The 249295-nt window shown below is 41.0% G+C and overlaps 4 protein-coding genes and 1 long non-coding RNA gene across 20 annotated transcripts; 3 read left to right on the top strand and 2 right to left on the bottom strand.

Moving 5' to 3' along the window:
• The first annotated feature begins 34515 nt into the window (after positions 1 to 34515).
• Positions 34516 to 108907, top strand: PICALM (phosphatidylinositol binding clathrin assembly protein). Of its 8 annotated transcripts, none has more exons than XM_054058512.1 (24): positions 34516 to 34837; positions 65801 to 65943; positions 68126 to 68201; positions 69395 to 69497; positions 71667 to 71760; positions 72272 to 72383; positions 74733 to 74839; positions 76010 to 76051; positions 76761 to 76846; positions 78099 to 78222; positions 78573 to 78709; positions 81155 to 81255; positions 86110 to 86259; positions 87729 to 87812; positions 88166 to 88225; positions 91112 to 91219; positions 92108 to 92239; positions 92329 to 92359; positions 93372 to 93471; positions 95370 to 95393; positions 97555 to 97614; positions 98961 to 99065; positions 106368 to 106470; positions 107441 to 108907. In XM_054058512.1, exons 1-23 carry the CDS (start codon positions 34708 to 34710, stop codon positions 106458 to 106460), a joined length of 2202 nt encoding a protein of 733 aa, XP_053914487.1. In that variant the 5' UTR covers positions 34516 to 34707; the 3' UTR covers positions 106461 to 106470; positions 107441 to 108907. The 8 variants fall into 8 exon arrangements, with proteins under 8 accessions (XP_053914487.1, XP_053914478.1, XP_053914504.1 ...); XM_054058503.1 differs by having other exon boundaries at positions 88145 to 88225; XM_054058529.1 differs by lacking the exon at positions 87729 to 87812 and having other exon boundaries at positions 88145 to 88225.
• CCDC83 (coiled-coil domain containing 83) lies at positions 97625 to 137314 on the bottom strand. The gene is made up of 13 exons (XM_054058557.1): positions 137296 to 137314; positions 135150 to 135266; positions 131566 to 131650; positions 129486 to 129651; positions 128230 to 128397; positions 125386 to 125477; positions 123698 to 123766; positions 121146 to 121267; positions 120031 to 120116; positions 117732 to 117925; positions 115117 to 115293; positions 101044 to 101120; positions 97625 to 98395 (listed from the first exon to the last, which is right to left on the bottom strand). The coding sequence occupies exons 2-13, from the start codon at positions 135233 to 135235 to the stop codon at positions 98278 to 98280; spliced, it is 1440 nt and encodes a 479-aa protein (XP_053914532.1). The 5' UTR covers positions 135236 to 135266; positions 137296 to 137314; the 3' UTR covers positions 97625 to 98277.
• Positions 112767 to 128148, top strand: LOC128851234 (uncharacterized). The gene is made up of 3 exons (XR_008448504.1): positions 112767 to 114648; positions 115133 to 116401; positions 126484 to 128148. It is a non-coding gene; the product is annotated as an uncharacterized LOC128851234 (long non-coding RNA).
• A 4745-nt stretch (positions 137315 to 142059) lies between the features above and the next one.
• Positions 142060 to 206165, top strand: LOC104068395 (synaptotagmin-like protein 2). Of its 7 annotated transcripts, none has more exons than XM_054067863.1 (20): positions 142060 to 142190; positions 159964 to 160384; positions 172382 to 172530; positions 175066 to 175204; positions 182097 to 182169; positions 182767 to 182866; positions 183889 to 184776; positions 185549 to 185620; positions 191675 to 191776; positions 192748 to 192801; positions 194032 to 194079; positions 195138 to 195232; positions 196669 to 196788; positions 197785 to 197954; positions 198491 to 198593; positions 198965 to 199135; positions 200240 to 200318; positions 201172 to 201271; positions 201904 to 202109; positions 203140 to 204365. In XM_054067863.1, the coding sequence occupies exons 2-20, from the start codon at positions 160284 to 160286 to the stop codon at positions 203283 to 203285; spliced, it is 2916 nt and encodes a 971-aa protein (XP_053923838.1). In that variant the 5' UTR covers positions 142060 to 142190; positions 159964 to 160283; the 3' UTR covers positions 203286 to 204365. The 7 variants fall into 7 exon arrangements, with proteins under 7 accessions (XP_053923838.1, XP_009569558.2, XP_053923846.1 ...); XM_009571263.2 differs by lacking the exon at positions 142060 to 142190 and adding an exon at positions 159064 to 159082; XM_054067871.1 differs by lacking the exons at positions 142060 to 142190; positions 159964 to 160384; positions 172382 to 172530; positions 175066 to 175204 and adding an exon at positions 176348 to 176438.
• Positions 206166 to 208539: 2374 nt separating this feature from the next.
• On the bottom strand, positions 208540 to 217058 carry LOC104068394 (transmembrane protein 126A). Of its 3 annotated transcripts, XM_054067884.1 has the most exons (6): positions 217020 to 217057; positions 215474 to 215713; positions 213607 to 213731; positions 210078 to 210271; positions 209435 to 209549; positions 208540 to 208815 (listed from the first exon to the last, which is right to left on the bottom strand). In XM_054067884.1, the coding sequence occupies exons 2-6, from the start codon at positions 215507 to 215509 to the stop codon at positions 208611 to 208613; spliced, it is 675 nt and encodes a 224-aa protein (XP_053923859.1). In that variant the 5' UTR covers positions 215510 to 215713; positions 217020 to 217057; the 3' UTR covers positions 208540 to 208610. The 3 variants fall into 3 exon arrangements, with proteins under 3 accessions (XP_053923859.1, XP_053923877.1, XP_053923868.1); XM_054067902.1 differs by lacking the exon at positions 215474 to 215713 and having other exon boundaries at positions 208541 to 208815; positions 217020 to 217058; XM_054067893.1 differs by lacking the exon at positions 217020 to 217057 and having other exon boundaries at positions 208541 to 208815; positions 213607 to 213733; positions 215538 to 216901.
• Between the last annotated feature and the right edge of the window lie 32237 nt (positions 217059 to 249295).

Here is a 249295-nt window from a genome sequence, read left to right as displayed (position 1 = left end):
TGCAGATGTGGCTTTGCTTCTAATACATGGATTGCACATAATAACAGCATAGCTGGAGTTACCCTTATTCTGAGTAAACTTATCCATGAGGGTCATGCTCTTAAGTAGTTTAACTGCAGAAAATTTCTACAGCTTGCTCGTGAAAAGGACCTAAATCTTGCACAAAATTTTTGTCTGTGAGATGCGCAGGAAAAGCTTTAGCCTGGAGGAACCTAAACAATTTAGACAGTCTGTATTTAAATGAATTTAAAAGAGGTCGAAGAAGTCAAAACTGGTACCCACCATATGGGCCTGATAGACAAGCAAGATAATGATACTGTACACGGTGACTCAGAAAAAGATAAGCAGGGTTTGGTAGTGAAATCTGAAATATCTCCCTAAGTTAAATGGAGTGTAAACCCACTATATATCCACAGATGATGTCAAATCAGGATGAGATTTTACTTTGGACAGAAGGGATAGGACTCAGATGTCACTGTAACGTATATGTTTACGTCTGAGCCAATCACCCAAGCTCCCTTTATAGGCACTGGAGATCTATTAAGTGGACTTTAGGGCAAAATCCATTTCATCCAGGCTAAATATCTAACACAGACCAGTTCTGGATAAAAAGATTCCCTAACTCTGGTCCTTGAAAATGCCTGTTTCTCTCCACTGATCACACAGGACAACTCAGATACCTAATTTAGTTGTAGGCATCTATGCTACAGATGCCTAACATTAAGTGACATGACTCTCAGCCCTTGAGGTAGATCTGAAGCAGAGCTGAAAGTCTCCAGAATAGACCTGGTAGATGAGTATACATGAGTATGAGGTGATGAAGAGAGATGAAGTGCAAAGACAACAAAAATTTGTATGTTTTTGTGTGTACGTGCTGCTTGCCAATCCATCATGTATGAAATTGTTGCTTTCAGAAAGCATGGAAAAGTTCCTGCTGTGGATGGAGGCTGGCGCTGCATTACGCATTGGCTATATTAGCATAAGGGAAGCAACAAAGTGTTCTCCCTGATGATTACAGTTAAACCCAGTTCCAAGAATACTGTCTGTGTATCCAGCAAACTCTCTTGGACATGTACATTTCCTTTGGCTCCCGAGTACTAGGGCTACAAAATACCATATAAGTTCATGAAATGTCCAGAGGTTTTTTTTCTTTGAAAAGAAAGCTTCTGTCATTGCAAAGCTGAGTGCAGACATGAATATACGTCTCTTTTACTGTTGGCAAGGACAGGTGGCTGTTCTGTGAACATGGCACAGCTGAATAAAGCAGATCTGGCATCCAGTTTGTGTTGTCTCTCATTTCCCACCCAGATATCTCACAGCTTTGGATGAAGGGTATTTGGAGATAAGCATGGTTTTAACATAGTAACTTTGATAAAGAAAGGCAAAGCTCAACATTTTAATTAGAATCTCATCACTGCACTTCCTTCCTTCCTTTCTTTTCTTTCTTTTCTTTCTTTCTTTCTTTCTTTCTTTCTTTCTTTCTTTCTTTCTTTCTTTCTTTCTTTCTTTCTTTCTTTCTTTCTTTCTTTCTTATGCCAGGATGAATCCTTTGAATGGATAAATAAGAACCATGTGAATAAATAAAACAATAAATGCCATGAGGTAAGAAACCTAAAGTCTTTGGTTGCAAGGTAAATCACTGTATGGTGCCTACATACAGTAGGGAAGGGATGAAAACAGTTTGTGACTTTTGATCTCTACAAATAAAGATGCATAAGCTACCAGCAAAGAGGAGAAGGAAAAAAGAGAGAGAGAATTTGTAGCTGCACAAATTCCTGTGGTTAGGAAGTATTTGGGTAATGATGGGATATCAATAATAACCAGGAAGCAGAACAACAAACAGCATAAAATAGAAAACTCAAAGGCAGTCAGCCCAGAGTTTTCCATCAAAGTCAGTTTACTCAAAAAAAAAAAAAAGTCAGATGTAAAATAACATAACAATAATATTGTGGATGAACTCACCACTCTGTTTCTACAGGCTGATGACATGATGACTGCTTTGATTTCAATGTGATGTGGAGCCAGACCAGCACACTGTTGACATTGACCCATTGTTTCAGACCAGCGGAAATGCTGTTGAGTTAATGGGATGGGTCCTGACTGATTCAGACCAGAATCTGAGATTGGAATAAGTCAGCTGAAGCAGATTATTTGACCCTAGTGGAGACCTTTTAGTCCTCTAACTTCCCCAGGCTGTAGATAAGGCAAGTGTTACATAAATGATACAGTGAAGGACCAGAGCAACTCAGGACACACAGAGGCTGTAATGAAAGTAGTATTACAAAAGCACAGAATCATTTAGGTTGGAAAAGACTTTTAAGATCATTAAGTCCAATTGTAAATCTAACACTGCCAAGTCCACCACCAAACCAGGTCCCTAACTAAGTCCATCAAATTTTTCCTTGTGCAGAGACAATACAGGACTGATATATACCTAAACCCGGTGGGATCTGTTCCATAAGGTCGTAAGCCTAAACTTGTGCAGCTGGTAGTACAGGGCCAGGGTGAAGTTGTATGCTATAGCAATCAAATCTGTGGATCATGTGGCTGCAGCAGGGATAGCAACACATGGCAATGCAGAAGGAGACAATGGATGGTATCTGGGCAAGAGATCCTCTCTGAGAAGACTCATGTCGAAGATGTCACATCCTTCGCAGGGCTATGTAAGTACTCTCAAAGTACTCTCAACCGCTAGCCTTTGTCCTTGTGGGGTACTTCAACTTACCAGTTGTCTGCTGGAAGTACAATACAGCAGAGAGGAAACAGTCTAGGAGGTTCCTGGAGTGTGTGGAAGACAACCCCCTGACACAACTGGTGAGCAAGCCAACTAGAGAAGGTGCCTCACTCGACCTGCTGTTTGTTAAAAGAGAGGGACTTGTGGGAGATATGATGGTTGAAGGATGCCTGGGGCATAGCTATGACAAGATGATAAAGTTCTCAGTTCTAAGGTAAGCAAGGCAGGGGGTCAGTAGAACAGCCACCTTGGACTTCCAGAGGGTGGACTTTGGACTGTTCAGAAGGCTGGTTGATGAAGTCCCATGGGAGACAGTCCTTAAGGACAAAGGAGCCCAAGAAGGCTGAACGCTCTTTAAGAAGGAAATCCTGACAGTGCAAGAGCAAGCCATACACATGTGCTGGAAAATGAGCTGATGGGGAAGAAAACAAACTTGCCTGAGCAGAGAGATCTGGGTGGACATTAGAAAAAAGAGGAAAGTATATAAGCTTTGAGAAAAGGAGCAGACATCTCAGGAGGACTACATAGATGAAGTGAGATCATGCAGAGAGAAAATCAGAAAGGTTAAAGCCCAACTAGAACTTAAATTGACCAACTCTGTGAAAGATAATAAAAAATCCTTCTACAAATATACCAATAACAAAAGAAGGACAAAGGAAAATCTCCATCCTTTACTGGGTGCAGGAGGAACAGTAGTGACAAAGAAAGAGGAGAAGACTGAGGTGTTTAATGCCTTCTTTGCCTCAGTCTTTAATAGTGAGATGATGTTTTCTCAGTACACAGCCTCCTGAACAGAACAAAGCTCCCATGATCCATCATGAAATGGTTTGAGACCTGCTCATCCAACTAGAAATTCACAAGTCTAAGGGGTCAGATGGGATCCACCTGAGGGCATTAAGAGAGCTGGCGGAAGTGCTTGCCAACCCCTTTTCCATCATCTACCATCAGTACTGGCTGTCTGGGGAAGTTGTACTTGGCTGGAGGCTGGCAGATGCTACATTCATTTAGGAGAAGGGCTGGAGGTAGGATCTGACTACAGGCCTGTCAGTCTGACCTCAGTGCCAGGGAAGATCATGGAGCAGGTCATCTTGGGTGCCATCTCACAGCACGTACAGCACTACCAGGTGATCAGGCCCAGTCAGCATGGGTTTATGAAAGGCAGGTCCTGCCGAACTAACCTGATAGCCTTCTATGACAAAGTGACACGCTTGATGGATGATGAAAAGGCTGTGGATGTAGTGTACCTGGACTTCAGTAAAGACTCTGACACAGTTTCTTACAGTATTCTGCTTGAGAAACTGGCTACCACTGGTTTGGACAGGCACACTCTCTGCTGGGTTGAAAACTGGATGGATGGTCGGGCCCAAAGAGTGGTGGTAAATGGAGTTAAATCCAGCTGGAGGCTGGTCATGAGTGGTGTCCCCAGGGTTTGGTGCTGTGTTCAGTCCTGTTCAATATCATTATCAACGACCTGGATGAGGGGATTAAATAGACCTTTTAGCAAGTTTGGGGATGACACTAAGCTGTGAGGAAGTGTTGATCTGCTGGAGGGTAGGGAGACTCTACAGAGGGATCTGAACAGGCTGGATTGGTGGGCTGAGGCCAACGGAATGAGATTGAAAAGGCCGAGTGCAGAGTCCTGCACTTGAGACACAAAATCGTCACGCAGCACTATAGGTTTGGGGAAGAGTGGCTGCAAGGCTGCCTGGCAGAGAAGGACTTGGGGGTGTTGGTTGACAGTCAACTGAACATGAGGCAGCAGTGTGCCCAGGGGGCCAAGAAGGCCAATGGCATCTTGGCTTGTATCAGAAATGATGTGGCCATCAGGACCAGGAAAGTGATTGTGCCTCTGTACTCAGTATTGGGGAGATTGCACCACAAATCCTGTGTTCAGTTTTGGGCCCCTCGCTACAAGAAAGACACTGAGGTCCTGGAGTGTGTCCAGAGAAGAGTGATGAAATGGGTGAAGGGGTTGGAAAACAAGTCTTAGGAGGAGCGGCTGAGGGAACTGGAGTTTTTAGTCTGGAGAAGAGGAGGCTGAGGGGAGACCTTATTGCTCTCTATGACTACCTGAAAGGAGGTTGTAATGAGGTGGATGTTGGTCTGTTCTCCCAAATGATGGGTGATAGGACAAGAGAGAATGGCCTCAAGTTGTACGAGGAGAAGTTCAGAGTAGACATCAGGAAAAAATTCTTCATTGAAAGGATTTTCAGGCACTACAAGAGGCTGCCCAGGGAGGTGGTTGGGTCCCCATCCCTGGAGGAATTTAAAAGACATGTAGATGAAGTGATTAGGGATATGATTTAGTAGTGGCCAGGTACAGTTGGACTTGACAATCTCAAAGATATTTTCCAGTGTAGGGATTCTATAATAAATGTCTGTTTGGAGCTGCAGACAACAGTTTTGGCCCGAGTTGCCTCCTCTTCCACAGGGTCATGAAAATGCCTTCACAGGAAAGAGGTGTGCCCTGGGAAGATCTCCTGTTGTAGCACATCAGCCGCCCATCTCCATACAAGAGGGTGCTGTATAGAAGTAGCCCTGCCTACGTGACAACCCTTCATCAGCTTCCATCTAGGAAAAAAAAGCACCCCACATAGTTACAAATTATTTCATTTATTCTGTTAGAATAACAGATTCCCTTCTTACTGATGCTTTAGTACCCATCTATGAATTTTGGAAAAGTTGTAGCAATTTGCCCATACATGGAAACCTACCAAGCATACTTTTCTTCCTATATTTTTATGCCCGTAGTCTGAAGCTTGAAGACATTGTGTTGAATACAACATTAGTATTTAATGATGTTTCTCCTGCATCAAAGTCATTAGCAGACTATAAAAGTACCTAAATTAAGCTCATTAATAACTTTAAGGTCCTACTGAATTAACATTTGGTTAAGTTTATGCTAAATTGTGTTAAACTGCAGAACTCCATCTTCAGAAATAAGAACTCCCAGCTCCCCCCTGTGCATATTAGGAAAGCACTAGGTTTCTTCCAGAAAAGAATCCAAATTCATCCCGAGCATCATTTGGACATCTGAGTCAAAGGTTTAGTAACATGTCTAGCCAAGCCGCAGAACGTTTTTGCATCTGGAAGTGTCCCATTTGCTAAACTGCTTCAGTCTGTGAACAATTCCAAGATACACTCGGCTTTATTATTGTAAAGGAATGTAATGTTATATAACCAAATGTGAAAGCCTGTATTGTGGAACATTTCAGAAAGAACAACATGTGAAAACTGCGCTTTTTAAAACAGGATTTGAATTTAATGGAGAAAATGGCCTCAACTGGTCTGCATGTGTCAATAGTTTACTTTACATAATCGGCTGAGGGCAGAGCAGGCTGCCAGGAGAACTGCTTTTAAAATGAAAATCCCACCGGTGGAATGAGAAAAGCTTTTTAACCTTCCGAGCAGAGATGGGCCTGAGCCACAAATGTCAGATCTAGGTTGTTCGAAAGTTCAGAGCATTTAGATCCTGGGGTATTGTCTCGGTACCATCTTTGAAGCAGATTTAGAAGCTATCCTCAAAGAGTTAAGGCTGTGTCTGTCTTCACAGGATACAAAGAAATCCTGAAAGGTTATAAAAATAAGTTCTTGGGATGGGGTGGATTTTCTACGACATATTAACAATCTCAAGACTGACTTTGCCCTGGTTTTACTGCATGGCTTCTTGGGCTCTGTAAAGCATCTTGAGTGCTTCTTCATCCTTTACTTCTAAGTGGAAGGCTGCTGAAATATCAATCAAGTTCATTTCAAGCCCAGATATGGTAGCTGTATTAGGAGTGAGACTGTGGTATTGTGGAAAAATTCCAGCCCAGACCTTTCAGAAATCTTTTAACTTGCCCATGCCTCAGATTCCTGCCTATAAAGAAGAGAAGTAATCTTCCACTTGAGAATAGTACTGACGGAATATGTGAGAAATATTTCTCTGCTTGCAAAAGGCGTCACTTACTGACAAGTCATCATGGCAGAGCAAGGCGTTAAAAGATTTTCATACTTAAGTGTAAGGTTTAATGTAAAAGAGAGGAGTGGTCACCAGAGTGGCCTCGTTTTAAATTCTTTGAGGTTTTTTTTTTATCATAGAATCATAAAATGGTTTGGGTTGGAAGGGACCATGAAGACCATCCAGTTCCAACCCCCTGCCATGGTCAGGGACACCTTCCACTAGATCAGGCTGCCCAAGGCCCCGTCCATACTGGCCTTGAACACCTCCAGGGATGGGGCATCCACAGCTTCCCTGGGCAACCTGTGCCAATGCCCCACCACCGTCATCATGAAGAATTTCTTCCTAATGTCTAATTTAAATCTTCTCTCTGCCAATTTAAAGCCATTCCTCCTCGTCCTACCACTGCATGCCTTTGGAAAAAGTCCTTCCCCAGCTTTATTTACCACCTTTTCAGCCTCTTAGATGTGCAGCTTCTCTTAAATGCATTGAAGAGTACAAATGCAGTTCTTTTTGTGCAGACATCCCTCTTTAGTTGCATTTCAGTAGCAGGCAATCTCTGTGGTGGGAAACACAGCAACCCTTCCCATTCTATGCCACCAGCATTACACAAAGGAAGGGAAGTGAGGAGTGCGTCATCCAACTGAAACTACAGAGAAAATTCAGGAAAAAAGAAAAACATCTGAGTTGGAACATAGCCATGTCTCAGAGGTTAACGCCCTACTTCTGTGAAAAGTGCCATAGTTGTAATGATAAAAAAATGGTCAAGGCCTCATGTTTCAATTAAAGAAAGGTTTTTCAATTCCATTTCCATTAAAAAAAATCAAAATTCAGAGCAATGCAGTTCTTTCTAGGCACACTGAAGTTCTGGGTAAAATGTGCTACCAATAGGATATGTTTTTTTAGTTAGGAAATCTTAAAAAATGTGGTGTGTGTCAGGATCCAGTGAGTAAATCAATAATTCTCAGCCTATGGTTCATTTGCAAATAATTTGCATACTGCAGTATTATGCATTCACAGCACGTGGCCGATTACTTAAGGCTTTGCCTTCACTGCAAAAGGGATGTGTTCTTCACTTGGAGGTACCTGATCCAGATCAGGTTTCCTTCCCACAATGGCTTTTTTCCTTAAATTTACTGAGATAGAGACTGCTGTGCCTTGCTTCCATTAGGATTTATACTGGAATAACCAGCTGGAGGAGGGCAGCTATTTTAATGGAAAAAAACACTGGGCCTGTGTTTGTTTTTTGTTTGCTTTGCAGCAAACATGTCATTTTTGTCCAAGACATTGTTCCAGCTCTCTAATAGAATGACGGAAATTTTTAAAGCAGAACAATGAAATGGCATTCTTCTGGAAAAAAAAATAATCTTGGTTGTCATCCAACTATTTGCAACTAGAATTTTGCAGAAGCCAGAGTAGAACAAACTCATTAAAGTTTTTGTGAATATACTTGGGATTTTGTATTTTTCAGTAGATTCTGGTTACTACCACGCTTGGGCATTGCTCTGTGCAGAGAAGGGAATCCGATTTCCTGTTCAGCATCACTGGTTTCTCACTCATTTCATCATACTCAGTAAATAAAGTCATGCACCACAGCAGCTCAGCTTTCCTCCATCTTATGCTCCATGAAGCTTTAATTCATTCTGATAAGAAACAATATATCTAGAGGTAAACAGGAGGCCCAGCTAAAAAGATAACTGGATTAAAAGCTCACCTTTTGAATGCCTTTCTTGTTATTTAAGGTCTGCTTGTCAAGTGAGGTGACATTCAGCATTGAGTAGGATCTCAGAATCTCAGCCTTTAGTCATTTCTGCTTAATGCAATAACCTCTTGAATGAAATAGTTTATTTCCTGGCAAAGGGCTTAACAGAGAAATTAGACTGTGCTCTGGCATGGCACTTAATTTGGCTTCCAGAAAGCTTGTGATTATCTTCTGAAGCGGGCTGAGCCAAGAGTCTGTTCTTTATCAGTGCTTCTTGGTCTGTTGTATCCTTTTCATACGAGTTCTGCACAGCACTTCAAGCTAACTATTGGGACTACTTGGGAAACTGCTTTAATTTGGTTCAGGACATCACTTCTAATTTTTTTTTTTTTGTAGCTTCATTTTGTTGCTGCAGCCTGTGTCTTGTGCAGCTGTAAGAACCCTGATCGTCATCTGAAAAAAATTACTCAAGCTCTTAACTGACTGCTAATAATCTCGGTTATTATAGATGATTCTTCCACCCTTTTTTCCCATCCTACTGATTATTCTTCCAAAGCCAAAGTTGCTGAACTTCATAATTTTGTTCTAGTCTAACACTTACTGAAAGTCAATGGAAAGATTCGTATTGACTTCAGTGTCTCTGGGTTATGGTCCAGGTCCAGAAGGACGTTTTAAAGTTATGGTAGTTCTGGGTTATAGCTTAGTTCTGGGAATGTACAATTGCCCTACAGTAAATAGCAGAAGTTTAAAGTAGGCACCCTCTTAAAAAAGTCATTCTCTTTTTCAGCTTCTACAAAGAAGATTGTTTCTGATTCCTAGCAGATAGGTACCATTATCATTGTTCCAGGATACACTAGCATCTCAACAGACAAGGCAATATTCCATCAGTGTATTGATGAAATTATCTTCTCTCCCTGAAAAGCTGTCCCTCCAGATAAAGACTGGAACGTGTAGGATGGAATTGATGTTAAAGATTCCGTTGCTGCTGTTCATGCATTTCTTGGTTTTAAATGAAGTTCAAGAAGACACATTATTCTGTCAACACGCATTTGTCAGAGGGGCAACCTGATGGTGTAAGAGACAACAACTTTTATTACCAATATAATAAATCCATCACAAAGGCCTATAGAATGACTTTCTTCTGTCCTTGAGACATATCCTCTACGGGTAAAGAGGTAGGTCATCTCCCTGCCATTCATTTTTTAGTCTGTTAGCTTGGAAATGCCTACGAACTCACAGAAAACAGCAGGTGGACTGAGGGTTGTGAGAGACAGTCCCATGTAGACAAATGAGACCATAAGTGTGAAACATTTTTCAGTGTGCTGTGGGCCTGTCTTGAAATCATCACAGCTTGCAATCAAGAAGAGAGTCACCAGGAGGTGAAAAACTTCAAATCCTTTTTTACTAATCTCTTGAGCTGATCAGGCCTTTCCTTTCTTGGGCATGAATGAAAAAAAAATAATTTTCCAGAATGTTTAAACCAACATCTCCCTCTAAGTATTTCTGCATGTGCAGGCCAAACATGCAAAATCATTAAAGCAATGACAGAAAAGTCCAGAGGAATGTGAGCTATTTTAAAGTGACCAAATGTCACCGAGACTCCTTCTTGAAACTTATGCAGTTTGCTAGAGAAAAAGACTCTTTCCATGGTTTGTTCCTTCTTGCTGGAGAACTCTGCAACAAGAGACCCTTTCCACAGTTTGTTCTATCATTGCGGAGAACTTTACAGCAGGAATTCAAATATATTTAATCTTAGAGAGTGATCAAAAGTAGGAAGATCACAAAAACTTTGCTCTGTTGCCTCATAACAGGGCATGGAGTTAAGGGAAGAAAACAGACGGAGCCACTGCTTGCGTGCTGCCATAAGAACAGTGCTTCAGCCTCGATCTGAATTGCTGGCAATTCCCAAGAAGTTTAGGTATAGCTGGTTGGCATCAAGTTCCGAGCCTGAAGTCTACAGAGAAGTTATTGGCAGTGTTCAGGGAACTTACTCTCGCCTCTTTTGCTTTCCAGCCACTAAACTGCTTTAAAGGAGAACCTAAAAATACATCAAATGCTTCCTGATAAATATTTTTCCATGTACATGGTTTCTGTACTTGTCATAGTGCTGTTGTGAGAGTGAAATGTTCTACCAGCAACTCTCTGCTGAAATGCCTGGCACATAGTGACTGTGTTTGAAGGCCTGGGATTTGAATGTCAATAGATCCAAAGCAGAGGAAACCCAAAGAACTTCATAGTTCTAACAGGAATGTGGAAAAGCTTCCTGGTTTAAAAAAGTAGTAATAATAAAAAAGCCTGTCAAGACTGGTAACTCCACATTTACGCCTGGTGTTATGTGATCCTTCCTCCTTTTGACTTACAGTGGATACCTTGTTCCACCTTCAGAAAACATCCGGCTTAGTGGAAGGAGGATGTTTGTTCTGTTCTTCTGAAGAAGTCTAAAGCAGAGCCCAGTCTGGGTCCCCTGATGAAAGGCTTCGTGATGCCACACTCCTTTGAGGAGATTTTGAAGGAATCTAATTTGCTGTGAGATACAAAAAAACCCCGTTTACTCAAACAGGTTTTTCCCCTTCATCTGTAATGCAGTGGTCCTTTTAAGCTGGTGGATTGCTGTTGTCCAGTTTTGCTGAGGCATATGCTGACTTGTTGTGCATATCCAGTTATAGTGTTAAACAATATTGAGGCTTTAAGCAGCATTGCTGGTTATGTGCAACTATGAATGACCAGAATTTTCAAATTTGCTGGCCAAAGCTTTGGTCCAAACAACATGTTTCTCAGCTGATAATCTAGGTCAGCTGGATATTTCTAAGGCTGATGTAATTCTTTGTTCCTTTATGATGACCACAGAAGGCATAAAAAGATTTGTGTTTGTCTGGTTTACATTTATGTTGGAAAAGAGATTGGAGAATTTGCAAATGTCTTATATAAAATAACAAAAACTAGTCTCAGCAGACAAAGTATTTTGTCCGCTGTTTGAAGCATAGAAATTTCCTTTGTTTCTGTTGTTGTTACCGACTAAATCCAATTTCTGGCAATACTCTGAAGAAGACATTATCTGTTTAAGATCCCATGCCTTATATTTATTTAACTGAAACTGCTGAAAAATTCTCCGCTGAAACAAAGGAGAAAGCTGATTTCCAGATTTTTAAAAGATAAATAACAAGCAAAAAAGTTCCCAAACTAATTGCCAGACAAATAGTTTGTGATGCATCTGAAAAAGAAACCACCTCTTTATCTCAGGTTCCTGGTTCTTATACTGTTAAAACTGGGGCAGTTCATCTTTCTACACCATGAGGAGATCAGTGGTGCTATGTGCGTCAAATTTCCCTGAAACTGCAATCTTGCCTTCTTTATCTAATAACTGCCCAGCTGGGGCCGTGCTTGGCTGATGTTGGCATCAACGATTCTACTGAAGGGACTAAATAAACAGTTAAATGCTTAAAAGTGCTTACCCACAGAAAAGCATTCGTACAGGCAGAATTACTTCAGCTTTACAGTAGCAGAAACAGGGTCAGAGACTTGCCCTGTCTCACTCTCATCTGTGTTAATGACAAGTTCACTGAAGAAGTCAGCTTCTGCCTCTAAATTCAGGATGGAAAAAAACCCCAGATATCTAGCCTTCCAAGGTCTTTTCAGGCTATGTGTTTGGCTTGTAATACTGGTCCTCATGTCTGTGCTCTGGTGAAAGTCTTGGAGTCCTGCATCCAGCTCTGGAGCCATCAGCATAGGAAGGAGATGGACCTGCTGGAGTGCGTCCAGAGGAGGAAAACAAAAATGACCAGAGGGTTGGAATACCTCTCCTGTGAAGAAAGGCTGAGAGAGTTGGGATTGTTCAGCCTGGAGAAGAGAAGGCTCTCGGCAGGCTTAATAGCGACCTTCCAGTGTTTAAAGGGCCTAATAAGAAAAATGGAAACAGACTTTTTAAAAGGGCCTGATGCAACAGGACAAAGGGTAATGATTTTAAGCTGAAAGGGGGAAGATTCAGACTAGATTTATGGAAAATTTTTTTTATTTTATGATAAGTATGGTGAAAGACTTGCACACATTTCCTGGAGAGGTGGTAGAAGCCCCATCCCTGGGAACGTTCAAGGTCAGGTTGGACAGGGTTCTGGGCAACCCGATCTTGTTGATGATGTACCTGGTGATGGGGGGAGCTTAGACTACCTTCTAAGTAGATAACCTTTCCTTCTAAGTAGATAACCTTTAAACCTTCCAGCCCAGATTATTCTGTGACTCTATGATTCTGTGATCCGTTCAGCAGATTCTAAACCCACTGCTTAGAAAACATCAAATGGTTGCCACGGTCTGCCAGTACAGCTTGCTGCTGTAAAGCCACTTTGGAGCAATCCTGTATCTAGTATAGTACTAGAAAGGCTTAAGAGCATTTTTATCAAAGCTTCTGGTTTGTTAAGTAGCAAACGAAGTGGATCAGATTGTTTCAGTTCCAGCTCCAGCGGGTGCAGCTGCTGTTTGATCTTGGCATGTTCCTTTCAAGCCTCGCTGTGTGAAAGTGGTGACATTTTTATTTGTTTATTTGCAAAAAGTCCTTGTGAACATATCCACTGTTCCAGTTGGGGGTGATTTCATGGTGTTCAAATAACTTAATTTTTAATCCTTGTCTTGCTGCTGCATGGGAAGGTATGGAAAAGTGGTTTCACTTCTGACATCTCAAGCAGGATCAGTCCACATCTGGGTTTGACTTCTTTTGATGACGTTCAAGAAATTCCATTGCTCGAGGAGTTGCACAAAGAAATAAATGGAGACAAAAGTTACCATTACATAATGCCTTGATCTGTATGTTTTGGACTGGGGAAATTTGTCAGAAATACTGTTTTCATTATACATGACAGAATCAGCCCCATAAGCTCCACTGATTTTTGGAGCAAAAAGGTTGACACAGATGTGTCTCCTCTGAAAATCTTAACCCCAAGAGCAAGTACAGCCTGTCTGGCCTCTAGCATAGATTAAAGCGAACTGACAGAGACATCAGCTTGACTGCTCATTACTCAAGCAATACAACCTTACAAACAAATTTCAAATTTGCCTTTAAATGACTATTCATAAACAGCATAATCTTGTCCAAGTGGTGTAAGAACATCTCAATAATAGCCTCTATGCATCATATAGGATGGAAACAACTGATTAGATACCCTACATAAACATGCTCCTGGCTTTGTGGTTCATCCATTACAATACTAAAAAATGCTATGTGCTAATTCCCTTCAAACATTTCATTAACCTTCTTAACTCTGACCCAGCGCAATGATACATGCTGAGAAACTAACAATATATTTTACACAGAAAATATATGTCTCTATCCTAGTAGTTTCTGAGCACATAATAAGTACATGTGGATTTTCCAGCTATACCAGCTGAGGCAATTAAAGACCCTCCTCAGGAAAGCACTTAGCATCTTGTTAATTTGAATAGCTCACAGGGAAAGCTTTAAGTGAAATAAATAACCCTTTCCCGTAACAAGAAGTTATGGGCAGCAAATAAGCAAATTTGCATATGAGAAATGCTTATCATTCACCAGCACTAAACGTTTCCTGTTCATATGGGCAGCAGAGAAGAATCTAAATGTCTATAGCATTTTACTGAGGAACTAGGAAGTAAGTAGAAGAGGGAAGATACTGCTCATGTCTACCTCAGGAAAGAGGTTAAAGCCAGCACTGAAAATTCTGCTTAAGTATCCCCATGTCCTTTGATAAATGGCCTCCTGTTTGCTTGCTTAAATTCATATCTAAATAGGATAGATCTGAGGAAAGTGCAGGATTAATGCAGATGGAGTCTAATAATGCAAACAAGCTTGCAGGGTCTTTTAAAAATATAAATATTGTAACTATAAGGGAAAAGATTAACTTTGCCAAGGTTTTCAGAAGTGTCTGATTTTTGGTCTACCATTTAGATTTTGTTTACTGAAAAGGGCTCATTTTCACAGCGGAGGAGCAAAGGTTTTTTCCCAAAGAACAGGCTTTCTGAGATATTTCAAAGAGGCCACTTGGATATTAAAGATGTTACTGCGTTCAAATCATCCGTATCTTTGGAAAATCTTGGCCACAAGGGAACCAGCTTCTTAATAACATTGCAAGCTCTGTGAGATAACCAGCTTGGCTTTACTTTTCTGGCTATTTCATGATGTAGTCCCTTCTGAGAAAAGCTATGAAAACACAGTTTGCTTGAAGTATTGAAAGAGCCTCTACTGCTAGAGAAGCAGAAAAATCTTATATTCCTATCACTGTGTGACAAAATCCAATCAATAATGCTCAGATGTCCTCTTCAAGCAACTTAAGAGAAGCTACCTCACTATTTTGGCAGCCACTCAGGGTGTGCATTTTGTGTCCAAAGTTGGGTAAAAAAGGCCACAGATGCAAATGATTTTGTAGGAAGATTGACACAAAAAAAGCAGTCAGAGTATTTTTAACAGAAGCAAATATTTCACACAGTTTTACTTTCAAAGGTCTGGCTGTGGCTTTTGTTTAGTTTCTTTCGTACTTGGCTAGATCCCAGTGTGCAATTTGCAAAACATGATTTGCCTTTCCTGTACCTATGAGGTTTTTTTGGTAGCTCGGGATTAGCATGTGTTAAAGGCTGTATCTTGGAGATCCCAAGGCAACATACTCGACTCTGCTCGCCAATATGTTATGTTACAAGATCGGCAGCAGGGTGGGGGTTATATTACCCCTGGAAGAGCTCATCTTGGGCACCTCATCAGTCATTTGCAGTTGCTGTAAAAGTGATACATTTCCAATAGTGCTTGAAGGTGGATATCAAATGTAATAGCAGCCAGAATCAAGTGGGTTTAGGTTGGGGGCTTTTGTTTAATCAACTGTTTAAATAGCATAAGGCTGGCCAGTGGCAATCATGTATTAATATTCATATGGAGCACTGCATATACAAATAATACCACAAAGCAAACCTAGGAAAGTAAGTTACTTTTCTCTCAGCTGCATGTTGGCTGCCCTATTCCAGTGGTGCACAGCAGCCAGAAATCTACTGGGATGCCCAGTGTGATATAAATAGCACAAGGTAGTAAGAACCTGCTGCTAAACCTGACTAAAAAAAGAAAGTACACGTTCATGTCTGTGGCTTTGTTTAAGAGCTGTGCGTTTAAATGTGCAGAGGAAGCATCTGACACAGAGCTGTGTAAGGGGTTTGAAAATCTGCTATTATTCCATTGCAGCCATTCCAATTATGTCAGCAGGAGTGTCCCATTGCACTGGACAGACAGTCTGGCCTTGGTGGGGAGAGAGGCAAAGGCAAGAAGAAGTAGTTGAGAATGGAGCACAGAGACAAAGGAAATGTGTTCCTGTCACCCTACCTCTGTTTTATATTTGAGTTCTGTATTTATACCCCTTCCTGCATCACATAAAACCTTTGCATTGTGTGCCCTCCACAAAAGAATTGTTCTACAGTGAATATTCAGTCTAAATCACACAACGGCTAAGAGCTCTAAGCCTTCCTGCAGTTCCTATGGAACACTGAACAGCCAAGCTCTTTAGGCCACTCTCCACTGTCTTTTCCAGTGCAAGAGCATGGGGCCATCAGGTGAAGTTAGGAGTGGCCATGTGTGGAATGGACAAAAGGAGCTAGCTCTTCATTCAACCTTTTGGCCACTGTCCCTTTTGTTTCTGTGTTTTAGGGACAGGGATTATCCCAGCTCTGAAACGACCTCAAAGCCCTCCCTCAGAAACCAGGGAGGGCTGAAGAAAGAGAGAAGACAGAAAAGGAGAAGCCAAATGACTACAGGGTACAATGAAAAGAAGGAAAGAAATGACAGCAAAAGTTTAAAAATTTAAAAGTAAGGAACTGAAGGAGGGCAAAGAGTGAAGGACTCCCAACAGCGCCACCATTCCAGTAAGCTGCTGGAACAGCAGTGCTATTCTGTTCAGGAGTGGAAGGATGGATGAAAACAAGCCTCACAGTCTTCGGGATCAGTCAGGCTTAACCCTCCTGTTAGCACAACTGTCTGGCTTGACCAAAGCTAGAAGGAGGTAGGTGAAGAGGTCCCACAAGATGGTGGGGTCTTAGCTAAGAGAAGTGTAAACAAAAAGGTGAGGAAGAAAATGTGTTCTCAGAAGAAATTCTGGGGAGCAGAAAGAGGGAACACAGCCTGGCAAATTTGATCTAAATGTATCATAGACCTCACCTTGCAAAAGCAGGCATAAGTCACGAAACATCTTGAGCTCTATGAACATAATTGTTAAACAGAACTGTAGAATTATGGAATGGTTTAAGTTGGAAGGGGCCTTTAAAGAATCTCTAGTCCAACCCCCATGCCATGGGCAGAGACACCTTCTACTAGACCTCAAAGCCACATTCAACATAGTCTTGAAAGCTTCCAGGAATGTGGCATCCATGACTTCTCTGGGCAACCTGTTCCTGTGTCTCACCACACTTATCACAAAAAAATTCACTGCTCGAGTGGGAATTTTCTATTTTATGACCATAATGATTAAGGGATTACATCAGAATATTAACTGGAAGACTGGATACCATGCTTACTAAGGTCATTGAACAAGAAGACAATAAGAGAGGAAGAAGTCTCATACTCGGGACAGAACATCTTGGCTAATGATTCCCCTGATCATAGGAAGTGAAGGCACAGAGATGCATAAATGATGACCTGACTCTCTTTGTATGTGTTTTCAGCAGAACTTGGTACTGTTACCAGTACAGTTTTAGCAGTGCTGAGAAGTCAGGGATCCAGGCCACATGGCTGTCAGTGCTGTATACGCCAGCAGGCCTTAGCTGTCAAGTCCACAAAAACCAAGAAGAGACAATAAACAGATGAGGAAACTTCAGAAGAAAACGGTAGGTTAAGGAGAGAAACCTATCTGTCTCACCTGTGACATTTAGAAGACATCTGTCACCTTGTTTTCTAAATACCAAACAAAATTACAGAATTACAGAGTTCAGAGGAACCACATATTTCTCTCTTCTCCTCTGGAATGACAGTGATAGGTGAACTGAGTCTTCAACAGATGATGGATAGAGGCATCTCCTTCTTTTTCCGGAATCTGGAGTCATTACTAAGACGGACAGCTGGATGGAAGAATACCAGTTTGTGGGCATAAATTTAAGTGCAAGAACACAGGTTTTTTTTTCCTAGGTACCAGCTGTTTTGAAGATTCATTCTGATAATTTTTAAGTGTAGGGGTTGCTTCATCTGACATACAGTTCATCATTCTCTTGGGAAATTGTATCCACCTCCCACAAGGAATGCCTTGTCCTGAGGGTGAGGGGAAGATGCCTTTCTATCACTACGATGTTCACGCACTAGGATAAAGTTTTCCTATCAAGACAGAGGCCCTGTTTGCCCCTCCAGTCCTTAGATTACATACCTCATTCACTGGGAGTTACAGTCTTCGCAAATGCATTCCAAATTCTGCTTGATTTAATCAGTGTAATTTTCTCTTTCCTAATGGATTGGCCTTTCCCACTGTGAGTCAGGAAGATTTCAGCTGCAGTGAGAGCAAGGAGCGCTCACTGGTGTCACAGCAAACCTTCCATCGTCCTGCTGTTCATGGTGCTTCTTCCCTGCTCCTTTACCAGCAACTCTTCCTTTCAAAGTCCACTTTGATTCAGAGAACTGTGCAAGAAGCCTCCTCACTTCTTACAGCTACCCTGCTGACCCTGTAAATACAGGCTCCTTATAAACTCCGTGTCACTTACTGCCTGCCTCCTGTCTCTGCAGTGACAAACTGCAACCTCCGTCTCAGACTGATGGAAAATTTATTCCATCACAAAACTCCCTCTTACCTCCTTTCATCATCCCCAGAATCTCATACACACCTGACCTTCAAAGGCTGTAGAAGAGCTGCTTTTAACAGGAATGGTAGGAGTTTGCCCCAGACCTGCCACCATTTTAACTTTCCTCCCCCTATTTCAGCCAGAACTTAATAAATTTGGATCTTTTCCATGAATGGGACAAAGGAGAAAGTATCCCCTTTAATGTCCAGGTCTTGCTTTCCCCATTAGTAAAAGAAGGATAATAAAACATATTTGCACAGCTCTGAGGAGTGTAACATGAAGGATAAATTAGTTAATGCCTGCAGAGCATTCTGTAATTGCTTAAAATGTTGTAATGAAAGGTGTGAGCAGCATATGAAAAAAGGATCACCTTCAAAGCTCAAGTGATGCTAAGCTGAAGCCTTACAGAAAGAGACATTTTAACAACAGCAGTGCTGTACACTGAGCTCACTTTTAATGCTGATGGAAATGTCATATTGAGCAAAGAGGGGAGGAAACGCCACCACAATCCATGTTAGCCTAAAGCTCTTCCTTTGCTCAAAAGGAAAATAAGTAGTTGTGGAGGTGCAAGCACTGCCTACCTGACAAGACTTTTGAGACTTAAGCAGATATCAGGAAAGCTGTTGTGCTTTTATTACGCAGCACAAATGGTGCACTTAGTCTGTGACCAGATGTGAGCGAGTCTGTGGCACTATGCAAAGGGCATGTAAAGAGGCACTATCAGCAGCCCAGCTGTTAAACCATCATGAGTCAGATTTCATTACTGTGAAATTTGCTTAAATGTCTTCATATTTCCTATAGGTAGCAATTGTGGAGTGGGGTTCCCTTTCCTTCTGACTTCTGAGCCCTGAATTCATTTTTTTTCTTTGCAAACCTGAACAATAGAAGGCTTCCAAAGAAACAAAGAAAAAGTTGTATTTCTTATTTAAAACCTCAATTCAAGAAGCTGGGCTTTAATGTAAAATGCAAAGAATTACAACAGCACGGCAAAATATCCTCTGTTCTTGGCAGAGGCTTTCTACAGGTGCCGAAGTTGATCTCTGGCCTGTTCCCTTCTTTGTAGCACACAGAAAGGGGCAGGTTTGAAGGAAGGGCACTCGTCACAACATGATCTCTCACATGTATAATCACCTCTATACAGTGAGGACTGTTGCTAAGGTGTAAAGGCTGCATAGATTTGTACTGATCTGCTGAGAAAGTGACTTCAGAAATATATATGGCTTCTATCTGTCCTTACACATTTGAGGCATTAGCCAGCAAGGCTGTGGCTCTGTTGCCTTCTTGCTACATGAGCAGCAGTATTTACAGCACCCAGAAACCGACTGAGGAGGCGAGACACCGGGTCAGCCTGAAAGCCAAGGAGCCTAAGGTGGTTCTATAATTACATTTTAAAATACCTGCAGTCACATCTGGAGAGCAAAGCAGGATATGTATTCTCCTCCCCCTTCCTGCTCCTTTCCATGTGAAAGGTATGGTGCTGTGATGCACTGTCTGAGGGCTAAGGTCATGTTTACTTTGATCTGATAACAAATTGTATAATAATAGCTGGTTGGCATTCAAGAGAAAATCTGCCTGTTTTAACTTGTGGTTTATCATCAGAAGTGAAAACACGGATTACTTTTTTTCAGGGGCATGCCAAATGAAGGACAATTTGCAGAAACCAAATTCCAGACAACTGGTCCACTCTGCAGCAACAACACAACAAACCCCAGCTTCTAATATAACTTCCAGCCACCTCTTGTACAGGAAATGTTGATGGTTTTAAGGCATAGGCTTGAAACCCAGCAAGTCCCAGAATCTATTCTTATTTCTGCTCCAGGCTTGCTTTGCAATGGCTTATTAGTTTCTAGAGAGGAACTGAAGAGGACATATCACCTTTGGCAAGATTCTGTACGGAGATAATAATGTTTACTCCTTAGCATTTCAAGGATATTGTAGCTGTTATTACAACTGTAGTACTTTGACCATGTAAATGCTATGTTGTCATAACTTTCTCTCCTTTGCACTGTTATGTCTGAAACAGGACTTCGAGATTTGTAGGTCTCTCAGTCATCCTTCTGTCCTGGGTGACAAGACATCAGGAAATCATGCGCAACTGTGACAAGAGCTTGTGAGTCAATATTAAATACAGCTGAGAACTGACTCCCTTTTGGAGCTTGTTATTACATCATTAGAAGAAAAGGTAACATGTCTAGAAGACATAGATCAAGGATGCATAATTTCTTGCCTGCTCTGTGGGTATCGATGGCACTCATGGGAAAAGCTGTGGAAAACCTGACACTACTGAGTTTCTTTATTTCAGGACCAATATTATCAACAAACTGCTATTTCCTCCACAGATTTTTACTGCAAATACATACGCTCCAGACTCCATCATCTTCAGAACTGTGGCTCCCTTTCTGTCATTTGGGATACAAATGTTTTTTCAGCATCAATATCTTAACCAAAATGAAGTTTACATTAACTTTGCGACTACAAACTCCTTCTGATGCCAGTATAGAATTCTTATATAGCCCTTGGATGTGGGCAGACATTCTGTTATATAAAATACTCCTTCAACTAAAAGGTCACTTAAGAATTCTGGCTTTTAAATGCTTCAACTCTGTCTCCCTATTTGAAACCCTCAAAGGCTCAAATGAATATCTCTGTCTTTCTTCCTGGGCAGAAGTCGTGTTGCCTTGCTTAGCCATTTTCAAAGTCTGAATCCTCACCAACTTTTTAAGAACGAGGAGAAAAGCAGTGGAATATTCTGTTTCACATTTGTAAAATACATAAATGAGATGGTCAGCCACAGGGGACTGGGAATGGAGGAGGGCTGGAAGATAAATCACAGTGGAAATTCAGTAACTGTATTTCTCTTTTAAAATAGCCTTGCAATAGTTTCAAAAGACATTATTTATAGAGCACCACATGCAATAAGAGTTTAACAGGAACATCAGACAGAAGGCTTCAGTCCCAAAGCATCGTTCAGTGACTGGACTGCCAAAGATCCCTTGCACAATTTTCCTTTCCCTGAACTCTCACTCTTGCCTGCACGTTCCTGCCTTTTATTGCCTTTACTCTGTGCTAACATGCTTTGGAGCTGCATCACAAATGGGATCAGGGAGCTCTAGTCCAACTGAAAAAGTAACCGTGCAAAAAAAGAAGGCCAGCAGTTTTTTTCATCAGATGAGTTTCGCGGTCAGATTCATCACCCAGCAGCACAAATGCTGCAAGCACAAGGAGTGGAAGGGGCAGTTGTAGTGGGAGGAGGAGGAACGTCATAGTGTCTGCTTAAGCCACCAGCAATGCCGACAGACTGATAATTAAACTAGCACTCTGGTGCCTTCGTCCTGATGGTCTGAGGACAGGCTTCACTTTGGACATGGTGAGTCATGGCCTTCACTAAATGGCACTGTTCACAGCAAAGAAAAGCCTAAGGTTGTCCTCAATTCTTGTGATTTCTGTGGGAACCTGCAGTCATGTTACCCACGTGAGAATCTCAGCATCCCTTTGCAAAGGTCAGTTTAGCTTGCATCCCTCCTGGCTGTGGAGGAAAAAAGCATGGAAGTCAGATCCTAACAGCTCAAAAAGCTGAAAGGAAAGAGAAGAATCTCAAAAATGTAACAATTCCATAGCCCATGCCATGTATATTTTATTTCATTCCCTTATAGTAGCTATTTTTTGCTAGCAGTGAAAAGCAGTTTTCAATCCATCCTACTAAAAAAGTGCGTCCCAATAGGAGAGCAGGAGAATGTAGATCAGGATTAGGGACACAGGAAGACTGAGGGACTAAGAGTTACAGAGGGAAGATAACGGGAAGAGGGAAGGAAGAGAAGAGCATAGGCAGCAAGGACAAGATGGCAAAACTGTCAGGAAGGAGAAAGAAAAGTCAGACCTACAGTTACATTTTCTTCATACAATGAATGAACTAGCTGGGTTGCAGTACACACTGCAGGTGTCCTAGCTCAGCAGTCCATCTCATTACTACACCCACCTGCCCAGTGGGCTGCTGTAGTGTTGTGCTTTGTAGGTGTAGCCTGAACCGTATTTGCCTTGCAAAGGAAAATAAAGAACTCTGGGAAGATGCAGAAGGTGAGGGAGACCAAAGGAAGGCATTTAAACCTAGGGAGAAGATAATAGCTGGCTGAGCAAGTGAGATACATGGATTTTCTCGCTGGTTTCAGCTATATTGTGGGGAATAGGAGGGAGTTTGGGAGGCTCATTAGAAAAGAAATTTCCCCATGTTTTGTCATGCATAGGCCACCCAGGGATTGTAGCTTGAGACATGTTCTGACCAATGGAACTTTTTAACTAAACAGAGATTTGCTTCAGCACAATGCTGTGCAAACTTTAGTTTCAATCATCAAAGCTTCTTCTGTTCCTGTGCTACAGCAAATGCCTTTGCAGCTTCTTAGGGCTCGGAGAAGTGTCAGCACAGTTCTAAGGCAGAGCATGTGACTCCTGAGACTTGTGTCTTGCATGAGATCAAAGTTGTGTCAAAAGCCCTATACTCAGGGGAAATTCTCATCATAATTAACATTTATATAATGACTCCTTTACTGGCGAAACACATGTTTACATTCCTCCAGTCTGTTTTCTTTAAGAGACAGTGCTGGCCAGAAGTTTTTGCAAGAGCACTGGAATAAACTCTTGTTTTCAGCTATGCTCCATCTACCCATGAGAAATTTAGCAAGTCTCTAAGGGGACAAATGCTCCCACACATCCCATTGTTTACTAAAGAAGCTGGATGCATTCTGCTTTTGTTGACAGTATGCATCAGGGAGAAGTGACAAAGAGCCTGTGGGGTGACTAAGCCGTACTACCCCCTTCCACCACTGGGAAATGGGGATGAGGTAGAAAAGATATCTGAGGAGCTTTGAGGAAGGGTGTCCAACAAATATCTCTCACCTAAAGATATCACAGCTCTGTGCAATGTGCTGCAAAAAGAATTGGTGGCTCGGGCTTGAGGAAAGGCAAGATTTCTTTATGCCTCCTATCTTGGCATTTATTACCTGTAAAATAGATGAACTGTAATAATTTCCACCCACTGTGACTCTCAGATACGTCTTATAGACAGTCTGATGTGTATAATCATCAAAGTCTCAAAAGATGTGGTCCAGTTGGCTCTTGAGTAACTTCTCTTCTGATTGTAAGTTCCCTCTTAACTGGCTCATAGCCCCAGAACTATCTAAATGATTTAATTTTGGCTATAATCACAACCTCACTCAGGGTTGCTACAACCTCATGAAGGGTCAGAAACCCAAATTTGGGAACTATTGCCTAGGAGTGCTCATGTTCTACTGTGGTTTCTGAAAGACAGTTTTTTTAACAGGCAGACCATCTGTGCAGTGGAAAGTCGGTCCTATGAAATGACGGGCTGTACTTTCTAGGAAACAAAATGATCTGTATGAGAGAAACACCAGGAGATGTGTTCTGTGATGCAATTTTGAAAAGTTCTTCAGGCAACTGTTTCTTATAAAGCTGTCAAACATCACTTCTGGGAACGAGACAATATTCATAATTAAGTTATTTTAAAAAAAATAAAGTAAGCATTTCTAAAGACCGAAAAGGCAGGTAAATGTAAATTTGCTAGCTGTTTGCACACAGCCCTCTAGTATAGGGGACAGTGTTGCTCCCAAACAGAGTTGGGCTGCCTACGGAGAAGTGAATGGTGAGGGCAGCTGTCACATGCACTGCTCTATTGAATATCCTTCATAACCCTACCGAAAAGAATTCAAATTGCAAGTTAAAGGGGTAAAAATTTCCAGGGAGGGTAGCAATGCTGCTCCTCAAGGAATTTCTCTGGGTTCAGTCCTTACTGCTTCAGGAAGAATTAGTTCTACCTTATTATAACAAGACTTGTTTCAAGCCTGCATCTGATTCCAACAGAGGCTTTCTTATTGGACTTTTCATAAGTTTTTCATGACTCTTGGGAGTATCTTTGCCTAAGGATGTGCACCGGACAATGACAGAATTCTGCCCTGAAATTTGCACAAGAAAGTACCTGCTTAGTAAGACACTGCAGTTCCATCAAGCACAGGCGGAGATTATATCTAGGCTAGATGTTGTAAGCACTAATAAGAGGTTTATTCAGTAAATATTTGTTCCTATTTAATAAACAAGCTACCCCACATTAATATTATACCTCTAACTTCATTGATATCCATCTCATGCAACTGGGCGCATAAAAATGAAAAAGTGTTGGCTTTTAACATCTTAACATTTGAAAATGTTCATTCAAGTTGAAACACCTTGCAATTTCACTTGCGATGAAAGACTGGATTCCCAAGTCAGCAAAACTGTTCCTAGGGAATGGTGTTACATTGTGTCAGTAAGTGTGCCAGGGCTTGGCAAAAGCAGCTTACTGCTTTCAGTATGTAAGCAGTTTTCCTCAAATTTTTGATGTCACTAATAATCACATTCTCTAGATTTTGTTTATCTTGGTAGTCCACAACTTTAAAACTGTGCTCTTCTGTCCTGTTAAAAGATGTGGACTAATCACTGATAAACCATCATATTTGATTTAGTTGAATATGTCTTAATAACACTTTTGGTCAGCATAGTTAGCACACGTGCCAAGTATTACATTTTTTCCTTCCCCACAAAATCAGGACAAACTGTACGTCTCCTGCTGTGTCCAAAGCAGATTTGGCTAACTTTCAGCTATGCTAATTAAAGAATACAGCAATCCTATTTTTATCTGATTTTAAAATACTGCAGATACGCTGCTGGTGATTTTATTAGCTTTGATTCAAAATTAGTTAATTGTGCATCAAAAGCTCAGTAGTTTGTTTTCTGCTATTTGTTTTCATACTTGTGCAGAGACCCATGCACAGATACTTGCCATAATGCTAAGAGATGCCAAAGAATCGCAGAGCTTTACCAGATCCACCTTCAGGATATGGTTTAAGAATATAGATTTGGATAAACTTCACTAAACAGAATGTCATGGAACAGGGGAGAAGGTAAAAGAAAGAGAACGGCAATGCCAAGTTTTAAAGACCTTTACTGAACAAAACTTATTATGATACCAAAAAGTTCCATTTTGAAAAGAATGTTTCTAGTGTGTCCCAACTCTTTGTTCCACCATTTAAAAACATTTACTAAATATTGTTTATTATTTCTTATTATTACTCCAGCCAATAAACTTTAAAATATAGCGGACCTAAAAAATTTAATTATTTATATGGTATCCCAAGAGTAAAAGGGTTTCGTTAATTTGAAAATGAAAGTGTTTAGATCAAGCAGGCACCAAATTTTCCATAAAAAGTTCCTCCCCCTGCAGAATTTAAGTCTAAACTGCATTGGCATTGCTGGATATAAAGCTTAGCTTACAGAGACAAAACCTATTCTGTTTCAAGTCGGTGGGCATTTTGCCACGGATTCAATAGGAGCAGAATCTGGCATTGAGAAGCATATTGCCTGTGATGAAATACAGACCTGCAAAGTATTTGATCTGTGGTTTTACCTGCCTGCACTACTGTTTTCTTTGCAGCTGTTCCTAGTTAAATGTTCTTTTAGGCATCTGATCTTTCAGGTCAACAAGCTGTTGCACAAGCTACTTATCTGCTATTTCCTTCAACTGGGTTAGGTAATCTGAATCAGCTCAACGCATCTGATATTAATTTTTGCCCTTTATCTTTTTCTGTTTTTTGAGTTGAGGGCTAAAAACCACAGGTGCACAGAATGTTCACCAGTGTCTTGGTTTTGTAGTTCTTCCTTGGTTTCAGCTGCTGTTGCAACACACAAAGACTTCAGCAATGAACAGGCTCTTGGAGAATGTTAAAAATGATTACCAACACATGTAGGGTTAGTAGTTGACTTCAGAATATCCCAGTGGAATTGGAGAGACTATAATCCTTTCTTTTGGATCATTATTTCCTTCTTTAGCCCTCCAGCAGGAAGCACGGCCAACACGTCTGGCTTTCCAGTGAAAAGGGACACTGTATGAAAAGGCTTAATTGATTAGCAAAAGTACACAGAAGAAGTGGTCCAAAGAGAAGAATTGGATGGGTGGTTACATTAGAAATGAGGTACAGGTCCTCTTTGCTCCTCCATTTAGATAAAAATGGCCAGTAAAAATTCTGGTGATCCATGGAAATTCAACTTGTTGGCCTGCAGCCAGTTGCTAGTGGAAAAGTCCACTTCACCCATCTCCCAACACAGTAGGCGTCTTCTGATCTGAAGTCACAGAAGCTCGTTGGCAGATTCATTTGTAGCTTTAAACGAATATGGATTTACTAGGAGGCTACCAAGGGAATATTAGCCTTATTGTAGCCTCTCTCTCGCGCCCCTCTGCTGTTGTGCTGGCAAATCACTTGTTCCCAGTCTATCACCTCATCCTCTCTGGTACCTCAGCTACATCTGCAAGCATGGGAGAGCCCAGGAGAAGGCACGACCTGAGGCAGAACTGTGAGTATATATTCTCATGCATTTGTCCCTCTAGTGTGGGATCTCCCTGAGGCTGATGAGCTGGCAGAAATGTGGGTGCCTAACATATGGTTGTGAAGGGAGCACTGTGTCCTTACCATTCACATCTGGCCTGCATCTGTCCCTGGCTGGGCTCAGTGGAGGAAACAAGCAGAACATGTAATCCAGTCACTTATAGACAGGAGTGGTGGCTGAAGCACATTATCAAGGTAAGCCTGCACCATTGCTACTCGGAAAGTATTGCTTTTTGAGCTCTAAGAAGTAAAACTAGGAAAAACACAGAATAAGAGAGATTGGCAACAGTCACTCCAATTTTATCCATAATTCTTTGCTTCTCAGATCCTGAAAAACAAAGTGATTTTAAATGTCCAATTCATTGATTATTTTTTAAGCATTCCCACCATTTCACTGAAAGGAAAGCACTTGCATTTATGTACTTGTGTGTACAGAGACAAATTAGGACAAATCCTCTATTGATTTTAAGATTCAGAACAGCTTATACACCATCAGAATGTTGGGAGGCACTTAGTTAATGTCCTTTTCAGTGTAGGAGTTTGATTTAATCAGCATGAAGTCTGTAAATGCAGTCACTGGCCCTTGAAGCACAGAGCCAAACACTGATAGCCTGACTCACTCCAGCAGGCAAGACTCAGATCTCACATGAAGACCAGGGAATGGGACAGACCTATACAAGGCTTGAAACCAACTAATTGGCATAAATGGATTTATTCATTTGAGGAAGGGAACCAGGATTTACTTTTGCTGCGCAGACCCCATAGTGAGAATACTTTTCACACATAGGTTTTCTTCTGGGTGAGAAGCCCCATTCAAGTCAGCATTGGCACGACGGGACCCAGCTATTTACACTCTATAGTTGGCATTGCCAGCATCAACATTTTTGTTTCAGCTCCACATCAAAATTCATGTGGGTGTAACGCTTTCCCAGACACAGAGCATGAGCACATGAGACTCAACATTAATGAGAGACTCTATTAAGCTCTGCTGCACGTATGTGTGTGCAAGAGTGTGAGCATAAGTACCAATTATAGCTTGGCAGCAGGCTGAAGTGGCTGTTCCGTTCATGCCCTGGATTTTCATTTGCCTATAACTTTCCTCAAAAATATTCCTTTGAGGCTGAAGTGCACCATGTTTTCTTTTGGCTCAAAGGTAACTGAAGAAAATGCTAGGAGCTGAGTGACAGGAGCCTGAAAGGAATGCAGTTCCTTCTGCGCTTGCCCTGCTGGCTTGGTGCTTGTGAACTGCAGGGGAGGGAAATGAATGACAGTGCCCTCTCAGCGGTGCCCAGAGAAGGACTCTTATCAAAGCTATCTCTTGACAAGTCTCACAAACACTGCCAGCCTGGAATGATGGAGAGAAGTATTTGGCAGCAAGGACCTAGGTTTTTGAGATGAAACTAGGGGGAAAGGATAGAGAGAGTGTCACTGGTTGGAACCAGGACACTCTTTTTTCCTACATGAAAGATGGTCTCTAGAAATTTGGGGGAAGTATGTTGCTGCATTTATCATGCTGGCAAAGCTGTGTTGCAAGGTTTATTTTTCCCCTTGGAGCATCAGAGCAAGTTAGTGTGAGAGTGCCCGCTGCTGAGAAAGGATGTGTTAAAAAAAAAGTCCTTAGGAAAGAGCAGCGGGAGTGCATTCAGAATACTTGCTGATGGGCAATGCATGGCAAAGACAGGGGACAGCATACCTCTTGCACTTCAGAGGTGTCAGTGTTTGACACATCCTCTAGAAAGTGTGAACAAAATGTAGGGGAGCTTGTTTCCTTTCTATCTCACACTCGAAAAGGCATTTGATACTTGCATTTGTCTGCCAAGCAGCAACCCCGGTTTTGAAGGCATTTGCTTATAGCATTAGTGACGCTACCAATTTTGCAACGTGCAAATTTCATGTCAGGGTGAGGAGACCGGAGTGTTATAACACACAACAGAATTCAGAAGCATCGCATTTGCTTTTCACCTCTACTTAGGTCTTCTCATTCGGTACGGAAGCTCCTAACCCGATATCCTGCTCTGGAGGGAATGCAGTAAAAGTAGTTCTGATTGTTCCTCTCTTGTGAAACAATATTGATTCACTTTTCTCCCTTTGTACCTGCTTTTCTCCTGTCAAATTTATGTTCACTCTCAGGCAGCTGCTTTCTTCCACGACAAAATCTGCTTCCTTTTGGGGAACTGAACAGCAGGGGACATCAATTACTAATTAACTGAAGCTGCATGAGAAGGCAAAAAAAGTTGCAGAGCTCAGAATGCTATGTATGAGGAAAGATGGTGAGTACTGGTCTGACAGATAAAGGCACAAAAGAGGAAACATGAGATGAACAAAAGAAACATCAAAGCTGGCACCATTTCCAGAAAGAGAGAATTAAAAAAACAAATGTCTGATTCAACATGGACTTCAGGGAGCTGTACCTACCAAGGACAAGATGTTTGGACTAGATGTAAGGACAGTGAGCAGCTAGAAGAAAAGCAGGTGTTGTAAGAGGAATGCAGAGTGATAGGTGGTTTCAGCAGGAACATTTTGGATAAGCTCGAGGTAAGTATTTAGATGGAAAAGGGTGATGTATTTGAAGGACTGAACTAAGCATGGAATAATGATCATTAGGAAAGGAACAAGCTAAGTACTTATAGTTTGAAGGATAAGAAGCACATTTTTATACAAATTGGATACAAGAAAGGCAAAAATAAAATCTGGCGGGTCATCGTGTTACGTGTGGGCATGAGAAATGTTGGACGTGTTAGCAAGCATATCTGAAGTAGCAGGAAGGAGTATCAATGAAAAAGAATAGCCCAGCTCTGTTATGCATTATGGCTATTTTGCAATGCTCCAGCAGTCCTCAGTGGTCATGCCTCTTCCTCCCTCCAAATGTAACTTGGCTGCTTTGCGTACCTCTGCTGACTGCCTGATCGTGTTAGCAGCATGAATGAGTAGCTAGAAACGCACGCCTGGGCTACTTAATTTCCCTGTGCCACTAACATGTGTCGCTTTGACTGTAACTTTTCTATGTTCCAGTTTCTTTGTGTTTATCTTCTTAGAGGTGTTACACAAAGAAATGAATTATTGTCCATAAAATTATGCAATGAAGTTGCTATGGTGACACAAATGATATTGAATTCTCATTATAGTTGAGATGGAGTGTGACTCTAAAAGTCTTTCACAGAGAAACAGCATTGGGTAAATCTTTGCCAAACTCTTTCAAAATGGTTTTGAAATTATCATAGTGCAGTTAAATGGGCAGAGTTCTAATAGGGTGGGCAAAATTAGGCCATTCAGAAGTGCATCGATAACCTTACACTCGGTGTACACTCTGTCAGTGGCCTGGCTGTGCACCTGCTTTGGAGTTCTACATTGTCAGAGGTGCACGAGAAATGAACCACATAGTCCTAAGAAGCTATGGACATGGGTGTATGTCATAGCCAGCTACGTTAGGGATCCTAGAGAGCTGGTGTTTTCTGTTTCCCACAGTCTAGTCTATTTCTTATGTCTCTAATTCAAATAGATGCTGAATTCCTGAGGCTGTCATCAAATTCCCTTTTCCTTAGAAGTCGGGCAAAATACTATAACTCTAAGCAGTGAATGAAACTATGGTGATCATTGAAATGGATCATGGGAAACATCTGGATTGCAGCCTGTTTCTAAATCATTTAGAAAACACTGAGTGTTTCCCAGCCTTATTCAGGTGGCTTCACTGCCTCTGGCTTTCCTTCCCACTGCCTCCTTGCTCCACCACTGTGCCTCCTACCATTCCCTTCAGCAGTTCCACTGGCCTGGACCCATTTCTAATGTTTTCCCTCTCTGCAACTTTTCTTCATCAGCTCACTTCACTCCCCAGTTCATGGTTGTTGGAGTTCTTTTGTTGCTGTTTCCAGATATGCCCCCAAATCCTTGGTTACAAGCCTGTGCTCCACTTTGTGCCTCACCAGTTTTGTGCCACAGAAAGGCTGATTTCTGATACTCCTGAAATTTAGTCTAAATAACTATTTTAGATAAAATTAATAGTGTGTCTGTCTCCCCTCCCCCCCAATAATGTGCAACAGTATGAAGTGTGGAGGAAGGCGTGGATGCCAGCAGGCTGTGAGCACCAAAGCACCTGGTCGGATTGCAGGCACCACACAGATTAGAAATGACACTGTTGCAAGAAAGTGATATACAAAATAAATTACAGAGATCATGCCCAGACAAGGTTTCTGCCCTATACAACACATGTGGGGAAGAATAGCCCTGTCAGCTTGCCTGTCCCTCCAGGATAGATGGATGCCACACTGACCTTCTGGGAGCTTGTGAAGGCAAGAATCAGTGTTTTTGCAGGAGCTAGGTCCAGACTCTGGAAGAACTTTTCACAAGAGAAAAGAATGTTGTTTAAGTTTACCACTTCACTAAATACTGGACTCCTATCTCTGCATTAGTTTCTCTTCAGATATGTATTCCTTTCTCGTTTCATTCTCAAGTGCACCCAGGCGCACAAACAAAACAAATGAGTTATAAACTAATCAGACTTGTTTTCTTCACGTTGGAAAGGAAAAGAGATATTATTTTGATTTCAATTTCCAAATCTTTGGGAGGTGCTCAGATATTATCTATCACAGTGCGTCAAGCTCCTTGCTGTCATGGTATCAAGTGCTTCCCAAGTAATAAAGAGGCAACAATCACAAAGATATGTTTTCCCATCACTTCTCTCTCCCTTTTCTGCTTTTGAACAAAAATAAAGGGCAGATTTTTTAAAGATAGTTGGGCAAAACTGTGAGGCTTCAGTGCACATGAAGAGCTGTTTACAGCTCAATTTATTTTTGGTTCTGGACCTCTAAGACTGAGGTCACTTTTTGTCCCCTTAGAAATGAGACATTTTGTCCAAATCTGGTCTCAGTAACTCCTAGGGTCACAAGCTTCCTCTTTTTGGATGCTTTTAGAGTTCCTGGAGAAAGTGATGGGCATAATCAGAGAAAAATCTATGGAGCCTAAACTACTCAGGCCAATCCCATGGATCTTCTCCGAATAGCAGCTTGAAGTGCAGTGTTGAAATCCTGGTCCTAGCTGGACTTAGGATAAAAAAATGCCAGCAGTGTCAAAATTCTTTATATCTCTGATTTACAGCATAATTTGGAAACAAAACAAAAAGATGACGTATCCTCAGTGACGTGTTGCTGTATCACTAGCCTATAGCAGTCTTGGTGTTTTCACAGTGCAAAGCTTTATGTTAAAGCTGCCTTATCTCAGAGTCTGCTGCTATATACTCAGTGATTTATTTCTCCAGCATGGATATTTTGGACTCCAAAGCAGTTCAGGAGGAGCCAAGAAATACAAACACAACAATATCTTCAAAGAGCCTGGCATTGTGAAGGAAGCAATGTATAAGTGCATGTGTAAGTGCTCCTTCCACACACACAGCAATGGCATTAGTTGGGTTCAGCTTTCACCAGACGTCCTTCCTCTGACACCGATCTTCCTGACACATTATAAACAGATAATCCTACTTATATAGCCTATCAAACAGACAAGTATCATTTGTATACTGTTTCAGTTTAAGTTGACTAATAAATATTTCAAAGGCTTCATGGATAAGGGACAATTTCAAGACGATTCATACGGAGGCACTTCTGGGAGAGGAAGAGCATTTGTCTCCTGGAATCCTGTGGTTTTGCTGTATTATTTGCTGCTGCATGTTGGGGAAGGAGGAGAAGAGGCCTGTTGTAATAAGTAATAAGAGTTGCAGAGAGCTGGGAGGCTGTGAGCGCGTTTTGGCAAGGCAAAGTAGGAAGTAAGGGCTTCAGTACCTGTTCCTTATTGCCTACCACTGCTGCTGGTTCATAGAGGTACCAGGCTGACAGAAGGCATGGTTAAGGAACAGTGAGCTAACTTTTATAGAATCATAGAATCATGGAATCATTAAGGTTGGAAAAGACCTCTGAGATCATCAAGTCCAATCTACAGCTCAACACCACCATGCCTACAAAACCATGTCCCAAAGTGCAACGTCAACATGTTTTTGAACCCTCCAGGAATGGAGACTCCACCACTTCCCTGGGCAGCCTGTTCCAATGCTTTACTACTCTTCCAGTAAAGAAATTTTTTCTAATATCCATTATAAACCTGCATTGATGCAACTTGAGGCCGTTTCCTTTTGTTGTATTGCTCGTCACTTGGGAGAAGAGACTAACACCCACCTCATTACAACCTCTTTTCAGGTAGTTGTAGAGAGCAATGAGGTCTCCCCTCAGCATCCTCTTGTCCAGATTAAACAACCCCAGTTGCCTCAGCTGCTCCTCGTCAGATGTGTTCTCTAGCCCCTTCACCAGCTTTGTTGCCCTTCTCTGGACACACTCCAGGACCTCAATGTCTTTCTTGTAGTGAGGGGTCCAAACCTAAACACATGACTCGAGTTGTGGCCTCACCAGTGCTGAGCCCAGGGGGAGAACCACTTCCCTGGTCCTGCTGGCCACACTATTTTTGATACAAGCCAGGATGCCATTGGCCTTCTTGGCCACCTGGGCACACTGCTGGCTCCCATTGACACAGCTGTTGACCAGCACCGTAGGTCCTCTTCCCATGAACAGAAACATCAAATTACTATATATAAAATCCCAACAAGCCAAGGGCAGAACCACCAACCGAGCCTGAGAGCCCTGAAAAGCATTAGCTGTGCAGCCGAACAGTGGGAGGCTGATCACGAAAGACCTAAACCGCAGTGATTTTTGTATGATTATGGTGATGTACACTCGAGAAATTTTTGGCAAGCTTTCAAATGAAAATAATTCCGAGGAGAAGCCCGATCGCAGCAGCCACACGGCTCCAGGCTCCTTGCTGCCTGTGAAGAGATTTTCCCTGCAAACTTCCGTTGTCTAAGGTCATGCTTAAGTGGAGTTTCCACACCACTTTCCAAGCTAAGAAGCACAAAGCCCTTCCTTCAGAACGGAGAAACCTCACTTTTAAAGGGTGCTTTAACCAGCCTTGCTTCCAAGCAGGGGCTCAACTAGGCTTTGGGCAGCCTTGAGGGGGGACTTTGGGGGGCTTTTGGGGGATTCAGGGCCATTTGAGGGGGCTTTTGGGGAGGCTTTAGGGAGATTTGAGGGGGCCTTTGAGAGGGCTTTGGGGTGCTTTGGGGGTGTTTTGAGGGTCTTTGGGAGTGTTTTGAGGGAGCTTTGGGGATGCTTTGGGAGGGTCTTTGGGGGTGCTTTGTGGCGATTTGAGATGTCGTTTGGGGGTGCTTTGGGCGCTTTTTAGGAGGCATTGGTGTGTGCTTTGGGGGTGCTTTGAGGGGTCCTTTGGGGGGGCTTTTGGGGTTTCTGGTGGGGACTCTGACGAGGGCTTTGCAGTGACATTGGTGTACGCTTTGCAGGTGCTTTGAGGGCCTGTGAGGGTGACTGCAGCCGCCCCCCGCGCCCCGCCCCGCCCCGCCCCCTCCTGGGCGCTGACTGGAGTGGAGCCGCCGCCGGTTCCCGCACAAACGGTCGCGCGGCAACGGGCCCCGCCCATCCCGCCACACCCGCGCAGGTGGGGGGGGTACGCGCGCGGCGCCACGTGACCCATCGCCCCGTCGGTGCCCCCCCCCCATTTTGTTGCAACCGAGGCGCGCCGGCGAAAGGGGAGGGGGCGGGACACCGCGTGCCACACGGGCGGGGGCGCCGGGGCGATCACGTGATGCGGGCTGGCCCGTCCCTAAGACGGGGGGCGGTGCGTGCCACGTGGGCGGGGCGCCGCGGGATGTCACGTGACACGCACGTCCCTTCTCTCCCACCTCCTCCAATTCTCGAGACGGGGCCGGGGGCGGTGCGTGCCTGCGTGGGCGGGGCGCCGGGGCGGTCACGTGATGCGGGCGGCCCTGTCCCCGCCAAGCGCTGAGGTGGAGCTCGCCCCGCCGCCATTTTCTTGCGGCGCCCAGTGCCGTGTTCCCCCTGTGCCCGGCCGAGCGGGAGGCGCGCAGGGGGAGGGGACGGCCGCCGGGGGAGGGGGGGGTGGGAGGAGGAGGAGGAGGAAGAGGAGGAGGGGTCCGCGCTCGGGTGACAGGTCCGTCCCCGAGGGCGGAGCGGGGGCCGCCTGCGGCACGGCGGGGTGAGGAGTCCGCGTAGCTCCGTCCCCCGGGCCAGTCTCGCCGTGCCCGGCCCCTGAGGAGGGAAGCGGAGCAGCTCTCGGTCCCAGCGCCGCCAGCAACCCCGCCATGTCTGGCCAAAGCCTCACCGACCGCATCACGGCGGCGCAGCACAGCGTGACCGGCTCGGCCGTCTCCAAAACCGTCTGCAAGGCCACGACACACGAGGTCATGGGGCCCAAGAAGAAGCACCTGGACTGTGAGTACCGGGCAGAGCTGGCGGCCTCGGGGCTTCCCCGGGACCCTGTGGAGCTGAGCAGCCGGGGCCGCCTTTCCCGCCGGCCTCGTCGGGCGGCGGAGCTCTGTGTGTTTGGACACGGGACGTTCTCGTGGTGGGGGAGGATCGGGGACGTGGCGATGGAGAGCTTGGGAGAGGCTGCTCGGTCTGTCTGCTTTCCAGAAGGGGCCTTATTATCTTTTTACTGTGAGCAGGGCCCTGGACGATGTGAGCTGCTGAAGGACAGGGCTTGCCCCGTGCCCCTTCCTTGGAGGGAGAGAACTGCGGAGGCCAGGAGAGGGATGGGTTGGAATGTCATTACAAATTGGTCTTATTTGTGTTTCACTAGGGTAGCCCTCCTCCGTTCTGTAGAGGAGGTGCGGGAGTTTCAAGAAGGAATAGCTGATCAGTTATCTTCGTTCTTTCCCAGATAGTCTGCTATGAAAAAGAAAATAATTGCTTCTCTATCATTCTTGTTACTCTTCAACCTAGAGGAGTGTGAAATACGTGCTTGAGGAACTAATCTCTCTCAGTAAGGGTGGTGGTCTGGGTCTTATCCTTTCTAGTCTGTTCCATTCACTTGGGAAGATGGGCCTGAGGGCACTTCTTTAGACCTTCAGTACCTAAGCTTAACACCCCATACAGGGACTGGCCATTTTTTCAGCTTCTGTTAAAAATAGATTTATGGTGGGAACGCTTAAAAGGTTTCCTATCAACTCTGTTCCATCCAGGTGACTAGGAAGAGAATAATGAGAACTGAAGTTCATATTAGTGTGTCTCACACTAAGCTCTAAGGTCACAGCATGGAGGATGTTCTTGGCTTGCATACTTGATTATCCTGCATCTATTTATTCTAGGTCTTTTAAGGGCCTGTCTCTCTCCCCTGCTCTCCCTTCACTTCCCTCAATACTGGAGAGAGATGTGTGGCTATGCCTTCTCTATGCGTGCATTCTCCTTCCATCCCACCCACATCTGTGATGAGGAGGTTGGGTCTTCATGTGTTTTGAGTTTGTGCCTTCTGAGTTGCTCCAAATCCAAATGAGTAGACTAGATGATAGTACTAGGATTAATTGTACTGTAGTTATTTCTTCTTTCCACCAGTACATGCCTGCCTTAAAGGCTTAAGGAATTCTTTATCTGTGGGTACCTGAGAGGAGTGTCATCCATTTTTTTTTAGGGTAGCCCCAGAACAGTTGCCTACAGGTGTTTCTGGTATTCCCTCTTCCTTTCATCTCTTGCCTGAAGACTGAGTAGTAACAGAGTAGCTTTGTTATTTTTGGTCAGCTGAGGATGTGTGAAGGCTGGGGAAATCTTTGGGCATTAAGTAACTTAGTCTCAGGTAGAGAGAAAGTACTTTTACATATGGCTTATGAAGTCGTGATTACTGGATTTCACACAGCAGAAAGGAAGCTTTCTGGAAAAATTAACTTTGTCAGGTTTTGCCTGGAATAGTGCTAAAAGTAGAGTGTCAGGTAATAGGGCGTTTAGCAGCTGATTTATGTCACAGGATGAACTTTATGAAAAAGAACATCAAACTGACCAGACGGCTGCCCTGCAGACTGGTGTGTGTCTGCGGGAGGGTGCGTACAAGGGTGGTGTTCTGGGCACAGTTGCTGGGGAACATCCTAAGGAACCCATAGGATACTGCTGTAGAAGGGTGCTTCAGCTTCCTTGGAAAGCTCTCTGGTACCTGCTGGATGAGAAGCCCATTTCTGTATTTCCCTTGTCTGCTCTAGACTGTCGAATGTCCCAGTTCCTGCCTTTCTCTCAGAGGGCTATTTTTGTCAAAGGACAGCAAACTTGTTTTTCTTTATTAGTTTTACTAATAGTCACTCTTTTCAGTGGTTGAAATAGATCATGGGTAGATAAGTTTCGTATGCTGTCCCTAATAAGTTTCTTGGGAGTCACTGTTCCTGGCATCAGGAAATGACATGCAGCTTCATATTTTGAAAATTTTCTTTGTTGATAACCGTTTATGGTTGTTTGTTTAAAAAAAGAATGCTTTTTGCACAAGTTGTGACTCAAGCCCCACCTCTGGATTATTTACATCTGTCTTCCTTTTGCAACAGTGTAACTACTAGATAAGTCCGATGAACTGACATGTCACTCTGAATGATAATTAGTACACCAGCCTTCATAGGAGGCATGCTTTGTAAATATTTTTTTAATTGATGTTTATTGTGATCATGACGGTTGAAACTTGCTTTGTTAAAGGTTGTGTCCTGAGTTGATAAGCTGAGTTTTCTAATACTGCCCTGGAATGAAGTCTTAGTTTTGTAGCATTTTCCATGACCATCCTATACATTCTTGTTATTGTGGTATTTGTGTTGCTTGTATGGAGCTCAACTCTGACTTGTGTTTCTAAAATTCTTTCTTTATTAAGCTTGAGCCATCATGCATGCATTTAAGTAGCTCAGCCTCATGTTAATTCTCGCACGTGGGGGGAAATCAGCATAGGTACTGGTGCACATGATTAATCTTATCCTTATTTGTCTTACTCTTGACTGTCTGTGGAGCTCCAAAACTGAGCTCTTCCCCATCCGAAGTTTGTATATTCCCTCTGTGTTTTACTCTGTGACCATTATCTTAAAAATCAGAGAATGTAAAAAGCCATTCTTAGCCCATAATGATAAAAATGTGATCGAATCCAAAGAATGCTCTTTCTCTCCCATTACAAAGCTTGGTTGCTTGTTTGATTTGAGGGGAAAAAGGATTGCAGTTCTCATTTATAAGTGGACATGGCTTATGCTAGGTAGTGGTGGTAGTCTTGTGGTCATATTCCTGCACTTGGGATATGCTTTTTCTCCTGTTTTGGAGGCCCAGTCTCATAGCTGGGATGAGGGCTTTCTGTTTTGTAGTCTCAGTGCTGCTTTTGTAATGATGAATTACTTGTTTTATGGTAATCAGGCAGGTTTAATAGTCTTGAAACCCCCAAAGTGTAGTTCATGAAATTTCTTTTACAGAAAACCTAGTTTCACTAGGACTTTGTCCTAATTTTCACACCTCTCTGAGCAGTGATAGCTCAAAACTTGTTTGTGGGTTTAACTTGTATGCTGTGATTTATGCAGCTCTTCCTTTTGCCTTTAGCTTTTGGTTGCTGCCTTCAGTGCTGTGTAGTGATGCTAGCAAGAGCTTTAGGTTTTTTGAATGTAAATGGTGCTGGAAAACCTGGTGCCAGATTTCACTTTTTTTCACATGATTCAGATGGGGATGGTGGTGCTTCCATAGGCCTGTGTGGTGGATAACTCATATTAGGAAAACCTAATTCACCTGTGTGGTGAATGCAGAGTAGGAGTTTGCACTGGGTCAGTTCCGTAGAACCACTGTCGCTGTGATGCGGCAATAGCATGAAAATGCTTGTGTATGGTTAGAACAGCTTCGATGTGAAACATGTTTAGGGTTGGTCTCTTGAATGAGGATGGCATAGTAACCCTATGTGCTTGTAGCTGATGGAGTAGCGCTCTTTAAAGGAGAATGTGGATGGATGGCTTGGAAGGAAGTTGCAATGCTGTAATTATCCATTCTTAGCAGGCAATCTCTCTCTAGTTATGCCAGAGCGCAACTTCCTTGACTTCTTATTGTGAAGGAAAATCTGTCTTTTTAAGGCAGATTGTAAACCAGCACCCTGCTCTATGTGGTAGAGATGTTCCTGAGAAGCTGTGTAAGTGAAAGTACACTTAATTGAGCTTCTTGGGAACTTGTTTCCCAAGTCCCTAGTGTCAGCTATTTTGTTTTTGTCTAGAGGTTACTGCTAGTACAGATGAAAGTCCAGCTAAAGATTTGCTTTATGTCACTGCTGGGGACAGCTTTTCCGCTTCCAAATGAGATGGTATGCAGAAGAGTATCTTGCAGAGCTGAAGGACAAGAATCATTGCTTTTCCCTGTATCTCACAGGAGATTTGTAGTAAAGCTGGGGAGAACCATCATTTTGAGTGCTTGCCTACCTTTACATACTGAAGCATACCTGGGTTGCAGGGAGCTAATGCCTGGTGTCTGTGGATGCTACCGTGTTCACTGGTAGAAATAGATTACCCAAGTTCTATATCCTGGCCAGTGTAATACTTCACCAAATTCATATTTTCTTTCTGGTTTTTGGTAGAATTGCCTGAAGTTTCTCGTGGCTTTGCTTCCCATTTTATAACTGACTTAGATTTCTGGAGGCAATCAGTTGTTATTTTTGCTTAGAACTGTTTTGTGCAACTGTAATTATTTCAAATACACATAATTATGTTATTACAACTTTTTTTGAAGTATTCGTTTTTCTCTTTGAGTTCTTCCATGATTACTTTATTATTTCTCCCTTAGCCAACTTTTCCCAACTTTTTGCCAAAATGGCTTTGGAATATTTATGCCTTTTTGGAAAGTAGGAGAACTATCATACTTCTCTAGGCTGCCAGCGGGCCAATTTTCTACCACAGTTACTCCTTTGCAGAAAGAATAGCCATTTAGTTCTGCAGCTGTTGTTTTATTTTACTTAGCCTGAAGCAGTATCCTGCTTCAGATGAAGTAAGAGGCAGGAACTAAGGAGGAGAAGCTGTAGGACACCTGCAATCATCTTACTGTGAATTTTCATACTGTCACTGTTTCCCATCCGCTGCAGTTATTGAGGTGTCCTGTAACTTTGGGCTGTAGTGCTAATTGCAATTTTTTTTTTATTATTTTTTTTTTAATGGTGCAGTAATCTCTTACCTTCTAAAAGCAATGCAAGGAAGAGGCTTTCTTTTGCAGTTCAGCCGGTGACCTAATGATCTGTTTTGGTCTTCAGCTCCTCATCCTAAGATCAAGTTTTGATCTGTAGATGTGAAAGTTTTAAGCTGTTCCTAGCGACTTGGCTCACAAAGTAATGCTAGTTTGCGTAATAATACAAAAAAGATGACTTATCCAACATGGAATTTAAAGCTTCTCTTTTTTGCTTTGTGTGTGTTGCTTTATGTAAAGTACTTAAGTGAAGTACATTATCAGTAAACTACAGATGACTGTGGAATTTAGGGCAATTTCACTTATGTTACTGACATCTTCTTCTCCCTGGAAAACACAACATTTTTTTCTGAAGTGGAGACACCTTTTGTATTTAAAAACTTTTTTTTTTATTAACTCAGCCTTCTTAAATTTAAGCTTCTCGGTATCTTTAAAATATTTTCACTCATTAATTCTCAAACATCAGTTGCTTATTTACAAATAGCCCACTGGTCTGCTACTGGTCGGGTATGCACACTTTGCTTTTCTGTAGAATATTCAAAAGCTGTTCCCCAGCATGCTGGAAGAAACTGGCTAAGTATGGTAAATGACTTATTTATAAAATCTTGAAGACCTGTAGTGGGACAGTCATTAAACATGTCTGAATAGTTCATAATACAAGTTTAAAGTGGTAATCTCAAGTATGTGTTCTTGCTTCTGAGTATCTTAGCAAACTCTGCTGCTTCAGCAATGAAAACTTTGCTGCTGGTTGAAGTTTTAGCACTAGAAGTAGTTGTAATTTGGAGCTGAATGTTATCTTGGAAAGGCTTAGGTAGGATATTTCTGATTATGTTTGTCCTGGATTAGAAGTACACAATAAATAACTGGCCAAAAAGTTGCAATTAAGTGGAAAGGAGGGAAACTGATATTGATATAAAATTGTTGGCTTAGATATTTTTCTTGCTTTTCTAACAGTTTTCTCCATTGTGAAATGTAATCCTGAGCAAGCAGGGTATGAACTTTTATTAACTGTATCAATCTGAACTCAAAGGAAGTAGAAATACTGTTGCATTCTGTATCTCCCTCTTGGCTTTACCTCAGAGCTTTATCAGTTAGCTGGTAGTTTCTAAACCTCAAAACCTTGTTAGTAAATTCAGTGCTGACTTGTGGTACTCTGAAGTCTCCTAATGGCAGATCCGAGTTATGAGTAATATGTGACAATTTGGGTATTGAGATTTGAGAAATTGGGGAACTAAGCTGTATTTAACTGTGTGAATGAAGTTAAGTGTTTCATGAGGACTTAACAAATACACTGGATTTTCAGATTGTGACTAAATGTCTCCTGAGCTATTTTGCTTAAGAAGCTTTTTTGAAGTAATGCTTATTTGGATCATTTGCAAGAGTAAACATGAGTAAATTAGGCTTTTCAAAGTCTTATCTCAAAACAGAATATGTAAAATAAGAGCTATGCCAGAATTCAACTTGGGAGTATCAGTTCCTAGCATGAAGCATAAGAAAATTAATATACATGAGTGAATACTGGTGGCATAAAGGGAGATCCTGTTGTTTTATTTTAATAATTTTATTTTATTTCATGCCATGATATGTACATGGTCTGTAAAATAAAACGTACAAAAGGTAGGTTTTATACTCATTCTGAGCTGTCCTATATAATTTCCTTCAGACCTGTGCTGACTTACTGAGAAAAAGCTAACCATGTCAGTACCTTCTTTTTCCCCTTTCCATGTGTTCTTCTGAAAAGACACTGAAATGGTCACATAATGTTCTTTATTGCTTCCTCCCAAGCAAGCAGTCCTTCAGTCACAACATCCATGCACTCCAGCAGTAGTGCCGTACCAGCAGAGATTTTTTTGCTTATGTAGGAAGTGCTAAGTTTGCACAGGCTGAAACTGTGCTCTGGTATTTCACATATTTACTCTAAATATGGTACTTGCATGTAGCTCAACTACTGCAGTTGCCAGCTATGTGACACCAACAAGGTGTCTCTATTGTTTGTAACCTTTTCTAAGTTTAATTTGATACACTTTAAAGCACAAATTATGACTCGTTAATAACACCATTTCCTGGTTGAATATTTAGTGTGTAAAGTTTTTTCATATTAATACCTTGTAAAAACTGGTTTTTTTAATCCCCTTGAAAAAGGTGGTAATAAATTTCATGTAATTTTCTTGAAGACAAAACACCCCTGCCCTGCAAACCCTGACAAAATCAGCCCACTGGTTTTCTGCTGCACAGCAGAAAGTCACTAAAGTTAAAATAGTAAACTGGATTTTAAGACCTAGAATAGATAATATGCCAAGTTTTAAATTAAACTCAGGTTACGAACAAAAGTAAATGTGTTAAATTTATGTATTTGGATTTTAGGTTTTTCAATGTGTTTAATCTGGCAATACATCCATCAGAGCAGGTCTGTTTCTGACCTGTTGCTCTATCTGCCAAAGCAAAAGATTGAATGTCTTTGCTATCCATCGGTAGAAGCAGCTGTCTTCACGTTCTGTGGTATTCTTAAAGGCTGCTTGCAACAGGCTTTACTGTTGCCGATGTTTGGATTCCTGTGGGGTGGATAATGGGCTGTAAGGAGATATGGCAATGCTTCTGTACCTCTCTGTTGCTTTTCAGATGTGTGCTTTCTGTTTGGGATTTAGGTTTGTTCTGTAGCGTTGTACCCCTTTCTTCCCCCCTCCTCCCAAATCAAACCAGCATTTTACCTACATTTGTTTGCAGTTGTGCATGGTTCATTTTGCTGATATTTCTGCTCTTGCTGCCAAAGGGGTCGATATTTAAGTGGAAATTGGGTCACACTTGAATTTGGTTTATCCCCTTCTCCTCTTTCCCTACCTCCCACTGCCACCATAGTTGCAGCTATCATTGTAACCTATTTCAAACTCTATGAATTTTTCTGATCCACGACTCTGTATTCTTGACCTGACCTAATTTTTGATGTGAAATGTTAAAAGTAGTTGAAGCTGTTGTGATGGTTAAGCTGCCATACTGAGAGTGGTGGTGCAATTTGATTGAATTTAATTGTCTGTTCCTTTTTCTATGTGCCAGAAACCACTAGTGTTCGTAATTCAGCAAGTATATGTTATGAGTAGATTAAAAAATAACTTTGATTTAAAAATCAGTCTGTCAGGAGTATTTATTTCATGTGGCAGCTACATATGGCTGTAATTCACAAGACAATTCTTCGTTTCTGTATTGATGTAGATCTAGCTTTGTAGCATCAGGTTTATTCATGAGACCTTTGTCATCCTTTCCTTCTGTCTTACAAGGGCTATCTAAATTTAATGTTTATGGAAGTGATTGTCAATTATGTCAGTTATGCAAGGTTTAGAGGTGAAATTTGGGTGTTTTACTTGTCATTACTTTTATTCATCCTGAGCTACAATTAGTACTGTTCAAATCATAGTTGCAGTCAAACAGGAAAAGGGGCTTTGTGAACAATATTCTTGTGTTCTTTTTTGTTTGTTTACTATTTAGAAATATATTGGAATCTTTAGGTAGATTTTAATTTCAAATTAATTCTCAGGTTGACAGTCCATGTCACTTTGCTTTCATTGATAGAGGTGTGCTCTAGTTGGCTGTCTTGTATTCAAGTTACTGCATTTTGATTTATTATCCTTGTAATAAAGTTTTCTGAACTATGTTTATAACCTGTGTTTGAATTCAATAGGAGTTACCTCTCCGTGGCGTGCTTGCATTTCAGTCATGAATGTCACAGTACAGCACCGTAGAATAAAATAAAATACATTCCTAGTCATATGAATGAAGTAGAAACCAAATATGAACACTTCTGCAATCCTGGGCTACAATTATAAATAAGTACATGAAATGCACAGTAAGTTCCTGCATTTGATTGCTGCATTTGATTAGCTGTTTGATGCTCAAGATGCAGAACTCCTACCTGTAACCTATTTGAAACACAGGGACTAGCACACTATGTTATGCTTGAGGGGAAAATGATGGTCTGGATACAGACTTTTGGGGTTTTTTTTAAGTTCTTTATAGTTAATAGCTAGCTCTGACTTTCTTCCCGGTCTCTTCAGTTAGAATGTTTTGTGACAACAGTAGCATCACTAAGCTTATCAAATGTAATTAAAATTAAAATATAAATTAAGTGAATTTCATAGCAGATTACTTTGCATTAAGAACATGGAACACATGAAGTTTCAGTGCTGAATTTGGCGTCTAAGTGGATGTAACTCCATAGACTCCTTTGTATTAGTCCTCATATACCAGGGAAGAGTTACTCCGACCTCTGTTTGGAATTGAATTGCTATGAGCTTAAAGCTCTTACATTTCCAGGGGCTGATTTTTGGTTTTGTTTTGTTGATTTTGGTTTTTGTTTACACATTATTTTGTGAAGTGACTTTCTTCAGATTTAATTATCTGTAAATAAAATACCGTGCATTAGAGGACATACTTTTGTCCTTATTTTGAACTGTTCGCGAGGAGCCTTTGTAGGCAGGCACATGATCAGCCTCTTGATATGTAGTAGAACTGACACAAGATGTGATAACAAAGTATTGCTATAGCTCCATATCCTTTTTAGCTCTGAGGTTTTAACCAGTGACCAAATCTTACTTTGAAGCAAATGGAATAACTGTATTTTTGGATTGTTAGAGCGTTTTTGTGTGCATCAATTTCATTTTAAAAATGGCTGAAGCCATCTTTCCTTTTACTGAAGACCAAAAAGCAGATGTTATTTACTTCTGCTCTTGGCTTTAGTTTATCTTGGAGGTGGTTTGTGATAGGGACATGTCTTTATGCATGGTAAATGGAGAAATTCCCTTTTGAAAGCTGTGGGATATGGAGGAATCCTTTCTGTGTAAAGTTTTCCTTACTGGTCCAATTTCAAACTTAAGGGTTTAAAGCTCTATGTGTGCTCTAAACTTCTGTGAAAGTTGATAATCACGTGGTCAATAAAAAAGTGTTCACGGATGATCTCTAAAACTGAGGGATGAGGGGAAGGGCTGATCTGACTTTATGAAACTCTGGACATAACATTATTGTCTTAAAAGGGTGGGTTCCCCTTTGTAATGTCATTTGCCTTATTTACCAAAAATTGGTGAAGCTTAATGTATGGTGCTGGAAAAATACAACTTCATTTTCACTCTCCACGTTTGATAAAGACCGTTTCTGCTCCACCCTATCCTGGATCACAGGGTATTTTAAAACATTCACTCTGAGTGGCTTGGGCATGGGCTGTAAAGGATGGGTTTGATCCTTTAGCTGTTGTGCCCTTCTCAGAGGGTGTTATTCAAATGTGAATTGAAGCTGTACAATGATCCAGGATGAGTTTTGTTTGCTCAGGGAGATCCAAATATCTCATGGGAGATGTTAGTCTAAATAGAAGAAGAAAACAAAAGCTACATTAGGCAGGCATTTCCAACATCTCTATTAATAGCATGAAGGTTTTTAGCTGTTCCTTTACTGTCTCCCTTCATGAGAGAGCTGCATGCTTAAAGCATGTGAGTGTTAGCTGAAATGGTTTTCTGAAGACACCTATGTTTTAGTGGGAGAGAGGGGTGATTTTTTTAAAATTTTTGTTTTCTTTGAGCTCCAGTGCTATGTTTTATCCAGTTTGATAGCAGTTCATGTCAAAATCTGACATTTTGGACAAATCTGACTTATTGGACAAATGAAAATGTCTGAAAGCGGCTGTCAGTGACAGATCTCCTTTAATTCATCTACCTTAAATGCAAAATGTGAAATAGTTGGCATGGAATTGATGGGACTTGCATTAATATGCCTGCAAGAAGTACTCTAGATCCAGGTATGTTGAATTTTAGTTGCTTCAACAAAATAGTAGTTTACAAAGTAGAGACATTTTATTAACCAAAATTACAAGAATTTGGCATGTGACCAAATATGTTAGCATGCATGGAGCAGCTTAATGTTTTCTGTTATGCTTATTTCTCCTATTCCTGCTAGGAAAAAAGATTAGTCCCATTTAGGAGTAGACAGAAGTCACACAGAGGTGGTTGTTATATATATAGATGGCCTTTCACATGAAGAAATCGCTTGTGAGATTTAGAGGAAAGAGCAAGGAATAGAAGGAGAGCGACACAATGTCACAATTTCATGTCTAGAGTTCATTTCACTTTTTACTATCATCTTGGTCCCCATGCTTTGTTATGAAACCAACTATTTTTCTTTCGTTTTTTTCAGCATAGAGAAAGAAAAATCTCAAACATGCTCCCACGAAGTGTATATTCAGTCTGCTTTGTATAACATCAGGGAGTAAAAACTTAGCCTCTTTGATATCTGAGGTACTAGCCCAAGTACCCAACTCTGTAAACCTGTGCTGTCTTGTGTGATTGTCTGCCAGTCACTTTGTAGAAAGTTGGTGTTTGATTTTCATTGAATGATCAAATATTTGAAGTTTGAGGATTTGCTGCTTTGAACATTCTTTTGTCAGAATTTGTTTTGTTTTTCTTTAAGAAATTGCTTAAATTGCTTTCCTCTTTGGTCTGTTAACTGAGACTTGGTAAGGAAAGCTTTGCACCAAGCTTTGAGTGTTCTTATCCCCTAGATAGTGGAGACCACACTTAATGGTGAAATCTTGAGGTTACTAATTTGGGTTTGACTAGCTTCTGTTATAGAAACTACAGAAAAAAAATGTTCCTCAACAAAACTCTTGTTAAATCTGTGTTTTCTTTTGTTGCTTGTTAGCAGCATTGCTTCTTGACTTTGCTGTATTTTCCTTACTTTTCCCCTTCATATACTTCTGTTGGGCAACTTCTTATGTCATGGTTTATAAGTATTTAAATCAGAGCTGCTGTTTTCATTCAGACCTGTTAAGCTCTGTTTAGTCAAGCCAAACAGCTTCGATCATCTGACAGAGCACTGCTGCAGGTATTTCCTGAGAATTCAACAGCAAAGCAAGATATATAGGTTTTCAACACAAAATAGGAAACATTGCATAGCTGGATTGTAGCATGAGGCATATAAAGTTTGAGTGAGAATCTGTGCTGAAGGCTGCCATCTGAGGAGTTGCGCTCCAACAGGTGAGCATTGTGCTGTTTGTAAGAAAAAGCATATGGCACTGTTTTGTGGTGAATAGTACTAAATTAAAAAAAAAAAATTTTTGACTTCCTTCTATTTTTTATATGCCAGAGCATGTACCGCTTTAAGTTTATGTACTGGGCTTTTGATACTTCTTATGTTAAGATGAAGTCAAATTACTTAGTCGTTTTTGCATCTTCATAATGTTGGAAGAGCATGATTTAGTAATCATATTATTTTAAGATATGGCTCAGACTTCTTTTGGTACAAAAGTTTCCCATATTTTTGCGTTTTTCACATTCAGCTCCCAAATTTTCTACTCTCTACGTATATGAAAAGCAGTTAAATGTGACATGGAGTTGGTTTTGGGTTGTTTGGGTTTTTTTAGCCCATATACTGCAGAGGAAAAAGATCTATTTAGAGTAGATCCTGTTGCAGCATTAGAATCTCTGGACAGTACAGCGTGTTTTGTACAACAAACTAGCATGAAGTTGAGGAAAGAGGTCATATTTTCACAAAATATATGTATTTTTTTTTTTCCAGTAAGTAACTGAACAGCCCTTTACTGTAGGTGTAACTATAGAGGATGGTATCTGCTGAGAATATTTTTACAGTGCTCAGCTTGAACTACATCGAATTTATTGTGCTGTGTGATTTCCCGGATTGCGGAGGACAGCAGTATAGTTAGTGTAATGCAGGCATCACACAGCCTGGACGGTTGCACAGTCGATGTGTTTTGGCATGAGTGCTTTCCAGAAACTGGAAAACCTTTGATTAGAGAAGGTCATAGTCTGACCAAAAAATGTTTCTGTGTGAAGGTGGATAATGCACATCTTGAGCTGCAGTTTCAGCACTGATGAAGGTAGGCAAATACAGGGGTGTAACTCCTTTAACTCAACTGTGTGTTTCTTGACAGCTCCCAACGGCATTAGGGTGAAATGTGCTATTCTTGCTCTGAGTTAGATACTGTTTAGAAAGAAATGTAATTTCCAAAGTCCTTTTAAATCTGAGAGAATTACAGATATCCCAGGCAACTTTGCTAGGGGTAAGGCTTTTGAGCTAGTAAGAGGAAGGAGACAAGTATTGAAGTAGGAAAACCTCAGACTGGATGGTTTTGGTTATTCCTTATCTTTGGTTTTGTTTAGTCAATGACCTAGTTAAAGATGCGGCACTAGATTTGAAGGGAAAAAAGTGTAAATTACATGTGTGTGATCAGTTCTAAACTAACAAATACCATGAGAATTTTCTGGCTTCAAAATCTCTTCATTGAGGTGTGGTGGCAGGAGGTCAGGCTGGCCTTAGCACTCAAGAGTGGTTTTGATTTCGCTGTGCTGTAGAGTGATGGTGACCACTACCACAAAATTATTCTGATGCATCTTTTGGAATAAAGTAATGTGGAAATGAAACATCTAAGAAATACTGAAATTGCACTTGTGTGAATAATTTGTATTCAGAAGATACGTTTATTTGAATTTGGAAATGGTGCTGGGGCTGTTTACTGGCAAAACTGCTGTGCGTCAAGTCAGGAGTGTTCATTTGTTTTTCCACAGTGCAGGTTTAGGATGTCACAGGTGTTGTAAGGCAGTATAGGAGGAACTTTGGCTTGGGTATATTTTTCAGCAGGTTTGATCTGAATCCTGTATGGACCAGGTAAGCTCTGGGACTAGAAGCTTTGGAGAGTCCATTTAGCTTTGCTGCAAATGGTGGTATCGACAAGCATGAGACTTTCTCTTGCAGGTTAAGATCAGGAGGTTTTAGCAAGTTTGAGGGTTATATATTGAAGCAAACTCTACCTATGTTAGAGACCCACCTTCTTGAAGAAATAAAAGCCATCTTGCTGCTGAGCAACTGTCAAGTTGTGCTCATTGTGAATTTTTTTGTCCTGTGGTGTCTGCTATTGGCAAAATAGTTTCTGTGTTCCAGTATGCTGGGCTACAATAGCGTTACTGTATCACTGCTAGCAGGCTGCCCGGTAAGGGCATATTGTTAGTGCTTTGCATGAGTCTAGGAGGTACTTGAGAGCAATCTGCAAGGATTGGTTGCTGGATTTGGCAATATAGCAGTAGCTTGTACCTGTATTTCACAAGTCTTGTTTGTAACACTCTTCCATGAGCCTATTTGCTTTTTATTGTAAGTATATACTATAACCAAAAGTTTACAGAATGTGAGGGCAGATGGCTTGGGCACTACTCTTGTCAGAAAGACGGAGAGTAGCATGATAACATATTCTCTGTGTACTTGGGTGATGAAGAGGCCTGAAGGTTAATAACTTTGGCATCACATTCCCATCTCCCTCAGCTGTCTATGAACTATGTTATGAGCCTTCTCCATGCACCTTAAGTTAAAATCATAGAACAAACTTGCATGTATGCAGACTAGTCCTGTTTATGCAAATAGTCCTGTTTGCAGTAGGAAATAACAGTGGTGTTAAAGCTCTTAAAATTTCCAAATCAGTCTTTATCAAAATAGGAATGTTCAGCCTCATGCAGTTCATTGTGCTTCCATTCATCCACTTGGCATAACTGTTCACACTATAAATATTACACTTGATACTTAAATATTTAGTATGAGTAATATTTACTGTAATTTAACATAATGTGATATTTTAAATGTTTATTTTAATATTGAATCACTTGGCTGTCGTACAAAATCAAAGCCTACCAAGCCACCTGTCTTAATGTATTCTCACATGTGCTGCTCATACAGAACTGTTAAGGTATGTACCTGATTTCTAGCTCATCAGAACCTGAAGAAATGGATGCATCCTCAAGTGTTTGCGTTATGTGCTGTGGAAATACTGACTTACTGTTGAACAAATAGCTTTAACTTATAGACACATTGAAACTAGCATATGATCAGTGAAAGTTTTTTTTCCTTCCCTCATTTAAACAGGCCAGTGGGTTAAATATTCAGATCACGTGTACTGCTTATGCAGGAATTGTCATGTTTGTTGGCTGGAGCATGCATTTTTTTGTCTTGTAATCAAGAATCACCTTTAGAATATGACTCATAGGCTCATTATTAAGCATGGTTGTGAAGATAGGATCAAGGCTCTAAGCTTACAGATACTTTTCAGTGGGAATAACATGCTTGTGTGTGTGAGCCAGTACTTATTTTGGACTAGATTTCATGATAAAATACTTTAAAAATGTACTGTAGGAGTTGAATGTGGAGCAGAAGCGTTCAGTAGCTTTAGTGTGCCTTGTGTATTTCTCAGCCTGAGGGTGCTGAAGCAGTGGTTTCTTGTCTTGTTTAGAGGAAGAGCTTGAAGTCTTGTCTTAAGAGTAATACAGTATTGATAAACTTGGGATTTTGCAAGGATAATGCTTTAGCAGAAAAAACCCACTTGGATGTTGGAAAAAACTGTCATAAGTATTACTGGGGGGGAAATTTATTTATATAAGCAATCTTTTATATATGTTTCTTCTTTATAGTACAAGGCAATTACAAGTTCGTGAGCCTTTTGAAAATTACAAACACTGTATGTGTGGTGTGCAGGAAGAAAAGTTTGATGATAGTGTTTAGCAGAAAGTTTTTTATCTTTCTGACCTGGATCATTCATACTGGTAATGTGTGTCCCTCCACAGTTTAAACTTGTTAAACTTCATATAGATCTTTCAGTTAAATAATAGTGTTGCACTTGGGAGACTAATTTTTGAGAGGTCTTTCAAACTGCTAGCATGGTATGTAGGAGGAGAGCAATGTTATCACTTTGAAGTATGAAAGGATTCAAAGTCAGGCTTTCACATCCTCAGCAAGACAGTTCTAGTGAGCCATGGATTATCGAGTGTAGGCTGAACTGACAGAAACATCCGTTGGCATGAACATTAACTGGGCATTGCTGTTCACATTTTCAGCCCAGTATAGCTGTAGACTCCTTTTTTTTTTTTTTGACTTCTTAGCTTGTATTTATTGAGTGTGACTTCACCATATATAAACAACATCGCTATATATATATATATATATACACGTACACTTAAAACCCATCTCTCTTTGTTGTGTTTGTAATAAAAATGTGTCTCTTTGTACTGGAAAGAGCTTAACTCTCTAAAATGCTGTAGTAAGAAGAATCCAGTGAAAAAAACCCTATATGAATAACAATCCTTAGTAGAATTTTAGCTTATTGTGTCAAAACTCCTTTTTCACAGAAAGATCTGGAATTATTGAAGGTTACTGGTCTAAAGAGTTTCTGCCAGTATGCCACATTAACTCCAGAGACCCACACTCTCTAATTTCATAACTGCATCCAAAAATAATTAACTTTAAAACATGCCTATCTAAAAGGGGAGGAAATGATGCTTAGAAATGATACTGGCTCAAACATTAACAGGCTTCTTTTTTTTTTTTTCCTTTAAGCTTCACAAGAGATGTTTGTGACCAGGTATTTAGTACAATTATTCTTTACAAGAGGAAAGGAATGCCCCCTCCCCCCGAAAGAGTTGCTAAGGAGTATTTATTTACAGTAGTTGAATTCTAATTGGCAGGACCTGGTAAACATCTTCTGAAACAAAATTTCTGATTATAGTTTAAATAATCTCTTAGATTTTTGGCATCTGTCTCTAAGAATATGGGAATACTGAAGAACAGCAGACAAAAAGGAATTGCAGGGAGAAGAGAGGACCTGGAAAATTAATGTTTAGAAAGATAACCAATATCTTTTAGATACTTCTGCATTAATGTCTTTAGATTTTAACAAAGATAGTTCTCTCCTGTTACAACAACTGGTCTTGATGGGTATGGGTTACAAGTGTGCTTTTTGGCATGTTTTTTCTGCATGACTCTCAAACTAAGTAGTGCATGTAAGAACTGCATCAGTACAGGCTGCATACATTGCTTTGCCATCAAATCGGAGGATATTTAAAGTGGTAAATATGTCTGCATCTGATTCTCATTATGCTTTTTATTAATAACTGGTATGTTGGAATACACCATGTGTTGACAGAGAATAGCATTGTACTGGGAATGTTTGCAGCTGCTCTTCAGACCGAGATTAGAAGACAAAGTTATGCTGATAAATTGAAGCAGTCATGAATGTTTGAAAGTGCAAAGTTCTAAACAGGTAAGAAAGGTCTCAAAGTTGAGTATGAAAGGATTATCTGAGTGCAGGAGCACTGCAAGGGGCTTTGGCTCATTTAATTTTCTTCATAAACCACAAATGTGAGGCTGCAGGAAAGATGGATGTTTTTCTGTATGTCTATAGAAGAATGTATTATGAGACAGAGAGGTGTTTCCGTTATATTTGGTGCTGGAGAGGTTTTGTATATCATATGGGGCACTGTATTTAAAAATCAAGTTATTGAAACTGTAGAGAACGCACAGATCAGCTGAATTAAAACTGGAAAGTTAGGAAGCATTGAAAGAAAAGTATTTATTAAGGAAGTAGGTAACAGAGAATAGTGTTTTTCCATTGTGTTGATGGTTTTTAGGCAAAGGGTAGATATTCTCAGTGTCCGCTGAGAAGGCAAGAGGAAGTTTCTTTTCTAATCTGTACCATAATATTGGACTTCTGGGATGTAAGATGGGTCTAAGGAAAATTTGTGTTATGGAAATGTGGAGTAACAGTTGAAGGCCAAGGCGGCCATCTTTGGAGTACTGCAGATGACTGTGGTTGAATGTTTGGGTAATATAATAGCTTATTGTTGCTGAAAGTGGGAGGACTTGTCTGTTTCCCTGTTTTCCTTTATTCTTCTTTCTTTTGCGTGTCATCATCTCCTCTTCTGTAGTGGCTTTTGCCAGTTTGGCCCACTGCGAGACATTTTTTGTCTTATAGAACAATGGAGAAACTATGCAGGGTGGTGTAGTCCCATGTATCATCCCCTGTCGTCCCACCCACCACCACCACCAAAATGAGGTTTATTTCTTTTCTAAGAGAGTAGCGTGGTTCAGAGCGAAGTACAGTAGTGCAAGCATAATATAAGCAATGGAAACGTGTGACTGTTAGCAGTAGAGACAGGAATGGGACCTCCCTGTGTCATGTCAGTGAGCTGTTGTGAAAACATATCCTGTGGGTAATTAGGTCTGAGATGAAGCAGGGGAATTAACATTAACTGAGGTCCTTTCAAAACTTCATTGATTTCTGTGATTTCATAGCAACTGTGTTGTGTAAGTGATAGGCTAAGCCTATGTTATGAGGGGCTTTGAAAATTAAGTTGCTGGTGTTTGACATTTTAATATAAAGGGTTGTTAGTTGAGAGAGTCAGAAGGAAGATGCAATTTAAGGCTCAGTTTTGCTTCCCTGTTGATGGTTCTTCAAGTCTTAAGTGTTCATGTAACCATTCTGACCTGCTCTTATGAATTTGTGTTGGTCTAAAGGGCTTATGTGATTTGCCAACCTTGCATCAATATCTAGGTGAATTAAGCTATGGTTTGTGTTCAACTTGAAGAGCAGAAATGTTGGGGAAATGGGGGAGTGAGTTGGCTTTTAGCAGTAGTCCCACAGGCCAGATCCGTTAGCTCCAAGTCTGTCCAGTTGTCAGCTTGATAGCCTTTTCCTTATATAAACAGGGAGAGGAAGGGTTATAAAACTGATCAAAGCTAGTTGTCACTGATACTGCTTCCACAGTCAGATATCTCTGAGAACCCTTTTCTCAAAGGGATTGAGGCTTCAACAAGTTGAGTAAAGACTCTGCAGTAGCTGAGTGGAGCTTATAAGCCTAGTTGGCCTAAATGGACACATTTCAGTGTAGGTGACCTCCAGGGTTTCTGCCCAACATGATATTTTGTAACTTCGTGATTCTGAGTATGTACAACTCATTTTATTTATTCTGTTATGATGATCTGGCAATTCACATTATTTTCCTAAATTGAGCTCAACAGAACACCAGCAACTCCTCTTGTCTGAAAGCGTAATGTGATGTTGCTTGCAGGATGAGTGGAACAGCTTAAAATTGTCATTTTTTTTCAAGGAGAAATGTATCTGATTTTCACAGAAAGAATCTTAATCAAATTTTATAGTTTTCAAGCATGCAAAGTAAAGGTTAGAGTTCCTATAGGACTAAATCTTAGTCAGATACCTGCGGCAGTAATACTGAGTTTACAGGGTTACTGGTAGAGATCTAGTGTAGTTTCTAAGAATGACAATTGGAAATGGCAGTTTTGGGTAGGAGAGAGAGCATGATAGTCTTATTTGAATTGGAAGAAAAAGACAAGATGCAACTTGATGAAATGAAAATATAAATTGATGGCTGTAGAACAAGTTATTCTGTTATATTAAACGTGCCTTCTCCATCTTTTATCCTGCTTATCTAGTATAAACAAGAATAAGTCATCTTCCTTTTAAATATGGAAAGCCCTGGATGGAGTGGGTCTTCTCAGATTTCTTTAACTCTGCCATAAATTGCTTCCTGAGTAGTGTTTTTAGCTTTTAGAATAACAGTATATCGAAAGGAAGAATTTTCAGCTGGAATTTTTGTTAATTATGAGAAATGTGTGATCCAGATTTCCATGTCCCCCTCTCCAGGGGACTGAGAGAAACCACTAGGAAGTCGGCTGTAGGAAACTCCCTCTAGGTTAGTACAATTTGGTTCATTCAGAAGCGGAAAAAACCTACATTTTGAAAACTTACCATTTATGGTGGGTTTTTTTTAATTATTTTTAAAACTGCCAGTGTAGGTGTTTTCTGGTAATTGTGAAAACACTTCAGTATTGCTCAGTTTACAAATACATGCTGGTTATATAATATTCTCTCATCAAATTAAAAGTAATTTACTGGCTCAGAGTGAAATTTAAAGTCATTCCTTTTTTCTAGCTTGATCACTTAAGTGTGCTGTTTGAGGCTTGTCTTGGCACAGGCTTTATTTGCAGTTACCAAATGCATCTCTGTGGAAGAAATCAATTTTTAAAATGTCAATTTTGCACACTTGAATTCATGTTCAAAACTACTTTGATTATTTTTTTAGACAGGTTGTTTAGTTCTCTAAGGAAGATGACTTATTTACATACAGGAACTTTCTGATTCTGTTTTCCATATTAAAATAAGGACATACCTGTGAAAGAGGTGGGAAGTTGTTCAGAAATTTACCGTATGCATACATTCTTGTGGGAGGTGTCCCTGCACATGGCAGGGGGGTTGGAGCTGAGTGATCTTTAAGGTCCAATCCAAACCATTTTATCATTAAGTTATCTGGGTTGATATCTTGATGTAGAATGAGATTTAAATGTGTCGGGGTTCACAGTCATCAGAACCTTTAATCTGCAGAAGTAGATTTTAATAATAGATTTTACAGCTAACCTCTGGTTTTTTTCCTTATTTTAATAAAAAAAAATTGAGAAATTGGAAATAAGTGTTCAAAGTCCTTTGGCACAGCTAAATACGATAGTGTTTAAATATTGAAGAAGAGTACGTGTTAAATGTTCTGTAAAAGTTTTCAAGGGGTTTTGTGTGAGTTTATAAACTTTTCAAATCAAACTAGGATGGATTTGTGAAGTAATTTGAAGTTTTGGTGTTTTTATGAAAAATATGTTTTTTTTAAATTGGATAAAATTATAATAAGAAATATCTTAAGTGCTTATTACCTTCACTTTGGGTTCTTTGATGATGGGTTGATGGGCAAATCACCAGGTTTGCTGTTGAAGGATGGGTACATCTGTCCCCTAGGGGCAAAAGGGTGCTCACCAAGAAGATAGCAGGGCTCATTAATAGAGCTTTAAACTAGCTGTGAGGGGATAGGGGGACATAACCGGGCTTGATCGAAAAAAGCCTGGAAATGGCACTCTAGTTCCTCAGGGGTAGTGTGCTGGCAAGGACCCTTGGTCTGCCACATCACAGGAAGTGAGGAATAGCACTCCAAATGGCTCCATAGAAGGGTTAGATAATTCAGTGAGTAGTTGCTTAGGAATTAAGGCTGTTCCCCTTAGGACTGTAGTGGGGTCAACAGCCCAACTGAAGTGCATCTGCACCAATGCATGCAGCGTGGGCAATAAACAAGAAGAGCTAGAAGTTATTGTAGGGCAGGAGGACTGTGATATAATTCCTTTTATAGAAACAGCGTGGGATGACTTGCATAACTGGAGTACTGCTATGGAAGGCTACAGACTCTTCAGGAGGGATAGGTGAGGAAGGAGTGGCAATAGAGTAGCCCTCTATGTTAGAGAGTTTTGACAGCCTTGAACTCAGTGATGGTGATGATAGGGTTGAGTGTCTATATGTGAAAATCAGAGGTTCACCCACCCAGGATGAAGAGGTTGACAAGTTGCTTACAGAATAACTAGGAGCAGTTTCACAGTCACTAGCCCTTGTCCTTGTAGGAGACTTCAACTTACCAGATGTCTGTTGAAAGTATAATACAGTAGAGGGGAAACAGTCTAGGAGATTCCTGAAGTGTGTGCAAGACAACTCCCTGACACAATTGGTGAGCAAGCCAACTAGAGAAGGTGCCTAGCTGAACTTGTTGTTTGTTAAAAGAGAGAGCCTTGTGGGAGATGTGATGGTTGGAGGTTACCTGGGGCATAGCGATCACCAGGTGGTAAAATTCTCAGTCCTAGGACAAACAAGGCAGAGGGGCAGTAGAACGGCCACATTGGACTTACGGAGGGCAGACTTTGGACTGTTCAGAAGGCTGGTTGATGGAAGTTCCATGGGAGAAAGTCCTTAAGGGGAAAGGAGCTCATGAGGGCTGGATGCTCTTTAGGAAGGAATTCCTGGTGGCACAAGAGCAAGCTGTACCTGTGTGCTGGAAAATGAGCCGGCAGAGAAGAAAACCAGCCTGGCTGAGTAAAGAGCTCTGGGTAGAAATCAGGGGAAAAAGAGGAAAATATACAAACTCTGGAAGAAGGGGCAGGCAACTCATGAGGACTACAAAAATGAAGTGAGATCTTGTAGAGAGAAAATCAGAGGGGCTAAAGAGTAATTAGAACTTAGATTGGCCTGTTCTGTGAAAGATAATAAAAATTCATTCTACAAATATATCAATAAAAAAAGGAAGACCAAGGAAAATCTCCGTTCTTTACTGGAGATGGGGAACAATAGTGGCAAAGGACAAGGATAAGGCTGAGGTGTTTAATACCTTCTTTGCCTTCGTCTTTAATAGTAAGGTGAGAAGTTCCCTGGATACTCAACCTCAGGAGATGGGGAGGAAGAGCAGAACAAAGTTCCCTTGATCTAAGGGGAAATAGTTAGAGACCTGCTAGGCAAATTATACATTCAGAAGTCTATGGGGCCAGATGGGATTCACCTGAGGGTATTTAGGGAGCTAGCAGGGGAGCTCACCACACCCTTTTCCATCATCCAGCAGCAGTCCTGGGTGTCTGGGGAAGTTCCACTTGACTGGAGGCTGGCAGATGTTACACCCATATAGGAGAATGGCCAGTGGGAGGATCCAGGGAACTACAGGCCTGTCCGTGTGACCTCAGTGCCAGGGAAGATCATGGAGCAGGTCATCTTGGGTGCCATCTTACAAGCACGTACAGCACAACCAGGTGATCAGACCCAGTCAGCATGGGTTTATGAAAGGCAGGTCCTGCCGAACTAACCTGATAGCCTTCTATGACAAGGTGACACACTTGATGGATGAAGGAAAGGCTGTGGATGTAGTGTACCTGGACTTTAGTAAAGACTTTGACACGATTTCTCACAGTATTCTGCTTGAGAAACTGGCTACCACTGGTCTGGATAGGTAGATCCTCTGCTGGGTTAAAAATTGGCTGGATGGTTGGGCCCAAAGAGTGATAGTGAATGGAGTTAAATCCAGCTGGAGGCTGGTTATGAGTAGTGTTCCCCACGGTTTGGTGCTGTGTCCAGTCCTGTTCAATATCTTTATCAACAACCTGGATGAGGGGATTGAATGGACCTTTTAGCAAGTTTGGGGATGACACCAAACTGGGAGGGAGTGTTGATCTGCTGGAGAGTAGGGAGACTCTACAGAGGGATCTGAACAGGCTGGATTGGTGGGCTGAGGCCAACGGAATGAGATTGAAAAGGCCAAGTGCAGAGTCCTGCAGAGTCCAGTGGCATCTTGGCTTGTATCAGAAATGATGTGGCCATCAGGACCAGGAAAGTGATTGTGCCTCTGTACTCAGTATTGGGGAGATTGCACCACGAATCCTGTGTTCAGTTTTGGGCCCCTTGCTACAAGAAAGACATTGAGGTACTGGAGTGTGTCCAGAGAAGAGTGGTGAAATGGGTGAAGAGGTTGGAAAACAAGTCTTAGGAGCAGCGGCTGAGGGAACTGGAGTTGTTTAGTCTGGAGAAGAGGAGGCTGAGGGGGAGACCTTTATTGCTCTCTATGACTACCTGAAAGGAGGTTGTAATGAGGTGGGTGTTGGTCTCTTCTCCTGAGTGATGGGTGATAGGACAAGAGGGAATAGCGTCAAGCTGTTTTAGGAGAAGTTTAGAGTGAATATTAGGAAAAAAATTCTTCATTGAGAGGATTTTCAGGCACTACAAGAGGCTGCCCAGGGAGGTGGTTGAGTCCCCATCCCTGGAGCTATTTATAAGATGAGTAGATGAGGTCCTTAGGGACATGATTTAGTAGTGGACAGGTACGGTTGGAGTTGATGATCTCTAAGGTCTTTTCCAACCTTATGATTCTATGATTCACAATTAGTTTGTCAAGGTGAGTGGAATAAGATCACTACGGTAATCTAAAATACTACTTGTCATCAGCAGGAGTTGATAAACTCTTCTCTTGGATTCTTTATATTGGACATTTGAAAACAAGAGGCTGTCTTGACTTGCCTTTTCTTCAAGGTAGGAAGATCTTCTGTTTTGGAAACCTAAAGAAAGTGATGCAACTAGAAAAAAATATAATTATCTAAGCTGCCTATATTAGGTAGTCTTTCATGTTAAACTTTAAACAGACTACACTGGCTAAAAAGACATTTTTACTTCAGCAAATGATAGAATAAAAACTGGTAATGGAAAACTTGGCAGCTGCTGCAATGTGTGCTTAAATTCAGTTTCTGTTTAATTTGAGGTTTGCTGTCAAATGTTCCATTAAATTAACTGGAGTGTGTCTTGTTTGTTACTGTTTTCCTCAATAAATCCTATTTTCACTATTGCATAACATTTTTCTTTGTCCTCCTGTAAGGATGTGGCAGGCATGTGTGCCTTCCCAGAACCTGTGCTGGGACTCTTAAAATCAACGTGGGTGCATAATTTGTGTCACCTGTTCTGGGAGTGGAGGAAAGTTAATTCTGAACCCATAGCGTTTTTTTTAGGAGTAGTAAATTAAGTTTTGCACTTCCACTAGTGTCTGTTGTAACTGCATTCCTAACACGGAATCAAAGGAAGTGGTGTTTTGTCCAGTGCCAAACTTCCTGTTGGCATAAAGCCCATCACTTTGGATCATTAACCAATTTAGCACAAATTTGCTGACTTCGGGTGTTTGAAGTTTTTCACCAAATTCTTAAAGACAGCTGCAATGTTTACTGGTATATGGTATGCCATTATATGGGAAACAGACATGCCTCTCTTGACATTCTCACCTACCCCTTGGTAATGCCTTATCTGTGGAATGGTGTCAGTATTTAGCATTTGCATTTCACAGAATCATTAGGTTGGAAAAGACCTCCAGGATCATCATTTTGTTTGAGATCTTGCCAAATCAGGGAATGCTTAGCATTTGTTGCTTTGTTCCAGTGATCAAGTAATTGTCTAGAGTGAGAAGTACTAACATAAGAAAACGAGACCATAAAATTGTGGAAAGTGGTGTAACTCGGGAGTCGGCCCAGAAGGCCAGCTGTATCCTGGGCTGCGTCAAAAGAAGCATGGCCAGCAGATCAAGGGAGGCGATTCTGTCCCTCTACTCTGCTCTCTTGAGACCCCATCTGGAGTACTGTGTCCATTTCTGGAATCCCCAACATAAGAAGGATGTGAAACTGTTAGAACTGGCCCAGAGAAGGGCCATGGAGATGATCAGAGGAATGGAGCACCTCCCATGTGAGGACAGGCTGAGAGAGTTGGGGTTGTTCAGCCTGGAGAAGACTCTGGGGAGACCTTATAGCAGCCTTCCAGTACCTGAAGATGACTAGAGGAAAGCTGGGGAGGGACTTTTTCCAAGGGCGTGTAGTGATAGGACAAGGAGGAATGGTTTTAAGCTGAGAGGGAGTAGATAGATCAAGATGAGGCATTAGGAAGAAATTCCTCACAATGAGGGTGGTGAGACACTGGAACAAGTTGCCCAGGGAAGTTGTGGATGCCCCCTCCCTGTAGGTGTGCAAAGCCAGGTTGGATGGGTCTTTGAGCAGCCTGGTCTGGCGGGAGGTGTCCCTGCCAATGGCAGGGGGATTGGAACTGGATGATCTTTAAGGTCCCTTCCAACCCAAATCATTGTATGGTTCTGTTTTGCAGTAACTAGAGGTGTGGGGCATACTTTGTGTCCAGGAGGTTCTGGTTCTTGAAAATATTTTTAAGTTGGTGCTAATGAATAGAAATGTTGTTCAGAATGAGAGGTATAGCTAAACCATTGGAAATAATTGGTACACTGGGTATGTAATTCTGGCTGGTGTTCAGTTTACCATTCAAGTGACTGCACATTATACAGCCTGAGTGAACGAAGCTTATTTTCTAGTCAAATCTTTATAATCTTACTGCAAATTAATATGGGTAAGATTCTGGAAAGAAATCTGTAAAACTGTGTACAGCTTATCTGATGGTTCTTTTTGTGGAGAAGTACGTATTTTTCATGGTTTTGTCTCGGGAGTCTGCTTAGTGCAGAATGAGTTTCTATACAAGGAGTTGGGTCACAGGCATACACGTTCTCTAGGATCAGCTCTGGCAGATGCCTTTGTGTTACTGTAGCCTGACTGCCTCCTGTTTGCTGTGGGTCAGGAATCATGTGATCACTTACCATGGGTTGACTAATCCACGTTTACATGCGTGGTGTGGAGTAGATCCTGTACTTTGACATCTTAGCCCAGTAGTAGCTGCTTTGTGTAGAGGATCACTTCTTGTTTCTTGGGTGTGGATCTTTTAGTCTTGCTGTACTTTTACTGTACTTTCACCTGTATACTCTTCTCTCACTTCTCTCAGCTGTGTAAAATAATGAATCCTTTTGTTCTTTCCTGTACTGAAAGCTGAACAGTTGTAAAGTCTGTAGATATCTTGAATGTATTTGCACTCCCAGCACTTTTCTTACCCAGAATATTGTACAGTATTCTGCTGCATGTTTTGTATTAGTTGACTTAAGGATTAGGCAATGTAGTTCCTTTGATACAGATGCAATTGCAAATCTTCAGAGTTTACTGAAATATCTGTAGATTGAACCTTTCTTATGATTGTTATAAAATGAATTTCAGCCACTCCAGCCAGTATATCAGCTTCATTGGGGCCCAACTTAAATGGATGCAAACGCATGTATCATGGGGCATAAATGAGCAGTTAGACATGCGTGCACACCTGCAGGGCTGTGATCTTAATTGCATTGTGGGGACGTGGTGGGATGGCTCCTATGACTGGAATGTTGGAATGGAGGGATAAGGCTCTTTAGGAAGAGGAGGCAAGGAAGATGAGGAGAGGGTGTTGCCCTGTATGTCAGTGACCAGCTGGAGTGTGTGGAGCTACACCTGGGGATGGATGAGCCAACTGAGAGCTTACGGGTCAGGATTAAATGGTGGGCAGGGACATGTGATGTTATAGTGGGGCCACTAGACCAGGAAGAGCAAGTGGATGAGACCCTCCATAGACAGACAGGCACAGTCTCACATTCACAAACCTCATCTTTGACAGGGACTTCAGCTGCCCCGATATCTGTTGGAGGGATGACACAGCAGGGCATAAACAGTCCCGGAGGTTCTTGTAGCATGTAGATGATAACTTCCCTCTCCAAGTCAGAGGAGCCAATGAAGAGAGGTGCTATGGTGGACCATGTTCTCACACGGAGGAGTTGGTGCGGTTGTGAAGCTCAAGCTCAAGGGAAGCCTTGGCTGCAGTGACTATGAAATGGTATAGGTCAAGATCCTTAAGACAGTGAGGAGGGTGCGCAGCAAGCTTGCTAACCTGGATTTCAGGAGATGAGAGACTTTGGCCTGTTAAGGGATCTGCTTGGTAAATTCATGGCATAAAGCCTTGGAGGGGAGAGGGATCCAAGAAAGCTTGTTAGTATTCAAGGACTTCCTCCTCCAAGCTCAGGAGTGATGCAACCCAACAAAGAGTAAGTCAGACAAAAATGCCAGGAGGCCAGGGTGGATGAACGAAGAACTCTTGGACAATCTCAAATGTGCAAAAGGAGGCCCACAGAGAGTGAAGCGAGGGCAGGTAGCCTGGGAGGAGTAGAGAGAAACTGTCTGAGCAGCTAGGGATCAGATTAGGAAAGCTGAAACCCTGACAGAATTAAATCTGGCCAGGAACTTCAAGGACAACTAGAAAAGCTTCTATAGGTACGTCAGTGATAAAAGAGAGAGTAGGAAAATGTGGGCCTTCTCCGTAAAGAAATAGCAGGCCTGTTTACCCAGTATGTGGAGAAGGCTGAGGTAATCAGTGACTTTTTTTGCCTCAGTCTTGAGGAACAAGGGCTCATGCCACACAGCTCAGGTCACAGAAGGCAAAGGCAGGGACTGTGAGACCAAAGAACCGCCTGCTGTAGAAGACCATTTAAGGTGCAAGACCATTTAAGGAACCTGAAGCTGCACAAGTCCATGGGACCTGATGAGTTGTATCCACGGGTCTGGAGGGAACTGGTGGATGAAGTTGCTAAGCCACTCTCCATCATATTTGAGAACTTGTGGCAGTCTGAAGTTCCCACTGACTGGAAAAAGTCACTTCTCTGGTTTTGCCTGTCTCCATTTTCTTTTTCTCTTCTCATACAAAATACATAAAACTGTAGATTACTTGAGGTTGGAACAGACCTTTGAAGGTCCTTCAATCAGCTCCCTGTTAAACCATGGCAAACTTTAAGCAGTCTGGTTGTTTATCATCTCTAGTGCTTGACTGCTTTCATTGTGAAGATTTTTAGTTTCTTTGTCTGATAAGAACTTCCAGTGTTGCGGCGTTTTTGCTACCTCTTAGCCTTTCCTGTGAGCTTTTAAGAAACATCTGACTCTAAAGATAGCGTTTGTATTGCCCCTCCCTGCCTTCGACCTGCTGTTCTGCAGATGGAATAAACTCATCTGCTTCAGTGGCTTCTTGTGCATCATGTGCTCCTAGTCCTGGTCATCCTGATGACCTTTCTCTGGGCTGTCTCCGGCTACATCTGTGGGTGTGACTGTGCATTCATTGCTGTCTAAACTTCCCTAATACAATTTTCTCAGCCATCTGTGAGCTTCTCTTGAAATTCTCATTGCAAACTGCTGCCTGCTTGGAGACAGTGGTTGACATTTATTATTTACTGTCTTTGTGGTGTGTCTTATGCTGCAGAAGTTGTAACAGCTTTTAGAATTGGGAAGGTGCTTTGTACTACCTAGGAGAGTGTTTTTTCAGCTATAAGGTGTTGCAACCATTAGTAAAGAAGGGCAATAGAGTGACTTTCTTTTCTGTAGTGTTGATGGGGGTAAGTAACCTTTCCTCTTCCTTCTCACCTGTGACAAGAAGTTCAAGGATGAAGCAGTCATCACACTTTCACTGAGAGTTAGCCTTTTTTTGTTTTTGATATTTTTGTTAAGGGTGTTCTTGTTCCTTTCTAAGGTTAAAGCCATTCCTGGTAGTGCCTTGCACACTAGTTATGTACTTGCCTGTGGCATTGCTTATACCATACCCAGTAACTAGCAGTCTTGAGATATGTTGCTTTGGGCATTCAGGTTTCAAAATCTATAGCTACTATTTTCACAGGTGGGTGTGAGACGACTTGTATAAAGTGTAGGATGTGAAAATAATTATATATTTGTTCCTCTCACTTAACGAAGGGTGCCATGGGAATAGGATAAATGAGCAAGAACACTGTATGTGACAGTCTTCCTGCACAGGCAGTACAGCAGAGTGGGATGCAAGGTATTGGTTTTTTTGCTGTGTCTGTACTATGTTTCCTGTGCTAGGGTTCACACAAAACCTGCTGATCTAATTTGGATTTAACTGTACAAATATTTCTTTACCTAATTAGCATTGCTCATGCAAATACATTCAAAGGAGTTTTTAGATGTAACTTTTCTGAAATGTATATGATGTAGGCATGTCAGGGTATCAAAACACACCCGATGCTTTCTCTACAAAACCCCAGCGGCTTAATGAACTTAACATTTTGCTAAAAGTTTGTAGTAAGTGTGATATCACAGTGACTCCCTCCTTAGCTTTTGCAAATTTCCTTCCTTCTACTCAAGGCCAGACTTGCCTGCATACTTCTGTTCTTGCCTATGTTCTCTCCCCGTTGGCTATTAGTTCTCTATCCCAACATGCCTGCCCTCTTTCCCCTTGTTCCCCAAGTTCATTCATATGCTTTTCACATAAGCACTCATGAGTTCTGTGAGGGATGATTTTCTGCTGGGTTATGGAGCGTGTTTTCTTTTGCACACTGCAACAGATGCCAGAACATGATTTGAAAGTCTTATGCCATTTTAGAAAACACTTCTTCCTCCGTGAAATACAACATGAATCAGATAAGCAGATATAATGATTTTAGTGACTTTAGACAGTGGGTTTTCAAGAGGCCCCTCTTTCTTTGTTACTGTTGAAAGTTGGCAAATGTTGCATTTAAGAAGTTCTTGCTTTCTAATATGCACTTTCACCTCCTATGCCAAAATGTGTGATGTGACAACCTGTGATGCCTGTACCTTTGTATTTAAAGTGCATTCCTGCCAGATAGCCCGGCTTGTGTCACTGTGTAGGTGGGAAGACCTGAAGATCAGGAAGCTGCAGGGCTTGGTTTTAATGATCCAGCTCAGAGCAGGTCTCTTGCTGAGTAATATCCTAGCATTGTCTTAACAGCCCTAGATCATCATCCAATAATAGATAGCCATGAATGCCTGTAGTCATCACAGTTTTACTTGTAGATAAAGGAATGGCTAATCTGCCCATCTCATTACATTTTTGGTTGTGGAAATAGTTTCCTGCTTGCTTCCTTTAATTATTAAACTTGTAAATAGCAGCTTTTTCAATTCTGACTGTGCTCGTTCAGGTTCTGTGGTAGCCGTGCTAACCAGCTTGTCTGGCTGAGGGAGGGTCCTGTCTTGCAGGAGTCCTTCGTGACAAACGATTGTTCATAGCAGGATGTAGAACTGTCTTCATAGGTTAAACCTTTGCCTTAATGTTTAAAGATGGATGTTTCCAGTTAGGAAACCACAGGCAGGTGTAGGGCCTACTCAGGTCTTGTTCCTTATTGAGCTGTAGCCTTTGATGGGGCTGTCGGTTTGAGTGAGAACTGCTGTTTTATTTTCAGGGTGGTAATAGTAGTAAAGTGTCATCAGTACTATGCTGTGTTAAGTGTAAGCTTCATATTAAATGCTAGCAAGCTGTGTTATATCACGTTTGGATGCTGTAGTTGCTTCTGTAGTGTTTGTGTAAGCATCATGATCTTAAGTCATCGCTTCCTTCATTGACATTTAAAAATGTTACTGGGTTTATTATATTGGTTATATTTCAAGTACAGCTCCTCATGGTTGTGCAGCTGTTCTGGTAGCAAATCTAGAAGATAGTTGGGGTAACTTTTTTAACAACTGCTTGCAGAGTCACTAACTTTTCTTGTCTACTGGAAGCCTGGGCCGAACAAAAATCTGATAGCATTGTTATAGCTAGCCAACCTTGGGTTTTGCTGTACTCTTAACCACCTTCTCAGCTAATGACCCGCTTTGTTTTAACTAAATTAATCTGTCAGCTCCTGACATTGTAGCTAGAGGCTCATTTTTTCACTTAACATTCCCTCTGCTCTTTAGAAGGTGTTGATTGCAGTGTATCAGGACTAAGCAGTATTTGAATCTTTTATTACTCACATTGAACCAATGTCTAGAAGGGTTTACTGGTCTATTAAGAGGCCAGAAATAATCTGAGGTTTCTGTTAATTTGAGTCGTAACATTCCAGTAAAACTTGTTTAAATGGTAGCGTGTAAAAACTATTTTGCTATTAAACACTGTAGATGTTTGAAAGCTGGGGGTTGTTAGTCAGCAATAGCATAAGTCATTATGGTACTTCTATTCCAGGACCTTCTAAGGCAACTGCAAAAGCAATTGGGGACCTGAAATCTTGGCAGTGAGCAAGGTTACAAGGTTCTGGTAGACCAGTGCCATGGTACTTTTTAAGAAACTGCTTATTTTTTTGGAAAGCCCCTGAGTTTTCATAGAAAATGTTACCATATAAAATGAACATACTGATATTTTTGTGTGTTACTGATCTTCCTTCACAGAACTCATAATAACAACAAAAAAAATCTTTATTGCAGATTTAATCCAGTGCACGAATGAGATGAACGTGAACATCCCACAACTGGCAGACAGTTTGTTTGAAAGAACTACGAACAGTAGCTGGGTAGTGGTCTTCAAGTCTCTCATCACAACCCATCATCTAATGGTGTATGGAAATGAGGTAATACAAAAAAATTATGTCTTGAGAACAGTTACAGCACTTCAGTCCTCGAAATGTCAGCTAAATGCTTCCACTAATTATCTCTGTTAGGAAAATCTTTATTTTCCCCTTTTTGTGTTTAACTCTGCATGTCTCATATGTTTGTCTTCTTGGTTTGTTTCTATTCTGAAGTTTGGAATTCTAGAATTGAAAGTAAGTGCCCTGAATGCTGCAGGTACCTTTTTTTGCTGTGGTGTTATTCTAATAATTAAACAAACTTGACAAATTAACTTCAATGGGATTCTGAAAGCTGAAAATGGGAGCGTTTTTAGGTTCATGCTGCAGCTAATCCAGATAGTCCTTTCTCCCAGATAACGCAATTCTGAACTGTTTTCCACCATCACCTCATAGCCTTTTGCAGGGAAGACTAGCGTGTGTCTGTCAGCTGGCTTTGAGTGTGAGCATCTAAATAACACCAAATCCTATAGAACAATTAAACAAAACCGATGCCGATTTCCACAAAAAAGGAATAAGCTTGTTTTGTTCTGCACCTTGAACTCCTAAAGAACGTTATTTTTTGGCATGCCCAAGCCAAGCAGTAGCTTGTTTTGGGTTTTTAAATGCAGAAAACTGTTTACTTCTAAAGCTTTCTTAGAAAGTGTGTGTAGACGTTGCTTTTTATTGCAAACAGTCAGTAAATGAACGCTATATGACTTGGATTTAAGAGGGATAGCTTTACAAGTACAATTTTTTAGAGAAGGCAAAAACTTTTCATTTCAGGTTGCATTCTGAATTTTTGCAGGTCATGTAACTCCTTCCTCTGGCTGGGTTCTTGAGGATTTAAAGCTTTTAAAAAACGTATGTTTGTGCGTATCTGTATCTGTATACACACACACACGCACCGATTTCTCTTGCAGGTTAACTGCAGAGTAATTCTGGTCTTGTGAAAAATCTATTCTTTGGAGCGAAGTAAGCCACAAGAGGGCAAACTTCACGTGTTGACTTTAGGCGTTATCACTGGGATGGTTGACACTTTCCAAAACAGAGTCTCTGTACTTTTGCTGTGCTTGCACTTTGAGTCATGGGCATTTTAAACTGATACCAATGCATGTCTTAGCAGTTCAAGGTATTTCATGGGACCTCTGTCTGAAATACTTTCCATTATAAGAGTAAAGCTGCCAAATAAATTTTGCTTGCCAAGTGTCTTACAGAAGTAATGAGGGTAAGGTTGTGGCTTGAGGAGAAACTTCACAGCTGGAAATAATACTTGAACAATGAACATGGAAAATTAATGGTTATGAAAATGTCTAGAAGTTTGTCGAGTATCTGTAAATCACTTTGTGAAAAAACCTGAAAAGAGTTTGGTCCTCCAGCATTTGCTTAATTCATTTGTAGTTAAGTACTGAGTGCTTTTAGTAACTTCTCCAGTCTTTTTTTGATATAACCTGTGTATTCTAATTCAAATAATTCAGTACTACATGTTACACTAATCACCTATTTCCTCATCTGTGAACATGTTATTACAAGTGAATGATTATTTTTGTAGCAGCTCTCTATCCAGTCGTTTGTAGGACAAAATCATTTTTCGTGCTAAAGATGATGTGCCAGTGATTGGAAATGTCTGTACAAGATGAAAATAACATCATTCATCTTTGTGAAATTTAATTTAGAATTACATATAACTGATAACTATGATGCTATGTTAATGTTTTACATGGATTCTTATGTTTATTTAATGTTTGATTTATAAGCAAACTAAACTTCATATCACCTTATTTTTATATTTAAGCTAAGCAATACTGAAATAGTATGCTGAGTATACCTCTGCAATTGGTAACATTAAATCAGCTGTTATAAAATTAAAGTTAGTGAAATAATTGAGCCTGAAAAATGAGTATGTATCTGAGGTGACTTTTTATCAGTTTCCAGATCTGTATTTTGTCTTAAAATAAACTGAGTCTGTAAGGCAGAAGCCTTCACGCATTTTGTGTCACTGATATATTCAGATTTTTACATAAAAAAAAAATAACTAGCTTCATTTGAAAATTTATCTTGAGTTTTTGTAATAGTTTCCAGATTTGAAATCAGTCCTAAGAAATAAAAGCTGAAATTCATAAGATCGATAGAAAGTTTCTACTACATTACCTCAGTTCCAGCTCACTGCTGTTATAGTAAAAGTATTCAATTTTTTCCTTTCATTTAGCGTTTTATCCAGTATCTGGCGTCCAGAAACACATTGTTTAATTTGAGCAATTTCCTAGACAAAAGTGGATTGCAAGGTAAGGAGTCTTTTTCATTACAAGTTAGTGGTGTGCTGGGGAGCAGTATGTACATCTTGGTAACGCTAACGGACAGTGTTGTTTAAGTAGTAATTTTTCAGTCTGTTTTAGCCCAGACTGCATTTCTTAATTTCAAATGCTGTTGTGGCATGGCAGAAGCTGTCTGCTGGAGAAAGTTGTTGCATCTTTTAGGAACTGCTTACTTATAAATGCTTCTGACTTTCTTAGCTAAACAGATCTAACTTAATGTTCCTCCTGCTTCTGAAGAGGTTTTGCCATTTGAATGTGCGGACATCAGATGCAGCATGTTGGTGAAATAGGAACTGTCTTAAAAAGTACTAAAAATATAAAAATAAACATTTTGGGAGATTGCTTGAAATTCATTCCGTCTATCTTTGATACTGATTCTGTGGGCAAGTAAGTTTCTCTCTGCTACAGATTTTTCAGCTGAAAGCCTTCAAACTGTTATGCTGCAGTTCTGGTCATTAACTTAGCTGTTGTCTTTTTCTGCTGCGGTGGTTTCTTACTTTCTGAATTCCTTCTTACATAGCTTTACTTTTTACATAGCTGCTTCTAATTTTGGCCACAGGTATAGTAAAACAGGCACACAGAGTGGCTGCCTGGGGACAGAAACCTTCTCAGTGATAACCGAGGGTCTGTCAAATTCCCTCTTCTTATTGAGTCTTAACTTCCATGCTTTCAGCATAGACTATGAATGGATCTTTTTCTTCATCTGTATCCTTAATTGGCACTTAGCACAATATTTCCTATTGCTGCTATCGTAACAGAAAAAATTCTGTCATATATTAATGTTTCCTTCAATGCCTTTTTTTTCCTATTTAGTTGTAAATGAGAGAATGAATTGATCTGAAGATCTTGATGCATCACGTAACTCTTTTGGTAGTAATTTCTATCATAGGATAAGAGAACTTGCCTAAAAGTACTTGGGTTTGCTTTTAGGAGTAGTTTCCTTAAAAGTTTGTTTCGCTTCCTACATAGTTCAGGTCTTCCAGATGTTTGCACTGTTGGTGAATATGATGCATGCATGATTTTTTGTAACACGTGTTAACTACATGAAATCAGGGAAAAGTATATTGAGCCTGTCTTGCATTAGTATCTTGCACTTTACTTAGAATAAGATTCTTGTTCTTTAATTGACTAGGTAAGTAATAAGCTTCTGAAACTTTTTTTAGGCTATGACATGTCAACGTTTATCAGAAGATATAGTAGATATCTGAATGAAAAGGCTGTTTCCTATAGACAAGTGGCTTTTGATTTCACGAAAGTAAAAAGAGGGTAAGAATTGTATTTTGCTTTGCTTATCTTAAGATTTTGTCTTACGTCCTGTAATTCAGGTGGAAAACACCAGTGTTGGCTTCAGTATTGCACATGTTAAAAAAAATTAAGGAAATAGGAGTCACCTCTGTTTTTCTCAGTTGGATTTCTCCCATGGCACACAAAGGCTTAGTGATTCAGTTATGCATATTGCCAAAAGATTGTGCTTCAGTTACTGTAATGCTTCTTTTTTTAAACATTAAGAGTTACATGTAAAGAAATGAAAACCTGTATGCATCAAAGTATCTATTGAAAAAGTAAAAATTTGAACAAATCTTCCATATTACATCACTAAGTTATTTACTTAGCCTTACATGTAGTATAGGGGACTTTACTGTGCACTTGTGTTTCTAGTTCTGGAGTGTTTAAATGACAGGTATTCAGTGAAACAGCTTACAGTCCTTCCTAGTGTTTCTCTGATTTTTCCCAAAATGTCAGTATGAAGTTTACTACCTTTATTAAGGTACTGCAGCTCATACTTTAACAGAACATGGTGATAGATGCCATTCTGAGTTTGTCTACAGGAATTAAAATATTTCCTTGGGAAGTGAGCTCCTTTAGGATAAATTGGTTGTTTGAGACTGGGCACCTGTTTAGGTATAAAATAACACCATGCAGAGCACTAGGAGTGGATTAAATTGCATGTTATAGCAAACAAAGGAATTAATCAGGAGATCCTTATCAGGAAGACTGGAAAGCATATCCTGGTTGTGGCTGAAAGTCTTTCCATCTTTGTCTGTGTATGCAGTGCTTGTTAAAGTTTAAAAGCACAATTTTAGTTTTACATTGGGGCTTTCTTAATGATCCATGCTCAGGATAATTTATATTGAAGCTAAAAACTTATTCCTTAACCCACAAAAATCTCAGCTTAAAACTGTTAAATGAATTAATAGCCGTAGTGGGCTGTCTAGTGATATCTTGCATCAGTGAAATGCGGTGGTTAAAGTAAAAATGAAACACTTGGGCTCCTTTTGCTCTTCCTGCCTTTAGAGGTGGTTAGAGTCCCAACAACACCAAACACTTTGCCTTTTCCACATAAGGGACATGTGTACGGTCAGGTGGCTGCACAGGGACGTACACAGTTGTGTTGTAATTGAGTGGCTTAGGCTTAATAAGGTGAATGATTTTGCTAGCAGCACGTGCCTGGTGGTCCTGCAAACCAGCAGGAATAACTGCTCTAGTAGCAGCAGTCTACCTTTCCGACACCTCAGTATTTTTCAGGGACTCTGTGCCCATGCTCTGCCTTGTTAGGTTTATTGCATTTGCTGCTTGCTGGAGGATACAGCACAAATAGAAAGCAGAAAGCAATACAGTCCTCAATGCTTTCCAGCCTGGAGAACAGCCACAGCATTTTGTGTGCAGATACGCTGTGAGATTTGCGCTTGCAGGAAACATTTGGTTTGCTGTGTGCATGCTGATGAATTGTAAGGCTGTCTGATTTGTCTCACAGAAAACAGTTGTTTCTTGTCACCAAGGTGATTTCATCTCTCGTTTGGTTGTTGCTTTTCTTGGATATTCTTGGTAATCATTTTATGTGGGGTGGGGTTTTTTTAGTGTGGTTTTCCAAATGCACAGCCAAATAATAATCTGTTTAATCTGAACAATTATAAACAAACAAATAACATTTAATCTGTTTCATCTGAGCAATTAATAAACAACCAGATATTCACAGTCTGCTGTTAAAAGGAAGTATCACGTAGTCTCTACGATCTTCCTGGAAAAGCCTGGAAAATGTATGTCACATTTGTTTGTTCTTTTTTACTGCGTTTATTTAAAAAGAAAATCATCCAAACGGACAGTGTGCAGTAATTTGTGATTGGAAAAAGTGTAATTAAGGATTTGCTTCAGAACATTGTTTGTTACCTGATGCTCTGCTATATTTCTGAGCACTATCAGTTTTATTTCCTCTGAATAAAAATTCATCTTGAATTTATATTTAGTATAAAAGTTGTTACTTCTGTATGCTGCAGTTACTGCAGTAGTATTGGCTAGCTGGCATTCCTGAATGTCAAAATGTCTGCTTTGAATTGCCATGAGATAAATGTGTTCTCTTATTGTCTGTGTTCCGTTTCTCACCAACAATTGCCTTCAAAATTCAGGTGAAGGGTTTTCTTTTGTTTTGCACAACAGGGCTGATGGAGTGATGAGAACAATGAGCACAGAAAAACTCTTAAAAACTGTACCAATTATACAAAATCAGATGGATGCACTTCTTGACTTCAACGTAAGTTTAGCAGCACGTACGTGCCTAACAGACTATTGGCTTTGTACAAACCTGGGCAAGTTTGTAAAATAGATGGAACTTAAAGTTCTTGAACTTTGACCTTGTCCTTTTGTGTCTGTGTTGAGGACAAATCATTTTGTTCATTGATACACCCTCAAGAAACCAGAAAAAAAAAATGATGCTCACTGGAGAGGATGCTTTGTACTAAATTACTGTTTATTGTGTCAGAACTGTTTGTTTATCTAAAAGTTGGTTGTTTCTGCCCTCTGTTTGTTAGTTAAGTTAGTTAACATTGATGTCAGCTAAAAATAATGTCTGCCAAGGTGATGTGATTTGATTCAATTCTGTGCTGAGACATCCTGTGTTGATTTACTATGCTGCTGCTTTCCTCTGGTAGCCAGTGAGATGATTGGAAAACATGCCTTGGGATAGAGTACTGGCGTTCAACCAGAGGTTTTTCAATAAGGGATCAATTCAGTTAAATTAATTTCTTTTTTTCTTATCTTCCTAGGTCAATAGCAATGAACTTACAAATGGTGTAATTAATGCTGCCTTCATGCTTCTCTTCAAAGATGCCATTAGACTGTTCGCAGCGTATAACGAAGGGATTATTAACCTCTTGGGTAAATATAACTGCTTTCTGCAATCTGAAACTTTCAGGAGTAAACAATCACAAAGAACTCTCTCTTCCAAGAAATTGAAATAGTCTTACTGTAAAGGATCAAAATATTACTGTTATTTCCAAGCTAGACTTACTTCCAAGGTTTTTCTGTCCAATTGTATTTTTCATTGTATTGTTTACACAGATAGGTAAACTTCTGAAAGCAAAGCCCATTCAAGATTTTTTTTCACTTAATTTTTTTTCTCGCACCATTTTCTTTTTTTTTGTTTTTGTCTTTTTGTGCTGTGTGGCAAACCTGAATCAGGATATTTATATTTTTTATTTAAGAAACAGATTTTGTTTCTTAAGTGGAATAAATTATGGTAGTTGCAGCATCTGTGATTGACTATTAGAGCTTTGATGTTGGTTAGTTTTAATGATCAGTTGCCTTGTGTTTCTAGAGCATATCTTATATTTTTAAAGGGAATTACAAGTTTAGGCCTTGGGCCCTTTTACTTGCACATGCTGAGGATGCACAGGAGCCCAAATCTAGAAAACAAGCTGAAAGTCTGGGGGTTTTTTTTGGTTTTTTTTTTTTTGTTTATTCTATTGTAATTGGATCAAGCTACGAGATTCCTTTTATTGCCTGGTGCTTGCAAAGCAGAAAGCAAAATGCAGAATTAGGCAGTGAAGGACAGTCACACTTCCAGGCTGAAGTCCCTGTTGTTTTTTGCTTCAGTAAGAACAAGCATGCAGTTGCTTTCACTCATGTTTTGAGTGAAGCTTTATATAGACATGCTATTTCAAGAAGGAATTTAGAGCCTTTTTACTTCCAGCACTGATGTTTTGCATTCAGTTGCACCTCATTGTAGACTGCACCATAACAAGAGGCGTGAGTCTGGCAGAGAATATCAAAATCTTGCCTGTGTGTGGTCCTTGGCATAGAGTAGGCGTTTGCCAAATTGTAAAATTACTTTTTTATTTACCAAGAGGATGACTTTACATTTCTTTCGATGAGCTAGGCTTAAACCTAGTTGTTCTCTCCTGGGTGCCTATGCTTTTGGGAGATCTAGTACCTGCAAGGTAAGGTGTAATGGCATGCATGTGATCATAGGCTGAGTAGTGAGAGGACAGCAGTGGATGTTGGCTACCTTGACTTCAGTAAGGCTTTTGACACTGAAGTGTGAGTTGAGTGGACAGTGAGGTGGACTGAGAACTAGTTGGATGGCAGAGCTCAGAGGGTTGTGAGCAGTGGTGCAGCGTCCAGTTGGAATCCTGTGGCCAGCAGTGTTCCCCAGGCTTGTTGAACATATTCTTCAATAACCTGGATGAGGGGACAGAATGTACCCTTGGTGAGTCTGCTGATGATAAACTCAGAGTAGTGGCTGAGATCACACTGGAAGGCTGTGCTGCCATTCAGTGAGACCTGGACGTGTTGGAGAACTGGGTGGAGAGGAACCTAATGAAGTTTAGCAAAGACAGGTGCAGGGTCTTGCACCAGTATAGGTTAAGGGCTGACAGGCTGGAAAGCATCTCTGTGGAGAAAGACCTGGGAGTCTTGGTGGACACAAGCTAACCATGAGCCAGCAGTGTCTCTTGAGGCCAGAAAGGCCAATGGTATCCTGGAGTGCATCAGTCATAGTGTGACCAGCACATACTCCCCCTCTGCTCTGCCCTAGTGAGGCTCCATCTGGAGTACTGTGTCCAGTTCTGGGCTCCTCAGTTCAAGAAAGACAAAACTACTGGAGAGAGTCCAGGGAAGGTCTGTGAACATGATTATGGGACTGGAGCATCTCTTATGAGGAAAAGCTGAGAAATCTGGGTCTGTTTAGGTTAGAGAAGAGAAGACAGAGGGGATATTATCAATACTCATAAATATCTAAAAGATGAGCGTCAAGAGATGGGGCCCAGATTCTTCAGTGCTGCCCAGGGACAGTATGAGGGGCAATGGAAACAAACTGGAGCACAGGAGATTCTGCCTGGACGTGCAAAAAAACTTTACTGTGAGGGTGACAGAGCATTGGAACAGGCAGCCCAAGGTGGGTCTTGGAGTCTCCTTCTCTGGAGATACTCAAAACCAATCTGGACACATTCCTGTGCAACCTACTGTACGTGACCCTGCTTTAGCTGGTACGATTGACTGCATGATTTCCAGAACTGACTTCCAACTTCAACCATTCTGTGATTAGAATTTTTTTTGTGATGGAGCTTTTGTCATTTGGTGCAAGTTGGGCGTAGTGACTTGTGCAGTTAGCATAGTAAAACAGATCGGCAGGCTCCTTCTGTTTGTCTTGTTTTTATGCTTTTACTTTGTATATCCTTTGCAGAATGTTTGATTTCTTATTAATGCAAATATTCTTACTGCTTATAGAAAAATACTTTGATATGAAAAAGAACCAATGCAAAGAAGGCCTTGATATATACAAAAAATTCCTCACTAGAATGACACGGATCTCAGAGTTCCTTAAAGTTGCAGAGGTAAATCTTTAGTTAAGCAAACTTTGCCCTTTATTTGATGTAGCTTATAAAGCGCTTATTTCCTCATACAGCAGACGCTTCTTCCTATCAGCCTCATTTGAGTTTCATCAAGGGTCATCTTGTCAGTCTCTACCCTGGTGATTAGTTCATTTGAAGACTGTATTGAAAAAACTGATTACAAACTACTCGTCCGTCTTTTACTGAAGGATGGTGCATAAATACGCATTTTAAAATCTATTCAGTTACATCATAATTGTGAGCTTTCTTTGAAGAAGAGCCTTGCTTTAAACAAATAATGTAATGTTGTGGTGATCTGCTGCTTTCTATGATTCTAGCTGTATTCTAGACTGAAACCCACAATGCTGCTGTAAGTTTTAGATGAAATAACAGCTTCACAAATAAGAAATTGAAACATGGAGATGACCATGGGATTTCTTATTTAAAAAATGTCTTGGCAGTAGGTGTATATGTAAAGAAAAAAAACAGTTACCTTGCAAAATGTTTTGGGTTTTTTAATGCATTTGAGTTATTTAAATACATCTAGCAAGTTACAATCTTATTTCTGAAGTATTGCTGAATTGATATCCTAGTATTACGGAATTCCTCAGTTGAGATGTGCTCCTGTTGTATTGCTTTCCTTCATTATTCATAACTCTCAAAAAATGAGGCTGTGAAGATTGGCTTGCTGTCTGTCCTGACAGAATGTCTCTATCAGATAACACTATCAACTGAAGCTGAGAGTATTAATCTTTCTGTTGTAACAGTGTGAATCCTGCTGCAGCACATCTTGAGTTTGATCTGCAGTGTAGAAGGCAATTTGTTTTACAGAAGACTCATGCTATATTAGTAGGTCTGAGAATTCACAACATAATTTATGGGATAGGCAAACCTCTCTAGCCTTAAAATTCTGTAACACTTGGTTCTTACTCTGCTTACTTCTAAGGTTGTATCTGTTAAAATCTCTCTAATGTGCCTACTTCAAATGTGTATACATTTAACAGAAGAATTCATTATAAGTAACCACTATAGAGTTCAGATTGTGGAGATCTAAAATGTGCATGGATAGGCTTATGATTTATACATGATTTTGTTTTAATGTTGTTTGCTTTTTGAGCATCTCTGCCTTTTGCAAAAGCAAACAGGTTTTAAAGCTCATTTGTTTTATTGCAGCAAGTTGGAATTGACAGAGGAGACATACCAGATCTCTCACAGGTAGGTAAACCCATTATGTGTTTGCCAGTACCTGTCTGTTCTGGGGTTGCGTAATCAGAAAAACTTGGCATTATGATGTTCACTTGTGCTTTCTTGCATACATTGTCACCAGATTATTTCCAGGTTTGTGATTAAATCCAACCTCTGTCAGAGCCTGGCTTTTATATGCAGCGATTCTGTTGTAAAATATTATAGATCATTTCTGTCATACCGTTCTAAGGCAACCTTATTTCTCTAATGCTTGAAGACTCAATTTCTATCTGTGAGTTCACATAATGAAACTTTGACGTGAGGCTGTAAAACTGTGGTTTTTAGCAAGCTTGCTTTTGGCTGTATGCCTATTTAAATCATTGTGAAGGCTTGCAGAGTGTGCACATAGAAATGGCTTTAGGTACAATTTCTTACTGTCTCTTCAAATCTTCGGACTGTTTCCGATTGTCTGCTTCCTGTTTCCTAGCTGTTAATTTTAACATCTCTTGACATACTTTAGTACTTACTGGCAAGTCATTATGACAGAGTGATGTAGTGAGAAGAGTGCATCACATGATATTTTAAGTAATTAAATAAGTACAGGATGGCAAGATACAGTTAAAAGTATGCCAAGCTGTTGTACCAGTTGCCCTACGGTTTGCATTCTCTGAAAGTCTTTTAACTACTGATTTGCTTCACCTTAGATTCTTCAAATCTGTCCCCACATGTCTCTTTGCAGGCACCGAGTAGCCTTCTTGATGCTTTGGAACAACATTTAGCTTCTCTAGAAGGGAAGAAAATCAAAGATTCCACAGCTGCAAGCAGGTGCTTATGCCCTCAGCCTTTTAAACAATTGTTGGCTCAAATGTTAAATCCATTATTTTAGATTATGTTATAAACAAAGGTTTGTGTAGGCTATGTTGAAGAGGAGACTGTATTGCATTAGCAACGATAGAATAGCAAATCTTCATATCTTTTGCTGAATACTTAAGGCAGCTTCTTCCAGGTCAACAGAACTGGAATCTAAGGAGCTGCAAGCACTTGCTGTAGAATCCCTTGTGTAGTAGTTAACTTTTAACAGCTAATCTTGAAATTCTGAAGAGAAGCCAAGGTATTTTCGCTTAATGCCTGCAAATTTTAATTTTATGTTGATAATTAGACTTCTGTAGGGTATGCAACATTTATTTATTAATGTTCTTAGACTCTTTTATCTCAGCTCTAATCCCTTTTTTGTCAAAAGCAAGAAAATGCTTCCAGAACTTCTTACATTAAGAATGGATTTTTAAGGTAATTGGGGATTAAAGCCATACCGTATACAGTGAAATGCAGTCGCTGATTTTAAGCGCTTGCTAAAACACAAAGTGCAACCTAGAAAAGTCCTCCGGGCAATTGACTTCATTGTTTAAATGTAAAAAAGTTTAAAATTGCAAAATTAGAGAGCATTTCTCTATCTCATGTTCAGAAAATGAGGCAGTGATATTTTTATGTGCTCTCTTTTACAGTGGTAACAGCATTAGGAGTTAGCACCATTTTGTTAGCTACTTCTTATAATATTTGCTTTCTCTTGTAAGATTTACTTCAGTTTCTTTTAGAAGTTAAGTGTTTGTTTTAAATACTTCAACATTCTGTGAAGCAGGAAGATAAATTGCAAACTTTTCCTCTGAGATGTTTGAGTTGTGTTGATAATTTCTTACCTAAACCTGTTAAACTAGGAACAGTTTTAATTGGATCCCACATTATCAGAGATTCCTGTGTATCTACAAATAATGCCATCTTTGGCAAACAGGAAGAGAACAAAGGCTTCAGACATTAATTCGTGATGCAGTTTGGAGGGGAAACTTCTAAGAGAGGACAATCCCATCTGTAAGAATAGACAGCGTAATTCCTAGGCTTTTTCATTTTGCAGTTCACAGTGTCTTATTTAAACTTATTGCTTAGATTATATCTTACATTGTACGGTATATTGTTATAAAGAGCTCAGAAGCAGACTGGGTGGATGTGAACAAAACGTTCTTTAGATGTTCCTATCATGTGTCACCTATGAAAAGCTGGCTTTTCTCCTGTCCAATTACTTTAGGGCTACCACCCTTTCCAATGCAGTCTCTTCCCTTGCAAGCACTGGCCTGTCCCTTACGAAAGTTGATGAAAGGGAAAAACAAGCTGCGTTAGAGGAAGAACAGGCTCGCTTAAAAGCTTTAAAGGTAGGCATACAGACTTTTTAATTGAGAATGCTTTTCATATGTTCTTGTTGATAACTTATTAGGATTCTTCAAGGAGCAAAGGGGAAAATCAGTTGTTAATACTTAACATGTACTGTTGGCGAAGTGCTGGAGGTATAATCTTATATACACCATGCAACTTGTGGAGGGTTTGTTAAAATAGTTTCTGAAGGATTTGAGGCACCACTGACTTCTGTAATTCTAAGTAGTTGACTAAATAAACAAGTGGACTAAATAAAAAGGATTCTTTAAATTCTGCTTTGCTTTACTTCCAAGTCGTATACACAAATGTTGTTTTATGGATTTCTTATGCCAGTTCACTTTCCCAACAGGAACAACGTCTAAAAGAACTTGCAAAGAAACCTCATACCTCTTTAACAACTGTAGCTTCTCCTGTGTCAACTGCAGCAGGAAGCATAATGACTGCACCAGCCATTGATATTTTTTCTACTCCTAGCTCTTCAAACAGGTATGGTTAATAGTGTAGCTTCCCCGAGATGTGCTGCCAGCTAGGGTTTCCTCTAACATTCTGCAGCGGAGTATGCATTGCAGAAGATTGGTTGTGTGTAGGGTACTTAATGAGGTAGTAATATAAATGATATTTTGGTAAAGTTGATGGTAAAATAACCTATTGCCGTAAATAACTAAAAGTGTTTTTGTTGTCCGTTTGCAAAACGGTTTCTGATGAGAACCAACTGCTGGCAGCCCTTGTACCTTTTCTTAGTCAGCGAGCCAGACAGTTGGAACTGTAATGCACGTACACTTTGTCCCTCCAAAACCTTGCGAGTTAATTTGGGAGAGTTGGAGTGAAAACTCAGTTTGAGAGGTCATAAAGATAATGCTGAATTTAATGTTGCATTTCTAGATAGAAATAGAGTGATAACTAATGTTTTTGGTAGATTATCAGAAAAAGGAAAGCCTGAAACAGGGTTTGAAAGAAGAGGGAAGGGGTTTGCAGTTTTGAGTTTTATCTGGAACATCTCTGTCTGCAAGGACTTGAAAGTGTAGTGCAAGAGTGTTCGCTGCATGCTCGTGCTGATCTTTGACTATCAGGAACTGTTGGTGTGAGTCAATTTGTGATCTTCATTCTGTGAAATACCTGTCAAATCAAGCAGTAGCAGAAGGTGCAGTGCTTTTGTCAGTGCAGAAGGAAGTAGCTCTCTGAAGGCATATTTTTGCTTTTGGTGTGATCTTAAACCTAAAGGATTGCTTACTGTTTCTTTTGGAGCTGACATAAGAATCCACTTGTCTCCTGTAGCTTTCTGCTGTTCTTTTAAAGCATTCTGCACTCTGACGGCTTTCTTCATCTATTAGAAAGCTACTGGAGGAAGTTACTTGACACCAAATATGTAGAAAATGGCTGAGTCATGTATGAGGTGCTTGAGGATCTGTCAGTGATAGTAAGAAAAAGACTTCCTTCAAAAAGATTTTCTTTTAATTTGCTTTTAAGAGGCTGAAGTATTTAAAATGGGCGCATACTTTGAATTGGTTACTTTGAATATCTGATCTTAGTTCTTAAGATGACTGAAATACAGAAATACCTGATAAGGTTTCTTGAAACAGCCGGAAGTGCTACATAGTGAAGACAACCACGTTTTCTTCTAAAAAACCAAATGCTAGTTTGTCTTCATGTTTAAATTCAGTTGCTGAATGGCTGCTATGAGCAAAGAACAGATCTTGCAGTAGGAGCTGCTGCGAAGGGGATATTTTAGGCCATAAGTTCAGTTGCTAGCTGCTAGATGCAGTGTGTCTGATTGATTGATTAATCCCTGTGATTAACCTCAACAAGCTTTATCTTGAGAATTATCTTGATTCTGCTGCTCACATTGCAGGACTCTGCCAGACCATGCTGCTTTTTAATAGGAGCAGTAGCAGCAAAATGCGATTTCAATCACAGTTGAAATGAAATAATAAACTGAATGATACAAGTGATTGGGTCAACGAGAATATAGAGAGGTCTAGGATGTGGCTACTAGCCTTTAAACTCTTGTGCCAGTCTCATTTCAAAAGATGCTTGGATGCCGCAGTGACCTATCTTCTGTCTGTAATAATGGCTGTACATGCAAATTTTGGTTCATTTTTGTGCTATAAAGTTCTGTGTGAACACCAGCATTCCATTTTCTTTTCAGGACTAATTTAAAGTATGAAGTGAACTCTCTCCAAGAGGATGACTTACTGTTCCTATTTGACTCTTAAATTATTGCAGTGGTTGTCTTTAAGACTTCACTCTTCATTTCCATATAATGTTCTTGGGTCTCAGTTTGGTTTTCAATAGTCAAAAATGTGCCTTTAAATGGGTTTTCATTCACGCAGCTGCGTTACAAAGTCTTTCAAGGCTTCTGTATGTTTTTGCTTTCTGATATTCTTCAAATGTTTCCAATGTTCTTCAAATGTTTCCAATGTTCTTCAAATATTCTTGCTTCCAATTCTTCAGTGGCTCATAGATGTAAGCCAGTTTCTCAGCAGTGGTTGATAGTGGAAAAATATGACTTGTGGAATTTTAGATGGAACATTTTAGTGGTTTAGTGGAACTCAGAGTTCATTCTGTCAGTCTGCTTTTGTCATGCTGTAGGGCTTTCATGAGGTTATTTTAAAAGTTGCTGAAGATTGCTGAACGTAACAAGCTCTAGGCTTGGCATTGGAGTGCGAGGAAGATAAGAAGACTGGTTGTATTTCCTTCTTAGACAGCTTTGACTAAAGTCCCTTGGCATAACAGAGCTTAGCTAGCTAGATTATCACTTTTCTGCTGAATTGAAAGTGTTAAGTTCACCTGACTTTCTGATTTTGACTTACTTCTGTCCATTTTGTAGCAAACAGTTTGTAACAAAGGTTTCCCACTGTCCACAATCACTAGCATTTGCCTTGTATTGAAAGCTGATGTAGTTCTAACAGTTGTATTAATTTGTCTTTATAGCACTTCAAAGCTGCCAAATGATCTGCTTGATTTGCAGCCAACTTTTCATCCGTCTGTACATCCTATATCTGCTGCTCCACAAGTAGGAAGTACCTGGGGAGGTAAGAATTCTGAATTGGATCAAGGTTCTAATTGCTGTGGCCATGATCCTATAAATGTTTCCACCTAGTCTGTGAGCCGTTTCTTCCTTAAAGATGGAGATCTTGCAAAGACAAGCTACAAGTGGATGAAAGGAGAGGAAATCAAGTCAAATCTGGGTATGGATTAAAATAATATAGCAACATGCAGTGAAAACAAAGAATTTTGATAGTTCTTATTTTAATTACTTTAATTGTTGACCAGCTCTGTCAGCCTCATAACTGCTGTCTTCAGAAGTCACGCAGCAAGGTACAGAAACTTGGCTTTGAGAAAGTCAGTTCAGTGAAGATGTCTGCCCCGTAGCCCATGTTGCACACACGGAAACTTGAATACAGATATTTTTTAATACAAGTTCTTAATTTTGTCTAAGGTTAAATCAAATTTGCAGGTGACAATAGGGCAGAACTTGGATGAGGCCTGAGAGGAGGCAGTTGAGAGCTGTGCCAAGATGGCAAGAAAAGCCAGAGTTAGTTATTGAGAACAAACTAAGGCAGCCCTACAAATTCTCTGCTGTATACAAATTAGCGAAAAGCTGTGGTTGGATCTCCTTAAGTGACAAGACAAAATTTATAAGGAGCTTTTCCCTCCAAAACTTACTTCAGAACACCCAAATTATCATTCTGTCCACTTGCTAGGGTGGACTGAATGAGGTGCTACATTATCTTTATTGGTACAGGCAAGTCCTGAAACCAAGGAGGGCAAGCAAGAGCATTGTAGAAAGCCATGAATGTTGAGTGTTGAAACATTTATTTATTTACTCCTAAGCTGTTTTTTACTTTGCTGCCTTGCAGCATTCCAGAACGCTTCTGATGTAGGTGACATATTGCCTGCTTGCACCGTTGGTTATACTGGTGGAGGATTAAAAATCTCTTACCAAGATGTTTCTTTTCACTTTTCTACATAAATTATACTTAGTAAACTCCTGGACTGTGTGGCTGTTTCTAGATTATTATTATTTTCTAATAAACCAGATGCTTCCAAAAATGCTTTACTTTGTGATGTGAAAAATGGGGAATTGCGGCTTCAGAAAGTTTTGTAGGCAAGGGAATAATCCTGTTCTGAAGTTTCACTTCACTGTTACTTTGTATGAGCTATAGCTTTTCCTAAACATCTAACATCTCTTCATAGTAAGCAGTGTATGTGTTCCACTTCCTATTTATTTTTTGTTGTATACTTTGTTTCCTGTATCTTCTCACATTGTTTGTAGGGAAATAACATACAATTTTGAGGGATAAGGCAGTACTAATATTATGTGGTAGCTTCAAAATTAAATAAAAGTAGTTTGCTTTTGGTTTTGCTGAGCAGAGCATCTTTTCAGAAGGATGCAGTGAGAAGTGTATAGAGTTACGCATACAAATTTCCATGTTTAATAGGCTTAGAGTTTAGAAATGGAGAAAAATGTTTGGGCTCATCTTGTTAGCTTTCTGGACAATGTCTGCTGTTTCAGCTTGTTCTGTTTGTTTTGTGGGTGAGAGATAAGAAGGATAACTGTCTGCCTTTCGAAGGTCACATCACAATCTAGGATTTCTTTATTAATCTGAAAATTGAGCCTGAAAGTCTGGGTGTATTGAGTGTTGTGTTAACACTGCTAAGTGTCTTTGGTAACAGTTGTTGATGTGTTAGCTTACTGTTGATGCACTACCACATACTTCTAAGATTTAACTAACTGAAGAGTTTGGTTGTCTGCTAAAATTTTAGGCTAAAATTTGGGGATCACCATTTTTTCTGTTATAATTCATGGAAAAAAAAAAAACTGTTCAGCTTTACAGACACTCACTTCACATAGGTGAGGTAGATAAGAGGTACTTTCCACATTTTACAGATGGGGAAATCTGAGCAATAAACTGACTTGTCTGAAGTCATACAGCAAGTCAGTGGCAGAGCCAAGAATGGAACCTGAGCTATTTCCAGTCCTGTGCTCTAATCACTGCACAGCGTCCCTCCCTTAGGTAATTTTCTGACCTGATGATGTTTGTATTTGGTGTATTGGGTGTCTCTAAGAAGAGAAAGTATGGAACCAGTTACAAGTTGCAATGGAATAAAAGCATTTACTGTGAGAAAACTTATGCAGCAGCTCCTAGGTGTATAATAAAAGGATGAATTATTACAAAAGCATTATATTTGAGTTGCTGCTTTTTGTCTTGGCTTCCAAAAATGTTAAAGGTAATGAGGTTAAAATTCTCTGGGAGTTTTTACCTTCTTTACCTCTAATATTTTTGGGCTCTATAATTGCATGTTTTCAGTTTACTTTTTCAAACTGTAAGAGATGCTACTGAAAAACCTTGGTCATTGTTCTCTCAGGTAAAATACTTCTAGCTGGGTGACTTAAAGATTGCAAAATTCAAATGACTCTTTTAAATGCACCTGAGCCATTAATGCCTAATGATACCCTGAAGGTGCAGAGTGAGTCATTTGGCACAAACAGATGCCATGGGTATTCAAGGATTAAATTGGGCTTTAGAAACATTGAGGTGTTGCTGTCAGGAGAGACAGCACTATTTAAAATCTGAGTATGCAGGATATAAATTACCCAAACCAAATTAATTTTCAGTTAGTTTTGTCACTAGCATCAGCAAGTTTTAAAACAAGGCTGAACACACTGGCTAGAATTAGAATGAGGCAGACAAGCCAAGAGTCTGAGAAGAGATTACATGTCTGAGAAAATCTTGATAATCAGAGTTGCATTGCATTGTCTTACTAGTCAGAAAATGTGAAACTATACAACCTTGGGATTTGGGAACAAAAAGTAGGACTTAGCAGTCTATCCGCTGAGTGCGTAATTCAAATGGATAATAGTTTAAATGAAATATGGTTAAAAACTTTGTCCTTTTTTAGATTCTGTCATATGCTTTTACCTGAGCTGTTTGAGATTGTTTCAAGACTGTTCCAGCTGTCTGATGTATTTGCCAGCTGTCAGTGTGTAGCTAAACTTGAGAAGCAAAACAAGTGTATAAGTGTGGAAATAGTCAGTTTGACATGTCTTGTTTGGATGTTTTCCAATTGCAAGGAAAACCAGTAGAATCAGAAGAAGGTGAAGCAGCAGCAGAAAAAGCAAGCAGGAGCAGATTAAAAGATAATCAGACCTAGTTTAGTGTCATATCTGTTTGTTCTACAGCTTCTAGAATAGCATCCAAAGCAGACAACAGTTTCAAGTGGTCCCTGAAAGCACAGACTTTTTCAGGTGACTGGCTGATTGGCATGTCCACAAGTGCATTAGGTGGTAACATTGCTACCTAAAAACATATGTAAGACAATGCAAAGTTTTGTATTGCTGTTATATATTGTAAAAATATATTGACTTACTCTGCTTATCCTTTGTTTGGTGTGTGGCACTGTCAATTTTGCTGACTGAATGATTCAGTTGGGGTTTTTTTACGGTACTTAACGCATTGCTTGGTTACATTTTAAGAATTTGGGAGAGAAGTCAGGTTTTATTGACTGAGATACCTTGAGCCTGCAGAAAACTAAAGTGTGTATTAAGCCTGTGAAGAATAATGTAACTATGGTTTTAAAATCTCACTTTCTCTAGGACTTTCATGTGATTAAAACCTACATGTTATCAAACCATGTGGGATTTTATAGCTAAGAATTAGGAGGTCAGATTTAGGCAGAGGAAATAACTTACAGTTTGAAGCTGCTGCATGCATGACAATGGTATTAACAAGAGTTGTGAATAAATTGGTAATCTGACCAGGTTTAAAAAAAAAAAAAGCCAGAAACTGAAACAATTCAGAAATCACTTCTATAATTATTATTCAGGCATTTACATGCAGTGTTTTTTTCTGGAAGAGTAAGTTGCAGTTCTAGGCACTGTGATAAAGCCTATAGGGTTTGCAACTCTTGCTTATCTTGCTAGCAAGTTCTTGACTTTTTCATCAAGGAATCTCATGCTTTGAAGCTAGACAGCTGAGCCACAGCTCCTTCTGTCAGCAAGTTTTGTAGCTGCCTTTCCTATCCTGTTTGCCTGTTAGATCCTGGAGTACAGGAGTATATTTTAGTCTAGCAATTGTATCCATCATAAGGAAAGCTTGAAACTCGGGAAGTGACTCTTATAGACCCGTCACTCCTTCATTCCCCAGTATGGTCAACAGTTGATAAGAAATGTTTTCCTTGTCACTGCTCACTGCTGTTCTCCCTCAAAGCAGGGCAGATTTTTGCTTTGAGGTGTGATTTTTTGCTTGCAGCTAATGGTGTATCCACAACAAGCTTGTTTCTTCTGATGCTCCAGGTAGTAAGGGAAGTGCTTTTGTCCGTGGTGTAGTCATAGCTCTTGAAAATGTCAAGATGCCCAGTAACAAAAATAAAAAAAATCGATAAACAGTTGGAAGAAGAAAGAACAGTACAGCTCCCTTGCTTAGTTTTTAAAGGTATCCTGAGGATGGTATTGCACCAAATCCTTCCTTAGCACCTGCAATGCTGTTAAGCTAAGAGGCAGTCTCTGCTCCAGGGATTTTATTGCAGGTGACGGGATTTGACTGTGTGAAGAAAAGTGATTGTGTTCAAAGAGGAGTAACATACTAATTTGCAGTATAAAACATGCTGTGAAAGGAGCATGTTTTGTAAGACCAAGATGGTATTAAGTTAAAAGAAATAAAAAGGACAAATGTAACTACTATCTGTAATATTTTTCTTGACTAGAGAATGGATAATTCAGGACAATTTGAAATTGAAACAGTAAGCTAGGTCATCCCAACTGTAGAGATGTCAGGAGAAAACTATACTCCTGGACTCTTCTTAACTCTTCTGGATTTAGGAAGTATCATGTAACTAAATCCATCTCCCTTTTCTCCTTTCTCTTGCTCTCTGGAATTGAACAGATCCTTTTTCTGCTACTGTTGATAGTGTTGACGATGCCATTCCAAACCTAAATCCTTTCCTTACAAAAACTAACGATGCTGCTCATCTGTCTGTGTCTTCTGATGTATCTACTTTCACCAGTAGGACACCCACACATGAAATGTTTGTTGGTAAAGTACCACTTTAAACTAATTTCCTATTTCCTACAAATTTTAAAATTATTTTAGTTTCTAAAGTATATTTGAAAGGCCTTTCAGAAACTAAAAGCTGGTCATTTGGGGCTGATTTTGTGCTATATTAGAACGTGACTGTGCGTTGAAAGTGGTGTTAAAATCCTTGCTTGGCTACCTAGATGGTATTCTGCCTGAGATAAAGGAACTTAGTTATAGTTAAAGCAGTTGTGAGTGCAGTTTTAAGCAGTTTCTTATGCTTAGGAATTTTAAGATAAAATACTGTGTATGCCTGAGAATGAAAAGAAAATGCTGCTAATTTGTTCCTCAGGTTTAATTGTTCTTTTTACATGTAGGAGCTTAATCTAATTTCTTTTGGTAATGAGTGTTTCCCCACACATCGTGTTGGCGTTAACAAAGCTGGTAAAACCATGCATGTTCTGGTGCATGGTCTACTCAAACTGTTTACCTACTAAAAAATAAAAAACTGATGGCTCAAGTTTTTAGACCTGTTGAAATCGTACTTTGGAGATGATTCAGCATGGCTGTCCTATTAGAAACCCTTGTGACATTTCTGTTGGTGCAGCCACATAACAATCAGGTTCCTTTTCGACATGAAGAATTAAGCTTTCAATGAGTGAAAGTCAGTGAATTTTGTCAGTTCTGTTCTTAAGCAAAACTAAGGTTAAAGACAATCATGCTGCACCAACAGGGCTTTCTTTTGCAGGCTGAAACTCACTAGAATTGATCACAGTAAAATCCAGACTTTTATAACGGAGAGATAATTGGTATCTTTGTTACTAGTTATCAGAGATAAAGCAAAGGGATCTATTCAGAGATATTCATACCACCTACACTTTGTCACCTTAGCTAACTAGTTTCCTAACTTTGTTTTGTTTAGTGGAGAAGAGAAAGCAAGTAAAACCAAGCACAAGGCTCTTGCTACTAACTTCTCTCCACAGTTCCCAGGGAGGATTAGTTGGCTGAGGCAGTAGTGTACAGATACTTTAAGCTGGTACAACTGCATAGTAATCTGGCCTATGCTTCTAAATGCTTTCCCATGCTTCCAGTAAAATTTGTATGGTTCCCATGAATGTGGAGTGATTGTTTGAAATACAGCTTTTTTTAGTAGGGTTGTTATTCAATCAGATCAGTTTCCTTTGTATAACTTGTTCTGCAGTCATGCAAGAAGCAAAGGACTGTGAACAAGGAGCCTGGTGGGTGTTTGTGGCACTCACTGGTTTGTGTAGTATTTGCCATACCACAGCCCTGAAAGTTACTGGAGGTGGATGGCATTGATACATTGCATTCCCTACCAATGTCTCATTCTCTGAAGACACATGTAGAATCAAAGTGTGACCTCCTGACAGGCTGGTGTGTGAAATGTAAATGCAGTTCTGGCTGTAGCATAAACATGGTGCTACGATAATGTGAATGTGGATTTAAAATAACTCTTTCTGGTTCTTTAGATCATTACAATTCATATACTGAACTAAATCCCTTTGTGGCAACCAAATATGAATCTACTATTGGGCTGTATCCTTATGCTTCAGGTATAAGAAAAATGCCTTGAAGCTTTCACACTCACTTCTTCCAGTGGTGTAAAAGATGGCATTTGCTTAGAAAAAAAAAATTATCCTTATATAGCTGTAATTTTGAAGTTGTGCTTTCCCCTTTTGTGTTATAGATAATGTAAACTTGTTTCTTAATGTATGTCCATGTATTGACTTCATTCCATTAGTTCTATGTTAGTGTATGTGGATTTATAGACTGACCTGACATTAAAGTTTTTGATAGCAGATAAACTGTATACCTTGGTTCTCTTTCTGTAACTCTCCCTCTTCTCCTTTCCTGGCTTTCTCTCTTGTGTGATATGCCTTATCAGATTCTTTTTGTGGTCCTCAAGCTTACCCTAATGCTTCTCATTTCTGCAATGAGCCTTCTTCTGTAGCTGGTCTATTTGGAGGTAGGTAATGGGATACAGCCTCACCACAGAAACAGATATGAATGTGTTGTGTGCCTAGAACCCGTAGGTGCTTTATTGGCTACAGAAGTGCATTATTATAGTAGCTCTACCTTTTTATTCATGTGCTCGTGCTAAGTGTGTTGTCACAAATATAGTATATTTTTCAGTTCGTGCTAAACTAAGGTTTATTTAGTCTAAACATGAAATGAGTATCTCTGCATTTCAGGATCTCTTGTACAAGTTTGTGTTGCTGCATACCACATACAAGACTTGCATGTTATAGGTGTCATCTTCACTTACTCTACCTCATTGCTTTTACGATAAAAGTGATTGGGATGTTCTTGCTGCCTATGGCTTCTTTTTTTTATATTATTCTTAAACAGTGCACTAAATTAGTACAAAGAACAGAACATGAGAGAGAGACATCAGCTGCATTAAGAAGAAATTTTTTCTTGTGAGGGTGGTGAGGCACTGGAACAGATTGTCCAGAGAAGTTGTAGAGGCCCCATCCCTGGAGATGTTCAAGGCCAGATTGGATGGGGCTTTAAGCAACCTAATTCAGTGGAAGGTGTCCGTGCTCGTGGCAGACGTGTTAGAACTAGATGATCTTTAAGGTCCCTTCCAACCCAAAGCATTCTATGACTAATTACTGGCTAATCCTTTTTGTGGCTTTGTAAAGTCTGTGTAGTGACCCAGTACTCATTCTGGTTCTGGAATACCATCTTGACAATTGCCAGAGGAACTGTAGACTGTGACAGATGATAATCTGTCTAAACCTCGTTGAACAGGGAGAGTTAACATTGTTGCTATCCGAGGTTTAGGAATCCTTTTAGTAAATGGCTTGTGGAAGACTTAAGAACTAAAGCAACATAAGATCACATTTTGGTTTAGTGTCTTTGAATAGAAATTAGCTATTCATGTAATGAAAGGTTAAATACTACCTATAACTCTGTTCCCTTAGTTTCATATCCAAAAAGCAGAATGATTAGTTTCTGTCAAGTCTTGGGTTTTTTTTTTCTCTAGAAGGAACTCCATTAGAAATATTGACCTTTGCACCTTTGAAAACATCCATATTAGACAAAATGCCCTGGGCTGGTGGTCAAGGATTAGTATTGGTTAGGATTAGAGAGTAGGATTTGATATTTTTCAAAGGCTGACTCAAAGGTGTCAGATGCAAATTTTTTTGTTTGTTTTATTTTGGTTTTTTTTTTTTTTGGTCTTCTGACTCCTTTCATCTTGTTAGCTCCATAATGCTTGAAATTTCCTAAAATGTGAGAGCAGGGAACTCTAGTTGTTTCAATTAAAGCCATTTTCTAATGAAAAATATGAGCCATTTTAAGTCACGTTTTCTGTTGGTACTGGCACAGTTCTAAGAGTTGCAGGACATCCCATCAAAGGAATTCCTATCCATGGTTGAGAGTCTCTGAATTGGCTTGTTACGACTTGGTGGTATACTTGCCATAAAGATACTCATTTTTTTTTTGTTGCTTACTTACTCCCTACCTTTTCCCACATTACCGCTTTCCATGTCTTGCTGTATGAAGTTTCCTTTGGTTTGTTTTCAATGAAAAGTACGTTTAAATCCTTAGAGATGGATGGTTTAGGATTGAGTTGCATGTTCCTTTAAGACAAATAGGAAGGAACTGGTAATCCAAACTTCTGAGGACTTGATGTTCAAGGATAGCATCTTATAGTTGTTAATTTTTTAGGTGAAGTATGGCTTATTTTAGGAAAACAGTAAGATTGAACAGAGGTGCTGTCACAGCAAGTGAAATGAAATCCAAGTAATATTCTTGATCAGTCATTTCCACTCACTGTGTTGTTTTACTGCTAAAGTATTTGTGATCCTTTTCTCTTATTTCTCCATAACGTCACAATTTCTGTTAGAAGAGCTGCTTCTCAAGGTGACATTGCATTTTTTGGTATATAGTAATAAAGTAATAATTACTTCTGTAATTGCCTGAATATCAAGATGATGTACGTGCACGCTGGTGTGCGTGGTCATATATATATATATTATTAAAAAGCACAACTTCAGAAGCAAATCAGTTTTTGCTTCCATATTACTGAACTAGCAACTTAATACTGCCAACTTAATATTGTGCTGCAATAAATTTTCACGGTATTGAAGAAACCTGTGTATTTGGAGAATGCTTCTTTACAGATAGACTGGAGATGACAAAGGGACTAAGTTCAGACAGGAATAGGAGTTGAAGCTTGGTTTTAACTCCCTGTATCTTGCCATAATAACTAGAAACTTGCCTGCAAAACATGGTTGCATGCAAAATGTGTGTCAAAAAATAACTAAGTCAGTGGTCTAAAAATTATTAGTATTGAGAGTGTCTAATTGATGTCATTACTAGTTGGGCACCTTGGGGTAGTTAGGATCTTGCATCTAAGAGAGCTGCTCAACTAATATGAAATAGGAAGGGGATGATCTTCAGGCAAGTAATCTTGAAACAGTTTCTGTACCTAGCTAGCTTCTTGTCCTGGGGAAGCACAATGATTATGTCCTGAGTAATTGTACTGTAAGTATTTGGCAAAAGAATAAGGAAGATGTGAATAGTTAGTCCACAGATTGAGCAACTGAAGGGGAGGTGGAGTGCCATTTCTGCCCTGTCTGTCCCATTTTTGAAACAAAACCTTCCTTTGGAGAAGTAACTTCAAATAAACTGCTTCCAGCTCTCTCTCTTACATGGTTCTCAGTATTGGAGTGTAATTTGGACCTTTGAAGTATTCCTAGTCTTTCTGTGGTACTTAATGCACATATATATATATATATATATATATATATATATATATATATTTGGTTTGCCTTGCATAGAGAAGATGGATTCATGGGAAATGCTATATAACAACATTCAACTTCTTTCTTTTTCCCCCCAGGGTTCACTCCATCTCCTGTTGCTCAACCACAGCCATCAGCTGGCCTTAATGTTGACTTCGAGTCTGTGTTTGGAAACAAATCTTCTAATGTTGTCCTAGATTCTGGTGGTAAGACGCTTACTAAAATAGATTACTTATGTCCTTCAACATTTTTATTCTCGAGGTATAAATCTGTATTTACTCATACTGCTGTGACAGTGTTTCAGCTGAAGAAGAGAGAGCACCATTCTTAATCCAGGTTTTCTGTATTAATCAAATAATTTTTTCTTACACACTGTTTTTATATATGCACCCTGATGAAATGCTTACTTTGGTTTCTTTCACTTAAATATTTTGTGCATTAGAACTTCACACAGTGAAGCTTTTGGTTTTACATGCTGTCAACTGAAATCATGGCTTTATTTGTAGAGTGTTGTCAGAAGAGGTAAAGTTGCATCTTAATTTTATATATCAGCAACACATTTTTGTCTCTTCTCTGCCTACACATTACTCTTAAGATTATTTCAGAAAATGATAAATTATCAAAACATACATAGCTAATTTGCATTGTAGTCATAGTACTCTTTCTGTTCTGTTGAGCATCTGGAAAGTAAATACTTTCTGGTCCTTTGACGTCAGACTGTTAACATCAGATCTTTTCTGGGCAAAACAGTGATTGGCTAAAAGCGATTACTTATTTCAATCTTATAAAAACGCATACTTTAGAAATGTAGTCTTTATTTTGTTTTATGTTTTGATTGCTTTGCAGTCATTGAGAATTGATTCCATGTGAAATTGATGTCACATAGGTTAGACCCGTGAAGAGAAATCTCCTTTCTGTAGTATCTCCTTTACCAAGAGGCATAATCGATTTTATTCTTGTGTAGCGTAACATCACTAAGTTGAATTTTGTATTTTAGCTGCTGTGTTGAACTTGCTGTCTATTTAATTGAATTGTCACCACATTCATGGGAAACCTGTGATTCAAATTACTTATTTCATGTTTATCGTTCTAAGGCTTTGATGAACTAGGTGGTCTCCTGAAACCAACAGTGGCCTCTCAAAACCAGAGTCTTCCAGTTGCCAAAGTACCGCCTAACAAATTAGTGTCAGATGATCTGGATTCATCTTTAGCCAATCTTGTAGGCAGTAAGTATTGAACCACTAACATATGAATACTCATTTATTTCTTTTAAACGAATAGAATTTCAGTACTATCTCTTTCTACTTTGTGACAGATTTGGGCATTGGAAACGGAACTACTAAAAAGTGAGTATTCTTGATCAAAAGCTGAGTATTTTGATATTCTTGGTAATAAAACTTTATGAAAGTACAGGTTCAAACCTGAGCATAACAACATGTTAACCTTCAGAGTGTGTTTGAGATTGTACCTTGTTTCCCCTTCAAGGTGTAGTGAATTGTTGAGAGCTGTTGGAATGTGACTGTTAAGCCTAGTGGTAGTGGCAGTGATAACAGAGGGCAAGATATTAAAGTAGGTATTAGGAAGAAATTTATGCTGAAGGTGGTGAAACACTGGCACAGGTTGCCCAGAGAGGTGGTAGAAGCCCCGTCCCTGAAAACATTCAAGGTCAGGTTGGGACAGGGCTCTGAGCAACCTGATCAGTTGAAGATGTCCCTACCCACTGCAGGGAGGTTGAACTAGATGGCCTTCATGGTCCCTTCCAGTCCAGCCATTCTATGATTCTATGAAGATGTACTCCTGTCTCTGTATATATTTAGGAAGTGTTTCTTTGTAGTTCTAGGTAATCTTTGCACAGCTGATAAGTACTTTCGTGATCTGAAAGTGTGCAGAGCTGTAATAGAGACTGAAACTAAAGCCTCCAACTTGTGGTTGACCTTTAGACAAGTGAATTTTACAGCAGGGCGTATTCTAGAGTAGTGAACCTCTGCGCTAGCAGCAAAGTTGAATGAGATTAGCAAATTTCAGGCTTATTGGCACCATCTGCCAATTCTGAAATCATATTGAAATGTAGAATCCAGTTGCTCCTAACTAAACTATCTTGACCCAAGGCAAGTCAGCTAGGCTAACTTACGTATACTGGGGAACTTGAAGGTGGGATTAGCTAAAGCTGAGGTGGCTCATGTTCAACACCTCACCTTACTTTTCGTGGCCTAAACAAGCTGTCATGTGAGACCTTTTATCAACTCCTTTCCTAAGTGAGTTTAAGTAACAAAACAAGCTGCATTTCGAAGAGGAAACGGTGTTTACCTGAGGGATTTTCAATGTTTTCTAACAATTCTTTAAAAAATTTATTTGAAGTGATGTAAACTGGACTCAGCCAGGTGAAAAGAAACTAACAGGTGGTTCCAACTGGCAACCCAAGATTGCACCTACAACTGCCTGGAACGCTCCAACGTTGGTAAGCAAATACTAATTTTAAAATAGTGTCTTTCCAGCAACTTAGATATTTCAGCAGGAATCTGAAAGTTGTAGTAAAAGAGTAGTAAAATATGAAAGACGTGGTCAGCTTGAGATGTATACTGTTTGGACTTGTTTTTCTAAGCTGTGTGGTTCTAGTAATTAGTTTGAGGTGACATCTGTGTGTTCAGCATAAACTTCAGTAGTGTTTAACCAGCCTCTCTCATAGCAAGGTAGCAGCCTTCATGTTTTAACTCCACTGACGTAAAACTGAATTCTGTGGGGAGGGGATAGCGTGCTACTTCAGTCCAGAAAAGTAGAAATGTGGAAAGTCTGTTCTTCAAATGTACTGATAGGTCAGGTACACACACATTACAACCCAGCCTGCTCTGGAGGCAAGAACAGGTCGAGAGAGAAATCATCTTGATACCTGTATAGGTGTCTGTGCAGTGATATGAGCCACAGCTTTCTTAAAGTACATATCCGCTGCTTTTCTGCCCCAGTGTGTGCAGTTTTTAATGTGTGTCAATTTTGGCGATTGGCTTCATCGTGTCTATTGTAGCAGCTAGTCTTGGCAAGGATTGTGTAAGAAGTAGAGAGAGCCTTTTTAATTACAGGCCAAATCCAAAAGAGGCTCAGAGTCCATATGAGTAGTTTTCACAACACTAATGGAACATTTTTGCATGTGACTTCTACTTGCCCTTCCACCAGTGACCTGGAGAACTGTACAAGGACAGAACAGGTAACAAATAACCCTTGAAGATTTATTGCATCTTCCTGTAACAGAGTGGGCAAGGCTGAATCCACACTGTAATAATACAAGGGTGTGGATTGGCTGAGAAAGTTGGGGTTGTTCAGCCTGGAGAAGGTTCCAGGGAGACCTTATAGCAGCCTTCCAGTACCTGAAGGGGGCACACAGGAAATTGGGGAGGGGCCCTTTATCAGGGAGTGCAGGGATATGGCAAGGGGTAACAGTTTTAAGCTGAAAGAAGGGAGATTTAGATTAGACATTTAGAAAAAAGTGTTCATGGTGAAGGCTGGTGAGACACTGGCACAGGTTGCCCAGGGAAGTTGTGGTTGCCCTCTCCTTGGAAGTGTTCAAGGCCAGGTTGGATGGGGCCTTAAGCAGCCTGATGTAGTGGGAAGTGTCCCTACCCATGGCAGAGGGGTTGGAAATGGGTAATCTTTAAGGTCCCTTCCAATCCAAAACGTTCTATGATTCTGTCATTTGGAAAGAGAGTGCTTGTCTTCCAGGATCTACCACCTCTTCCTTGCTGGGTGTCTCTTATTGCCTTACTACACTTGTGTAGGGAGAAGTGTTTGTGGACCTTACTGGAGGGTGTTTAGATACTGAAGAGAGAGTAACTACTCACCTGCTTTGACTGGTGGTTTTGTGTTTACTTGTGTGCTTGAAAACTGTTTAATAACTCATGTCTTGTGTATACATCTTCTTGTGAGAAGTCAGTACGACAACGGTTTTTATTTAGAGATATTGTTGAGACACTTATCTTCCTGTGAAACTGTTTTATCAACATACAAGTCTTCAAACAGAAATAATCTAGGGGAAAAAATTTTGTCTTCCTCCGCTGGTCTATTTATTGTGGAGTTGCTGCTGCTTGCTAAACAAATATGCTTTTGGAAACAAGACTTTAGTGTCTTTGGAAAAAAGGCATATACCAAATAAATGGACTGTGCAAAACAATTACAAACCCGGTAACAATGGCAGTATCACAGATGTACGTTGTCTCAATAAATGGATTGACTTACAAGAATGTGTTGGGGTAAACAGTCAATGTATTTGTGAACTAAAAATGCTATCTGTGTATATTCCCTTGTGTAAGTATTTGCTTCTAATCCAGTGTTATTGCATTATGTAATTGTTCTCCCTGGGAAATACAGAATGGCATGCATTTTCCACAATACGTAAGTGAAACAACCCACAGCCTTTTTGCAATCGACTGGCATGCGATATTAACTGCTGCTGTTGCAGAATCTCATAACCTCCTTGCTATTTACACATCTCTCATTTTAAAATCTTTGGTGTGCCAAAAATTGAGCTTTTCCTAGCATACACAAACTCCATAGGTGGTCTGCAGGCTCTTCACTCGATTGATGGCATGGGAAATACTGAGATTATTTTTTCCTTGCTTCAAACTGTACCATTTGCTGCCAGAGAGCTGGGGCGTGTGTCTGTGCTGCCTTCAATGCACTTGGTGACTTTTGAATGAAGATAAAGATGTTTGTGTTTGAATAACTGCATGAAACCTTGGGCTTCTGTTACACTTGGCACTTTATCCACATTTACAGTAGATATTGATTTTCTTTTAATTTTTATTTTGTCTTTTTAGTGGGGAGAGACCAATATGTCATTAATGCTCATATAAAAAACAAAAATCCATGCTGACAGCTTTCATGGGCAAGCAATAACCTGTGCTTGCTGTCTCAGGAATGCAGTCTTTCATTTCAAAGGATTTTTTTTAATTTGTGTCAACAGTGATATTGGTCTTTCCCTGTATTCTGTTTTTATTGCAGGGTAACTCTAAGTAAAGGACGGTAGGTCCATACTTGAGCACTCCAATGCAGTCAGCATGTTTGTGCGTGGGTGTAGACAGGGGTGCACAAAAAAAAGGACAAAAATGTGATATTCGGGGTAGCTTTGCCAGCTGTGTGAAGTATGTGGATAGTGACAGTCTAAGTAATTGTAGATGGAGGAAATCTGATCCGATGGCAATTGAAATGCCAGGGACACTGGCTGCTATCTATGAAAAGGTAGATGATAGCGTAGAACTGAATTCAGAAGCAGCTTTGCTGATGTCCTGTTCTTGATGTTACAATTTCTCTCCTTTAACTACTCCAGCATTATTAATACTCTGTCACTTCCCTCTTTTCTGTATCAGTAATCTTCGCATAACAAGAAATTTGTATGGTCTTTGTCTTGTCATGAATAGTAATTCCCACAGCAGTAGCAGGAAAATTAGACTAACAGGAGATAGGGTGGATAGACAGCAAGTTACCTGAATGTTTATAAGCACTTGTGTATAGTCTGAAAAAAAACCACTTTTTGTGCTTGTAAGAATTAACACTAATTTAGAAAGCAGAGAATGAAACAGTAGGACAAAGAATATGGTAAGGATATGAAGAAGTGTCTTTATTACATTTCTTTCTAAGAGTTATCAGCTCTTTTTTTACTTTTTTTTTATTGCCAAGTGTTTTACAAAACGATTGCCGTTTCTTACATCAATTAGGCTTTTTCCATAAACTCTTAAAAATCAAGACAGTGTCTATTCTTGGTGAACTTTATTGATATAGAAATAAGAGTACCCTATGAGTGTAGCTGTACATAACATACAGGAATGTCTTATCAGTAGCTTCATCCCCAGTTTTGTCTATTGACAGCTATCTTAGTGTAACTTCATAAAAGTTAGCTTAGGTTAAGGGTAATATTAACATATCTGCAGAGTACTAAGAGGACTTTCAATCTGTTCAAATTCACTGTACGGGTTGAGTGAGTGAGAGGGAGCACAAGTTGCATACTCAAGATTTGAGTTTATATTGAAGCATGGTAGGAGAATCTCCATGGCACTTACATTCTGGCTAAATAGAAGAGAATTCCTGTAATGTGGACAGAAGCAATGTTAATTTGGTCTTTCATCCTTTAAAATTCTCTCTTAAGACTCCTTGTCCACTATTACTTCTGTTATTGAAATATAATTATATACTTAATGGGATGAAAAAATGCTTCTGCTTCCTGAATTGTCACACTCACCCTTCTGTCTCATGCTGCATTCTGTGAACAGGACACAAAGTATGGAGGCTTGCAGTTCAGTTTAGTCAGCTAGAATTCAAGCAGGCCAAAAGCAGATACATCATGATAGTTTTGTCAAAATACCCTAGAAACTGTAGCTTAAGTATTGCATTCCATCTGAAATAATTTGGATATGCTTAACACAAGGCTGCATATCCTGTTTATTCTTTGCTGTATTCGTAATAAGTTCAGTGCAGCAGTTGACCCTTAGAAAATAATGTCTTACCTGTGTGCAGCTGATTTCTTCTCCTCTCAGTTCACCATTGTTTTTCACACCAGGCACCACCAGTAATGGCATATCCTGCCACAACGCCAACAGGAATGATGGGCTATGGGATGGTGAGTGGAACTTCTGCAACTCCAAAGTCTGATGCTGTATATCATTTCATTGCTTATAGTTCAGCAGCAGTTGCTTTTCTGAACTATTTTACTGAAGACTGACTTCCAGCTCCTATTGGTTTACTCTTCACCAAATCAATGTCCTGTTTTTCTGGACAGGGTTTTGCCTGAAATTGTCTGCCCTTTCTTACCTCAGTTAGTTTTATCATAACCTTCTTAATTTTAAGACAGTGCCTATTCTTGATGGGCTTTATTGATGTAGAAATAAGTGTATCCTGTTCATGTAGCTGGCTACATTCAGAACAAGAATGTTTTATCAGTGAATCAAATCCTGAATTGCTGTTACTTGTTCAAAAACATGCAGTGTCTGAGCAGGTGGGGAAAGGGACCATTCCAGAAGGACCAATAGGCTTTCTAACATCCCCAAAACTTTCCTGGCTCATTCAGACTTTCCTCAGGACATTTATGTCTGGAAATCTCAGAAATGGCGACTTGTTTTACAACCATTCTTAGGTACTACAGTTCTGAGTATAGCCATTTCTCAGTGGCAGTCTAGGAGAAAGCTTTTCCCTTGGTTGAGGGTGTATTGGGACAGGCAGTTCATGAGTGCTTTGGCATCTCTGACTGCTGGTTCCTATGTCTCTGTTGTGCCAGCAGTTATTTTTAACTTACATTTTTGTGGAGTGTCTTCATCAGGGTCAGTTTCTTGAATGGGTTCCCTGTGTGATCGACCAAACAGCTGGTTGGAGTGATAGGAGGAGTACCAGGATTAGTCAAGGAAAAGCTGCTCGGAATGGGGATTGCTTCAGTAGGACTGCTGCTGAGTGTCAACCCACGCCTACGGGAAGTGCCAAAAGCAGCACCAGAGATGGGCGTCTACGTTAAATAAACAAAACCTCACTTTTAAGACCATTGGTATATGTTAAACTCTAATTCTGGCTGAGCCAGAGTGTCAGTAACACTTCAGACTTTCATTACCTAATGACTTAATGTTAATTGGACATATAACTCTCTGGTTTTCACTTTGAACTCTATCAGCTTTGCACTGATGTCTGCAAAACACTTCCTGAGCTTTTGAAGGCAGATGGGGAAGTGCTGTCAGACCTCTGTTTGGGGAGCATGAGTTTAAACAAGTATTGTAGTGTTTCAGGTCTCTGCAGCGAGACATTAAATGGGCTTAGATGTTCTTGAGAGTATTCCTTAAAAAGATCTTCCTTTCTGGTAACCATTATTTGCAGAATATTGTCAAAAGATCTTATATGCATGTTTGACCAAAATTTTTTGTTCTTTCCTTAAAGCCAAGCGCTGATGCTATTTGTGACTTGATGTTGTCTGGATTTTTTTAGCCGTCGCAGATGGGAGGCATACCGGTAATGACACAGCCAACCTTAATATACAGTCAGCCAGTCATGAGACCACCAAACCCTTTTGGCCCTGTACCGGGAGCACAGGTGTGTATATCTAAAATAACTGGTGCTGGGAACAAATCACAGCTGGGTTGGATTCTTTAAAAGTGTGTAAATATTTCCTTGTATTGAGCAAATGTGTTGCATGAGCCTGGTAGCTGGTGTAAGGATGGCGTCCTCACTTCTAATGTCCAGATTGGTAGTGTCGAGATTGTTTTACAGAAGCAGAGAGGATAGCGTTTTAAGGCATTGTTTTTTCGGGAAACATGACTGAGGTTATCCAGAATGTTTCAGCGAAAGGGTAAGGCTAGTTAATGTCTGTGCTGTTTGCTGAAGGTGGACTCCTTCCCCAAAGTTTGTGCTCTCTGCTGCTTTACCTCTAAGTTTTAGATTCTGCTGTTACAGCTTTGTCCTAAGTATATGTGGCACTCTTCTTTGACCAGTTACATTTAAAAGTACTAGATAGTAAAGTAACCAAGTCTGGCAGCAACTTTTTGTTTCAGTCTAAGCTGCATGCTTGCATTTACAGAATTTTGCAGGGGACGAAACAGACATGTAGACGTTTAAGTTTCTGAATGTCACAGATGGGTTTGAAAAGGAGGTGGTGAAAGTTGATCCCGACAGCTCTTCGCTCTCTGGTGGTGGCATGTGGCATGTTCATCCAGTTTTAACCATAGCATTTACCAGAGATCTCTGTATTTCTCCATGGTTTTGAAGAAGACAGCATTTACAACATAGTGGAGATATATTATAGAATCATAGAATGGCTTGGGTTGGAAGGGACCTTAAAGATCATCCTGTTCCAACCCCCCTGCCATGGGCAGGGACACCTCCCACCAGACCAGGCTGCCAAAGGCCCCATCCAACCTGGCCTTGAACCCCTCCGGGGATGGGTCATCCACAACTTCCGTGGGCAACCTGTTCCAGTGTCTCGCCACTCTCATGGTGAAGAAATTCTTAATGATTAGTCTAAATCTCCCCTTTTAAAACCTAAAACTGTTACTCCTAATCCTATCCCTGCACTCCCTGATAAAGAGGAGGAGGGGTCATGTTTAGCATGGCCAGCAGGTGGAGGGATGTGATTCTGCCCCTCTGCTCCGCTCTTGTGAGACTGCGCCTGGAGTACTGTGTCCAGTTTTGGAATCCCCAACATAAAGATATGGAACTGTTGGAACAGATCCAGAGGAGTCCACAAAGATGATCCAGATGACTGGAGCACCTCTGCTCTGAGGACAGGCTGAGAGACCCAGGGTTGTTCAGCCTGGAGAAGAGAAAGCTCCAGGGAGACCATATAGTAGCCTTCTGGTACTTAAAGGGGGCCTGGAGGAAAGCAGGAAGAGACTTATTCCAAGGGCATGTAGTGAAAGAACGAGTGAGAATGGCTTTAAATTGGAAGGGGGAAGATTTAGACTAGACATTAGGAGGAAGAAATTGCTCACAATGAGGATGGTGAGACAGTGCCACAGGCTGCCCAGGGAAGCTGTGGATGCCGCATCCCTGGAAGTGTTCAAGGCCACATTGGATAGGGCCTTGCGCTGCCTGATCTGGTGAAAGGTGTCCCTACTCATGGCAGAGGGGTTGGAATTAAATGCTCTCTGAGGTCCCTTCCAACCCAAACCATTCTATGATGTCTATGTTGTGTGTGGGCAATTTGTCCACTTTCTTTGCTAAAAGAGACTTTTTCATTAATTTTTTTTCAAAAGGCTTTATGTGAAAAGGGATGCTGTGAAATTTCCTTAGCTAGAAATGCAGTTTTCAGTTGAGTTTCTTTTGCACTTCCAAGAGCTGCTTTGCATGTTCACTGTCACAGCAGACAAGGGATTTGCTGTCTTTCAGTTTGGTTTGTACTAGTTCAAGAGAGGAAAATGTTTATGGTACTTCTTAAATAGAGAACAAGTTACAGTGTTCTGAGGTGTAAGAGTGGTTTCCTTCAGTCTCTGAAACTCCAATTTTGAGATGTACCTTTAAGGAAAACCAGAAGATCTACCTGTCTGCTGAATTCAGTTATAAGCAAGTCAGTAGGTCTGAATAGTGAGGTGAGCCTTTCCACTTCATTTGACATTGCAGGGCTGGGTCTAGATTGAATCCCAGCTGGCTGTCATCACAGGAGGAAGAGGAATTAGTGACAAGTGAGGTGTGTAGAGCTGTGTTTATTGTGCTTATCTGACATGCTTGGCTCCTGTGAGAATTGGTTTGATAGAAAACACACCCTGTGAATCAGCGTTTGCTGTGTGTCTAGGAAGATTTTTCTCTAAGACAGTGTGCATTGCTTGCAGGTGTTGAGTTTTCAGAAGTCTGACATGAATAAAGCCCTGGCAAGTTGTGGATGCCTCCTCCCTGGAAGTGCTGGATGGGGTCTTGAGCAGCTGGTCTAGTGGGAGGTGTCCCTACCCTTGGAAGGGAGGTTGAAACTGGGTGATCCTCAAGGTCCCTTCCAACCCAAACCATTCTGTTTCTGTGAAAGCAACTGAGATGAAATGAAGGCTGCGTGCAAGAGCTGCTATCCTGTATCAGACAGAGCTGACATCAGCTACCGTATAGGCACAAAGGGGAATTGGAGTATTATTACAGTAAATTCACTGTGTACTTGGTCTTGAGGCTCTTCTGAGCACCTATTTGTTTCAGTTTAGTTTGTGCTCCTCTTGGGCCAGAAATAGAAATAGGGAAATAAATAAAAACATGTATTCTTGGGGTAAGCAAACAAATCTGAAAGAATAACTGATGTTTGTCTGAAAGGCACACAGGTCAAACTGCCCACACCCTGTGCGTGTCACTCTGAACACCCTTATTTTCTAGTACAGAGTTTGTCAATTGTCATCACTGCCAAGCAGTAAATTTGTTTTAGTATTTCCATTTTTAAAGCATCAGATGATATCGCTTTCTTCCCAGTCTGCCGATAGATCCTGATTACTGTCTACAGTAAAGAAACTTGAAAGTACTTAAAAGCATAATGAAAGGTACGAAGTTTTTGCTGAAAAGTGATATTGCCAATTTGTAGTGTGGTGGAACCCCTTCCGCTTTATACGTGGACTGGTAACATAGGCATCCCAGTGTTGTCCAGTTGCTTCGTAACTTATACTGATGTTCCCAACTTCATATTCTTAAGGATTTGTCTTGATAAATTGATTTTCCTACCCCTGGCCATACCTGCTTTGCTTCTCTTTCAAGTGTTCTGTGTACATGTGTGCAACTATTTCTAGTTGTTGCTGTCAAAAGCAAAGTCAGTTTGGGTTTTTAAGGGCAGAATCATTTGAAATCATTGTGAATGAGACTAGAATGGTCCCTTCTTTGAAAATCCAGGTGTGGAAGGTATTTGTAGTTTTAAAAGACTATGTGTTTGTGTTCGTTTTTTTCCATTGAAATCACTTATCTTGCTTAGGGTAAATGCTTCACACTTGAGAAAGAAAGTAAGTTTTTACCAGGATGAAATAGCAAGCTGTCACAGTTAAGCCCCGGCCCAATTTTGGCAGCTAAAACTGAGCAGTTGGGCTCCCCTCTCTCCCCACCAGGGAAAGGAAAGCAAGAGGAAAAAGGCTTGTGGATTGAAAACTAAAACTACAGCTTTAATGAAATAATAATAATAATGAAATAATAAAATATATGCCAGTATATGAAATTGCACCTCCACTGCACGCCCTTAACTGTACATCGCCACAAGTGCTGCAGAGTAGACAAGAGGGGAAGGGTCTGAGGCTAGGAGGGAGTTGGGCTAAGGGGCTGGGTTCAGGAACACATCGATCTGAGATTGGGGCTGAACAGACAGATGAGGTCCTCGCTGGACATTGGCCATTTAAGAAGAGTGTGAGATCCATGTGATTCTCTCAGTTTTATACAGGGTGTGATGTATATGGGATGGAATACTCTGTTGGTCAGTCTGAGGTCACCTATCCTGTCCAACCCTCCCTGCAGGTGTGACTTCTTTTCACCTATTTGACTTACAGCGTTCCACCAACTTGAGGATGGCCTTGGTTTCTATAGGAATAAGTATCAGCATTGGCCTTTCTGCATACCACTGCTCTGCGTTGTCACTTCTAGAGAGAAACAGTCTGAAAAACATGCTTGAGAAAATGGAGTTACTTATATGAGGCTTAGCTGAAGTTAGAAAACTGATTCTACCTTAGCTCAAGCAGAACGCAGGCTTTCCTTACTGCAAGATATGGTATTATGCTTATCCAGCACAGTGGAAATGGTTGGAGTTGTGTGATTACATTTTAGGTGGCGAGAGCGTGCGCACATTGTGTGTATGAGGAAGGGACGGGCTGAATCAATGGTCCTAAAAAGGTTTAAGAGTAGCCAGAGTGATGGCAGATGCGCTACAGTACAGCCCATACAAAATGTTTCAGACAAGCCAGATCTGAATGATGTACAGTTACCTGGAATTTAGCTGTCTGTTGTTCAGACCTGAGGGTGGCAACACACAACACCAGTGCTCAAGTGTTCATCACCACCAAAACCATTATCGTGTTGGCTTGTATAAACTGGTACAACCCTGACAAATCAGTGGTATTCCTTCGCAAGTATCATATGTCCTGGTCTGATTCCCCTCTGAAGGATGCAGCCTTAGCAGGGGCAGCTGCTGGCTAGTGACAGTTTTAAGATGTAAAACAGAATAAAGAAATTGTTTTTCTCTCTGCCAGGATCTGTGTCAATTGTAACACCACAGTGGTTAATGTCACTGAACTGTACAGGGAAGGTAGTGGGAACAATCACCTGGTGATGATGAAGAATAGGTAAATGCACGAATGAGTATGTTGGTTTTGTGGAGTATTTTAGGGGTGGGGGCATGGGTTGGAAACTGGAAGAAGCAGCCATGAAGCTTAGGACAGATGTGTGCTAGGGAAACTGTACAGGTGCTCCTTTTTACACATTTATCCTGAAACATAGGCTGAAGCAGCTTGATAGGCTTAATGATAAACTAATATCTAGCTTGTGATGGGAGTCAGCACACTTATGGGTGGATTCTTCTTTAGCCTGGAGAAAAGAAGGCTGATGAGGGGAGCTAGCACTGTCTGCAACTACCTGAAAGAGGTTGTAGTGAGGTGGGATTGGTCTCTTCTCCCAAGTGAAAGGTGATACGACATGAGGGAATGGCCTCAAGTTGCACCAGGGGAGGTTCAGATTGGACGTCAGGAAAAATTTCTTCATTGAAAAGGTTATGAGGCACAGGCAGAGGCTGCCCAGGGAGGTGGTTGAGTCCCCATCCCTGGAGGTATTTAAAAGACGAGTAGATGAGTTGCTCGGGGATGTGGTTTAGTAGTGGACAGGCATGGCTGGACTCTGTGATCTCAAAGGTCTCTTCCAACCAAGTGATTCTATGATTCCATGATTCTGTGTTACCGTGACTCCGGGGAGTTTTTGTCTCTGTTGGAAGGAGCACGAAGTGACAACCGCACCTGGAGGTGAAGACCAAGCCTTGTGTCTGACTCAGCACAGTACATCGTGTGTTGAGTCACACACCCACTGAGCAGTAAGGAGGCCGAATCCAGAGTTTGAGATGTGCTGGGGAAAACCAATGGCTGCTAAGGCAGCTTCTAAGTTTCAGATACATTTTTAAGCAGTTTTCTGGATAGATGTAATGTAGGAAATTGTCGAATTGTACTTTCCACATGTTTTTTTTAGGCATTCTTTTTAATAATTACAAGAATCTCATTAAAATACATATGTACTGTGTGTTGTCTGAACTTGGCTGTGGCATCTAGGAAGTAACACTGTCAAGTTCATTCCCTTTTTGGGCTTCTTGAAATTCCACCTCTGTTTCTGGTTAGGTGCTGAGGTTGCACAAATGGCAGAGCTCTAAACTTACCAGTCTTCCACACTGCTTTCAAACTGGGACATTGCCTTGAAGTTGGTATCAGTTGAACACTTGCCAACTCATTTTAACGGTTAATATGTGACTTCAAGCCACTTGACCATGAAGAGGAAGAACATCTCCTGAAATCCAAACACAGCAGAGTCACCCCTGCTGGACTTGATCATTAGTCTGTCTCAAATCCTGGAGAGTGGGGGGATATGAGCTACAGGTTTCCAAAGGGAAGAAGAGGGAACTTCTGACACTCTGAAACTGCTTCTCAACCACTTCCCATTCTGTCTCATGGCTTTTCCATATCCATTTATGGGGAGGGAGGTGAAGATGTGAAGCCAGAGTATTGATCCTGAAAGAATTCCTCCTCCCTACATGGTTTCCAAGATAGACATCAATGTAAAAAAATCTAAATTTGCAGTGGCAATGTTTATGCTCTGGGCGCTTCTGCAAGCAGTTCCCATATTGCACGTTCCTTGTCATGTGCAGACTGGCAGGCATTCAGTATTTCCAAAGGAAATATGTCTTCCTATGATGTTTTTTTGCAGTGGCTATGAAGTGCAGATATGCACTGGTGATTGGTGACTCAATTATGAGTAAACTGTTAAAGGGACAGAATCTGAAGTAGCGGAAGCTGACTGTTTAGTTGTAAGCAAGCTCTGTGGTGGAGGAGGGCTAAGAGAATGCAATGAAGCACCGATTATGTATATGGGAAGACAGTAAGCAATAAGGAAAAGGGCTAAAAAAACCAAAAATCAGCAAATAGCAGATGCCATTACAGCCTGCAGATTATCTGCCTTTCCAGCAGCAGCAGCTGGGATGCCGGTATGACCTACCTGTAAGTTATGTGCTTTGTATGGCTGTTTGTAGTGTGGTGCTTTAAAATAAAAATGGCTATAGGGTCTGGGATTTATTAATATAGACAGTAAAGACCATCAATCACAGTCATCAGGTCTCACCTAAAATGGCAGCAGCTGACAACCTATCATCTAATATTTTTTTCTTCCCCTAGAATATATCCCAGGTTCTCCTCCTGGGCCCCGAATTGACAGTTATCCGTTGTCTGCTCTTCAGCTTCATTTTTGTTTATACATCCTATTTTGAGAAGAAAAGGTTCTGAGAGCTAATCCTTCTGGAGAAGGCAGCTGGAAAGCTGCTGTGCTCTGGCCAGAGCCCCAGCCTCAGCCTTCCCTGCCAGTATTTAGTTTTGGCAGTAAAGGAGGAGTGCTTTTCCACAGGAACGTCAGGCTTCATGTTTTGTATCCTCTTCTGAAGAGAACCATGTGAGGGTGTCTGCTTATTTGGCAAATGCCAACTGAAGTCTCCTTTCTGGAAGGTCATGTCCAGCTTGTTTCTGCATTACGCCAACCATGGCAGAGGCTTCTGTTTCCATATGGCCAAACACCTTGTTTTAATAGTTGATTTCTGCCAAGTTTGCCTTTGAATCTCCCCTTGTCCTTTCATTACACGTTCAGCTTTCATATTCTGTCATTCTGAGACCTTTTTTTCTTTTTCTTTCCCTTTCTCTGTCGTCTTTCCTTCTATAGCTGTCTGCAGCATCCAGCCCTTCCAGTCAGAGTCCTCACAGAGCCTCAGGAAAGGATCCCTTTGCAGAGCTCTCTCTCCAGGATTTCTTGTAGAACAACTTAGGTATTTTTCGATATTCTGGGGAGATGCTGTTTTTTGTGATTTAAGACAAAAGTAAAAGTTCTAATTCAGGTTTTATTAACATGAATAGAACCGTTCCTGAAGAAAGTAAAAACAAGTCATGTTGAGTTGGAAGCACTGTGGAAGTGACTCGGGAACTCGATATCCTTCACTGCAGCCATTTAAAGGCCCGAACAAGTAATTTTGTTTCAGTCCAGTGGCAATCAAGTTTGCTAGTTCCTTTCAGAGTGGTAGGCGCCAGCACACAGGGTGCTTTTGCTTCAGCTGGGGGGAAGGAACTGGTACTGCTTGGTATTTGCCATTTCATTCGGAAAATGCCTGGGGCTCAGATTTACTAGTGAGCACGGGGTTGCTGCTGCCAGTCTGCTGTGGCAGATTGCTTGGGCAGAGTTCACTCCGTTTATACCAGGAGGTGCTTGGTTTTGTGTGTGTGAGGGTTATGTTTCAGTACAGTGCACTGGAGTTCTGTTCTTTATATCAGCTGGGGCAGGTGGGAATTAAATACTAAAATGAGTGAAAATGAAACAATTAAAGAATGCATAGTGTGAAGGAAGAGTAGGCTTTGATCGCACACAGTGTTCCGCTTTGCTTTGTGCAGCTCCTGTGATTCAGCATGAAAAGTGACCTTGAGATCTCTTCATAAAGATGTCAATCTGTGTTATGGTGCCACTGGTGACAACATTGCATGGAGAAGCGGTGGGGAGGGAGTATTGTTGGGCATAACAGCTGAATGCAAAGAGATGTTCCTGTGGCTGGTGTAGCTGCAGAAACGTCCTGATGGATTTGGGTTGTGGTTTTGGCCCTCACTCTGTAGAATTTTTAGTTCAGTTCGAAACTTCAGATCTTGGAGTAGCTTGGACATTTAGAGAACAGCTATGTTTGAAGCAAACATGGGTTTTGATGAAGTCTTGCTTGTGCAGGATGATAACACAAGGGGTTTTAATCTTTCCAGATTCAGTTCATGTAACCACGCTAGATGGAAGAGAAAGGAACGTTTCCAAACAGCTGTGCTCACCAGTAAAACCCCACTTCCAGGAAAAAGTGAACTTCAGTCTTTCAAATTCTCTCCTCTTCCACAAAATGATGCAGTGAAAAGATGGAGACCAGTGGAGGAACCTGGAACAACTCCATAAGAAAACATCAATATATGATGCAAAGCCAAGAATTAAGAATTAATTAAGACCAAGATCTACTTCTTGTCCTGGTGACTAACACATCGGTTCTTTCAGCTTCTAATAATGTCCATAATTGGTCACGTAGGAAGAGAAGCCTTTATTCTGGAAATTATGATTGGTGATTGGAAATGCTGTTGTCTGGAACGGCGATGTGTCCTTTACCGTAACTTGAAACAAGACTCTGGGCAGGGGAGGGTGAAATCCTAACTCATAATTCTGCAGTTACCTTTTCTTCAGTCCTCACCAATGTAGGCACAGCAGTAAAATGGGAATTAACTTTTTTTAAAAGTGATATATTCAGTTTGCAGTAGACATTCCTTATGTATTATTGTTTGTATTTATTTATGATTATCAATTTAACATTAATATTGTATCAAGAAAAAAAACTCCTTATGGAAAAATGAGTATGGATGTACACAGTATGTCTGATTTTTATCCACAAAGAATGAATCTGATTCAGAATGCTTTTCAGCTGCCATACAGAGCACTAAATATTTTAAAGGTCTGAATCTAATGAGTTCTCGGTATCCGGTGGGAATTAGGGAAAAGAGCTGTAAAACGCGTTAATCCTTATAGTCAATTCTGTGCCTAGGGTTTTGCAAGGGAACAGTTAACTGACTAGACGAAGCACTACACTTGTAATTCAGCATTAGTGCGTTGGGAAGGAACTTTATTGCTTTGTGCTTGGCATGTCATTATTTTTACATTTGACATTATAAGGCCTTTCCAAAATGAATGTGAGGAATTGCTTTCACTTTAAAGACTTTCCTTCTTTTCTGTACAAAACAGGTGGTATGCGTCAGGGAGCAGGGGTGGGAAAGCCTTTTCATTTGGCTGGTGCCACAGCTGTGGTCATACACTGTTCACAAGGAATCAAGGGGAAGCAGCTTCCTTACCTGTGTCTGCTGGGCATTTTGTTAACAAAGAATTAAGGTAGCACTGTTGATCGGTGCTCTGTGTAAATACATCGTGACTTTTAGGTGGAGTGGGGCCTTTGGAAGGATAAGTTACTGATCTGAAAGCGATTCCATACATGAATTGAGCATACTTGCTGCATTGTCTCTGCAGATTCTATTTTTGTTTAAAATATTAAAATGTATGTTAGCAAAAATGGGTGGATTTTCAAATAAAATGCAGCTTCCACAGAACTTTTGTTACGGTATGAAAGTCTGAGGTGCTTCTTTTCTTTTTGCTGCTTAAAATGTGCACTGATAATTGCTTTGTTTACTGAATAAAATACCAAATGTGTTTCATATGTGGATATTGTATTGCAGGAAGCGCAGCTCTTTGAACAATGTGATCGATCTGGAGCACCTCTGCTGTGAGGACAGGCTAAGAGACCTGGGGTTGTTCAGCCTGGAGAAGAGAAAGCTCCGGCGAGACCTTAGAGCAGCCTTCTGGTACTTAAAGGGTGCTACAGGAAAGCTGGGAGGGACTTTTTCCAAGGGCATGGAGCGAAAAGATGAAGGGGAATAGCTTTAAATTGGAAGGAGGACAACTTAGACTAGATATTGGGAAGAAATTCCTCACAGTGAGGGTGGTGAGACACCTGCACAGGCTGTCCATGGAGGTTATGGATGTCTCCTCCCTGGAAGTGTTCAAGGCCAGGTTGGATGGAGCCTTGAGCTGCCTGGTCTGGTGCAGTGCTCATTGCAGGGGGATGGAACTGGATGATCGTTGAGGTCCCTTCCAACCTAAGCCATTCTACAGTTCTCTCATACTGCAGCTTCTCAGCCTCAGTTCCCCTGTAAGGAGTTAGAATTTTAGAATCGGTAAGGTTGGAAAAGATCTCTGAGATCATAGTCCAACGATGAGCCCAGTTGTCTTATTAAGAGCTGATTTACTTACGCAAGGTGATATTTCACCATCTTCTAGTTTTTCAAAATACTTGTGTTCTGTTAACTGAATCGTAACTACTGAGGTGTGAAGTGTTGTGAAACACCATCCATAGCTTGTGTGAAAGATTTAGTTAGACCTTGCTCCTCCTCCTTCTGCTCCTCCTCCTCCTCTTACTCCATTTCCATAGCCCAGGGTGTTGGGTTGTGATAAAAAACAGACACCAGCTTCGTCATCTTTTTAGGGCTGTGATGCTCTCTGCGCAGAAGGTTCGGTCTCTGTTTTGAGGCTGTTGAGTGAGGATAGCCTTCTTGGATCTTTTCAATGCCTTGGACCCCCTGTGTGGGATGGTGGGCTTGAGGCTGCCAACAGTGTGGAAATCCTCACGGAAGGACAAATGGCTCTTCTGCAGGGATGAGGAATCTTATCTGTTAGCCTCTACTGCTTGCTCATAGTTGCTCTGTGTTCTGTAACAGCTGCTGTGCAGGTTAAGCTTTCTTGCTGGAGGCCTTGCTAATAAACCTTACTTCTGGTTTACTCTTCAGAGACAAGCTGGCTGGAGAATTTTCCAAAGCATTAGTAGGGCATGTAGTGGTAGGGCGAGGGGGAATGGCTTTAAATTGGAAAGGGGAAGATTTAGATGAGACATTAGGAAGAAATTGCTCACCATGAGGGCAGTGAGTCACTGGCACAGGTTGCCCAGGGAAGCTGTGGATGCCCCATCTTTGCATCCTTGGAGGCGTTCAAGGCCAGGTTGGATGGGGCCTTGGGCAGCCTGGTCTGGTGGGAGGTGTCCCAACCCATGGCAGTCATGACTTTCTGTGACGTCAGATGGTCCATTCCATACTCCAGCTACTGGAGTAAGTCATGGACTTTGCCAGCTGCTAAACAGCCCTTTGGCAAGGAGAAGGGACAGAGAGCAGCCCTGCATCTTTTGTTAGACAGATGGTGCCTGTTCAGGGTCTTTAGCACATAAATGAATTGCAACTTAAAGGCCAGGACAGACCTGAGATAAAGATTGGGGCAGAAAAATAAGGAGTGCCAAAAACACTGCGAAAGATGGTAAATGCTGATGGGAGATGGAGATAGACAAGATAGTGTGAGAAGAAATGTGCTGAATACAGAAGAAAAATCTGTGTTAATGGGATCATACATTAACTAAAGTAAGAGCTTTCTCCTTGGCCTGTTGGCAATCTTATAGCTTGAGCTCTGCAGCTCTCACACGGCAGTGGAGGGAGCAGAAACAACCTTGACATCTCCTACTTACTCTGCATAAAAAGAAAAATCTGCGAGTTTCTTATGTTTTCCGTGTCCAAACAGGAGAAAGAAGGGACCTGGTTGATCCATTAGCTGCATCCTGGCTAGGTCAGGAAAATTAGTGAGGAGCAGGTTCCCCTGAAGGCTCAGCATTGCTGCTGCCCACTTGGCACTCATGTGTATCCGAAGGCTCAGTAACTGCTCTGTCATAGAATGGTTTGGGTTGGAAGGGACCTTGAAGATCATCCAGTTCCAACTCCCTGTCATGGGCAGGGTCACCTCCCACCAGACCAGGCTACTCAAGGCCCCATCCAACCTGGCCTTGAACATCTGCAGGGATGGGGCATCCATAGCTTCCCTGGGCAACCTGTGCCAGTGTCTCACCACCCTCATTGTGAAGAATTTCCTCCTAATGTCTAATCTAAATCTTCCCCCTTCTATTCAAAGCCATTCCCCCTCGTCCTATCACTCCATGGCCTTGGAAAAAGTCCCTAGCCAGCTTGCTTGTAGAGACCCCCTTCAGGTACTGGAAGGCCACTATTTGTGTCACTTCTGGGAGAGGAGTTGCCGAAGATAACAAATCAGTCCGTGATCAGTGAAGCACTTCTGTCTTCTTGCTTCTCTGCTGATGAAATTTCCTGAGGCAAAGATCAAAAAGCCTTGGAACAAACAGCCAGCTTCCTTAGCAGTGCTGCTGTGGGAGCTGATAATGGTACTGGCAGGGTGCTGGATACAAGCAGGCTGCTCTGGATATCCAGCAGCTGCGGTGTATGAGGAGAACTGGGGTCTCGGATTTATTTTCATAGCACAGATCTCTACTTTGTTCACTGTGGTAACTGCTGCCCTTCCCCGTGCCAGCTCTAGCAGGTATTGTTTTTCTGGAAAAACATTCTTTGATACAGTTTTAGCCTCTTTGTGATTCAAGTGCAGAGAGGGAGTGGAAAAGATGCGGCACCATCTCAAATCCCAGTTTTCCATGGCTTGGTAGAGATGGTCTATGGGCCACATATGGGAACAGTTGTTGGCACCTTGTTACCATGTCATGTCCTAAACCAGTTTGGTGTTTGTGGGAGTCTGCAGAACAGGAGATCTGAAGTGCTGAGTTACAGAGAAACAGCCTTATTTCTACTGGGCACTCAAAATCCGAGAAGTCTTTTCCAGAGGAACATCCAGCTGCAAAGCATCAGTAGCTTAGAACACTAATACCATTAGATTCTCTCTTCCTGCTTGTCAATGCAGTGTAAGTTTTCAGTCCATTAGCTCCCGCCTTGACCTTATTCTGGCAAATCCCTTTTAGCCCACAGAAGCAGCGCATTTAATCACTTCTCTGTCGGAAAGCCGCCAAAGGAGAACAAATGCTGCAGAACAAGTCTCCTCCCCTCAATTCCCAAAACATGCAGGTCTGAACCTGTGGAAAAGGTTGCCTTGTTATATAACCTCACTGCATCAAAGGCTGTGAACCTCCAGACCAGACCAAAAGTTAAGTAATTGGCATTCCCCACTCCTCAGACTGGAGGGATCACACTCACACAGCTGGGCCATAAGGGTATGTCAGACAGGTGCTCGACTCTTTGGGGAGCTTGCTCAGAGAGAGTTCCAGGCGTCAGAGTGCTGAGGTAGGCGGCTTCTTTGATCGATAGCGTGGATACAGGCTTGCAGTGCACCACACCCCATGCCACTGTGCTTCTTATGCATGGCGTGGATTGAGGTTTCTCAGTTCCAGCCCATGGACTTCAGTTCTATTAAAATGGCTTTTATTACCACATGCTGTCATGTGACTTAGGAGGGCTCGATCCATGGTTGGACTCAATGATCTGAAAGGCCTTTTCCAACCAAAACGATTCTATGATTCCATGACTTGGGTGATGCTCATATTTCCTTAACTCTGAATTTCCAGTGAACACTCGTGAGGGTTTTTCTCCTGTTGAAACTGCAAGTTTCCAAGAGTTATGTGTCAGTTGAATACAAAACTCCAGCTCAGCTGAGGCTTTCCTTGGATTCTAGTTGTGGGGAAACATGGGCACTTCCCTTCCTCTTGTAGCCTAGTTAGTGTCTTAGAGTTGCTTTGTGCAACAGAAACACGGTGAAGAGAAGGTATTTCATAGTGCTGGGAATTCAGGGATGACTCCTGAGTTTTGTCTTACCTGGAGTAGCGAACCCTAACTCCTGTTATTCAAGCAGGAGTTGGAACATGGGCTGTGCTGCTAGAAAGTGGGCTGCTCAGCCCTGTGTTTTACAGCGTGTTGCTCATTTCTGCGAGATTTTGCCAGTAACAAATTTATCAAATCCAGATGCCTCAGCTGCTGAAGACCTTGGCTTTCTCCGTATAAAAGCCTTACACTGGCCTTAATGCTAATCCTATAGAAATCAAGAGGATTTGGGACACTTCACTAAATACGTTTTGCTACAGGCTGTTACTTCTGGCTGGTGGGGGCTGCCTGTGGCTTGTACTCTAATTAGCGTGCTTCGCATTCCTTTTTAACTCCCTCTCGCCCACACAGGCATTTATGGTAAAAGGCTAAACAGTGACTTGAAGAGGCAAAGTTTCTCTTGTCCAAGGTGCATGTGGATGTTGTGCTGCTGTGCGTCCTACACGTGGTGGGGTGCGTTGTGTGTGCAAGCAGAGAGAAGCCAAGAGATGGATCCTCCATTTACATCTGTAGGAAATGTAAATTCCTTTAGGGAGCAATGGGAAGGAGAGGTCTTTTTGTAACTGAAAAGCTGTTCAGATAAGCCATCTTCCAATTCTGCACTTAAACAAAAAGCTATGCCAATCGCTGAGCAGAACTAATCTCTCTTTAAGGTAAGGCATTTCATGGGGCTGGTCCCTCACTCAGAGAAAGGCCCCGCAGCCAAGGGAAGGCTTCTGTTGTGCTGAGAACATTTCCACATCAAAGTACGGATCCCCATTCTCAGGATACTTGAGTGCTAGGAGTCACCTCAGTCTTTGCAGTAACTCAGTCGGGTTATAGCAGGGACACCTCCAAACTCATTTAATGCTTCATTAGATGGCAACACAAGTGAAATTTGGAAGTCTCCTACCTTCACCTCTCTGCTCATGAGCCTGGTTTGTGGGGAGCTGTGGGCAGTGGAGCCCAGAGGACAGTTTGACTCACCTGCGGCTCTGGGAGGCTCCTGCTGGGCAGGAATGCCTGAGCTCGCTCAGAAATGACATAGCTTGCACTGAAACACAGGGTAAGGTGAGACACTGCAAAGACTCGAGCTGTTTAAAATGTTTTAAACCATTTCCTCCAAAGGGCTCATTGACCCATCAAGGGGTTAAATCAAGTAATTTTGTGCTTTCACAGGTTTTGAAATAGGAAACAGGTAGGTGAGAAGCCTGCTTATGCCCATAGGGAAGGGACTGCATTGTGTACTCCTGATAGGGTGTCTGGGGCAAGAATGGGAGTGGAAAAACCCTGCTGAATCAGTGCACTGAGACCTGTGTTTGCAGAGACCAGCCACAAACCGAAGATCCAGGGTTATACCATGTACTCAGTGACTGATGGTTTTTATGCTCTGTTTTGGGGTGGGTTTTTTTCGATTACCTTTTTGTTATTTCAGTGTGTTTGAGTATGGGGGTTATGGAGGCAGATAAAATGCATTCAAACATTCCGTTTCGGGCAGTAGTGGGATTCTGCTTGGGTAAATTACATTCTGCTTTAGTAAATTACATTCTGCTTTAGTAGAGCATTAAGTATTTTGTAACAGGTCTATGTTTTATGGTAGTCTGCATTTACTCATTCTGTGTCTGATCGAGAGGGAATTCCACATTTGACAGACTGCAAGTAGAGACCACAAAACCAAAATATTACCTCAGATGCTTTATCAGCTACGTGCGCAGCTACTTGGATTGAGAAGCTCCGGAAGCACATGAGAGTTTTCACAGTGGGTAAGGAAAGCCACCTTTCCATTCACCTTTTCCATTTGTCACAGGACATTTAGGTTGCACATTAGGAGGAATTTCTTTAGTGAAAGGATTATCAAGCACTGGCAGAGGCTGTCCAGGAAGGTGGTTGATTCACCATCCCTGGAGGGATTTAAAAGACATGTAGATGTTGTACTTGGGGACACAGTCTAGTGGCAGACTCAGCAGGGCTGGATCAGTGGTTGGGCTTGATGATCTTAAAGGTCTTTTCCAACCTAAACCGTTCTATGATTCCATTCTATGATTCCATTTCCCATCTGCACACAGTTGTACTGCTCGTTAAAGTTACAAGTGTAAATCGCATTCACACACTCAAAAATTGTCTCCATAGAGCCAGTGCCACACACTCCTTGAAGAGCAGAGCAAGTATTTAATGAACTGAGAATGCTACACATTTATATTCACAACACAGCTTGTCTGTTTTTAACCAAACTTTTGTTTATCTAAGGCCTTGATCATCTCAGCTGTGATGCGTCCATTGGATTTACCAGTAATATCACCTTCTCTGTGGCTCCTGCATGACATTTCTCCTGGTTCTTCATGAATGGGCATGGCTCTTCCAATCACACACAACAGCTGTGTCTCCAGAGGATCCAGCTTTAAATATTCCTTAAGAAAAAAGGATATTGTGCTTCTCCAATTACACTGAAAAGCAGCTATTTTTCAAAAAATCTCAGCAACTTTCCTTTTAAACGCCACGGTAAAGATGCTGCTCTGGTGTTGCTGTTCGGTAACACCCATGTTAATGGCCTTGATTAACAAGCCGGTGCCTCTTAGGAGGCTGCAGCCCTGCTGCCCTCTTCTTCTCTTGTGTATTTTCACCAATAACGCTTTCTCTGCAAACCAAATTCTGCTCCTAAGTTCAGTTCTGTAAGAAGAATTAAAACGATCTAACAGCTCACTACTGCCAAAAGAAAGAAGTCCAAGTCTGGCCATGTGCTTCCACCATGCCTATGCTGGCTCTGGGCATCTCCAAACCCTTGAGTCAATTGAGTTGACTAACCCAACAGAAAACTAACTCTGGAGGAGAAAAAAGGCAAGCTTTTCTGCTGGGTTAGCGAGTAAATCGGTTATGGAAAAGGCCAATGTGTGCTACGGCTTCCCTAAAGGCAAGAGCAGGACTGTACAGCCAAGACCAGGGAGAGGAAGCAGGAACCTCACAGTGCAAGCTCTTGAGTCACCTCTATGTAGTAAATGCTTTTGTAAGTGTTGCCAATGCAACTCCACTGTTTGCAGTTCTACCTTTGTTGTTCTAAAGTACAAGAAATTCAGCAGCACCTCTGTCCCTCAGCAGAGTGGACTCTGCAGTGCTAATAGCAGGAAGAAAAAGGTAAAGCCAGTGTTCCTCTCCCAAGGCAGCAACTGCAAAGAAACCAACACCTGAATGGGGTTTTTTTTTGTTGAAAGTTCGGATTTTTTTCTGTAATGACTCCGTAAGTTAGTCTCTGATCGGGGCAACAGGCTGATTTCTCTGAGCACAAGTTGCAGGGGATTAATCAAACTAATGCCAAATTCCTTGAAAAAAGGTTACTGTTGAGAGGGTTTTTATATGTATTTTTTAAAAAAACTCGTTATTGACTGAATTTGAATAGAGTGTTAAAGAGTGAAGAAACATTATGGATCTTTACACAGCAAGCCCTGCATCTGTGCCACATCTGTATCGTCTCCTTTCATCTGCAGAAGAAATCGATAATGTAGATAAATGTGTTTCCTGAGAGTAAGTAAGTAGTTCTATTTAGAAATAAATTCAAGTGTTCATAACTCGAGTGCACCATCAAAGGCACCTAGGAAGCAGCTTTTTGCAACCAAGACAGAGAATCTCCTGAAGCAGGTGACACCACCTCGTTTGAGATCCACACAACTCTGACTATTTATGTACAACTTGTACCATTTTATTTTCCCATCCCCTGTATTTGTCTTTCATTCATCTTGGCTTTCTGTTGAAGGATTAAATGACTTGGCCCAGAAGGCCAACCATATCCTGGGCTGCATCCAAAGAAGCATGGCCAGCACATTGGGGGAGGTGATTCTCCCCCTCTATTCTTCTGTTGTGAGACCTCACCTGGAATACTGGGTCCAGTTCTGGAATGCCCAACATAAGGAGGATATGGAACTGTTAGAAAGAGTCCAGAGGACGCTACAAAGATGATCAGAGGGCTGGAGCACCTCTGCCATGAGGACAGGCTGAGAGAGTTGGGGTTGTTCAGTCTGGAGAAGAGAAGGCTCTGGGGAGACCTTATAGCAGCCTTCCAGTACCTGAAGGGGCTACAGGAAAGCTGAGAGGGACTTCTTCCGAGGGTATGGAGTGATAGGATGAGGGGGAATGGCTTTAAATTGGAAGGAGGAAGATTTAGATCAGGCATTAGGAAGAAATTCTTCACAGTGCGGATTGGTGAGGCACTGGCACAGGTTGCCCGGGGAAGCTGTGGATGCCCCATCCCTGCGGATGTTCAAGGCCAGGTTGTATGGGGCCTTGAGCAGCCTCGTCTGGTGGGACATGTCCCTGCCAATGGCAGGGGGGTTGGAACTGGATGATCTTTAAGGTCCCTTCCAACCCCAACCATTCTATGGTTCTATGACTTGTTGATCCTTTAATGCAACAGTGCAACATAAGTTCTAAAATTATCCAAGCAAACAAAAATCTGTGCAATACCATAAAAACTGTCACTTGGTGACATTCAGAATTCTCTCCAGGGGGAATTTGGCACTTGCCTGTGCTGACTTCTAGGACAGCATTCAGTTGCCAAAACAATGGGTCTTGTTCTATCAAAAATGTCCCAAGGCATCCTAAACATCCACGTGAGGCTGACCAATATGATGGAACCTGTGCTTTTTAGGGCCAGCATCTGAAGGACAGGGAGTGTCCTCACCATCTCAAATAGTACCAGCAGCCTATGATTAAGCATTTGAGTTGTACAGGAGGTAAAAGACACTAGAGTTTTTTTCTGCCATGACTCCACTGGGAATAGAATGCTCCTGGCAGTAGCCCATGCTCTACACTGAAATACGTTTGTGTCAGTGAAAGACTTGATTAGTTTAACTCATACCTGGAAATCTTTTTCATCTGCATACAACAAGCACAACAAGCTGTTGAGACTTGGAGTGAAAGACTCTTCCTGCAGCTCCTCATCACTGTCTTGAGGCTTCTCATTCTCTGATTTAGACTGAATCTTTCCAAAGGCCTTATTTTTCTGACAGGGGACATCAGCACTCCTGAGGCTTTCATCTCCATCTGCCTTTGCTTTTTAAAGAGAGGAACAATGATGTGTATGTAATCATTAAGCTTTATGAAGGTCAGAATTAGTATTCAGGACAAACATTGCCTGCAATCTTTAATGTGGCTTGGCCAGTGTGATGTAATGAACAGCTTGGCAAGATTTTTAATTGGCAATCCAAGCCAAATGGTGGGGTTGCTCACTGCTTTTCTTATGTTTATTTCCATTCACAATTTCTGATCAAGAAGCTCACAACTTCTGATTGGAAGTTAAAAGTAATGGGTTTGTGGGACTTGGTGAGGGAAAAAAATTATCTTTTATAAATTCAATTTAAATCCCATATAGTTGTGAATAATTAAAGAATTAGGAAAGGCAATACAAACAAGTAAAACCCTTTTCTACATCAATGTATCTATATCAATTTGTACATACGTGCAAGTTCCTGAAACACAGCTAGTCCACTTGTAACTACCCTGAAGAGCTCACATTTGCAGTTGACTGATTCTCAGGATGACAGGAAATTCTGGGCATGGATTGCCAAGTTCTGTGTCTGCCTGGGACAGTGACTTGACCCCAGCGTATTGGCCCAAACCCTACTCCTCCTGGTAACTACTGTAAAGGTCTTGCAAAGGCAATAGAGCTAAACTGTTCAAAGTAAACATATATGTAATCCAAAAGTTTTAACCAACATGTTTGCTTCTGCCTTATGGTTCCAGCCTATGGCTGGAACTGATCAGAACTTCAACAGACTTGTTCACGTATTCATAACTGTTACGGTTTCCACTGTTGGTACTTAACTCTTTGATTTAATTTTGTCCTTTTTCCCCCCTTTTCTTCTACTCACACAGAGTAAATGAAACGTGATACTAAGGAATCCATACAAACCACCCTGAAGGGATAAGCACACTCATACATTCCTTCTTCAACAAGGCCAAGTGCCAAGTCCTGCACTTGGGACACCACAACACCTTACAGCCCTGTAGGCTTAGGGAAGAGTGGCTGGAAAGCTGCCTGGCAGGGAAGGACCTGAGGGTGTTGGTTGACACCCAAGTGAACATGAGCCAGCAGTGTGCCCAGGTGGATCTTGAGGTCCTGGAGCGTGTCCAGAGAAGGGTAATGAAGCTGGTGAAGGGCCTGGAGAACAAGTTATATGAGAGGTGGCTGAGGGAACTGGGGTTGTTTAGCCTGGAGAAAAGGAGGCTGAGGGGAGACCTTATCAGTGTTTACAGCTGCCTGAAAGGAGGCTGTATTGAGATGGGTGCTCGTCTCTTCTCCCAAGTGACAGGCAATAGGATGAGAGGGAACGGCCTCAAGTTGCACCAGGGGTGGTTTAGATTACATGTCAGGAAAAATTTCTTCACCAAAAGGGTGAAGGGCACTGGCAGAGGCTGCCCAGGAGGTGGCTGACTCCCCATCCCTGTAGGTGTTTGAAAGACTGGTAGATGAGGTGCTCAGAGATATGGTTTAGTGGTCGAGAGATGTGGTTGGACTTGATGATCTCAAAGGGCTTTACCAACTAGACTATTCTATGATTCTATGAGTCTTACCCAATGATGTATCCTTTTCCTGGGTGCAGCTACTAGAGTAGGCGGGGATTCAACCCAAAATTCAGCACTGATTACCAAGAATTTCAAGTCAGGCTGATCTCCACACAGCTTCATCTGCTCTTGGCAGGAATTTACTTATAACCTAACCCTGGTGTATTTTTATGAGCTGAATGACTGTAAAGTGCATGTAGGCTTCAAGTGAAAGCCGGTGTGGAGTTCAAGAGTGTCCAGGCAGTGACAAGATATAGTGAAGTTATGATGCTCTGGATCAGTAAAGAACTGATTAAAATATAAATCATATCTTCGTAAAAGGTGGCTGATCCATTCCAGTCGGGCTCTGTAGGAGTAATTACATTCAACATTCTAAACATCAATTTAAATTTTAAAACAGTATCATGGATAGATTGTGGTTTTGTCTATTTACTGCAAAGTACAGTCTATCACCGCTGTGCTGGCTGCAATTAAATGGGAAATCAGGTGCTCACCATGTAAAACAGGCAGTTTGATAAGAAACCTAAGAAATAAAAAGTATTTAAACATTCAGCGACTTATCAGTTATTCTAAGCTGCTGCCATGTGCATTACCTTCATGGTCTTTATACTCTGCTTCTTTTATTTCATCCTTAGGAAATTCATCTTGCGGGTCAGCTGCCTGGGTAAGAAACAAATGTCTATGAAAGAAAAAATAAAAAAAAAAAGGGAAACTCATGTTAAAGATCTGAATTTTCTCTCTAAATTGTCCCGTGTAATCTTTCAAGTTGGGGGGGGGGAAGGCCACCCTTTCTGAAAGCCATTTGCTCTTAACCACAAATGCAGAATAGCGCAATGCTTTAAAAATGCAACAGAGGCAGCCAGGTAGCTTAGCAGCTGAGCTTTTTATTCTTAATGCCTAAGTTCAACTATGTCCATGAGACTAAAAGAAAACAAATGTTGTAGTCTCCAGTCAGTCCAAGAGTCAAACCACAGCTGGCAACTTTCACTTGAAAGCAATCTGAAGTCTGGAGAGGAGAGTAAAAGTATTCTTAAGACTTAGAACTTTTTTATGCAATATGGCTAAAATTGCTGAGCTGGCACTGGAAAATGAAGATGGATCATTGCCATTGTTACACTGTGCTTTTGATACTATCAGTGCTGACATTTTGCAGTTAAATTAATCTTTCTCTAGAGAACAAGTTAAATAATTTCAGTACAAAAGAAACTAATACTATATACGGAGACCTCTACAGACAGATCTATCCCAAGGCCTCTTCCTTACTTGGTACCAGGCCATCTGTTTCACTTGAGATTGCAAAACCCCGTATATTTGCATTTTAATCTTCACATCCTTAAATATTTTGTCAACAGCAAAGGAAAAATCTATTACTCAGTGCTTGGTCTGAGACAATTATAAAAGAAAGAAACTATTTCCAAGCCCCAGTGGTATCCCCACTAAAAGCAAGTGAATGTTGCTAGGGCTTAATAGATTATTAAAGAACGCTGTTTCTTCCCTGAATTTTGGTATTTAGAATGTTACAATGTCACTGTCATCTTTCAGAGATACAAGTCCCACACAAACTCCATCAAATCCTGCCTCCCTTCAACTAGGAAACTACCTTGGCTTTCTTGTGGGAGAACCCAAATAGCTCTAGAGGCAGGAGAAGGCATTATCTTTGTTTTATAAAAATTAAATCACTTTAGAGACTGTAAAGGCGTCATGTTACCTGGGTACTCTCAAGTTCTGAAGTCTGCTATCAATCAGTTTTGTCACTAAACCAATATTTTCTTCTTCCAGGAGCTGAACAGAAGCTTTTAATTCATTTACTTTCTTTTGGTGCATCTTAACCTTTTGACAATTTAAAAAAAAAAAAAAAGCACATCTTAGAAAGACTTTACCCATTTTGGAAAGCTTTCATGGTAACTATCTTAATAGCACACAGCTAGAAAGAATGCAACTGTATCAGCAAGACTGCACATTTGGTGGAGAAACACAGTGGCACATTTTCAGGCAAAGGGAAGGACTCTCTGCTTCTTTCACACTTTTTTTTGAACCCTTTACTGGCATAGTTCTGTCAGTCACAGCCCCACATTTGGGCTATGCGACCCTGACAGCAGAAGTTTCTTGTGTAGACCAACTGGTCTGGGAGACAGAAGCTCTTGATTTTTGGTTTTTTGCTTTCGTGTCAGAGCTTTGAGAGAGAAGACCCTTCTTTGTAGAGTTAAATTCAGGCTCTTGCTCAGCACATGTTGCTTTTCTAATTCCTGTCTATACACAAGACCTCCTAACCTAGAATCAGTGAAGCTTTCAGTCCAGGTTAGCCATGACTTTGGTTAAAACCCATGTCCTATTTTCTTTTGGACTGGTATTCCTCCATATTGCCATGAAGTTATATTCACCAAAGGATACCAGTTATTCAGCTCCCATGATTCCTCTCACTTTTACTGAACTACAAGCAAGTTCTTACCCCTTTCACAGGGAAGTGGAATGTACAGGCACCTTCCCAGAAATCTTAGCCATACTCATGTTTAAAAAAAGTACCTAGTGATCTGAATGCACCGCCTCTCACCAAAGCCAAATTAACCCAGCTATAATCATCCACATTTGCAGTTAAAAACTAGTTGTCATTTTTCCCAGGGATTAAAAAAGGTGAAAATGACAGGACATTAAACATAAAAAGGATGTGGCTTGGCACAGTGGGGGAATGCAGCTCTGCACCATCTCGATGTGTCACAGTAACCATGGAAAAATGAGACTGAAGTCTCTAAATCTGTTCAGATTTGGAGGTAACTGGTTTAGGGCTGATTTGGTAAAAGTAATTTTCATTTCAGTGGCCAAACTGAAAAAAATATAAATTTTGAACTGGGACAAAATCGAAATTTTTGGTTAATCTCCTCAAAAGAAAATACTGGAAGAGTTTGTCAGCTACATACAAAGATTGGCCTGAAAGAAAATATTTCATGTGCGTAAGGAAAGCAGACAAAATGAATGGATGAAGTCAAAGGACTGAAGATGTTATTGATAATAGTTTTGTTTCCCACAATAATTCAAAGCAGTAATTCATAACATGAGGAACTTCTAGTTGAGAGGAATTAAACCCACATCCCTCAACTCTCAGGAGAGGGCCTGTCAGGACATAAGAGTGATCCAAAGTGGATTTACCCTGTTGACACTGCCTAATGTGTGTAAGATTTGTTATGTGTTCAGTGAGACAGAGAGAAGGGAAGGGTATTCATACTCATTCAGTGATAGGATGTATAGATTCAAGCTCCTGATTGTTTATACATATTAAAACATTAATTCCCTCCTATTGACTCCTACCTCATTGCCTCAGAATTCGTGGTTCGGACACCCTCCCTGGAAAGTTAAGGACATAGGCTCAGAGCTCATTAAGGGGAAGAAGGAAAGCAGTGTCCCTGCACACTGGCAAGTATCTTAAATTAGTAAGTAAAATGAAAAAATCTCTGCCAGGTTTGTTGATGTGGCACTGAAAAGTTATAAGTTCTTTTATTAATGCCCCCAAAAGTTCTGCTGACTTGTAAACTGAAGTTGTAAAGGCAGGGAAGAATATTCCCTCTCTTCAGCCTCTGGATTTGATTTGAGCACAACAAATCTATATTGATTGAAACAAACACAGTCAAACTGTCACCACGGAAAATTCAGTTTCCTAAACTCACTCACAAAAAAGATTTTCTTTGATATGAAAAGTTACGCCTATCTAATATATAGCTCTGAATTGCCATTAAAGAATCATCTAAAAGCTATCAAGCAGTCAATTGCAACCACCTACGATTTTGATTTTCATCTCTTCAGTGTGCTAATGCCCAGGTTTTATTATTTCCCACTTAAAGCTTTCTCAAGCCCTTTCTCAAAAAGCATTTCCAACATCTGCATCCCCTTTCTTTCAATATGGCAACTCTAGAACTTTAATGCAATTCAAAACTACACTCATCAGAAACTTACATGGTCGAGCCTTTGCATTGTATAGTACCCCAGTTTCCATGATATAAACACATCATTGTTTGAAAGGTTGTAGTCCTTCATATAACTAATTGAGCCCAAAACTGGTCCCTTCATTTGTGAAAGCTCGTGTTCCCCTTTTACCTTTATTCATCACATACACTTTGCTACTCAGGATTATGGAGCAAGTACAGGATAATCGCTCTCCTTTTCCTGTGAAAGTCTTCAGAGGCCCCTCACTGGACCATTCACGACTGTAGGCCATTGTATTTCAAACCTGAACTGCCACAATAAACTGTATGCAAGTGATCCTCTTACCACTTCTTTCAGCCATTCGTTCGCTTCAATTTCTTGGCGGCTGTATTTGTCTAAGTATCGTACAGCGTTCTGAGAAAACACAATTTAAGATCATCTCATCTGAAAGCAGGACTTTGACAGTGCTGCACAATATAAAGAAGAACCTTACAGTGTTTAGCAGGAAATAATTAAGAAACATCCACACAACAGACCACAGCATCCCCAGAGGGATTACAAGGGGATTTAGTCCACAGGGCCAGCTGTTTCTGCTCCATCACCCTGCCTAGTGTGGTTTATATGTCAAGCAATTTACCAATATTTTATAATTTCCCGTATTAAAATAGGACATTTACTTTTGCTATGTTTCCTTTAATGTTCAAATCCTCCTGTTTTCAGGAGATCAAACTTTTAGCTACTACAAAACCCAAGGAAAATCAGAAATGAGGCAGTATTGATCCATGACAAGAGACTGAAACATGGTAATGAGCCGAGCCTGCAGTTTAACTCTTGATCTCAGTAAGAGGAAAGAAACAACTGGGAGAGAAGACACCCCTCTAAATCACAACAAAAACAGGTTTTTTATTATAACTTCTGAACCTGACTGCAAATCCCAGTGCTGAAGTTAGGGAATTTAAATACTTAATGGGCCCAACCAGTCATTTGTACTCAAGTTATGCCTTGCATTTTGTGAGTGTAAAAAGTCATCACCATAAGTACTTTCTAAATCATGTTTGCAAACCAGAGTTCGCACAGATGACAAAAGAAAATCTGTATATCAATAAACCTAAATTTTACTGTATAGAAACAGAGAATCATAGTTGGGTTGGAAGGAACCCTAAAGATCATCCAGTTCCAACCCCCCTGCCATGGGCAGGGGCATGTCCCACCAGACCAGGCTGCTCAAGGCCCCATCCAGCCTGGCTTTGAACACCCCCAGGGATGGGGCATCCACAGCTTCTCTGGGCAACCTATGACAGTGTCTCACCACCTTCATCATGATTTTCTTCCTAATGTCTAATCTAAAACTTCCCCCTTCCCACTGAAAGCCATTCCCCTCATCCTATCACTCCATGCCCTTAGAAAAAGTCCCTCCCAGCTTTCCTGTAGGCCCCCCTTCAGGTACTGGAAGGCTGCTATAAGGTCTTCTTGGAGTCTTCTCCAGGCTGAACAACTCCAACTCTCTCAGCCCATCCTTGTATGGGAGACACTCTAGCCCTCCAGTCCTCTTCATGGCCCTCCTCTGGACCCACATCCTGCACTATTTTGACATTTTAAAAATGTTGTACCTTACAAGCCCAAAACAGCATTTCCCCCCAAAATTTATGTATATTTCCATGCAGACAGTCTCTTAGTGTGTTACTTTTTTTTTTTTTTTTTTTAAGTCAGACACCAAAATCAAGATTACATCAAAATTGACGTGTTCTCAAACAAGTCATATCAGTGCATGGTGCCCCAGTTCCCCATACCTCATTTGTAAAATGCCCTCACATCTACTCACTGTTAATCTGATATATAAAAAAATAAAGTACATATGTGTATAACAATAACCAGTGCCATGTTTAGGAAGCAGATTTGCAATTTATTGTATACTCTTGATTTATTAGAAAAGTTCCAAGTCTTAATTAGAGTTAAAATAATTATTATTGTAACATACATGAATCCTAACTATGATGCAGTTAGCACTTTTAAAAAAAGCAGAAGGTATATACCTCAAGGGCCTGTTCCTTGTTTAACTCCACACACCTCTCAACCTCTCTGTCATTTTCTTCTTTCAGTGCTTTCAAAGCATTACTATAATACTCTTCAAAACAATAAGAAAAAAAATCAGAAATCATTATCTGACATCAGTTTCTCCCGACAACAAATAGGTAATTGGCAAGTTGTTCCTAAACTGGAACTTATCAGCCAGCATCGCATGCATAAATGCTCCACAGAAAAGGATTCAAACATCCTTCTCCATAGACATTGTCCTCCTAAACACAAAGGAGAGTCGTGTTAGCTACAAAACTAGAAATCTGAAGTGACTTACACATTTCTGCTGGCAACTACAACAGCTGAGCAATTCTCTGCTAAAATATTGGTGTATCAACACTGAAGTTTGTCTCTATCAATAGCAGAGCTCCTGGAGTCATGTGAGTGATTTGCTTAGAAAACTTATCTTTTAGGTATAAAAGCATATTGGATCTTGTTATGCACATTTTTTCCAGACAGAAATCATACAGAGCCTAATAAAATTTGTGACTTATCTAAGCCTTCCAGGGCTTTCTAATTTGACAACAGGAAAAAAAAATGGAGAATGCAGCAATCACCTCAACAATTTGCTTTCATCGTTACTTGCAGTCATTATGTAGAAAGCTTGTCTCACATTGAACTGAATTTATTTGGCTTCAAGTTCTAGGCACTTGTGATTTAATTATTTCATCCTTCCCTTAAGTCATTCTTGTGCTCTTCTAAATACCCCAGTATGGTATTTTGGTATTTTCTCCTTTTGAAGGAATGAATGAGGTGGTAGTAGTTTTCTTTGAAGTAAAGCACTTCATACTTGTTCCAGAGCCTTGAAATTCATCCTAGCTCTGCACTTGTGTTGCAGACAGCCCATCGCTGATCTGGCTGTAAATGAGCATCCAGTCATGGACCCACTGTGGAGTCAAAGACAGTCAAATATGAAAGGCACATTAGTTGTGCATTAGTTCTTCCTTTAACACTGTGGAAGGTGGCCTGCCTTCCTCAATCCACCGCCTAGACTTGGCAGAATGAAATGGAAGTACTTACATACTATAATTAATTCATCTCTTCATTTTTTTCAGGCAGTTAAACAACCTGACTTGTACTGGAAGCATGAAGAAAAGAAGGAACTCTCCAGACATACCTCCTGTTTCTAAGGAGGCAATTTTCCCTAACTCTCTCACTGCAACACAATTTTCCCCACACCTCACCTAAGCGTAGGGCTCTCTCTCGCTTTATCTCCCCTCTAGCAATTTTGTTTAAAATGTCATCTCCAGAACACATGAACTGTGCCAATGTCAAGCCTTTCAGCCATGCCTATGGAGACAGAAACCTGTTCACCTACTTATTCCCTGAGCCTGTCACACATTCAAGAAGTGAACAACAACCCTGATTTGCTGCCACACCACTTTGGAAGCTTGTTAGGTTTTTTTTCAGTGGGCTAGAAGACTGGATTCCCAAGCCACTTTATAAGTTTGATTTTAAGAAGCTGAATAAAATAGCATGCTAACAGCCAGTCCTGGCAACATGATTTTGCAGTATGTTAATTAGGCAACTGCTGGAGGTACCTCTGTCACAGTCTTCCTGGAAATATACTTCCATTCGACTACAAATTTTTGGTTGTGTACTCTGTGACATGCAGGAGCTCAGACTGAATGTTTCTGCTGGCCCATCCTGGCATTCTATATAAAAGCCCATTCTCCTTTTTTTCATTTCAGATTTCAGCAGCTGTATAGCAAAGTTTTAAACTCACCAAGAACATGGGAAGCCTATAATGAAAAATATCAACCTCGCCTGAATACAGAGATGGATATCTGAGAAGCTATCTGGCAGTGTAGAAAACACAGCACATCTTAATTGTGACAAAATATGTTTCAAGAGACAAAAAGATAGCTAGCTGGCTCTTCTCCACAGTACTTGATGCCTGGTAATGGCTGGCACAGAATATACAGAGACCCTTAGAGCAGTGTCACTGCCTGTTACTACCAGCTGCTTGGCTGTGGCTGTGCATACTGAGAGGGACATAAAGGAAGGAAACCAGGACATCCTTCTCCCGTTAGAAGCATGGGTTATGTAACAGCGAAATATCTAAATGATTTTAAAGTAAAGCAGTAGTAAAGAAATCTTTATAAAGCACTCAGCACCAGATACGTAAGCTCTCGAGCTAATTCCCCTGTTGTGTCAGGATTGAAGTAGTTCCCAGTATTTGTATACGTCTGCACTGGCAATTTTGCAGAGCCTCATGCATGAGACTATGGAACAAGGAGGCCAAGTTCAGAGCACTGGCTAAACAGCTCCCTCTAGTTCAGCATTTAAACTAGCATGGTCAATTCAAAAGATTCTGCTCCAAGACTGAGCTCACACTACTTTCCCATCAAAGGAGTTCAACATGTGAAGTGCTTGTAGCATGATGAGAAGCAACAATAGTGGAGTCGATGTTTCCAAGTATGAGTGAGTGCTAAGGGAGACCTCTGTGTAGGTGACCTAAATACATGTAGACTTATTTTTAGCAAACAGCTATCCTTCACAATATAAATTTTTTAAATATGGGTTGCCTATATTTTACAAGGAAATCATCAGAAGGTAAGCTTATCTCTTTAAGTGTGCATAAATTCTGCAACTTAACTCTTTAATAAAGGGACTTTCATAGAGATAGAGAGTTCTTCCATCTCATAGGATTATGCAGTCTCATTCAGGTGCACTGTCTTGCAAAAGTTGATATAAGTTAAATATAACTTGGTATCAAACTAAATTTATAATTTAATTAATTCCCAGAAGTAACACAGAAACAGCTTGTAAGGCTTGCATTACACTGGCTGTAAACTGACCTGTAACTCTCTGAAACTCATCTTTGACTTCCTTGATATCTTTTTCCAGATTCATGATCCTGTCGAGTTGTATTTTACTTCCAACGTTTTTGTACTCCAACAAACAATCTCTCTCGCTCTGCTTAACTGAAAGTCCTTGGGCAGTTTCTTCAACCTGAGAGTGCAGTTCTATTCAAGTAAGAATGTCAGAAGACAAGTTCATTACCAGTTTCATGAAGTAATAATTCATAATTCTTGCAAGTTTATCAGTTTCTTTAATAAAGGTACTTTCACTGGGATTGGAGAAAGAAGGGCGATTCTTCTCCACTACAATGCAGTACAACATGATGGCCTTACGTAGTGTCAAGGGCCATCTTCACTGCTGAAAACAGCTTCAGCTTATTCTGCCAAGAAGAGACAACAGTTTTGACTGAAATGTTGTAACCAAAGACACACGTGACTTCACGCCCACTGAGAATCACAGTGGTGGCAGCCAGAATTTTCAACAATGAAAACCACTCAGTTTTGCTGCCATCAAGAATTTATTTATCGTCTAGTGGAGCCAGTGCATAGGGCTTTAATGAGATTCAACTTAATGGAAAATATGCTGGTTGATGAGAAGCTCAACATGAGCCAGCAATGTGCTCTTGCAGCCCAGAAGGCCAACCGTATTCTGGGCTGCATCGAAACAAGTGTGGCCAGCAGGCCGAGGGGGTTGATTCTGTCCCTCTACTCCACTCTTGTGAGACCCCACCTGGAGTATTGTGTCTATTTCTGGAGTTCCCACATAAGAAGGAAATGGAACTGTTGGAATGGGTCCAGAGGAGGGTCATGAGGATGATCAGAGGAATGGAGCACCTATGCTATGAGGACAGTCTGAGAGAGTTGGGGTTGTTCAGCCTGAAGAAGGCTCCTAGAAAACTCTGTAGAGCCCTTCCAGTACCTGAAGGGGACCTACAGGAAAGCTGGGGAGGGACTTTTTACAAGAGCATGGAGTGATAGGATGAGGGTGAATGAGGGGGACAAAACAGAGTCTAATACATGGTGTCTGTTTCTTTAAAAGACCCACTTGTTTTGAATTTTAACTCAGCTTAATTAACAGATTTATTATAAGGCCTTTACAATCTCATACCATGTTTAGAGAGCTTAACTTTGAGGAGGAAAACCTTTATGCTTTTTATGCAACAAAGTTGAACCTCTACTTAAAAAAAAAAAAAAAAAAAAGAGCATTCAATCCTAACTGTGTAAACTGCAAACGGAACTTCCACAAGTCATACCTTCCACAAGTTGTTCGTTTTCCTTAACATATTGCCACATTTTCTTCAGTGACTCTTCCACATAATCCCCAGTTATAGCTTCCTTTTCATCTTGTCTCTTCTCTTGATTTATGTGCCTTAGGATGGACCTAATGTGTGCCTCCTGTTGTTTCTGCATGAGCTCATTCTGAGAAAGAACAACAGAAGAAAAGGCACATATTAAAACATTTTCAAATTATTTTTCAGAGTTACAGTTTTAAATAATGGAGAAAAGTAAAATCTGACCCGGGGCCAGAAGGCACTGCAAAAGCAGTCAGCTAAATACCTATTCCCCATATGCAAAAAAGATGGAGCGGAAGGGAGAGTTTGAAAGTCTCAGAAGATCCTCAGTAACTTAAAGGCTGTTACGAGAAAATGAGAGTCAAATGACTACCATACTCTAAGGAGTGTAGCACATTTATAGTCCTCCATTGCCTGGAAAATAAGCTTCTTGTGGGTTGATTTGGTAACAATATTTATTTGTAGGAGTCATTTACTTCACTTCAACATTCTTCATGACAATTTACCACCTTCTAGAAATGTCAGACAACCAGCTCACTTGGATTTAACCACAGAAGAGAATCCTGTCAGAGCTGGAATTAGCTATACCTACTTATTCCACAACTGTGATTATACCCCCTTGCCATGACTCTTCCAAGGGACACTCAAGATATTTGCTATTACTGATCTTGTAATATTTGCTCACAAAGGATGCCACAAAGGAGCAAATAACCATACCAGACAAATTGTAACAGTAACTATGCCGCAGAGAGAGTTTCAAACATTCCTCACTTCTAGAAGGATTAACACTAAACCACACAGAAACATTAGGCAGGAAACAAAGAATGCAGCCTGAAGAACTGCCAAAACATGGGTAAATTAAACAAATAGCATGCCCTGAAGTACCTTGCACAGTCCGAAATATGAAGGAGAAAGAGACCATTAACCAGCAGCAAACTAGGGGAATAACTATAAGAATCTTCAGGTGTCTGCAGAGAGGAGAGCCAAAGGCCACTTCCACTGATAGTTAGGGCCACAGATGAAACGTAATCCAGGCTTCAAGACTGAAAGGAATGCCCCAGAAAGCTAAATAAATGGATAATTAGAAAAGCAGGGCAAGTGTCAGGCAAGGGAAGGACAGAGAAATAATGTTTCTAAGTTTCACTGTTATAAGAAGTGAAGGCTGCAACACTGTTTATTCACCTAATACAGTTTAAGGATTTTTGAGTGATTTTAATTAATGTCATTAGCTGACTGTATACATATCCACTTTCAAAGGTCACTGCTCTCAGCCATTGATTGCCACAATATGGTTCTTTACATACAGGTCTTTATAAATGCTTCTTTAAACTATCACTCAGGTGTGATCAGCAGGTACACAACCCTGTTTCTAAAAATGACTCAAAATAATTCTTAATCCACAAAAAAGTGACTCTTCATCAAACTACTAGAAATTGCACTTATTCAGTTCTATGATGCTCTTTCTTCTTCATTCTCCATTGTAAGTAAGTTTGCAAGAATAACTGAACTCTCATAGATACCTGTGTAATTCTGTGTTCTTGGAAGTGATCAAGGAAGGCCAGCAAATACCAATACTTGGTTAGGTCTGCTACTACTACGCACAAAAATGAAGTTAATACCATTTTTCTTGAATTTCTTGAGGAATATTTGCAGGACTGTTTAAAAAGCCAAACCTGTATGTTCTGCTGTGAACTACTGAAAAGTTGTCTTGCTTTGGTTTTGCTGTGGAGTAAGATTAAATACTTAGGTGGTTCCTAAGGAACTCATGTGCATTGGAAAACACCTTCCCTGAGCTTTTACTCAGGGAAGTTATATTTATATTTAGAACATTTATGCGTTAAAGTCCTGTTTGATTCTGTTAACACTTCAACTTTCAAGCTCATAAAGTGACTCACTAACTCCAGTTTCATTGACTGTAAGAAATTCACTGCCATGACTACTGATAGTAAATGTCATATTAGGAATGAAAGAATAAAATTGAATCCGTGAATTAAAATATCACATATAAAATATGTTGGGAGAAGGACATATGCTCACATACCCTTTTACGATATTCTTTGTTCTTTTCTTCCATTTGTTTCAGATGAAATAACACCCGAGCAATTGCTTCTTCTTTTGTCTCAACTCTGTGGAGAAAGAGTAAAGAAAGAGAAGTTCTTACAAAAATGGAAGAGAGGGGAATATTATTTAAGATAGATTAGATGTAAATACTGCTGCAATATTTATTTTTGCATCACATTGCTTGACTCATTTGGGTAGGTATTGCTGTCCACTTACTACACAAAGAAATTATTTCCCATATACATCTGGACCTTTGTGTTATGGATCTCATACTCCTGCCGAGAAACAGATTCCTTGGTTTATTCTTTGTGGACATGTTTTAGCTGACGTATTGCACGGGGTTCTCTCAGGACAAGATCATACTTCTTATTTACCACTCACTATACTGGAACCCAACTGATATGGGTCAGATGAATCCCAAACTGGAGAGCTAAATGGAATTCCATTCTTCTAAATATTTGGTGTGATGAGCTTTATAAACTGCACTTGCTTACCACAACCTTGCTAGCCTTCAAGAACTGCTACGGGAATAGGGACCACAGCCTGAGTAGTATCCTCTAGGTATGCTTATATATTTCTGTCAAATAACTAGTTCACTGCTTTCACAGTTTTCATAGACTACTTGTCACTGTCTTTGCCATAGCTGTAAATCAAGTATTTTTTTCTGGTGTTCTCTCCTCTAGAACGCAAAATATTGGCTTGCAAATGGTGTCTACTTGCAAAATTCCCTGTGATCTTTCCCTTTGTTCCCAAAATTAATTCACCATACTGCACAATTGAGGCAAGTATTACAATTATCACAATATCTTTTACTTTTTCAAAAGCTATTGTTCCTTAAGGTTATGTCTTGGGTTTTGTTGCCTCTCCCTATTGTATTAATTTGTTTTAAAAGAAGGTCTGGTTTTCCTGGTAAGTTTGAATCACTCAGTCATGCAAGTTGCAGGTTACTGGATTTGCACCCTCTGGTGTCAGTGTGCTCCAAGGTATTCTTCAGGTTTTTGCAATCAACTACAAGGACATCAGTTAAAGAGACTAGAACAGAGATACAGGGGTAGGGTGGTGATGGCTACAGCAAAAATCTCACTCACTAGACAGAGGTGACAGTTTGGCCACACAATGAGACCTCCTAAATTACATGCCATTTTAAACCATTTCTGTATTTTGAATACTGATCCTAATTTCTACTACTTTAAGACTTTCCATGAAATCATTGTCATATCCATCACTTTGTTAACATTGAAAATTTCTATGAATAGAATTTGCTATTTTGTCTGATACATATTGGAACTTTCCTCTTTAGATTATTTTCTATGACATTTGTCAGATTTGAAAAGCTACACAACAGTGAAACTGATGATTCCTTTGATACTGATTTTTTTAACTCTGTATACCAGGTGTCATCTGGATTATTCCATCATTTAGAAACAACACCCTGCTCCCATACTGTGACAGTTTTGTCAGTCTTCTATAGGATGTTACTAGGCCAAGTAATCCATGGGACTGTTATTCCCAGCCCTGAGGCAGAAAACTATACCGAAAATGCAAAATAACATACTTACCATGAACAGCAACCATCCTTCAGTGTACAAAAGCCAACACAGGAATGGAAGTTAAATGCATACCACATGTCTGATAAATCCTGAAGCAGAACGTGCAGATACTCACTTGTGTGATTATGCTGCTTTGTTCAACCAAGTGGTACAGAGAAGCTATAGATTGCAAAGGTAAAGAGACGGAAAGAGAGCAAGAGGGAAAGAGGGGAGAAAGGGGAAAAAGACTAAGAAAGAAAAATACTAGTCTTCCCCTACTGTTGCAGCAGAAACAAAATATCCTGTGTCAGTGCAGCACTCATTTCAGTGGATGACTCGTCAGACAAATGAGTCAGTTGCTTGGATATTTGAATATGTGTAACAATGATTTTGTCAGAAAGTGGTGGGTTTTTTATTTCTCGGCTTACTTATATGTTTGCTTCTTTCTTAGCAAAATAGATGGGCTGGTTTAACTTCTTGGGTGGTATTTATTCATGATATCATTCAGCTAAACCTGGTCTGTTTCACTATGGAAACTTGTACTCTGTGCTCTGTAAAATGAAACAGAAAATCCCACATAAACCCTATAAACTCCTGTTGGTATCACTAGAACTATATATGGTTGTTCTTTGGGTTGCTTAGCCTGCACTTCATTTCTACAACAAGGTATTATTCCTTGCTCCATAAGTGTTGGTAATTGTTGAATAGTGGATGTTGTTGTGGTTTTTTTCCCTTTCAATTTCCACCTCTCTGACAGAAGTCACAAAGCTTAATTTTTCTCCTTCATCTACATCTTACATCATTCATCTGACATATTCTCCAATAATTTGCTTAAGAAACAGGAGACCAAATAAATTGTACTACTTTGTAACTATTTCAGATATGCCCCCTTTAGATCTTATTTTTCTCTGCTTGATTTTAATAAACCTTTAAGTTTTCCCTACATTGTTTTCAAATGAAACCTCTTTCCTTTGTGCTCCACTCTCAGCTGCAATCAGGGAGCAAACCTTGTAGGTATTGAGGTTATTGGTGAGTGACTACACACCTCTGCGAACACCTAGGAATCATAAAAAATACAGTCAAACAGACAAAAACATGGATGTCTTTTGTTTTTAAAAAACTCCTTCTCTCAAGTTGTAACCTCACTGCATAAAATTATTTCAGACCCATTTAAATGCTCTCTTACAGGAACAGTTTAAAAAATGTACATTTCAAAGCTAGTCTTGAAAACCCAAACCAAGAACACAAACCAACAGTATAAAACTACCACAGCCAACTAGCTCAGGCTCTGAATAGGGTAAGTTATCTTTGTTGTCTGCTTTATCCATTTACATATTATATATGAGTGAAAAATTCATAGAATTGTCAGGTTGGAAAAGATCTTCGAGATCATCGAGTCCAACCGTACCTGTCCACTACTAAACCACATCCATGGGCACCTCATCTACTCATCTTTTAAACACCTCCAGGGATGGGGACTCAACCACCTCCTGGGCAGCCTCTTCCAGTGCCCGATAACCCTTTTGATGGACAAATTTTTCCTAATGTTTAATCTGAACCTCCCCTGGTGCAACTCAAGGCCATTCCCTCTCATTCTGTCTCCTGTCACCTGGGAGAAGAGAGCAGCACCCACCTTGCCACAGCCTCCTTTCAGGTAATTGTAGACAGTGATAAGTTCTCCCCTCAGCCTCTTTTTCTCCAGGCTAAACAAGCCCAGTTTCCTTAGCTGCTCCTCATACGACTTGTTCTCCAGCCCCTTAATCAGCTTCATTGCCCTTCTCTGGACATGCTCCAGGACCTCAATGTCCTTCTTGTAGTGAAAGGCCCAAAAACAAACATAGGATTTGAGGTGCTGCGTCACCAATGCTGAGTACAGGGACAAAATCACTTCCCTGGTCCTGCTGGCCACATTGTTTCTGATACAGGCCAAGATGCCATTTGCCTTCTTGGCCACCTGGGCACACTGCTGGCTCATGTTCAGCTGTCAACCAATACCCCTAGTCTTTCTCTGCCAACTTAAATATGTTAAACTTACTCAAATTCCAGTAAGGATTCTGGCAGATCCAATTCATCTTCTCTAAGTTGCTCTTCTGGCTTCTCCTCTTTCTTCTTCTCCTCCATGTTTTTGTTGTATTTGTGCTGGAAGTTAGATCTAAAGAGAGGAAAAGGCAAGCAGAAAAGAAGAAGAAAAAAAGATAATTTAACGATTTATAAAAATGTCATACATTCACCAGCCTTTGTTACTTGTGACAAATTCTTGACAGTTCTGAAATACACAAAACGAGATGTTTTGTAGGTAACAATAATCCTGCCCAGGGCAGCACTCAGGCCGGTGTCTTTGGGACATCCTGAAGTGTTGTCCTGAGCGAAGGTTTGTTCATAAACAGTGGTCTCTGTCACCAGTTACTTATTGCATCTCTTGAGATGGGCCGTTTCACACCCTTGCAAATCAAACAACAGGTTGTTTCTTTTCCAGTCCTTTGTCTCCGTTTCTTTATCAGGCTTGTTTTATCGCGTCCACTTGTTAGTATGCATCTCTTTCCCTCTCCTTCTGTTCTCCTAGCACTATGAATATTTGCCTTTCACTGCAACTCTGATATCAGTTTTCATTGTCAGAGCTGGAACAAAACCCCTCTCTGAAGGGATATGCATGTCAGCAGTATTCCCTGGATGTGTTGTCACAGCTACCAACCTCAGAATTCAACTGACAATGCGTAGTTCTGTAATGGAAGTGGTAGCATATATTATATAAAACGAAAAGGTCACAAGAAAAGGGCATTTGTGAAGATTCCCCACTTTTAACGGTCCCATAATTAAATGCCAAAACCAGATTACTTCATATAAGATGGGAATTTTTATTACTGAATAAGTAGAAATGTAGTATATAGCCCTTTTACATATTAAACTGCTTTTCTGAACTCAAATTCTGAATTGTAATTATTATGACTAATAACTAAAATCAATACCAACTTGTTCTGTGACTAAACACAGAAGGCTGGATACTTTCCCCATCAAAACGAGCACAAGGAAATAGAAAAGGCAGAGGAAAGCCACATCATAAGCCTGCCAGACTGGTGTACAATCAAGGGACTTAAGTTCAGCTACTGACAGATGCACCCTAATTAGATGTACCCTAATCCATATGTGCACCCCTTCTGGCTAATTTTACCCTACCCTGAAGCAAGACAATGTCAGCATTCTGCAAGCAAAACAACTTTCTACCCTAAATGCGTAGCTGACGCCTGGTGATGAAACAACTGAACGTGCTGAGGGCAGGCACTGTGCTTATATACTGTAGAAAGGCATGTAAAAGGAATGCTCACTGTGTGGCAGTTTTACAAGGTAAATGAAAGAAAGAGTAAAAACACCTTGGAATGCAGCTCCTGAGACCTTGGAATATCTTTTCCACAGTGTTTTATCCAGAAGCAATTTTTTGCCACTCTGTTGGAAACGTGCTTGTGCAGATGTTCTCAGTTCTGCTGCTGAAGAAAAGTTCACACTTATAGGGATAATTGCCTAGAGCTGTCAGTCACATCTTTCCGTGGCCTGATTATTTATGTAGCAGATACAGTTACATTCACAGAAATATGGAAAATTCTGACTCCTACCAGCAATATCGTAAACTTCTGAAGTGTCCCAAAGTTTTAATGGTTGCTACACATCAGTTAATACATGTCTACTGTGGAACTTCAATACAATCCTGCCTGTGTTACAACATCAACACAAGACTGCAGCAAAACTTACTGACAATAGTCAATGTCCTTGTAGTGAGGGGCCCAAAACTGATCACCAGATTCACGGTGCGACCTCCCCAGTGCCGAGTACAGGGGCTCAATCACTTCCCTGGTCCTGCGGGCCGCGCTGTTTCTGATACAAGCCAAGATGCCGTTGGCTTTCTGGGCCACCTGGGCACACTGCTGGCTCACTGAACATCAGCTGTCAAATAACACCCCCAGATCCTTCCGTGCCAGGCAGATTTCCAGCCACTCTTAGAATCATAGACTCACGGAATGGTTGGGTTGGAAGGGACCTCAGAGCCCACCGAGTTCCATCCCCACGTCCCTGCAGTGCTGCCCCCGCTCCCTCAGCCTCCCCTCCCATCGCTACTGCTGTAGCCCCTCGCTCACCCCCCACCCCCTCGACTCAGCCCCTGAGGCCCCATCACCACCCCCAGCACTCACCAGCGGCCGCCGGTCCCCATGGCAACGGGGGCACGCGCGCACCCCCCCCCCCCCCCGCCGCACTGTCCGGGCAGCGGCGCCCCCTGGCGGCCTTGCGCGGGAAAACCTTGGGGAACATCGAATCCAGCCCACTGCCCGCTATTGAACCACATCCCCGGGCACCTCATTCACCCCTCCTTTAAACGCCTCCAGAGATGGGGAGTCACCCTGGGCAGCCTCTGCCAGTGCCTCACTGCAGGACATTTATTTCTAATATCTACTCTAAATCCCCCCTGGGGCAACTTGAGGCCATTTATTCTCATCCTATCGCCTGTCGCTTGGGAGAAAAGACCAACACCCACGTCTCTACAACCTCCTTTCAGGCAGCTGTAGACACCGATAAGGTCTCCCCTTAAGCTCCTCTTCTCCAGGCTATAGCCCATGCAGAATGCCTGGGTGTCCCCTCCCTCCGGGATCATAGAACCATGGAATGGTTTGGGTTGGAAGGGACCTTAAAAATCACCCTCTTTCAACCTCCCTGCCATGGGCGGGGACACCTCCCACCAGACTAGGCTGCCCAAGGCCCCATCCAACCTGGCCTTGAACTCCTCCAGGGATGGGGCACCCACAGCTTCCTTGGGCAACCTATGACAGTGCCTCACCACATTCATCATGAAGAATTTCTCCCCAATAGCTAATCTAAGTCTTCCCCCTTCCAACTTAAAGCCATTCCCCCTAGTCCTATCACTCCATGGCCTTGGAAGAAGTCTCTCCATCTTTCCTGAAGCCTGCCTTCAGGGACTGGAAGGCTGCTCTCAGGTCTCCCCGGAGGACTCAGGGGGCAGAACTCTGCACCCCAGGGTGAGAGGGCATTGCAGCAGGGAGAGGGTGAGGCGCTTCTGGGCACTTCCCTTCCTGAATCCTCAGTGCAGGAAGGGCATGGATCATGGTCGGGGCAATCCTGAGCACAAATACAGGCTGAGTGGAGAATAGATAGCGAACAGCCCTGAAGAGAAGGACAGCAAACCTTTGAATTAATGGAAACTAAACAAACTTTATCTAACAACCATTTCAGAGGTAGTCTGTCTTTGCTCCTCTCTATGGAGAAAGACTTGGATACGCTGGCAGATGAGAAGCTCAACATGAGCTGATAATGTGCTCTTGCAGACCGGAAAGCCAACCTTATTCTACCTGTTTGTTCACATACAGGACAAGTGTGACCAGCAGGTTGAGGGAGAACGATTCAGCCCCTCTACTCTGCTCTGGTGAGACCTCACCTGGAGTTCTGTCTTCAGTCCTGGAGTCCTCAGCACAGGAAGGACATGAATTTGTCAGTCGGTCCAGAGGAGGGCTGCAAAGATGATCAGAGAGCTGGAACATCTCCCATATGAGGCTAGGCTGAGAGAGTAGAGGTTGTTTATCCTGGAGAAGGCTCCCAGGAGACCTTATAGCAGCCTTCCAGTACTTAAAGGGGCCCTACAGGAAAGCTGGAGAGAGACTCTTTATCAGGGAGTGCAGGGACAGGATGGGAGGTAATTGATTTATGCTGAAAGAGGGGAGATTTAGAGTAGATATTAGAAAGAAATGTCTTCTAGTGAGACTGGTGAGGCACTGGCACACGTTGCCCAGAGAAGTTGTGGATGCCCCATCCCTGGAGATTTTTGAGGCCAGGTTGGATGACACTTTGAGCAACCTACGATCAGGGTATGAGCTAAAGATGTGCAAAAAGGAGGGACAAAGGTGGTTTGGAGAGAAACAAGCATGGGAAAACAGAGAGATAAGGGGATAAAAGGGTCCAGTCAGATGTAAGCAGGGCTGGCCAATCCACCTGTTTGCCCATGCCCTGCACCTGCTGAGCATTGTCCTGTCTTCTATCAAACTCCATTTCTACCCATTTTGGGGTTGAGTGGCTCTCTCTTCCGCATGTGTGTGTATGTATTTACTACTTCTGAGCTCCTTGCTGGGTCACGTCACACAGTGGGGGCAAACCCACTGCCATCTTACCAACAGAAAGCATTTCTTTGCATCTTTAAAAAGTCTTCCAAAATCTTTAAAAAGTAATTTTAAAACTCTTTTAAAACATAACAAGAAAACATTACCAAAAGCATAAACTGTGAAAGGAAACATTGTGGGTGATTTAGCTGTATATAGTTCTCCCTGTGGTAAGAAACAGATTGGCTTGATAATAATGATCATGAAAGAGATGGCTTTAAAGAGCAAATGCGCATTAATAAGGCCTGATCATTTTCCTGCTCTTTTTCTCCATGATAAAACAAACTTAAGTCCTGCTGCCACTGGCCAGGGCATATTTAAATTTAAGGTGTTATGCACCATTACTACGGATTGTTTTCAAATGCCCAGCTGAGGAAAAGACACCAAGCCTTACTTTGCTGCTTGATGATTTCAAGGTGAGAAGGAGCCTGTGAATAACTGCAGTCTTCCTCAAGGATGGATCAAGATAGTTTTGTTTTGTGATTGATGAGAAATGCTGTCTCATGTTTAATTAGATAATCCTTTGTCATTAAACTCTTTATATTAGGTGCTTTCTTGTCCTTTCCATATGTACTATTAGTCTGTGATAATTGTCCTGTATGTGAACATATCTGTAAAAAGGTGAATTTGCCATGTTAAACATGATCAGAACATGGAGCCAAAGCAAGTTCCATGTAACAGTGACATGTAAAAATTAGTCCTGGCACTTTGCATGGAAATTTCTGATCTTGCTGTAGCTTTTGCCTCTCTTATCAGATTTCATGAGTTAAAAAAACCCCCAATCAACAAAGACAAAGTAGAAAAAAAATTAAAGAAACATGAGAACTTTGCTTTCAATTGTCAAATCAGTGGAACAACTCAGTGGGAAAATCAACATCAGGGATAAGCTCAGAATAAGAACCAGATCTCTGGAGTGACCTTTGTTATAAGACTTTTCTTTGAGCACTGTTTTCTTCAGCCCGTGTTAGAAGGTCACTGAGAAGGAAACCATATTCTCTGCCTTGCTCTTTTTGGCATAATCTGTGTTTTCTGGATCTCTCCAGTGCCTTCCCTAGTCCGTTTGGGTGAAATTCCAACTGGCCCATGACCTTTACCACATGGAAATCCCTCTCAGGACTTACAGTTCTCTTAACATTTGCTTTTCTCTTTTCCTAAGGTTTGGTGCTAGCATAGGAATCATGAAGCAAATGCACTTCCAGGGTACTTGTCTGTTTGTATAAATTCCTAAAATCATAGGATGGTTTGGGTTGGAAGTGACCTTAAAGATCATCCAGTTCCAATCTCCCTTAATACAAGGACAGGCTGAGATCATTGGGATTGTTCAGTCTGGAGAAGAGAAGGCTCTGGGGAGACCTTATAGCCTTCCAGTACTTAAAGGGGGCCTGTAGGAAAAATGGGAAGGGGCTATTTACAAGGGTGTGTAGTGATTGGAAGAGGGATAACGGTTTTAATCTGAAAGAGGGCAGATTTAGGTTAGATATTAGGAAGAATTTTGTCCTATGAGGGTGGTGAGGCACTGGAACATGTCACCCAAGGAAGTTGAGAATGCCCCACCCCTGGAGATATTCTAGGCCAGGTTGGATCAGGCTTTGAGCAACCTGGTCTGGTGGAAAGTGTCCCTGCCCATGGCAGAGGGGTTGGAACTGGATGATCTTTAAGGTCCCTTCCAACAAAAAACATTCTATGGTTCTATGATTCAATATCTGAGAAGAACACGATGTGCAAATACCACAATGGCAGCTCGCTGTGATAGGGTGTTGGTGCTGCCACCCTCGATCCCAGAGGGACTCTGGCTTCAGAAGTCACCTCATTGCCTTGGCTGGTGAGGGAATTGTGCTTCAAGGAGAAGGCATGGCTGAAACGTCCTGTGATGTGGTGGCACGTGTATCATGCGCCACTGATTAAACAGAAAAGCACTTACAGCAGCTTCCTGAACAAATAGGTGGCTGAAACCTCTGTTATCACTGCCTGTACCTCTGCAGCAAACAGGGGTGTATGTTCACACCTCACAGGCTGCCAGTCACCACGTGAAGGGGCATGCCAATCATTTTACCTCATGGTAGCCTGCTGGAAAAGGTCCTGGAGGTGCTGGTTGACAGCTGGCTGAGTATTAGCCAGCAGTGTATCCAGGTGGCCAAGAAGGCCAATAGCATCCTCGCTTGTATCTGAAACAGTGTGGCCAGCAGGACCAGGGAACTGATTGTGTCCCTGGACTTAGCATTGGGGAGGCTTCACCTCAAATCCTGTGTTCAGTTTTGGGCCCCTTGCTACAAGAAGGACATTGAGGTCCTGGAGAGTGTCCAGAAAAGGGCCATGAAGCCAGTGAAGTGGCTGGAGAACAAGTCCTACGAAGAGTGACTGAGGGAGCCGGGGTTGTTTAGCTTGGAGAAAAGGAGGCTGAGGGGAGACCTTATCACTGTCTACAACTGCCTGAAAGGAGGTTGTAGAGAGGTGGGTGCTGAGCTCTTCTCCCAGGTGACAGGCGATAGGATGAGAGGGAATGGCCTCGCGTTGCTCCAGTGGAGGTTCAGACTGGTCATCAGGAAAGATTTCTTCACTGAAATCTTTCCGGGCACTGGAACAGGCTGCCCAGGTTGAGTCCCCATCCCTGGAGGGATTTAAAAGACGGGTAGATGAGGTGCTTAGGGATGTGGTTTGGTAGCGGACAGGTGCGGTTGGGCTCGAAGATCTCAAAGGTCTTTTCCAATCCAGCGATTCTGCGCCCCTGACTCAAGCTGTTACTCCCTACTTGACTGCGTGCACACCTCCTCCCCGCCGCGGAGCGGGCCCTCCCGCACCAGCGCCCCCGCCGCACCTCCCTCGGGGGAGGCGGCGCCACCGTCTGCCGGGCTGCCTCGCCCCGCGCCACCGCCTCCCTGCGCCTCAGACGAGCGGGAGGCAGCGCGGGGCCGCGGCGGAGACAGGTGAGTGACGCGGGGCTGAGCGGAGAGGCAGGCAGGGGGACACCCCGGGGGGGCTCCGCGGCGGCCGTGAGGCTGCGGGTGCCGCTGAGGCGGTGTCGTCGCGGGGCGCTCGGGGTAGCGCGGAGCTCCGCGGCGGCTTCGTCGCTGGGAGGGCTGAGCCGGGCTCCGCGGAGGCGTCGCTGGGAGGGCTGAGCCGGGCTCCGCCGAGGCGCCGCTGGGCGCTGGGGCTGCGGGTGCCGCGCTGCCCCGTCCCGCTGAGCGGCGGGGGAAGGCAGCCCCAAAGGGTTTCGCGGGGCGGTGGTTTCTTGCTAATGGAGTGACTCGAAGTTTAAAGCAAAAGCCTGTCCGGCACCTCTGTCCATAACGGCGTGAGGATGAGGAGTCCCCAGCCCGAGCTGGAGGATGGGGGCATCCCTGCTCCCAGCGGGAGGGAAGCGCTGCTCGTCAGCGCTTTTTCTTCAGTCCCATCCCCAGAGCCGGGCTGAACTGCATCCCTGCCCCATCCCTGCCCCATCCCTGCCCCATCCCTGCCCCATCCCTGCCCCATCCCTGCCCCATCCCTGCCCCGATGCAGGGACCTCCCGTCTGCTGGGAGAGCTGAGGGACTTTACAAACTCACTGCACCCGGCTTCGGTAGAAAACTGCTTTAATAAAAGGGCCGGTTTTATTTCAAGAGGCCCCTTAGATCTCAGTTGAGAGATGTTAATGATCTTTATGTAAATAGTGAGTGCTTTCCTTGCAAAACACTGAAGTCATTGCAACTTCCAGGCTGGCTTTGGAGCGACTTGTGGAGCCCTTGAAGCCTGAGGCAGTCAGTTGGGTCTTGTCTGTGTGGGCCGAAGGATGTTTATAAGATTGCTGTTGCAGGAGAAAGGCAGCTTCAGTCCACGAAGAGATTGTCAAGTGGTGAGACTGAGCATTTCTGAGCTTTCCCAAAAGTGTAAGGGCTTAAAACGACAGGACTCTGAAAAGAAACTTGATTTTCTTGCATGGAAGAAGCAACCAAACTGTTGCCACAAAACTGTTTGTGTCTTTACATATCTGAGATAATCAGGGAGCTCTGTGATGGAGTTTAAAAGAATCAAACCACTGAATTTACTGAACCAATGTACATTAACAATACAGATTTCTGTTTGTCCTTAATTGCCATCAGTCATTATCACTACATGTATCTGCTAGTGATAGTAAACCTAGGAGTAAGCAATACCGTGGAGCTGATGCCCTGTATTTAGTGCTTTTGACTGCAGTTCTTGATAGTCTCAGTTGCGGAGATAAAGGTGAAGCACACCTTTGGCGAGAGAAGCTACAAAGTGAGCATTTTGTGATTTTCGTAACCTGCTGTCTTTCTTTGCTTATTTTGTAGTGTTCTATGCACCTTGCTGCCTTCCTGAAAGTAAAAGGGGGTGATTTGGTCTACCTTTGACATTGTTAATGTTATTGTTGGGAGTAGGACTCTACCCTAGTTTTGCTAGGCGTTATTCTTTTGCCTGATGGAACCAGAGTAATTCTTCAAGATAACTACCTCCTCTTCGTTCTGTGGGTTTGTTTTGGTTTCACCTGACATCTTTCTTGCCTACCCTTCATCCTTTGCTCTTACTGTGCAGATTTTATTATTTGGATATGTTTTTCTGTGTGCTGTTTGGGCAAGTACACTGCAAGTATGTTTATTTGTTCTTATGTGTTATTTTTATACTTACACACAGCTGTGTTATAAAATGCTTCTTGTAATGTTACAGTGTTAGGAAATGCTTATGCGCTGTTGCCAATTACCATATTTTAGTGTGCTTGTGTCTGGTTTTAAGGCAAGGAAATAATAAGCTTCTTGTTTACTCTGCATCTGCTTTATGAGTGCAGCAGTCCTCTGCTCTGGCTGCAAAGCACGTTGTTGAATCCTCTGAAGCAGCCATTGAACCTGTCTCTTGTTAAAGACATTTCCTTCCAGCCCAGAATAATGTATTATCAGTTTCAATGTCAGGCTTCTAAAAAGGTATTCATGTTCTTGTTTACCAATGTTGACAAAGGCCAGAGTAAACAACACTCCAATGCCCCCCAAAATTATTCCCCAACAGGTGATTTTGTCTTTTCTCTAAAGCACCAGGTAGAGATCGTGGACAGATGTATTTATTCTGTGGAGTAGACTCCCACGGTTCAGCAGGGGGCACTTGCCAGATTCCCAGGTGGAAGTACTGCTCCAGTTCAGTACTTGGAGAAAACCTTTGATGCTTCTACAGGAAGTGAGATTTTAACTGTTGCACCTAGAAAAACAGCTTAACCAGGAAGCTAAACATTGGGATGAAGTCAAAGGAATTGTTTTCTACCCTGTATTGTGTTTCCCGTGCTCATGACAAAATGAATCAGCTTTCTCAGCAGTGAATAGAACAAGAATCAAACAAAAAATTACTAAGAAAACATTATTTGCGGGGAAGCTTAAACATAATTTGTAGTCTTTCAGTAGGAAAAAATGTTTTATTTTTATTTAAATTTTATTTTTCGTTAATTAAAAGTGATGGTTCTCCCTGTAGAACTCAGTCTTCATTCTATAGCAACTTGTTCTGCACCATAGTAAACAGTTTGTTTCTCTTAACCTGGTGGTAGAAGTCCATCACCTATTTCATTTCAAGTGGTCTTATTTAGGTTGCTCATAAGTGAGTTTAAGGAGGTTCCTTAGTTTAGTCTAGGTTTGGCAGTTAGGGGCACAGTTTGGTGGTGACCTTGGCCGTGCTAGTTTTGCAGTTGGACTCTATGATCCCAAAGATCTCTTCCAACTTAAATGTTTCTGTGACTCCAATGCCAGAACACTTAGGCCTTAGGGTTTCTCAAACCAGTGATGTTGCATTTGCTGTATTAGCAGTCTTCATTTCTTTAGCTTATTTGGGCATAAGGTGTCAGCTGATTTTAGCAAACTTATTCATGATTCATTCTTGTGGTAGAGAGTCATTCTGATTCATTTGGGTCCACCAAGTGGCTATGCTAGATTCTTACTTAATGGTATAACGTTTCCCTGCTATATGTAACTTCACTCTGTTTATTGCATTGAAAGCAGCAGTGAGAAGAGAGTTAATGCATATGTGAGGAGAAGGAAAGGAATTCTTCCCTCTTCTGATTTTATAGCTCTTCCCCTGGGTGATTATGCCAGACTGTTTTTTTGCCTGAGACTAGCTCACTATCCTGTACACATAACACCAAATTAAGAACAACATTACAAGTGTGTTAATTTTTCCTCCATCTTCTTATACTCCTTTTCCTCTTATAATAAAATCTTTTAGAAGTACATTTTTACTTTCTTTCTCTCTCCCAGTCCAGGAAACTCTACATTTCTGTCTCTATCTGTGTGTGTGTGTATAAATAAAAATAAAAGTAAGAACAAAGGAAGTGCCTATTTGCAGAGTAACTAGCTGAACAGTATCTTAGACCCATTACTAGATGCTTTTGCCCTGCAAAAGGATCAAACTCAATATCAGTAAACTCCATATGAAATTGCCTGCCCAGTGTTACAGCAGTCTGATTCTGACTGATAAATTAAGAGTGATCTAAGCCTGATTTAGTGGGACATGTCCCTGCCCATGGCACGGGGGTTGGAACTAGACGATCTTTAAGGTCCCTTCCCACCCAAACTATTATTCTGTGATTTACTCCTGTGCAGGCTGGGTGGATTACGTAACCTCAACCATGTAACTAGAGCTCCAGAAGCAGATCAGGATGTTCAAGAACTCTTGGGTTAGACATAGTTATAGATCGTCAGCTATTCAGATGTTAAAATCTACACCCAGGCATTTCTTCTCCACTGAATTTAAATGCCTTATGTGATCCAGAAATAGCATTTAAAATAGAACGTCAGTTATGAAAAATTATGGGCGAGGTCCAAAAATCCAGTGTAATTGCATTTTAGGCATCATAAGCAAAAGGTATTTGTCTAAGCCCTAGGCAGAAATCTAAGTAACAACCATAAGTAGTAAGCCCTTGTCCTTCCATCCTGGTCCTGCCCACACAAAACTGTTACAGTCTCTTTTTTTTTTGGACCCTGCTGAGTTTGCAGGTTGCCCATATTGCACCTGGGTATTGCATGAGTATGTAGCTGCTTGAGTTGTGAGGGTTGTTGGTTAGTTGTTTTCAAGCCTGAGATAGTCTGTGTTAGTGGAAATGTCCTTAAATTTGTGATTTGAATACTTGTCTGGAGATTGAGACCTGGTTTAAAAATTAATACCCTTGGGTTACTCTCCTGTTCCCTTTGCCCTGCTAGAACTGGACTGCTGCGTAGCCAGGAATGCGGGGCTGGCTGACTGAGGAGGGAAATCAGAAGAGAGAACTTGATTTGTAATGTGGTGGCCCGACTGAAGGAAAGTAGACCTGTGTTCTTGTTTCCGCTTGCAAGGTTGTGACATTGCTTTAAGCTAATAGTCATTCTGGGAGATGAGTGGTTTAATCCTTCCTAGTGCAGCCCTACGAACAGTTAAAAGTGAAACCTTTAGACTGTCATGTATATTGTAAATGAGGGGATTTTAATTTGAATCCTCTTGAGTTAAGTGGTTTTGGGAGTGCTGGTTTTGGCTGTTTCGTGGGTATGTGCTGTAGCCATTGCGCAAGACAGAGCTAACACCTTGCATAGCTATGCTCTTAAAGAATGAACCACTCCTGCAAAAATAAATACCTGTTCAGGGACAGACGTCATACTCCAAACCCCAGCCTCACAAACTCTAAACTCCTCATTTTGCTACCTATGTCTGAGAAACAATTTCGGTCACAACTTCTTTCTCCCTCTTTCTTATCCCTGTGCTGTGCAGCAGCATTTATAGGGCAAATCCCATTCATGCAGTGTGACTTGACACCATCCCTCATCCAGGGCAACTATAGAATGCTACAGAAACTGTTCCCTGCTCCTTGCTTCTCATGTATAGCATCAGGGTTTAGCTCTCACCATGCCCTTTAGGCTCCTGGCATCATAATATGTCTTGTTTTTTGGTGCCAGAGTGCTCCCTTTGGATCTGGCCATCAGAATTCAGTGAAACTTGTATCAGTAAGGGCTAAGACTGGGTTTTGCATGACATAGCCCAGCCCAGCAGTGCAAACAGTCTTGTGAGTGAAGTTTTCATGGCTGATAGGCTTCCTGTTATTCTTGCAATTTAATATCACTATTAAGGAGGACTGACGTGTCTGATTGCTGGTTTCGACTTAGCCAGAATGAACCTGCTACCTGATGGACCATTCATATTATGGGGCTATCCATTAAAGCATTGTTACGCATGGGAAGATGAGCAATTTGCCTCTTAATAGGGAGCTATAGTAAGCTTTTCCTTAATGTATCTATTAGGAAAAAACCCAACAATAACTCTGAAATAAAAAATTCATTGCAAAGGTTAAGTTAATTTTGGTAACTGAGGTGAGACCTGATTCTCACTGATGTATCAGCAGCCTATAGGCCACCTTTTCCTTATCATTTTGATTTTTAACTCCTCTGGAAACTTTTCCAAAGTGCTTTTTATCCCACCTCCCCCTTTAGCATACGTGTTTCCATGACGGCACGATTTGTAAAGAACATTCTTTTTCCTCTGGCACCTGATTTCTGCTGGTAATTGGATTCTGTGTAAGGCCATGTTTCCAGATGGGTGTGCGCTGTAGTTACTGTAGCAAGGGCTGGATTAATAGATGCAAGCTTTCTTACTAGCCTTCAGATTACATCAATTATTATGTGGGTAATTTTAACCTTAATAGCTTGCATGAGTGAGTGTCTAAGATCAGTGGTTAGTCAGTGAGTCACCTTGTGAGAAGGGACAGCCAAAGGGCTTCTGTTCACTGGCTCTTTGTGCACATTAGTACACAGTTAAATGGAGCTGCAGTTACAATAACAAGGTTGATGGCTGAAAAGCAAGGGAGCTGCAGTGATAAATTAGATTAGATTTATGTGTGTAAGGGATGATTTTGTTTCCCACAGCTACTTGTTTATACAGTTCGCAGTGACTGAGAATGATGAAATCCCCTTTGCAATGTTCTAGGTGATCTTGGTTTCATCTTGGGCTACCAGCAAAGCTCCTCTGGTGAAGCTGTGATCTGTGGCCGATGTAAAATGTTGCCCCACCTCACGATAGGGCAGTTCTGTGCTCAGCCAGTACCACAAAGCTGTATTGTGCACCCTCCTGCAGAAGAAATGTGCTACCACCAGTGAACTATGCAGTTGGCTGTGACAGTGCTTTAGAGCAGATCAAAATGATGCATGAAAGGGGCAACCTGTTAACCCATAGGTTCCTAGTTTTACAAACTTAGCAGAGGAAAATCAGTCTGTCGGTGATGGTGGCTGTCCTTGCCCAGCTAGCTCATCACCTTGATTCAAATGAGGAGTGAGAATGGGGATTCTTAAACTCACAAGGATTCGTCGGATACTAATAGGTTCCTCTAACAATGGGATAAAAATCTCTGGAGAAGTCATGTGGTCTTTGTAATGAACATTTATCAAAGTTTCTTCAAAAACTGTGTACTTCAGTCTTCCAATTGATGCCCAAGAGCGAAACTGGTCTGCAAAATGCCTTACAGCTCAACAGAGTTAGTGTTAGTCTAAGTAAGTATTTGAATGCAAATCCATGCTTGCTATTTGTAATATTAATTTCTTTGCATCACCACTGCTGGCCCCTTAGTCAAGTCTTCTTATTAGAAAGCCTCCATGGGCAAAGAGTGAGAACTGCAACAGCGACTGTATACTGAAAAGATTATCTCACCAAGATGCAGGAAACATGTCATTTCCCAGCAGCCACAGATAGGAAATGGTTGTTAATTAGTCACACTGTTTTGCACGCTTCCATTCTTGAGTAGAATAGTTTACAGACAGAGTCCTAGCTAAAAAGTATGCAAACAATTGCTGAAATGTAGAGCGAGGAAGCAGGGTAGAGGTAGAATAGTTCCACTGAGGTCTCCAATATCTAAACTTGTCGAGACTGCTGCATTGGAAGCGTTGTAACTTTGGTTTGTTTAAAGATAGAATTTGATAAACCCAAGAATAATACATTTAACAACAGGTGTTTTTGTTGGTTCCACAGCACTACTTGACCATCCATAATCAAGGGAATTACTATAGAAAGCATCCTACAAGTCAAATGAAGACTTCATGAACGCCTGCATAGGAAGAAAGCAAAATACGTCACCAGTTATGTGATTTACTTAGGGCTATCAAAATCTGAGGTTTTTTTTTTTAAGCAAGGAGAATCCCTATCCTTTATTGGATGCAGGAGGAACAATAATGGAAAAGGATGAGGGTAAGACTGAGGTACTTCATGCCTTCTTTGCCTCAGTCTTTAATAGTAAGTAAGATGTTGTCTTGGTACTCAGCCTCCTGAGCCAGAAGACATGGAGGAGGAGCAGAACAAAGCTCCTGTGATCCAAGAGGAAATGAGTAGAGACCTGCTCGGCCTATTAGACATTCACAAGTCTATGGGGCCAGATGAGATCCACCCAAGGGTATTAAGGGAGCTGGCAGATGTGTTCGCCAAACCCTTTTCCATCTACCAGAGTCCTGGCTGACCGGGGAAGTTCCGCTTGACTGGAGGCTGGCTGATGTTGCACCCATTTAGGAGAATGGCCAGTGGGAGGATCCAGGGAACTACAGACCTGTCAGACTGACCTTGGTGCCAGGGAAGGTCATGGAGCAGGTCATCTTGAGTGCCATCTCACAACACACATAAGAAAACCAGGTGATCAGGCCCAGTCAGCATGGGTTTGTGAAAGGCAGGTCCTGCCAAACTAACCTGATCTCCTTCTGTGACAAGGTTGCTTGCTTAATAGATGAAAGAAAGGCTGTGGATGTAATGTACCTGGACATTAGTAAAGCCTTTGACACCGTTTCTCACGGTATTCTGCTTGAGAAACTGGCTTCCACTGGTCTGGACAGGCACACCCTCTGCTGGGTTGAAAACTGGTTGGATGGCTAGGCCCAAAGAGTAATAGTAGATGGGGTTAAATCCAGCTGGAGGCCAGTCACAAGTGGTGTCCCCCAGGGCTCAGTGCTGGGGCCTGTTCTATTCAGTATCTTTATCAGTGATCTGGATGAGGGGATTGAATGCACCCTTAGCAAGTTTGCAGATGACACTAGACTGGGAGGAAGTGTTGATCTGCTAAAGGGTAGGGAGACTCTACAGAGGGATCTGAACAGGCTGGATTGATGGGCTGAGACCAACAGTATGAGGTTGAAAAAGGCCAGGTGCTGAGTCCCGCACTTGGGACACAAGAGTGGCTGGAAAGCTGCCTGGCAGAGAAGGACATGCGGGTGTTGGTTGACAGCCAACTGAACATGAGCCAGCAGTGTGCCCAGGTGGCCAGGAAGGCCAATGGCATCTTGGCTTGTGTAAGAAACAGTGTGGCCATCAGGACCAGGGAAGTGATTCTTCCCCTGTACTCAGCACTGGGGAGATTGCACTGTGAATCCTGTGTTCAGTTTTGGGCCCCTCGCTACAAGAAAGACACTGAGGCCCTGGGATGTGTCCAAAGAAGGGCAACAAGGCCAGTGAAGGCACTGGAGAATAAGACTTATGAGAGGTGGCTGAGGGAACTGGGGTTGTTTAGCCTGAAGAAAGAGGCTGAGGGGAGACCTTATCATTGTCTACAACTGCCTGAAAGGAGGTTGTAGCAAGGTGGGTGCTGGTCTCTTCTCCCAAGTGACAAGTGATAGGATGAGAGGAAATGGCCTCGAGTTGCACCCAGGGAGAATTAAATTGGACATTAGGAAAAATTTCTTCACTGGAAGCATTATCAGGCACTGAAAGAGGCTGCCCAGGGAGCCGATTCAGTCACCATCCCCAGCGTTATTTAAAAGACAGGTAGATAGCTCGGGGATATGGTTTAGTAATGGACAGGTATGGTTGGACTCAATGATCTCAAAGGTCTTTTCCAACCAAGTGACGCTATGAAAGAGGAAGGGAATACAGGACTAGTTGGCTTTTGAAATCCCAGGAAATTTTTCCAGCACAGGAAAAATTACAAACCAGGCAGAGACACCTTGTTGTTCTGATATTTTGGGGCAAGTTCCTTTCAGATTTCTCATATGTGCGAGCATCTAAGTGAAGGAAGGCCAAAACTGAATGAGGGAGAACTATACTCGCAGCACAGTCTGCCTGGGGGGAATTCTACCACTTTTGCCTTTGTTTTGTCATTTTTATGTCCCCTCCCTGCCTTTTTTTTTTAAAGAATGGGGCAAAGGAAGAAAAGGAAGAGGATTCAGCTGCTCCTGGTTACATGCAAATGCTCTATATGGGACACTGGGGGTGAGAGTGTAGGCATGTTTTCCACTACAATAAGAGATCATAAGAAAGGAGGAGAGGTCCTGTTGGCCCCTTTTCACTTTTGTTTTCTGTGCTGAATCTGCACATTTAAGATGGCAGGTCTGCAGAAGAACAGGGTGAGCACTTCTTTCCCATCAAATGACAGGAAGCCATTGGCATTTTAACAAAACCTTTTAGACGAATTAATGTTACTTGCATTATGAGTTTCAGGTTTAGGGGGGACAATCTGTACTTTACTTTGGCTGTTTCTTGTGGAACTTCCTTGCTAGGATTTGAAACTGTTGTGTAATCATGTTGAGGGAAACATTCAGAAAGATCTAGCCATGAAATGCAGATGTGTGTCAGATAAGCGTATGTATGACCAGGAGATAACTTCCCACAAAGTAATTGGTTAGCTTCCAATCTCTCTTGAAAGTTTTAGTGCTTTAGTTTAGATCTGTTTTCAAACAAGATGTAAAAGTGCTTTTTTAAAGTGGACCCTGTATGGGTCTGATGTCAATCCTGACTGGAGGAATGGGCAAGTGACAGTGGGAGTTGAACTGCGTGAGCCTCCCCACTTAGACTTTTGGAGGCATTCTAGCCCTGTAAAGGGAAATCAGAACATTGTTACACAACAGACAGTGCTCTGCCTTCAGAAATCTTGAGGACTGAGCAACCTTCACTATTATATTTCAGGACCCTTGCACTGACAACATATTTTTGTGTTGTAACTCCTAGTGAAAACAATTAGCAACTAGAAGAACTATTATTAATTCAAACAATGTGTCTACATAGTCTTCAAAGTGATGAAGATCTTGACTTCTTGCCAAATAAGAGTAAAATTAAATCACAGGCAGAGCTGTGTGGACCAGCAAAGCACGTATTCCTGGAGGAAAGTGGAATTCTTCTTGAGTGCTTGTTTTACTTTAGCTGCATTTCTTCCTCTTCCAGCTGGCTGAAGATCATTATCTAAGGCTGTCAGTAAGAATATTTTAAGATTGCAGCTCTTTTGCAGGTTAAAAACAGCAGGAATCATCTTGGTACTGTTGAGGAAGGGTAAAGTGTGAGCAAGGCTTATTGGGTATCTTTTTTTTTTTTTTTGGTGTCTATTTTTTGTCGTTGTCTGGACCTGTAATTGCAGATAAGTAGACTGTTTCCCTTAACTCTATTGTAATGACTGTGGCACAGAAGAACACATGGGTTTGTTACTGGAATAAAATAAAGCATTTCTGTGTTTATAAGAGCAGCTTTGATCATTGAATCACAGAATAATTGAGGTTGGAAAAGCTCTGTAAGATGGAGTCCAACCACCAGACCAACACCACCATGCCTAATAAATCATGTCCTGAAGTGCCACGTCTACATGTTTTTTTAACATCTCCAGGCATGGAGACTCCACCACTTGCCTGGGCAGCCTGTTCCAGTGCTTCACCACTCTTTCAGTAAAGAAATGTTTCCTAATATCCAATCTTAACCTCCCCTGTTGCATTGAGGCCATTTCCTCTCATCCTATTCCTTGTTACTTGGGAGAAGAGACCAGCACCCTCCCTACAACCTCCTTTCAGATAACTGTAGAGAGCAATGTTGCCTTATAGATATCCCATCCTTGTGCAAAGGTCCCTGTTCCACCAACACCCTCAAGTTCACAACTAGCTTAACAAGAACTTTTCTACCTCCCACTGACTAAACATACATATGGACAACTACTGTTCTCTAAATTAATATCTGGGACTGTTGGAAATATATGCTGTGCACACTGAACTGTTAGCATTTGAAAATGCTCTGATAACACCTCTTGAAAGAGTAACTGTATTGGCTACAGATAAGCATATCTTGCTGGTTGATCTCCTCCCTTCTGTCCCTTCAAGGATTAAAATGACGCAGAGCTCCTTGTGTTTTTTTTAAGTTTAGGTCCCTACCTTTGCCGGCAACCATGTTTAAAACTCTCATGAATAATGATTTAAGTCCCTCTTGAAAGTTAATGACTTGTCTTTCTCCACTGCTCAGACTGAAATCCTTAATCCTCACATCTTCTGCACAAATATGCTCATGACTGTCTTAAACTATTAGTTCTGGTGCCAGCACTGGCATTTAGCTTATTTAGCTGTTCTCCCTTTATGGGACTGGCCTCATGTATTTACATAAAAACTGCATTCTCTGAGCCTAGGATGGTGCTGAATTACTTGTGACTGTACTGCTTAAATGTCAGTGGAGAATCAAATTTGTTCAGGAGAGTGTGGTGAATTGTTTGCTTGGTTTTTTTGGTTTTTTTTGCAAAGCTGTTGCTTGCAGGCCTGGTAGTCAGAGGTACTGTTACTGTCTAAGGTGACCTTCCAGTGTAGTAGGGGCCAGTTCTGCAAAATTCTTATTGTTTCTAGTGTTGTTTTTGGCTTCCTTGATTAAAAACAAAGTTTTATTATTTCCTGAGCATGGGTATAGGACAAACTTACTATTCGCAGAAAAGATCTGAGTTTCTCTGCAGTTGCAAATTATGTTACACAATTCCATTTATCTGTCTTCCTCAGCTTCCTGTTGCCTTATGTCTGGACTTCCAACTCATCCTCCTTGTTAGTAATGATATGTTGTAGCAGTGAAGAAATAAAGTTAGGAAAATATGCAGTTTTCAAATGCCTAAAACCAAACCTCATTTTTAAGAGCTGATAGGTCACTTGTAACAATGCTTTAAGGGCATGGAGATGTATGCAGACAAGAGCTGCTGCTCAGGCAGGCCTGCAGGCTAATTGTTCAGCTGAAGGACTTGGCACAAATAGGAGTGTGAAAGCAGCCAGGTTGTAGGATTTGCTGTCACCCTCTTCCTTTAGTTAGAAAGATTGGCTACAGGACAGATTCTCTGGAGCAAAGCTCTAGCAGCTTGGGTCTACTGTACAGGGAGTACTTGAAAAGTAATTCTGTAGTGTGAGCTTAATACATTGAGGCTTCTGCATGCAAAGAAAGTCTTGTTGATTTGGTTGGAATCAGATTTTGCTGTTTGTTTTCTGATCATGTTGATGAACTTCATGGCAACCATGGCAAACTACTCTAATACTCAGTTTTTACACTGAGTAAAAATTTCAAATTCTAAGCTATGATTGTGGTATCTCTTAATGTTATATCTCATAATGCTTGGAATGCAGTATTCAAATTGACATTCCTTGGAGGAAGCAGCAGGGCAGGGGCAAATGGAGCTCTTTGAAAGGTAAACAAATTTGTGGACAAGGTTGTCTTTCTGTTATGACTTGTGTTCTTGACAAATGTAAACCCTTACTTAAAGGCATTAAGGTGTATAACTGCCTGAGAGCTTTTGAGTCGCTTTATAAGATAAAAGACTTGGAGAAGTGCTTGGCCTAAAGCACTTGGAAGTTGTGAATGGCTTAAGACTGTGTGTGTGTAAACTACGTCTTAGGTCTTCTTTCTGTTTCTTTTACTGCCAAGACACAGAAGCTTTTATGCATCAGTTATACAAAACATAATTTCATATTCCCGTTTATTACAGGGATTAGAAATCTTTTATGAAAGGGAAGATTTTTGTGTGGTTTCATTTGAATTTAAAGCTTAAGAAAAAAATCATGCCAAATATGCCAAGACTCATGAACGTTAGTCTGCAGCCCTTCTCCAGAAAACAGCCAACATGGTATTTCTATCTATTTCCATGGTTTAACTGGTCTGTTATGGAACTTTCAGTCTTAATTGAAACTTAGATCTGGAAACTTCCCTGGCAAAGGAAAACTTCCCATTGAACTTGCAGTGACACCCCGCAGACTGTTGAGACCTCTCTGTTCTTTTTGGCATTTATAGGGGCTTTTAGGAGAACAAGCCGTCAACACAGAAATCAAAAGAGTTGAGCTTGGGATGGTTGTAGTGGGTGGGAGAGGAAGGTATTGATTATTTTAATTTTTTTTTTTACTTTTTTTTATTAAATAGCCTTAGGTCTTATAGCAGATGCTCTACTCTAAGCTACCAGTTTTTGCCATCAGTGCTAACAGTCTTTTGCAGAAAGCCAGCCTTGCAGTAAATTTGTCAGCCAATCTTGGGGTGACCAAGCACACTACACACAGAAAGAGGTTTTCTTTTTGTTTATACAGAGTCTAAAAACTGCTCTGGTTTCAGTTTGTGTCTGACATGATTCCAGTGACTGAAGATTTGTTATCACAGTGAAATGTGATACAATTTACGCTGTATGGATGATACACATTGAAGGGGGAAAAATCTCCAACTGATCATTACTAGCTTTTTAACTGTGTATCCAGTGAGATCAGGCCAGTTTTTCCAGGTACTTGGACATGCCCAGCTGAAGCATTATGTCATTAGCTTCACAAAGGAACCTAGAGGGTCTCAGCTGCACTGCTCAGTACTGGGAAAGCTTTTGATGATAACCTAGGCTGGAAGTAAAACCAACTAACGTGATGCCATGTAAATCTGAATACAGGATGAGTGCAAGTGGATCAGAGTTCATGTAAGAGTCTCCTCTGAAGAGGTAGGAGGAGAATGTGCTCCAGTTAAGCCAGACGTAGTAAGTATGTTTGACTTAGCAAACCAGAGCTTTGTGATCTGTGAAACCAGATTGTATGCTATCTACCAGAAAAAAGAGTGGTTAAGAGCCCACCAGGGTAAGTGGTATCTTGCAGCTGATTGAAAACAAAGTGGAAGTGCAACCTTAGTTGCAGAAACTGCTCTACACAATGATGGTATCTGGAAGTTCAGTAGCACTGCAGCTTGCTGTGAGGCCCACAGCTTGCATGGATGCTCAGACTTTTCAAACTGGTGTTCATCTTGTGAGGACTGAAGTTCTGCTTCCACCAGTTTTATTAGTTTCAATACTGTAAGAAGTTGATAGAACCTGCAGCTTGTTTTCTAAGTGCTGTCCAACTATTTCTTTTAGATTTTTAAATCATAGACTCATAGGATGGTTTGGGTTGGAAGGGACCTTAAAGATCATCCAGTTCCTACCGCCCTGCCATGGGCAGGGACACTTTCCACTAGACTAGGCTGCCCAAGGCCTCATCCAACCTGGCTTTGAATCTAATAGACATGTCTTCCCTCAGCTTTCTATAGCCATAAAGACAAATATATGGTGAGACATCATTCCTACAACAGCTTTCTTGCAGACTTCGTTGATCTGAGGCAAGAAACTTACCCAGCTGACAAAAGAAATCCTTGATAATTCCAGTTCACAGCTATCCAGATTTTGTGGCTGCAGCATAAGTGACTGTTGGCAGCTGTGCACATGTCATTCAGTCAGCATCCAGAGTTTAAGATTAGCACTGGGATGCTGACTGGTGTACCAGATGTTGTGAAAAGCTTCCATATGATAGTCAAAACAGATATCTGTATGTGTTTGTAAGCTGAAGGGGTACTGTCATAGATCCTCAACAAATTTAGGATAGTTATGTTTGTTGGAAGCACTTTTTAGTTTTGGCTAATTATAAAGCTGTCATTTTCTAAAAATAAAGTTACAAATGGCAGGTTGTTTGAGATATTGTTATGCCAACCTCATGGAACAATGAGAATCATGGAGAAGATAAATATGGCAGCCAAACATAAACAGGTGCAGAAGGTTGTTGGGCATCGGGATTGTTGAGGGCATCATCACTAACCTGGCTGCAGCTGCCTTGCACATCTGTAAGAAATGCTGTTATCTTTAGAGACCAAGCTTCTTTTTGAGTAACACCAGTGCCAGTATCTTGTTTTAATCTCCCGGTTGAACTCTGTGGCGAGGGGAGCAAGTACAGTGACTGCTTACATGATTTGAGTGCTCAGTAGTTGGCTCTGATGTCAATATTCTGTGTTCCACATGGTAATGTCAGACTGCAGGGGCCTAAGACAGACACGCACATACCTAAAGGATTGTTAGGTATCTTTATTAGGCAGCTACCATGTCCAGTAACTACATCTGCCTCTCTTCTGCCTCCCACCAGGTTTTCCACTAGGGCTGTTCCTGAGGCTTAAATTAAATTCAGCTCTTTATTTCTTTTTCTCTGGCTTCACTACATCTGTGGTGGTGTCACTCTGAGACACTAAGGAACTCTACTCTAGATGCAAGTATTGGATTTGCATGGCAAGATTTTGGTAGCAGAGGGAGTGGGCTACAGGGGTGGCTTCTGTGAGAAGCTGCTAGAAGCATCCTCCATGTCTGATAGCGCCAGTCCCACCTGGCTCCAAGACGGACCTGCTGCTGAGCAACAATGGTAATATCTCTGGGATAACATATTTAAGAAGGAGGGAGAAAAACTGAGCAATGGCAAATGCTGCCAGAGAGAGGAATGAGAATATGTGAGAGAAACAGCCCTGCAAACTCCAAGGTCGGTGAAGAAGAAGGAGGAGAAGGTGCTCCAGGCACCAGAGCAGAGATTCCCCTGTGGCCCAAGGTGCAGCCTATAGAGGTTAGTGATGGTGCAGGTGTCTGTTACTCTACTTAGATTAGATTGGTAGTAAATTAAACTAATTTTCCCAAGCTGAGTCTATTTTGCCCATGATGGTAATCGGTGAGTGATTGATTTCTCCCTGTCTGTATCTTGACACTCGAGCCTTTTCTTATATTTTTCTCTCTTCTAACCAGAGTGGCTTTTGTGGGCTCCTGGCATCCAGTCACACACCACAATGCACCTGACTTCCCTCTCTGCCTATTTTTTTAATTCTTCTGAGTTTTTTTGAAGAAGAGATTTTTGCTTTTAACAGTTGGGATTGCCATGTAAGTGAATAGTCCTGTTCTTTTAGAGATCCAGAACCATGGGCTATAAAACAGAGGCAGAACAGTATTGTAAATTTCTGCTTATAGATGCAGTTTGGTTTGGATAAGGCAGTGAGTTTCATGTTACCACATGAATTCTAATTCCACATATTCGAGATGGTTATGTGTAAATTATTTCACATTTTTTCCATATATTTTGAAGGACAGTGATTGGGCCCCCATAGGATTGTATTGTTGACATAATTATACACTATAGTGGTAAAATGTTGTGAGTAGAGATACATTTCTATCTTGTAAATTGGTAACCTAAGGTAACCATAGATACTCTGACTTTCCTTCCCAAAGCAGGAGCTGGTGCAAAGGGAAGGGAAATTACACATATGGTTCGCTCTTGACCTCAAAGTAAGTAATCAGAAGGACATAATACCAGTTCTGATTCCATCTACACCTAACAGCAGCTTCTAGAAAGTTTAAAGGCTTACTGTAAGGAACTTGTCTTTGCAAACCTGGTGCTTTGCTCTTCAGTAAAGTGTTGTATGTTTTGAGGGAAAGGCTATTTTGGTCAAAAGTCTGATATAGAATTCCTATTTGGGGGATTACGAGGTAATAATCTCTTAAACGTGTTGCTTTTCTGAGTACCACATGAGAAGATTTTATGAGCAATACACGTCTTTGTTAGAAATAGAAGGCAAAATCCTGCAGGAAGAGGCGTTGGGCTGGTTTGAGAACATGATTCGTATGTCTTGAACTGGAGCATACAAGTTCCTCTAAACGTTCCCACCCTCCTCCCATCTCACTGCTTCAACAAGTTGTATTTGGCAGCTTTGATGACTTCCTTGGGTGTTTTCCTCCAGGGCTTGTGATTACTCCTGCCTTTCTGATGTCTTGGAAGGGGAAAGGAATCTTCGAAGACCTGAAGTGGGAAGAGAGATGTGGAGGGCAAGGCACACTTTGATGAGGGCAGAGTAAGGCCCAAAAGTTCAATGGCTTACCGTCATGGACTGATTCTTTTTCTCTGTTTGGTTAGTGACTTGCCAAAGATGGTATCCTAGAAATGTGCTGCTGCTGATAAGTAAAGCAGCATGGCAAGCTCGTGAGTTTTAGCCCAAGTCGTTGATTTCCACCCCCTCCCACCTCCTCTTTAAGTCTTCTGTTCCTGGAGCTCAGGCAATCTTTCTTCAAACAAACCAAATCCAACTTCTGGCCCTTGTGAAGAGAGCTCGTGTATGTGATCCATGTCTACACTGACAGAAGGGAAGCACTGTGGATGCATGTTGGGCTGCCTCATTCTGTTTGCTGCTTTGTTGTGAATCAGGGCTGAAGACAGTAGTGGATTTTTCTTCAGAGATATCTGGCTCTTGTCTATCTGTGTATGAGAGCCATAGACATAGATTTAGTGTGTGCCCTTGAATGTAATGTCAATACTTGTGAATACATGGGCTTGTTTCTTCCTTTGTGAATGAATGTGATAAATGTTCCTGGGGTTTTTTTTTGTTTTTTTTTTTTTTTTTTTTTTGTTTTGTTCTCCCTTCCCTCTCCTCCAAATTATTCTGCCAACTTAGGACAACTTAAAATGCACTTATTTTAAAATGTATTGTTTGAATGATGCTTGATTCTGTGTGTTAGGGTGAGTTGTCTTGTTGGAAATGAGTATATTCTTATGGCCACCATGTTCAAGAGGTCTGTAGAGCAGGTTTGACTTGAAGTGACCACTTGAACTTCACAAAGTAGTTTAATCACTCTGAAAAACTTGTTTCTTTTAATTAAAAATGCATACCTAATCTACTTCCCTGATCCCTGATACTACAACTTGTTCGTTCTTGTCTTTTTTTTTTTTTTTCTTTAGGGGATGTTTTGTTTGTTCTTAAACATTGGGTATACTGGGTCAATGAACTGTTACTCCAGGAGGCAGAGCTGAGATGGCAAGCTGAGAAGACACCATTACAATGGCAAGCAGGAATCCAACACTTTCCCAAAAGTCTCTCATCTAGGAAAGCATGCACTTACTCTACCACAAGAAAGCAACATTTGAGACTCTTTAAACCACTGACTGTGACCTGATCCAGCTTTCTCAGCATCTGCTGAAAGACTTCTCTTCCATACCTTTAAAGCGGACTACAAGACAATCTTCCTGGACACTTTACCAGGCCCTACACACACCCCAAGATGATTGACCTAAGCTTCCTAACTGAGGAGGAGCAGGAGGCGATAATGAAGGTGCTGCAACGGGATGCAGAGCTTAAAAGAGCTGAAGAAGAGAGAGTCAGGTAAGGGGTCAAGTGTCCTGGGTTTTCCTGGAAAGACCTACACTGTTCATATGCTGAGTCACTTGGAGCATAGGAGTAGATAAAAATAGTTGTTGCTGTGGGCGCCACGTCACTCAGTGTATGTGGTTTGGAGATTTTTTTACTCTGCAGTAGATTTAGCAGTCTGAGTGAAGTGTCTCCATCACACAAATGATCCATGACTGGCCAAAAGATTAACTGTTGATTAAGACCCTTACAGTTCCCTAAGGGGCTAAGCACACCTGGTACTCATCTGGCTTGGTTTGCTTAGAAAAGAATTCAGTTTGCGAGTTTTGAAACCTCTGCAAACTGAATTCATGAATAGTAAGTGGGGGAATTGGATTCAAAAGAAGCGCTGCTGCCCCAAACAAACAAGTCCTTGTAAAGAGTAATAAGGTTTCCCCTCAGCCTCCTCTTCTCCAGATTAAACAACCCCAGTTCCCTCAGCCACTCTTCATAAGACCTGTTCTCCAGACTCTTCACTGGCTTTGTTGCCCTTCCTCTTGCTCTTTCAGTGTAAGAGCAATAAAAGGTATGCCAGTATCTTCTCCTGGTTAAAACGGCTTCTACTCCTAAGGGATTTCCTTCACTGAAGATTGAAGGTAAAATAATTACATGCAATGTTCCAAACTCTTTTTTTACCCCACTGCCTTTATACAACCTGAGAAGGGGATGTTTTCACCTCATAGTTGTTTCTCCTGCTTCAAAAAGCACAAAACTGGCTTTGCTGTAACAGAATTAGCATTTTCTTTTCTTTTCTTTATGGTAGGTAGAAAAATACTGACTCTAGTCTTGGAATGCTACAGCAGCCCAAGTGCTCAGGGAAAGTAGTTGTAGATGTGAGTTTGAAAACAGCATCTGGTGAAAGGAACCCTTCCTGAAACAGAAAAATCAAACAAGCCACTCTCATTAGTGGTCTGAAAGCGCTGTCGACAAGCATTTTTGTCTGTATAACTTTGCTTTTGCCATTTGTAGTTCAGGTTCCAGAGGGTGTGGTGGAAAATGCAAGGGACTGCAGGTTGCAGCAGCCTGTAATCACAATGTTTGTTTCTACAATTAAATGTCCCTTCTGGTTTCTGAATATTATAACTTCTGAGATGCTGGAAGCTTACATCTGAAACTGATTTTTCTGCGTATGTGTGGCACATGGAACTTGCTTTTATATAGAATCATAGGATCATAGAATGGTTTGAGTTGGAAGGGACCTTAAAGATCATCTAATTCCAATACACGTAATATATTGAAACACTATATGAATTATATCTGCTGCCAAGGAGGTGCAATATTTTAGTTTGAATTCTACAGCCTTGCACATCTGGAACATTCCAGGAGTTGGGATTGAATGCCGTCATACAAACATCACACTCTGACAAAGTTTTGGTTGTATCTGTGTATAATGGAAGTCTTTCAATGTGATCTTTTTCCCTCTTAGAAGAAATTCTGAGGTTTGAAGGGTGTTCTAGTAATCTCTGCCATGTTCCTAGAGCACGGACAAACTGGTAACGTGACAAAACCTCTTTGAGCAACTTCCTAGTGGAATTTTACAAATCACCTGATGAAGTCCCTCCTCTGCTAACAGCTCCAAATATTGCTTATCTGCAGTAAAACTGTGCCGACTAGACCAGCCAGTGCTTGCAGTCTGCTTTAGTTCTTGGTTGACTGGATGCTGTATTAGGTATATTAGGTGTTTGCCCTGTCTTGTGGCTCTTTTGTTTGTCTGAATCAGGCTGTTAGTTTTAGGAACAGCCTGCCTGCTGCCTCTTTGACCACTGCTGAGGTCTGTCCCAGAGGAAAGAGGATACTGAAATTTTCTTCTCATGGGCAAAAGGGTGATGAAGAAATCTTGGATTACAGGAGGGTGTAATGCAAGGAAATCAAAAGGCATGACATCCTTTTCTATTCCTAAGGCAAAGTGATGCCTCTGCTTCATTACCCCAGGAGCTGCTGCCAACCCCTGAGCGGCAGTGTTGCTGGGGAGGGGAAAACCAGGATAAAGTGGAAGAGCTGAGTGACAGCTCATCAAGACTAGAAGCTGGTTTTCATCATATTGCTGATTTATCTGTTTTGTTGTTGTTCTTATTCCTGTCAAGGAATCTCTAGTATACCCTGCTCCAGCTGGGTTTTGAGTATTGAGCAAATGAATGGTCCAAGCACAGAACTGAATTTCCTGGCGGTAGCTTCAGCATAGCCCGCAACTCTTTTTTTACAGTTGTGTAGTTCAGAATTAACAGAGTTTCAGGCCCTTTCTGGAGACAGTGATGTGGAACAGAATTATAGGTGAAGTTCTGAATTGTGGCTGGGTGATTCTTCAGTGGTGGAGTGGCTGGCCTCTGGCACCAGCATGTCTGAGGCAGAAAGCTATTGTGGTTGCCTCTGCGACGGGGTTCCATGCTGTGGTTATTGGCCCTTCCCAGGGGAACCTCTTGGCGATGCTGCTGTGGGATGCACTTGGGACTGATCATTGTGTAAACTGAAGGAAGCTCGTCAGAGGGGAATTGTGATGTGAGGTTGTTTGTATGGTGGGTGGTGGCTGCTGTGTGGCATTGCAGAAAAAGAGCCTCAGGGGTCTGATTCTGTTTGGTGCTGTGTAAACCTAATCTTTCTGAAAATGTTCAGTGGGAATGCGTGACTGTTGAAACCCCAGTGCAAATGGCTTTTTGGTTCTGGTCAGCTTTAACAGAGATCCTCTTCAGTCACCTTTCAAGACAGTTTCCCTTATATTTTAGACTGTCTGAAGGAAGGCTTTTTTGTGTTGTTTTTTGTTTCTTAATATGAGATATATTTATGTTATTGGAGTGAGCTGAATATTAGCATTGGGGAAACTGAACTTACTGTTGTAGTTCATGACTATTCTGTCACCAGAATACATTCTTAAAATCTTCATAAAATACTTTTCTGTTAGATATAGCAGTTTTGAGGGCACTTAACAGAGGTGAGGTTCTTGGTGGAGATGGTTTTGAAAACGGGTGCCAGTTCAAGTTTAAAGGGCTGATTGAAGATAAAAGAGTCTAGAGATGCTCTCTTAGAGGTGCTATCAAAGCTAACCTCACTTCTGAAAAGAATTACCTGTTTTTCCTACTCTACATCCATGATATTTCTTCCAAATGTCCTAGAAATTTTCAGAGTGTGTCTTCAGTATCCACTCAAAGGTTTGTGTCCACTTGATAGCATCTGTAGAGTTAGGTAAATGGGCACCACTTATAACTTCATTAATTTTTGAAGTATTACTCCTTCTTACTGCTGTACAGTACCTGGGGACTTTTTTTAAAGCTAAATCTGTACAGAAATGTTAATTTTACTGGTTCTTCGCCTCTTTTTCCCTATAAGTGCATTAATATATATTGTTGTATTACTTCATTATAAAAGTTGGGGCATCTGTAAATGAATGGAAAAACAACACATGAAAGAGGTGTGGCTTACAGGTAAGACAAGAACTCAGTGTGTTTGTATGTGCTGTCTTGACCAATAACAGAACATTGTGGGTTTAACTGAAGTCTTTTAGGTTGGTCATCCCTTCTGATCCACACTGAATTTTTTTGAAAGCTTGTTTGGAGTCTGGCTTGGGAGGGCTGCCACAAATGACAGTAACTTTCTCTAAATTTAGAGCTAAGGCTATGCAAGATCCTGTCAGAGCATCCCCTCTAGCAACATGTTTCTGAGATGGTTCTCAGTGTACTAATGTTATCCTAAGCCTTGATGGATCAGAATTAGTCCAATAATAAGCAAATGTGACTAATAAGAAACTAAAGCCTACAGGTTTTGTGGTGCTAACTTAAAAAATTTTAACCCCCCAAACTCACTTAGCTGCATATGTAATTCTTATATTTTTAGGCCATACATTTGTGTCAACAAGGAGCTTGCTTTCAATGTGAGAAAAGCTTTTTAATCTGACATTAATTATACCCTTGGTGAGTATTAATTCTGGATTAATTCCCCCTTATGGACAATGTTTAGCACCAAATGTGACTTTCCAAATACAGTAACTGTTCAGGAAATAGAGCAATTTTAATATCTAGCAAAAGATATGTGCCATTATTTATCCTTTTTAACGAAGTCAGGTGATGTAAGATTGACTCTGAGTTTGATGAAGAGGTTGGTTGTTGCTCTCCAGAGACAGAATTGAAAAAAACCCACCACACTCAAAACAAATCCTCCTAAGTGAACTCCTTTTTTTTTTTTTTTTCCTAAATCTTCATTTGTCATTGGTCAGACAAAAAAATAAAAGGGACATATATCCTCTGGAAAGCTTTTCTGCATCCTCTATGGCTTCTGTCAGGTTTATTGGACCAAGGTAACAGTCAACTCTCTTGGTCTCAGCCCACCTTGTAAAGAGCCAGTAAGAAAAGCTGTTTTCATCTTAATCTGGTGAGATGACTGGAGTTAAGGAAGAGACCCTATTTACTAGTCTTGGTAAGAGACGTGGATTTGACTGCACTGGGAACCGGGCTGGTACCTTTTCTTCCCACTATTGATTGCTAACTTGTCTACTTGTAGCAGATGGAGTATTTGACTGGATGGTGCTTGTTTGGAATAGCTAGTGAAGCAGAGTGGATGGAGCTTATTTTGCATGGTAGAAGAGCATGCTTAAGGGGAAAAGTGGATATTGATAAGGGTTTATGCTATAGTAAGTATAGTTCTCCCTACAGTACAAAAAATGTCTTGGTAAGATCTATGACATGTTTGTACCTGGGACTGTGATGTACTATTGAGTGCTGAACTGAAGCCTTTGTATTTAGAATAGATCAGTTTTTGTTTTGTAGCTCACCTGAAATCCTGTAATGCAACCTGTCCTTTAGCACAGCATCAGTTTCTTGGAGATGCCCTTGCTGTTAGCATGAAGAAAGCTATGATGCAAACTGTTCTGCTCACTTACAGTTGCTTGTATGTGTCCTGTGGGTTGTCATTTGGTCAGGGCTGTTTTTATGCTTTATTCACCTACTTTTAAAGCATATAAAGTACTGGGAACACTGTATTTGAGCAAAAGCTGTAAGTGAAGTGTCCAGAGAAGAGCAACGAAGCTGGTGGGGGGGCTGGAGAACAAGTCTTATGAGGAGCTGCTGAGAGAGCTGGGGTTGTTTAGCCTGGAGAAGAGGAGGCTGAGAGGAGACCTTATTACTTTCTACAACTACCTGAAAGGAGGTTGTGGAGAGGAGGGAGCTGGCCTCTTCTCCCAAGTGACAGAGGACAGGACAAGGGGGAAATGGCCTGAAGCTCCACCAGGAGAAGTTCAGGCTGGATATCAGGAAAAAATTTTTCACAGAAAGAGTCATTGGGCACTGGAACAGGCTGCCCAGGGAGGTGATTGAGTCGCCTTCCCTGGAGGTGTTTAAGGAACAGGTGGATGAAGTGCTTGGGGACATGGTTTAGGGAGTGTTAGGAATGGTTGGACTCAATGATCCAGTGGGTCCTTTCCAACCTGGTGATTCTGTGATTTTTCTATGAATGCACATACTTTCTAGCAACTTCTCCACCCCAGATTTGGGTCATCCTGTACTGCTATCCAGGCAGACTCTAATGCCAAAGGTGTATTGTCACAGGATAGGTGTTCCTTCATTGTAAAGGTTTCGTTGTTTGTTTGGGTGTTTGCTGGTTTTTTTTTTTTCCCATGCCGTGTTTACTTGAGTTGTGTGTGAAGAGAGAGGAGAGGCCATTGAGGAACCTCTATGCAAATCCTTTAAAGCAAGCAGACAAACTAAACAGTGGAAGGCTATTATCAAAATGAGACAAGTGGGAGTTAACAGAAACTCTGAAGGCTGACAAACCTCAAAGAACTCTTACCTTTTCCTGTAGTCAACAGTACTGAGTTCCTGAATGCAATGAAGTTCAGCTTCCACACAGTAAGAAATGCCTAAACAAATTTACTTATTCTATGTGTCTGCCTAGGGAGTATCTAATTATAACATATTACTTGTAAGGTGAACTTCAAACTTGACAGTGTAACTACTAATAGGAGAAAAAGTCTGACTGCTAACTGCAGGTGACAGGGTAGAAAAGCACAAAAAAATGAAGGACTCAGTCTTCAGTGCAGAATGTATATATGGTTTAAATGAAATATGGGGACAGCATGCCAGCCTCATGCCCCACATGTGGCCATCTTCTAGGAGAGAAAAGATGTATAGCAGGGTTAGTCTGGTCAGTGTGTTTCACAGACGCTTGGCACAGCAGTTCCACTACAGGGAATGCAGTTTTTGTTCCACATTCTGGTGGAGACCATATTTCAGTGGGCAATAGAGCTGCCTGCTTTCAGTGCTTGCTTTCCAAAATCAACTGACTTGTTTCATGCCTATGAGCGTGTAACTCATTCATTCTAATGCTCTGTGCCTGGATATGTCTGTCTTCCCTTCTGACTTTACAATAAATGGCAGTTTGTCCTGTTAGTCATCAAGGCTTGTGCTTACTACAGCCTGGTTAGTTTTCCAAGGATCCAAAAGCAAGATGCTAGCTCAGATTAATTCATCAGGATCTTGTTAGTAGACCTAACATGCCGTGACTTCTGAATAGGCATAAAATGGAAGAACATGCATGATTAGAAACAGAACTGGATTGCCTTTTTCTCATGTCACCACTTGCTTCTACCTACCCAAAACCTTACTGTCCAAAGAGACTCCAAAGGTGAAAATTAAAGTGGTGTTGCTAATGTGGTATCATGACGACAAGGATGGGGAAAAGCTGCATAACACCATTGGTTTCCTTTATTCTTCCTAGTCTAGCCCTCAACGAGTTTAGAATTATATTGCTTTAATGCTTAAACCAGTCAAATAGTAACTAATTGGTTTTGAAAGTCATATTTGTGTGGCAAAAGGAATAGTCTATATTCCCAGCTCAGGACTGCCCATTATAAATGCTTTGGGTGTAGTTCTCTAACAAATGCCAGAACAGACTTTTTTCCAATGCCTTATCTAGATATGTGCAGACTAAAGAGGCATGTTCTTGCCAAGTGGAATGTTTAAAGAGTTACTCCCTTTGCCCTGTAAACTTTTTATGGCTGTTTCCCACTCTCAAAGCAGGAAAAAAAAATCTTATCAGCAAGTCTGACATGTATAACGCCCGGGCTAATATCTTTTTACTTCTGTTCTATCAGCATAAAGTGATACTACAAGAAGTTTCTTATCTGTATTTGGAAGGTGACATGGAACCTGAATCCTTTGTTTTCCTTTTGTTGGTTTGAGGTTTGTTATACTTGCAGCAAATAGAATTGAGGGTAAATTCCTCACAAGTCTATCTCCTTTCACCTTCTCCACCCATTTCATATTTCATTTGCAGGAGGGAGGTTTTGAAAGCGAATTTGTACACAAGGTGGTGGTATTAGGCTTTGAAAAGCCTTTACTTTGCCATCAGTCACTGGAGTGCTTTTTTCATTTGTTCTGAATGCAGGGTTCAAGGTGCTGGTGACTCTGTCCCTTTGACCCAAATATAGATCCTAGCTTAAGTGCTGCTTAATTTGTCACAAGAAGTCCTAGAATGTGCTGGCACCACACAGCCTTTCCTGTCCACAAAGCTCAGGTTATGCTGTCAATTTAAGGAATAAGGCAACAAAAGAAGTTATTAAGATATCAATTGTCACATCTTGCAAATTCTGTGGTGGGTTTGTAATGTAGACAATGAATAAATGAATAAGGAATTGAGAGACGCTGAGGAGGCGTAGCTGAAAAGTTTTAGGTAAAAGTACGTATTGCTAGATACTGCTGTTTCAAAAAAAGAAACAAGTCATTATCACTTTGCCCTTACATGCAATAAGCTTTTACACTTGCCTACAAAGCATAAGATAAACCATTCTGGATTTGCTGATAGGAAGGCTGACAGGGACTGATTATATCAGAGTAGATTTCCTGCCTCACAAGGGTACTATATGATAAAGCTCACTATCAGATATTCCGGAGGTGGGCAGAAACAAGCCAGTTAATACACGTGTAGCTTTTCTGTTTGCCTGCAGCGTGCCAAATGGTTGCTTTGTATGCTCTTTCAATGGAATTCTGTATGTACTTAATATCCTAGTGGGATGAAAAGTCTGCCATCTTGCCTTCAAAATGTTTCACCTAAGTGTAGTGGAAAAAGACTAAGTATCAAGGGACTCAGGCTTATTTTAAAAGAGGATTTCAGAGTGAATCCTTTCAACCACATACCTTCATTTTCTTAAGTTTTAATGTTTCTGTAGGAGAAACAGGCACTAGCTTTACAGTAGCTTTCATTCTGAAGACATAGGGTAACTGGCATTTTAACAAACCGCTGAGGGACTCCAGGATATAAGCTTACATCATATATAAAGCAATTATTGCATTTTCTCCTAATGGCAAACTTGGCAGGTGAGCCTGCAATCTGAATTTTGATCTGGAATGCCTACCAGCTCTTTAGTCACCAAGAGGAAAATAATGTAATGACAGCTTGGTTGGCCTTTTTCTGTTGACTAAAGAGCTGGCGTAGAATCAACTGTTGGCTTCTAATCCTGTTGTGGAGTGCTGGGAGGTGTTCATAGTAGTGGAAAACCATGGCTGCAGTCTGATTTTCTCCACAATTCTTTTCAAGGTAGACCACAATCTAAATCTAATGCTTACCAGTGAAACAGACTCACGCAGTGCAAGTAGTTTAATATTACTGCTAAGGCCTGCTCATAGCAGAGCTCGAGAATTCAAGTAGCATTATAAAAATGCCCATTTGCAACCTCAGCAGCTGGTTTTACAACAAGTCTATGATGTGTGAAGGCAGGCTTCTTTAAAGCTGTTTTCTTTGCCAAGACCTAGAACTAATAGTCTTTCTGATAATGGAAATCTGCTTCTTTATTTGTGGCTGGGATGGCTGGGAATAATATTTATGCTGCTCTTATCTCCTCAAAAGATGGGACTGAGAAGCTGAATACTTCTCTTGGAGACATGAATAAGACAAGCTAACGAAAGTCAAGTGCTGTCAAGGTGAGAAGAGAAGGCAGCGGTAGCAGTTCTTAAGTCAGCTGCTGTGAACTTCTGTTTCTACTTGCCATACAAGCCCTACCATCCAGCCAGATTATTTGTACGACTACTACTGGGGAAACTGAGAGCATATTTATGCCTTTATTAGCAAGCATAATTATCTCCTAAAGTCTAGAAGACCTGATTAGCTGGTGGACATAATGTACGCTAACTTACCTGGGCAGTAAGCAGGGATGGGAGCAAAGGTGCCTGACTTTCACTTGCAAACAAAATGACAGCTGTATTGGCCATGGATGACATTTAATTAGAGTCTAGAACCATGACAAATCCATGCCTCTCTTCTGCTCATGCAGTCATCTAGAAATCTTAGAGTCCACCAAACAGGTAAGCAGCTGACCCAGCTGAGAGGCCTGGCATTCTGTCCACTTCTACAAGGATTTATCTGTCTAATCTGGCAGATAAAGGTCTCCCACCACACTGTTACCCTTTGTATTTAACCACTGAAAAGTGTGACCAGTCTCTGGGGTAAAAGGATTGAATCAAACAGGGTGAGGGCATTGAATGCTTGTCCTGTGATTCAGCGCCTTCTCCCAGCTAGAGAACCTCCCTTGGCATGTATTGTACTGCCCTGAAGCACTAGCTGGGGTCAGACCTCTGTTGCCCTGCAGGCTGCATGAATAGCTGAAAAGCCAGTCACTAGCCCTAAGGAGCATCTGTACTGAGAAGACATTAACACATTGGAAAGAAGGTGAAAGGCAGAAGCAACCATCTGTGTAAAAAGTTCTTGCATGCTGTATTTCCAGTATTTCTGTTGGCTGTGTTCATAAACTGGCTGAGCAAGGGGGAGTTGGCTCATACCTGAGTAATATATTTACTTGAGGACAGAGGAAAGCTACTGCTGTGTTCCTGCTCCAACTTAGAAGACCTGCACCATATGAGGAATGCACATTTTGGCTCTTAGAGAAGCACAGAGTCATAAGCAAGAGGGGTGTGTGTGTCAAATTTAAATGGCTAAGAAATGCTATGGACTGTTGAATCCTGGCATTAAAAATGCCAGTTGTAACCTCAGCTCCTGGCAGCCTCAACTGTGTTTAGCTGATTCCAGACAGAAGTTGTTTATGCACCTAGGAGGGACTGGCTCTTGACAGTACTTTCAAAAAGCTTTCACAAAGAAGTGGGCATATTCAAATTCTAATACAGCTGATGCATTAAGCCTTTTCATTTCTGCCTATACGAGGATGAAGGAGAGGTTGAATGATAGGTGAGAAAGGCCTGTATCAGGGTGAGAGTTGAGACTGGCTCAAGTGTCCTTTCTCTGCTGTAACAGTTTTCTGTAGTTGACAGTCAAATCTACCACCTATAATAAAAGGGCTGCCATCATTGCTGCTTGTTTGCACTTGAAGTCACTTCTCCTAAACTGATGAGCAATGTGAAACGGGCATGCATCTCCTGAGGGTTGGACTAGATGACCTCTAAAGGTCCCTTCCAACCCAAACCCTTCTATGATGCCATGATTGGCCATCAGGCTTGTGGAATATAGCACCATCCCACAGCAAAGTGGACTGTGTTTAGCCTTAAAGTCTCCGTGTAACTTGATTTGTTTTGATTTTTTCCCTTGGGCTCTGTAATTAGCTGGTTTGCTGAAGAAAAGGACGTAAATGGAGAAGGCAGATGAAGCCAAACTTGACTTTTTTTTTAATTTAATTTAGTACTCTAAATCTGTGTAGTAACTTTCTTGGTCTGCAGGATAGTCCCCAGGCTACATATAAGCATATACCTAATGTGTGATATACCTAACGGGGAAAGAAAACAACCTCTCAAATTGCACGCAGCACCTCTGTTCTGTTCTTCATAACAAGAGTGTCCCCGAAGGCTGAAACCAAATTATTGTGAAGAAAATTTTTAGTATTTAGAATGGCTGCAGGTCATGTGGTAGATACATGTAGTTTAATAAACTGCACAAACTTATTTTGTTGTTTCTTACATGTGGTGCTGCCTGCCTTTGTAGCACATTGTATTCATATAGCAGTTTACTGCTTTCTCACAAGGGAAGAAGAAGGAGCTGGCACTGATCTCTCTGGTGACCAGTGATAGGACCCCATGGAACGGCAAGATAATGTGCTAGGGAAGGTTTGGGTTGGATATTAGGAAAAGGTTCTTCACTCAGAGGTTGGTGAAACACTGGACCTGGCTCCCCAGGGAAGTAGCTATGGTGCCAAGCCTGACAATATTCAAGAATCATTTGGACAACACTCTCAGACACATGGTGTGAACGTTGGGGTTGTCTTGTGCAGGAACAGAAGGTGGACTCAATGATCCTTGTGAGTCCCTTCCAACTTGGGTCATTCTATGATTCTACATCAGGATTTTTGTGTAAACTATGGAAGAAGCCACCATCTTTCCAGTGCATTTGTGCCATGTGAACAGCCTGGAAAGGCATCTTCTGAGCCCCCAAACAGGTATGGACTTAATTTTGGCACAGATTTCTTATGCTACTCTGCTAGCATATCTCTTTTTTTTAACTTTGGACAACTGGCTTTTGGAAGCAAGACATCAAGATCTGCCATTACTGGAGACTTCTCTGGACTGTCTCTGCTTGAGAGTTTATCATGGCAAAGACTTTTTTTTGTGAAGAGTTACTTCAGCTGATGCTCTGAGGGTAATGGGGTTGAGCCTCTTCCCTCTCCAGCTCATTGTGATCCTTCATGATTAAATATTCATTGCCTAGAGATGTCATGGATGCCCCATCCCTGGAGATATTCAAGGCCAGGTTGGATGGGGCTTTGAGCCACCTGATCCAGTGGGAGGTGTCACTGTTCATGGCAGGGAGGTTGGAACTGGATGGTCTTTAAGGTTTCTTCCAACCTAAACCGTTCTGTGATTCTAAAGAGAGTAACGGAAAATGGAAGTAGCATGCTGAGACTGTGTTTAAAAAAACCCAACAAACCCCAAACCAAACCAAAATGCTTGCATGCACCCCAAACCAAAAAGATTTGACTTTTATTCTGTTTACCCAAATAAGTACATTGTGCGTGATTCTCATTTATTTGATTCTTCTTTTTTTCCTTCTCCCTAGGCATTTACCAGAAAAAGTCAAAGATGATGTTCAGCTGAAGAATATGAGTGGGCAGTGGTTTTATGAAGCAAAATCAAAGAGGCACAGAGATAGGATACATGGAGCAGATATTATTAGAGCTTCCATGCGAAGGAAGCCTGCCACTCTTGGTAAGCATTTCATTTATATTTTATTTTGGAAAGGCTGACTCTTACCTAGCTAATCTCAGAAATGGTATCTACAAGCAGAAAATGATGCAAAAGAGAGATTTCCCTTGCAGCTTACAATGTAAGCTTTCTTCTCCCTTAGAGCTGTGTATTAAAGTGAGAATTCCATGTGATGACAGCAAACAAGAGGGACCGGCTTGTGTTTATGTGTGGGACTTAAAGCCCTCTGCACTGCTGGACTGCATTCTCATTTCCATTTCTGAGGCCTTGTGAGCTACCCTGGAATGTGCAGTACTGCAGAGCTTGAGGAAATTGCTCTCTAGTATGGATTTCCAAGGTTTTGTTTGCTCAGTTTGAGACCTCCGAGGCTTCATTTATTTTTGTATTTTTAAGGTGACCAAAGGTATTTCAAGTCAATTTGAAATTGCTGGAAGCTCTGGCAGCTAGAACTGGCATCCAGTGTCCAGGTTACCTTTGAGTGCACTCACCATTCCCCACCTCATGGTAGTTGCCCTCAAATGATCTATTAGAAACATTTGTTAAAGCCAACTGTTCATGTGCCAAACACCAGTTGCAGACATTAATTTAATGGTACAGATAGGTAGTAGTGTGCAAATTGAGCAATGTTAACAAGCTTGGGGCTCACTTAGTAAAATAAGAGTTTCAGAATAAAATATTTAGTAAAGGAATGTGGGAATACAATGCACTGTGTTTAGCATCAGAAGTAAATGCAGTGTTTTGTTTGGAGAGAAATAAAACAGAAGAGTAGAAGGTGAGCTGCTCTATTGGACCCAAGCCAAAAGCTCGTTTCCGCAGCACTTTGCCTCCGAGAGTGCCTGGCAATGGGCTCCAAGGCCAGGACCAACTGGCAGCCAGTTGCATCACAGACCTTTTTGAAATAGAGGGCATATTTCTGTATTTTTTTCCCCATTAATTCGTATTATCGCTGGGAGAGATAGTGAACAGTTGGTCTCTTTTCACAAAAACATATATAATATACAGGATTTTATAGATTTCGGTTGTAAGCCTCTCTGCATCTGACCCTCCAACCGGAAGAGTCCTGGTCATAGAATCATAGAATAGTTAGGGTTGGAAGGGACCTTAAAAATCATCTAGTTCCAACCCTCCTGCTGTGGGCAGGGTGGTCAGTTTTGTCATTCTTTGTACAAAAAGTGGGGGTTTCATGTTGTTTGGTTTTTTTCTTAGAGAAATTGACCCCCATCCCCTCCTCCTGTTCTACTAAATCCTTTTAACTTAGAAGGACAAGACTGTTATTATCTCAACAGATTGTACTGGTATTTTTAATCTTTTTTTAAGTTCTATTAAGGGATTTTGCGGTGCGCTAGAGGAGCAAGTAACTTACTTCTCTTAGAGCGGTGGATGGGACTATAGCTTGCTACTTGCTATAGGTTTTATAACTACAATTTAGCTTTGTTTTCATGTGTCTAATCCTGGAATGTTACACCTTCACAATTCCTATATTCCCAGATATGAGTTTGCATAATGGCATTTTAGTCAGTTTGAGGTTACTGTGTGGTGGTTTGGGTTTTTTTGTTTTACAAGGAAAGGCCAAAACCAGAAAAGAATGCAAAAAATCACAGGTGATTAATGTGGTATGTTTGTGGCTTTGACTGGTTTTGGCTATGAAAATCAGCTGTAAAATTCTAGCTAAATTTTACAGTAATTTAGAGCTTAAAGGAAAGCACTTAAAGCCACATTATCTTAAAGGAAGGTTAATTGCTCCTGATTTTATTACTTGAACAAAGGGTCATAATGTTGCATTCAGAATTGTGTGCAATTGCTTGGTTTCAATGACTCATGTCGAGGTATTTTTGCTTGTGATTATGGGTAGCAAAAATAAGAATAAAAATCTAGCGTGTTATTGCACACTGAAAAATTCTTCGTTTTTAAACTGTTGGAGAAGTGTGAAAGCAGGAGAGGATGTAATGTGGACGAATGTTTTCACTCCAAAAGGGATTGTCAGAATAGGATCTGTCCCACCCCAAAAAGAAATGCAAATGTATTTGCATTTGCTGAATTGGTGGGGCTTTTTATTTGGTTGTTTTTTATTATGAACCTTCTTAACTTTTTGTGGTAATTCTATTCATAAAGGATTAGCCAACTGCTTAAATAACAGTTGTGACCAACACCCAATTTACTGCTGTAGGAAAGGAATAATTGAATTGATTAACTGAACTTCAACACATTTTCAGTTTTCTATTGATTAGTTGGTTTTGTTTCCTCAGGACACCGAGGCTGAATTTTTGATATTTGTCTGGCTTCAGGAATTAAGGGATCAGCCTTTACTAGGGTTCTTGTACAAAGCATCTCCATTTAGGATCACTTTAAGGTCTAACGCAGATCTACCTAGAGTAGTAGAATGAATTATTTGAAGCAGTATGGGACACTTCTATATAGAATCAAATATAATGGACTTCTGAAACAGCTGTAGGACTGAGTGGAAATACTTGTATTTGCTTCTTAAGAAATCCTGTATGGACATATGGGAGACAAGAATATTCTTGTTTCGTGTTTTAGCTGAAGTGAGTCAGAACAGATCAAACAAAGCGAAGAACAGCTGGGTGAGCAATGTTAATAAAGAAGTCTTTGTGCCACCAGAACTACATAGCATTGTGGAACAACAAGAAGAACAGCCACAACTGAAAGCTAGTTCCAGGTAAGCTGTCTGTTGAATCAGTGTGTATTTATCAGGACTGGTGAAACTTGTGAGCTCTGAGTTCCATCCAAAATACTATGCTTTCCTCGTATTTCAAAGATCATCAAATGTTTCTTCAGTATCACCGAATGAATCCGTGCCTGTACAAGGCTGACAAATCATAGCCAGGCATTGTTAATCTGTCTCTACAAGGAAGAAGTGGTCAATGGTGTACACGCTTCTCATGTCACAATTTGGTCTGGCTCCCAGAAGTGAGATCAGGATTTTCAGGTTAGAATGACTGGCCGTGATCAGTTACTGATACGGGGACAATAACCTCTGCATCTCTGCTGTCAGTCACTCAATGAGACCAGACTGTTGACTCAGCCTGAATTTAAAACTTGGAACATACAAAGAACCAGAGACTGAGAAACTGCTCTTTTCCAAATTTTTCTTGTCACAGTTTAAGACATCCGACACCTTTTTTTTGAAAGACAAAATGTATTTGAGGTGGAAAGAATGAGGATCTTTGGATACTTGTGGAAAACAAATCTGATTCTACCATTTAAAATAAATGTCTTTCCAGAAGAGAGAGGCTTCCATTCAGAGTAGGGCAAGACGATCAGCTAGGGTATGTGTGAGTGGCTCTATTTGTTAAGGGAAAGCTGCATGAGAAATAATTGCTGAACTGTGGAGGATTTTGTATTAAATCTCTCTATCTCAAGCCTGTAAACATACCAAGCAGCTCCGTTTTGCTTTGAAATGGCCTGAATTTATTTCTGAGATAAATGCCTTCTCTTTAAAACACCTATATATAGTCATTAATTGGCTGAGTGAAGAGCTTTAAAAGGAACCTGCATTTGAAATGGGAAATGCTGATCTCTTAGCTAGGGTGATAACAGGTGGAAAAGAAATGTCTTTAAATAGCTTTAAATTCCTTGAGATCACTGAGAAAACAAGAACCAGGGTGTAGCACAGATAGCTATTTTTTGTGCTTTCAGTGAACAGAGTGAGGGTGAGAGCCAGGGTTACTTCTGAGGTTGACTGTTTTACTTCTGATTGTATCACTGATCAGCTCTGTAACATTTCACTTTCTTGGCTGTCTTTTAAGTCCTTCTCTGTCTGTCACCTGTGTTTTCTTTGCAGCAAGGCTTGTCTCCTACTATGCATTTGTACAATATCTAGTAGCAGTTCCATCTTAAACTTTCGTGGTCTGCAAACTGGGCACGCACACTCATGCCGAATGGCACCAAAGGTTGGTGTAAGTCTTAACTCTGGCTTGAGTTAATGGTCTTTGTTATCCTTTATGTATCATTATCAGTGAACCCAGAAGGTTATCTGTCTTACATCTGAAATTGTGCTGTAAAAGGTCAAATAAACTGCTTTGTTATAGACTTTCCCAAAAATGAAGTTGTACGGTAAGGAAGACAAAGATTGCTTATCACAAGAAAGAGCTTAGCTCCCCATACCCTCCAAGTTGGCTGAAACTAACAGAGTTAGTTGTTACTGAATGTAGTCTTCTTACAGGTGACTCTTACCTTCAGGAGATTGTTGTAGTGTTATTTCTTCATGGACAGCACAAGATATGCTGCCGTTTAATGTATCTCTTGCGTATCAGGAAAAGAAGATGATACTTTAAAATAAGTGCAGCCTTGTAGTGTTATTCCTACCGTAACAGCTTCACAAACGGTGTGATTTGGAGTAATACATTTCATAAACTGTCAGGGCAACCTCTTCAAAAATATATAATGTAATGAGGTTTAAGAACATGTAGAAAATATATCTGGAATATGGCCAACTTGACTGTATTCTTTAACTTGCAGTGATTTGATGACTTATTCCAGGTCACATCCATGTGAAGCTTGATAATTATTGCCCAGGACCCTCTCCTGTCCTTTGCTCCAAATTGTGCCAGAAGTTTATCAGCCTGTTTGCCCCTTTTTCATGTGTGTTTATACTTTCGCCAATAGTTCAGGATCTTTCTGCTGCAGCAAGCTCAGACAGTCCAGGATTTATGAGACAGTTGGAAGGGAAATGTAATTTGTGAGCTGGACACTTGCTTGTGTTTAATTTGCATAAATTCTTGCTTAGATGTCTCAAATTATTTGCTTCTAAAATGTAAAAAGCTGAAGCAAGCAAATGTGGCAGGACTACATGCAATTCATTGCTTATGATTTCAGCATAGGCTTATTTCACTATGACTGAGACTAGCCTACACGACATTGCATGTTGGAAACGGCAGCAGGCACGCAATGTTTCTAAAATACTCCTCCTTTCTGTTCTCTTGAGACTGGACTTTGAAAGAAACTGGTCTGACGTGGCTGTGAGCCTGTCTCCAATGGCAGCAGCTGATGAGGAATTGAGGAGAAACATGGGCTTGGAAAGCCATAGCCCTACCAGCTGAGGTAGGAAGGGAAAACCTAGACTACAAACACTTAATTTGGTTGTTAGGATAGCAAAGCCACAGGGAATTAATTTCTGTTGGATATTCCTCTTGCAACGCGAACAGTTTCAACATGGCTAGAACTAAGAGGGTGAAACAGTATCATTCAAAAGCTTGGGACTACGTAAAGTGAGTTAGCAGCTTCAGTGTCATAGAATCATAGAATAGCTTGGGTTGGAAGGGACCTTAAAGATCATCTAGTTCTACTGTCCCCTGCCATGGACAGGAACACGTCCCACTAGATCACGCTGCCCAAGGCCCCATCCAACCTGGCCTTGAACACCTCCAGGGAGGGGGCATCCACAGCCTCCCTGGGCAACTTGTGCCAGTGCCTCACGACTTTCATTGTGAAGAAACCCCTCCTTATGTTGTCTAAACCTGCTCGTCTCCAGTTTATACCCATTTCCCCTAGTCCTATCACTACAAGCTTTTGTAAAAAGTCCCTCCCCAGCTTTCCTGTAGGCTCCCTTCAGGTACTGGAATGTCACTATAAGGTCTCCTTGGAGTCTTCTCTTCTCAAGGCTGAACAACCCCAACTGTCTTAGCCTGCCCTCATATGGGAGGTGGTCCAGCCCTCTGATCATCTTTGTAGCCCTCCTCTGGACCCGTTCCAACAGTTCCAGATCCTTCTTGAGAATTCCAGAACTGGACACAGTACTCCAGATGAGGTCTCACAAGAGAGGAATAGAGGGGCAGAATCAACTACCTTGACCTGCTGGCCATGCTTCTTTTGATGCAGCCCAGGATACAGTTGGCCTTCTGGGCTGCAAGCACACATTGCTAGCTCATATTGAGCCAATGCTACCTGTGGTTCAAGCACCTGGAACATTTCAAAGTGCTGCTTCAAGGGTAGGTTTGTGGGAGCTTTGGGTTTTTGGTTTTGGGATCTCTTTCCTCGGCACTCCCCCTTCTTCAGGCCAGCATTGGCTTGCAGACATTGCCTGAATAGAACAACTGCTAACCTGAGGATTTGGACCAGTAAATATGTGATAACAAATTACACAGACCTTTTTTTTCCTCAGTCCTGTTCTTAAACCAAAGCAATTCTTACAGAATGGGAAGGAAGTTCAGTTCTGGTAGATCTGTGTTTGTGAACTGTTGAGGATCAAATCTAGCCCTGGGGCCAGTTCAGCTGCTGTTTAGTCAGGGTGCACCTAGATTAGGTGAAGCTGAAATTAGCCCACAACTGTATTCTTTAAAATTAGCATACTGATCTTCATCCCCATGCCCCAAATGTCTAAATTCAGTAATGAAGCTATTAATTTTTTCCGTGGGTGTTATATCACTGTAGTACTTTCCTTGCATACCATAGCCTTTACAGACCTGGTGTGTGAGCACCTTAGAAGGTGTGGTCTTGCACAGAAAGAGTTTTCCTAGGGTGACTCAGACTGTCAATATTTTACCTCTGTTCACTGATACCATCTGTCTATATGCTGAATCTAAATGTATACAGGGATTTTCTCTCTCAAATTAAGATTTGTAGGTTGTTTTCTTCCCTAGACCTCAAAATATTCTTAGACTACTTTGGATGGGTGAAAAATGTGAGTTCTAGAGTTCTGCAAGGTGAAAACCTAGACAAAAAACGTAATTCTTAAAATCTAGGTGAATTTTCTGGAATAATAGGGTGTTGGAATACATAGGTAAAAACACTTTTATAGAGTATCATTAAATTACACTAGCTTTTCTCTCTCCAGATTCTCTGCCCTTCAGGATGAGTCCAGGAAAGCTTATATTTTGGAATGGGAGTTCATTTCGGAGTATTGCCAGTCCATGTAAATCTGTAACTCCTTTCTCCAGCTCTGCTCCTGCCTTTGCTTTTTTGCCTATAGATTGCTGTCCAGTCTGTGTGGGAGTTTGGACCTTCATTGTGGTTCTCAGGATGGTGTTTTCCTGAATTGCAGTACAGGATTTCTTTTAAATATAGATATATTTATCGATTTGGCTTCCTGTGTCCTTAGATTAGCCTTGTGAATGCAGCATATCTGGGAACAGTCTATTCTTTTTCACCATCTGTATGGTTTGAGGGTAAACTCATATTTTCAGACGCTTTGTTGAGAAATGTAGTTAGAGGATGCTAGGTGTGGTAGCTTTTTTTCCTCTACCTTATATTTTCTTTAGAGCAGGGTTTTCTGCATGTAATTGCAAATTAACTTTCATTATTCTGTAAGTCTGAAGAAGCATTATGTTAAAATACTGTGGGATTGTCTGTGAGTTCAACAAGACCTAAAAAGGTTACCTCCCCATCTGCAATAACTGCAGACTGAAGAATGTCTTATCAGTTTCTTGTAGTTCAGGGTACATAACAATATTTTCCTTGTTTAAAATGAGGGAAGGGTTGAAGCATTCGTGACCCTGGACCTTAAAAAAATAAAATCGTGTTTGTACTGTTGGGTGGTAGATGGTGTAGATGAGACAGGAAGTGCAGGAGAACACAGGTGCTCATAAAAACAAAAACACGAACTCAAATACTTATTAAAGCAAGACCATAAGCTCCAGTTCAGCAGAATGAAGATTCTTTTAAATAGAAGTATGTTTTTTCAGTTTTTTTTAGAAAGTATTAGAAAGTTAAAAACTGTAATGGGGAATGATATTTTTTTAAAATAAAGTTGCAATATGAGCTCTTTCAGAACTAGGAAACATTTCTTTTCTTATTAGGGTCAGAGAAAAATAAAACAAATAATAATAATAATATTATACCTGGTGTGTGCATTTAAGAGGCTGCTGCAGTTAGCACTGATACAAGAACAGTTTATTTTTTCACTCATGAGAGAGTTTCCATTACAATATTAGCACATACCTAAAGTTTGTAGCACTGTGCGTGGCAGTATATTTCTTAAAGGTCATGTTGACCCAAAAGAGCAAGGAAGAGGTATAGAAATTTATAGCTCAGCTTACAAGTGGTATTTTTTTACTAACCTTATGTTTAGGCTGCTCATTACTGTGTCATCTTCTCTGTAATGATGTTTTTCCATTTATAAAATGGAAGTGATGTCACTTCTCAGAGGCTGGTAGCCTTTCCAGGGTGGCTGCCGTGCTGTTTTTCTATGCTTCGAGGTTAACTGTACTGAAACATGAAGAAGATGGAAACGTTCTCTCCTCAGCAGGGCAGATTTTTTGTCAGTTACCTTGTTATGGTGATCTTTGAGGAGACAGCTCTTGTTCCAACTTAGAACTTGATGAGAGCTGTGAGCTGTTTTCTTGTCCTGAGATACCACATCTGCCCTCAAAAGTGTTGTCTCCTGGCTCTGCTACTTACCAATTGATATCCGAACGTCTTTTCACCCATGCTAAAGATCATTGATCAAAGAAAAATTCAGTATTAGAATCTGCTTGTACAGCTATGTTAGAAGAAGACTGCAGGAATTGTTTTCCTTCCTAGCCTGAGTTCATATTTCCTACCCAGAGAATATTAATTTTTGTTTTCCCCATCCACAAAATAATAAGTGTGTAAATTGATTGATGCCAGCATTTTCTGTGTAAAGATAAGATACTGCATGCGGTTGTTATATGAAGACCATATTTAAATCCACATCTGACTTCTTCAAAAAACAAACGCTTTTCTGATTCTGAGATGTTTAGATAAACTCAAATTATAAATATCTGATTGTTTTGGAAAAAAAATTCTTGCATTGTTCTGCAAATAGATTAAATCCTTGTTGATATAATATAGGAGCTGTATCTTCTGGCTATTTTTCTCCTTATCCGGGCGAAACTTAGTCAAGATCAAAAGCTAAAACTTACTTCACTTATGCTATCAAACCACAGATTTTATAGATCTTAATTCAAATAATAGAATCATAGCATCACAGAATAGTTAGGGTTGGACTTTAAAGATCATCTAGTTCCAACCCCCCTGCCATGGGCACGGACATCCCAACCGGTCAAGCTGCCCAAGGCCACAACCAACCTGGCCTTGAACACCTCGAAGGATGGGGCATCCACAACTTCCCTTGGCAACCTGTTCTGGTGTCTCACCACTCTCATCGTGAAGAAATTCTTCCTAATGTCTAGTCTAAATCTTCCCCTCTCCAGTTTATAACTGTTCTCCCTCATCCTATCACCACAAGCCTTTATGAATAGCTCCTCTCCAGCTGTCTTGTAGGCCGCCTTCAGGTACTGGAAGGTTGCTATAAAATCTTCTCTGAGCCTTCTCTTCTCAAGGCTGAACGAGCCCAACTCTTTCAGCCTGTCCTCATATGGAAGGTGCTCCCGCCTTCCAATCATCATGTCCGTGCCCATGGCAGGGGGGCTGGAACTAGATGATCTTTAAGGTCCCTTCCAAACCTAGCTATACTATGATACTATTGTAAAGAGGTTTGCTGCTAAATCTGATAAGAACAGGCTAAACAGAAAACTGTATTTGCCAAGAGGTTATATTTGAGTATGTAGAAACAAATCTGTTTTGCTTTTTGAAAAAGGCTTAAAGTAATGTCTTGTTTGCTGAGGCTGCTATATGCTTTTTCTTTGCAGTTCTAAACCAATAATCTCTATGTTAGAAAAACCAGAGGAAAGATCTATGAAAACAACAGTCTCGCCAGTAAAGGTATGATTGATATTGAATACAGCAGAAGTTATCTTTTTCATTTTGTCTGTTTATTTGCTTCAGTGGCAAAGACAATTAAAGGTTTGTGGAAGAAAGATACTAACTTGGAAAAAAATTAGCACTTTTTGTTTTGGAGGGAGAGATGGGAAACCACAAAGTTCAGCACTGAAGTGGCTACAATGGCTATAATCAGTGGCTGTGTGTGCTTGACATTGTTTCCAGTTCTCGTCAGCTATTGATTAGCACTGTCTTGCTGTGCTCCAGTATCTCAAAGGTCCCAGAAGTAAAGATAAAATTGTTTAACTTAAAGACACTTGAAAATCCCAAGCTGTTTCAGGTGGTGTCTTATCTCTGCTACTGGTGACTTCAAAATGAACGGGGTGAGGCTGTCACTAGCACTTCTGATAGTTAACTGGTTCATGTTAAGTAGTTTTTTGTCACATACCCAATTTAAGAGGCATACTTTCAGATTCTTTGCTGACAGGGTAGAAGGGGGAGTCACTGCACTTTCATTTATTTTGTTGAGACTGTACTGATATCATGGTTTGGCTGCAGTTACTCTTTTGATTTTTTTTTTTTTTTTTTTTTTTTTTTTAGCAAAGGAGAAATCCATTTAATTCCATTGCATCAGGTGATGACTTGAACAGTGTGGAATCAGAAAATAGACCAGCCATCCTACCTCAGCTGTCAAATATGGGTAAACATATGTATTTAGCATATCACTGTGAATTTTTTGCTAGCTTACATGTAAATAATTTTTACTTTCACTGCTTCTTTATGTGAGATATCAAAGCTTGTCATATTACTTGCAGTAATCAACTGTTTCATTTCAAACTCCATGTAAAACATATGTATACTCGGGAAATAACTGTTTATGTGAGTAAATAGGGTTTGCTTCCTTTCTTTTACTCACAGTTCTAGTCAGCATTAAGTACTAGGTATGAGAAGGATGCTTGTTCTGAATTGCTGTTAAGAGAACTGGGAAATTCCCTTGATTTTTGGCATACATGTCTTTATGACCTTCCTGTCATTGCTGCTATTGGCTCAACAGAAGAAGCCTAATTCCCTTTGATTTTTTTCCTTTGTTTCTCTCAGTTCTATTTATTTTTTGATATTCCTGCAGTCAGGCAAGTAGATGGGTGATGAAATATCATAATACAGGCATTTGCAGTTGTAATTTACAAGCTCATACATGGAAATTACTCTCCTGTCTCTGTTATGAAAGTTGCCAACAGGAAAAAGGAAAACTTGCACATTGGGAATAAAAAATTTTCATCACTATACTGGGACATCGCATCTGAATTTTACCATGTTCCTTATAAATGTGGAAATAGCCTGTTTCCATTTCTATAGGTTGCTGTTTATATTCTGAACCTGAAGAGGTGTATGCTTATTCAAAAGCTTCCCTTCCCTGCAAAGTTTGTGCACTGTGGGAATAATGCTTATCAAAAATTTGGTGTGCTTTCTATCTTTAGAATTGTCAAATAATTAATATTTCTAGAATAAGAAATAACTGCAGGATTTTGTCTGATAAAAATTCCTGTTACATACAATTGACATCAGCACCTGTGTTGAATTTCTTCCTGTGTTTTACTGCAGATGGTTTTAATAAATCAATATAAACGCCTCACTCTAGATCTGTACCGAGTCATACTGTTCTTGTTTATGCAGATGAATATCATGTAAACTTATGATTTCTTCTCTATATATGTCTTACAGAAATCTTATCACTCTCAGAAGAGAGCCAACCTAAACCAGATTTAGAAAATGATGAAACAGAGGAACTGAAGAAGCCTTCTGTAGAACCTACTGGTGAATCACAGAAAGGGCTAGTTAAGCATCCTGTCCCAAAAGTCAGAAAATTAATTCAGAAAGCAACAGATCCCGTGTCACAAAAAGACTTTGTTCCAAAACCAGCCAAACGGACTGAGAGGGTTAATGGCGTTGGTACACCACCCAAAGGCATTCTGAAGCGCACTTCAAGTTCAAGTTCCACTGACTCAGAAGTTCGTGTTAGTCAGATGTTAGATGTTCAGAAAAAAAATGCTCTTCCTACTGGTACTATTTTTGAAGGAGAGGCTGAGAAGAACTCTCTTAAGGAGGAAGTGGAAGACTCTACACAAAAAGTGGAAGACTCCACACAAATTTCCCTAGAAAAACTAAAACAAGTGAGGTTCTCATCTAGCACAGATAAAGGAAAACCTCTAGAAAGCCCACAGCTACACCATGGTAGAGAAAAAGGAGAGTTTGATTTGTTAGAATCTGATGAAACAAAGAGGAGTGAAAGTGATGCTATTACATCAGATTCATTTAGGAATAAGCAAATTTCTGCTCTACAGCCTTCGTCAGCTCTACAAGTAAAAACAATAGATGATTTACAAGATGATACATCGGCATCCAGTCCTTGTGACACTATTAAGTCAGTCTTCCTGGTTAATGAGACCTTGCAGTCAAAAACAGTTACTCCTAAGAAACTTGAAACTCCACAAAAGACCTCCAGTAATGTCCTGCCAAATAGCAATAATGAACTGAGTGTTGATGAGACACGTGAAAATAAAGCCAACCAGTTCTTGAACCATGAATCAAAGTCACACAAAAACTTTACTGGTAAGAGACTAATAGGAGTAATGAACAGAATGCAACAGCAGATAGCACATATTCATTAATATTTAAATCACTTGTATCTAAGAATTAACAACTAGGGAACAGAAATAGAAGGAATGTGCTACATACTGTAGAATTGGAATTCTAAGTAACTTTTTTGTATTTTAATGCTCTAATGTAGTCAGTATTTTTTAGATTATATTCTGCTGTTATTCTTAAGAATTAGCAATTGGATCAGAGCGTGGATTAGCACTTTTATTGAGGATGATGAAGGTGAAGTGTTGATATTTTGATAAAATTCTTGTTGTAAGGCTTGGTGGATCTGTCTACATGGAAACTGATGATTTTCTGTCTGCTGCCTGTTCCTGCTAGTAATCCAGTTGTAATTTTGGCTTGAGGATTTGCTCATGGGACTAAACACAAGTATGCTGGGTTGTCGTCCTGTCAGTCCATCTGGTTCCTGTCACTCCCTCTCCAACCCCCACTCACCCTCTCTTCAGTGTAGCCATTCCCTTTAGAATGGGGATAACCAATCTTATCCACTTGCTCCCTTGAAAGTAATATGATTAATCTTGCAGTCGGATATCTCAGTGTTAGAATTTATTTTTCACTCTATTGCTTGCAGTATGGTTCTTTCCAAAACACAGGGACAAAGAACTTTTTTCTCTGCTAACAGCTTAGAAAAAAAAAATCTGAGGGATTTTTCAAGATAGATCAAACGTTCGTAGAGTCATGTGTCTGATTCCTAACTCTGATAAGTGTGTTTACATTGTAGATGAACATCAGCTTTCTGCTAAGACAGAAGCACATGAGGTGTCAAATACTCATGCTACAAGTCGTCAACAAGGTAAGCCTAATCTTGTTGAGAAGCAAGATGCTAAAACCACTTTCAAGCCTGACAAACATGCTGATGAACTCATGAAAGTGGCTGATGAATCGCTATCAAAAGTAGATTTGTTTAAAAGAAGTTCTGGTACTGAAGATAGGAAACATGTATCAGCTAGATCCCAAGGCAGGGAATCTAAAGAGGAAGTGGACCTATCAGCCAGAACAGCAGTTCTTCCTGCAGAACACAGTGGGCCTAGCATGGATGGAAAACCAGAAGCTGCGGAAGAGTTACCATTTAGAAAGATTAAAAACCAGAACACTATTTCACATACATCATTTATTTCACAAGATATACAGCTAATGAAAGAGAGGATGAAACTTAAGGAAGAGGAGGAGAATGAGGAGCAAAATGACAAATCACTAATTGAATTTGACTGTACAAGACCGGAAGAAAAAGAATGTGGTCAAGAAATCAAGCGACAGAATGAAAAATCAAATCTCTTGGAACATCAGGAACAGAAGCTGCCAGCTCAGAAATGTGAATCGGAGAAGGCAATACAAGAAAAAAGAAGAATAAGGGAGATCAGAGCATTCTGGGACAGGGATAAAACTATTCCCAGTGATGAAGAGAAAGACATCAGTATCAAGATTAATGCATCAGATGGTGGTACATTGAAAGGTCTCAGAAAAAGTGATAAAATAAAACCATTTGCAGAATACCTGCCTAATGGACTGGATGATCAAAGCAAGAATATGTTAAGGAGTGCTAAACTGAGTTGTGCAAGCCAGGCTTCAAGAAATGAAGGACCAGGCCATGCGTTTGAAAAGCCAGAAAGAACAATTCCACCTAATGAAGTTAATGAATATACAAAAATGCCAAAAGCCAGTAATTTGCAGCCAAGTGTTGATGCCACTTCACCTTCCCTAGAGAGCAAAGGCAAAGGTGAGAAAGAAGCATCTAAAGGAAAAGTTGCTGTTTTTTCCCAACAGAAGCCTAGCTTCCAGGTTTTGTCTATAAAAGAAAAAATGAAAGAAATATCCAAGGACCAAATTTCAGATCCTTCACAGTTCCAGAGTTTGAGAAACTTCTGGGATACCAGAGTTAAATTACAGAGTAGGATTGATAGGGGAGTTGTTTCTATGCCAAATAATATTAGTTCAATAACCTATGAAAGAAAATTGGAGGAAGAGAAGGGCGGAGATAATGTAAGCAAGCAAGAGTTAATTCAACAACAAACTCAAACATCAGAGAGAGAAAAAAAACATAAAACAGATTCTGTCTTATGCGAACTTCCTGTAGGATCTCCTACCCTAAAAGGTCTCAATAGAATGCACATAAAAAATACAGATTCTGTCCAGCTGGGCAGAAAACCAGTTATCTTGAAACCCCCGGAAAAGATGGGTCTTCCAGAGCAAGAAGTTAAAGAATGTATAGAAAAAAGTATAATTTCACCAAAAGAACATAATGTTTCCTTGTTGCTGCAATCACCTAGTGATAAAGATGCTTTGAAGGAGAGAGCAGTAGATAATTGGCTATGTTTACCTATAGAAGAAGAGGAGAAAAAGACTACTCCATTAAATATCAAACTTCCTAATGGAGAAGTTGAAGAGACTGTGGATAAGGTGGTTCTACTGAAGGCTGAACTTGATGTGTTTAAATTAGGCCTAAAGAAGTTAGAAAAGGAAGCCTCTGAGGTGTCATCTAGCTTGAAACGAGAAGAAAATGTTTCAAAAGGGACGACTTTTCACTCGGATCAGTGCAAGGTTTCTGAAAGAACTGTGGAACAGAGTGACAATATTTCTCCTGCTGATCAAAAAGAAGAAATAAGCAAAAGCACAGGAAAAGTGAATGTACTGTCTACAGATGAGCATGAAAACGTAAAAAGCCTCAGGGAACTGTTCAGGGAATTTGAACCTTTCTGTCTACGATATCTGGCAGCAGGCAAGGCTGGCACTCTGACGAGTTCTCAGAGGCCTCAAGCTGGTTTGCAGAACCTGCTCAGAGAAACCTTTGCATTTCAGCCTTCTGAATATAGAAAGGTGGGAATGAAAACAACAGATGACACAAATAGTATATCACGAACAAATTTTAGTGTAGAATCAACATGCCAAGAAGATACTGGTCAGCCTGAAGAGGTCAACGAGACCATAGGAAAATCCTTTGCCCCCTCCAAGGTCAGTGGCTTGACTTCTGCTTTAGAGAAACTGCTCAAGGAAGCCTCTGAAACGCCACCTCCTAAACCAAAACATGCTGACAACACAGTCCAGAGAACTATGAAGATGGAAGTTGGAAGCATGACCTATGAGTGTGATGGAGAGTTGCCTGGGGAAATCAGAGAAACAGTAGAAAAATCCTTTGCCCCATCCAAAGTCAGTGGCTTGACTTCTGCTTTAGAGAAACTGCTGGAAGAGGCCTCTGAAATGCCGCCTCCTAAACCAAAGCGTGCTGACAACACAGTCCAGAGAACTGTGGAGATGGAAGCTAGAAGTATGACTTATGATCATAATGGGGAATTGCCACAGGAAATCAGAGAGACCATAGAGAAGTCTGTTGCCCCATCCAAGGTCAGCGGCTTGACTTCTGCTTTGGAGAAACTGCTGGAGGAGGCCTCTGAAATGCCGCCTCCTAAACCAAAGCATGCTGACAACACAGTCCAGAGAACTGCAGAGATGGAAGTTATAAGCATGACCTGCAGGCATGGTGGTGAGTCACCCCAGGAAATCAGAGAGTCCATAGAAAAATCCGTTGCCCCATCCAAGGTCAGCAGCTTGACTTCTGCTTTAGAGAAGCTGCTGGAAGAGGTCTCTGAAGTGCCACCAACTAAATCAAAGCGTGCTGACAACACAGTCCAGAGAACTGCAGAGGAGGAAGTTGAAAGTGTGACTTATAAGCATGATGGCGAGTTACCACAGGAAAACAGGGAGGATGTAGAAAAGTCTGTTTCCCTATCCAAGGTCAGCAGCTTGACTCCTGCTTTGGAGAAACTGCTGAAGGAGGCCTCTGAAATGCCACCTGCTAAACCAAAGCATGCTGATGGCACAGTCCAGAGAACTGCAGAGATGGAAGTTATAAGGATGACCTATAAGCGTGATGGGGAATTGCCACGGGAAGTCAGGGAGACCATAGAAATGTCTGTTGCCCCCTCCAAGGTCAGTGGCTTGACTTCTGCTTTAGAGAAACTGCTCAAGGAGACCTCTGAAATGCCACCTCCTAAACCAAAACATGCTGACAACACAGTCCAGAGAACTATGGAGATGGAAGTTGAAAGCATGACCTATGAGCGTGATGGAGAGTTGCCTGGGGAAATCAGAGAAACAGTAGAAAAATCCTTTGCCCCATCCAAAGTCACTGGCTTGACTTCTGCTTTAGTGAAACTGCTGGAAGAGGCCTCTGAAATGCCACCTCCTAAACCAAAGCGTGCTGACAACACAGTCCAGAGAACTGTGGAGATGGAAGCTAGAAGTATGACTTATGATCATAATAGGGAATTACCACAAGAAGTCAGAGAGACCATAGAGAAGTCTGTTGCCCCATCCAAGGTCAGCGGCTTGACTTCTGCTTTGGAGAAACTGCTGGAGGAGGCCTCTGAAATGCCGCCTCCTAACCCAAAGTGTGTTGACAACACAGTTCAGAGAACTGTGGAGATGGATGTTGAAAGCATGACTTGTGAGTGTGATGCTGAGCTGCTGCAGGAAAGCCAAGAGACTATGGAAAGATCTGCATTGTCCAAGTCTGAATGCGGAATGCTTGATGTTAATTTGCAGAGGCTACCGGATGAAGTCTCTGAAACACCAGCTTCTGTGTTGAAAAATATGGACAAGAAAGAGCAAGGTAAAATACAGGCTGATGAAAGTGTGCATGCTCCACATCAACAAGAGAGAGACTGTTCTCGTGAAATACAAGAAACAATAGAAAAGACTTCTGTTTCAAATACTGCAAAATTTGGTGAATTCAGTAGCTCTTTAGAAAATCTTCTGCAAGAAGCATATGAAATTTCTCCTCCAATATCTGAAGAGTTGGATAAACAAGAACATAAACAAGAAAAGTTTGGGGATTGTGTGTTTCCATCACAAAAAGCGACTCTGTTTGTGACAATATCACAGCCATATAGTGCTTTAAGTAGCTATCAGACACAGATAAGAATAGCTACCAAAGGTGAACCTCTCAAACAAAATATCAGAACTTCAATGAATGATCTTTCAGTAAGTGAAATTGAAGCTTCTGATCTTCCCAAAAGGAAAGGAGCTGTTTATAAGATAGAAAAGAGAAGCATGGTTCAGGTTGATCTCTCTCCCTTGGAAAGAGATACCAATATGATTGCAAGCAAGCCATTTGAGATGAATGAAAAAGGAAGGAGAGATGAAAATATATCCTTGGATGACTCTCCGAATAATTCAGAATTTAAATCACTACTGAAATTCAGAAGAACAAGCACACCACTTAAAGATGAGAGTGACTCCCTCCAGCCAGAAGGAGCTCAACTCTGCCTAACGTCTCAGCCTGAGGATAATGAAGAAGTGGAAGATGATGGCTCAAATTCGGGATTCAGGTTTTCATATGAAAACTCTGATTCCCTCTCTGGAACCACGAGTTCAGTTTGTGAGCGGTTTGATTTCTAAAATTTGTGGTGCTGGGTTGTTAAAGATGGCTACATTTTTTTTTTTTGGTAGCCAACTTGAAATATGTTAATCAAAAGTCTGTGTAATACTCCTTATTTGAATTCTTTGGCTATTTGGTTGGGAAGAACTAATGAATTCATTTAATTAGAAAGTGTTTAACAAACACGTACTACCTTTGGGTAAGCCTTTTTGGTAAGGGGAGTTTAGTGGCATGAATTGATTGCAAGAGTCTTCGTGATTTACCCTTTTCTTCCTCCCCTGTGACATTGTCTTCAAATTAATAACATTGTAACACTGAAAACTTGGTGTTTCTTTTAAATGTCCTGGATTAAAAGAGGAAAAAATGTCAGTATCTTGACTGAGTTCATTCTTTAGTTTGACCAGTTAGTCTTCAAAAGTTAAATATTTATCAGTGAAATTGCTGGATAGAAAGTCAATACCAGTACTCTGTGCTACTTAATTTAGTGTTGCTGCCTGTTGCATCAGGCAATGGCCACGTAAATAAAGTGATCTGGTTACCAGGATTCTCCTCATTTGGTTGAATGGCAGCTCTAGTCAATGTCTCATGTGCAGCAGTCATCAGAGAGCTTAATGCAGAGGAGATAATTCAAACTTTTTAATTTGCCCCCGAGAGACTGCGGGTATTTTATTCACCTAGAGAATCTGAGAAATAGGTGAAGTTTCTGATGCCACTAACTTACTCTTGAGCCTATTTTGAAAGGGAGTTTCCAATGGAAGTCAGTGAAAACTCAAGACAAATGAGGATAAATGAAACATAATTTCTTTTTACCCATAATTACAGTGTTGCTGTCTGTAAGGCCTGGTTGGTTGGCTGATGGGGAGGAATGTGAGGTAGGGAGGGGAGAGGAGAGGGCTGTAAAGGTTTCTGGAGGAGGTAGGTCTGTCTTGATTCTGCCCTTGGAGACAATTGCATAATTTCTGGGATCCAAAACCCTCCACCGTTGAGTTTTCTTGTGGTAATTACTCAAGTATTGAAACGCAGTGACTTTCACTGTGGAGGAGAAAGTAGAATAGACAAATTTTACACAGAGCAAAAACTAAAACTATTAACTTTTTTATGCTGATCCGTAACAAGATGGTTACAAAATGGCTAAAATCTGAGTTTATCCTGTGATATTCTTGGACAATTAAGACAAGTAATACTCACTCTAAAGCTCCTTATTAGTCAGTACAGACAGCAGTACCTACACAGAGGAAAATAGCCAACCACCTCTCTCTACTTATGGCTGAGAGAATTTGGAGAGAGCAAATGGACACTAAAATTAGACATTCATTTTGTGTATTTTGGATTTATTTTGTATTTTCATTGAATGTCCGCTGCTTTGCTAAAAGTCAAAATAGAGTGTCATGAGAAGTCAGTGGGGTTTTTTAGTGACTTGCTTGAAATGGCATGTTTGTGTGTGCAGTGTTCATGTGTTTTGTCTCGTAACAGGTTCAGAAGAACAATTAAATCCTGTTTTGATGGCTTTGAAAAGGAGTGCAGATAGGAAAATGCCTTCCAAAAGTCTAGAGGACATTCCATCAGCCACCTCAAGTGAGCACAAAGCTTGCGTGTGTCTCCCATGACCCTTAGTTTGGCTTGAACATATCCACACTGTTCTAATACAGCTTTACTAATCAGTGTTTTAATCTTTGCTTCTCAAGAAACTGCATGGAGCGTTTACTATAAAGCTGTTTTCTTTTCTCATATGGCGTAGTGTTCAAAATTAACACAAAGAACTGGAACAACACTGGTCTACGAAGCAGACATCTTCCAAAAATGCACTGTGTTAATTAGTGATGAACTGTTTCTTGGATAGTGAGGAAGTTTTCAATAGTGAAAGTATTGGCAGCTACCCAAATCAATAATGAGCAACAGCTGCTGTGCTCTCCTTACCTGCTTGCTTGGGCCAAGTCAGTAGGCAGTGGAAGTATGAAAAAAATCTTATTTGAGTAGTGTTTCACCTATGTAGTCTAGCAGTTAATATACTAAACTCGCTTTAAGAGAATACAGTGAGACGAGACTAATCTTAGAATTCATTCTTTATTTCCATCTGTAGTCTCCCAAAATTATTTTTTAAATTATTATTCTTTTCTCCCTTCACCCTGCCCCTGTTTTTCTTACTTATCCCATGTCTAATGGGGAAGACGGAAGCTGAACTCACATTTGTAAATTCAGGTGTGAAAGTGTAGATTTTGAAAGATGTTGGCTGTTGGAAAATTACTCTTCTAATACTACTTATGCTATTGCTTGCTTCTAACTAGTTTCTAGGTTTTAAGTATGCACTAACATTGTTGTAAGAGCACACTGATAGAAAGACTCAACATGGGACTGCTGCTTCGATACAGGCTTGAAGCAGTGTGTGAAGTAGAAAGCACTTCTTGAATTTAACCATTCCTACGGCTCTGCTGGTTTGTTTGGGGGGTTTGTCCTCATTATTCATAATTCTGTGATTGCCACCGCCATCCATTTTATCATGCTGAACACCAAAATTTCTAACTTTGTGTTACTTTTTCCCTGCACAGATAAAGGAAAAATAAATAATCCAAAGGACGAATTAGCTCTTAGTGCTGAAGATGGTAAATATCTTTTGTGTCTGCATGGGATTTTATTGTTTTTTTCAATAGCCTCTGTTTGCTAGTGAAGGAGTTTTGAAACTAAGAATTGTATTGCACTTTTAGATTCGATTAACTTGAGCATGACTTAAATGCTTTTGCAGAGTTTTGTTTTTTGTTTGTGCCACCTACCAGTATATTATATTGACCTTTGGTCTTTCAGCCTTTGGAACATTGGTCTTTCAGCCTACTGAAATCATTGAGGGCTTGGAACATCAGCTCATTTGAAAGACTTGGCTTAAGCAGGCATCAAATTTGTTTTTTTTAACAAGATGCAAGATGACTTTTGCTCATACAAAACACTCTTTCGAATACATCAGTTGAAAATGAACCTCTCTTATAATTGCTGTATCAATCTAGCAAAGTGGAATTACTCCAGGCAACAGATGAACTGCTAGATCAGCTGCTGTTGATACCATCAACTCATTATTGCATTACAGATGCCTTACTGTTAAATTTTTCTGTATGCCTTTAGAAATTCCAAATCTGAGCAAAATAAGAGCAAACTTGCTCCAAGAATATGTGAGGATGAACACAATAGAAAACCATCGAATAACACTGAACATGGTGGAATATAACACAAAAGTCTTTATTTACTGCATTATGGCACTACACTTCTAAACAAACAGTTTAAGCATCTAAAACATGACAACAAATGCAGTTGTGCTCAGCTGCATTTATTGTCATGTTTTAGCTGCTTTAAAGCATTTTGCATGTTGGTAGCCTGTAGTATAACAGGGTAATCATACTGTAATAGGGTGCATGCAATATCTAGTAAATTAACAAGACTTAAGCACTGTATTATACTTTTCTTTCAAATGGGGGCCCCCTACTGAAAGCATGTTATATATTTAGTATGGAATATACAAACATTTGTCTGAAAAGTGGGGGGATGAGTTAAATTTGTTAAGAATGAAGATTTGAAAACATGAAAAGTCAGCTAAATTGATAGCTCAACAGACAGAGTAAGGCAGGTTCTCTTGAAAATAGTATTAATATTTCTGCTTTGCTTAGCTTGTACACTCATGTTACCTTTGTTATGATCCTGTTCCACAACGGCAGAGAACAGTGCAAAACAGAAACATATGAGGTCTGGGGAGGCCAGAACTTCCCCATATATAAAATATATTCATACAATTTCTAATGTTGCAAAACTGTGCTACTAAGTGACTCTTGTCAATACTGCGTGAGCAGGTCCGAAACTTGGTCAGCATCAAGAGAGGAATGAAAATGCAGCAGGAAGTGAGTAATAGGATTCTTCTCACAGACAACTAATACATTAAAAATACTTTTTTATTTAACAACTAATAAATTATACATCTGGACTAGCTACTTGCTCAGTTGAAAAGCTGCATCTAGCTGCATACTGACAATAACTGATTGGTTGAGCACTACTTGAACTTCAATAGCAAAAGCCTTGGAAGAGCTTAACACACTTTGCCTTTGAAACAATCCCAGCATGTGTGCAGTGTTTCCTTTTATGGAATAGATATGTGCCCCCATAGCTGGCTGTTTGTTACCAAATAATTACTTATCATATAATAGTCAGTATTGGTGGTTTTCACAATACGTATCCAGCCCAAAGATATAGAGATTTAGTGCAATATTAAATGTAAGTGGGGTTAGAGCATGGAAAATTTTGAGAATCATGGGCTTACTGCAAACTAGATTTTTGCAAGGCTTTGTTGTGCAATTAAGTTTTCTACAGGGAAAGAACATGGAAGTTCGGTAGAGGGATACAAAAGTTGAAGAGATGGGCTGCAAAAAACCTTGCATCACTAATGAGACAAGCATCTTATAATTAAATAGGACTACTTGAAAATCCTGAGTTTAGGTGTAAAAATTGCTTGATTTACACAAACATTCCTATTGCTGTTAATTTAAAAACAGTTTTGTTTGTATACTAACTTCTTCTCAAGAACCTTATGATGACTGTAATGTCAGTGACTGCATGGGTGGTGCGTGAGTGCACTTACCCTTGTTCTAGGAAGAAAATCTAGAGGGCAAACTGAAAATATTTTCTCCATCACACTTCATGGGAATTTGCTTGTAGTAGTCAGGCTTGTATGTTATGTGAAGCAATGTGAACGTTTCTGCTCCTGCTAGATGTCAAATGATGACAGCTTCTGATGGCTCCTCTGTCCTGCGGGACACGGGAGAACCTTGCATCCAGTGTGTAAACTGGTTGTGCATGTGCATGTATTTCATTTCATGTTGTTTCTAACCATATCCTCTTATGGAATTGCACTGTCTTGATGTACAAACTTATTTTTGAAACCTTTTGAATTGTGGCTGTTCAGTTTCCACAGTGCTGTCACAGCCTGATAAGCTGTCTTCCCATCCTGAAAAACTAAAAGGACTGAGCAAGTCTGTACCGTCATTCCTACAGGAAGAGGCAAGTTCCATCTCTGAAATATTGTAATGAAAACTTTTAGTTGCTCTGGCATTATGCAATTGTCAAAGAGTGCCTTCCAGGGTCTGCCAGGTCAATTTACAAGTAGACCATGGCATGGAGTTGAGCTTGTGGTGTAACGGTCATCAGATGATCCCAAACAACCTGTGCTTAATTAACCTTTCAAAAGCTTTAGTCCATTAACTAGAGGTTTATTCTTACTGTACAGTTCAACATACAGAGCATGCTTTGTCCAGGAGATTGAAGCACAGTGAATGCTTGCTGTTATTCCCAAAGGCAGTCTCTATCCTTAAACTAACAGGTGCTTTTTATCATCAGAACAATTAAATTAATTTTTATCTTCAGCCAATTAAAAATCTAACTCATGTGAGTTTTGAATGAAACAATCTGACAAATACTTGAAAGCCAAAGAGCTATACATAATCACTCTGGTCATAGCATTAGGGGACCTGGGGGTGGGTTGTATTTATAGTCTAAGAAATTTTTAGCACCCAAATCTGTTTATTCTTCTCCCCAAACTTACCTTTAAAATTACGATTAGTCTCAATACCTTCTTGAGGTGTCAAGCTCACAGAGGGTATATGTGCTGGTTATGCCTTGGAGTTTATAAGCACTGAAGTACCATCTGGTCCATAAGAACCATGAAACTAACAAAGGTATAACATAAATCTGGTAGAAATAACAAATTATACATAATCATTGTAGATACCATGTAGTCATTGTGGTATGAATACTCATTTCTATCTGCTAGTTCACTTCTGGAATTATTTTACAAATAATGAATTCCAATAACATACCTTCTAATTAAAGAAGAAAAAAATCTGCCTCTTAGAATATCAATATCGCTTCCCTCTGCTTAAAAGAAAAAAACAGCCTAAAAAGATTAGGTTCTCTATTTGTGAATAGTAACAATACCCTTATTTAACATTTAGAATTAACTTAAGAAAAAACCCCAGCTATGTAGTGTGTTCTGGAGGCATGCAGCCCCCCCAGTGCTTAATAATTTCTTGTTTCTGAACTTCTAGACATCCACAAGAAGACTGTTTCTATACAGAGGGCAGGCTTTGAGTAAAGTACAGACAGGATTGAAAGTAAGCACAACTGGTTTCAGTCCTGTACCTCTCCTGCTGACCCGCTGTGTGAAAAACAGCTAAAATGGTCTTAGACAAATCATATGTCCTTCCTCTACAAGAGGGCTTAGGATTTTCCTGTCTTTCAAAGTGCCCATTTAACAGGACTGATTATTCTCAGTGCCTGACTGATATTTCACTCCCTGAGTTTATTTTGGAGTTTTTCACTGATTCCCAATCTGCATTAAAATTGTTACCTATTGTTTGTTTTTTGTTTTTTTTTTTCTCCAATGTTCCTTTTGATTATGAAGAATCTACACAGACTTTCTTTCTGTGATGTTTTTGTAGAGTGATGACAGAGAGACAGATACAGCATCAGAAAACAGTTATTCCCTTGGCAGAATCAAGAAGAGTCCCAGCTCTCTAACCAATCTTAGCAGCTCTTCTGGCATGGCCTCCTTATCCTCTGTATGTAAACCAAAGTCGTTTTAATGGTACCTTGCTTTTGCTAATGTCTTCAGTATTGTTTTGGCTCCTCCCTTATTACTCTTATCTTTTTTTCTCTTGGCATCCTTGTCTTCTTCCTTCCCATTTCTATTATATGAACCCTTGCATGGAATTACCTAAAAAATAAACGAAAATTGGTTTTTCTTTTCTTGTTTTCTAGTAATATATTGGACTCTGTTTTGGACTCCACTGTGCAACATACTCTGTATATAAACACTTAACAAAGAGAGTGCTTTCACCCTTAGAGCTTATATTGGCAGCTGAAAGTGGAGGACAACTTATACAGAGCAAACGTTTGGAAAAGGAGAAGGGGAGGGGAAAGAAATAAGTGAAAGAGAGACAGTATTGGTAGATGGAGTGTGTAATGAAGCCAGTAAACTGGCTAAACAAAAGCGTTTAATTTATGTGGACTTCATCAGAAAAGGGAGAATTTTGGGGAAGGATATTTTAAAGAATGTGTACATTCTTCTCTTTCTACCCATGTAGGGTTTAATTTCCAATGTGTTTTGTTTAGGCATTTAACTTGGCCACAGACTTTGCTGCTAATCTCTGTGTTGGTATTTTCAGCAGGCCTGTTGTCCTAAACTTTTAGGCTCTGCTTTCTGCAAGGAAGATCAGCTGAAAAGTTGTACAAGTGATGTTTCAAGGATCAGACCATGGGCAGTCTCCAGATCTGCAGCATCCTATCATTTTATTTCTTCTATCTCAATGAAATAAACACATTCATTTTCTTTTTTTTTGTAGAAAACAAACACTTTGATTTAGAAATAACTTCCTTTTGTTATTCTGCTTGCTGAGAAGCTTGTATAGTAGCATCCATTACACTTTGTTACTACATCCAAAAGGACACAGCTGATTTCTGTGCTGTCTGAATTCTGAGCTTAACTTCTACCCTAATCTTCTTGTATCTGGTGAAATGCAATACCTGGAAGATTTTTCTCCTCTTGTGTGATACAGGTGAGCGGCAGCATAATGAGCATCTACAGTGCAGACTTCGGGAATGTTGATGTGAAGGGGAACATCCAGTTTGCTATCGATTATGTAGAGCAGCTGAACGAGCTCCACATTTTGATTTGCCAGTGTAAAGACTTGGCAGTGGCAGATGTGAAACGACAGCGTTCAGACCCGTAAGTACAGAGAATATATTTATTTCCCAATGTAAGTTTTTCTTTAATGTGAAAATGAGAACTGGTGGCTTTTTCCCAATCTTTATAATCTGTTTGAGTAAACTTCTCAATAAACAAATGAAAAGACTATGTGATTTTCCAGTCTGAACTGAATATAGAATTGCCACTATAATTTGTTACGTATATTAACATAGGAAGCTTGAACTTTTAAGAATATGAAATTCTCTTTTAAAATTCAACTTTCCAGGTGACAAATACTGCTTAAATAAGTTTTCAGTAGGATTAGAGCCTATAAATATGCTATCTAGGCATACTATAGTTAAATAGTCTGTATTTGTTGAGGAGACATTTCAACAGACTTCCTCCTAGCAGGAGGTGGTTTTGGTCCCATTTTGGGAGCTATTACCAGTGCTGTTCCATCTCGTAAGTGGCTAGTTAAGTGGATTTCTCTTTATGAGCAAATACTTGTGGATTTTGGAAGGGGAAGTTGGGAGGAGTGTTTCCTTGCTCATCTTACCAGCCTGTTTAAATTTTAGGTATGTAAAGACCTACCTGCTTCCAGAGAAATACAAGCTGGGCAAACGGAAGACGTCTGTGAAAAAGAAAACTTTAAATCCAGTCTATAATGAAATACTGCGGGTATTTATTGAACTATTACTAGATATGAAATACTGCATGCACGAAGTGTGAGGAACCTAAACTTCTAGGTACAGGTCCAGATGCTCTCTAAAGAGCACCCATGTCCTTCCATCGAAAGGTTTACTCTGCAGTGTATGCTGGATACAAGAAGGAGAACACTTATTGTCGTATACTTGCAAACAAACAGAAGCTTAAGATGCTTGAAAAAAAAAAGGAGTAAAACACAAAGAGCTTTGTTCTCAAATCAAGAAGTTAGTGGTTATGGATGTATAAACCTGGACAAGTTTTTCTCCAACCTTGTCACTTTCAGACACAACATTGATGAAAATCCAGCTTGTAGTAACTTTGTTCTCATTTCTTCTTCCTGACAGTATAAAATTGAGAAGGGTCTTCTAAAGAACCAAAGCCTTAATATCTCTGTCTGGCACAATGATACCTTTGGGAGGAATAGCTTCCTTGGGGAAGTAGAGCTGGATTTAGGAACCTGGGACTGGAATGATAAATCCAACAAGCAGATCAACTGGTTTCCACTCAAGCCAAGGGTAGGTTGCTAAGTGTGGGTTAGCTGCCTTGTATTTCTCGCTGTGCTAGTGCAAAGCCAAGCTGTTATTTATTTAGGCCTGGTTTTCTGTGTTCTGTGGGTTTTGTTGGTTATAATCATAAATACCTCTTTAATGGAGAATGGAGCATACAGTTCTGAGGCTTCTGGTAGTCCAGTGAGTAGCTAGCTCTTACAACAGGAAAAAATTTCTTATAGCCTAAGGAGTATGAGTGTCAGGGTCTTTTTGACTTATGTCATGTTTCTGCAATAGGCACTTGAAGACAATTGTTACCTGAATATGAAGTCAGCCTACTGAGAATACACTACAAAGTGCAGCAACATTTTAGTATCAGATACAATGATGACTTCCACGTCCATTCCTCTGGCTTGTTCATGGATTTTAGCTAAAATCTAAACTTTCAGCTAAGCCACTGCCAGAGGTTCTGGTTTCTTTTGTTGGTTTGTTTTTTTCCCCTCTCCTTTTCCTTGAATTTACTTAATTGATTAATTCCAAAATTAGCTTAATCCAAAGGCTTATAATTTCTAGAACAGAACAGGAATGTCATGGTAGTCTTTAGCACTAGTTCAATCAGACTGATTTTAAAACTGCTCTGAGTAGATAAAGGTAACCAAATGTTTCAGGTGCCATGGTCTGTGACTCTCTCTGAAGAAGTGACATGTCCATATAACTTTTTGCAAAATAACTCTTGTTGAAGCTGGTTTTTAGATCAAAACATTCCTGTAGAAATGATCTTGCCGAATTACACTTTCTGTTGCACAGAGAGTAAGTTTCCTGATTGAAAGAGTTCTATTTTTAAATAAGTGCACAACAGTGGAGAAGATACACCCTCAAAGCCTCCTGGCCTCTTCTGAGTCTTGTTTTCTGCTTTAGTGGAATAACTATATGTTTGTGGTGCTGCCAAGTACCCTAGAACATCTCGTGTCCTGTAAACTAAAGTAAGGCAAACAGATAAGGAAACAAGGGAAAATACTTGCCTCATGTAGAAGTCAAGCTTGTTCCAGTGGAAAACTTTGCGTGGTAAACTCTGTGCTTGAACTGCAAGGTTTGAGAGTTTTTATTTTATTTTTTTTTCTTAAATCTCAGTCTTCAACAATTGCTGTTGAACCAGAAAACAGAGGGGAGATGAAACTAGCCCTCCAGTATGTTCCTCACCCTGTTGGAGGTAGGCATTGCTTCTTTGTTTGGGTTTATCAGGCCGTGGGGATTCTTGTTCTCCTTTTTTTAGTGTTTAATGTTTTTCAGCCAATTCAGACATCTTGCTTTAATACGAAAATAGAATTTTTTTTCCTAAAGGATTAAGTGACCCTGGTGATTAATTCAGTTTAGGATTCAAAGATCACTCTGGGAACTTTTGGGTTTTTTTAATGTTACCACAGTGAAATTGCCTCATTTTTATAATCTTTACATTTGTAATGCAGTCTGCGTGTGTAACAAAACTCTGTTCTCTCACTAATAATTTCAGAGATTATAAATCATCAGGCAGATGCTGTGATTTGCTAAATAAATAAGGACAACACACTAAATCCAAGCAATATTAGAAGTAAAAAAATAGCAATAAGTATGATCTGTTTACTCTAATCTTGTCTGGCAACCAATAACTGGCTTATCTGACTGGTCCTTAATCCAGCCAGTCAATAAGAATTAAATATATTAAGAGCACAAAGGAAATTATTTGAAAGTAGAAGCAGCAATAAATGCTAACATCATATAGACTGACGACAAGCTGATCTCTCTATCTAGGAGTCTTGGAAAGAGAAGACCAGCACTGTGTGTTTGTTTAGCTGTAACAGAAGAGAAGTCATTTTAAGAATACAGACATGTTGTGATCTTCCAGTACTTTGGTGGGATGAAGATTGCAGTTCCTAGAGTACAGGAAGAATGTTAAATTAAGATGCAAGATGATGAATTGAGGCTGAATATCACCTTTAGAAATGAGCAGGAACTGCTGCATCATAGAAATTGCCTTTAAAAGAGATCTACAAAGCTTGATCAGATGTCTTGTTTTATTTTGACAGGAAAGAAGATGGTGTATACTGGTGAGGTCCACATCTGGGTGAAAGAATGCCATGACCTTCCTCTTCTGAGGGGCAACAGGCTTAACTCTTTTATTAAGTGGTAAGAACTATGGCTGCAGTCATCACATGTGGAGGCCTAATAATACTACTGCTGTGCTCTCTAATCTTATCTTCATTTTTCTACATTCAAATTAAAAAACCACCTAATTACTTTCTGATTCTCCTTTACCATAATGCAAATTGTCCTGCAGGGCTTGCAACTTGAAGATACTAAGTGCATACCACCAAGTAAAACATAATGGGAGAACTTCCTGCATAATTGCTATTCTTTGCTTTTGGCTGCTCAGCTACTTGGTGGAAGGGCTAATAGAAATTGTACCTGTTTTTATTTGCATTTAAACAACGCATATTTGTGCATGAGTAAGGTTTCGCCTAGGAAATCATAGGAGGAGACAGAGTGAGAAGCATAGCTGAAGGAGTTCTTCCTCCTTCCTTTCCACAAACAGACTAGAAACCTAAAGAGACAAGAATAACAAGATGATTGTGAAATCTCTGGCAGCAACAAAAAAGATATCAATGTTACTAGCAGTAACACAGCAAATAAATATCTTGCCTTCGGTCATGTTCTAACATGCAAAGGGCAGTGTTAATCAGTAGGTTTTGTATATTCAGTATGTTTAACACAGGCTAAGCTGTACAAGTGCAAGCTGACAATGTGTTTTCTTTCTGAAGTACTGTTCTTCCAGATACTAGCAGAAAAAGCCGCCAGAAAACAAGAACAGTGGCAAAAACTACAAACCCAGTATTCAACCACACCATGGTCTATGATGGCTTTAGACCAGAGGATGTGAAAGAAGCCTGCATAGAGCTCACAGTCTGGGATCACCACAAACTGGCCAACCACTTTCTGGGAGGTCTCAGGATAGGCCTTGGAACAGGTACTGGACAATTAATTTACAAAATACAGTCTTTCCTTGTTTTCCTCTTCCTTTCCGTTTCATCTCTTTGCACAGATCTCTGAACAGCCTTTCAGTTGTTTATTTACTGAAGAGTTTCATCAGTAACTTACCTGTTCTTCAGCACAGATCCTGAAATGTATATAATAACAGCAGTGCTCTGAGGGTTAGGGTGACTGACAAGTAGAGACAAATGTTATAAATAAACCTTCATCTGACTGCATTTTTTATCTGCTACTGTTTGAACTACAAGAATATGCTATTCCTGCTCCCAAAATCTTGATAACATCTTGCAGACTTAAGCATGTGAAAACTAGGTGTGTGGTGTAAAGACAGTATTGGGTGGAGATAAAAGGATAGATCAGGAATGCATGACAAAATTTGAAGATGTTGGATAGGAAAACTTACAAATGTAAACCAGTTTTTAGCATAAGGGCAATATAAGATGTGTAGGTAGAAGAATGGTGATTTTCCTGTCATTGTATTTGTCCCTTTCATTGTCCTCTCTGAGCCGTGGGGAGGATGTGTTTGGGGTCTTTAGAAGCAAATGCAAGAGAGAGAGAGAGAGAGAGAGAGAGAGATTACTTTTCCCAAACAGACTTCTTGTGTGGCTCACCAGAACAACCTAAGATACAAATTAGGACAGTGAATCTCAGTTTGAATTTGACAGTACCCAGCATTGTATTGCAGTACAAGATCTCTTGTCGTGCTTTCTTCTTAAACCCTCTCAGATGTTTGTCACCCATACATCTTTCTCCTTGGGACTGTGACAAAAAGACTAAGGCTAGCAAGGGAAAAAGAGCCTAGAGAAAGATGATGACATTTCCATGTGAAACTGTCATTAATGCATTTGACAGAAATGTTCAGGTATAAGAATGTAGAAATGGATCTTCAAAGTACTAGGTCAGCTACCTGAGGTGACACAGTTTTAGAAGACAGGCAAATTCGATTGTCTGCTCTCAGCTCTGCAGCATATCAAGTAATGTTTCTCGTAAACCTGACATTTTCCTAGGCAAAAGCTATGGAACCACAGTGGACTGGATGGATTCTACTCCAGATGAAAGTGCCCTTTGGAAGAAGATGATGAACTCACCAAACACGTGGATCGAAGATACACTACCTCTCAGGATGCTGATGGTTGCAAAACTGACAAAATAAGGTGGCCTTTTAATTGCAAGTGTCAAAAAGAAACCTTGGAAATGAAATTAAAGGTGTGGAGTGAAACTTGGAAGAAGAACACAGCAGCTCTTTTGACAGTCCCTGCTCCATGGCTGTGTTGGTTTTGTGCTGTCAAGTGTCACTTTGTATTTAAAAATTAAACTTGTGCCTGCAGGTTATTATGTAAATATAAGGTTTTCTTTATTTTCAGTGAATAAGAAATAAACTTCAAGAAAGAAGGCACTTACACATGGTAGGGGTGGCTGTGTCACCTGGATGCTTGTTTTGCCAAACCGAAGTGTTGCTGAACCTTTAAATAATCTAAATTACCAGCGAAAGAATAAGAGCAAGTCAACTCTTTCTGTACAGGATTGTTCATGAAGTGTTATTAATAAGATGGCAACAGTTCCTTTTTGTTCATGCTGATTAGGACGTGTCCAATCATCAGACCCTATCACATCTCTCTGGCAAGGAACATGAGCATGAAGAAGGTTGGTTTGTTTGTTTCCAAAGTTCCTTTATCTGTAGTTGTACACGTCTAGGATATGAAAGTCGCTTCTATAAGGAAAGAAGCATTACATGAAGTGGTCAATGTCCTATTCTGCAAGGCACAGAGGACTGTTTGTTCCAATGTATTATAAAGAAACAGGGTTATAAGAAGTTTGCTCGTACGTGTTTATCTTGCTAGCATGCAGTCTTTACTCTTACATGCTGAAGGTACAGAGGTGAAACTTTGTTTATTCAAATGCTGTTTTGAAGGATCTAAACCTGCCAGCTTTAGTGATGACGAGTAGGTTTGTGTATTTATTCTGTGGTGCCGCTCCTCTGTACTTCTCTATTAGCTTGGGTTTCTGCAAAAAGTCATTTCTCTGTGTGCTTCACTGCCACCGTCAGGAGAACGCTGGGATTATCATCCTCTCAGTTTAGGTAGCTTCACTGCAACAGGAGATGGGAATGGAATTTGAAACTTGTAGAAATGCCTGCTACTAAAGAAAGAGAAATGCATAAAATTCAAAATGTATCACTTTTTTTTTTAAAAAAAATAAAAGCAGCCTATTAAAGATAAATTGGAATTCAATGTTTATTAAACACCAGTGGTTTATATTAGCAATTCCGCATGCTACACAAAATGCAGTCAGAAAGCGTCTCTGAAAATAAATGCACCTTTAATTGCTCCCACTTGTACATCTGAAAGCTGGTGAAATCTTGCACCTCAGTTAGAGTAGAGAGGAGGAGGTGGCTCAGAGCTGCTTAGTTTAATCATAGATATTTAAATCCTCCTTGGTATTTATTATGCACTAGGAGTGGAGAAAAATAAAGGTTCTGTTCAGCCTGCTGGGGAACCTGCTTTCTCTCTCATCAGCCAGGTGGTCCATGTGGCTTACAAACGCCAACAGCAGTTGTCATTCCTGTTATCTTACTGCTTCAGGTGTTTTGGGTGAGATTGGCAACTGCTACAGAGGCCGTTTTGCCAGACAGAGACATACAAATGTCACTCTTGTGCAGCTGGGGAACAATGTGCACCACACTTGAGAACAATGTGGTCACACTTAAATGGGACAGCAGCCCATTTGTGTTCTTTAACACAGCTTTTGTGTTCTTTAATCGCCACGCCAGGAAGGGATTCTGGAAAAGCAAAGAGCCCCTGGTTTATTTGTATTCACTGCCAATATGAGTTCACTTTCATCTGAAAAAACAGGTTGCTGTGAATGTGGCCTCCAGTTTCACAGGATTCAAACTGTTGTTTTGTTCCCTGTGAAGCTCGTACATTGCTGTGTCAGAACAGCTCTGGGGCTTCAACCACAGGGATGGAGCCTTGAGGGTTGAGACTGGCAGGCAAGCGTTAGTCTGCTGTGTTCTGCACTGTACAGAACTGTAAGAGGTAAACTTGGCTGCCATCAAAAGAAAATGTTGGGTTTGTGACAGTGTCACCCTTGCTGTCTCCTGACGAAGTAGAACACCTTCTGTCTCGCTGTTCTTGAACATCCTAGAGATAGACAGCATTTTGTTATCATATCAAAAAGCACTGCCTATCACAACACTAAACAGATCACAACTTAAATTTCCAAAAGCTACCTCAACAGGCACATAAGATTTACTTGTGCACCACGCTTATAATGAGTGTGATTAACTAATGACACAGTATTACGTACTCAAGTAGATTAACCGAGAAGCTGAGTCAAGTAACCAAACCAGACCCTTTAATATAAAAAAAATCAGATATTCCTTCCCAGTTTTTAATACCTTTTGTCAGCATATGCAGAAAACAAACCTTTACAGGCAAGGGTCTCAGGACGGTTGCTACCACACACACCAAGTCTTCCTTGTGCTTCCAAACGTATAGGTCAGTGGAGGCAGGCAAAGCAGTATCTTTGAAAAGTAACACTAGCGTTTCACAGAGTGACGTATCTTAAAGTTATTCTTGTCACCGATGGTTTGCGGTGGAGTCTGCATGAAGCTATGGATCTTGGAGTTAAATATTTTCAGCACAGCTTTAGCAGCTGTGCTTATCTTCTTACTGTTTCGCTAAGTCAAAGGTGTCCTGGTGAGATGAAGTTCAGTAGAAGGGAAGATTGCAAAGCCAGCATCATAGTTTAGCTCCAGCCTGGCCAATTTCAGCAGCTAAAACCCAGCAGTTGGGCTACCCATTCCCTCCCCCCACCTCAAGGGAAAGGAAATGAAAAGAAAAAAGACTTGTGGGTTGGAAACTAAACTAAAACAGCTTTAATAAAATAGTAATAATAAAGAAAATAATAAGAAATAATAGAATATATACAAATACATGAAATTGCATCCTCACCCCTCTAAGATTATACATCACCTGAAATGCTGCAGAGCAAGTCGGGGAAGGGGTCAGTGGCAAAAGAGAACTGGACACAGTAACTGGATTCAGGAACACACGGATGCAAGGCAGACAGACAGATGAGGTCCTCACTGGATGCGGGGCATTGAAGAAGAGTGAGACCCTCATAATCTCTGTTTTATACCAAGTATGAAGTCTATGGGATGGAATGCTCTGTTGGTCAGGTTTAGATCACCTGTCCTGTCTGTTCCTCCCTGCAGGTGTGACCCTTCTTCGTCTTTGACTTACGGCATTCCACCAGCTTGAGGTTGGCCTTGGTTTCACTGAAAACACAATAAAAGCTCTTTCTGTGGTAGGTGGGGACTTCCAATGGGCTCATTTCTGCTGATGTGGCAGAAGAAAGGATACAGCTAGAATCTGCTCTAACTCAGACTTTTGAAAGGGGAGGTGGTGTTTGCAGGGAGTTTGTTACAGTTAGTAGGAGGCCAAGAACTGGGCTCATCCTTGGACTTCCAGAGTTGCACAGGGTGTGTTGTACCCCACAAGATGGAGAATGGAAGTATTCCCAAATGTCTGTGAGGGATATGCTCCTGCATGCAGAATTCACTGATGGTATCTTGGTGTCCTGTGGAACTGGGAAACAGTTTCAGTCTTTATTTCTTAACTGGCTTTGGAGAATGTTTGTTCCTCAGTTGTTCAGGGAGATGTACACAGCATACAATTGACAAGTCTCCCTTTTTTCTAAACACAGCACCTGTCTGTCCCGAGGAGTTGGTTTGAGCTAAAATAGAATCAGTTTTCTGACTTAGCAGCTAAGTCTCATCTGAGTAACTCCATTTTCTGAAAGTTGAGTGTGTGTTTCTTTCTGTAAGTGACAACACGAAGCACTGGTGTGCAGAAGGGCCAATGTTGATACTTATTCCTATAGAAACCAAGGGTATCCTCAAGCTGGTGGAATGCTGTAAGTCAAAGAGAAAAAAAAAGGGGTTGCACCTGCAGGGCAAAGGACAGGACAGGTAATGTAAAACTGACCAACAGAGTATTCCATCCCATAACTCTCATATTTGGTATAAAACTGAGGGAACATAAAGGTCAATAACCAGCATCCAATATGGACCTTGTCTGTTTTTCTGCCCTGATCCTGGATTCATGCATTCCTGAATCCAGTCTCTTAAGTTCAGCTCCCTCCTGCTGCTGAGTCCTGCCTGGGACCTCTTTCCCATGCCTGATCTGTAGCATCTGTAGTGATGTAGTCATTGAGGCGGGAGCAATTTTCTATGTTTGTATATATCCTTATTATTTTCTTATTAAAAGCATTTTCCTTATTATTGCTTTATTCTCTCATTTTCCCTGGTGGGATGGGGCAGGGAAGGGAATTGGGACTGCAACTGCTTGCGTTTAGTTGCTGATCAAGGTGGGCCAGGGCAAAACTGTTACCGGTGTGTAGAGCTGACCTCTGATGTGATCCATGCTGAACACTTGAAATACATCTTTGGTGTATTCATCAGTTGTGCTGAACATGGATACTGGTTTTGGAACATAAAAAACAATCCAGGAATGCAGTTCTTTTTCTTGTTACATTCAATTTTTGGCTTTCACCCTAAAAAATTAATAGCTAAAAAAAATGGGGTTTGTCCAAGTCAGATCATTAAATATCAGGGTGTGCATTTTGATTAATCTGAGAATTATTATCACTTGAATTGATACCAAAATGGAAGTGGTACATGGAGTGGAAGATGGCTTTGAATCTTACGCTGTAAAAAGCAATAGGATCCGTTTGCAAGATATTAACTATATCTTGTTAAAAGCCTGCAGTAATTATTAACCTTCATTCTTAAAGCTCCTATAGCAAAGTAACAGCTTTATGTTATGTTTTTCTTACCACAGGGTAAGTGGTTCTGTTGGTTAAAGTCTGATGGCTTCTGGAGATACCTGTCTATGCTCCTCTGTACAGAGAAGGACTTGGGGGTGTTGGTTGATGAGAAGCTTGACATAAGCCTGCATTGTGCGCTCACAGCCCAGACGGCCAACAGTATCCTGCATCAAAAGAAGCGTGGCCAGCAGGTTGAGGGAGGTGATTCTCCCCCTCTGCTCTGCTCTTGTGAGACTCCACCTGGAGTATTGTGTCCATTTCTGGAATCCCCACATAAGAAGGATATTAAACTGTTGGAATGCATCCAGAGGAGGGCCGGCCGTGAACATCAGAGGGCTGGAGCACCTCTGCTGAGGACAGGCTAAGGGAGCTGGGGTTGTTCAGCCTGAAGAAGAGAGGGCTCCAGGGAGATATTATAACAGCCTTCCAGTACCTGAAGGGGGCAACAGGAAAGCTGGGGAGGGTCATTTTCCAAGGGCATCTAGTGATAGGACAATGAAAAACTTAACTCGCATTTAGGTTCTGAAATGAAAAGTTTGCCATGGCAGAGCCCTAACTTTGTTTTTCTATTAAAAAACACAGCGAACAACAACTCCTTCTTTTGTTTATTATGGTTACTTATCCAACGCAATTGAAAAGTTGCTTAACTTCATGCTTCTAACTCTTCAGGATCCCTTTTAGCGTTCATCTGCTGCAGCATTTTGACATATATTCCGTGGTGCTTAGTAGCGAGATATATTCCAGTCAAAACCTGTATAAGTACACCCAAACTCATCTTTCTAAAGACAGGCCGAGAAATTGTGAGCCAGTACTGTAACAGATTTTCTTTCCCTGGCAAGGGAGATGAAGAGTACCTAGACAACAGAAAGAGTGGTAGAAACTTACTTTTTTTTTCCCCACCCTATTTAAGCACCAACATTTAAAGTTAGTCATTAACGGTATTTACATAGCTATTCACTCTCCTTCGTTAAATTCACCTGGTGGTACCAAGCTCTCTGGATAAATGCTATAAACCACCCTGACCATGTACTGATATCATGTCAAGTCTCACCATCCTCTCTTTGTGCTCTGACCCAATCCACAGGATTCCACCTGCCAGCAAGTTTGGCTGCTGGGCACTTCCTAGGATCGGTAAGGCATTGGCCTTCCAGCCAAACTGCACTAAGCAGCAATCACCACTGCTTGGGAGGGTAGCAGCTACAATCTCACAAACCCAGGTACACTATGGATTGCAAGATTCCAGCTAAACACAAGTGCTTTCCAATGGATCAGTTTGCAGATCTTGTTTTGCTTTGAAGGCCTGTTGTAGCTCTTACCAACTTGTCTGGTAATTAGATGACCTTAATGTAAATCCCCTTCCCTGTACTAAAAGCTGACAAGGTTTGCATAGACTGAAACCCCACAGAATTTAAACAGATGTGAAGATTTGACCAACAGACAAGTTTCACTGATTTGCAGGTTAATAAGACGTACCTGGCTGCAAGGCTTGCGTTCATGGGGAGAGCCAGCAGAACAGGATAGAAACCACCCACAACAGCCCCTAATAATCCTCCTCTGGCCACAGTACAGACCTCACAGTTCAGCTCACCTGCACAACAAATGATATTTCGTTGTCAATATTCACATAGCTCCACCACATCACTTTATAAGCTGTGTGCAATGACAAATGGACAAGCCACACAGGTATGCAAGAAATTTTGAAAGAAGGACTCTTCATTTTGGGGAAAAAAAAAGAAATCACTTATTCCAACCCATGAAGAATTTATCACTCTAAAGTTGGCCTTCAAATGAAATCATACAGATGGGGGAAACTGAAATGCTTTGTTGCATGCATCACTTTTACATGACTTTGGGTGAAAAATGCTAAAAATCAGTGAAGTGCAACATAATTTTTTAAAACATAAATACACATGTACTTCCTTTCCCACTCACCTTCAAGAATTCACTGCTGCTCAGTGTCTTAGAGAATTTGTTTTTCAAACCCTGCTTTACAAACTGAGGTTTTTCAAGATCACAGCAGTTCAAGACCATTGATCTGCAGGAAAAACTTCTCTAGTGTTCTACGGTGTACAGAAAGCAAAACTCTTTTGACAAGGAGGGATAATGAGGTTTTTACCTGAAAATAAAGGCTCACGCACAAAAACTTCATAAACCGCTGCTGTTGAAAGAAAGGGAATAACAGCCATTGGCAAAGCAGTTACGAAGGCAGCACGTCTGATGTGCAGGATGTTCCTGAAGAAGTTATTTGCTGCTAAGCCACATAAGCTTGAATTTGCTGCAAAGAAGTAGGCCCCATGATTACAAAGGTTCCTGTGGAAGAAGGGAAAGTTGTTTCAGCAATTGAGAACTGTAAAAAAGCTTGTTTTACTCAGTGCTATAATCCACTTCTGAAAGTCCTGCAATAAGAAGGAAGAGACTTAAATCTTGTGCTGGTGTGAAATAGTCACTACTTTCAAAAGCAACCAGTACAGCATCCTTTTCTGTAGGCCTGAGTTTACAGATACCTGAGGAATGAAGTGACAGAAAGGCTGAGAAGCCTTATCTACATTTTTTTTTACTATGGCTAATGGAAACTTTGTGAAATTTGCTCTCTTTATCAGTACGTTTCTAAGGAGAACACTTGCTCAAAAGAACTTAAAAAAAAAACATATATAATCACAGCTAGATCCTGTATGCAACCTTGTTTATAGCCTGCTTATCCAAAAGTATAAACTTAGTTTCAGTAGAAGAGGTGTGGCAACTGATGTATCTGGGCAGCACTGGTAGATCATTTGTATCACTGTCTAAACTGCCTGAAAGGAGGTTGCAGCAAGGTGGGTGCTGGTCTCTTCTCCCAAGTAACAAGCAACAGGTTGAGAGGGAATGGCCTCAAGCTATGCCAGGGGAGGTTTAGATAGGACATCAGGAAAAATTTCTTCACCAAAAGAGCTACCAGGCACTAGAACAGGCTGCCCAGGGAGGTGGTTGTGTCCCCATTGCTGGTGTTGTTGACTCTACCCATTTAGGAGATGGGTAGATGAGGTGCTCAGGAATATGGTTTGGTAGTGGACAAGTATGCTTGGACTCAATGATCTCAAAGGTCTTTTCCAACCAAGTGATTTATGATTCTATAGGCTGAAGGACTGTAAACCTTCCTCGCACACACAAAACATGTGCATTTAAGGTCCTACGTTGCTAGGAGGTTACCTAGTAAAGGCAACAGAAATCTAGCATACTGGTTTACAGAACTGAAGCTTCTATTTCCGCCCTGATAACAGATGGCCTGGATTCTGTCACCTATCCTGTTCTTAACATATGGTTTTGAGCAGCTCCTCCTGCTGCAATCTGTGACATGGTGAAGGCAGAATAGAACAAAATCTGGTCAGAGACAGTCGGTGTTTAATATCTTGACAAATGGTTCCTTTGTGAGTACAGTCCATCACAGCAGGTAATGCAAGAGAGGGAGTGGGAAAGGGTGCTGATTTCACAAAACTGATGAGCAGTTTGTGATGTATCTCAATTGACTTGCAGGAGGAAGTGATGCATTATCATTAGCATTATAGCTGGCAAGGACAGTTCATCAGTGGATTCAACTCTGCTGTAGGTTTCCACAAATCTAAAATTCCCAAAATGACAACTATTGCCAGGCAAAGCAATTAACCGGGAGGCACTCCAATTCAGAGGCTGTGTCAATATCATTATGTTAAAAGTGTATTTTTAAAATGCATCCTAAGTTGGATTTACCTCTAAAGCCCCAAAGGAAATAAAAATACTTAAACAGTCACAAAATTCACGCTAGGCCAAATGTCATATTTGTAGGCAAAATTAGAAAATATGACAATCTCTAAACCATTTAGCAATGTCATGAGGCACCGGCACAGGTTGCCCAGAGAAGTTGGAGATACCCCATCCCTGGAGGTGTTCAAGGCCAGGCTGCATGGGGCTTTTGAGCAACCTGATCCAGAGGGCAGTGTCCCTGCTTGTGGCAGGGGTGTTAGAACTGGATGATCTTTAAGGCCCCTTCCAACCCAAACCATTCTGAGTTTCTTTCAGTCTATGATACTTTCATTTTTGCTACCTATCAGTGTTTCAAACAGGGAAATAAACTACTAACAATTCAATTCTGATGCCATGTAGCAAAAGAACTTGATTAGTCAGATATCTCTATTTAGGAGTCATGTTTTGGGGTTTTGTGCATTGTCTTTAGAAGAAATGGGCCCGTTTGCTTTTCAAATCCCTGTTCTCCCAATTAATGGGTGCCATTCACAGAATTTTCCAGCACAGTTTGCGCAAACAAGTCATTTCGTTCTATTGATGTGTTTACAGCCACAGGCAGTGAAATCCATCCGTGCATATACACAGGTGTGGGGGACAAAGATTCCAATGCAGCAGTGTATTTGAGAATCCAAAATAGAGCACACTAATATATCCAGAAGCAGCAGCATCTACCCAGGCTTTCTGATGGACACAATGCCTACACTGCATGAAAGGAAAGATAGGGAGGATGGAAAAACTGGGGGTTGGGTTTTTTTATTTTTATTTTGGGGGTTGTTTTTCTTTGTTTGTTTGCTTGTTTTGTTTTAAATACTAGCTCCCTAGAACTTCAGTGAACAGGAACTCTCTCAGTCTGGCTGCAGGATGCTTCCTCTTTCCTTCCAGCCACTGGTGACCTCCCCTCTGGATACACAGACTTGAAGATCTGCCAGGGCAGTTTCAAATAAAAGTTCATGCCCCTGAATAGGCATGAATAGGCAGCTATTTCTTTCCAAGGCCCAGCAGTCCCTAGGTCCCACAGTTTCTATCACGACATTACCATGTCACTACTGAGGTATCTGACTGCCTTTTAGGTCTCCATCTCTTCTGGAGAAGCACAAGTGTTGCAAGTTGAATGTGAACACAGCAGATCCTACACAAAGCTGCACCACTAACAGCTCCTTACAGAACCAGCTAAGATTCAGTGAGATTTGGTAGTGAAATGCAGCATCACAAACCACAAAAAGATTGTTTGTGAGGCCCAGAAAGTATTTAGCTGTTTTAGCACTCCACAGAACCCTGCTGATGAGCTTGCATGACTCTGGCTGACTCCTCCCCTACCACCTGCATCCCTGTCTTGCCTTCCTGAGACAGTGCAGGGCGAAAGGCAGAAGAGCAACCTGATCTAATGGGAGGTGTCTCTGCCCATCGTGATGGGGTGGAATTAGATGATCTTTAAGGTCCCTTCCAATCCAAACTATTCCACGATTCTATGAAATACCAGAGCAACGCTCACCCAGTTCTCACCCCAGCCCTGCAGGACACAACATGACTCCTGCAGAATCACGAGAGTATCTGGCTTACACTCTCCAGTGTTTCAGTTTCCTAGAAAATTGATTAGCTCTAGCACAGGACTGTAGGAATGCGTAGAGCTAGTCAGGGCTGAAGAGCCATCCCAGAACCCGAAGCATTGGGGAGCATATGCCAGACATATCTGCAGGACCACAGATAACAGGGAACCCTCCATATTTAAAAAACACAAAGCAAGTTTTCTGTTTTGGACAATAAGCATCTTCACAATTAAATACGTCTGTAACTGCAAGAAAGATTTGCAGTACAAGAGTAAGGGCAAAGAAAAGCCCCCCAAAGACTTGAAGTCTTTGATGCACTTATCTTCATTTATTTCCACTTACTGGTCTTCTTTAGGAAGCTCACTGAACGTCTTTTGTAAGACTTCTATCCGCTTCAGTCTTTCCAAATACCGTCTTTGCTGTGGAGACTCTAGTTCAAGAAACTCTCTTCCTGTCATCTTGATGTCCTAGATCATATGGAACAGACAAACAAGTGTTATCAAAGTTACACAGCCCTGGCATGTATCAAATACACTTTTAGACTCTCTTGGCACTATGCAATCACAAATGCGTTCAGTTTCTATTTATCATGGCGGAGCTTTCAGATGCAAAGAGCAAAATCCAGCTACATTAGTTTATGGTATTTGTGACTATGCGGACCCCATCAAACTGCTTTCCACAGTGATGTTGCAGCAGTGGTTCCACAATAGCTCCAAGTCATTTTAAGTACTTGATGTGATGAAAAAGGACAGCCTCACTCTGCATGCATTCCTGCCCACGCACTTTGAATCCTGAGGCCCTGCAGCAGCTTGGATCAGGAAACGCAGAGATAAAAACTGTTCTCTGTACTTATTTTTTTCCAGTGAGATCACTTCTAACACAATGACCCCTATTGCCAGCAGTGTAAGTGAAGACACTAACAAGACAACGGGTTTTGGCAATACTCCAGGTTTAAATTGACTTAATGTCAAATAGAACGCCAAATAAATCCATACTTTGTAAAGACTTAAAGAAATCATGAAGATACCTACTCTGCTTTTCACATTCCACACCTAAGGATGCTTTTTATTGGTACTCTTAGCCAGAGACTGGTATGAAGTCAGAAAGTGCACAGTTGTTTTACATGGCGAGGTTTTGGTAGCAAGGGGCTGCTGGGGTGGCTTCTGCAAAAAGACACCAGAAGCTGTCCCCATGTCTGACAGAACCAATGCTGGCCGGCTCCAAGATGGATCCATTGCTGCGCAAGGCCGAGTCCATCAGTGATGGTGGCAACACATCTGGGATAACATATTTAAGAAGGGGGGGGAAATGTTGCACAACAGCAGCCAGAGAGACCAGTGAGAACATGTGAGAGAAACAACTCTGCAGACACCAACATCAGCGAAGGAGGAGGGGAGGAGGTGCTTGAGGCACCACAGCAGAGATTTTCCTGCAGCCTGTGGTGAAATTTGCAGTGAGGCAGGCTGACTGGAAGGTCACTATAAGATATTCTCTGAGCCTTCTCTTCTCCAGGCTGAACAGGCCCAACTCTCTCAGCCTAGGGAAGATGCTCCAGCCCTCCGATCATCTTCGTAGCCCTCCTCTGGACCCGTTCCAACAGCTCCACATCCTTCTTATGCTGAGGATTCCAGAACTGGACACAGTATTCCAGATGAGGTCTCACAAGAGAGAAGACCTCATAAAGAACTCGTAAGTTCATAAAGAACTGCAACCAGTGGAAGGGAAAAGTTCATGGAGCACTGCATCCCACGGGGGGAAAGACCCCACGCTGGGGTAGGAGATAATGTGAGAAGGAAGGTGCAGCAGAGAGAATGTGTGATGAACTGACCACAACTTCCATTCCCTATCCTACCGTGCTGCTCAGGGGAGGAAGTAGAGAATTCGGGAGTAAAGGTGAACCCAGGAAGAAGGGAGGGTGGAGTGAAGATGTTTTTAGATTTGTCCTTAATTCTCATCATCCTACTCTGTTTAATTGGCAATAAATTAAACTAACTTCCCGAAGTCTAGTCTTTTTTTTTGGTAATGGTAACTAGTGAGTGATGTCCTTGTCCTTTCCTCAACCTATGAGCTTTCCATCAGATCACCTTCTCCCCGTCCTGTTGATGGACAGGGGAGTAATAAGAGTGGCTTGGTAGTCATCTGACAGCCAGAAAGGCTCAACTCACTGCAACAGCTTTTGATGAAACCTAGTATTTAGCAATTCATGTACCTTTTCTAGATGTATTTCCCCAGAGGAAGGCTTCATGGAGTCACTTTGTCAGTTATACCTTCCTTAAATTTCTTCTACGATCTGAAAGCCACGTTTTAAAGCCTATCTTCGTCTGCACCTGCGGCGTTTCAGGCTTAGCAGGATGCAGGACAAACAGCCAGTCTCACTTGGGTTAAGCGAGGCCAGTGCCAGCCTCAAGGTCTCTCACTCCCACTCGCTCCAGGAGGAGGGTCTCCAGACCTATTTTTCAGGGAAACCGTGGACATGAAACATCATGAAACCAAAATCACCCATAACGTGTACACAACATGTAGGTAAGGCAGTTGGAGATCCGCAAGCCAAGGCAGATGTCCTCCCACTGGGAGGCTGCTGCCCTGTGGAAAGGGATCTGGGGGTTCTGGTTGATAAGTGGAACATGAGCCAACAGCGTGCCCTGGTAGCCAAGAGGGTCATCCCATGTCCTGGGATGCATCAACCCTGGCATTGTCAGTCAGTTGAGGGAGGTGATTGTCTCGCTCTACTTTGCACTGGGTGACTGCAATATAAAAAGGATGTAAAGCTACTAGAGAGTGTCCAGTGCCACCACAAAGTCGGTGAAGGAGCTACAGGGAAAATAGTACAAGCAGTGGCTGAAGTTGGTTGGTCTGTTCAGCCTGGAAGAGACTGAGGGTGAATCTCATCGTAGTCTACTGCTTCCTCATAAGGGAAGGAGGATGAACAGGTGCTGATCTCTTCTCTCTGGTGACCAATGATAGGACCCAAGGGAATGGCAGGAAGATGTGCCAGGGGAGGTTTAGGTTGGATATTAGGAAAAGGTTCTTCACCCAGAGGGTGGTGGAGCACCGGAACAGGCTCCCCAAGGAAGCAATCATGGCACCAAGCCTGACAATCATATAATCATAGGATAGTTTGGGTTGGAAAGGACCTTAAAGATCATCCAGTTCCAATCCCCCTGCCATGGGTAGGGACACCTTCCACCAGAGCAGGCTGCCCAAAGCCCCATGCAACTTGGCCTTGATCACTTCCAGGGATGAGGCATCCACAACTTTCCTGGGCAACCTGGGCCAGTGCCTCACCACCCTCAGCATGAAGAAATTCTTCTTTATGTTTACACTAAATCTGCCCCTCTCCAGTTTACACCCATCGCCCCTCGTCCTATCAGTACACGCCTTTGTAAAACGTCCCTCCCCAGCTTTCCTGTAGCCCATTCAGTTACTGGAAGGTCGCTATAAGGTCTCCTTGGAGCCTTCTCTTCTCCAGGCTGAACAACCCCAGCTCTCCCAGCCTGTCCTGGAGGAGCTCAAATGCTCCAGAAGCATTTGGGCATCGCCCTCCGCCAGACGGTGCGAATGTCGGGCTTGTCCCGTGCAGAGACTGGAGCGGGGCTCGATGCTCCCCGTGGGTCCCCTTCGACCCGGGTCACTCCGTGGTCCTACGAGACCCCTCCCAGCTCCCTTCTTGCCCCCGCGCCGCCACCGCACCGCGTCCCCCTCGGGGCCTTTTCCCGCCGCTAAGGACTCGCCGCCCGCAACATGGCGCCCCTCACCCCGCGCTTCCCGCCCTCCTGGCGTGGGCGCCGCCATCTTACCCGATCACGTGACCAGGAGGGGCTCGAGGAGGCTGTCTTTGATTGGGCGTTCCCAGAAGCACGGCTTCCGATTGGCACAGGCAGGGCGGGGGGCGGGCCCTGTTGATTGGGCGGTGGGGGCGGGGGTGGGCGGGGCAGCTGGGGGCGGTGGCCGGGAGGGACCCGCAGCGCGCCTCGGCTTCCCCAAGGCCTCACGCCCGGGGGCTGATCGCGGAGCTGTTTCTCGTTGTGGTTTTATAAGTTAGACAGAATGTCCCTCTGACGGCATGTTTTCTTTTTCTGATAGCACATTTCCCTTAAAGCGGGGTTTCGTAGACTCATAGAATCATAGAATAGTTTGGGTTGGAAGGGACTTTAAAGATCATCCAGCTCCAACCCCCTGCCATGGGAAGGGACACCTCCCACCAGACCAGGCTGCCCAAAGCCCCATCCAACCTGGCCTTGAACACCTCCGGGGATGGAGCATCTATAGCTTCCCTGTGCAACCTGTTCCAGTGTCTCACCACTCTCATGGTGAAGAAATTCTTCCTCGTGTCCAGACTAAATCTGCCCCTTTCCAATTTATACCTGTTCCCCTTCATTGTATCACTACAAGCCTGTGTAAAAAGTCCCTCCCCAGCTTTCCTGTAGGCCCCCTTCAGGTACTGGAAAGTCACCATAAGATCTCCTTGGAGCCTTCTCTTCTCCAGGCTGAACAAGTCCAACTCTCTCAGCCTGTCCTCGTAGGGAAGGTGCTCCAGCCCTCCGATCATCTTTGTATCCCTTCTCTGGACCCGTTCCAACAGCTCCATATCCTTACGTTGAGGATTCCAGAACTGGACACAGTATTCCAGATGAGGTCTCACAAGAGAGGAATAGAGGGGCAGAATCACTTCCCTTGATCTGCTGGACACACTTCTTTTGATGCAGCCCTGGATACGGTCGGCGTTCTGAGCTGTGAGCGCACATTGCTGGATCATGTCGGGCTTCTCATTGACCAGCACCCCCAAGCCCTTCTCTGCAGGGCTGCTCTCAAGCACGTCATCCCCCATAGTGTACTGAAAACACAGATTGCCCCAACTCAGGTGTAGGGCCTTGCACTTGGCCTTGTTGAATCTCTTGAAGTTCTCACAGGCCCACTTCTCCAGCTTGTCCAGGTCCCTCTGGATGACATCCCATCCTTCGAGTGTGGCAACTTCGCCATTCAGCTTGGTGTCATCTGCAAACTTGCTGAGGGCGCACTCAATCTCACTGTCAATATTGTTGATGAACATATTAAACAGCACCGGTCTCAGTATGAACCCCTGAGGGACACCACTCATCATGGATCTCAGTCTGGGCTTCGATGCATTGACCACTACTCTCTGAATACGATCATCCAACCAGTTTCTTATCCACCGAACAATCTACCCATCAAATCCGTATCTCTCCAATTTAGAGAGAAGGATGTTGTGGGAGATCATGTCAAAGGCTTCACGGAAGTCCAGATAGATCACATCTGTTGTTTTTTCCATGTCCACTGCTGTGGTTACCCCATCAGAGAAAGCCACTAAGTTGGTCAGACAGGACTTGCCCCTGGTGAAGACATGCTGGCTGCCATTAATCACCTCCATGTCCTCCATGTGCTTTAGTATGTCTTCTGGTAGGATCTGTTCCATGATTTTCCCAGGCACAGAGGTGAGGCTGACAGGTCAGTAGTTCCCAGGGTCGTCTTTTCAAATACTGTCCTATCTTCGAAAATGATGACATATTGTGTGAGAAACGATTTGTGCTAAAAAGATGTCTCTTCTGTAATCACCTCTGTTTGGAGTTTCTATGTATCTTAAAAGCCAAGGTCAAGGAGAAGGCTGGAGCCAGCTCCAAACTAGAAAGTGTTTTGACTGTTGTGGTTTCATAACATTAAAGTTGGACCTAGGAATGTAATAGAATATGCATGAGATTTCTGGGAAAATTTGTATATATGCATGTAAGTGAGAAATATAGTCTGTAACCAGCCTTTGTCTCATTGCACATAAAATCATACAGTAGTTTGGGTTGGAAGGGACCTTAAAGATTATCCAGTTCCAACCGCCCTGCTATGGGCAGGGACACCTCCCACCAGACCAGGCTTCCCTATGATGATGGTTGATGGAGATTATTCCTGCATCTTGCCCAGGCCTGATAAAGGATGCTTGCTCTCTATAACTCCAAAATGAGTCTTAGAGGGTTTTATTTGCCAACATTTTCGGTATCACTCTGCCCTTCACGTCCCATCCCCTCTGCCCTTGCCTCGGTTGTTGTAGAGCAAAATCATAGAATTATTTAGTTCGAAAAGACCTTTGAGATCATCAAGTCCAACTGTACCTGTCCACTAATAAACCATATCCCTGAGCACCTCATCTACCTGTTTTTTAAACCTGATCTCATGGCTTGTTTTCTGTCTCATTAATAACTTCATTATCTCTGAAAAATGAATTGTTCTTTTCCTTAAACCTCACCCCATCCCATCCCTCTTTTCCCCATCCATCTCCAGATGGCAACAGATGGTCCCTGTGGGCACGGTAGTTGCCCACCTTTTCTCCACTTAGCTAGTTATGTGAGGAAAATCTATCCCATTTTCTGTTTCTTTTTGTGTTTTCCAGAACAAGGGAGAGAGCCAAGTGAAGAGAGCTCATAGTGAAGCCAACCAGCTGCACTTTTGAGTGGGGAGCTCTGTATTGATCTCGTGGCTTGTTTTTTTTTCGTTAATCATAGAATCGTAGGGTTATAGAATCATAGAATGGTTTGAGTTGGAAGGCACCTTAAAGATCATTCTGTTCCAACTCCCCTGCTATGGACAGGGACATTCTCCACTGGATACAAAGCCTCATCCAATCTGGCCTTGAACCCCTTCATGGATGGGGCTTCCCTTCCACGACTTCTTTGGACAACCTATGCCAGTGCCTCATTGTCCTCGCAGTAAAAATCTTCTTCCTAATAGCTGATCTAAATCTCCCCTCTTTCAGCTTATAATTGTTACCCCTCATCCTATCCCTGCACTCCCTGACAAAAAGCCCCTCCCCATCTTTCTTGTAGCCCCTTTAGGTACTGGAAGGCTGCTATAAGGTCTCCTAAGAGCCTTCTCTTCTTCAGGCTTAACCACCTCAACTCTCTCAGCCTGTCCTCATGTGGGAGATTCTCCAGCCCTCTGATCATCTTCATGTCCCTCCTGTTGGACCCACTCTGAAAATTCCACGCCCTTCCTTATTAATACTTAATTGTCTCTGGAAAATGAACCTTTTGTGAAGCTCTTCTCCTAACTCCCCATATTCATCTTTCTTGGGGTGACTGCAGTGCAAGGGAAGAAATGGCATGAAGTAAATGGCTCCAGTACAAAGCAATCTGTTTTTCCAAAGTGCCCAGTAAGCATCACTGTCACTTTAATAATTCCAGGTTGTGGGATTGCTTTCCTCATTTTCAATTCTCTCTTTTTATACACGGGAGGATCAGAGGAATATTAAAGACCATAAGGCTGGTAGCTTGCAGATAATAAAAATAAAAGTGACTGACCAGTAACTTCTGTTGGGCAAGAAAGTGAAGAAGGATTTAAAGCCTTAATGTATATTAAGACTGATCCAGACTGTCTTGAAACAAACAGGAAATCCACAGATTTTTAAGTCTGGAAGGAATCAGTGTTGAGGCTGTTGTCTAGTGAAGAAAAGGGGATCTTTCCAGTCTGCTGTGTAGTTCCCTAATATATAGCAACATTCAGTCAAGAACTGAAAGAAGTTATAAGAGTCACTCTGGATTGGTTTTGTCTTCCTCCTCATTTGGACGATTTGGGCTTTTTCGTTCTGCAAATAATACAGTTTTGAACATGTATAGGTAGAATATTAGAACAGCTTCATAGAGGTGGACTGTGCTGGCTGTTTACTTTCATCTATTTAACCTGTATCTAGTCAGTATTTTGATAAATGACTACATGGAATTATTCCTATTTTTTCTGTTTCCTATGACTTTAGAAATCATCTTAATGGGAAAAGAAGCATGAGACACAAAAAGATCAAAGTTTTTTGTTGATTTTTGTAAAACCAAGCTGCCAACTGTACTCTTCCATTTTATTCCTTCTTTCTAGAACTCTGCACTTGAAAATATCTTTTGTTGTTGAATATCATTATGTGATAGAAAAGGCCACAGTAGAATAGTGGAAATAAGTCATGTCTAAAAAGTAGATATAGCTGTATTATCATATATCAGTGGGAAATCTGAATCAGATCTCTTCTGTGAAGCATTAATATAACTCAAGTTCCTCATATTTGGTAATGTGACCTGTTATTAATTTGTAAAGATATGTTTTTTTTCATAGCCTAAATAGTAACGTAACTATGTTTTGCTAAGGAAAAAATAAGAGCTCTTAGATGCCTTAAAAGTCAGTATTTTCTTAAATTAATTTTCTTGGACAACAGGTTTATTAGATATACTTTCTCAGCATTCACCTATTCATATTATTTCTTGGAAATATTGTTACTACAGTACACTTTAAACTATTTTGCGTGTTAGCAGCAATACAAAATACAAACAGCAATACAAAATAAACCAGTCTTTTAAACTTGTAACTCAATGGTATAAGTAATTGAGGGTTCAGATAAGGCAGGCATTTTTGTTTGTTTTCAGGCTGGCCATGCTCTGAAAACTTTTGGAAGCAGTTCTCTTGGCCTGTTCATCCTTCTAGCTGGATCTAGGGATGAGTCATGGCATGAATTTTATTCCTATGCTATGAAAGTGTATTCAATTATAATGAAAACCATGTGTAATCAATTGAAGATTTCAGTCTGAATTTTAGTTGTAATTATTGCTTCCTTTTAATTTGTAACTCTTGATGAAATGTGCCTTGTGCTTCATATATCAAATCAACTAACAACTATATTTTAGCATGACTTAGATGATGGAAGAAAATTAGAAGTTATTGTAACATTGTGAATGATAACATCATTTCTACAGCTTGTAAATCACATTTATCTAGGTAATTATGGTTCAGGGAAGTTGACTCATATATTCATAGAAATTTGTGGATGCCTAGAACTCGTGAAGAAAGATCAGTTAGTCCACCTTGTCGTACACATCTGAAGGTTTTATGCTATTTTAAAAAGTGATACATGGCTCCAGGCAACTTCCTCATGAGACACTGATTTCCTCCCCTGCCACTCCCCAACTGGAAACTGTTGCTGTTCTCCTGCTTAGAGAATAGATTTTGTGTATTAGAAATATGTTTGCTGGTATTAAGACCAAGTTTCTCTGCTGAATATATCTCTATCTTTTTTTGTTGGTCTGAGCTGTTTTTAATGGCTATTTGGATTTGCAGTTCACTTCGTCCTTTACCTGCAAGTGAGCCCAAACAGAAATGGAGCTTCGAGCCCAAGTACCTTCTTAACTCCAGATAATCTGAAAACAACCACTGTTTTTTTTTTCCCCTATTCTTCTCCTGTAGCCTTTCAATTTGTCAAGCACTGGAACAGGCTGCCTGGGAAGTGGTTGAGTCACCATCCCTGGAGGTGTTTAAAGGCATGTAAACATGGTGCTTAGGGACATGGTTTAGTGGTGGACTTGATTAATGGTTGGACTCGATGATCTTAAGCATCTTTTTCCAACCTAATGATTCTGTGATTCTGTGGTTGCTTTTTGATCACCTTCCTGATTGGCTCTACCGTATTTCTTATTTCCTCTTCAGAGAGTTTTTGCCTACCTTGTTCTAATACCATGTCAGTTTTTTAATATACTGTCCTGTCAACTGATTGAATGAGCATAGACACAGCAGAACCCACTGTTCCTTTATTTTAAGCACTGAGGATAAGCAGACCTAGAAAATTTCGAGCTGTGCAGAACCAGAAATGCAGAGGAGGTGACAACTATGACAGAGCATTTTTAAGGAACACATAGGCTGGAAGCATTATTTGTGCATAGATACCGAATGCATTTCAGTGGAGGAGTTAGTAAAATGTGATACGTGGAATGATGTGCCCTGACTACTCAAAAGTAATCCTAGTGGCCTAATTAGGAAATAACTGCATTTTAGAAGCTTGACTAATTTTAAGGTTTGTAAATTGCTGTCATAGAAATGGGAAACTGGAAATAAGTTATCTTTAACAGAGTGGCAGGTGTTCTAATGGGATCTTTGGAATGCTGGGCTATTCTGAGACTGATCGCTTTAATAAGATATTGATGAGGACACTAATGATATTATAACGTAAACATGAATGAAACAGTATTTAAGCAGTGTGGAAAAGTATCCTAAATACATTGCAGAGCTTATGAGCATGTCAGATTTAAAAGAATATGCAAGTTTAATAGTTTGGATTATAACAAGTCTAAAGAATGTTTTTGGGACCATTCTCAAAGACAAGTTACCCTAACCTTTCAGGCCAAGTGGTATTAAGTAGAACATTTTTGATAAAGGTTTTGTTTCGCAAGAATTTGCCTTCAAGTCTAGAGATAAAACAAGGCAACTTTTCACTTCTAAGTTTTGCCTGAATAAAACTTCCTGGAATACTTCTAGTGTGACCAATCACAAAAAAACTAAGAAAAGTAGCAGGTTCTAATTAGAATTGATTGAGTCTTACAACCAAACAGTGCTAAATTGGACAAGAGAACAGAGTTTTCATACAGTTTACTGAACAAAATTAATTAGGCAGCCCACAGCAAGACTTCTCTTCCTCTTCATAGTACTTATTTCAACATCTTTTGACTTTCTTTTCTAACAGAGCTTGTCTTCATTTTTTGTTTCATGGGAGAATTATTGTTGTGAGATGTCCTTGCACTATTTAGGCGTGTGCTCTCTCTCTCATGAAGTGGAGTGACAAATTTGGAGCTGTGGCACTGCTAAGGTGCTGTTTAGTCTGTGGTTTAACAAAATATAATTTGTTTTCATAGTTGCTGGAATATCACAAGGATATGAACATGTAATGACATTTGTGTGTAATGAGATTTATGCTGTTGTATGAGATTATTATTATCTTATTTCAGGTAGCTGTAGTGAGCAACGATGTATCCTCTCAGCCTCCTCTTCTCCAGGCTAAACAATCCCAGTTTCGTTGGCTGATCCTCATAAAACTTGTTCTTCAGACCCTTCACTAGCTTCGCTGCCCTTCTCTGGACATGCTCCACCAACTTGATGTCCTTCTTGTAGTGAGGGACCAAAAACTGAACACAGTATTCAAGGTGCAGCTTCACCGGCCCTGAGTACAGGGGGACAATCACTTCCCGGGTCCTGCTGGTCACCCCATTTCTGATCCAAGCAAGGATGCTGTTGGCCTTCTTGGCCACCTGGGCACACTGCTGGCTCATGTTCAGCTGGCTGTCAATCAGCACTCCATGGTCCTTTTCCACCAGGCAGTTTTCCAGCCACACTTCTCAAAGCCTGTAGCATTGCATGGGGTTGCTGTGACTGAAGTGCAGGATCCAGCAGTTGGCCTTGTTTCTAAGGAGATGACAGAGATGCCTTTTTATTAAGTTTTTTTTTTTTCAGCTCAAATGTATTCACATTTTTTCATAGCTATGATACTAAAATGGCTATGTTTGAAATCTGGGTAATACTGTATATGAGAAGCAGCTGAGCAAAACAGTGCAGCTTATCTCATGCTACTATTGTCCCAATCTAAGAAAAAATTCAGCTCAGTAGTAGCTGTGTTATCAGCTTTCTCTATATGAGGGTGCTTAAGGAAAATGAAGCAAATGTTAGAATTAACATACATAGAAAAGATGTGTTCAATATCTAGTGTACTTCCAGCATCTTGATTCAGCTGTAAATTGTTTGGAGGTGGTATATCTTTCATTTTGCGTGTCTACACGGAAATTGCTGTACTAGGAACTGCATCTACTTGTACTGTGGCGTCTTCCAGATGTTGCTGTTTCTTTCAGTATTTTGAAATATTGCACATACAGACCAGTGATTGCCTCCTGGTATCTTTCTTTATCTTCTTTACAACTGAAGGATCTTAAAACTAGAAAAAGAGGAACTTCTTGATGAGAGCTTACTGATTTATTATTCTATGTTCATTTTTCTATGGCAGTCGTACTCGTCTATGTCACAGTGAGGCAGCTGTAATCTCATTTGTCTTGTTATTGCCCTCACAAACTTTTGAAATTAGCACAGATCAAAACTGGCCCTCTCTCTTGTCCCCTTCACTTTCAACATGAGCACTTTCTTCCCTGTCCCTAGCACCATTTATGTCCATTAAACTATGTCCAAAGAATAGACGATATTGAATGAAACCAACAAGCAGCTGATTTAAAACAGGAAAGTAGGAGCTAGTTTGTCACATGGTCTTCACAATCCTTTCCTGAGGATGCTATAGGTGATAAAAGTTTGGAAAGTGGGAAATACATTCTGTAACTAGCCTTTGTCTTGTTGCACATGATTTATGTAAATCACTCTTGTATGTTGCCCAAGCTTTCTAAACTCCAAAACGAGTCTTAGCGTTTTTATGGTTTTATTCGCCAGCATTTTTGGTGTCAAAGTGAGAGCTGAGAGATGATATTTCTAATAGTAAGTGTGAGGTAAGGGGAAGAAATATTTACGTCTGGCCTGTAAGTTCAATAAACAAATATAAATTGTCAGTGAGTAAATTAGGACTAGGAATTAAAAATTTTCGTTGAAGCAGACAAGAGATTATTCATCAAAAAAAATAAATAGGAAACCCAAGCAGTTTGAAGATGAAAGGTTCTGCATTTATAGAAAATAAATAACAATCTTGCTTTCTACAATGGGAGAGGAAAGGACGAGATGATCTAGGAGTATTTTTCACCCTTGTGTTCCCATCACTGTTTTTCATTGTCCTTTTTAATGCTTCAAATTCCCTCTTGAACTCACTGGATAGATTTTTCCACAGCCTAGCAAGTCACAAAATTGAGTTTTGCCTAATTTTATTAATGATCCTTAGCATGCCATTCTCTGAATATGTCTATTTACTTCAGTTGGATAGTGAAAAAACAGGTATCACAGTCTTGCTATAGTTAAGTAACAATCTCTTATATTTCATTGTGGTAAATTAATTTTACTGCTTTAATTTTGGTTCATGTGAGAGAAGAAAAAACAGAATCTATAGATTTCCATTCAGCTCTATGCATAAAATCCTGTTTCTACTGAAAAGAACTGTGTCTTCAGCTGGTGCAGTTGATTTAAATGAAGCCAAAGTGCTTTTGTAGTGCACCTCCACTAAAGATGAAATGTATTCACTTGATTTCAATGATACATATGTAGTTCAGAATTGATAATCAAAGGTGTTTGTGGTACCACTTTGCACTTTATTATTACTGCTGTACTGGTGCTTGGAAACCATCACATTTGTGAATGTAATTCTTCCTTGGCTAATGCAGAGATTATCTTGAAATTTGGTAAAACTCATACCTGCTTCCTTAAGGTGGGGGACATTTCTCAAAGATTTCTATTTCTTCAAACGGGCTATTTCTTCCAAAGATTTTCATATCAACAGAGGCCGCTAACCCCTTGATAATTCTGCGATTGAAAGAATGTTTGTTTTTGAAAACTTGTACTGCCAACCACTGCTGTTCTGGTTTCATGGTGTCCAGGTCCTTTTTTTTTTCAGATTGTGATACCCCAGTGTCGCACTGTGCCTTTTCTTTTGATGAAATATTGTGAGAAGTTGGACAGGTGCATATGTCTAGCAACTTGGGAAATTAAAAATAAAGTGTTCTTGAAGCATTTGGAAGTGTCGATCTGCTTGAGGGTAGGGAGGCTCTCCAAAGGGATCTGAATAGGCTGGGCCACTGGGCTGAGACCAATGGTATGAGGTTTAACAAGACCAAATGCCGGGTCCTGCACTTGGGGCACAACAACCCTGTGCAGTGCTACAGGCTGGGGGAAGAGTGGCTGGAAAGCTGCCTGGAGGAGAAGGATCTGGGGGTGTTGATTGATAGCTGACTGAACATGAGCCAGCAGTGTGCCCAGGTGGCCAAGAAGGCCAATGGCATCTTGGCTTGTATCAGAAATGGGGTCACCAGCAGGTCCAGGGAGGTTATTCTCACCCTGTACTCGGCACTGGGGAGACCACAACTCGAATACTGTGTTCAGTTCTGGGCCCCTCACCACAAGAAGGATGTTGAGGCTCTGGAGTGTTTCCAGAGAAAGGCAAGGAGGCTGGTGAAGGGGCTGGAGAACAAATCTTACGAGGAGTGGCTGAGGGAACTGGAGTTGTTTAGCCTCGAGAAGAGGAGGCTGAGGGGAGACCTTGTTGCTCTCTACAACTACCTGAAAGGAGGTTGTAGAGAGGAGAGTGCTGGCCTCTTCTCCCAAGTGACAGGAGACAGGACAAGAGGAATGGCCTCAAGTTGCACCAGGGGAGGTTCAGTCTGGATATCAGAAAGAAATTTTTCACAAGAAAGGCCATCGGGCACCGGCAGAGGCTGCCCAGGGAGGTGATTGAGCCATGATCCCTGGAGGTATTTAAAAGACCGGTAGATGAGGTGCTCAGGGATGTGGTTTAGTGGCAGACAGGAATGGTTGGACTTGATGATCCAAGAGGTCTTTTCCAACCTGATGATTTATGATTCTATGAGCAAGGACACGTTTTTTCAAGAAGAGTAGCTGTGAAGTAACTGTGGTATTGCCATGCAGAAAGCAGACCATGCCTTCTGTCTTCACTGCAGTTATGACAGAAACAAGACACAAGCAGGTTAATCATGTTTTTTTTAAATTCCTTTATGCTGTTTCTATGTTTAAATTGTTACAGGTGTATTGAAATGTGTAGGCAGGTTCTACAGGAGTATATACACTTATGAAAAGAGGAAGCAGTTAAGAAAGGGTGAGAAAGGCACACGTAAAAGCAGTATTTGTAGAATCATAGAATCGTTCATGTTGGAAAAGACCATTGAAACCAACTGTAAACCACACAAACCCACTCAAATTGTATAAAACTCAAAAATCCAGGTTGCTGGAACTGAAAGAAGAGAGGACATACTAGTAACAAACTGAAGGAGAATTTGGTAAATTAGGCTAAGTAGATTCAGTCTGCTGACTGCAGACTGCGTCACTTGCAGTGACTCTAGATGTCTCTGTTATGGCATCTAATAATTTTTTTAACAGAAGATCCTACCAGTAAGAAAATTCTTTATGGATTTTTGTGGAAGTAGGTTCCTTAGAAATGATCTGTGTCACACTTAGGACAGTAACTGAGAGTGAAGCTTCATGGTGCAGTACCACCAATCTTTCCTCACCCTAGTTTTAGTTGAATGATCCTGCCACTTGAGGCATCTCTGGCATTTATGCAATCCTGGTTCAAGTAAATAGAACTAACCTGCTGGCATGGAAGAATTCACTTTTTTGAGGGTGTGAGACAGAGAGATGAGAAGGAGAGATGAAGTTTTCTGAAAGTTTAGAAAATAGCATTGTCTCTGGGAGTCCAGTGAGGGCTGAGGGAGCTCAAAATAAGGACAGAAGGGCAAAGTCAGTTAGTGTATGGGTATGGGTAATATTTTTGCCCCCCTAACTTAAGATGAAATGTTAAATCAGCTCAAATTGTATTTCATGGTTGGAAAAACGTCTAGAAAAACAATACTCACTCAACAAATCCACATGTTGAACTATTCTATCTCTGAGTGTGTCCCAGGGCATTCTGACACATTTTCATGGAACAACTCTGGGACAGTAATCACTGTTTTGCCATCCAGCCCCTAGCATCCAGCTTGCAGTGATTAAGTACTTAAATTACAATTAATTCACCTGTGTTTCAGACTGTGTAGTTCTTCTCTTCAAGCTCCATTGCCCTCTAGTAACATGAGGTATGCTGGTTTATAATTCCAAATTGCTTTTCACATTTTTGTTTCTGTCATACAAGTGTAGCTGTTTTACAGAATGAACAAAGATTTTCAGTCTATTTTTATAATGCTCACTCACACTTACTCAGAGTGCATACTGAGGAAATACTGGATCGTTTGGAATGTTAGTAACACCTGCCAGCAGACAGTGTTACACAGCAAAGTTTATTTTTCCTTAATCTTGGCACTGGTAAGACAGATGGTTCAAATTTAAGTGATGAATTACAACAGAGGAAAGTAACACCTTCACTTTTTATAGCCACAAACTTCTATTTGCCTGTCATTTGGATTTTCTTTGAGAGGTTAAAAGAGATCTTTCTGCTCTTTACTATGTGCGTAGTAATTTGATAAAACACCAAAAGAACATTTCATAGTCTACGAACCTTAACATTCATGCAGCTAGTGTGTTAGAGTGTGGGCTTTGTAGTTATCTTTTGAAATTAGAATGGTTTCATTGCTACCTCAGGCAGATAAAAGGCAGTCAAAATAAGATGTTACTACTGCAGAGCGAAGTATCAGCTTATCAATCTGTCACAATGTAAATGTGTCACAAAAGGATGATGAGAGACACCTGGTCAGAATGTGATATCACTAAGAGTTTCTTAAGCTTCCTGATAGGCTTTGTTGCTATTATGTGATTGAAAGAAATTTTCACAAGGAGGTGAAAAGAGAGGCAATTCTTTGTCAGTGATGTGTGCAAAGACTTTTGGAATAAATTATCATGGGAAAAAATAGCAAAACAACCCACCCCTGCAAAAACTACAATATTTTGTACATAAGACACAGAAGACAGTAAAGAATTTAATTGCTGTATTCGCTGTATGGTATTACTCAAGTGCAAGTTCCTATGTCCCTTCAGTTATTGAGATGTAGCAGGTTGGAGGGCTTAACAGCTCCCTTTGCTGGTAACAAGAGAGAAGTGCAATTTGCATGCACGATCCCTAGTTCCGCTTGCTGCATCAGGTTTTGATTAGCTTTGCAGGCAACATGTCCCGACTCCTGGTTTCAGTTGTGACATAATAGATCTTTTCAATAATCCACTGACTCTAAGGAAAAGTATAGATAGAGCATCAAAAGAAACAAGGGAAAAAATGAATCTAGTTTAAATATACTAAATGAAATTGAGATTCATCTATAAACTTTTATTAGAGGTGTTTGACAAATAAAAAAATCAAAGAACTATTCTATGCGAGATAGCCAAAATAAGGCTGGTTGACAAAGGTAATTTTTCTAACACATACTAGAATGCAAAAATGTAGCCCATGGCCTATCCCCTTACCAGGAACTTTAAGCAGATCCAGAACCATCACCTGAAGTCTTTCTGTAATCTCAAAGGCTAAATACTAAGCCTCAAAGGTAAACTCAATACCCAGCCCTGGCCTGAGTGCAACTCTCTAGGCAGAAATCCTAATGAGATGCCTGAAGCCTTAGCCACCCTAAGCCAAGGTCATCACCCTATCACTCTAAGCCTTAAGTGCTAGAGCTGCTTCCTAACCTTCGCTCATGTGTTAGACCCCTAGGAAGTAGAAGGAGGGCAGGGGTTGTGTGGTTGTGGAGTGATGTGGTTGTGGAGTGAAAAGCTGGGAAGATGAGTGTGATGGGCAGGAAAAACAGATTTGTGTCAGGGTATTTCAGTCAATGTAATTTATTGCCTATTAAGAAAACTTTAATTTACTGATTCTGATATTAAAAAATTAAACAAATAAACAATTAGGGAAAACACCTTGTCTTCCCTCTGGAGCAGCTCTGCTCTCCCTTTTCATGCTTCCAATCCTTTTGCTGTGTGTTAAATTGCATAATGCATGTGGACTCATAACCTAAAACTAAGCAAGATATCTTGAAAGTGTCTAAATATGGTAGCTTCTCCCTACTGACTTTATTTAAACTATATCAAACTCTTTTCCTTACTGACTCTTCATTCTTCTCTTCCATTCTAACCACTACTCATGTTTCTTTTTTTTTGGTCTAAGTTCTCTCTATGTATTATCACTGAGTTTTTCTGGTGGCTAAAAGTTGCATCTTTTAATACTTCTGTATAGCTCATCATTTAAAGTTGTCTTTCATAGCCCTCTTGGCATGAATTAATTGTCTTTTCCTTTGCATGCATAACATAGCCCATTCTTCATAACATGCTTGTCTGACTCTCACTGGTGAATGCTTAGGAAGTGCTTGAAAGTTGGGTAGGGAAAGAACTCAGCTCCAAACTTTACATAATTCTGGCCCAAACGGAAATATGGAGCCATTCTTGTGTCCTTTCCACCTGCCACTCCAGACAAGTGGAGATTTACTGTAGACTGTGCCATATTTCTCAGATTCACTTGGAGATCCCAAAGGTCTCTACCCTTAAGCAACCAAATCAAGGCTAGTGGTAGACGACCCCTTGACAGCAATACCAGTTGAGGACTGATGGCTTAGAGAAGAGCTCTGACAAAAAGTCCTTGGGAGCTTCAGGGGACAGGGAGCTGAATGTGAGTCAGCGGTGCACTCTAGCAGCACAGGCAGCCAGCAGAGTCCAGGGATGAGTCAACAGTAGCACAGACACCTGTAAAACTAAATTGCTTTAAAAATCAATCATTTGGCATTGTTTCACCTTTAGTAGCCCAGGGAGAGCAGAACTCATAAACTTCATGGGGAGGCCCAGGGTCTAATCTGGCAACCTGACTGTCCAGATCAGGTTGTAACATTTGAATTGGTGTCAGAAGTGGGATTCCCCTTGGTGCTAAAGCAATTGAATGAGCTCTGCCTCCTAGACCCTGTCCCAGAGAATAGTTTGAAGTGGGAAGCTGTCCCCAGAGGGTGTTAAATTAAGAGAAAATATACCATGGAATACAATGGAATTCTCTTACAGGCCCATATGCCCTGTGGCTGCTTAAGAGTTAAAGAATTTATTATCTTATGCCCTGTGACTACCTAACAGGTGAATAATTTGCTATCTTTTGGTTTCCTTCATGTTTTGGTATCACCCTTATATTACAAAGTGCATTTGATTTTTGGAAAATGAGACAATCTAGAGAGAAGCTTTAATTATCAAGGAAGAAAGTAATAAGTTCAACATTTGTGAATTCAGGCTGTGTATTTAGGAGATTAACTTGAGAAAGCTCCGTTAGTAAATTTTGCCCTTGAGCTTCTCCTGAGTTGGCCCATGACTGCCTGTAGTGTGATCAGCTTAGATTGGTGTTAATATAAGCTGATCTCCTTGGGCTCCCTTCATAGTCACTGAAGATGAATAGGCACTTTCAGACTTGCCTTGACTGCTGATTTAGGGTAGGATAAATCACCTGTAGAAGTATTTAGTTTCCCTTTATCACTGGAAAGGGAATGGAGGTCAATAAAGTCAGACGAACTGTGAGGCATCTAAATTTGATCTGAGGAACACTTACGTTGGTTTAAGCTTTCCATACTTAAGCCATTTATCAGATTATTGTGCTAAGGGGCAGATGTTTCTGCTGGAGCATCTTCATCATGAAGGGCGTTGTGTGTTCTGCATCATCCTTATTGGAGATGGTGATTCATGTTATGTCATAGACCCTATTGTAATTGGTAGGCTGTCATTATTTTCCTTCTTTTAAACCAGCTATAAACTGTTAGTTTGTGTCTTGCATTTTACTTTTGTAGCACTGGTATTCCCTGTTTGTGACTTTTTTTGATACTTCAGTTTTCTTCTGGCTTGTGTTCTTGCACTCACAGTAGACCGAATGTTTGGAGCATGCATTGTCCTGCAAACTTTTGTTCTCTGTGCTGTTGTTAACACTGTATTTTGGTTAATTCTTTTTTTGTATTCCTGAATAAATCATGCCATGGTAGCTTCCTTTCGAAGAGGATTGTTTCAGAGTCGGTATGTATGCCACTAGATGGCAATAGTAGGTAAACTACAGTTATGTGTTTTACAAACCCCTACCCTAAACGGACACCTGTATCAAAATTAAGGAAACAGGTTTCAGGAGAAATATTGCTATATTGCTACACAGTGTGTACTGCTAGAGCTGTCATGTCACAGGATAGGGCTTAAGCGTAAGATATTCACTTTTCCTTCCAGAGCTGGAATTCCTTGTGATTATGCTTTATTAGATGCAAATTATCTGTGTTACATCTTTTCTTTCGCAGTTATCAGTTATGTTTTGCGTGTAATTCATCCACTTCTTCATATATGGAAGCTCTTTTATTCACTTTGTTGCTTTTTTGTTTATTTGGATTTTGGCCTCCATTCGTATTTTACACATTAATTCAAATCCTGCAGAGTAAAGCCAGTTGCCCAGTGTGGTCCGGGGATTCTTGATCTCTGGAAGGTATTTAAGGAATCATGGAAGAAGACACAAGAAGTCTTTGCCAAAGGTCTTTCTGTGCAGTCTGGCAGAAAGTAGTTCAACAGTATTATTAATCTTGAACTATTTTAGCTTGTATTTTTTTAATTTGGTCTGAAATTTGGTTGCAGTTTGGCATATTAATAGTGAGGAGGTTTTATTCTTTGTTTTATTTTTAATCCCTGTTCCTCTGCTGTGAGAAGTAGTTGAGAAATAGTTGTTGAGAAGTAAGTATAACTACTTTTGTTTGTTTTTAAATAAATTACGTTTTCCAGCTGGCTGTCCTGCCTGTCCTTTCTCATGGACTTCTGCTTGCCAAAACCTTGACTCCTGAATACTAGCCAGCTCATCAAGAATCCCCTCAGGCTCTCCACTTCTTTATAGGCATCTTCTCCTATGTGTATGTATACAGACAAAGGGGAGGTAAAAGATAAGAAGGGAGACAACTCTGTGAAGAAGGAAAGGAGTTGAGCAGAAGAAAGCTTTGAAGTGTACAGGCTTGAGCTGGTAGCAGTTAGGGGACATTTGAGAAGGCTGGAGACCCATCAGAAAGTAATGATAAGGTCCTAAGATGAATCACAGGATGTCACCAGCCCTCAGGGGAGAATTTGAGAGGTCAACAAAGACTAAAAGAATATCAAAGAAGGTTATACAGTGAAGGGAAGAAACAGAAATTCAGAGACTAATTGAAAAAGCAGGCATTAACTAGGCAGGTCTTTGTAAAACCTGTCAGGAGCCCAAGACTCCTCAGGCATCAGTCTCTACCTCTACAGTGCTTATAAAATCAATGAGACCAGTGTGGAAACTAAAATTTTATCTGTCGTATTGAAGTATGCAAGAGTATCAAAAATGTCTCTGAGGAAGAGAATCAGTCTGCACTCAAGCTAAGAGTGATAAATGGTGGAAAAACAATTTCATGTTTTGCAGTATGTTGACTCTGCCTTCTGAACTCCATGACTGAAGTCCCATATAGTCTACATCTTTACTGCTCTGGACTTCTGCATACTTTCTTATGGCTTCTACACAGAAAATATATAAGCAAAGAATTGCTAGAGGGCATTTTGGCATGTGTTTTCAGTGCAGCAGGATCCTTATTTTACATGTGGAATCAGAATCATAGAATGGTTTGGGTTGGAAGGGACCTGAAAGATCATCTGGTTCCAGCCTCTCTGCCATGAGCAGGGAGACCTTCCACTAGACTAGGCTGCTCAAAGTGCCGTCCAGCCTGTCCTGAACACCTCCAGGGATGGGGCTTCCATGACTTCTCTGGGCGACCTGCTCTGATGCCTCACCACCCTCACAGTAAAAAACTGCTTCCTAATATCTACCTCTCCCCTCTTTCAGTGTAAAACTGTTACCCCTTGTGCTATCTCTGCACTCCCTGATAAAGACCCCCTTCCCACCTTTCTTGTAGGCCCCCTTTAGGTACTGGAAGGTTGCTATAAGGTCTCCCCAGAGCCTTCTCTTCTCTAGCTAAACAAGCACAACTCACTCCACCTTTCTTCATAGGAGAGATGGTCCAGCCCTCTGATCATCTTTGTGACCTCCTCTGGGCTTGCTCCAATAGGCACACATGCCACTAAATGCAGTAATCCAGGTGGGGGTCTAATGAGAGTGAAGTAGAGGGGGAGAATCACCTCCTTTGACCTACTGACTATGCTTCTTTTGATGCGACCCAGGATATAGTTGGATTCTGGGCTGCAAGTGCTCATTGATGGTTCACGTTGAGTTTGTCATCAACCATCATTCCTCAACTCCTTCTCCTCAGGGCTACTCTCAATCCATTCTCCACCCAGCCTGCATTAGTGCTTGGGATTGTCCTGACCCAGGTGCAGGACCTTCCATTTGGCCTTGTTGAACCTCATGAGATTCACACAGGCCCACCTCTCAAACCTGTCCAGGATCCTCTGGATGGCCTCCCTTCCCTCTAGCGTATTGACTGTGACACACAGCTTGGTGTTGTTGGCAAACTTGATGACATTGCCCTCAGTCCCGCTATCCCTGTCCCAGGCAGAGATGTTAAATATTGCTGGTCCCAGTACCGACCTTTGAGAAATGCCACATCCTTACTTATGAATGCTTCCCAAATAATGGATGCTGATAACAAACAAGATAAAGAGTATGTTTTTCAGTAGGGAATTGTTAAAAAAACCAAAACCAAACCAAACATAAATTGTCTTTTGGAAATATCTTTTTGCAGCAATCAAAATGTCCCTGTATGACATTTCTAAAGGGCAAAGAATATTTGAATTATTTCCCCTCTCACTTTGTTTCAATAAGGTAAAATATTTTATTTTCCTAGTGGTTAGGTATTTAATTTTAATAAAGAGAAATTCTTCCATCTTCATAATTTACTTTATTGTTTTTAACATGCATTGTAATATTATATTTTCACATGATCTGTTAAGAATTTCAGCTGATAACTTTTCCAATATCATAAAAACCCCTCAATGTTTCTAAAAGGAAAAAATGGCTGTGTTTTTATTTTTTTAAAAAGACAAACTTTAGTTCTACCTTGAGACCATTTTGAACATTCCATTTTCATGGATTAACATGTATACATTGCATATTCTTCTGTTTTCAATTATTCCCCAGGACTACATGGAATTGAAACCTTCCATGAATGTCCCTTATATAACACGAAATGATTACCAGCCTGGATAAGGAAGTAAAATGTCAGACTGTAAAATTAGGCAGTGGAAAGGTTGGTGCAAATCACTCTTAGCCGACTAGACTAAATGGGTCACTATTGAAATAAGGTATAATACCACATCATAAATTACTTGAGTGCATGCAGATTGTGATTTCGCCTATAATACAGTAAAAATCCTTTTATTGAGAGGTGTTCTTTTCAAACCAGATTATAGCTAGACCTGCTGATAAGTGCACCACGAATCAGCTCTGTCAGCAAAGCTGAAGGGCTAAAAAAGTGCAATACAATGTGAGAGCCTGTCGTTTACATTGCAAACCTTGGTTTTGCCAGTGCCAGACACAAGGGCGGACCTGCAGCCTGAGTGAGTGGGATAATTCTGCAAAGCTTTCTGCTATGTTATTTCTGCACTAATTGTACACCACAGCAACCACCACAGTTAGAGATTTGGAAATAAAATTACAAGTTTGCCTGTTTCTCTGTTCTGTTCTGTGATTCTAACTTGTTGGCCTAGTCAAATCTCATAGTTATCTTTTCTTCCCAGTCTTTCATTGAATATTGTTTGGTTTATTTCATAAGCATTGATGAAGCAATGCACCGAATCCTTCAGTCTGTGATTAGGAATGTCCATTGACACTCACTCTTCTCACCTTTTTCCTACAAGCCCCAGGAGCAAAGGAGATGTTTTACTCCAGCGACCAATGGATAAACATGTGATGGATATGGTTGTGGGTTATGGACTCCTGAAGTTTGGGTCACAGTGTCTGTCACGGGGCTATAGTAGAATATCTTTCACACTAATTTGGTCTTAAAGATCCTGTGAAACCAGCTGCAACCAACTACACAAACATAGAAAGCTCTCTTTTTTTTTGGGGGGGGGGGGCGGGGGGAGGGGGAGTAAATCCTCCAAACAGAAGTAAAATTAATTGAGGCTTGAATTTTATCTCCTAATTTTAAAAAAAAAAAAAAAAAAGTGTTAACTTGTTCTTAAGAAAACTCACATATGAACTGATTGGTGCCAGTTCAAGCCCATTTAAACACGTTCTTCCCCATCCCCAATTGTGATGAGAGGGTGTGGGAAAGGGACAATGGCATTTGCAACAATGCAACTGTATTTTATTACTGGTAGTCCATCAGCACATCATGTTCTGACTGCAAGCAGCCCATTAACAAAGATGCTTGATGCAATTAAAATGGACATACGTTTTAATGTGAGACAGATGTACATACAAAAATAAGCGTGTATGCAAAAATATGCGTATACAAAAATATATAAAAATCGGGATAATCACATGCATTTCATATAGTTTCTATGTGAGTACAAATAATCACTTCATTTTTTCCCTGTGTATTTTTTTAATCAGCCTGAGGCACAGTGGGAGATACTGTTTCAGATTTCCAATAAGGAAGGGGCCAGGATTAAGGGGGGGTGGAGGTCTGCCTTCAAAGCCGTGCTAGGTCCAGAGGGAGTCTCCTCCGGGGGTTTTGGCATTGGAGGGTCTTTGAAGTTTTTTTGATTTTTACTTACCAGGTGGTCTTAACACATAGCAGTGTCTCCACTGAGCTGTAGTCACCGGGCATGGCAGGGAACATACCTGCTTTACTTTCTGGGGTAAAGAAGCCACAGGAAAATTTACTCTCTTGCAGGATGATTGTATCTCTTATGGGAGCACAACAATTCCTGCTTCAGAACCTGGTACAGTATAGAAATATCTGCCAGACAGCAGAAAGTCTGATTCAGTTAAAAACTAACATGTAACAACAGTGGAAAGAGCTGTCTGAATCCAGCCGTTAGAGGGCAGAATTAATCAAGCAATAACCTGATTTTAGTGCTGTGTAGTGTATGCCTAAAACCATATGGTTTAAACAATAGATACCAAGTAGCAGCTGGTGCTTGTATACATTCCCGAAATACTGTACCTGGCCTACCTGCAGGCACTTTGAACTAACAGAGACCACAGTATTTGTATATCATTTCCAGAAGCAGCACTTCGGGGACTAGGGATCAGAACATCAATCAATGAGCATTGTTAGATCTTTTCTAGGGATGTGCCTTTGAAGACTTGTACCTGTGTAAATATTGACCATCATGATGCTGTCTGGCTATACATTTTTGGCAACTGCACAGGTACAATCGACTTGTGTGTTTCCCTAAATACTATTGCTTTGAGAGATATCTGTTCTGAAGTGAATCTGCTCCAACAGTTTTTAAGTGCAGTTAGTTTCTATGAGCACCAGGCAACTTCATTGATTTACTTACCCCTAGCAGCTCATTATCAGCAGTTAAGTTCTGTGGGAGGTGATTTCTAAAATTTTAGCCGTTCTTCTTCCATATAATTGTGATATCTTCAGATAAAGAAGCACAATATTATCAAATCTAACAACTCCTGAAACCACATAATTTCACTACCTCTTTTCCTTTTGTGAGAATAAAAAAAGTTACCTTTTAATCAGCTTATTGACTCCAGTAAATTATTTCAGCACTAGCTTTCTAATATTCTTTTTCCCATTAAAATTCCCTGTAGTCTAATTGCTGTTCCCAAACTACACACATTTCTAGCTCCAGATTAAGATATCTTATATTCTTCTTTATGGCCTAAAGATATAATTTCATATTTACTGGTTCACACTAAGGAAAACTAGAGAAAGGAACTTAAACAGAGCTTAGAACATCTGCAACTAGAATTGTCAGTTTTATGTGCAGGAATAGTATTGATGGATATGCATCTAACTGGTTGTTCATACAGATATTTAAATATATCACATCCATGACTGGCTCCAAAAGAAACTTAAAGGATATCAGCTCTTACTCCTAGAAAGTATGCCAGCTCTCTGGCATACTAATCCCTTTCTTTCAAAATTTTAGGTCAGGTGTTTTCCCCTCTCCCTCTCCCTCTCCCTCTCCCTCTCCCTCTCCCTCTCCCTCTCCCTCTCCCTCTCCCTCTCCCTCTCCCTCTCCCTCTCCCTCTCCCTCTCCCTTCTTTCCTCAAGTGCACACAAATTCTAATAATAAACTGGTCTGTATTTCACAATTTACTTCAATTTATTTCTTCTTTACAAGGATATTGTGATTCATTCCTCCTAATATTAAGTATCTACTTCTGAACTTGTCACCTGGGATCCCTTAATATTCAGTGGAAAGCAATAGTCACTTCTAGAGGCAATTCATTCCAGCTCTTTTAGATGTCTGCTTTAGGATGTGTCTGCTCTAGAAGTTACGATTTCTCTCCAGTGACTATAAAAGGAGCCTGGGGGGGACTTAACTGAGATACAAATTGCCAGTCTCACCATTTGGTCAGGTGAATCCCACGCTGGTAGTCTAAGCTTTTGAAATCAGGATTGCAATATTTCAATACGTCTTTGGATAAGAACTGGATGCAATCTATATCTGTTTTGCTACAGAGAAGTAGATTATGAAGGGTACAGTATGCCAATGACATATCTTTTAAAGGTGAGCAAAACACTTAACTTCTAGAGTATACTAATCAGGATGTTAATGTGTATTTATGTTAAGAAGGAGTGGTTGGGGATTCACATCAATTAACTGAAAAATTCTCAGAGATGAAATGTAAAACAGATATTAAAATTAAATTGTAACAAATAAGAATGATACAAATGCTTGTATCAAATTGTACAAATGGTTTTGTTTGCTTTTTATTTGATATACATGTCATTTTCACTTCACTAAACAAATGATTTGACAAAATCTGCTAGGCCTAAATTTTAAGCTGAATCAAGCTATAAGATAAATAGCTAGGATACCACTTATTTAATTAGTTTTAGCATATTTGAAGGACCACTCTCTCTCTTGGTATTTACTTTACTTGATATTGCTATTTGATGTGAATGACAGTAACACTATAAATTTAACAAGAGTAAGAGTGGAACAGCCTCCCTGGCATATTCTATTATCACTTTAAACTCTTTCTTCACAGCTGTCATTCCCAGTAGTTTTGAAAAACTCAAGAATGGACCTATTTATCCTTTTTTTTCTGTTTTTTTGTTTGTTTGTTTGTTTTGTTTTTATAACCACAAAGAAGTGCTTTGCTATAAAGAAGATACAAATTGATTTTTAAAGCTTACTTTGACAGTATTCCTTCTGCTGTTGCTTGTTATACACAGTGAGTCATCACAAGATGGATTTCTAAAGACATACTCTAACTCGCCAAGACTTTTTCAGTGTGGAGTTGTAGTTCTTCACTTAATTATATTCTCTGCTAGTTTTCTAGTCAGCCAACAGCTGCCAACAACGTGCTTCCGTACTGAGATACCTTACTTATCATACGAATATATCTACTAGTCTGATGTAACAGAGAAACTATGATGTATAAAAGTCTTGCAATCAGTTTCAAAGGAACATCAGAAATATTTGTGGCCCCACTCTATATGTACGATAATGGTCTGCTTAAAAAGGGTACAGTGAATGTCCAGTGAGTCTCTAAAAATACAGTGAGAGAACATCTCCAGTAGATGCTTTTATCGATGGTTAAAACCTGACTCCATTTTCATTTCCTTCTTGATGTGTGATATTCTTATAGGCAAACCTGAAATGAATTAATGGTAATTTCAATATTTCTGAGTCTCCCAGAGTAGAAGTTCCGGAAGGCTTCATCCAATTTTTTTTTTTAAGTGTAAGTCTTGACTATGCTATTCTCAGTGCTCTTATTAATTTCTACCTCTGTTCAGCTCTATAGAAGGTTGCAAGTGTCAGTAATTTGTTTCTTGCTGAAATAATTAGTGTAAAACTTTCTCTCAAAATTTTGCAGCCTAAGGACAGCATAGGACCACTCAGTTTAGTTCATTGCTTCAGGTAGCTGATATGTGAAATTAAAAAGTAAGCCACATTGATTTGATCCACATGGATAATTCTTTCTCTGGGCTGATGAACTGAACTGAACTTTTAGAATTAGTGTTGGTATGAATAGAGTTTCAAATTCAAAATACCTTTTAGATACTCTCTACCATATATTCCCTGGCAAGTGTCTTTTTAAGGGGCATTATTGATAGTAAAATTTCAAAGTTGGTAAATGTAAGGCTGCGTAAAGGACAGGTTTTTAAGCATTCATTTTCCAGTCAACCGTATATCCATCCTTTCGTTTATCTTCATATCCAAAGATTTTTCATAGTTATTTATGCTTTAAGATATTTTTGAATAATTTTTATAGATAAAATCTAATTTTTCAAATTAAAACAGCCCATAACATTGAAGAAGTAGAGACAGTGAGGCAGTTTTATTGACCTTCAATGAGAAATGCCTCTAGAAAAGCATTAGCTCTAAACAAAATAACTTTAGCTAATTTTGGACTGCTTAAAATTCCTGTGAGTTTTATGGAATGTCTCAGCCTAGAGACACTGGCACTAACCAACACTCAGGCAGACATCATAATTTTATTGCAAGAGAATGTAATGAAAGGTTGTTGGTTTTTATTAATTCACTGCTGCATAATATTTCTCTGCTTAAGAGCTTTATTTCAGGTACAGGTTTTAAGAAACTTCACTTATTTTAGTGGGTTTATTCTGGAGTTTTGTACACATACATGCATCCAGAATTTGTTTCTACTTTTAAAATCCTTTCACTGTGGACAAATAAAGGATCTCCAAACCTTCTTGAACTATATTTTTACAAAGCAAGCAACTGGGTTCAATGCAGTCAGAGTATGTAGAGAAGATTGCTGTATAGTGCTTATTTTGCCTTTTCACAAAGAGGTGTAGCAATTCTCTGGCACTTGCTTATATTTATATCTCTATTTAGGAATTATAGACAAGTTTGTCCCTAAAATGGTTTGGCTACAGTCCATTCTTCTGCACAACAAAGACTTTATAAAAAACACTATTGGAAAACACGACTGAATAGGATATCATCCATGGTAGCCAATATCTTGTCTTACACTTCATATATTAATGTTACAAGTGTACTAATTGTTCCCTAGGTGCCAGCAAGCTGTAGGAGTGATTGGTGTGATATCTAAGCTACCTGGAAGATCCACTGACAGTTATATGTAAGTTTAAGATTGTGAATACTGCTCCTTGGTATTCAAATTAACAGCCAAATCACTTTATTTAAGATTGTCTCTGATCTTTTGCTCATTACTGGGTATGATTCTTCTTTATAATACTATACTGCTTGTTTTCATGATTGATTATAATAAAGCAGTACTTTTCTAGTGATACCATCAGTTACCACTTGTATTTTGCAGTCCATAAGACAGCTCTTACAAATTTGAGCCAATCTTTGCAGTTATATGCAATCTACTGTGCCACAGATCAACAAAATGCAAGAGAAGGAGTTTTGCAGCAACCCTGCAACTATTGTTCCTTCCCTATGCATAACGCTTGCTGACTGACTGTTGTTCATGCTGGAATTGTTTTAATACTTAAGGTCTGATATGGATAATGCAAATGTATTTTCATTATCATTATCTTTTTCTTCTCTGCACTTTATTCTATAAAAGACCTGCTGAAATCTGTGTTCTTTTTCTCCTCGACTGCCTACTTATTATAGCCTTTCTTTTTATCTGATTATTTAATAGCCCTATTATCTGATTATTTAATAGCCCTATTTATCTGATAATTTAATTTAAACAAAAGCACCAAATCGAAATAGAACTTGAATGGAACATGCGTATTGCATGCCTCTATTAAGGAAGGAGATATTCAATGGACTGGTGTTCGGGTTTGAAATATGAAATTGGTTGATGAGTGGTTGATACCCTCATGGACAGAACTGCTGTTCAGCATTACCTCAGCAGTCTGGAGGAATGGGCTAATGGGAACATCATGCAGTTCAGTAAAGGTGAATACAAAGACCTACACCAGATGTAGCAGTATGGAGTGGCACCGACTGACTTAAAAAAGGTGTGGTCCTGCTGAACAACAGACCTGTGCCTTTGTGGTAAGTGAGGCCAACCGTATCCTGGATGTATCAACAAGTGACGATTCCCTGTTATTAAACACGTGAGAGTTCATGTTTGAGGTATGTCATACATTCTTGGGCTCCCCAGCACAAGAAAGAGACTGACAAATTGGATTTAGTTCTACAGAGGCCACCAGCCTGGTCAGGGACTGGATCCTATGACATAAAAAGAGAAGCAGAGAGACGATCTGTTCATCGTGGAAAAGGGCAGACCTCAGAGTCAATCCTACTGATATCTACGACCGCCTAATGGAAGAGAATGTTACGCTTCAAAATTCTGCTATAGGCAAAAAGGAAATCCACCTTATATGTGAAAGCAAAAATTTGTTATTAGTATAACAGAAATCTTAATAGTCTAATAAAACGTTTATTATTGCTCTGGATTTAATAGCTACAGGAGAAGACAACAAGTAAAATAATAAGATTTTACAGAAAAAAGTTCATGTATCAGTAACATAAAATGATATTAATAATTGTTATGCCTAGGCTTCCTAGTGTCTACCACTTTCTTTGGTGTTTTGCTTGCATTACTGCTGCCTCTCAGAGTCCTAATATTGACTGTTTCCATCTGGATTTTGGGAAGCTATAGGGAATGATCAGCATCTGAAGTACTATGCTGTGAGGAATATGATGTTGATGCTGATACTTTCTTCCTCCTCACTTTAAGATCCACTAGGGCTCATTTTTATGTTTGCAAAGAACCTTTCACAACTTGCTCTTTTTTTTCAGTAGTTTGCACTTCCACATTACACCTGCATTTCCTTTATATAGTGACTTCTATGTATGCTTTATTCAGTTCCTTAGCCTTAAAATCTATTTCTGCAGCACCAGGTCTGCATTTTTTTGTGACAACAGTAGTGAACTTATTATAGGCATTGTGTCTCCAGTGCCAAGCCTGCATGTTTTTTTAATTACCTCTCACTTGTATTTCTGTACATCGCATCACAGAATCACAGAATCATAAAATTGTTTGAGTTGGAAGGGAAATATGAAGATCATCTAGTCTGAACACAGCATTCCATTCTGAAGTAAATGATTCCACAGGGAAGAAGTGGTGGGGAGGAGCACTAGGAGGTCTCCTCAGTCTATCCATGTGACCGTTGTACTGGGGAGCCCAGAACTGAGCACAGCACTTCAAGCATGGCCTCACCATGGGGCAGAGAAAGGTCACCTCCCTCTAACTGCTGGCAATGTTCTGCCCAGTGTACCTCAGGGTAACACTGGCGATCACCTTTGGGCAAGAACACCTTGCTGGCTCATGGTCAACTTGGTGTCCACCAGGACCACCAGGGCCTTTCCTACCATACTGCTTTCCAGCAGCTTGACCAAGCTGCTTTTGGTCACAAGTAGGTGTGGATGTGTCCCATCCCTGGATGCTTTGTGCCCATCCTGGTACCATCTGTGGTCAGTCCCCTCTTCTTTCTGCAGGTCTCCCAGTGCCTGTTGTGGGGGTGAAAAGGGCATGTTTCCTCCAGCCAGAGCAGTGCTTCAAGCAGAAAGGCTCTTTCTGGTTATGGGACAGGGAGAAAAGGGATGCACCCTGGCAACAGAGTCCAGAAATGGAATTTCCAATGGAATTTTCCATCTTTGTCTTTTTTCCTTAACTCCAAATTTTTCATAGCAACTTTGTTCTTCCTATAATGACTAGGTAAAAGATGGTGGTAATTGGCACTCCCTTTTATATCCCAACCTCTAAAACATCAGGAGAAAACTCCAAAAATTAGAGCAGATGAGAACAGTGCAGCCTGCAAAGCAACAGCACCACTCAGCTTGGTATCATCTGCAAGATTACTGGGGGTGCACTCAATCCCACTACCTGTGTCATTGGTGAAGATCTTAAATAGTATTTGTGCCAGCATGGACAGCACTCATTACTGGTTTCCACTTGGACATTGAGCAATTTCCTGTAACTCTTTGGACATGGCCAGCCAACTAATTTCTTATCCATCTCACAGCTGGTCCATTAAAACATCTTTCTGATTTAGAGGTGAGAACGTTGTGTGGGACTGTGTGAAAGACTTTAGAGAAGTCCAGATAGGTAACATCCATAGCTCTTCCCATGTCCTCTGTTGCAGTGACTCCATATTGTAGAAGACCACTAGGTTAGTCAGGCATGATTTGCCTCCCTGTCTTCCATATGTCTCAACATATCTTCCAGGAGGATCTGCTCCATGATCTTAGCAGGCACAGAGGTGAACATGACTGGTTGGAAATTCCCAAGTTCCTCCTTTTTATCCTTTTTAAAAATAGGCATGATATTTTCCTTTGGGCATTTCACAGGTGTTTCTCTATTGGTTCCTAACATCAGCAGCCCCTAGCTCTTCTCTAATACTCAAAACTCCATCTCCTTCCCCTACTAAAGCTAGTTTAAACTCCAGATAGGTCCGGACAGCTTCTTGGGGAAGACCATCTTGCCTCACTTGGTCAGGTGAATTCCATCTGCCCCCAAGAGAGCCAGCTTCTCTAAGTTAGGTCCATGACCACAGAAGCCAAAACCTTGAGTACAGCACCAGCCCTGAAGCCAGGCATTCACCTTTTCAATTAATCTTTTCCTTCCTAAACCCCTTCCTCTGTCTGGGAGGTGAGGTCCTCATGATGGAGTTAATGCTCTTTGGACACAGATGTGTTGCGTTGTATGGAAGACCAGACTTCCAAAAGCAGGTTTCCCTGCCTTCCAGACAGGCTTTCCTGTCTGCCTCTTGAAACTCAAGTGATGTTTTATTCAAGTGCAGCCCCTGGATTTTGGACAGCCTCACCTCACGGCGCTTTTCACTTTGCCAGCAAGGAACAAGTTCCTGTCCTTGGGTTTTCAACTAGAAACCTATTATTGAACAAGTTCTATTTTAGTGGAGTGGCCTCTCAAACAACTGGTAGATGGTCTTCAAAAGAAGTCTGGTGTCCTCTGGACCCAGAGTATGGTAGGCAGCAGCTCTGTAACTACTGCAGTTACAAATGTCCGCAACTGAAACAATTGCAGGTTTTTAATACGGTTACAGAGGCTGACAATTTTTTAGCAGGCACAAAACATAATTTTGCCTTTAATTTTCATTACTCTGGAGAAGTGATCATGAGTAATAGAATTTTGTGCTGTTTGTTAAATGTAAGTAAATTAACTTATGTAGAGAAAGAATCTTTTCCTTGTCATTAATAATATTAAAATTATGAACAACTCTGAAATGAAAGGTAAATAAGGCCTTCATGCACAAAACCTGAAGCTTCAAAGGAGAAAGGTGAAAGAGCTATATGTCCATATGTCGCAGGTCAACCTGTCTTTAGCCCAAGTTATGGACACTGTCAGATCACAGGTAGTTTGGTCCAGTTCAGATCAACTACCTTCTAGATCAGCTAAGCCCTCATGTAAAATAAAATAGGCATAGACATCTGGTTGGAAACAAACCTGATTTTGCAGCTACATCAAATAAAATCAAAGCTCCAAGCTAGTCAAACCACCTTGGGACAAATACAAACTCAGTAAACCTCAACCCTGACATCTTTCAAACCTAGTACAAAGGCTGTGGCCTGGAACTAACAATGGCAACACTCTATTTACCAGGCTACAGAGCTACAGTATAGAGATGGATCTAGAGTCTTTTCGAAAGAATGTGCTGATAGATCAAGGCGCCGTCAACCCAAATTGGAACACAGGGATTACAGTCAGGTACCAGGAAAAAAAATAAATCATCCTTTGGGTTATTAAATGGAGGTGTAGGTTGTCCAGAGAGGCTTTGGAGTCTCCATCTTTGGAGATGTATGAAACCTGACCAGGCATGATGCTGAGCAGTCTGCTATAGCTTGGCCTGATTTGAGTAGGAGGTTGGATAAGAGACCTGCAGAGGCCTGTTTCAACTTAAGTAATTCTATAAGACTATGGTTCAGGATTGCCTTTTTATTTCATTGAAATTTTATAAAAACTTTAGAACACTCAAGACTATTTTAGGAATCCTTCTGAACCAGGATCTCCTGATTGAAGTTTATGGTCCTGCCTAATGTGATTCAGAGCAGAAATTTTGATTTGCTGTGTGAGAACCTAATTCACCAGATGGGTAAGTCAGACCCATAATGACTTCACAAACTAAGAGGCTCAAATGAAGCTTTCAAATTAAGTTGACCAAATTCCCTATGATTTTAGAAGAGAAAGACTAGCACCTGCATAGAACAGTTCAAGGCTCAGAGAGGTTGAATGACAGGCTGCACTGTCGTTCAGTGAGACATGGACGGGCTAGAGAGTTGAGTGGAGATAAACCTAATGAAGTTCAACCAAGGCAAGTGTTGAGTCCTGCACCCAGGGAGGAGTAACCCCATGCACCAGTACACGTTATGAGTTGACCTTCTGGAAAGCCGCTTTGTGGAGAAGGACCTGGTGTACAACAAGTTGATGATGAGCCAGCAATATGCCCTCATGATGAGTCACCAGTGTGCCCAAGAAGGCCAATGGAGTGTGACTAGCAGGTTGAAGGAGGTTATCCTCCCTCTCTACATTGTCCTAGTGAGTCCACATCTGTAGTCCTGTGTATAGTTCTGGTCTCCCCAGTTCAAGAGAGACAAGTAACTACTGGAGAGAATCCAGATGAGGGCCACAAAGATGATTAGGAAACTGGAGCATCTTTCTTATGAGGAAAGGCTGAGAGACCTGGCTCTGTTTTAAGCATGGAGAAGAGAAGACTGAGAGGGGATCTTATCAATGCTTGTAAATATCTAAAGGGTGGTTGTCAAGAGGATGGGGACAGACTCTTTTCAGTGGTGCCCTGTGACAGGACAAAGGGCAACGGGAACAAACTGAGCACAGGAAGTTTCACCTTAACATGCAGAAAAGCTTCTTTGCTGTGAGCATGATGGAGCACTGAAACAGACTGCCCAAGGAGGTTGTGGAATCTCCTTCTCTGGAGGTATTCAGAACCTGCCTGGACATGTTCCTGTGTGACCTGTTGTAGGTGAATCTGCTTTAGCAGATGGGATTGGGCTAGATGATCTCCAGGGGTCTCTTCCAACACCAGCCATTCCGTGATTCTGTGATTCTGTCATTCTGTCATTCTGTGAATCAGACTCTAGATTTTCCTCCAGATTTCCCTTCACTGCAGAAAAAGGAAGACGAAAATGTCTTTCTCTTAAGCCCATGTTAGTCCCACTTTGGTTTAGAAACAGAATTTATATACTTTTGTTCTTTCATTGCTAATTGCGGACATTGTTTTCTTTACAGAGATTGTGCTTCTAAGCTAGATTCTTGGTGGTAAACTGCATGGGATGAATCCATAGCCTGGCCTCCTCGAAAAGATGCTTCCATTTAACTGAGGAAAATCTATTCTTCAATCATTCTTCTCTTGTACAATTAATAGTTAATTTCTTATTCAGAACAAAACCAGCTTCAGCAGAAAAGATTCACCCTCTGATATATGATTTCTGACAAACTGCAGGAACAGTTACTAAGCTTCAAACATCTATACCAAATGGTGCAAAACCTCTCACATCTGCATCCTGCAGCCATGGGATATGGCTTTCCAATGGAAGGGGAAACGTTTCTACATCTTGCAGCAACATTTTGATCTTTTACCCAGGAATATGATTGCCCATTTGACTTGTGGCTCACCTGGGCCACTAGTGGGTTTCCCCTTCTTATTCAGTGCTTGAATGAATTCGATTGCTCTTAAAACCACATTTTTGCTATGATAGCATCTGTTCAGATAAAGCAATAACAATATCAGTGGGGGTTTTCTATACGGCCATCCCTTTTAACATCAACCTAATTTCTGAATACTTTAGAAAAATTTCAGCATCACATATGCAGTATCATCTAGATCTGAGTGTTCATACTTCTGTGAAGCTGGTGAAAAGCATGTGACTGCAGTTCAGAAAGGTTTTTCATTTGCTTGTGTTTTGTGTGACTAAATACTGTTTGCCTTTTCTGGGACAGCACCCTTGTGTTGGTATCTGTGTTTATAATCTCTCAGTCTACCTAGAACTTTTGCTAGAAAGCTTATTTCTGAACAACTGAGTAAACAAACAGAGTACAGATTAGCAAACCAGGATGTCCTGCCATATCATCCTTACTATGCCATTATTTTCAAATTTGTCTTAATATAGATCATAGATCTAAAATATAGATTGATTTTCAGAGTATTTAAGCTGTTTTGAATTGCAGTCTTAATGGATTTTTTAAGTCAGACATGTATTTTGAATTTGGGTATTTCTGCCTAACTTCAGGCATGACATGCGGCATAGTTCGGTGTTGTCTTAACTGCCTAAGCAAAATTGATAGCAGGCTAGTATTTCTGAATATAAAACCCAAGAAAGCTTTGGTTTTGGAAGGTGAAGTTATTGGGTAATCTTTTACTGGCATGTATAGTCTGAAGAGATTCAATCAGAAAAAAGACATTATAATAAACTTATGGTTTAACATCTGACTGTATTGCATTTACATTGCAAGATTTTAGAACTAATGCCAGCCAGCTCAGAAACAGACCTGCCACTGGCCAAAGCTGAGACCATTAGTGATGGTGGTAGTTCTGGTTGGTGGTAAAGAAAATGAAAGTAAGGATTTTTAGGTGCAGTAGGATACTGCAGATGCTGGATACAGGGACTAGGAGAAGTAAATAAACCATTGACAGAA

Source organism: Cuculus canorus, chromosome 1 (genome assembly GCF_017976375.1).
Source record: "Cuculus canorus isolate bCucCan1 chromosome 1, bCucCan1.pri, whole genome shotgun sequence".
In the NCBI taxonomy this organism is placed as follows: Eukaryota; Metazoa; Chordata; class Aves; order Cuculiformes; family Cuculidae; genus Cuculus; species Cuculus canorus.
Note: the sequence above shows the minus strand (reverse complement) of the source record. Positions and strands in the feature narration are given on the sequence as shown.

Coding starts and splice junctions, on each gene's coding strand:
- PICALM (XM_054058503.1), top strand. CDS start 34,708: ATGTCTGGCCAAAGCCTCACCGACCGCATCACGGCGGCGCAGCACAGC. Junction 68,202..69,394: donor AGACAAAAGTGGATTGCAAG/GTAAGGAGTCTT, acceptor AACTTTTTTTAG/GCTATGACATGTCAACGTTT. Junction 86,260..87,728: donor CACACATGAAATGTTTGTTG/GTAAAGTACCAC, acceptor CTGGTTCTTTAG/ATCATTACAATTCATATACT.
- CCDC83 (XM_054058557.1), bottom strand. CDS start 135,235: ATGGAGGAGAAGAAGAAAGAGGAGAAGCCAGAAGAGCAACTTAGAGAA. Junction 123,767..125,385: donor ACAAGGAACAGGCCCTTGAG/GTATATACCTTC, acceptor GTGTTTTCTCAG/AACGCTGTACGATACTTAGA. Junction 115,294..117,731: donor CAGATGAAAAAGATTTCCAG/GTATGAGTTAAA, acceptor TTTTTTCTTAAG/GAATATTTAAAGCTGGATCC.
- LOC104068395 (XM_054067822.1), top strand. CDS start 185,692: ATGAAAGTGGCTGATGAATCGCTATCAAAAGTAGATTTGTTTAAAAGA. Junction 192,802..194,031: donor AGCTCTTAGTGCTGAAGATG/GTAAATATCTTT, acceptor CTGCGTGAGCAG/GTCCGAAACTTGGTCAGCAT. Junction 195,233..196,668: donor CGTCATTCCTACAGGAAGAG/GCAAGTTCCATC, acceptor ATGTTTTTGTAG/AGTGATGACAGAGAGACAGA.
- LOC104068394 (XM_054067884.1), bottom strand. CDS start 215,509: ATGAAGCCTTCCTCTGGGGAAATACATCTAGAAAAG. Junction 213,732..215,473: donor GGGAAATACATCTAGAAAAG/GTACATGAATTG, acceptor CATATGATCTAG/GACATCAAGATGACAGGAAG. Junction 210,272..213,606: donor GAGCTTCCTAAAGAAGACCA/GTAAGTGGAAAT, acceptor CTTCTTCCACAG/GAACCTTTGTAATCATGGGG.